This window comes from Desmodus rotundus, chromosome 4 (assembly GCF_022682495.2).
Source record: "Desmodus rotundus isolate HL8 chromosome 4, HLdesRot8A.1, whole genome shotgun sequence".
Classification (NCBI taxonomy): Eukaryota; Metazoa; Chordata; class Mammalia; order Chiroptera; family Phyllostomidae; genus Desmodus; species Desmodus rotundus.
The window spans coordinates 155,411,874-155,664,881 of record NC_071390.1 but is presented as its reverse complement, the minus strand read 5'-3'; the positions used below and the strand labels follow the sequence as shown (position 1 = coordinate 155,664,881).

The 253,008-nt window shown below is 41.6% G+C and overlaps 2 protein-coding genes and 1 pseudogene across 8 annotated transcripts; 2 read left to right on the top strand and 1 right to left on the bottom strand.

The window, feature by feature from the left end:
- The first annotated feature begins 20,510 nt into the window (after positions 1-20,510).
- Positions 20,511-25,557, top strand: SHISA3 (shisa family member 3). Its single transcript, XM_024573495.4, has 2 exons — positions 20,511-21,417; positions 23,995-25,557. The coding sequence occupies exons 1-2, from the start codon at positions 21,141-21,143 to the stop codon at positions 24,432-24,434; spliced, it is 717 nt and encodes a 238-aa protein (XP_024429263.1). The 5' UTR covers positions 20,511-21,140; the 3' UTR covers positions 24,435-25,557.
- Positions 25,558-34,697: 9,140 nt separating this feature from the next.
- On the bottom strand, positions 34,698-246,037 carry ATP8A1 (ATPase phospholipid transporting 8A1). 7 transcript variants are annotated; one of them, XM_071221301.1, is made up of 37 exons: positions 245,734-246,037; positions 218,411-218,525; positions 217,104-217,203; positions 216,091-216,189; positions 208,959-209,004; positions 194,900-194,940; positions 188,130-188,203; positions 182,057-182,126; positions 180,261-180,388; positions 177,864-177,975; positions 176,351-176,516; positions 174,693-174,820; positions 172,311-172,388; positions 170,586-170,674; positions 162,812-162,856; positions 154,520-154,592; positions 151,480-151,585; positions 150,041-150,123; positions 145,361-145,410; positions 140,676-140,745; positions 135,100-135,184; positions 132,583-132,722; positions 118,468-118,606; positions 115,084-115,148; positions 97,697-97,869; positions 81,505-81,688; positions 81,299-81,409; positions 74,851-74,925; positions 74,624-74,746; positions 71,191-71,269; positions 65,878-65,939; positions 64,354-64,410; positions 63,319-63,426; positions 46,696-46,784; positions 45,875-45,967; positions 38,495-38,586; positions 34,698-37,306 (listed from the first exon to the last, which is right to left on the bottom strand). In XM_071221301.1, exons 1-37 carry the CDS (start codon positions 245,780-245,782, stop codon positions 37,209-37,211), a joined length of 3,495 nt encoding a protein of 1,164 aa, XP_071077402.1. In that variant the 5' UTR covers positions 245,783-246,037; the 3' UTR covers positions 34,698-37,208. The 7 variants fall into 7 exon arrangements, with proteins under 7 accessions (XP_071077402.1, XP_024429665.1, XP_045038587.1 ...); XM_024573897.3 differs by lacking the exon at positions 188,130-188,203 and adding an exon at positions 184,681-184,754; XM_045182652.2 differs by lacking the exon at positions 245,734-246,037 and adding an exon at positions 219,736-219,877.
- LOC139440883 (U4 spliceosomal RNA) lies at positions 151,296-151,425 on the top strand (annotated as a pseudogene).
- Positions 246,038-253,008: the final 6,971 nt, after the last annotated feature.

Here is a 253,008-nt window from a genome sequence, read left to right as displayed (position 1 = left end):
TAAGGACTGGGTAGGAGAGGAGGAGATGGAAGAGAATGGAGAAACTGATTTTAAGCAAGAGGAGTAAGTACAGGTAAGGAAGATGCTCAGCCTTGAGCTTTGATACCATCTATAACTGGGTTTTCATTCCATGGAAGTGAATGCTGGGACCCGTGGCTCTGAGCACACTGCTTCTGTAGGCTTGTAAACAGACCTCAGGAACCTGAATGAGTAAGCTATTTACATAATCCTCGGGATTCAGATGGCAAGTAATAAAACCTGTTCCGTTTTCCCATCACTAAAAGGTGCAAGTTTTAGTCCTGGAAAAGTTGGTTAAAATTCTCAGTGTTTTAATGATCTAAAGAAGGAATTATGAGAGCTTTATTCAAATTAGAACTCCACGTGTGCCTACGTGGTGTGTGTGTGTGTATGTGCACGCGTGTGCTCAAAGAGAAAAACCATTTTAAAAGCTGTAAAACACAATTACTTGGGTAAGCTTTGAACATGTGTGATATTTCACAAATACCGCTCTGATATATCTAGGTCATGTTTACATATTTTAAGACACATTAGGGTAATTTCCATTGGGAAAAAATGTGTATTTCCCCCCAATTCTGTGTAAAGGGTAATTTTGAGTGCATAAGTACATTTTTGGTTAAGGAGAACATCATTGTCACTTAATATATTACTGGAGATATACACAGATGTTGTTTATGTTTGTGTTTTATGTAAATTGCCTTTCAATGTAGAAGAAATGTATACATAAAATTTAAACTTGCTGTGTTTTACATATTTAGTTTGTGGAGTTTGTTTACATTTCACAGAAAGCAAATACAGGAAGGCATATTGCATTAAGCTTTCTGATAGCATTAAATAAAATGCCCTGGGTCTGTTAAACTTTACAGACACTGAGAGTTTTAAGGGACAATTCAGGAAGCATGTATGTCCCACTGCGCCCCATGTGAGCGGTTTCTGCAGCTGGGGGGCCTCTCATGGTCCCCGAAGCTGTCATTCCCACCAGCATTTCTTTGCTCATGGTATTTCTCCCCCTGTTCTATCTCAGAATGCATTTCCTGTGGCCTTGCCAGGTCTTACCTGTGTTAGTGTCCTGGGGCTGCTGTAACAACCACAGAATTAGTGGCTTAAAACAACACAAGCTCATTCTCGTACAGTTCTGGAAGACAGAAATCTGACATCAGTGTCACTGCGCGGAGTCCAGGTGCCAGCAGGCCCACGCTCCCCGTGGAGGCTCTGGGGTGGAGTCCTTTCCCGGGTGGCTGCCGGCCATCCTTGAACTGTGGCCAGTCACTCTGGTCTCTGCCTCTATGATCTTGTCGCCTCTTGTCTGTGTTAAATCTCCTTCTGCCTCTCTTCTATAAAGACTCTCGTGAGTGGATTCCATCCCACCCAGATAATCCAGGATAACCTGCTCATATTAAGACCGTAACTTGAATCCTTTTTCCTTATACTCTTCACACGTTCCAGGGCTTAGGACTTGATATCTGTGGGTGGCCGTTACTCAGCCCACTATGTTCTATTCTCCTAACCCATCTCAAATCCCATCTTTTCCGTGAAGTGGGAACATGGAAAAAGCTCTGAACTGGGGACCAAAAGCCCTAGACTCTGGTTTTGACTTAGAACTAACTTGCTTTGTTACCATGGGCTCCTCACTTCTCTGGACGTCAGTGTTCCTGATTGTAAAATACGTGGGCTGAGTGCAGTCTTGTCAATAGGGCTGCCCTGGCGTTTTGGACGGGATAATTCTTTGTGGTGAAGGCCTTTCATACACTTAGCGGGCCTGGCCCCGAATGCCACTAGGGATCCCAGTCAATGTGGCATCACCACCCACATTTCCCACTGTCCTAAAGTTGTGTGAGGGGACAATATCGCCCCAGGTTGGAACCACCGAAATAAGTCATCTCTAAGAGCCCTTTGAAAAACGATCCATTCACTGACGATATTTCCCCCTGATTTAGAACTAATGCATGTCATGCCATTTAAATATATATTGCAAAAAATAGTTTAAATACCAAACAGAAAAACATCATCCAAGATAATTGCTGTTTGACATTATTCATCCAGTCTTTTTTATCCATTTTTATCCATTTTAAAACTCAGATTGGATCTCACCGTACATTGCTTCCTAACCTGTTTGTTACTTTAAACAGTAATTATGAACATTCTTCCATGTCATGAAATATTCTCCTGAGATGATAAATACCACCATTTTGGCACTTGATTATATCATGCTTTTACCTCTCCATTTTTCTTATGAATGTATAAGATCATAATTTTTTTGAGAACATATACTGGAGAAAATGTTAATTTGAATACAAAACTACTAAATATTAGAAGCAAATGACGATCTTTAAACACTTCCTATCCAACGGATGTCCTTCCCAGACTGGTCTATCCTGGAGGTAGAGAGATCAACAATAATAGTAATTAACACTTGTGTAGCATTGTTATGTACAAGACACCTTCAAAACATTTGAGGTATATTAATTCATTTAACCCTCACTATAAACCCATTAAGTAAATACTCCTAGTACAAAACTTGGTACAGAGAGACCAAGTATTTGCCCAAGGCCGTGCAGTTAATAAGTGCAGAGCTGGCATTTCAGCTCGGATAGTGTGGCTACTGGTGTCTGTACTTTTAACCACTGCAACATATAGACTCTTATAAGGGCAAAAACAGAGAAATGGGGAAGTCCTCATAGCTGGGGACATTACCTCTAATTCTTAGGGCTTTAGGAGGAGAGTCATTCTGCATCATATACCGGTGATGGGTTAAGCAACTGGTGCAGTTTTCATTGGAAATTCTTTGGGTGCCTCTTCTGTATTTATTTAGCTGGGTTAGACAGGATCAGCAAAGAGCGTTGTGTTATTTCTACTCTAGGGCACTGTTTGTGGGAGAAGATGATACATTTTGATTTTTCTAGTGAGGTGTGAATTCCTGTTTGGAGATCTGAATTATTTGGTAACTTATTTCCAGGTATTTTCCTTCCATATTTTAGTACCCTTTAAAGATGAGCACCTCGCCAGGCTGGTGCGGCTCACTCGGGTGGTTGGAGTGTTGTCCCATGCACCAAAAGGTAGTCAGGGCACATGCGTAGGTTGCAGGTTTGATCCCTGGTTGGGGCACGTGCAGGAAGCAACCAACCAATGTTTGTCTTATATTGATGGTTCTCTCCCTCTCTGTCCCCCTTCCTCTCTTTCTCTCTCTGAAATCAATAAACATATACAAACAAACAAAAAAAGATAAGCACCTCGGGCTGTTGTGCAGCTGGCTGGACCTTAATCTAGCTTTTTCTAGAATCTGGGAGTGGTGTTCCTTTGGCTGCTTCAGGCATCTTTTGAGGAGTGTGCTTTCCTACTTCCCTCTTTCTCATCACCCATTGACTGATGGTAAGAGGGACATACTCCAAACTAGGGAAATGATGGTCAGGTCAAATATTACTTCAATGCTGATAAAAGGCTTCAATATGGGAATCATATTTGAAAGTGTTATTCATTATTTTTATATGTGGTGTTTCAATGTTATTCATGGATAATTATTCCCTCAGTGACACCATGGGTCTCGATCGAGAGAGACCATATTAAATAAACAGATGAGCAAAACGACCCCTAGCATGTCTTTTAGGTTCTTTCTCAGGGTTTCCGTCTCTCTGCTCACATGGCCCACTGTTCTTGCGTGCTGTCTACTTTATCCGCTAGAGCCTTGTTAATCGCAGCTGTTCACAATCCCCTGTCGCAGTCCCAACATCCCTGCCATGACTGGTTCTGGTGCTCTGCCTTTTCAAATTGTTTGTTGCCTTTTTGTATGCCTTATAATTTTTCCTTCGTAGTCAGACATGACGTATCAAATAAAAGGAACTGCTGGAAACAGGCTTTAGCTATGTGGTGGTGAGGTGTGAAGGGAGGGGAAGTGTTCTGTTGTCGCAGAACTAGATCTCAGTCTTTTATTTTTCAATTTTTTAGAAAGGATTTTATTTATTTATTTTTAGAGAGAGGGGAAGGGAGGGAGAAAGAGAAGGAGAGAAACATTGATGTGTGAGAGATATACTGACCGGTTGCCTCTTGCATGTCCGCAACCAGGGAAATGGGACTTGGCCCCGCAACCCAGGCATATGCCCTGACTAGGAATTGAACTGGCGACCCTTTGGTTCACAGGCTAGCACTCAATCCACTGAGCCACACCAGCCAGGGCGGGCCTCAGTGTTTCAGTGGGAAGGATAGCTAGAGTGGGCTGGCGTCGTGTGTTTCCCTTCTCCCACTTGTGAGGCTAGGCCCGGCTGGAGTTAGGTATTCCCGTTCGCTGGGTCAGTTAGGCTCTGAGGATGCCCCAGCGGGTCAGGCGCTCCTGAGCCAGTCTCCCCTGAAGGCAGGCCTCGTTGGGAAAGACAGAGTGCTCTGGTTATTTCACACGGCTCCCTTTCTCCTCCCCCTGCCAGAAGCCCAAGGGGATTCTTCTCTGGTATTTATTGCGGGGATCCAGTTGAACTCCTGGAGATGAGTCTCATGGTATTGTGGGGGTGCCTTCTTGATGGGGTTTTTAACACCCACACTTGTCTGCAGCAATTGTCAATTACAGTTCGGTTTTCTTACCCCGACCCTGGTTCCTACACTGGTTTCCGCTTCTGAGTCTCTGCCCTGGTTAGTCTCAACTCCCTCTATTTGCCTGTCTGTCTCTCCCATCCTGGGAGCAGCTTTTGCTCTGTGTCCACCCGTCTCTGTGTATCCACAAAGAGTTGTTGGTATTTCAGTCTGTTCAGACTTGTATTTGTTGTTACAACAGAGTGATGACTTCCAAGCTCCCTATGTGTGGAACAGAAACTAGAAGTCTCTAGGGGTCCAAAGAAGCATTTCCAGTTTGCTCTTACAGAACTTACTCTCTTGAGGGAAGGCCAGAGAGTAACCAACACACAGAGTAGGCTAGGACCTCGGGTAGTGATGGATGCTATTAGAAAGAAAAAGGAAGTGGCAGCGGAGGACGGAGTGGGCCAGATGGGGTTGGAGGAGGGGGCCATTAGGAAGTGATGGCCAGGTGACATGAGAGCAGAGCCTGCAGTGAAGGAGCAAGTTGCATGAGCCCCTGAGGAGGAACCGCAGGTTCTGGGAACCTCAGGTGCTTAACATGCTAGAGAAAGAGTGGCTAGAATGGAATGGGTTGGGGGCAGAAAGATCAGAGAGCAGAGAAGGGGACAGAAGCCAGTGCATGTGGCACCTGGACCTGTTGGAAGCAGGACAGAACAGCTGTGATCTGCATTTTATTTTACGCTTCTGTTTCGTGCCACGTGGAGGACAGACTGCGGGAGGACAAGGGGGGAAGAAGGTGAGTCAGGGCAGGAGCGGCCGCAGCCAGCCGTCTAGGAGAGAGACGAGGGGGTCTTGACTAGGGGTCCACGGAAGGGGTGAAAAATGGTCAAGTTCTCGATATAATTTTAAAAGTAAATTTGATAGCTTGGTTGTGGGGGTGTGAGAGAAAGGATGAAATCAAACAAGTCCTCTAATTTTTCACCCCTCAGGAGTAGGTAGGTACAAGTGGGGAGGGATGCCCAAACAAAACTGAATATAGAATTTGGTTTGCCTCTTAGATATCTAAGCATGTAAAATGTTGAGAATCTTTGGCATGTATCAGCCGGGGGACACTCCCGCACTGCAGACCTACTTTGGGGCGTATGGATGTGATGTACGTCCATGCAATAAACACAAGCACCCTGAGCTGCACTTTCCAATGTGGTAGCTACCAGGAACCATATGTGGTACCGAGCACTCCAAACGTAGCTGGTAGGACCAAGGGACTGAATTTTATTTAATGTTAATTAATGTAAAGTACACTGACACTTGATCCAGTTATTGGACATTTTTAAAATATGTTTGGAAAAGCTTAGGTATAGTTTTCAAGTAACTGTTACAAAATCAGACATTGGAAATGAAGACCAGGCATTTCCCATGAAAATGTAGCATCTGAATTAAGATGTATTATATGTGTATGATATATACTGTATTTCAAAGTCTTGGTACAAAAATGTAAAATAACTTATTAATAGTTTTAATTTGATTATATGTTGAAATATCATACTTTGTTATATTGACATAATAAATATGTCATGAAAATCAATTTCACCTGTTCCTTTTGGATTCTTAAAAAATGTGCTACCAGCCTTGACTGGTGAGGCTCAGTGGGTTGGGCATCATCCCACAAACTGAAAGGTCCCTGGTTCAGTTGTGTTGGGGCATATGCCTGGGTTGCGGGCCAGGTCCCCAGCTGGGGGCATGTGAGAGACAGCCAGTTGGTATTTCTCTCACACATCAATGTTTCTCTCCTTCTATTTCTCCCTCCTTTCCCCTCTCTCTAAATTAAAATAAAAAACTAAAGAGAGAGAAGAGAAGAGAAGAGAAGAGAAGAGAAGAGAAGAGAAGAGAAGAGAAAGAAAGAAAGAAAGAAAGAAAGAAAGAAAGAAAGAAAGAAAGAAAGAAAGGAAGGAAGAAAGAAAGAAAGGAAGAAAGAAAGAAAGGAGGGAGGGAGGGAGGGAGGGAGGAAAGAAATGTGCTACCAGAAGACTAAAAATTCCCTATGTGGCTTACCTTCCATCTCTATTGAGTAATGGTTTGCTAGATTAAAGAAAGTGTAGTAATAAGAAATGTCTGGGGATTGAAGTTTTGGGCTACTCTAAGATTTAGAGGTTTGGGCGATGGGGCTAATCCTATGAAGAGCCTCAAAAGAAGCAGCCTGAGAGGGAGACCAACCAGGAGAGTGAGGTGTTCTAGAAACCAAGTGAAAGTCAAGTGTTAAGAAAGAGGGAGCAAGCGACTGTGTTAGAGGCTGTTGAGAGGTTAGGTACACTGTAGCCTGAGGACTGGACCTTGGAGTTAGCAACATGGAGATTGTTAGTGAACTTGATGTTTTCAGTGCGACACCATGTGTGTACATGTGTGTACGTGTGTTTATGTGGGTACGTGCAGAGCGCACAAAAGGCTGGTTGGAGTATATTATAAAAAATCAAACAACTTTACTTCTTTAAAAAATTTTGCCCCACAGAGGAGCAGAATAATGGAGCTGTCGAGGAATGAAAATTCAAGGGAAGGATTTTATTTCTTCAATAGAAGATATATTTTTATAGCAGCTACAAGTTTTTTATTCCCTATTAAGTTTTTGACATAAATAAATCATCTTGCAAATATCTGTTGGCTAGCAGGATTTTAATTTTATTTAACCAGAGTTGAGGAATGCTAAGAATTGCACATGGCCCATGAAATCGTTGGGAACAAAGAGGTCTGGGATTACCAAGTCCATTTTTAGCACTACTAAAGTGACTAATACAGTGAACTGAAGATAGTTCCCTAAAATACAGGACTGTGACGTCTTGTGTGTTGCCGTAGAACTGTATGGAATTCCAGACTTAGGTATATGTTACACATGCTTAGTATAACTGAATGAATGAGTAAAGGTAGTCTCAACATCCTGAAATACTGAAGGGACTCGTAATACCCAAGAACTCACCAACAGATGGCACCGTGCTGTTTCCTATCTGAATTTATATGGAGACAATGATGATATGACATTGAATTCTTAAATTCAAGTGCTGGTTAAGGGGGGAACATGGAATCCCTGGGAATATATTTCGCTACTTCAAATGTTATCACTGAATTGTTAAAGCATGTTCATATGGATTTATTTACTAGAACTGTCTGTGCTCCTTCTCTAAGTTACATCCTTTCTTTAGGCCAGATCTTGAAAGGAAATGGAATGGGGTTGACCTGTAGATGAAGGAGATACGCCCAGGTTATCGTTGTTAAAATGTTTGCGAGCACTAAGAAGTCAAGTTGCTGGTTTATTCCCCCTAAGAGATGAACATCACTTAAGGGCTGTTTTGAATGATATGCAAAACAGCAAAACAAAGGATGTTACGCATTTATTTGAAGCACGGGCTCAATACTTTAGAGCTGTGATTTTCAACCCTTTCATTCACGGCACACATAAACTAATCACTAAAATTCTGCAGCACGCCAAAAACCATATTTTTTGTGGATCTGACAAAAAATAGATATAATTTTGACTCATTCACATCAGATGGCTATTGTTGTGTTGGCTGTTGTCATTTTTTATTGTACAGTCTAAGGAAAAAGAGGTCGGTGCCCCTGACTAAATAAGCAGTTATTGCATACTTTAAAAACGCTTGCGGCACCCGGGCTGAACACGGCTGCTTTAGAGAACAGGTGCTGCCTTTTGCAGCCCTAGTGTGTTCTGACTAACGGTGGCAAGGAACACACAGTGTGCTTTTAAAAACAAAGCCAAACCAACCCCTAACCCCACGTGCTCTGCATGTCCAAAGTGTGAAACATCCTTTCGAGTGCCATGTGTAAACCGCTCCCCCATGCCTTCCAATCGCTTTTATTTTCTGAAATGCTGGTTGCAATTTCCGTAATTTCCTATGCCATTATTTCACCTGCAGATGTGAGACGTGAATGCGTGCCTTCTAAGACTTGCTGTGAAGAGACGAGCCTGACAGCTTCCTGTGAGCATGGAGTCTTGGGCGCACACAGGACAGACGGGACCACAGCAGCAGTGGGAATGACCTCGAGGTGTGATTTCCCTAAAGTTTAAGAAGAGGGCCGATGCCACAATTCTTTTTGTGGTCTTATTAAGAATCCTTTATCTCAGATGTGCATAGATCCCTGCAGATCAATGCTACTGGTTCAAGGTAAGCAAGTGGGAGCTTTCAAACTGATTGGGCTCTGCTATACAGGAGCAAGAAGCAGAGGCCCACCTTGCTGGGCCCGCCTTACCTCCCTCACCCTCTGTGAGCCTGGCTGCTGTGGGTTTGGGAGGAGCCAAGCAGGGCAGTCTGGGCCTCCCCGGAAGATCAATAAGATCCACCAGGTTCTAGAATATCTGATATGGTTAATACCTTGCCAGGAGAGTTGTCACTGGGTTTCTTGAGAATCATACCCTGATGAACTGAAAAATTACTAAAGGTTTAAGTGTCAATTGTTCTCTCTGCTTTTCTCCCACCTGACCACCCTCTTCAGTTGCCTTTGGGGGTTTCTTCCATCCTCCATTATTGACCTCACCTCAGGGCTTGGTAACTCACTCACTGACGCAGGTACTGCGGGGAGGATGTAGATTCCAGACATCTCCTGATCTCCTGCCTCCTTCCTCTGCCTTCTGAACCTCTCTTGTTGAATGCTCCAATAGCATCTTAAACGCAGTATGTGGGGGAAGAAAACACCTCATTATTCTCTTCCCAATCCGGCTGCCCCTCTGTATTCACCATGTACGTGGGCACGCACGTGTGTGTGTGTGTGTGTGTGTGTGTGTAAGACAGAGAGAGAGAGGGAAAGACAGAGAGAGACAGACAGAGAACGAGAGGGAGAGAGGAAGTTTTTCAGTACACTTGATACCTTAAAAATGGAACATGACTTACGTAAGTTACGAGTGTAAAGCATAACTGTAAATAGACATTCACGAAGCCTTAACTGAAGAGTTAGTACATTAACCAGTATTACTGCGTCTGTGCAGAACTTCACCGTCGTTCCAACTTCCTGACTCCTTTGTATAGCTCATTAATTTCCTATTGCTGCTGTAACAATGGTCACGAATTCAGCAGCTTAAAACAACACGAGTTTACCTTCTCACGGCTGTGGAGATCAGAAGTGTAAAACGGGTCACCAGGGCTGCATTCCCTCTGCTTCTGAGCCCCCCCGGGGAGATCGTCCCCTTGCCCTTTTGGCTCTTAGAGGCTGCCTGCCTTCCTCGCTCATGGTCCGTCCCTCCACCTTTTCTCACTGCACTCACCGAACAGGACTTGAGTGCAAATTCTGCATGTGTTTACTGCTAAAGTTTTCTTTCCCTTGAAAAACTTCCCAGTAACACTCGATCCCAGGAATGCATGGAAAGTTCTTTCATGCGTGACCTACTTGTGTGTCATTAGAGGACTGTGAAAAGTGTTCAGCACACCATTTAGCACGTGGACATGTATTTGGACTTGGCCTTTTTATGGCCTAGCCGTTATTCTAAATATACTTCCAAACACCTCCCTCAGCTTGGCCTAAGTAATTTCTCTTGGAGTGCTCTGAACCTCCCATCCCATCTGTGTCTCCCGCTCCATACCTTCTTGTGCATCCTGTCCAATGTCACTAGGCTTAGTGACTACAGTGACCTTCTGAAATGTAAATCTCATCATGCCATTTCCCTGATAAACATCATTTAATAGGTTCCCATCACATTCTGAATAAAATTAAAATTTCTTGGCATGGTAGGAAGGTCTTTCTCTCTCTGTGTCTCTGTGTCTCTCTGTCTCTCTCTCTCTCTCCTGATCCTCAGTACCCCTTGGGCCCCTTGCTCCAGTGCTTACAACCTCATGGCCTTTTCACAGAACATTCTCTGCCCTCTTTCAGGACAAAATGATTTCTGACTCGGTATGTCATCAGAACCCTTTGCTGAGAAGTGTGTTTTTTTCTTCCTCTTAAGTAATGACTCTGCTCCAGAGGCCAATTGTTTTTAAACCCATAATATTTAGTGAGAGCTGAATATTACACAAGTGTGAATGAAGGAGGAAATCTACAAAGTCAATTTCAATAGACCACACAACCAATCTATTACTAACATTTTTTAATTGCAGAAAGAAGTTCCCAAGGATGAAAGCTGAATTCACTTGTGATCCTTGAAATCTGAGCTTTTTAATTAAAAAAAAAAATGAAGCTGTGGAATGACACTCCCTCCAACACCAACACATTCAGGGTGTCAGCCAGGCTGAGGGGTGTGTGGCGCTCGCCCCGCCCGTGTGCAGGGGAGGCCTGACTCCTTCGCTGGCTGCAGATCTGCCAGGAGACTCAAGAACTGGGTGGGGGCCTGGGCTCCCCAAGCAGAAGCTAATCAACATAGTAAATCTCAAATTGTGTTGGATGAATTGAATAAAAACAAAAAAAGATTATTTATTGAGGAAAAGAAGTCAACTTGAACTTTTGCATCATATAGTAAAACAACCAATTGATTAATTAAATATTTCCTTACTGTTCCTACAGTGCAGCGGTCTCATAATGAGTAGACCACCCAGGGGATGGATTTAGACACTGGAGTCGGTGAGAACATGAGTGCAGAGCTGGTCGTTTGGCTGTGTGGTCTGGGGCCAGTTACTCACATTCTGAGTCTTCTCCTGGGTCCACGTGGCCGTTAAACAAGAGGACACACGGCTAGCACCCACCATCGTACCTAACAGAAAGTAGGAACTAAAATGGCTCAGAGAGACCTTTCACACCAGGAGTATAATATGAAGATAACCGTCATGTGATCTTTATATTCAGGGGACTTTTTTTTTAAACCTATAAGAATAACTACGTTAAGTCAATATTTCATTTATAGAATCAAAAACCCCAATGTTCACTAATTCTCACCATTTTATATAAAGTTCTCTTAAACAGTGTTTCTTATGTGAGTAACTTATTTTTCCTCCTTGTAATGAAACCTCTGAGGTCGAGCTATACCATCAAGATGTTAGACTATTTTCATTCCATTCAATTAAATTATGTGATGTGAAAATGAATGACGGCCAGGAGGCTGATGGCCAGTGCAGTTCTGGTGAGAAATGATACCTCACACGTTCGTTTATTTAGTTAGAATTTTCTTTGGGCAATAAAATGTGTTCCATAGAAACGAGTTGTATCTAACCTCACACAAGCTTCCATAAATGAGTCCCACAATCCTGCCTTCTGAGTGGCGGTGCAGGGCCCCCAGAAGGCGGTTTTACCGTAAAACGGGGCTGTCCCAGACGTGCTCAGGATGAGCGGTGGGGAGCCGGCTGGTCCAGGTAACTGATCTAAAATGACGAAACAGTGAACATTTCAACTATTTGGGTTGGAACATTTTCTGATTGTATAATGCACTTGTGTTTTCTTCTTAAACAGATTTTATATGGATTGAGATGCAACCTTTTCTCAATGACTCACGATAAGGAACCAGATCCAGATCTTAGGATTTGAATTATTCCTCCAAGTCACTCCTGGGTTCACTTCCCTTCTTATAAACTTGCCGAAAGCACAAGATGTAATAATTGCGATGCCCCGTCACAGGGCATTGTTCTGGCAGGAATGCTGTCCAGATCAGCAAAGATGGAGGTCTCAGAGGAGACCTCGGCACCACCTTCTCCTCTTGCCCCCTACACAGAGTCCTCCACGATCTGGCCTCTGTCATCCAGTGTGCCACCAGGAAAGGAACTCAGGGGACTAGGGAGGGGGCATCAAGGACCACAGCCCTGCCCTGGTCTGTGTGGCTCAGGTTGGAGTGTCGTCCTGCCACCTAAGGGCTGCAGGTTCGATTCCCGGTCAGGGCACATGCCTAGGTTGTGGGTTTAATCCCTGATTCGGGAGTGTATGATCCCTGGTCTGGGAGCATATGGGAGACAACTAGTCAATGTTTCTCTCTCTCCTTTCCTGTCTCCCCTCATCTCTCTAAAGCAATGATAAAATGTCCTCAGTTGAGGATTTAAAAAAAAAATGAACCATGGCCCTTGTCTTCAACAGTTTCATGGGTCAGCTGTCTCCATTTTGAAAAGCTGGAAGGATGTCGCTTGAAATGTCCAGGTCACGTGCTCCTTCGGTGCAGGTGTGCCTCAACACGTGTGCATGGGGGGAGGCAATAAAGTCAGTAAGTGAAAACTGGCCTTGCTCTCGGCCATTGCTACACTAACATGCATCACAACTGGGAGGAGAGAGAAAATGAAAATATCTAAATTTACAAAGGGGGTTGAGGACAGCGTTTGGCAAACCGTGGCTTGTAAGCTAAATCTAACCCACTCCCTGTTTTATATAACCCACGATTATGAATAGTCATGTTTTTAAGTAACCGAAAGAAATCATAAGAAGGCTATTTCGTGACAAGTGAAAATTACATGAAATTCAAACTCCAGTGTCCATGAATAAAGTTTTATTGGAACACGGCCATGGCCATTCATTTCTGTTCATCTGTGGCTCCTTTGTGCTGTAATATCAGTTGAGTAGTTATGACAGAGACCATATGGCCTGCAAAGCCTAAAATATTTACTATCTGATTTTTTTTTTTTTACAGAAAAAGTTGGCTGACCACTGGTCTAGGAGAAGAATAAATTTTCCTTGTCTGCATTGAAATTACTTTTTTGGACCAAGCATGAGAAAGTAAGCCTACTTCTATGCTTACAAAAGCCCACCCACTCTTATAAATAATGGTGAGGAATTATTCCCAAATTTCATGGTGGAAATACCAACACTGTGTGCATATGTGTTCATGTCTGCAGACACTAAGTACTTAAATACTGACCACCACATGTGATCATAATTATGAAAATAAATTATTCCTGTAAAAGGTATTTGTTAAATATATCAATATCTTGAACAACATATTTGTTTTTGTAACCTTCCCCTTAGTCAGCCGATGGCATCCATTTATATAAAAGTGTTCAGAATTTGTTAAAACAAGAAAGAGAAAGAAAAGGTCAACGTTTAGGTAGATTATCAACATGGGAATTTTTTTTTTAAGTCCATAGAGAGACAGTGGTCTTGAGAATCTGACGATTGTCTAAGTTCCTGAAGTTGTCCTTTACTATTAAGTACGTCTGTGTCGGGCTTAAGCAAAGCCACTGGTAGAAAGAACCAGTAAATGATGTTAGGAAAGTACCTGACCCTTGGGGAAAAGGGAAAGCTTGTACTCCCCAGCCCCAGGGGTGTATGGGTAACAGAAGGGCACACATTTAAGAAGTAATTGGTGAGATAAGTGGGTTCTGGTTACTCCTTACCAATCCCAAGTCCTGTGAGGGAGAGGGGAGGGGAGGTAGAGTCAGAAAATTCAGGGTTGAATAAAAAGCAGAGTGGGATTTGCTCCTTTCTCTATTCGGGACTCTTGCGGGGAGACAGCCATGGTGTGTGACCTTGCTCTGTGGGAAGAAGCCAGTTAAAATGGCAGTGAGGGGCGGATGGGCAGAGAGGGAGGGAGTAGGTTCGCCTTCTGGAGCCCCTCTTGGGTCCTGTGTGGTGTAGGGGGATCTAAAAGGTCCCTCATGCTCTAACGGTGACAGGGACAATAGCTGATGGTGCTGGTTGGCGGGTTTGCCACGTTGAGGACGATTTGCTCTGTAGCCAAGGACTGCGGATAGATGGCTCCGAACCAGCTAAACCTGAGGAGGGCAGCGGGAGGGTGGAGAATCCACAGCACCCATGAGAGCCAAGGTGGGGCTGGGAAAGGGAGGGTCACGGGCCCTTTCTGAGCTTAGAGAATAAACCATGAACTTGCCAACCATGCACTACTTCTGCTCAGGCCCAGAGAAAAATGAAGAGAGACAGAATAGATAGATACAGAAAAGTAAACCCCATGTGAGGAAGTAAGTCACTCCCTTATCAACAAAGTATACAAAATAGGGTAGCAGACTGTGACTTTTTATGCTTTCTTAGGAAGACCAGGTGGGTGGTGATGATTTCCTGGATTTCCCGTGTTCGAGAGAGCCGAGGTTTCCGAACAAGTTCTAGATGGAAGAGGCAGAATGGCATGTAAACTGAAGAATTACTGCATCCTACTTTTGAATTTACTCAACTGGACCAGCTACAAACAGCAGACAGCTACAAACGTGACCTCTATTTCAAGCCCTATTCAAGTGAAGAAGCCAAAAAAAGAAAAAAAGGATGCTAAGGATGAATTTTCTTCTTGTCCTTGATTACAAAAACTAAGCTAAAGAGGAATGAAGTGGACCGATTGTGCAGACGAACAGCTGGATAGAGACAGATGCTGGAGCGGGTAAAGCAGAAAGAATTCGATGCGCAGTTCTGAGGACGGGATGGAGGGCACACAAGTGCTAGATGCCGAGCACTGCCATTCGGGAGGGTGACACTGTCAGCCCGTTTGCTGAAGGGGTGGGTAACACTGAGTTCATTTTCCATGCTTCAGATCTGTTCTCGTCGTTTCATCCAAGTTCTCTGGCTCTCACCCTCAAATAACTCACAGCAGGTGTTTGTGAGCCAAGGTCAAGTGTGCATTCTGTATTCCTGAGAGAGAGGAAACTTAGTTGACCCACAGAGGGTGGAAGTTAGGACCTTTGCCTCATTGGCCCCGTACGTGACCAGCAGAGCTAACCAAATACAGGCTATTTGAAAAAGGAGAAAAAAATTAAAATAAAAGCAGCAACTTACCACTTTTCCAGGGTCAGTTCACTTTCTGTGCTGCTTTAAACCCTGCTGAAAGCCAGCTCCTTGGGGAGCCCCAGGAAGTGGGGCTGGCCTCTCTTCATTGTGCAAGCACTCAGAAGGAAATGCCCCTTGCTGAGTAAGTGGTGGCCTTGGGGGAGAATCCATCTACTGTCAAGGAAGTTTCAATTAAATATGGATGCCAATTAATTTAATTTATATTTCTGCATGAAAAATGTCTTTCTATTATACATGCACTGGAAGAATGCCAGGAGCTCAGGTTAATAAATTACATCTCTACTGACATAATATGGAATTGCAGACTAACTGGATACTTATTAAATGCCCACCTGTTCTCGGGGATACACCTTATAGAAATCCAGCTGAAATAAGGTCTGTCCAGCAGGGTCTGTCCCTACTCTGTGGTCATCTGACACCCACCCTTATCCTCCTCTGCTCCTAGCTTTGAGGCACGACTCAGGAGAACAAATCTAAAATTGAATAATCAATATTCAATTGCCAGTGGTTATGAATGGGCATATTGAATGAATAACGGAATGAATGATGGAGAACTGTAAATAATCCACCCAAATTAATCAGGGCATAGGCCTATTCTGGTCAGCAGGAACTTACTGTGATTATTTGACTATAGATTCAAACCAGCTGGTGGTGGGTAATACCTACTGGTTCTGAAACCCCTTACTCTGAGTCAGACTTGCTACATGTTTTGTTTTAAATCCTACAACCTTCCTTTATGGAAGAAGCCATTCCCTTCCACCCCCCTCATTTTAGAGGCACAGAAGTTGAGGTTCAGTAAGCTGAAATGACCTTGTTCAAGGTCACGTGATCAAAAAGAGGCACACTCAAACCCAGACTTGTCTGACTCAACTCTAGAGTGTTCTTTCTACTGTGTTGGCTGATTTCCTCTTCATTATAACTCTATTCTCTTGTACAAGTATCACTACTCTCTCCTCGGGGCATCCGGTGGTGACTGTCCCATTTTAGCAGCACTACACATGGGACAGCTCTTGCTGAGCTATGTTTACAATGAAATCATCAGGAGTTGACCTCCTGCCCAGGAAAGTCACCCGGCTCTCCACTGGTCCAGCTCCCGGAGACTCGATAGTGGCCGCTCTAGACAGTAGTGAGATGTATGTCAGTTGTCACGAGTTCTCAACCAGTCATCTACTGTTCATGCCAGTTAGTGACTCAACATTTACTGAGCAGTCACTATGTACCAGGTGCTCTGCTAGGTTCCAGGGTATAATAAGGAAGAAGGAGGTCATACTAATGGGGAAAGCACACAATTACAGTGAGGTATGGTAAATGTTGTAGAATGACTAAGGGAAAGCACTGGTTTTGTCATTTATTCAACCATTCACTGATTGCCTCTGTGACTGTGTACTGAGTCCCTGTGATGGGCTAGGGTAAGAATAGTGTGGAGGCCACCACCCTGCATCTGCTCTGTCCCTTCCTTCTCATCTCCATCCCCAACTCTATCTTGCACTGCAGGGGACCTCTCCTGTACCTGTTTGAGCGCCCTCGCCTGAGTTTACAAGTTTTTAACCACCTTCCCCAAGAACCACTTAAGACCAGGGAGAGACTTCTGCAACCCTAGGGGCAAGCTTGGGTTTATACGAGCAGGACTGCTAGAATCGCACAACCCAGAAACTGGTACAGAAAAGGAGGGAATCAGCTTTGGGTGGCCATGGCCCTTTGGCTCAATTAATTCCTTCCCCTGCGGTTGGAGGCAAGGGCCGAGGGCACAGAGGGTGGTGATCAGACCAGCAGCCTCCCCATCATCTGGGAGCTTTCTGGGAATGCAGAGCCTTAGGCCCCTCCGCAGACCCTGGGGATCAAATTCTGCATTTTAACAAGGTCTCCAGGTGATTCATATGCACGTTTGGTTTGAGAAGCACGGCTCCAGGAACCCTATGTCTAATCCCCTCTTTATAAACCAACAGTGTGAGGCCCTCAAAGCACAGGCTGGGGAGAGGTCCAGCTTGTGTCTGGGAGTATGCTTCTGGGCACCCTGCTATTCCCTAGATGTGAATATGTTCCAAAGCGAATTTGAGAAGAAATACCTTTCCAGTAACTCGGATTGACCTGGTCCTGGAAGAAGAAGTTTATAGTGAGTGATCCAAGGAATAGAATTCCTTTAAGTCACGGGCAAAGTGATTAAAGGAAGTTTGGTGATAACTCATCACTAACAGGAAGGAAGTTGAGGGAGGAGGATTGAAAACTTCTTGTTTTCTATTTTATTTCTGAATCCAGTGCAAATCAGCTGGAGGAATTTCCATAGCCAAAGTTAATTGTCATTTTTAATTTATTTTTTCACTTCTGTATTCCTGTGGCCTTTTCTCCCCCTTTCCTTAGTATGTTTAAGTTCCAACCCCCTTCTGATGCAACCATTTTCCCTGTTTTTCTTCACTTCTCTGCTTTTGCTTTTCTCAATTGTTCACTTTGCTCCGAAGAAGAACAAAGAGAAGTGAATAAGACATGGTTTGAAAGCAATTCGGTGCTAGTTTCATGCTGTTAAAGATTCCTGTTAACAATAAAAAACATTTTAACAAGTAACTTTCATTCATACATAAACAATAGAATTGCACCTTTTGCCCATCTACAATTCTTACCTTATTGCCAATTGTTGTGTTTCAGTTTTTTCTTCTCCATCTTCACATCTCCATTTCCCTACCTTTTCTTTTTTCCTTCCTTCCTCCCTCCCTTCTTCTGCTTCTTCCCCCTCCTCTTTCTGTTTTCTTCCTCTTTTTCTTCTCCTCTTCCCCCTCTTCCTCCCTTTCCTCCTCCTCCTTCTCTTTCTCCTTCTTCCTCTCTCTCTCCTCCTCCTCCTCTCTCTCTCTCCCTCCCTCTCTTCCTCCCTCTTTTTCCTGGCGTTTATTAAAGCAAATCCCAGACATCATATCATTTAACTCATTTCCTATACAATTTCCTGGAGGCAGGGCCACAAGAGAATGTAGGCTGAAGAAATGGCCACTTAAGATCGTGTTCTCCATCAAAATATGGAATTTGTATTTCTGAGATAAGGAAAAATACAGAATTTCTAAAATTGCTCTATAGTACCCCAGATGGTGTCGATTTTGTTTTCCATCTCCATGTCCTCCCTCTGGAGTCTTTGAGGGGGGTCTGGTCTCATCTTCTTTCCCTACTAAAGTAGAACAGAATAACAGACACTTTGAGGATTTCTAAACCTAAAAAGGAAGTATATATTCTCTTACTGTGCTCCAAGAGCATTCTGAAAACATCCCTTTTGCAGTTAAAATTTGTCAGTGTAACATTTGAGAAGATGTTCTGTGTGAAGGAACCGAACACACGTCCCCTTCGCAGGCCCCTGAACCGCGGGTTACAATAGTTTGAAGGCACTTGGGATCAGGACCTAGATACGGAAGCACGGCGGGAGCGCATCTGACCTACCAAGGATCAAGTCATTTGAAGGTCTGGTTACTTTCCATTTGTAAATATCCAACTAAATTTGAGTTAAATACCCTCTAAATAAGTCAAATAGACAGAAGCTTTGAATGAGGGAATTCATTATAGCTGGTGTCCTAAGGAAAAGAATCCCACTGTGGCACAGGGAAGGTAATTAATGGGAGGTGAGTGCCAACAAATCACTCCTTAAAATATTAGTGCTATCAAAGAACAGCTGGGTAATGAGAAACTTGACCCTTGGGGGCTAGTGAGGGTTGCTGCTTCAGAACTTTATGCAGTTGTGATGTAATGGAATTCCTCTCAATTTAACAAAAATAATATTAAGAGGTGTGGTTCTGGGAAAGTTATTAGCCGTAAACATGTCTTTGTAGTTTTATCATCTTATTATAATCGCTATGTCTCACCTTTGCTGTGGTTCTAAATGACTTTCCCTCTTAATTGCTCAGGATATATATAATCCAAACAACAGTCCTAAAGAGCAACTTAAAAAAAGCCCTCTACGTCTGGCAAAACTTTTTTCTTGTAAATAAAAACACAGTATCTGAGCCACTTCTGCAAAACAATTTCCATATGCTTAATTTTGAAGTCAAGGAAAAGTGTCCCATTGTTGGTGTTAAAAGCCTGAGCCTAATTTGGTTTTACTTTACAGCTTAGTACTGTCCCAAGAATATCTAGGAGAGCAGTAATGTTAAACACAGACATACAAGTCCTACTGCGTATCTGAAACCTGGGGCCCTATTTTTACATTCGCATGACTAAATGCTAATCCCAGTAATTAAAATCAGAAATCAGAAGTCATTCTTTACCTGGAATATACTTTGAGATTTTTTACATCAGAAATCTGTTTCCTTCAGAATTTGCTACCTTCTCGGAACCCACCGGGAGCTTCGGGAGCTGCAAACGCGGTACATGCTTTTGACCGCACGCTTTTATTTCTGGTCACAGCAAACGTGGACTCTTGTCTCACTCAACTTGCCAACATCTAAATCAAGGACAGGGGACATCCAGCGTGCTTGACGCATAGAGACACGCGGAACACATGCACACACACCGATGCCCGGTGAGAGGAAGTCCAGGATGCAGTCAGTAAAGTAAATTCTTGAGCCGAGCCCAGGTTTCACGTAACACCAGCTTCATAAGGCACTTACGCCTCTAAAGGAGCAGTGCCCCTGAAAATGGCCCACAAGGGACCCATCATTTAAATAAATGTGTTTCTTCGCCCGAACAGAAGTTCAGATCTGCTCGATTATCATTAATTTTGCCCTTTGATTTCCTGTGCGAGCATGAGCGGAGGGAACTCGGGCTCTTTGAGGCTGTTGGAGCTGCCCTCGGCAGGGTGCTGTGACCCGCGACTCTCCACCCGGCGGCGCGCCGACCAGGGGATGGGGAAAGGAGTGCTTGTGTGTGTGTGTGTATTTGTGAAAATGTGACAACTCGCCTAGAGTTAAAAAAAAAAAAAGTGGAAACGTGGGTGGAAAACTCAGCGCACATATTGGCGGCCTCTAAAAACCACGTTATCCGTCCAGAATCCTTAGAACAGGTGTCCCAGGAATGAATCCGGGACCGTGCAGCAGGCGACAGAAGAGTCCGCAGACCTCAGCCACCGCCGTCGTTTTTTATTACACCCATAAAAAGCAAACCCTGCGTCTCCACCCGTGCGCCAAAGCGCGTGGATAGACGCGGAAACCCGGTAGCCCTCTCCTTCCTTCTGTGGGGTTTTCTGAGCTGTGGGAGAGTTGGGGGTGGGGGGCAGGGTCTGGAGTCCTCAGGTTTAGGGGTTGAGTCGTGGGGGGGGGGGGCGCGGTGGGCGGGGGTGGCCTGCGGAAGGCGGAGGATGGCGCTCGAGCCAAAAAGAGCGAAGGACCGGGGGCTCACGCCGCACCCGCGGCGATTAGCTCCAGCGACGAGACCCGGGAGGGCGGACTCTTTCTTCACCCTCGCTGTCTCCCCCGCCCTCTTCCTTTTTAAAGGACGCCTTGCAGGCAGAGCTGTCAGCAACCGGGAGGCCGTTTGTACTTGTAGGCAGTCTGGCTCACTCCTGCTCCCTTGACAGACAGGGGCGGGCACTGAGGGGCCACTAGTCCCAGGACCAGCACGTGGGGATCCCAAATTCTCCTGCCTTTGGGCTCCTCTCGGGACCTGGCGACAGCCCCAAGTCTGGGCGCTGTGCGGCCCTGGAGTTGTCAGCCCCGGGCGCGATGGCTCCCTTGAGGAGTGGAGAGGGAGGTGGCCAAGGGTTCGGCGCGCCCCTGGCGCGGGGAGCATTATGAGCCGGGCAAAGGGCAGCAGCAGCAGACCCAGCAGCACCTTCTGCCGGCGCCTCCCGCGGGCCCTAGCCTTCCGGCCCACGCGCACCATGCCCACCCCCGGCCTGCGGACCCCGCAGCGCAGCCCCTGCTGCCTCCCCGGCCCCTGCTAACCCACGCGGGAGTGGCCTCGTCCATCGAGGCAGTCGCCCGCGCCGCGCCCCGGGGGAGGCGGAACCGCGGGGCGCCCAGAGCCCCGGCTCAGCCCTTCGCTCTCCAGCTGCGTCCCCATCCCGGCCGCCCACCGCGCCCGCAGCCATGGGGGCGCTGCTGGCGCTCTGCCTCCTTCTGGGCTGGCTGCGCTGCGGCCCGGCGGGCGCCCAGCAGTCCGGAGAGTATTGCCACGGTTGGGTAGACGTGCAGGGCAACTACCACGAGGGCTTCCAGTGTCCGGAGGACTTCGACACGCTGGACGCCACTATCTGCTGCGGCTCCTGCGCGCTGCGCTACTGTTGCGCGGCGGCCGACGCCAGGCTGGAGCAGGGCGGCTGCACCAACGACCGCGGCGAGATGGAGCACCCAGGCATCACCGCGCGTGAGTGAGGACCCCCGGGCCCGCACCCCCGCCCTGCGCCCACGGCCGCTGTGTGCGCGGGCGCCCAGGCCTTCTCGGGTCTTCGAAAAGTGGGCGCAGCGAGGTGGGGGGGTGGGAATCAGGAAGGAGTAGGTGGTCTTGTTTTAGGTCAGGGAGCCCTGTTCCCTTGCAGTCCGGATTCCCGCCACTCGCAGTTTCCGCGGGTCAGCCGCAGGGAAAGTTTCAGGGGACAACGGGACGGAGAGGCTCGCACAGGGTGACTCTGGGGAAGACCGCTGGAACGCCGGGCGCTCGGGACGTTGCAGAGAAGGGCTGTGGGGGCAGCACCCGGCTGGACGTGGGTTTCCCGGGCGGCGAGGGCGACGCGTGGTGTGCCCTCGCCACTCCGGGAGCTCCGAGAAGTGCCGATGGCGCAGACAACGCAGCTCTTGGGGTGCGCTCATCAGTACCCCGCAGGGCTACCGAACTTAAAGCCACTTTTTTACCCTTTTATGGTCTTTTGGTAGCGTTTCCAAACCTGCTGCTCCATTCTTCCGACTTCCTTTCATTTGTCTGCATCGAATTACCCTCTGTGGCCCACCCCCTATTGTCACGCCTTTCAGAAATGCCCAGGTCTTCGAGGTGGAGATTTAGATGCCGGGGTCGCAGGGGCTTCCCCGCCTCCTATTCTCACGTCGGAAAACACGGGTCAAATTTCCGCTCACTTCAGAGCGGAATAAATCACGACCCCAGCAGAGGAACTTTACACTTTTTTTTTTTTAAACTTTCCACCTGAGTCAGAACATCAGGGAAAACCCTTTAGAGCTCCAGGTGACGGTTTTACGGCCTGGAAACCGGAGAAGCAGCTGAGAGCTGTAACCCCAGCGCGGAGGTCTGAAGCCGGCCAGAGAAGGTCCCCAGCAAGGGGAGGAGAGGCTGCAGAGAGAATTAATGGTGCTGGAGCTCCCCCCTCCTACTCCCGCGAAGAGACGAATAACCCAGAGGAAAGGGGAGGCTGGGTCTTCCTTAGAACTTGGTTAGATTTGCAACAAATTCAACTTTGGAGGTCAGAATACCCAATCTGACCTCCAAAGGATTTGGGAAGTGGCTACTGGAGAAAAGATGATCGGTGGGAAGGAGAGAAGTCTAGGCAGTCGTGGCCTGTTAGAAAAATGCTCTTCTCACCGTGGGGGACCCGGTGGTTCTCTGTAGAGTAAGTGTAACTGAGCGGCTCCCAGCGGGGACTCCTTCCTGGACCCCCTGGCTCTGCTCAGTGGGCGCAGTCTCCGCACTCCCTGAGGCTGGGATCTGACAAATTCCTGTGGCCTGTGGCTCTGTGGCTGGCCAGCTGTGTAACCTTGGGCAGCTGTGCTCTGGACCTCTGCTGGACTCTAAGACGGGCATGTTACTCTCAGAGGTAGCTGTGGTTTACCTGAGAGTGTAGGCATGCCTGGCACAGTGCTCGGGAAATGGTTGTCTGTCTGTCATTTTTGCCCTGCCTTCCACAGGGTGTTACTAACGTGGGGGAATAGGTGGTCCCCTGAGGACCTTACACCTAGGAGCCCACGGAACTTGGGGGTTGATAGTGACGTGTCATTCACTCTTTGGTAATGTCAAAGACTGATATATTTCTACATCTGGAAAATAGAGCTTATCATGCCCACCTCACAGGGTCTCCATGAACTTGAATCAGATGACAAGTAAGAAATAGGCAGGCATAGGCAGGGCCTTAGACAATGCAGGGTTTCTGTCTTCTACCTCTGAGCTGCAGGTTACCTGCGAGTGTGGGTCAACCAGTCAGGGAAGACACCTGGAGCGCTGCCCAGGGGATGCCGCCGGGGTGGGGAATTTAATGTGTGCCTTGTAGAAAGAGGAGGAAATTGGGGTTTGCTCTGTCAGAGGGGTTGACAAAGTCTGGGTCACCAACCCCAAGAGTTGCAGCGTGATCTAAGGTTCAGCCTGACCTTCCTGGCGTTTGGGTGGGGATCAAGAGGCAGATGTGTGGCAGCTGGAATAGGCATCCGGATTGTTTTTGGAAACATGTTTTTGGAAAGAGATGACACTTTGGGATGCTACAGGAGACACAGTTAATTGGGGCCTACTATGGATTTCTTTACGCTGTTCTTTCCATAGTCTGATAAATTCCTGAGGGTCTCATTTAACAGACCTAGTTCTCTTTGCTTAGACTGGAGATTCTGGGATGGGAGATGGATTTTCGGCCTCAGATATGGGTCAAAGCCCTAAATGCCCCACCGTGATAAAACTACTAAAACCCGGATTAAAACCAGAGTTCTAGTAACCAAGAAAAACTCACTATTTCCTTTCCTCAGTGTATGAATAGGATAGAGTCTGTTCCTTCTGACTTCCAGATGTGCAATATGATGGCTAATTGCTAACAGAGGCTACAGTATCAGTTTCCTTCCTCCCTGCTAGGAGCAAATATTCCATTATCCCAGTTCACACCCTAGAAGTTACCAGTAACAAGGTCTGAGAAGCTGGGCTGACCACTGGTTGTATGGAGCCGCTCACCTCCCACCCCTGAGCTGCCTGGAGTTTGGGAGACCCCTGTCCCAGCATCTCTCTGTTTTTGCCTTTTAGAGCCTGTCTACGTTCCCTTCCTGATTGTCGGCTCCATCTTCATTGCCTTCATCATCCTGGGCTCTTTAGTAGCAATTTATTGCTGCACCTGCTTGAGACCCAAGGAGCCCTCCCAGCAGCCAATCCGATTCTCGCTCCGCAGCTATCAGACAGAGACCCTGCCCATGATCTTGACCTCTACGAACCTCAGAGCACCTTCCAGGCAGTCCAGCACAGCGACCAGCTCCAGCTCCACAGGGGGCTCCATCCGGAGGTTCTCCTTTGCCAGGGCAGAGCCAGGCTGCCTGGTGCCCTCCCCGCCCCCACCATATACCACAGGCCACCCGATCCACCTGACCCAGCCGTCGGGTTTCCTGGTGTCACCTCAATACTTTGCTTACCCGCTCCAGCAGGAGCCCCCACTGCCTGGGAAGACCTGTCCAGACTTCAGTTCCAGTTGACAGGCCACGGCCATAAAGCCACCACGTAGTGCCGTGGCAGACAGGTGGATGCTGCTGCCATTGCCACAAGTGTTTCTGAGGAAACTTCCCTTGAACCCGGCAATGGCATGGAGAGAGTGCTAAGAAAATACGACGCCTTCCAGTCTTTAAAGTTCCTGGCTCCAATCACAGAGTGACTGGGCTAGATAATTGCTTTCTTGCTTTGAAAACATGGCGACCATTAGATTTCAATTTATGCTACTTTTATTCAAAATATACAGCAGTTCAACTCTGAAGTTGCAAACAGGCTGAAGATTTTTATGGGACAACTCAGCTATACTGTTTAGAAAAGGTCTACATGTTCTTGTTTTCGTTAGAAGTTGTTCAGTGAGTTATAATACACATGTATACTTAAATAAGCAAAGGAAAATGCCTGATTGTAATTACTGAAGGTTCACTTACAAGAATTAACCACCAAGTAGACTGAGTGGACTGCGAACAACCTTTTGTGATTTCGGAAGCAAAACTAACCAGGAGTAATGTTAGCATCGTAAGAAAGAGTTCATTTTTAAGTTAATAACTACATTTTGTTTAAAATATAAGAGCTTTTTCAGAATGCAAGATCTCAATAACCACGGGAGGAGTTTCAAGTGTTGAATATTTACTCAGATACTCATTGTAACACAGAGTGTATATAGAAGCATTTCCCCATTCACCTGAGGGAATATTTATTGCAGACTTTTTGTTCAGCAACATTTCATGTTTAAATGAAAGTTGGGCAGTTGGATCTTAAAGCATTTACATGTAAAATGAGGAATGTACAAATGTAAAGATTTGTAATTTAATGGATTTACCCCACTGACGGTACTAATTATTTAGTAGTCACACTGTAATTTTTTATGTTAATAATAACTGTGGAGTCCAAAGTCCAGCTACTGGTTATAATAATCTAATATCACATATCGCAAATACCACTGAATTCCGTGTCTGATGACTACATATTTGGGCATATATCCTGCTGGGTGAGAATAAATAAAATACTTTGTTTTCATGAAACTTATTTGAAATTTTAGATCAAAGCGCTTCATTTTATCTCCTTAATGGTACTCTTTGCTATTCAGTAAAAGGAAACATCTTTACTTAACACTTCATATTTGAAATGCAAAGAAAAAAGATCTTACACTGATTTTGAAGTACATTAAAAAGCTATTTCCTGCATTGGGGCTCCTGAAAGCAAAGGAAGTGAATTTTTCTAGAGCCTGTGGGCTGCATGCAGCCTCAGCCAGGTTGGGCTATTTCTCATGAGAATCTGGATTTCTGGTTTCTCCTGACCCCAGAAGATGTGGTGCCAAGGGCCCCATACTGCCATGGGGTCATGCCGGCTCTTTTCCGACGGGACCTGATATTCACCAGCCTCCTGCCTGGTCTTGCCCACCTGGCCTCAGTTTTGTTACCTACCTGCAGGTGTGGTTTGGGAATCCAAGTTTATATGAATTCATGCTATCATAGGTCACCCTTAGCAGCTGTTTTCAAACACAGCTGGTTAGATACATTCTGACCTAAGAGAGTCATCTGGGTCTGCCTCTCTGAAACAAGTTTGAAGATATTGGGCCTTTGCCCAGCTAAGGGCCAAGGAGCTCTGACTTCCAGTCTCCTACTTTCTCCGTCTCTCAAAGTGGCCTGACTTCGGTATACCAAATTAGCCCACATAATTAAGAACAAAAGGAAGAAAGGAAGCAGGAAAGGAAAGAAGGAAGGGAGGAGGGGAGTGAGGGAAGGAGAGAGGAAAAGAGAAAAGGCTGAGCATCAAAGGAGAACCATTTGAGAGCACGCTCTGGAACACATCCATATGTCATTAGACTGGTTTTTTAACCATTTTGTTTTACTTTTGATTTTAGAGAGGGGGAAGGGAGAGAGGGAGAGACACATCGATGTGAGAAACATTGATTGGTTGCCTTTCCTATACGCCCTGACCGAACCTGCAATCCAGGCATGTGCCCGGACCTGGAATTGCACCTGTGACCTTTTGGTTTGTGGGATGATGCCTAACCAGCTGAGCCACACCAGCCAGAGCTACACCTATAATTTAAAAAATCAACACAATGCCCTCACGGTAAATAGAAAGGAGAAAGAAAGGGAAAGTACTTTATTTCAAAGTATAATGGCTCGGCAGACTAAGCAAAGGGTTCAGATGCGAACCGCTCACACACAATTACTGACACGTGACAGTCCCAAATCCAGACCGAACCAGGGTTGCTGGACTGGGGGCTCCCACACCACAGTCGCACTGCCGCTGTTAATGCGGTTTTTGTGAACAAAGCAAAGTTTGATCTTCTTTTGATTTGCACAGTAGTTTTATATCTGGAAATCTCAGTGTATATTAAGATGGTGCTAATATCACTCTAGATGGAAAATGGGATTAGGTTTTTCCACCGAAAGGAATGGTGGGACATTCCAAAGTCATGTCGACGGACGGCAAGTCTTTCGATGTGCATACTGTCCCGTGTACTCTGGGGTCTCTCCAGTGAACGCCCACAGCACACCTGTCCCACATACACGGAGGCCAGAGGTGCACCCACACAATTCGCAATGTCCTCTAGAGGGCAGAACTGCCCCCTAGAGAACCATCTAGTTTGTCAGGTTTCTCTAGTAGCTGCAACTTCATTTGCCGTCCCTTTGAGAAGCAATTTGTATCTAGTAGGCAGAATAATGTTGAAGAATTCTGAAAGGTCCCATCTGCAACCTTCCCTGCCTTAGCAGCATGCTCCCATCAATCCAGGTCACTGGCTCTAAACTGTTTAAAATGAAGGAGACATTGTATACTTCATTAATCAAATCATATCCCCACGTACTTATTGACATATAGTACATGCCTTTGAACTTCTCTCCAGAAGCTAGGTAGCTGATAATATCATTATTCACAATTCCAGGGCAAAAAGGCCAGCCTGTGGCAGATTTGCAGATATCGTCCCACTCAACAAGCATGCACTGGACACCACTGCTGGGTCAGGCACTGAGCTAGGGGACGGGAGGACCAAGATAAATGGCATGCAGTTCTGATGCAAGGACCCACTTTTTCCTCGGACTCAGGCATGACAGCAAATACCTGCGATGGTGTGCGTGCTTCACAAAAGCAGCCCGCTATCTTTCCCACTCTCTAGGAGCCCACAGTCACATAGCGGAAGATGAACTAATCAATCAACACTTAGAATTCGCGATGGTAACAGCAATGGCAGGGCAAGTACACAGAGCGTGCTGGCAGCACAGACAAAGGGCATCTCACCCCTCTGGAGAGGATGAGACCGGGCCTGAGCCCTGAGAGATTAAAGGGATTTTAGTGAAGAAGACTGCATGGCGGGAGGAACAGATGAGGGCTGCCAGTGAGGGGAGGAGGTGCTAGGCAAAGTACAGAGTTCACAGAAAGGCAGAGAAGCAACCACAAGTGTGAAGGAACAGGGAACATTCTGGAAACTAGACAAGGAATTCAAAGAAGAGAGAGTGGAGAGACAGGCAGGATCAGATCAGACATCTTGAACACCACGGTGGCCGGACATATACCAAGTGCAAAGCGGAGCCTTGAACAATTTGACAAGGGAGTGTGATTTGACTACATCTTCTTGTTAGAAAGACCAGACAGCCAAGGTCACGTTAAAGCACTTGAAATTCCCAAGCAGACACTCACAACCTGCCACGCTGCTAGAATACAGAGGAGACTTGTCTGACTAATGCTTTGTTACCTTCACAAAGAATTGTGAGTTCCAACATCCTAAAACCATGATTACTTTGAAAAACAGTTCTACATTTTGAAAGGTAGTTATTCAGATAATTGGCAGCATTTATCAAGCACCACCTGTGTCTCAAGTGCTTTATGAATTATATCATTTAATCTTCCTAACCCTGAAGTAGGGGCGATTATCGCGCCTGTTTCGTTGATGAAGAAATCAAGGCAGAACGTGCTCACGGCCAGATAATAATAGCAGAGCCATGCCCTGGCCGGGCCGCTCAGTTGGTTAGAGCGTCCTTCTGATGCACTGAGGTTGCAGGCGGTCGGACCCGTCAGGGCCCTTCCAAGAATCCGCCAATGAATGCATACAGAAGTGGGACAACAATCGATGTTTCTCTCCCTCTCTCTCAAATCAATAAATAAAAACTTAAAAAGAGAGCAGAGCCAACATTTAAACACGGAAAGTCTGCTTTGACACTCCACATTCTTTATGACACCTACCAAGAAGGCTCAATTTTCTTAGGAAAAAATACATAACCTACTTTTCAGAAAATGTACTGGGGGAAGTGATTGTATAACACTGAACACATCCTATAGAGGGGACTGTAATGGTTAGTAGAGTTTGTGCTACATCATGAGAACCTAGAACGATACGAAGCACAAGCAGAAACAGAGAAATACTACACGACAAACAGCTCTCCCTTTACACGTGAGAAACTTGGGACCAGAAGGCAATTCAGCGCGGGTTTTAGAGTCACAGTGTCCGGGTTAGTTTTCTGGCTGGTGCTTATATGCTGAGTGACTTTGGGCCACTTATTTAACTTCACTCTCTTTTCATTTGTAAAATGGAAATATTAATGGTACCTTACTGTTTCGGATGCCACGAGAAATAGGAAGTTAGAGTCACTGTCTCATCACTTGCATTCTAGTGGGGAGGGAGCTGTGTCATGAGTTAATGATAAATAATCGAAAGCAGGGGAAATACCCTAAGATAAAAATGAAAGGTTAAGCACTATGGGAGGGCAGAAGTAACTGTTGAAGGGAGTGCAGGGAACAGAGAAAATGGTCCGACAGTTGACAGAGTTAGTCCAGGATAATCTATGGCCTCCTCTAATGCCTGGTGAGCTTCATTGGTTGGGATGGAGCACACCTTCCACCCTGCTGGCTACTCATGGCCTGTGAATTAGTTTATCATCTGCATGGAAGAGCACAGTTAACAGAGCCAATTTGTTTCAAATGGATAGACAGTTCCCTCTTATTTTCCCCACTTCTCTATTCTTTATTGACGTTATTATTAGTTTATTCTCGGGGAGAATTTGCCAAATTGACTTAAACCCATAGGATATTTCCTGTCTAAAGCGAGACAACCAAAAAGGTTCATGAAAACATATACAATCATAAATAGGAATGTGATAAATTTTGGTGGATGAGTTTATCTTTGCAAGGCCTAAGTAAAAAGTTTACTTAGTGTGTGTTTAGGAAAAGTTAAGAATTTACAGGCATAGTAAACTGTTAGGGAACCACCTGTTAACTGGCCATATTTTTATATGTACACGGCCATTGTAAAGCTGCAGTTAAATATTAGTTAATGAAATTACGCTGACACAGAATTCTTATCTGAATTTCTGGTTACACAGTTTGAACTTGAAATAAAAACTAAATGTACCACGGCCAACATCATACTCAATGGGCAAAAACTAAAAGCATTCCCCTTAAAATCAGGAAGAAGATAGGGACGTCTGCTTTCACCATCTTATTCAAATACCACTGGAAGTTCTAGCCACAGCAATCAGACAAAAAGAAGAAATAAAAGGCATCTGAATTGGGAGGAAAGAAGTAAAACGGTCATTACTTGCAGGTGACATGACACTATGCAGAAAACCCTAACGACGCCACCAGAAAACAACCAGCTGTTTTTTGATAAATGTTTTTTGATAAATGAAGTCAGTAAAGTAGCAGGATACAGAATATTCGGCAATTGGTGGCATTTTATACACCAATAATAAACCATCAGGAAGAGGAACTAAGAAAACAATCCTATTTACAGTTGCCCCCCCCCCCCACATAAGGTATGTAAACTAGGAATAAATTTAGCCAGGAAGGTAACCTTTACTTGAAAAATGTATAGGAAACTGAAGAAAGAAATTGAGGAAGATACAAATCAGTGTTCGTGGGCAGAAGAATTAACGTCATTAAAATGCCTGTACTACCCAAAGCCATCTACAGACTCAACAGAACTCCTGATAAGACACCCACGCCCTTATGGTTGGTTAATATCTGACAGAGGAGGCAAGAACATACAATGGAGTAGAAAGTCTATTCAATAAATGGGGTGGGAAAATTGGACAGACATATGCAAAAAACCCCCCAAAAAACAACAAAAAAACCCCCAAAACAGAACTAGATCACCTCCTTAATCCACACATAAGAATAAACTCAAAATGGATTTAAAGAATGGATCCTATGTTCACAGCAGTGTTATTTACAACAGCCAATCTGAAGGCAGCCAAAGTTCCCATCAGCAGGGGAGTGGATAAAAAGGCTGTGGTACGTTTACACAGTGGAATACGGCTTGGCTGTAGAAAAGGAAATGTTAACTTTTGTGACATCATGGACGGACCTGGAGAGTATTGTACTAAGTGAAATAAGCCAGTCAGAGAAAGACAAGTACCACGTGATCTTACTCACATGTGCAATCTGATGAGCACAACAAACTAACAGAACAGAAACAGAATTGTAGATACACAGAACAGACTGAATAGCTGTCAGATGGGAGGGAGTTGGGGGCTGGGAAAAAAGGTGAGGTGATTGAGCAAAAAACCCTATCCTTATAGACACAGACAACAGTGTGGTGACAGCCAGAGGAAAAGGGGGTGCGGGGAGGTGGAAGAGGGTGAAAGGGCAATAAATGGTGGCAGAAAGAGACTGGACTTTGGGTGGTGAGCACCCAACGCAGTACACAGACCGTGTTACAGAACTGTACAGTTGAAACCTATATGGTTTTATTTGCCAATCTCACCCCAATAAATTAAATAATTCTAAAAAAATGGAATGGTAAAATGCTTGATATTTTCCAACAATTTTTAGTAGCTTACTAGTGAAATTGTCTAGGTTAGGAGGCTCTTTTTTCTTTGTGAGAGGAGTGGCTCTGTGTTACTGACATGGAAGCTCCAGGTTAGAAATGCCATTCTAACGTATGAAAACCTTAACGTGGGGAGGACGTATAGAATTCATGGGAATGTATTTCAAGGTTGCTCTTTCCTTACACTAGAAGGCACCTTACACTACAGGGTCAGTATAAACAGTGCTTATTTTGAGGGCAATAAAGTTGAATGTGAGAATCATTTGACATAATTCGTGGGCAACTTTTCTGTGTGGACACTGTTTTGCTGTGGTACCCTCACCCAGTCGCTGTCCCGGGGAAGACTGTGGGAAAGGACGGAGGCCTCGAACAGCTGAGCACACACTGCCTCACTCTAACAAAACCAGGGGTTCCTCAGACGGCTCCCTCAGTGCCTCTCTGCGAACTGATCCCACTCCACCCAGCAGGTTACCTGACTGCAGCTTTTGCTACCTCTTACTCCACGATGCTTGTTTTTTGAGAAAGCTATTGTCCTCATTTCTGATGTTGCCTGTACTTCTGTATCACATGGCAATTTTATTATTTTCCTGGTTACTTTATTCAATTATCAATGGCTAAACTTGACCACATTCTCATAAACTTAAAAGAATTTGGTGGGTTTAGATACCCTAAGAAATTCACCCTGCTTGAGAGATGGTGCTATGAGCTAGCTGTTGAACTGCAGGCTGATTTAAATATCAAAGGGGGACAATCCTGGAAGCCTTCTCTGAGCAAAGAATCAAAATGTAATAATTTCATTTAAATTACTCCTTTTTAATACTTAATGATCAAAAATACAAAAACAAACTAAGCAAACAACTAGAACAGGAATAGAATCACAGAAATGGAGATCACATGGAGGTTATCAGTGGGGAGGGGACAGGGGGAGAATGGGGGAAAAGGTACAGGGATTAAGAAGCATAAATGGTAGGTACAAAATAGACACGGGGAAGTTAGGAATAGTATGGGAAATGGAGAAGCCAAAGAATTTACATGTACGAACCATGGACATGAACTAAGGGAGGGAAATGCTGGAGGAAGGGAGGGACGGAGGGAGGGGGTGCAGGGCGGAGGGGGATAAAGGGGAGAAAAAAATGGGACAACTGTAATAGCATAATCAATAGAATATACCTAAAAAACTATCCTTCTTGCTATACTAGAGTTAATACATTCCATTTCACGCTTGAGTTAGCTGGGTAAAAATGAAGGGATATTTTATATATCACCGGGGTTGTAAACAAAATATATTAATAACGCTATTAAATGCATATACCTTCTCAGGTTATATAGTTACATGGGTTTGAAGTTCTAGAAAACAAAACAGTTTCTAAAACTAATAATTGAAACGAACAATTTTCTTTATGTAACGGTAAAGTTTATTTCATTTTAAATAACAATTAGAGGACAAAATGTTTAAAATTTGCAGTTTAAAACATGCACATTCACAGAAGGCCAGGGACACAGGACACCGCACGGGGCTGGATATGACTCGACTTCAGTAACTATTTACCAAACACAGTGCATTGCACATCGAGAGAAACAGACCTGAGAAAACCACGACAGGCACCGACTCGGCACGCTCCACTCATGCAGCTTCACGGTTTCTACAGCAGTTTCAGCGGGAATGGTGCTTCAGGGAGCTGGCAATACTATGCTGTCTTTACAGCAAACTGCAGTTTCCCATAGGACAGTAGCTGCCTTCCAAGGCTGCTTTTTTTTTTTAACCTAATAAACTTGAAAATGTGAAAAAGGAAGCTTCAAGTAGTAAAACAAACAACAAACAGTATTTACTGCATTTATGGCTTCTATTCTAGAACCATGAAATGTAAAAATATTTACTTCTTTAATATTCAGCTCACATCTTTGCAAGAGGAGATTTACCTATGGAAAGTTGCTGTTAATTCAAAGTCAGCGAGTATGAAATCTAGCTTTTTTCCTACTTACGGGAGATTTATTTGCTGAGAAGTTCTGTGAGTTTTATTAAGAAAAATTCTCAGAGGTAAGCTAAACAAGAGTTTCAATTAAATTTGTTTGTAAAATAATTTACTTATTAAACAAAAGTTGTGCAGAGGACCAATGAATTTGTTCACTGAATATTAAACTCCAGGTAAGCCATGATAGAATTTTAAAAGGCAAAATAAACATCAAGATTTACAGCAATAGCCATGCATGGGCTTGAACCACTTTGAATATGAATTCATGCAAACCACAAGCCTATCAAAAACACAGCTGCTCTCTCCTACAGAAAATGAATCGAGATGGAAAATGGAAAACATTTATTTCCTTTCCTTCAAAATTTAACTTACATTCCATTTTAATAGCTGTAGAAGGTTAATTAAAATGCAGCAAAGTATAACTAAGTTTCACAAGTGACTGCAGTCATTTTAACGTGAGAACAATCAGACTATGGTCTCTTTGAGAGGCATTATAGAAATACTCATCATTCAAAAGCATTACTTAGGTAACAAACTGCATGGTGTTACATTAAATAATTGACAGAAAGGATTCATAGGCCTGGCCTGTATGATTGAACGGGGTGGGCATTTTCTCAATGAATTTTGTAGATAATTATGAGAGTACAGACTTATTTGATCCTATGTTTTAAACTGGGAACTGTCAAAGGTCATCTGCACAAAAATAAACACGAATGGTTATTCAGCTTTGTAATAATGACATTGCTGTAAATAACTTGAAAATGACAAACATACAATCTAGGACTTTCTGACTAGCATTCCTTCCCCGAATGAACGTCTGAAATGACAGTTTACAGGTGAGGTACAGTGTGCACAACGCCCCGTTTCCTATCACGTGACTTTCATAGCGAATATTTAGAATGCTGAATTGCAAAATTAAAATATAAGATGTAATGATCAGAATAAATGCTGATTTCTTGAATTCATTTCCCCCCCTGGAAATTTAGAGGAGTCACTGATTCCATTTAATGACCATACAATTTATGCAAATGGCTAATATTATGGAGCTGAATACCTATTCACCTGACTTGATTAGAAAAAGTTTTCCACTAACTTCACGACACTGTCGAAGCAGGCTTGCATCAATCACACAGAGTGGGGCGTGGGAGGGGGGGCAGTGCATACAATATTTCCAGTTTACTACATTCCTGAGAAACACCATTTTCCTGCTAGTAATTTCTACCATATAGCATCTTTCTGGGTGTGAGACACCAGTATATTTTCATATGTTATATAAAACATTTAGAAAGCTCAGGCGCATTGTCACTGTATAGTATTCAACATTAATGAAGCAACTCCCAGCTTTTCGATGTGAAACAAGTGAGGACTTTCTGCTGTAAGTGATACTTTCTGAATTGTAAACATTGTAAAGCAATGGTGTTAACAATAGCCAGAGTCCCTACCCTATGAGGGACTTTTTAATTGAAGAATCCATGTCTTTTATTTCAGAAAATATACGTGGAAAGTCACTTCAACTGTTTATTGGAATCCTGGTAAAACTGTGTTTCGTTTTTTTCTCCTTGGGAAGGTGGAAAAATCAGAGGGTTTTCTCTAATTTAACACTGTAAAGTCACTGCCATTGTAATCTGTAAGTTTCGCCAAGGAGATCACTCCCTGCTTCCCATCCCCCACTCCCACCAAAGAAGTGAAGAAATTGACTTAATATTGATCATTCAAATAGAGAGCCATGGGGCAACCCCCCCATACATTAGTCATATTTCCAATAATACATTATTAGCCATGAGCATTCTACTCACATTGAAGAGCTCCATAGAAACAATCCACATTTCAAGATAGAATAAAACTTTTAGCTTTCTTAAGTCATAAAATTCAGTTGTATTACAGTCATCCTATTTTGCTATAATAGTTTTGGGGAAAAACGCCCCTGGTGAGGTGAGGGCAAGTGGAAACAACTGTTGTCTGTAACCGCCATTAGGTTTTCTCTGGAGGGAGGCACGTCATTCTTGTTTCTTAATTTTTGTGGTTTAACCTCAACCATCACCCCTGGGAGGCCCAGAAAAGCCACTCTAAATATCCATTCGGTAGACAGTTCAAGTCTGTGACTTTGGGATTTTGAAGACGAGCTTACACCTGTGGTCTCGCGAGATGTTTTAATTCGCGATTCTCTTAATCTGAACCCCAAAAGGCAAGGGTCTGGGGAGTGAAGTATGTCAACTCCTTGCCCCTTTTAGGTTAGAATTATGTATGTGTTATAACCTCTCTTATTTGTAGAAAATGTGGGAGGCGTGCTCGTAACCAAATAGCTAAAAACACTGAAAAGGAAATGATGTATAGCCTCATTTTAAATCTAGATTGAGAAAAAGGGCAAAGAGAATGTGAAATGATTAAACTCAAGGAGTGATTTCGAAAAAATCACCTCTCAGTTCTAGTTGACTTTATTTTAAAGAGGAACTTCTACCCGTTTTGCTGGTAAGTCCACTTAAAGGCAAACAGGCTTTTGAATAAAAGGCAAAATGTTTGCTTCAATCTCTGAAGTGTATCTGAAAACTAGTATTCCTTTTTATTTTTTCCTAAACGAAAGCATTATTTTAAAAATAGTGTAGAAAACTGGTTGTGGTTTCAAAACAGCCCCTTCACGATTTATTGTTGGTAGCAAAACAGGCATTTTTAGATGTCTTGAAAATGCAGAAAATAATCCAACTGAACATACATTTTAAAGCATATTAATGGGACCAACTCACGATGAAAGGTGTTCTTTGACTGTAAAGTCATAGGCTTTCTGAATACAATAGGTATTTTTTAAATGGGGAAAATGTACTATTTATTTGTCCCAATTAGCATTATGTGACTGATTTTGGCAGCTGCTTGACAAGTGAACTGTGAAGTAATTCTCAGTCGGAAGTAGAGGGCAGTCAGCATAACACGGGGTGTGCTACATCGGACAGCAGGCATCTCTCGTGGGAACAAACAGGGAGAATCGAAACACAGTACAGAAGCCCATGCATTTACCCAAAACGATGTTTCAAACATATTGACAGGAGCATTAGAAATCCTACATGAATATGTAAGCATGTTTTTCTTAAGAGAGAAAACTTTAAGACAAAATGACATCATTCAATCGACAGCAGAAGCCGGATTTTTAGAAAAATCTAAATGATGATGAAACCTCATTAGAAATGACTGAGACACACAGTTTTAAAAATCAGTATTGTAACGACAGAATCACATCACCACGCGTGTCCTCTAACTTAACAAATAAAGACGACAAACAAGAGAGAAGCATTTGTAAGGCCAAAGGTGCAACATCACAGATTTTAGTAGCAAATGCCTTGAAATACTCATTTTTGTTTGCAAATCACTCTTATATTTGAAAAGTCAAGCATGCAGATCTCATAGCAGAATTGGAGGTAAACTTTCTCTCAAATTTCTGGGCAAATGACTACTGAATGAAAAATACACTTATTGAACTTCTTTGGCAAACATTTATCGAGATAATTTTTGACACGAACACTTATTCATGTTTTGTTTAGAAATTTTTCTCAGTAAGGTGAGTCAGTTCCTTAAGAATGCTGGTTTTCTTTTTTTGTCAGCATATTCTGAAATCTAAGTCTGGATGTCAAGAGTCCCATTCACTTATTCCCATTTTAGAGTTTTTTAATGGTCGGTCGCCTTGTGGTATATCCACTAAGTTGATAGGTACAGCCCCAGAGTAACAGCTTAAGAATACTGACCTTTTCTCGGTTTAAGAAAGCACTCTGGCAAGATACAAGGTCATTTCCAATTTCTGTTTACAAAGACTTAGCAAAAACTTCAAAAAATCTGAAGGAGATGGTGTTACAGTAGAGATGCACAGTGCTTATGTCTATAACATATATGAATCTGGATGTCAATCAACGACATGAGCTCAGATCCACCTTCCGCCTCCTTGGGCCAGGCTGGACTGGTCGCAGATTCCGGTGGAGATGTGGGAGCTCTCCTTAGAGACACAGCAGGGCCTGCTTGGCGGCCCCTCCCCATCACCATTCATCAGGTCTCTGCTTTGTGGTATCATAGGCCCTAATCACTTCGGACTGTGAGACGATTCCATTTTCATCTTGAGAGAAAGCATACCCGTCTGTAAGTTAAAGATAAAGTAGAAATGATCATCATGAAGTCACTGGGAATCTCTGCTCCTCTGAGTTCTGAGGGCTCATTTTCTAACTTGGCAAACTCATGCATTTCCCCCGCACCCCCCACCCTCCAAAGCATGTAGACACTCATTTTTAATGTTGGGAAAAAACACAGACTGGAGTACAAAATGAAGAGGGGGATGGGCGACTGGTTTAGATTCTCTAAGTTCTGCTCCCTAGACGAATGGGCAGACACTCCCAACCCCTCTCCATTCTCTGTTCAGAGTCCCAGGTCCGACCCATCTAATTTCTGCATCCCGGCTACTGGAGGGGTTGGAGGGTCTAGTCTAGTGGGCACATGAATCCCCGCACAGATCAGGCAGAGGAGAGGGAAGGAAGAATAAAAGTGAAGAGGCAAGCACCCATAACTACGAATGGTGGGGAATGGTCTCCTTCCCTCAGACAATATTCTGCTTGGCTTTGGGCAACTACAAAGAAGCTCGCTCCAGCTCCAGCACGGTTGGCGGGGGCATGGATAAGCAATGGCCCCCAAGGGGATCACATCTTGAGGAAAGGCCTCTTGAAGTATAAAGAGCAAAAGCATTAAACACGAGTATATACAAGTGAAAATAAACTGTATGTGGAAACTACATGAAACAAAAGATATATTACTAACACAAATACATTTACTAGAGGGCTTTATATATTATATTCTTTTTTAGATCCTTGGAACGTTAAGAGGGCATGATACCTAGTAATTTGTTACAACTCTAAATGTTCATAAATATTTTCAAAGGGGAAAATATATGTTTCATTGTTCTGCATGAAAGCTGAAAAGGCTATTGCAGTTACTCAAGTAGAAAAGATAATACAGAGGGAGCTTTTAAGACTCCAGATTTATTTTACTGGTTCTTTTTAAGATTTAAGGAAGCAAGGGGCATGTGGAAGTATTTTTCTTTAACTGAAAGCAGCAAAATGTTACAGTGCTCTATCTCTTCTGCTAAATGTGAGATGATTGAGGTTAAAGGACTCTCTAAACATTTGTTATTCACATAACATGCTGCAAAATATGCAAAAGTGGTGTCAGGTGCTAATTTTAAATAGTTCAACATCCCTAAAGTCGAATTACTGTTTTCCTGAACGCCAGGCAGTAACGGCAGACTTTTTACAGAGGTGAGAACGCAGGTACTTACGGAGCAGGTTTTGTTGCAGGGACTCGGACCGGTACAGGTTTACGTGGTTCTTCTTAAAGACGTTCTTCAGCAGCTGCGCCCTCTCGGTGAGGCTGCAGAGCAGGTGCGAACGTGAGAAGTGAATGCTCAGCTCGGCAGGGACCCCCGTGTGCCCACAGGACCACCAGAGAGACGTAGACGCAAACAAAAGACCGCCAGAGAAATCTGTAGTCTAGTGATTTCTTTTTTACCCCACTTTCTCAGATAATGGGATTTCGAGAGTTTAGATAGAGGACTACTTTGTCCCCAATAATCCAGTCAAAAGACTTCCCCACACCCCGGTTATGTTTCAGTCAAATGGAGCTATAGAACCTGCACAATGCAATTAATAAGAAATTAAAAAAAAATCTTCCAGTAGTTTATTAGCTTCTAAAATCTTGGTTGACTTACTATGTATATTTTAAGTATGGCATTTTTAGAATTAAAAAAAATCATTATATCTTTTTCCTACTTTGAATATATTTTGGTGCACAGTATTTTTTTTTGTTATGTAAAGAAATCCTAGAAATTACACAAAGAAGAAATTTCATAGACTTTTTAATTAGAAAAATTTCATTACCACTAATATGGTATGAAATGTGTCCCTTAGTTTCATTTTAAAATAAAAGAACTATTTGCAGAAAGTAATTACAGTAGTAAACTATGACAGCAAAATATTTCTCAATAAATGTTTAGAATAATCTTTTCCACAGGAACAAATTCATGCGGTTGATTATGTAACTCCCAAAAGCACACTGTCAGAAATAATGCGCCTATTTTTTTTTCTCACTACGTGCCGACTGCCTTACACAGTAGGGAACTCCAATGTTGGCTGAATACAGGAATTTGAATGATAATTCTGAAATGTTTTTTGAAAGACCATTGATCCTCCCAATCATGCCATTTCTCTACTGGTTGATTTCTGAAGCCTCGCTTTGATATCAAAGAACATAACAAGCACGAGGAGCTAATAAGTAATCTATATGTGTTGCAGTAAATGTTTATACAACTCTGTTTTAATCGCTGGAAGTAACTCAGTTGAAAATTTTCCATCTTGCATTTTCCCCACTCTAAAAGCTCCAGTTAAATTGCCGTAAGTTATGTTAGGTCCGTATTTTGCTAATGATTCTGAGACCCTGACATGGAATGATTTTTATCACATGGCAAAGAAAGAAAGGGTCCTCTGCAAAATGAACTTGTAATTATACAAATATTTAGGCTTTTGCTAAAGTAAAATATTTAGAAATGTTGACATCTGTAGTAATCTTCCACACATAGTTTTTAAAGGCTAGGGATGTTAACTGGTAATTATTAGACATACTTCATTGTCACTGGGAATTAGCTACATTAAGGCAAGAAAGCTAATTCATCTAAAACTCCAGTGGTTTTGCAAATATTTGTAAAACCTGTTTTTGCCAGTGAAATAAACAGATAAGGGGAAGGAAAAGGGGCCACTTTTACAGTCCCCCCCCTTTTTTTAATTTTACTAACATTACAGCCCCGGGACCCTGAGGGGCATTAAAATATGCAACTGCTTTGGGGAAGTGGGCAGCTTTAGCAGCAGGTGGTCGGGTTTTGTTCACGGAGCCTCAGCCGCTGGGGCGCGGGGAGGTAAAACGGAAAGGACTACATTAGGACCACAAGATTGTAACGCATCATCATAGAGCTGCCCCTTCCCCAAATACATTTTCCAGGTTTCAGGTTGGCCTCTCTGAATGCATAATACGTAAACATGACAACATCAGAGTGGTCAGAAGGCAGACATGAGAATTTTGTCTTTCACATTATGGCAACTTACCTACCTAAGATAATGCAATGTTGTTTGGTAACATTTTCATATAAGGCTACGCTGAATTTTGTTCATCTCTTATATCAAGCTAATGTTTAGTGTCCCAACTGCCCCCGCCCCCCGCCCCGCCCCGCAAAACAAAAAAGCACTAAGAAAGTCTTTTTTGGGAAAGGAGCATATTACTGTGGAGAAAGCATGGGCTTTGCAGACTGTCTTTGGTTTAATTCTGGGTCTGTTACTTATTAGCAGGGCCACCTTGGGCAAACCCTACTCTATCTTCTGTACCACAGGAGGACAATCCCTACCCCTCAGGCAATGGTGTGGCTTCCAGCACAGTGACCGGCACTTAGGAAGCACTCCACAAATGCTTTTCCCCTCACCGCTCCCCAGATCCCCGAGAACTTAATTATAAAAAAGTCAACAAGAACAGAGATCATCACGGAACAAAAGATGCTTTGTGAGGATCAGTTCTGATGCCTTGGTTTATATTCAACACCAGATGTCTATTGCTACATGAGTTTAATTTGATGCCCCTATTCCACTTCCTTAGTAGCAAACTATGAGGATTTTGGTTTTTTTTTTTTGCCTTAGCTACCTATTACTTTAGTTCTTATGGAGCAGGGTCCCCTCTAGAGAACATAAATGTCACTCATAGGCAGATGCTTAATAAATAGTAAGTGATGATGAGTTATATTTTTCTAGTGTTATCCTACCTTAATTAGGGAACTACTCATTAGGTTGAAATAATGCAATTTTGTGCCACTGATGTTTATGGGTACTAATATTACTATCAAGTCACATTATAAAATATACTGGTACTACGTTAACCATGAATATATGTGTTAAAAGTTCAGTTTGTGTTGAACAGCTGCACATGGTGTGAGAAAAAAGTCTCCGGGATCTCTTCTCACTAAAAACTGCATCTTCACAACTCTCCTAGTTTCACTCAGTCTTGTGTGGTCTTTCATTTACATACCAAGCTGTGCAAATTCTGAATTTGTTTAACGTGATTACATACATAACAACCACCACTTACATAGTGTGACTTGATTTTCAAGCCCACTCCAATTTTGCAACTCAGGTATCTGGCGGACGTGAGGTGGCAGGATATTATGTTTTGAAATAGCACTTTATTTTGAAACATGAAAAAGTATAGGTAAAACCATTTATTGCCCTGGAACACGTCGTCACAAGGTATTTCCAGTAACCCTTTAAGAGCGGCAAACTTGCATTTGTCCTCATAGTGGGTTGTCAAGCTATTTTGGTGGACTTCTTAAATTGGATCTCCTCCGGAAAGTGAATAACCCTCCGTTCACGGACGGTTTTGGTGTGTAGCACATGACAGGGACCCTGTGCGAGGTGGAATTATTGGTGGGGATGTAAACAATGGATGTAACAGGCCTGATCTCTGCTCTGGAACAGAGAACATTTCATTGTTCTCTGACTGTTGTTTGCGAGTGCCAGATGGAACCACAGTCATGGTGATGAAAGCGGGCTGGGGAACGTTTGATGTGACTGCCTAGCCTGAAGCCCAAGAAACTGATGAACACTGGTATAAAATCCAGTGAGGAAGCTGAGAAATAGAGTTTCTCTTCTATTAGTTCTCGGGCAATGTCTTAATGGCTTTTTATTAGGATAAACACCACAGGGAAAGACTGGGAGAGGCCACCATCACCATCTACATAGACAAATTATGTGACATCCATACTTCCCCACTCTTTTCTTTAAAGCTACGACTATGGACCAAGCAGAGGTGATGGGCAAAGTAGTGAGCACTGAGCTGAAGATCCGGGGCTAATTCTGGTTAATGTCTATGGTTAGATATGAAAAATTGTGAGTCTTGTTATCATATTTGCCTGTCTGTAGGATGTACTGCTTCATATGCGTATAAAAAATATCCCCCAAATAACTGCCCTGTCTCCAAGGAACCCCGTGTCTACAACCTCTTATTTTAATCCTGTGGGTTTTGAATTTACATTTTTTTAAAGAGCAGGCAAGATGTTGCACACAATTTGTGGATATAATATCCTCAAGTGGGATCTGAGGCCCTCAAATTAATATTTCTGCTATAAAATGTATAAACATTTACATTATAGAAAAAACAAACACTACTAATGTCCTTGTATTTATAGAACAAATGTTTTTGGTTTTTCCAGGAAAGGTCTACTATAAAGCTATGAGAAAAATTGATTTTTGACAAAATGCTTTTTTGGGCTTTGGAATTGCAGACGTTCCTGCTCCCTAGGGTTGGAGCATGCCCACGTAGCAGTTACAGCAAGAACAGGCCTCACTCACGGCATTTTCTTATTCAAAGACAATCAGCCACGGCCACACAGTCATCGGAGTGAGGTCTGGATTTATTCTGCCAATACTTTAGGCTTAAATCAATTTCTGCCACAAGCCATGGCTCAAAAGCAGTCTACTTAAAATGATGAGATACACTTTCCCCCAAAGTGTTGATGTAAAGTTGGAATACATCTAATTTGGTGGGTAATACGGTAAGTGGCATACTATTTCCTCTAACAAAGACTCATTATTTTCACTAAAATGTTTTAATTTTTGAAAATGAGTAAAGATGACAAATAAATTATTGCACACATTGATCTGGATTCACTGCTTAAAGGTACAGTCTCTCTAGCAGAGTTTCATTTTATGTATAGCTTGACATCATAGCATCACTCAGTGAAGATGAACGAAAATTAGGGGTGATCAACTCCAACTGTATCATTCTATGACAAAACATGTAAACCATCATTACTCTGGACATAACTAGTTTGGGAAGTGTAACCTATGTATCAATAGTTCTATGTTCTTATGTATTCTATTTTTAAATAACTACCCACAGGTCAACCACCTATTTACCACCCACCCCTGTTTACTTTCATGTACCGTTTCGTTTCCTTCCGTTCCCTTCCCCTTCTTTTCTTCCCTCTTTCTCTTGACCATTCATTTATCCTTTCACCAAATGTTTGAGTCCTCCCTCCCTCCCTTCCTACCTTCCCTCCCTCCCTTCCTTCCTTCTCTTGACATTCCTGGCACTGTGCTAGGTGTTGGGTTGCTAGGACTACGACACAGGGTCTCTCCTGCAAGGAATTCAATCCAGTAGGAAACAAACAGATATAGGGGAAACAAATACATTGTAATATAGCGGTAATAAATATAGAAACAGAAGAATAAACAAAGTACAGATTAAACAGAGTAGGAATTAATTGTATTTGTGGAAAGTTGAGGTAATTGCATCTACTCTGTACCAGGGTATCAGCTTCCAGACAAGGGAACGCACGTGCAGATAAATACTGGGAGGCGTAAAAAAACACGGTGATTTGGAACTAAAGGAAGTGTGATACTGCTAGAATACAGAGAAATCACAATTTCTCCCTCTTTGAAAGTATAGATAAAATCAGTGAACTTGAAAAAATTTGACATTGATATCATTGTCCAAGATTCCTAAAATAATCCTGGCAGTAAAATCAATCTGACCGTTTCTTACTGCCTCAGAATGCAATTAGTGTAGCATGAAGACTTTACCAACTAGTTTAGATTTTTCTTTTTCCCAGATCTTTTTCCTCCCCCGCCCTCTAGCCATCACCTAGCAGGAAGACCCTGGGCATGCTGAGCACCAGCACCCTTTGACCACCGAGGGCCAGCAGCAGCAACACGGGGTATGTGTTGTACCAGGGGCTTTCGTCTGTGGTAATCAGCTGACAGCCAACTCATTTCTGAGTTCCTGAGAAAAGCTGAAGAGCTATTTTAGGCAAATGAGCTGGGCTGGAGAGTTCATTTTATCTGGTGCATTTTCTATGCAGAATTTGGAGATCATGTGCGCTGGAATTCACTTCCTTCCTTTTAGACTCTCATTTTATTTCATGGAAGGAGCTACATACATCACAGACTTATCACATCTTTGGAATCTAGAGGTCATCACATCAAACCCTTAGCCTGATTTATGAATTGTCTCTACAAACCACAAGAATTAAATATCACATGGAGGGTCTTAATGTAAGTTTTATTAACACACACATCTGAGAAATTTACTCCTGAGGTTAGTAACAAGTATCATCAGAGGACTTTCCCTAACAATTGTTAATAACTGGTTTTATTCACACTTTTGTGAACTAGAACTCATAGCACGTCCTTTGTATAGCTAGGATGAAAGAGAGAGAAAACATTTGCTGAGGGACTATTTATGCCAGGCCATTGGCAGAGTTGGACACTTTTAGATGGAGGAACAGAACGAGGGGAAGGCGGAGGGAGGAAAAGAACATCCTTAATGTTGAAAACAGGTGTCATCATCCCCACCACACACACAGGCACACTGACTTAGACAGGTCAAGAACCTTGTCGGGTCAATGGCAGGCTGTCTGTGCTGCTCTACCCCGTTCTGGAAAGGCAGCACAAGGAGGCAGAACAGTGAACGGTTGGGAGCAGGGACTTGAGAATCCATGGACATGGGCTCAGGTCCCAGCTCTGCCACTTCTGACTTTGAGAACTTGGTCTCCCCAAGCCCCAGTTTCCCCATCCGGGATAAGTGGGGGTGACGGGTCTGTAGGCAGTTGTTACGGGGACTCAATGAGAGAGTGAACGTGAAGCGATGAGTGTGGCGCCTGGCTCGCAGTAAGGGCCCAACAAAAGCCAGTGCTGCTGTTTGCAGAGAGGCACAGGCGGGGTGTGAGGTGCCCCTTAGGCCATGCGGAAGGAAGTGAGGGCTGGCAGCCGCGGTCTCAGATGATGTTCCCAGCCTGACACTTACTCTACTGCATCACACAGAGGAACAACAGTGAGCCATGACGAAGGTGACAGAGACCGGGGCAAAATATTTCTTATGGTTTAGACAAAACTGTTAGCTTATTTTAGTGTGGTGAAAGAGAGGAACATAAATACCTGCATTATCTTCATAACTGTGGTTTGTTATAGATGGCTTCAAACAATCTTAATTTTCTTTTTACAATGCTTTGTGAACGTAGTCACTTTGATTAGCTTTCTAACCTCGCTTTTTTGGAGGCGGTGGTGGGGAGGAAAGGACTGGGAAGACATTAGGTCCCTTCCTCTGTATGACAAAGGCCTAGGTCAGTTCTCAATCATACACCAGGACACATGCGCAACTGCAGGGCGCTTTGCCTGAAGTCAAGCTCTGGTTTTCAGGACACACTAGTGTATTATGGGTACTTTTTTGAAGCTGAAAGTCTTTTTTCCCCTTTTAGTTCAGTAACACAATGCTATCTCTAACTTCCACTTCATTACTGCTCATTAAGCACCCAACACTGAGCTATCTGCTTTATCGATGGTATTTTACTCAATTCTCACAACTAGCCTGAGGGAGGCATCATCACCCCCATTGTAGAGACGAGGAGACTGAGGCCCAGAAGCACTAAGCACCGTGGCTAAGGTCACACACAGCTTAGTGAAATGACAGATCTGATTTGAAGCCACACCTCTCTGATTCCCAAATCTGTCAATGACACCGCTTGCTCCTTGTTAACCGATAAAATACAAGCTTTACCATCTATTTCCAATGTCTAGTAAAAGGAAAACTTAAAGTTCAGTTGGAAAAGACCATATTCAGTGCAGTTTACCTTTTTCCAAGCACGACTGCTCCGGGGTCTTGAGATTTCGCCTCTAGCTCCTGAACTTCATCTACTAATGTTTTAAAAGCGGTCCTCTTGATACTGCAAAAAGGATTTTGCATGGAAATATTCATGTGAAGACTAAAGACCTCACAAAACCGGTGTATTATCATGCTTCTAAGGACAAGAGTGACCAGAGTAGAAATAATAGTTTTTCAAAAGAATATAAAAATTGCAATGATTTTAAGCATTAATATAATTAAAGAACAATTGTCTTAAAGTAAATGGCTTAGGTTTGTAGCATTAAAACTCTCAGTTACTAAGTAAGCATCGTGTAACTAACTTTAATGGTACCACTTTTGTGGGAAGAGATAACATTTTCAAACTTATAATCCTTTAGTAAATTATTAAAGTTCTATAGTTCTGTATTTTATATATGTTTAGAGTCAGGCAAGCAAAAAAACCTTCAACATGTATTTATATATGTTTGCAAGCAAAAAGCTTCATTTCACAAGTATTGTTCACTAATAAGATATATGTATGTGTGTTTGAAGATAACAGAATTTTTCTTCTACCTTGACTGGGTTTTTCAGGGTAATTTCTAAAAACATACTCTCTAATATTAACTGAAACTGCCTGCTTTACTTCTTATTCTGCTTTTCAAACTAATTCAGTTTTCTAGTTCTTCAGTCTTTTCTTCTTTATTTATGTAGAACAAAAGAATATCACTGATTCCTACTCTGGAAACTTCCCATCCTCGAGTCGGTGTTACAAGAAGCGTGTGGGTTAACACACATGTGTGTGTTTATGACGTGGTGGGCCCCACTTACACCTTGTACGCCACGTCGAGCAGCAGGGACGCCACAGGGATGAAGAGCAGGCCCGTCCAGAAGACCCCGGAACTGAACAGCATGGCTGCCTGGGAAAACCGCCAGGAACAATGTGACTTTAAAAACCAGCAAACACACGATTCGTGCTTAGTTTTATAGCATTTTAAGTAAAATAATTTTAAGAATCTCATTCTGAAAGAAGGTGTAATAACTATAAATTTAAAGTTGTGAAATTAAAAGCCAAATGTGTTAATATATGTATTTACTGCATCTATTTTTCCCCCTTTGAGTGTCAAATCTGGCAAAGTTTTATCATGTGGCAAGTCTTGTCATATTTTTCTGGGAGATTTTCATTATTGTGGTCCATACATGGAGCAACAAACTTTGGCCTTCTTTTATAACTTAGAATTATCCCTGACCTTTGTTTATATCTTTATAATATAAACATAAATCCTTTTGAGAAAACTCAAGCATATTCTGGATTAAATTCTCTTATTATACAACATGGAAAATAAATCCTAGTTAGAAACTAACATTACTAATTTACAAATAAAATTAATTGCTTTTATAAAATATGACATGATATTAAAAAATCATCCAGACAAATCATGAATATAGTATAATCAAATTAAGATAGCTATAAAAATATTTTACTATTTTCAGCTGATGTTATATATGATAATCTTAAATTTTGTTCAAAGATTTACATAACTTGTGTTGGTACATTCTGTTACTGATAAAATCAAACCAAATATCTAGCATGTTAAACTCAAGTAGAAGTATATTAAAAATAATTTTAATCAATATTTTGTATCAAATCCTAAATTGCTATATCAATTTTGGGTTGCAAAAAATGTTTCTATGATTACAAAATTAATAAATTCTATTGGTTATTTGCAATTATAAAAAAATTCCTTTGTAATATAATAAGATTACATAGAACTTGAAAGGAATATGTCATACAATGAAACCAAAAGAAATATTTTATTTCACTTCAAGTCTATTTGTTTAGCAAGACTAAATTTGCATTAAATGTATTGTTATAACTCCATTAAATGTAGCCAACTAATGCATGCGTATTTACACTCTGCTAAAAATCACAGTTTTCTTTTCAACCATGTGTGGTTCGGAAATTAAAAATTATCTAGAGTTTAATTCTTATAGGCAGTTTCAGAGTTACACACAATCCTAATGAATCCTCATCAAATAAAAATATTACGAATTTTAAATTATGTTTCAAATTCCCTATTCATTTTGACTTTCAACTGAAGACCAGGAACTGCTGTTTAAATTTTTTTTTACATGAACGCGAGCTTCTTGATAGAGACTGTCGGTCAAGAATGCTAAGATTTTCCCCTTTATAGGATCAAATAGCTCTGTATACTGTTTTCATAAAAATGTGCTGTTACGAAAAATTTCAGAAAATAAATGTTGCCACGTGGATTCAGTGACACAGCGCCCATATTCTAGACACCAACACCACGAGAAATACTCACATAAAAGTCACTTTATTTTATAAGCAAAACATGATCTTCGACATGTTTGCTGACATCCTCAATAGTGAAAACCACAATAACTGTGTAATAGGAAATGTCTGTCAAGTTAGTGGGTTTTGTTGAGAGTGAAGGAAGCTTTTTAGTCAGGTAAGGGCTGTAAAAAACCACATTTCTGTTTCCTCCTGGGGGGAAAAGGGAAGATTCAACACTCTAAGTCACGTCACTGAAAATAGCTCATTTACTTGGCTTAATTTTAATCTCTTTTCGTTGAGGGGGCAAGAGGAGAAAAATTTCTTCTTGCCTTTGCCACCTTGTATTAAGTGTCCGCTGAGGGAAAAGGCGCAAGTGTTGGAGGGGGAGGCGGGCGGCTGCTAATTCTGCCCATTGTGATGTTAACTGGCGCTCACTATTCAGTGCACCAGCCTTTGGCTTTGCAAACCAGCAACATGAATTGCGGGGAAAAAAAGTTTTTCTGCGTCATATCTGAAAGCCTGTCAGATTTTTCTTTTCTTTTGCAGAGTTAATCCAAACCTAAAAGATTTAAAGCTGGCATTCGCATTAAAGACAGAGAGTCTCTGTATTTTTTGGATGAAGAGCGGGGGAAAAAATCCCACAGAGGTATTTCCTTCCTTTCTGTACGAGAGCGCTCCCCCTCCCTCTGCAGAAACCATTTTTGTCTCTAACTTTTCACATGTCTCCACTCGCAGGCAGGTCAGCTGGGGAAAGGCGTCCGATCCCTGCACACAAAGGGGGAACAGGAGCAGCCTGTTCGGGGCTGGGCTCGAGCTCCCTCCGGACCGGTTTGCAAAATGCTCCTAATGTGGGAGATCGGTGGGCCCTGCCAAGCGGCCCCCACCACCCCTCCTCGAGGCCCTGTGAGACCAAAGGGAACAGGCCACAAAAGTGCCTCCCTGGGACTGGGGAAAGGATCAGCCAGGGGAGCCTTAAAGCCGGTAACTGGAGGGCACAGGCCCAGCTCTGTGGAGCGAGGCTGGCTCCACCTGGGACCACGCAGGCTTCCAGAGATGGAGCAGCCCTGTCTGAAAGGGCAAGATGCAGCAGAGGCATGCGGGACTGCTCTGAAATTTCCACGTGGCTTGCAGAGAGGGGACGTTTGAGAAAATGTGAGCTCCCGTGCATTTAGCCAAGGCAAGGGCCTTGACCAGACCAGAGGAGCTTACCTCGGAGCAACCATGCTCCCACCCCAGAGAGGAACACCGTCTCCTTCACCTTCAGGGTCCCCAAGCTCAGTCTCGTAGGAGAAGGAATTTCAAGTGCTACCTGCCTACAGCCCCTCAGCAAAGGGGTTCTGAATTCTACCCCTCCTTTTACAGTACACTAGAAATATCAGAGTGCTGCGCTACGACTCATTGACTCATTCTTGGATAGAGTACAGATACCGTCCAAACAAGCAGGCCCTCTGGGGAACCGAAGGCTGTATCTGCAGACCCCAGCTGGAGCAGGACAAGGATAGTCAGCCCTGAACCCGTCCCGGCTCTGCCCTTCCCAGCTCCCAGGCTTGGGATAAGTGACTTCTGAGTCTGCTTTTTCTCAGCTGTAAAGTGGATTGTAAGAATTAATCCTGATTATGTTTGTAAAGTGGCTGCTTTTATTAGTAACACTGATTAGTAACAAACTTTTCCTTTCTTCATTTTAATTTGCAAATTTCTTTAAACACACCAGTCTTCTTCCTAGTGGCCTCTCCCATGAGCTTCAAGGATGGAAATTTTTATTACCACATCAAATTAAATGTAAGCCAGTTTATAAATATGGTTTCATCGCATTAACATCACAAAATATGCTTGTCGTAAGTCTGATACTGGCCAAAGTAACTGGCCACTAATAAATTCTCATTTATCTCAGTTTGATAATTTAGGAAATTAGATAAATTATTTTCTCATAACATTATTGAAGACTGTATGGGTATAATATATTAATTTTGAAAGGGAAAATTACTCAGAAACTAGTGCTGTAAAACTTAGTTCTTTTAGGGGGGTGGCGGAGAGAGGCAAGATAAATTAATATAAATTTCAGAGGGGTTAAGAGTTAATGTGAATAACAACAAAAAAACCCAAGAAGTGATTATTAAGTGTTTAAAGTTTTATGTAAGGACTTTCTTAGCTTAAAAACTGTGATGCTTTAGAGAACTGACACATAAAAATGTAGAAGCTCCCCATGTTCAAAAATAACATCGCTAAAAAGCAAATGAAAAACAAGAATGACTGCCATATATATATATATATATATACTGTAGAATTATATATATATATATATAATTCTACAGTAATATCTGATTGTAAAAATAGACCACTTATCTTTTTGTGAGAAGGCACTCACAAAAGCAGCAGCAAGTAATCAATAACTTAGAAAAGGGTTGAGTCTCCCTGCAGCTATAGAAACACAACCACATCAGGTCAGATTTAAATTCACTATCACGGTTGAGGGGGGAATGGTGAAACAGTTTATATACCAGCCATTTCTGTATCAGCAATGTACTCGCCTTGGGGAAAGGTATTTGGCAATGTGTATCAAGGACAGGCGTTGATTCCTGTTAATATGATAATGCAATTTCTGGAAGTACGTGTGGAACTTTGAGACAGCTTTTACACTTATGTTAGTATCCCGTACAACTGTTCCATGGTCACTAATCCTGAAAGCACTTTCCCTAGAAAGCATGCCATGGCCCAAGACTTAGTGAAGGTATAAGCAGACCACGGCAACACCCGCTTGGAGAGTCACAGCCAAGCAGCAAATTTAAAGCTTTGAGAAATGACAGTAAAGGACCCTACAGAATAGTTTTATAAACCAAGATTTCCAAATGTCTCTATCAACCTATGCACACTTCCCTCACACACTGCTTACGAACAGCCCATGGAACTAATTTAGGGGAACACAACTATTCATTGTGGGTTTTCACTAAAGCTTTACTAAATGTAGAACTATGGACACTATGTGGCTGTTATGTAAATGTATATGCATTAAGAGAGTATTATCCAAGCTGTTAAAGAGGCTGTTCCCACAATATAATTGGAAAACTGGCTGTTCGGAAGGGCCCTGAATTAAGGGGAAGGTAAACCATCCTGCTATCCTCTCAGGAGCCTTGTTATCATAGAAACACGCTGTTGGAAGGTTGGCGGCTTCTATATTCTATGTAGGGATCAGTCACAACCTCTCTCTGTGGCTTAGATCTCTTGCCTATACTTTAAATACAACTACCTAGCTGTGAACTTGACCATCACACAGGTCCTCCAGACAGATGCATCCCAAATGGAACACACTGTCTTCCCCCCAGACCTGCTTCTCCGTTGTGCGATCTGTCTGGGGAATGCCCGCAGTGCCAGTTCAGCAGCTAAGGCGGAAACTGGGTGCTGTGAGGCGTCTCCTCACACCACATCCAGTATTTCCCCAGGCTCTGTTGTGCCTATACCTTCGGAATCTCTCTCCTTTTCGCCAACCCTGCTGCCGTGATGCCAGTCCAAACTTTTGCCTGTCCTCCCAACAGCCTCCTAACTGGACTTACCAACTCATTTTACTCTGCTTCTAGCAAGCAGACACACTGCAGCCAGAGGGACAGCTCCAAAGTGCACCTTAGATTTTAGCAGTTCTTGGATTAAACCCTTTCAATGGCTTTGTATCACCCTTAGGGTAGAGTACAAAGTCCTTAGTATGATTTCAGGACCTTTCCTACCTGACTTCCGGTCACCTCCCCCACACCATCTCTCCAGCCAGTCCCATCCCTAACTACACCACGTGTTGCAGTTCCTGGACTGCGCCCTTGCACCCAACTTGAACTCTCAACATGGGGCCACTGCATCTGTGACTGCTGTTTGCTCCTCACTTTTCACATGGGATGTCACTTCCTTCCTTAGACTCGGGTGAGCTGACCCTGCTTTGGGCTTTCTTTTTGATGGCACCTGTCACCCATTTTCCAGTTGCTCCTTTGTCTTCCTGTAATATAATCTTTGTAAGAGGAAGAAATATATCTTAATAAATTCTCACAACCCAAGTGCTCAACCACAGAGCAGGTGTTCAATAAATAATGATTGAATAAATAAGTCCTTACAACCTAGTGTTTGGAGAGATTAAAGGTCAAAACACCACAGCTTTGGGACTATGTTCCTAAGATGTGGTGGTTACGGCTTGATTGGGTTTCCTGTGTCTGGCATGGAGTTATTCTGGGAGCAGTTATAACTAGATATTTATGTGACTTGGAGAAAGGGAGGAAGAGGCTGATCCAGCTCCCTAACTATCCTTTGCTAATGTAGGTGTCTTTTCTGGTCAAAAAGCTGAGCGACACGTATTAAAAGCTTAAGTATATTAAAGTACCTTCCTCTCCCTTCCATATGAATAAAAAGAAATACTTTCGTGAGCTACGGAAAGTATAATAACTGGAAGCAATCTAATTTGTGTGTGTGTGTGGGGGGGCGGGATGGGGAGAAGGGATGTAGGATGGCCAGGAAGAAAACATGGTCTCTCCTGTTTACCTCTAGCATTTATTTATCATGTCCTCTAATCAAAATCTTTATTCCATGGCTTCAGGTAGTTTCTGAAATGCTGTGTATGTTTAATGAAAAGTGATCTGCTGTGGCTTCTAGTAATTATGTTAATGACATTTGGGAAACCTTCTGTGACCTGGTCTTTGTGTGACTTTTCAGTGCTGGCCCCAAACATCGGCCACCTAGGAAATCCCAAACTTCCTCTGCGTGGGCCATTCTCTCCTTGGAGAGCCCTCCTCACGCTTTCCTCCCTGAACAGCTCAGGAAGAGCAGTCCCAGGAAACCTTTCCAAACTACCCAAACCACAGCCCGGGGGTCAGGTACCCTCTCCTCCACTGGCCCCTGTGCATCCTGATCATGCTAATTAGCATCTTCCATTCTAATTTTCTGTTAATCTGTTGGTTTACTCCATGAGAATCAAGCTCCTCATGCCTTTTTTTTTTTTTTTTCCGACTTTCGAGCCCCGGACGCCCACTGTAGGCCCTGACACGCAGGATCTCCACTAATCTCAGCTGACTTGAGTGGAACGGGATGCTGATACAAGATGAATGATTACATTCTCCTTAAAAACAGGGCAGAACACCAGAAAATAACTAAGGAGAAGGGTGTTTCAGATAAACCCCAATGTGTTTGCAATTATTCGCAGAATCTCTTGATTACTCAGAGACAAAGAAAACCCTTGGCTTGAATTATCCCAAACAAACAAACAAACAAAAATCTTAGAAAATATGCAAATTCTTTCAAATGAAGAAAATCTTAGAAAATATGCAAATCAGATACTAGGTCACAGTATGTGCTTTCTCCCTTAGATATTTCTGCTGGTGAGGGACTGAAGGAGGGGTGGTGACCTGTGGGACTTCGAACTGATATTCAGTCTGGCTGTGTGATGCCAGAAATAATCTCGGAATCTCCACCCTCTGGCAAGGGAGTCAGGAGGGAAGATGTGACGAGAAGAGACGTTCAGAGGCAAAGGAGGAAGGGCTGGTTGGGGACTGATCCGTCAGAAGTACAAGGTGACTACGTACCAACGCATACCGAGAACTGAGCATGCGAAAGAAAACAGTCCTTCTGAAAATGAAGCCAAGGGCACCGGGACAGGCGTGGCTCTGAAACTTCCTTTTCTGGGGATATAGTTTCCAGAAGAGTAAAAATAAGGAAGAACAAAATTTGTTTTTTGTTTGTTTTATTTTAATCTTTTTTATAGCGCTATTAAAAAAGCTTAACAGTACCAGAAGAATGAGTATACAATTAGCACAAAATATTCTTTTTATTGTGAGAAATATGATTTTAAAATGTTATGGCGATACTAAGTTGTATGACATAGGGAGTCACCTCAGTGTACAACATGTTTACTTGTTTACCATTCTCATGGGTTTTTACAGTTTTTGTGATTGCTCTACTCCTGAAAAACCACCTCCTAATGCATCCAGTGTTCGATTCCTAATAATTCAATCTGCAAAACATAATGAACTGCATAATGACCTTTCAGACTGTAGGGAATTATTTTGTAAAGTTATTTTTTTATTTATTTTCTAGCTTTATTAAGATATCACTGACATAAAGCATGATGGAAGTTTGAGGTGCACGATGTGCTGATTTGACACATTTATATATTGCAAAGTGACTGCCTGCACAGCTTTGGCTACCACCTCTATCCTGTCACATCAGATCATCTCTTTTAGTAACTTCTATTTAAAAAACTCAAAACTTCAAAATGTACTGGGCTATAGAAAGACACATAACAGCTAATACAGCTTATGTAGAAAAATTACTAACTTTCAGAACAGAGACTTCTATTTGCCTTCCCTTCTTATATGCAAACACTTGATTTTTAGCTGACATCCTGTCCTCCAGCTCTTGTTGCAGCTAGGTGTGGCCATGTGACTTACTTTTGGCCAGTGAGGTTTAAGTGGAAATGTGGTGGACGAGGCCTAGGAAAGAACCTCAAAGAGAAAGAGTTCTTCCCTTTCTTGCTGGCTGGAATGTTGGTCAAATGGTGGGAGCTTAAGCAGCCATTTTGGTCTGTGAGGAAGCTCACTATGGTTGGCAATGCCGTAAGACAGAAGAGACCTGGTCCTTGATTGTTTAGCTGCCACATCAGTCCTGGGCTGCCTGTCTCCACTGGATTTCTTTTACACAAGAGAAATAAAGTCCTATCTTGTTTAATGTTTTTTTTTTTTAATATCAAAAACATGCCATAAACTTGCTTTGGATGATACATGCTAGGGAAAGTTAAGTAGTAACTTGAAATAGAGCAGCTTTTGACCACTCCTTCCAAAAATTGTGTCGAATTATTAGCTTTATTAAAGCAGATGGCAGTGACATTCATGCTTTCTTTCATGAGCACTTCTGATAGATTCCCTGGCATATAGCTCAAAAAAAAAAAAAAAGAAGCTATACTGGTCTTATGAACTAAAATGCTGAAGTTAGAGGGGTGAACTGCCCTCTGCCCATCTCATAGAGCTCTTTCCCACCCTCTGCTCTGGCCACACCAGCCTTTTATTCTTCGAACTTGCCAGGCTCATTTCTGCCTCAGAGCACGGCACCTGCTCTGACGTGCTCTCCTTCACCCAACAGGTACCCATCCCCACATCATTTGCGTTTCTGCTTAGTTGTTCCTGCTTCAAAGCCTTCCCTGGAGCACCCATTATAGTCCCTGTTAATCATATCACAGTGCTTTTCTTTGTGAAATTGTCTTTAGTGGAAATTCTCTTTGTGAAATTGTACATCTTTTAGTCATTTGTTAACTGATTTAGTGACTGTTTCTCCTTCCCATCCCCTGGTTCCCTCCATCTGAACACTAACAGGGGCCCTGCCCAACTAACCCGTCACCTTGACACAGAGCCTGGCACCGACTAAGCACTCAACACGTATTTATGGAATGAGTGAATACAAGAATGAATTGACTCTAGAGAAGAGCCAAAACTCTGCCACCCTAAAAGCAGGCTTCATCCAGCTTTCCATGCCCTGGCACCGTGGGTACAGTGCAGAACGTCTCACGGTAGGACACCAACACGCCATCATTAGTAATGAGATCCTCAAGGACAAGGACCAAGTCTGATATCCCTGCATCCTCCAGAGCCTAACGCAGAGCCTGGCAAACATTCAATTCTCCATGTGCATTTGCTCTGTGTTGGAGGAAAAGATGCTGCGTCTACAAATGCAATGCCAGCTCTCATGATGACTCTGAAGAGAGCTCCAACTCTGCACTGTGTGCACGTGTCCCGATCTGCCCTGACCTGTGTCATATCCCTGTCTTTCTTTCCCCATCAGCCTTTCCATGCAGGCTTCTCTCTACCAAATGGGCTTGGAAGTGGCTACACAGCCCGCTGCCTTAAGGACTGTGACGGTCTGCCTGTCTCATTTACTGTCAGGACTAGGAGGACTGTGGCTATGTTTTACTGGACGGGCTCACAACCGTTCACTGAAGAACATCTGACAGAGTCTAGGGTAGTTGTTCCCTCCAGGCCAAACACAGTACTTGGCCATTACTTGGTTAAACACAGTAATCTCGGATGAAACACCATCATATCATAACGCGACCCTACCCCATGTGCAAGGGCCGGTTTTGTGACCAATAAATTATCACATGCTATCTAGGTAATTAAAGGCTGAGAGATGAAGAAGGACTATTTTAACCAGGAAATTCCTCATATGTAAAATAATTTATTATGTTGGTAAAATAGGTAACAGCGTCATTTAGGAAAATCATATCACTAATGTGGTTTATTAATACCTTTCCTACGGGGGTGACACCAAAGGGTTCAACAAAGATTTTTATTGTTTTTTCAGAAAGACTTTACAAACCTCAATCAAGAGATCTGAAATTCTGTAAAACACATGCTCGTTGCTTAACTTCAATTTCCTTCAGTAGTTTTATAGATCCCTTAGGCCAGGGAGAGCAGAACCAGATGGCGCTTTTGGGAGGACGTGGCTGTGCGTGTCTGCAAATGCTGTGATAAATTTAAAGGTTTTGCCGATACTGAGCTTCTGGTATTAATCGTGATATGTAATGATCCTTGATGTGGCTGGCTTTTACTTTTTAATCTGGCATGGTAATCATAGTGGTGAAAATATTTTCTTCTGGAAATTCAAAAAATATCCAGTAACATTATCTAGACAAGCCGGAAAAGCAGGCCAGCATATGTTTATATAACATAGCACTTCTCCCCAGGGTCTACCTTGCCCCATAAATTGTTGTACTGGTGTGAAAAAATACAAGTCAGGTCTGAAAAAAAAAAAAGTCCTCCTCGTAAATCACAACCATATTTGTGAGAGGGGAGGAAGACAGTGACATATTTAAAGTCGCAGCCAAGCTTGTTACATTATTTTCTCTGTATTTTTTCTGTCTTAATTTCTTATCATGGTGGTTTCTACCTTTCGATATCCCACCACCCTGCCCGACCCCCGTCAGAATTCCTTTGTTGCAAATAATTCAATAATTTGTGGTACTGGGACACTTGTTAATCATTACCATTTGCATCATTATTATGGGATGTAGAATTACTGTAATGGAAACAAAGTGCAAAACTATAAGAAGGAATGTTTCCCAAATGGGAACACCCTGCCCACCAACCGAGAATGAGCTGCTCTAAGTGGCTGGAGTAACTGAAGTTTGCACGGCACCAAGATGTTTGGGGGTGGATTTCTGGTAACTGTAGGCAGTAGAATGTGCTGGAGTAAGGGGGAAAGAAACTATTGGACTGTGTGGAAAAAACCTCCTGGATCAGTGATAATGACAGCTGAGCACATCAAGACGCCAATATCACATGCAGACAACGGGTCGCTTAGTTTCCCAACAAGATAGAAGTACTTGGGTGGCGCTGGCGCTCAAAGGCGTCTCCACCCGGAAAATTGATAAGGCCGGGAGGAAAGCCGTTAGTGCAGAACAATGAAAAGGTGAGACCACAAATGTAAAAGGAACAGCAAACAGTGTGTGTGGTGGTGAAAAGGGCAGATTCTGGCTGGGTTTCAGTCACAGCTCGGACAACTACAAGCTGTGTGACCTTGAGAAAAGGAGTTAACCACTCTGTCTGTGAAACAGGTAACTGGACAACCCTCACAGACTTCCCACTAGTGTTCACAGTGTTAAATGAGTGGCGGGCCCTCAGTAATGAAGCCCTGTTATCATCTGAGTCGCAACTGTCCATTCTCTGAGGATGTGGGATGACTGGGTCTTCAGTTCCATGTGTATACTTTTTAAGGAGATGGGTATTCATTAGGCTGTTAATATTACTGTTAAAAAGAGGCAAAAGGCTAGGATATGTAGCGGATGGAATTTCTATCAATGTGTTGAGGGGGTTAGGTGGGTGTTGAAGAGGGGGAATTAAAAATCTGGGCACTTTCAGAACGAGATGGGAACACTTTGCTCTCTGGCTAACTTAGGGAGATAGCGACTAAATCAGGGAAATCAATGCAAGGAAGACGGCTGCCACAAGGAAAAGGGTTCCCATCTGGGAAATAGCAATGGTCCCCACCCCAAAGTATTTAGCTCCTCAGGATGTTGGAGAAAACCAATGGGAATTGAAAAAAACAAACAAAAAACCTGGGACGCATTCTCTGGGCCCCTTGCTTTGCTTACCACACAGGTTTGTAATAATATGGATTGAAAGGATCAAGGACTGCCGGGGACCAAACAGTGCCTTGAGGACGTGGTGGCTGCACAGCAAATGGTGATTCTCTTCTGTCCCCCATTCAGAGAGCTAGGATTTTTTTTTTTAAGATTTTATTTATTGGACCTGGCCTACAACCCAGGCATGTGCCCTGACTGGGAATTGAACCAGCAACCCTTCGGTTCACAGGCTGGCGCTCAATCCACTGAGTCACACCAGCCAGGGCGAGAGCTAGGATTTTTTTTCAACACACTGAGAGAAAGGGCTCTGTCTTCAGACGGGGACCGCAAAGATGAACTGAGAATGCAAACTGGAAATGACTACAAAAACCAGACCTGTGTGTCCGTATGCACCCAGCCATGCACCATGCAATGTAGAAGCATGAGACCTGGACCCAGGAGATGCCTAACTTGTGTGTAATTCACACCCTGAGACCCTGTTAACCGGAGCAAGACAGTCTGTGTCCTTTCAATACGTAAGATGTGCCTCTGGGGAGGACACGGTGAAGAGAAGCACCGAGAACCTGGATCTCAGGATATGGCGGGCCACCTTCGGGGTGCAGACCAGCGACAGTCAGCCAGTGTGCCGCGAAACACAGGTGTGCAGCAAGAAGTTTTAAAACCTGCAGTACCTGACTACTTAACAGGGGCACTGACCTCTTTCCCCTTAGACTGTCAAATCTAAAACTGACAACAGCCAACATAGCCGTCTGGTGTGAATGCCCTGTCTTGAACCATAAATATGTAGATCACATAATGGAGTTGCATCTTATTGGTCACGTCCCATAATAAGATTGTATCTGATTGGTTAATTCTTGGTACCAGAAATCCTTATATTCCTATAAGAATAGGCACCTGATACACTTTACTACGGTACAGTATGTCCTTGGGCGACATGTGTAATTTTCTTTTTTTTAAAAAATATATTTATTGATTATGCTATTACAGTTGTCCCATTTCCCCCCTTCACTCAACTCCATCCTGCCCACCCTCTCCCTCCCACATTTCCCCCCTATAGTTCGTGTCCATGGGTCATACTTATAAGTTCTTTGGCTTCTACATTTCCTACACTATTCTTACCCTCCTCCTGTCTATTTTCCACCTATCATTTAGACATGTGTAATTTTCATCACAATCAATCAAAACAATACCAGTTTTTGTCAGATTGGCAAAAATATATTTTTTGGTGTGTTGCAAAATTTTAGTAAGTAGTTTCTGCATGCCACAAGATGAAAAAGATTGAAAATTGCTGTTGTAGACAAATAAGGCTCTTCCTAAGATCACTAGTGGCTGACCAGCACAGAAAGGGTTGGTTAAATGAGACCAGCAGCCTGCTCTGTTGCTGGAAATTGCTACATGTGGATCTCTGTATGTTAGAAAGATGTTCTATTTGAGCTGAAATCTGGCTCTCTGTCACCTCTACCCCACTGTTTCTCATTTGTTCAAAACAAACAAGCAAGCAAAAAATTTTATTTAATGATCATTTACTTAATGCTTATTTGTGGGGCTGTAGGAGCCCAACACTGCTAGGCTGGAGTGAATGAATGAAGAATGAAGGGGCAGTGGACACTTGAGAAGGGTTGTAAGCATGCTGGAACGGTCACTATGGCTCGGAAGTGGAGAGCAGACTGAGGAAGAGCAAGACCACCAAAACGCCTAGAGACAGAAGCAATGTGGAGGAGGCACTGCCGTCAGGAAAACAGAAAGCAGAGATTTCCCCTTCTACACAAATCCTTGAAATACCTGCAAGGAGTGCTAAGCCCTCCAGAGGTCCGACTTGCAGATGACCTACCACGGTTCCTCCGAACGACTGCGATCAGAGAGTGCGTGGCGCAGCGCTTAAGGCAGCGGACGCTGGGACCAGACAGCTGAGTCAAGTTCTCGCCTGTCACTTAGTGCTAGGGGGATGTCAGTGAGGTACTTAATTTCTCTGTGTATGTTTTCTCATCTGTAACATGGTTGTAATAACAAGTTTTCTGTGGGATCCAGTGTGTTGAGGACAAGCACATCCTAATGATGTTTGTGGCTGAAGCAATGGAGTCTGCCTTGACCTGACCCTCACTCCTCACTGTGAGTCTGTCAACAAATCCTATTGGCTCTTCTACCTGCAAAATAGGTTCAGAATCTGACCACTTTCACCACAGCCACGCTCCTGTCCCAAGCCACCATTATCTCTCCCCTGGTTATTGCAACGCCCTCCTAAGTGTTCCTCCCACAGCAGCCATGATACTGCTGTGAAAACCTAAGTCAGACCATGACACTTCTCTCTTGGTCCCTCGGGTGGCTCTTGATCTCGCCATGAGTAAAAGCCGCAAGGCTCTGTGGGGAACATGTCAAGTCAAGGAATGCTAATAATGGTATTCAGCTTTGTATTATTGACATGAATACATATGTTGCTACATAGAGTATATGTTGTTATTATTATTATTTTTTAAGATTTTATTTATTTATTTTTAGAGAGAGGGGAAGAGAGGGAGAAAGACAAGGAGAGAAACATCAGTGTGCGAGAGGTACATCCATTGGTTGTCTCCCACACACTCCTAACAGGAGACCCGGCCTGCAACCCAGGCGTGTGCCCTGACTAGGAATTGAACTGGTGACCTTTTAGTTTGCAGGCCAGAGCTCAGTCCACTGAGCCACACCAGCCAGGGCAATATATGATTATATTATTGTATAGGTAATACACATAATATTATAATAGTACTATATTGTACATAATACATAATATGTAATAGATACTATATGTGCAATATAATATATTACAGTGGTATTTGCCATGGAAGTTAACAGATGAATCAAATTTTATTCAAGATGGTTGGCCAATTATATATATATGTATAAATATACATACGCATATATATACATACACACAAATATAAATAAAATTCTCATATATATGCACATATGTATGTATGTAACTATACTTTTGATTAAAATATAGTTTTAAGATTAGAAAAGTATAAACCTAGGGTAGTTACTTCTTTATGAAATTAACTGGATTGTAACAGAACTAGTTATTCTCTACATATAATAGAAATGTTCAAAAATTGAGTATTGCTGCAAACATTTTGGGGGCCTTTTACCCTAGCGTCCAGCAAACAGCAAATGCAGAGTATCTCTCCCTGAGAATTAGAGTGGCATTCTCATCATCCTCTTTTTCTGCAGTGGCTGCGAGACTCATTCACACACACACACACATATATATCAAAATGCTTTTCAAGCACTAAAGAACTACATAAATTTCAAGTATTATTCTTTGAATAAATTAAACAGACACATTTTGGACAAGCTAGTCAAGCCTAATGCTGATTAATCTATTTTCATATTTTCAATGGAGCTAGCTATTTAAACATTATGCTCAAAGTATCAGTAGTAATAAAATAACAAGTAAAAGAACCCCTGTTAGCACTTCCCACCGTATATAACATGAAGAGAAACGTGATGGAGTTCAGACATTCATTTCACTCTGAATTAAACACAGCAACACCGCAAATCTCAAGAGATGATATTAAGTTTTGTGTTTGGTTAATACTGGGAATTGTATAGGCACGGGTAGAATTATATTTGGTTGGCAAAAAGCCAACCAAACTTCACACTTGTCATAGAAGTGGGTGGACAAAAACCCTATTCTTGTCATCGAGGCTATTGGCTACAGTTGTTTAAATTATCTGGATCTCAAAATCTTTTGTGTCATCCATTTTGAAGATAAAAAATTAAGAAATGAGATAAAAATTAGGCCAAATAAAAAAGATATTAGTTAGAATTGACCTTGAGGGTACAGTAGGTCCAATGAGACAGAGCACATCAAACAAAAAGAAAGAATAGGACCGGATTTTTCAAGTGGCATCACCAGATGTATATACAGTCTTTGATTTCATTTCCTCAGGACAAATGGACTCAGAAACCAAGATAAGAGGGAGATGCATTCAATCTTTTTCTCTGTTCTCAAAATACGTGCGGTAAATTTCCTAGAGTTCACAGCACACGTTTCAGAAGAAGCCTTCGCTTTTGGTGGAAGGAAGTGCATGCTCTTTGATATGTCTGGTTTTGCTGTAATAGTATATAATGTCTCTAATAAATTTAACCACGAAAAAAAAATTTTTAAATGTGTCTGCATTCTGCTAATTTATAAAAAGCAGGACGCTGTCAGATAAAATTTCATGAACATGATCTATAAACCAGACTGTCAAAAGTGAAAGGTGCTCAGGCAGCACTTAGGGGCCACAAATGCACGGAACCACGGGGAAGGTTTCCTGTGACTTTGGGAAAACAACGTACGGTGAAGGGGCTCACGTTACCTTGATTTGCAAGTTACTGTGAGGTCACAGGAAATCCTGAAATGTTTTCCACATTTTCTTTTATACATTTTATGTCAAATTTCCTGCAAATGAAATCATAAACCCTCCTACTGCTGGAATCCCTTCTGAAGGAAAGGAAATCTTGTGACATTCCCCTATGAACACCTAATAACTCAATTCCTACTAGTGCAACAAGAAGCTGAAAGACAGCACTGAAAATGGACTATGATAAGGCTGCAATGTCAGATGCCCGCACTCTTTCAAAATGGAAACCAAACTGAGTCATTAAGACAACCCTAAAAGTGCATTTAATCTAATGACAGCCGACTTTTCTCTAGAATGAGAGATAACAGAGGAAATGATAGACTGCCCCAAAGACATAAGCCTACCATTTCCCCAAATCTCTCATCCAAAATGTATTTGTGGATTTATGTTCGAATTTTAAAACGGCACTTTCTCTATGGATATTCGTAACATGATTCACGCTTCTGACAACCATATTTTATTGTCCCCCCGATGTTTATGAAAGGCTAAGTCCGATTTAAGTAAAATGTCCAAGTTTAAAATATTCTCTCAAGATTTATTACAACCGTGGAATTTAAAAATAGCTTTTAAATGGTCAAATGCTCTGTTTTACGATAAATCCAAGCTGAACAATTCAGGTTCATTAATGAATACTAATGTTTAAGGCTGTTGCATTGTGAGTTATTAGGGCACATTACCTCTCCTGACATGTCAGGGGCCATCGGAACAGCAGGCCACAGAGATGAGTAGATTCCAAAAAACACCACCCAGAGTGCGATGCTGCCCCAAATCGCTATGTGGCTGAACTGCGAAGGAAGGGAATCAGAGGCAAATGACTTTTAGGTAGACGGAGAACACAGACGTGAATAAAGCTTTCGCAAATTCCCTTATTAATTTTTTACTAAATCCATAAAATATTATCTATGGGCATTTCCAAATAGTTGGGCCTCTGTTTTAACTGGATCTTTCATTAAGTGCTAATCTCTTTGCACAACAGTTATACGATGTTTGCGGGGCTGGCATTTGGGACTGATCTTTACCTCCTTTGGTGTGTCTCTCTTCTACTCTTTTTTTTTTGTAATCTCCTACCATCTTTGAGCCTCCTTGATTTGTTCTGTGCATGTTCTCCCTGGAAGGTGTCAGACACTTGTGCAAATACTATTTGTATGCCCATAGCAGTCAAATTCAAATTTACAGTGCCAATCTTTCCCCAGAGCATCAACTTAAATTTTCTTTTCTCTCCTTCCTCCCTCCCTTCCTTCTTTCCTTCTTCCTTGTATACTAGGTCTCTCTACCTAGATGTGAATATACTTTAACACAAAGGTATCTAAAATGGCACTTGCTTTATCCATACTGGATATTCACAACTGTCTAAGCACAAATCTTTTGCTAATATTATTAGTCTTCAGAATCATTTTGCAATGGATTTCCTGCCAAATGCCAGTCTCGTGACACATTCTACTAAGAAAAGATTCTTTGCTAGAAAGTTTAAAAGCTTCTCTCTCCCCTTTCTGGGCTCTAAGAAATCTTCTGGTAAATAAACTTGCTTTACTCAGTGTTTCCAAACTAGAATCCCCAGTTCTTCCTCCTCCATCCCTGACCCGCCACAAACAACAACCTGTAGAAGGAACTAGGGTGAAAGGAGCCATAAGGTCAGAATGACAAACTACAAAAAAGTGTCAATAACATAAGCAAACATGACCTTTCTTGGTTATGATTAGAGACACTCTTACCCATGTCCAATATGATGTTTCCAATCCAGCTTTCAAACACACAGTTATCACCACAAACTAGAACAGAAGGGAAAATGTTATTTTTAAGTAGATAATAGCAGTTCATAGAATGATTCAAAGTGCGATTTATAAAGAACAGGTATCTCCAAATTAGACAACTGAGCTAGAGTATTCACAGAACCTGGAGTGTGTAACAAGCAAAGCATCAAGTGAATTAGCCGGTGGCTGAATGTTATGATCGTGACCAGCCAGAGCTGCTGCCCATTGGTAGCATCACACTCCTGCCTCCCCCACGGCCTCCCAGTCCATCTGTGCGGCTCCAGAGCGTGTGACCACCTGCTTCTTGGACACTTCAGGAATGGTGACGGAGATGACACCTGCAGTAACTTGCATTTTAAAGCTTGCTTTAATTATGTTTTGTATCATCTTTAATACTTAGGGCCCCTAGTTTCTGAATTTTAAAGATAATTCTAAAAGTAATATAACTGGATATTTAGAAACCTAAACACTTCCTTTGACATACTTTGTAACCCTACGTATTTGAAAGTCTGCGGAGCAGGATATAAGAGCTTGTTGTATGATGTAAACACCCACCCCTCACTGTTGGGGACTGTGCTACTTATTCTGAAGTAAGGGAACCAGGTTAATAAACCACCCTGTTTTCCACAGGATAGCGTAACGGTTAAGTGGACTTGGCCTGGAGTCGGACCATTTGTGCTTAAGACTCCCTCATTTATTAGCTGTTTTTGTTAAGGAACAAGGCAAGTTACTTGACATCTCTGTGTCTCAGCTCCCTTATCTGTAAACTGGGATTGATAAAACCACTTATTGGGATTTGAGTATAAAATACCAAGAACAGTACTTAGCACTGTGCTTTGTTATCATCTATTTATCATCAATGAAACTTCAAACACTGTTAGTAGTTAAGGGAACTCTGGGCACGTTCCATACTTTGCAGTGATGAGAATGTGATGGTGAAATGTCCCCGAAGAGTGGAGACATTCTAGAATAGAGACTTAGAATAATCCAAGAATAGTAAAAGTATTAACAAGGGAAAAGTATTAACAAGGACAGTACAATACAACTGAGGGAAAGGGAGAAGGAAGAGAACAGGGCAAAGAGGGGGTAATACGAGTAAAGAGGGAATGATGAAAATAGTAGGAACCAAAGTCCTATAAAGCCAGTGAACGTAAGTGACAGTTTGATAAGCTAATATAGAATAACTTCTTACTAATCAAAGCATCTCATTTCATTCTTAAAGGGAAGCGCAACCAACTCTTAAATCCAGAAATGCATTTATTTATTAATTTAATTTAATTTAAATTTAATTTAATTTAATTGTTTTATTGTTGTTCAAGTACATTTGCCTGCATTTACCCCACCCCCACACCCCTTCTCCCAACCCCCCTACCTCCCTCCCAATTCCACACCCCTTGAAATGCATGCATTTAAATTTGAAAATAAAATGAGCACATAGAAAGGATTCCATTTTACATGCAAATCAGGCAAATATTCTGCACTCACAGTGTAAACAAAGTTTCCCAACAGCAGATAATCTGAGGTTTTCCCATTTCCAAACACAGTACCTGTGTGCAAAGAAGAGAGAGGCATGTTAGAGAAGAAAATGAAAGAGTTCCCTTCAGGGCTGGAAAGAAGTATAAAGTCCTGAAAGGCAAGGGCCTACATCCAAGCAAAGCTCTTGTTTAGAATGGGAGGGCAGATAAACTGCTACCCAGATAAGATCAAATTAAAGGAGCTCATCATTACCAAGCCCTTATTGTATGAAATGGTAAAGGGACTTATCTAAGAAATAGAAGATCAAAAATAGGAACAATAAAATGACAACTCACAACTATCAACAACTGATCCTAAAAAAACAAAAATGAACTAAGCAAACAACTAAAACAGGAACAGATTCACAGACATGGAGATCACATGGAGCATTATCAGCAGGGAGGAGGAGGAACAGAATGGGGGAAAAGGTAAAGGGAATAAGGAGCAGAAATGGTAGGTACAAAATAGACAGGGGGAGGTTGAGAATAGTATGGGAAATGGAGAAGCCAAAGAACTTATATGCACGACCCATGGACATGAACTATGGTGGGGGAATGATGGTGGGAGGGGGGTACCTGGCAGAGGGGAATAAAGGGGAGAAAAAATGGGACAACTGTAATAGCATGATCAATAAAATATATTAAAAAAAGAAAGAGTTCCCTTCAGAATCCTTTCAAAGGTAAATCAACTTATAAGCAGTAAATCAACAAAAGAACGGAGCCAGGGGCCACACAATGGAGCTAGAAATAAGGCTAAAAAATACTCTGAGGAGTCTCACAGAGTTAGTAGAAGTTGGGGTCACACATTAAAACCACATTTCCAACAGCCAATATGAAGAAGGAAACCTGACTTGTCAGCCGGTTCTCAGGACAAAACAAAACTCATTGCTCAAGCCAAGCCGGACGCTCCGAGCTCTGAGACAGGAGAGGCCTCTGAGCCCTCACCAGAGGGCTGCGGTAACACAGCCACTGGGCGTTTGAGGGGCCTTCCTACTACCTCGTGGTAAAGTTGTTGGCATTGGACGGAAGAGGCTCGTGAGAGCAGCTCACAGACAGCTGAGGAGCACCCCATGAGTCCAGGCACACAGCTCTCTGAGGGCCTGGCTCAACTGAGGGGTATAGCATGGGCATTTTGTAATTCCAGTAATAACGAATGAACACGGCTTTAGATGAAGGGAGTGGTAGCTAACATGTAAAAAGCACTATTACTGATGTAAAAAAATCAAATTAAAATAAAAAATAACTGAGTAATTCATTGGTATCACTGAAAACTTTAAAACCCATAGTGTGTGTAACACAGTATTTTATATATACACACGGTCGATAATATTTATTCAAAGCCCGATGTGTAAGAACAAAACCTGTTGGACTGCAGTGTGGGCTGAGTCAGGGAGAGTGGTGCTGGGAGGGAGAGAGGTGAGACGGGTGGGCGTCAGAGGCACAAAGTTCGGTCCTGTCACTACTTGCATCCTCTTGGGTAATTCATATTCAATCTCTGTGGAACTCAGTTTTTTTACGTAAAAGATGGGGTGAGATTTCCTACCCTGTTGGGGCTTTTCAGTTAAAATGAGGTGACATATGTAAAGGACCAAGCAGGGTGCCTGGCACACGGCAGACGTTCCAAAATGCGACCTGTCCCTCTCTAAAGCGTTCAGGTAAAAGTAGCCCGGAAGGGCTGCCTGCCAGGATCCCAGCCATCCAGGGGACCACCTTTCTCTGTGGGGGGATGCCATGATCATGGATGTAGGGTCTGATGGGCTACGTCTTGTGGGTATGTTGCAGACGAACTTCCAAACGTTTGCAATTAATCTGCAAATTGCCATTAAAAAAATCAACAAACTCAGAAATCTCTAAAATAACTGAAAATATCTTGATTACTTCTGCTGATTACTTTGGCCAATGTAAGCAAGTTATCAAAAATAATCAGAGTTGGACCCAACTAAGCCTTCTAATCACCACTGGTTCATCACAAGGAAAACAGAAATTCATTTCAAAATCACACTGAGAAAAAAATAAAAGCCTCCTGTTGGGTTTGTCAGGTTTAGCATTGGGGTGATTCAGGTGAATCATTCATTCTCATATTTTCTCATCTCTGGACCCTTAAGAGTCTTAAAAATTATTGAGGGTCCTCAAAAGCTTTGTTTATGAAATTTCTAGCTATGGTTACCAAATTAGAAATTAAGACAGAACGCTTAAAAATATGTACTGATATGTTTAAAAATAACAGTAACTACCCCAATAAACGGTACTATAAATAATAGATTTTATGAAAAATAATTATTTTCCAAAATGAAAAAAAAGAGAAAAATAGGCATTGTTTTACATTTAAAAAATCTCTTTAACATCTGGTTTAATAGCAGACAACCAGATTCTCACTGTTTTTCTAAATATATGAGGGAAATCTAACTTCCCAGTGAGGTAGGGTTATAAAGGCGGGGAGTATTTTAGCAATCTTTTCCAATAATTGGGCCTTCTTTGGTAGTAGATCAAAACTCAACAATCAGTTTCTTAAAGAGGCAGAGACAGTTCCTTCGAGGTTTGTTGCAGGGTGGACTTTTGGTACTCTCTTACATTGAAGTGCATTGGTCCACTTGGCACTTGGAATGGGTCTTTTGCCCCGGCACGATACTGTAACCCCAGCTCACAACTCCAACAATCCACAAGGCACTTGACCCTGACACAACCCTGGCACTTTGGTACCCAGCAGAAGTGCTTCAGGCGTACTTCCCATTTTGTCACACACAATATGAGTAAGACAGGTATCAGGTGTAGAGACTTAGTAAAAGTACTAGTTTTACAGTGTCTTCAAGAGTATTCTTAAACTGAAACTGGCTTTTTTAGTGGCTTTTTAAGTGTGGGTACTTGGCAATGAGGAATATAATGACTGCTAGTACAGTGGATTCTCTGTTGCGCCAAAATACCAGCAGTTTTACTCATCATTGCTCTTGTGTCAGCAGTGAAAAAGATGAATAATGTCTTGATAACATTATAAAACATGTGAAGCTACGAAATTTTGATCTCATGGACCTACTGGACCACCCAAAGGTCTTCGGTATTCCCAAAGGTCTACAGACTGTACTTTGAGAACTGCTGAAGTATGTGAGTCAGTAAGTTTATTTGAAAAAATAAACTTTAACTGGAGAACTTGTCTAAGGTCAAGGAATCCTGAATGGTACCCTGGCTTTCCATATCCATGGCTCCAAAACGTGGAAGTAATCCAAATCTCCATCAACCGCTCAATGGGTAGCAAAACATGATAGAGCCTTCGAATGGAGTATTTTTCAGCCACAAAGAGGAAGGAAGTATGGAATCATGCTGCAGCACAGACAGACCAAGGCCACACATCGCAGGCTCCCATTTAGATGAAAGGCCCAGAGCAGAAAACTCCACAGAGATAAAAAGTAGTGGTTACCGGGGCCTTGGGGGAAGGTGGGGGAAGCGGGAAGTGACTGCTAATGGGTATGGGGTTTCCTTTATGGAGTGATGAAAATGTTCTGGCATTAGATAGTGGTGATATTTGCATTATTCTGTGAATATACTAAAAACCACTGAATCGTGTAATTTAAAAAGGTGAATTTTATGGTATGTGAATTATATGTCCAAAAAAAAAATCCCATTGTGGTTCTCCTAGCCTATGGAGTCAGTATTCTATACTTTAATCAGATTTCTTACCGCACTCACTTGCATGGCCTAAAAAATGAGCGGAATTTACTGCTGTACTGGCAAAGCAATGAACAAAGGCACGAGATGAAAATCTCTGCCGAGGACAGGAAACCGCTGCCTTCTCCCAGCCTCCCTCACCCCCTTCTGCCACTCGCTCTCGTTAACTCATCCGTGATGTTCCGAGTGCCTACACGGAGCAGGGCTCTGGTCTAAGTACTGTACCCACAGAAGGGAATAAGCAAACAGTTTCCCGAGTTTCTGGAGCTCTGATTCTAACGGAGGAGAAAGACAATAAAAAATAAGCAGAGATATCAGACCTTGCTAGACAAGCCCCATGAAGAAGACACAAGACAACAAGGGGATAGAGGGACAGGAGCAGTGAGGACAGTGTTGGTGGCTCTTTCGGATAAAGGTGACCTGAGCGGGCCTCTCTGAGCACAGACCTGGGGAGTGAGGGAATGCTTGGGGGCCAGCCGGGAGGGGGAGAGTGGGGGGCAGTCAGATGGAGGAGCCAGCCAAGGTTGGGGCTGTGGATTCTGTTCTCAATGTGATAGAAGTCTGTGGGGTTTTTTAAATCCTTACCCGGGGATATGTTTATTGATGAGGAGAGAGAGAGAGAGAGAAACATTGATTGTTTGCTTCCTGTACACTCCCTGACTGGGGATGGAACCTGCAGGCTAGGTACGTGCCCTGCCAGGATTGGAACCTGCAACGTTTTGGTGTACAGGACGATGCTCCAACCAGATGAACCACCCAGCCAGGGCAGTGTGTGGGTTTTCGAGGAGAGAGGCACCTGGTCAGATGCTCTTATTACAAGGACCACTTTGGCTGCTCGAGGAGAAGCGACTGCAGGTGGGCAAGGATGCGTGGGCAGCCCTCTCTTCTGCGGGCGATCATTAACTCACAGTCAGTGAGGCGAGGCTTGTGCCATCAAGGAGCTGACAGATCCCTGGGTGGGGTTTTAATTAGTATAGTTCAGGAGCAGAGGCACCGAATGGTCGGCTGTCTTCCTCAGAATCTTAAGGCAAGGTCTGCTAGCAGCACCAACTTAAGCATCGCAGAGATCTTTTTCTAAAGTGGCTACTTCATCATTTTTATGTATATAGGAAATTCACCATGATCCTACCTTTCAAAACTGACAGAATAACATCACTTCCTTAAAAGAAGCAGAGAAAGAGCTTACGCTCCAAGATGAACATAAAAAACAGACTGAAAGTCTCATTTCAGGCAGCGGCTCGAGTCTACTCGAAAGTACTAGCTTGTCCGATTAGGTCCAGTGCCGAGAGCGCGGTACAAGCCTCATAGGTGTAATAAAATATTAGCACTATTTTCTTCAAACAATACATCAGCACAGGACCAAAAATGCCCTAAAATTTAATTCTCTGCAAGTTGGGAAAACATGAGAAGTAGAGAAGAAAGGCTTTGCATATATTAAATCACTTTGCTCCCAAAGGAATAATAAAAACCTTTAAAGTGTGTACGGCTTTTGGATGCATGTATTCTAGGTTAAGGAATACCGTTTAATGAAACACTGCTGTAACTTTTAACATATATCGATGATGAATTATTTTTCTAAAAAAGTAAAAAGTCATCTCTTAGCATTCATATCCTTTCTACTTACCATACTGAAGGGCTTTTAGTGGAAACCAAAACAGAATAACTGAGTGGAAGAGGCCATTTAAACAATGAACCCAGAAAACCTGAGGGAAAACAAAAATCCATGAGAACCACTTGCGATCAACTAGCTCTGTGAACTCTGACCTTTCTTTTTATCTGGGAGCTAGATTCACAAAACGTGTCTCTGTCGGGCCACCACTGTGAATTAATAGAACTGACAGACACTTTCTGCCTCTTAGACCTTCATGGGTCATTTATTTATTTTTATGTTTCTCAAAATGTTTTTCAGCTTCACTGAAATTTTTTTTCTACCCTTTAAAACCAAGTATTAAACATTTAAATTTCTGAAAAAGAAAAATAAAATTTATAATAATGCAGACCCGGGAATTCTTTTGAGTGGGACTATTTTCATAATTCCAGAAAAAGAGACTTTTGAAAAGATCGAACTGGGTGAAATCCTTACTTTCTCTTTCTCGTGTGCCACAGAAGTGTAAACTTTTCGATGGTAAGGACATAATGCATTCATATTCTTCCTCTTTCTCCATGTATGTGTGTGTCTATATGCATATACACACATTATATACTAAAACTAGCTGGTGTTACATTTAAATCGTATAATTTCCTCGTAAAGCATTGCACTAAGTAAAAATATAACTGAATTTATAAAAGGCTTTCACAATTTTTAATGCCTGTCAACATCAAACTTTGCACAATTATAATATCATTTAATAGTTATTCCTTTCGACATCAATTGCATTTTAAGAACAAGAGAGCAAGCATCACTGGTGCTTTCTTTTGCTTTGTAACCTGAATATGAAGGATTAATTTATAGGAACATTTTAGAATTCTTATGGCCCTTTGAACAACTGCAGTTTGTCATTTAAAAGTGATTCTTGCAAACAAAACTTATGCTAAATAAAACTGTCATGTATTAATAGTTTTAAGCTGTTCAAACAACAGAAATTAAGTTGCCTGCCTCCCAAAATTTTCCACTGTGATCTCAATCTCCTTTGTTAGCTCACGCAGCCACACTGGATTGTATGATCCAATTTACGCTCCAATACATTACACATTTGAACTTGTGTTACTCATTAACCTTTGTCTCTCCCCCTCACTATGTCATTACCACAAGTTTTTATTTGACAGAAAGCACAGGTGGGTGCAAGAAAAATTAGTTCTACTTTTCCATTTTCCTGACCGCTACTTATTGTCACATGCTAATCCTTTAACCCCTGTCACGACCTCCGAACCTCCGACCCTTTTTACCATAACAAACGTAATCATCCTCATTCAGGGTGACAATGCTTCTCCACTGGGTACCCACAGCAACTGCCTGGTGTACAACCCTGCATTTTGTAGCCATTTGTCCCTGAATTTTAAAACACTTACATGGGATTTAATCAGGGAATTTTCACTGAAATCATGAGAAAGATCCATAAACCCTATGAAAAAACGGTGGGCAACTCATGTATATATAAATACTGAAATGGATACAGAAGTACAGGGGTGGGCAAAAGTAGGTTGCAGCTGTTCATATGGGGAAGACAAATGATAAAATAAGTACAACAAGAAAATAGTCTAGCAGACTCACAACTGTGAATCGGCTTGTGCCCAGCCCTGTATAGTCTATTTGGACGGATCTGATGAGTTCTGGTGATGCATGGGCTCTGAGGATAACGAGACACTCTGTGAACAACGACAACAAAAACCAGTAAAGTTTGCAAGGATGGATGCACCCACATTAACACTACTCTACCTGCTATACTTTCTCCCTGGCCACGAAACCATGTCCAAACTGTGACACGTGAAGGGCAGGAAAGGATGTGACTTTCCAGGACTGGCTTTGAGTAATCCTGTGAGAAACTGTGTTGATAAGTGAGAGTCCCAGGGCCAAGTTTGTGGCTGAGAAGGTAACTCTCTAGGGAGCACTTTGGTGCCTGAGCCACAGTGGTTTGGGGACCTGCAGCTGAGGTCGATACAACAGTCTAGGTCACTGAGAGCTATTGTTAGGACGCCAGCATGTCTGGACCGTTCCTAGCTCTCAGCTCACCTTCTCAGCTCACAGGCCACTGTGGCCTGCCATTTGAAAAGACCCACCACAGGTAATGGAAAACATTACGGCAAGGTGGTGGAGTTTAATACAAATTGGACTTCATAAATAAGTTTAAAAAATCCAGAATTAAAACATTCAAAAATTAGAAGCATGGACATTTCATATCATAAATAGCAATAGTTTTAAGAGACTAATAAAAATACTTTTCAGAACCAATGGTCTAAGTCCAAGAATGCTTCAGTTTTTTTTAATTATCCATATTCAATGATTTAAAATAATGCCATGAAGTTGTACGTATGCGCACACCTGGACGTGCATGCGTGGCCCATTCGTGAAGACCTGGTCTCAGAAGGTGAATAGCATCCTGGCCGTAAACTCAACCCTCACATTTATGGTGTGAGCTTAGAGGCACTGAAACACCTGTTTCATTTGATTCTCTTGGTATCCTGAGAAGAAATGTCCTTCAAGAGCTTTAAAAATTAATAAATATTTAAAGTATCCTACACTAACTGTCCTACATTCAAAACACTGAATCGAGGTCACATATAATTATTACTAACATGCTAACGAATATATACCCCATTAAATGGGAAAAATTCAGGGAAGATGTATTATATTTGCTACTTTTATTATAGTTTCCAAATGGCATCTATTTAGGCTGTTCGAAAATTAGAAGTTTTTTTTTCCTCATACTAATCTGAAACCAGAATTACTAGAAAATGCCACTGGAAACACTTTAGAACGTGTACTTCCAGGGAAGCAAACTGCAGAAAACGAGCAGTTTCTCTTGGGGTGAGTCAACGCCACAGACCAAGTGAGGCCAGATGTAAACCCAGAACGTGATTTTAGATAAAATGTTGGATATTTGACCTTGTATTTCAAATTTTATGGCCTGGAAATACTGAGTATGATGACTAAATGAGTTATTTCCCAGAGACTACCATTTTTAATGCTCAATACACACAATCTAGTATTCTAAAAAGGACAAAGTTAGTCCACACAACTGCAAATTAATAAAGAACGCTCCATCCCCCTTCACCACTTTGCACGTGTAAAGACAGCCCCTCCCCCCACCAGCGGCCACCTCCCCATAGCCCTGCCGGGACAGACAAACTAGCCAGGGACCGAAGGACACTCCCGGCTGTCTGTCAGCCCCCGTTTCCTGCTGCCTGGCAAATCCCAGCAAATCATGGACACATTTTCAGTTTATTACAAAGTGCACCGAGCCCTTATCAGTCCGTACCTGCACCTCAGGCAGATCTGACTTGCCAGGGTCCACACCCTGGAGCTGCTTCCTTCACTTTGGAAGAAGACCAGGTACCCAAGCAGTCAGAGCGGTAAAGCAAGATCCCGCTCCCCCGTGTGCTGGGACATCATATCCTACCTTGGTGTTGAAGTCCAGGGCGTTCTGAGATGTTTTGTATAACTCCGGATACTTCAGCATATTCTCTTTCCTGCACGATCTCTCAAAGATTCCCAGAGTTAAGGGAGGCATTGCTGTGAACATCTGAAGGGCACAAACAGGTCATCACACCCAGCAGCCACAGGCAGGGTGAACCTTCATTCCAAAGTGTTCAATAAAACAGGAAGGACCAACTGTCCCGGACTTACCACATTATAAAGACCTATACACCATCTCTCAAAGAGGATCTGTCCCGAAAAGCCGTTAACAAAGGCAAACCAGATCTGGAAAGAAAACCCAAACCCCCCCAAATTAGAACACACAAAAATAAGTGCACTGTGTACTCAACACTGCATAGTAGCGTATGTTCACGACTCTCTTGAAAATGGTATTTCTTTGCTTTACTTTTTAATTTGAAGGAAGCTTTCATGAAGGATCTGTTATTTAAGTCAAAATTGGTTCCACTTGAATTAAAAAAAAAAAAAAACCCTGACATCACTAGATAATCATAGGTTTAAAAAAATTTAAATATAATCTTGTTTTCTAAAAGGCACTTCAGGGGCTATGTTTTATGCCATTACATTTGTAGAACTTTATTTTCCTTTTAAAGTATGTCCTGATAGTTATTTAAAGATTATTGTTTTTTATTATAAAATAACACGTTTATTTAGAAAATAATTTCCTGTAATAATACCATCATCATTTATTTTCTTCTGTGTTAACTGTATCCATATATGTATCATTTATATACATTCAGAAATTTACCTTACAGGAACCCTGCTGTATACGGATAATGCCATGTCCTACTCCACCTCCTGTTAACATCATGTAACACACGTTTTTTCAAGTTGTTACGTATCCTTTAAAATGATGTGAATGGATGTGTAGCCTCTGCAGGTGGCTGTAACTATTTCTGGATGTCTAGCTTGGTTCCAGTTTTTGCTATTATACATGATTCTGAACTGCATTTTCTTATACAGAAGTCCCACACATTTCTATTTCTTTAGAATGAGTTCTTTCATTTAACAAAAGGCAGCTTTGTTGAAATATAATTGATATACAACAAACTGCGCACATCTAAGGTACACACCTTGGCGAGTGTGAATATGTGTACATACTCGTGGAACTGTCACCATAATCAAGACAACAGACACAGCACCACCTCCAAAAATTTCCTTGGTGCCTCTTTGTTTTTGTTTGTTTCTGGTTTTTTTTTTAGAATGAATTCTTAAGAAGTAGAATTAATAGGTCAAAGTATATGAACTTTTTAAATAGTTCTTGATAATTACAGCCATTAGAATATGAAATATGAACTTATGTTAAAATATTTTATAACAGATTTATGCTTTGATAAAAATAGATCTTTAATAGAACACAATGTTATATACTTTGTAATTCTCTTAAAAACAGAAATCTTAATGTTGGATACAAAATTAAGGGGGAATATAGAGAGATTTTCCCTAATATGTTTAAGACAAATGGTAGCTAGAGTGATATTAGTAAATCAATAATTCCTACATTATTTAAAATGCAATTAAAATCACGTTGACCTGGGAGAGTAAAAAGCTGGCCCAGCCATGAGATTACACAAATACAAACACAAAACCAAAACATAAAAACAACAAGAAACCTGTTTGGAGGAACGCAGGCTTGACATGCCCCTCAAGTGAATTTTTGAATTGGAGTTGCAGGGACTTTGCTACACTTCACGTTTCATTTAACCTCATTATGGAAGCATGAATTGCTACACATTCACCATTTATCAACATGTACCCAGGCGGGCCTCCCCATGAACAGTTTCTGTACCCACACTGATCTTTCTTCTTCTTATCGGAAAGGAAGGATTGAGCATAGGTAAAAAAAAACGAATGTTTACTTCATGCGATGAAAAACATAAAAACAAAGTAGCAATAGCACACAAAAATAAGCCCAAGTTGTGTTAGGGTTGTAACACACGTGAACAGCAACGCCCATTATCTGCACAACAGCAGCACAGAAACTGGACACAAATTTGATATTGTTGCTTGCTCTGCCACATATATTTACAGAAAAACTTGAACATTCGTCCTAAACAAGGAGCTTCATCATTCATTTGTGTATGCAAACTTGAAAAGAATTTAGCATCTTCGTGTGAACTTAAATTTATTCTTTAGGGTGGTGCCGCTGACTTTACTTTTTTTTTTTTTTTTAAAGTGTTAAATATACATAAATTGACAAGACAGACTTCAATGCTTGCTATTGGGGTTTCAGGTTTGGCCTTTGTGAGATGTGGATTATGTAAATACATATTTGTGATACTCTGAGTGATGGTAATGTTCTCTCTGAAGGTGACTATGGTCTATTGTGGTGTTACACACAAAGAAACTCTTAGGGATTTCCTAGGGTACGATGGAAATATAAGGAATTTTTAAACCCAATTTTTCATAATGGCCTCATTAGTCATAAAAACGCAGTTTAATCTTTGTTGGTTTGAAGAAAGCTGAAGCTGTGTGCACACCGAATTAGTCCGATGGGCGTGGGTCAGCTCAAGGCATCTGCAATCATCATTACTGAACGATATAAAAATTTATGTTAATAAACTTATTGTGTGTGAGTAATATTTGCAAATGTGAACAATCTCCCAGTTTCTTCGCAAAAATCAAGAGGCGCTGATTCAAATGTGCTACTATGAGCTTGGAATTTAAGAACCTCCCTCAATCTATGAATATTTACAAAAAGTTTCAAACTCCAAGTAATTTGCAAATAAAGCAACATGTCTGTTTTCATAGTTTATTTTAAAAATGCATGAATTTACTGCTTTATGACAGAAATGCAGAAATTTTTAAATGGATAGCTATAAATACATTTTTACCTTTTTAGTTCTCCTACTGAAAGATAAGTACTTTTTAGACATTTTCTTCCTGCATTTTAAAAAAGTTAGTATTCTAATTCCCTTTTTAAAAAAGGAGACACCTTCCAATATAGTACCCTGTGCCTTCCTGCAAACATTTTGGCATTCAAAACCAGAAGGTCTTTAACAGTGAAGTCTGCCAGAAGGCTGATTTCAAGTTAGTCTGAGGTCGTAGTTAAAAGATAAATTAGACACACATCTCACACTAAATAAAACAATGCATACATTACTATAAATACATGAAAGCCCCTCCTTTGACTCAGCCAACACCAGAGATGCAGAAAGAAGACATCGGTTCCTCTGGAGAGGCATCTGTATTATTTAAATTCACAGGAAACCCACACCCCAGCACAACGTGTGGGAAAAATATCACCTCACTGACTTTAATCATAGCTTCTAGAAATTAGAAACACTACATTGTTTTGGGATCTTACCAGAAAACCTGGACGCAACCAATCGTTTGAAAGGAAAAAAATCTTATTTTGGTAGGAGGGAGTCAGATGTCTCAAAGAAATGGTACACAAATCACGTTAGAAAGAGCCAGTCATTTCAATGAACACCTAAAGCTGCTGCTGGGCGGCCACCATCAAGCAGGCGTCTTATTCAGCCACCTGCCAAATCTGTATGTATTTGTTTGGCTGTAATTTATGGCCACGAAGTAGCCAGAGAGTGGCATTCCTGGCAACACGGCAATGGGAAAAGCAGTTTTCGCAGATAATCTGTAAACCCCACAGTGTTCCAGACTATTCCTGTATTAGCAAAGCAACTTCAGACCTGCCTCTCCTGGTATTATTTCCAGAGGTCCACGTCCCAGCAGAGGCGTGGCTGCGAAAGCTTCACACGCAGTTTCCCGATGGAGCATTTCTGCATATTAAACAGCAGCTTACACACAGTCAACGACTCTGCTCCCACGCCTGATCAGCACAAAACGCTGAAAGGGGAGACTGGAGACTGGCAGTTGTCCTCACTAGGGACATTCAGTGATGTGTTTTCTGTCTATTCATTCACAGTATTGACATGAGCCATTAACATCTGCAGGACTTGTTTTAGCTGGCCCACGTTGGGTATCTGGGAATTGGTGGAAAAGGTCAGTTTGGCTCCAAGATAGTTGAATTCCATTCAAAGTACATTTCCTTAAAGGGCTAAAAGAAAAATAACTTAAAAAAAGAGTTTTCCAGTAGAGTTTAGGACTTAACTTCTTTTTCAACGTTTAAAGAATTTGGTCAGTGTTAAATATCTCATGAAGGGGCTTTAAATTCAAAGCCAAGTGAAATTTAGGGCTAATCAAACACAAATTGTATAATGCTGGGTGGAAAAGAGTACAGAGTCGGTTTTCCATTTCAGTTTAATTTATTTTATTTCCCCTATTAGTACATTAGTTTTGCCCACTTCACTGCTGATTGTCAATGATCTAGATTAAAAAAAATTGAATTGAGTATTCTTATTTCATTTTATAAAATTAAGTTTTTGTAAGCAGACTTAACTGTTACCCCTGGCTTTAAAGTCCCAGTATCTTTAAAACTGTATGAAAATAAAGTATATAAATAGACATTATTTTGAATGAGAAAAAGTATAATTAGAAAAGCAAATAACTACATTGGAGACTGGTAATCAAAAGTAATTATTTCAGGAAAAAGGTCACAAATTTATATATACAAAAAATAATATATAGTTTATATATACAAATACATACTATGTATTATATATAAATATTATATTTTATACATACAAAAATAATAATTTTGGATCTCATAAGCTATTTTGGAGGCACACTTTGCTTCAAAACACGGACCCCTATAGACCAAGTCAGTTGTAGTGAACAATTAGTTAAGTTTACAGATTATCCTGTTTGTGTTTCCAAGTATTTGATTATTTTATCTAATGGGTTGTAACCTAATTACAGATTTTTAGTGACCAATAAATCAAACGGCTTGCACACTTGAAAACTAAGTTTCAGTTTGCAAGCTGACTCATGGTAAGAACTGTGCTCAGTCAACACTTAACACAGAGACAAGCATTCCGACAGAGGCCCAGAGAACGGCTGAGCCAAACTTGCAGTAGTCCCAACTCATCTGTCAACAGGGTAAACGTGAAGTCTAGGTTTTTGTTTGTTTGTTTACAGTGTTGCTTCTATGGTGTCAAGCATGGGATGCTATTTTCAGACAGCAACGGTTAGGCTGCATCTCTTCTCACAGATGTGTGGGAACAGCCAGCAGGTTAGAGGGCGAGGTGGCATAAACAACATCGGCAGGGAAGCCCTGGGCATAGGTGCCTCTGGCAGGAGGGGCGGAAGGAGGGTTTCCTTAACACGCTACAGAGAGGCCACCTGCATGCTCCCAGGAGCTGCAGGAGGAGCAAGAAACTGATAACATCTAGAGCTTAAGTATATTACAAATACTGCTTCTGTTGACAAAACGGCCATATGTGGGGGGAAAAAAAGGTAACTTATATGTTACTTCCTGATTGACGGTGCAGATCACTTATTTATGCACTGGTGCTTTGCTGCCCAGTATGGCAGCCGCTGATACGCATCTGCTTTTGAACACTTAGTATGAAGAAGAGAATGTAAAATATCACCTTAAGGACTTTATAGTGATTGTATGTTGAAATGATAATATTGAATATACTGAGTTAACTAAAATGTCACTTAAAAATTAATTTGGACTTTAATTTTTACTTGCTACTAATGTGGCTTCTAGAAAAATTAAAATTATGCCTGTGGTTTGCATTGTATTTCTATTAGCAAGCACCTGGAGGACAAGCAATAAGCTTGATTTACTATGTAGTTGCTGAAGGGAGCCTGGTGCCCAGCACCCACTGGGTGCTGTGTGCAACATTGTAGGACAAAATACATCCCTTTGGAAGGGAATATTCTTGACCCAGGTTAAGTTTTCATTTAAAAAATATATTTGACATATGAAAAAGAACATGGAATTTCTTGCTATCCAGACACAGGAATTAAATATTCCGATAATTTTTAGATTGATTCCTCATTATCTAAACTCTTAACTACCAACCAAACTCAGAAACCAAAACAGATTGGTAGCAAGGGATACTTATGTATACAAGTGCCTAAGTTTGAAACGTAGTAAGAACTACAGGATGACCAATACTAGCATAAGTGCTGATGTAGCCTTTCTGGTTCTGTTTCTTTGCTCCCCCCCCCCGGCCCACTGCAGAACTGCTATCCTCAGTTTTCTGTCTATCAGTCCCTTCGTTTTCTTTTAAAATACAACTTGTATTTATGTATCCCTGAACAGTGTATTATTTTCTCTTGTATGTTTTTGAGCTTTATAAAAATTCTATATAGTTTATAGTCTTTTTAAAACTGAAAACAATATTTCCCCAGCAATTCTCAGTCAACATTTCTTACCAAAGCAATGTACCTTTTTTAGCCAGAATTTAAACATTAATTATTCTCCATGGCTGACAACCTTTTGTTACAGGGGTGTCCAACCTTCTGATGTGTCTGGGCCACACTGGAAGAAGAGTTGTCTTGGGCTGCACAGTAAATACACAAATGCTAACAAAAACAAAAAAATCTATTACCGTGTTAAGTAAATTTACGACTTTGTGTTGGGTCGCATTCCTGGTCATCCTGGGCTGCATGTGGCCTGTGGGCCGCGGGTTGGACACCACTGTAACATGTTTAGAAGTCATATAAAGTGGGCAAACGGATTAACTAAGATGAGAACATGTCTTCATAAAGAAAATTTCCTTACATATCTATGCAAGTAGCAAGGAATTAAACCTTAACCTGCTATTACCTCGATGATGTAGAGGACTATATTCTTGTAGAAGCAGTACAAAATGCACTTGGAGACTCTGTTATAGTTCCAGGCACCGTGAACCATCAATAAATTCTTCAAATACTTGAACTGAAACAAGAGTGGGAAACGTCAGTATTTTCCTTTTCCGCGTGTCAGCGGACTGACTTGGCTGGTGGGCTCTGCAGCCCACCATAGCTCCCTACCTGAGCTATGGAGTAATCTGAAGAATTGGCTGCCTGGAGGCCTTCGTTACCGCTTATGCCCACACCCACGTGCGCCGTCTGAATCATGCTCACGTCGTTGGCTCCGTCGCCGATTGCGAGCGTTATGACTTTGACTTGTTTCTTCACCATCTCAACGACTTCGGATTTTTGAAGAGGAGAAACCCTTCAATTAGAACAAGTGATCAATTAGCTCTGTTTTCTGGGGGAAAAAAAGCCATTCTGAAATGTCAATTGTCTTGAAGGACAGAAGAAGCAGAAGAGCCAAATGAATATGTAATTCTATGCAGAACCATTATGGAAAAGTCTTAGGTTTGCAAATGTTTGGTTCTCTGTTAACCTGGATGCCACTTCAAGGGAAAAAAATAACACTGAAGTCTTAGAAGCAAACCTCTAGGAGACAAACCAAAACTATGATACCTGGTTAAGACTAGTTTATCAGTTTATAAGTACTAGTTTATTTTTCTAACAAGTTTGCATTAACTTGTTAGAGAAATACCACTTGAGTTCAGAAATTCCATTACTTCCTAACAAATTACATCAGCATTTCTAATTTTTCACTTTTGAATGAAAAAAGTCAGACCGGCTGTTGAACAGTAGTCCAAATACTAACTTAGGCCTATACCATTTGTGGAAGTGAAAAGCTCTGAGCCACTGAAAGCTGATTGTAGGCAATGTAACACATTTAAAACTACTGAAAACTCTACTTAAATTAACAGTAGGGAACTGGCTAGCCTCTCGACCTGTTCTCATACACCATGGTCAATCAACCATGGTAAATACCAAACGCTTGGTTATGTAGTTCATGCGCCTCAATTTCCTTTCAAAGCTACTAACTAATGGCCAACTAGAACCAAACGACCTTCTGCGTAAACGGGATTCAGGAACAGAGAACAGCAGCACCCATACTGAAATCATTCTTGGTATTAACTTTGGATCAACTTATCACACACTCTTAAGAAATAAACCCCCCAACGACAGAAGGGTTCAAAGACAGAGTGCGTGATTGCAGTGAGTACACTGTGTACTCTACCTTGGCGACTTAGGAGAAAGAAAGGAAAACTAAACGGTGAACTGGCTCGGAAAACTATGAAGATAGTAACTAAATAGTGAGAAACAACTATCAAACAATACTCGTGAACAAGAAAAAATAACTCAGAGCTAAATTCTTTATCAAGTGGAGTGGTTCTCTCAGAATGTCTACTGGAACATCTGGTACATCACTTGTTACTCTATTTAAAAACAAAGATCACTACTCTGAAAGAGTCAGCATCTTGCTCATTTCCCTGATTGCCTCTTTGGGAAAAATTCCTAGCAGCGGATATTCAGCACAGATATGTACTTTCAAGAGGCCCCACGGCCCTTCAGAAAGGCTCCATTCAGCCAGAGCAGCTCTGGGTTTGATTTCAAGTTTGAGAATCATCACCTTAGGCTCTGAGTCGCGTGCAGAGTGAACCAGTCTCCTCGTTTGGTATACCTAGAGCTGATCCCAGACAGGTGCTCAGTAAAAGGTTGCTATATGAACGACTTATTTTCAAGGGTTTCTTTGGGTTTCCTTCCCGAGTCCCGCAATCGCGCGAAGTGGCACAACCGTGAGCACAGTAGGATGGATGAGGATCAGGCCATGCACTAACGGGCTTTTGCGCTGTTAGCCCCCATTTTTCTTTGACGCAATTTTCATGTCATTTTCAAATTTTATCTAATTTTTCTTAACAGACTAATAGAAACTGGTAACCCCACTAGCTTTAGGCCAGCGTTGTAGACCTGACATTCAGTAAAGGTGGAAACTTAAATGGACTAAAGACCCACAAATGGATCTTAAATGGACCCATGTAAAAACACAAATGGGAAATGGGCATGAAAAGAGAGACTCATTTGAAAATATTTATCGAATTTTCTTCACAATTTAACAGTCTTACAATGTAAACACACGAAGTCGCACTATCAGTGGAGCTAGAAAGCAGTGGCATTTTTTCATAAGTGAACATGTTACAAAGGAGCCATCTCCACATCGTAGCTAGTGGTAGCGATTTAAAGAAGCATCAGAAAAGAGCTGGATTAAACTTTGTTTTCTTTCTTCACGGCTACAATGACCAATCACTGCTTTCTCTGCTGGACACTGCAATTTTCAATCCCCCCAAATCAGAACTGTGTGCAAATCTTCCCCAACTCTGTGGGCGTGGTTAACTCAGGTGTTAAACACAGAATACAAATCCCCGTGGCAAGAACAAGGTCTATTTTTTAAAAAAAAATCTGATGATGAGGTGAGAGACATCCCCCAATCACCCGCTCCTGTTACTCGCTAAGGCATCTGCTTCTGTTACCAAGTTAAAGGAGACAGCTGGGTTGGACAAAGACTCAAGATACAGTGGAAACCTCTTTATTTGAGGGGTGTGATGTAGCAACTGGATGCTAAATAGATGTCAGATTTAAGTGGGGATTCATAAAAAATAAAATACACCTACTTCAAACGTTAACTCAAAATATAATGTACACACGTGTGATGCAGGGTTTCAAAGAACCTTACTTTCTTTGCCTAGGGGTCTGCGTTTGCAATTCTACATATTTTGGTTGCAGGAGCCTCCCTCATGAGGTACCATCCATGGCTGCTCTCATTAAAGTGAAGACCAGAATGCAATGCTGCCCTTCACCCAACTCAAAAAGTCTTTCTAGAGCATTATACCTGGTTTCTCTGGCAACAGTTTTGACTAGATTATTCTTTTGAAGACTTAGGACATATTTAAATAGGGGAGGATGACTTTAAGCAGCAGCACAGGAATAAAGAGATTAGGGAAGAAGCACCCACTGATATCCGGTAAACACTCCGTCTGCCCCTGGAAGCAAAGAGTGGGGATGCACAAACAAGCGACCTTCCCTCTCTGGCGTGAGGTGCTGGGGGCACCCGCCAGCACGCCTCAGGGAAGACATGTGGTTTCAGGGGGCTCCAGGTACCCAAGCCGAAATCAGTTGAAATGATCCTCTATGTTTTCAAAGCATCCATTTAAAAAATTGTTCCTTGCTATACAAAGGGGCTACAAGATGGCAAAATAAATGACAAGACATTAAAAATGAGTGCAGCATAAAGCTTTTTGATATAATTCGCAGTACCTGACGATGCTGGAGGATATAGAAATTAGATTGATGAGCTAGAATTTGACTTGGTCTCAACAAGGAAAGCTCATAGCAGGTAAAAGAAATAGCATACATTAAAGTTTTTTAACTTCATGTTAAAAATTATCCACAATATATTCCTTCCCACTGTTTTGTTCCTACCTCATAAAAGGTCACTTACTTCACTCATTAAAGTTCCTTTCCTTTTCTTTTGTACACTTGCTTCCACTTTGTACAATTTCCATAATAGTCTAGAACAGCTATTTTCAACCTTTTCATCCCATGGCACACACACACTAATTACTAAAGTCCTGCGGCAAGCCAAAAAATATATTTCTTGCCGATCTGACAAAAAATAGGTATAATTTTTATTCATTCACACCGGACAGCTATCGTTGTGTTGCTGTCTTTTTAAAAAAAAAATAATTTGACAATCCAAGGGAAAAGAGGTCAGTGCTCCTGACTAAATAGCCAGGTGTTGCCTGCTTTAAAAATTCTTGCGGCACACCAGGTGAAGATTTCCGATCTAGAACACAATCACTATGCAAGTGAATCCTTCCAAATGTCTGTCAAAATCCACACATCCATGGTTGAGAATATTTAAAACCTTAATTTTACAAACACCCATTGTGACCCATGTAAAATCCAGAAATGTCATACAAGCACTGTTTTCTACCCTAGATACAAATATTTACCACTCACGGATCTGCATTAGGATGTAAATTATTCACAGTCCTCTTCTCTTCTCCCGTTGCTCTTTATTCTCCAGGAGAAGTCAGAGCCCCTGTAGCAGAATAGCGCGTACCCAACACGTCCTGTAAGGGTCTGCTTCTCTTCCCCGTGGCTCCACAGACAGAGGGTGGTCCTTTGCGACACAGCCTAGCAGTGCGCTGAGCGCAGTATGCTTTTCAGATGCTATTTTGGCTGTACTTTCTGCACATGCTATTCATTACTTTCTTTATTTGCCGTGTAGTAACTCTCACGGCCCTGTGAACATTAGAGTGTAGTACTGGAAGTTTTTTACCATTGAAACTAGAATATATATAGAGTGGCCCAAATGATATGAGCCTCATTTTGCACTCTTTTAATGAGATGAGCTCAATGAATCACCTCTTTGAATGAAAAATGGATAAAAATTATATATGCAGGTATACACATAGACACATCATAAGGAACATTTTAAGGGACTTTCTGTAGGTAGCCAAAAAGGGTACAATAATCTATCTTACTGGATTGTATTTTAGATTAATAACCTTGGAATATCTTCTATCGTAAAAATTACGCTGATGATACAATCTTACCTCAATAACTTACACTGTGAACATAAAAGTTACTAGTGAATCTAGCCCTGGCTGGTGTGGCTCAGTGGGCTCAGTGCCAGCCTGTGAACCAAAGGGTCACTGGTTCCACTTCCAGTCAGGGCACATGCCTGGGTTGTGGGCCAGGTCCCCAGTGGGGGGCATGTGAAAGGCAACCACACATTGATGTTCCTCTCCCTCTCTTTCTCCCTCCTTTGCCTTCTCTCTAAAAATAAGTAAGTAAAAGAAGGCAAATCTAGAAAAAAATAAAGAACATGGAGGAACATAGTAATTCCTTATTATCCTGAAATGTTTTTACAGTGACTCGGTGTGGACAGAGCCCCTGTGTTTACTGAGCTCGAGGGCTGCTCCTGGGGACTATTTGGAGATCAGGCTCATTAGTGTGCGGATCTGCTGTACTTTCCCTCGCAACAAACTTCCGAAGATTTCTCCTTGGGAATATCACTCCATTCCCCATTGAGCCATATTCTGCTGACTAATAAAGAAATTACAAAAAGAGAGAGAAAAACCTAAGAGAAAAACTTAGGAGATCTTCCGTGATTGTTTCTTGAACTGAAATTTGCGAAGCTCTTAAAAAGTTTTAAGTCGAGGAGGAATTAAAACACGGCAAAAAAATTGTCTTCCACGCACCAAAACTGCACAAGTGTCACAACCTCCTAGAAACCCGCCACCAGTTTATTACTGGAATGGAAACAGCCACTTACATAGCAAACCCTATAAACAATACTTAGCATATGGTACCTAGTGCAACACTCAACCATTTCTAGGTCAGAGAACTGTGGTATTCAAGTGCACGAAGAGTGGGCGCTCTCCTCGCCTCCAGACGCAGCATCTGCTGGTCCTGCGCTGCCAGAGGCATCAGGGGGCCTCATTACATCGGGATGGAGGCTGCAGAAATCAAATGCAGATGGCCTTTCCACGGGACACAAAAAGGAAAGTAGCTTGAAAAAAGATTTCCCTTTGCAATGCATTTTAGATGCAAGACTTCTCTCTTATGGATTTAGGTGGTTGTAGGTAAACTACTACTCTTTTCCATTTCAATGGTTCAGATAATATTTAAAACAGTGATCGATCATATTGACAGCATATATTTGAATATGCGTGAATGTGTGTGTGTTCGTGTATGTGCGCATAGGCACCCGAATTACTAGCTGGCAATATTGTAAAAGGCACTAAAAAGAAAACTCTTCCTAGTAGGAATTTTTATTGGAGTATTCATGTCATAGAACAATTTGTCCATTGTGCTATTTATTTTTAAAAATATATATATGTCAGTCATCTAGTTTGTCTGGAACTTAGTGTTGTACGCAGCACGCAGCAGATGTGAAAATGGTAGTGGAACTGAATGGAAATTTTGCAAGAAAAAGAGATTCATCTCATCTCATGACACTAACTTTGTAACTCATTCATTTCTGACTGTTCGCTGTTAGGGGGCAGTCTGGGTGATCCGTGTCTAGAGAATGGAGGAACTCTACTCTAGGGTTTTGAACTTTCCAGGCTTTCTCACGTGCATGGGAAAGAGGTGAATACTTGTTAGGTGGAGAAGAAAACATACTCCTAATTCAAATAGAAAGAGGTATATTCAGAATGGACTGGAGCCGGATGACAGGGGCCTCTGCATGTCACGATGAATGTGACTGTCATAGCCTCTAAGCAATGGGTGTGAGGGGAAACCGGAAAGGGTGGACACCTGTTAGAAAGTAAATGGCACAGAGGGAGAGTGGTGTATCAGGGGCCGAGATGAACAAACAGGCGGGAAGCTTTTCAGCTGCACTGTTCACTCCCCACGGTGCCCGGTGCAGGCCCAGGCTGGCCAGTGTGAGGGGGCGTGAGACTGGGCTGGAAGGAGCAAAGGGGCACCTCGCTCATCACAACTGTAAACTCTGGCTTAGGCGTGGAGCGGTGAAAACAGAAAGTCCCCCCAAATAACATGCTTGAAGAATAACATCCCAGTTCCAGGAGTATCCCCAATATATCCTGAAGACAGGAGTATCTTCCCCTGAAGCTAAGACCCCAGGAAGATTCCCATCACGCCTTGAAACAGGAACATCAGAGATATGTGGGCAACCTCAGGGCATGCAGCCAGGCAGGGACAGATGCCAATAGCATGCCTGTGACGACAGACCCTTGAAAGTCACCCAATTCTCTCAGAATGTGGCTGCCTCTAACAAGAGGTGTGGTGGGTAAAGAAGTAGGGAAAACAGAGATTCGCTGAGCTCAGAGTCAGGCCTGTCTTTAATTTCATCTAAGTTAGGACCTAGCTTTTACCTTTCTCTCATTTGGGCAAATGGGGAAATGTGGTCTCACAGGGAAAACTTTCAAGACAGAAGATCATAAGCACAAAGGCAATAAATGACTTATAAGAAAGTAGAACTAGTAAAAATATATGTAAGAAGAATTTAAAAGAAGCGCGATTAAAAAAAACCTTGGAAAGATACAGGAAGATAGAACCAACTGGATAATAAATAAGTCATACAAAAATATAACTGCTAAAAGAAAGAAGCCAATAGTAAAGTGAGTAGTCAATATGATAGAGCTTAAAAGTTCAAATACAACCAGAGACTTGGAAATAAAGAACAAACTGACAGTGACCAGAAGGGAGGGGGAGGGGATAATGGAGGAAAGAAGGGGAAGGAGCAAGAAAAGGAACAGGAATAGAGGACTCACGGACACAGACAATGGGAGGGATTGACTGTGGGAGTGGGGGGGGACGGGGTAGGGGCGAGCAATGGGGAAAAGGCAGGACAACTGTAACTGAACAACAGTAAAAAAAAGTTCAAATAAATAAACTGTCCCAAAAGATAGGAGGAAATTAAAGAACAGATTGAAAGAAAAATGAAAAGATATGGAGGAATAGAGATGACTGCATACATATAATGTGAGTCGGAGAAGAGAATAAAAAGGGTCACAATGAAAAGGAATGAGTGATAATTTCTCAGGGTTAAAGAAAGACGTGGCCTTAGACTGAAAGGACTCATTCAGTGCCAAAAAGAAATGTAAGAAAAGGTACCTACTTGTAGACACATTATGGTTAAATTAAGAAAAATTTCTGAAAGCTTCTAGAGAGAAAAAGCAGGTTACTTACAAAGAAATAAGATCTGACACTCGATGAACACACAAAATTACTTTAATACCTTTGAAGGGGCAGGGAAAGGAAGACATAGTAACATAGATAATAAGCACAAATATGGTTGTGAAAACTATAGAAATAACCAGACATAGATTAGACGCAGATTGTAAAGCTTTCAAGCCAGCAGCAGAAAATCTGATTTAGACAGTATGGAAAGTAAGGGGAAGAAAAAAGCAATGAAAAGCATAGTAAATGAAAAACAGAAAATAAGATAGGAGAAACAAGGCCTAAGATAGCAATAATTACGATAAATATACATGGGTTAAACTCACTGATTGAAAGACAGAGTCTTAGGTTGAATTAAAAACAAACAGGACCAGGAAGTTGGTGTCTAAAAGAGACACACTTTATAATGACAGTTAATACACGTAAGACAACACGTATTTGAGTTCTAAGCTCTTCCATTTTCAGAAAAAGTCTATGCGAGATAAGTCTCTAATGTTTTCATTTTACAAATGAAGACACAGGGGAAAAGGAAGATTATATCGTTTATGGTAAACCAGCAAGTGAGTGGTGAAGTCAGGATCAGCCCTAAGTGGTGTGGATTCAGAGACAGCATTCTTAGTCACTATATTATACAGAAGGATTGAATATAACCACTCGGGGGGAAAAAAAAGAGAAGGCACACAGGAAATAAAGGAATGCCAGGTCAGTGATTTTAATACCAGACAAAATAGTGTTTAGGACACAGGAGAGGCCATAAGGCTCAGAGAGAGATCTTTACGTATGATAGTATTCCTCTTACCAGAAATATTCAAGCAGGCCACATAGAGAAAATCTGATGGTGTTTCTAAGAATAACATAATTTTTAAGAATAGCTGCCAGTGCCTTGAATACATATATTAACCCATTTGTTCCTGACACCTTTATGATAACAATTATTTTTATCTCTACTTCAAAGATGAAGACGTTAGGCCACGGGTTACTCAGCTAGTAAGAGGTGCAGCCTGTGCTTAGATTTTGGAAGTCCGGCCTCAGAGCCTGAGTGCTGGAGCACACGGCATCCTGGCCCCGGGAACGGGGGACCGTTCAGTGAGTGGTACTGGGGGAGCTCATTCCCTGTGTGGAAGTGAGCAACACCGGATCCCTCTCCTTCATAAGATGCACAAAAATAGACTCCTACTATGAATGAGAAACCTATGTGGACAACAGAAGGCTCTGAAATTAACAGAAGAAAAAAATAGAATATCTTTGTGAGTAGGATGTTCTTGGTATTCAAGAAGCACAAACCATAAAGGAAAAAATTAATGAAATTGGTAGTAGTGAAAGTAAATAAACTTGTTCTACATCTAGTAACATGGACAGATCTTAAAATTGTACAAAAATCAAAAGAGCAAAAATTTATGGTGAAGTATTATTATAAATATGTATCTATCCCTTAATTCAACACACATATAACAACATCACATATTTTTGAGAGCTACATGTGTGCAAATAAAGTAGGGAAGATGGGAACATATTAACTACCTGAGATTGTTTTCCTAAGGCAGAGTGAAGAGCAAGTGATCGGGAATGAAGAGAAAAATTAAATAACAAAAATACGAGAACTTGTTTCAGTTTAAGACTCCGGGGTGCTTGCAGCTTCGGGCGAAGGCTAGCTTGTCCATCTTCCCGCCTGATCCTACACGGGCATTACCCGGTTGTACCTTGCTGGCACTTCTAGGGCACAGGAAGGTCGTTTTGGTGACAAGGCAAGATCTGATGTTTGTGGTCCTGGGTTCCTCTTATTTTCCTTGCTGAGACATATAAATATTTATTGACACCTCATTTAAAAACAAACTGACTGCTGGAACTATCCTCATTTTAGGGGTTATCTTGAATCCAAGAGCACAGAGAAATTTGACGGCATCTCTGGACTGTGCAGCGGTCGCCACAGAAAGAGTGTCAGTCATTTTTGAGGAAGCACGGAGAAGGGGAAACATGCCAGGTGAGATGGGGAAAGGTCCCCATTTTCAAGAAGACAGTCTGGAAATTACTGGTGAGGGCACTCGGAATAAACTCCATCAATATTCTAGGTAAGCCTGTCAGAACCAACTCCCTCTACACTCATTCGTAGCCACAGACACTGCACAGCAGGGGCTGGCTGGCTGACGTGGCCCCAGGGCCAAATCCAGGCAGCGGCCTGTTTTCTCCATCAGTTCACGCCACCAAGGCAGACACCGTATCACCTACAAAGCCTAAAATATCTATTATCTATCCCTTTACAGAGAAGCCTTGCCCATCTTTGCTCTGTAAAATACTGCCCCGCTCTGAGAGAATTCAAGCTGGAATCACCTCCTCTTTCCTGCCCTAACTCGAAGCTTCTCATTCATTACTTGTCTCTCTGTCTGATCCCGAGGTGATAAGCCTTTTGTTCTCCTGTATTCAAGACCATCTCCCCCCTGGGATGCTGTCTCTCCTCTCCCTTTACTCCATGGCCTGATGCTGTTAGACACTCTTGGCCCACATCCCACCTGGTCTTGACTCCTGGAACTCTAGCCTGGCCCCAAACACTAAGCCTTTAATTTGCCGTGATTTGGGCTGGCTCAGACAGCTTATTAAATGGATAGTCATCACTAGGAACCATCATGGATTTAAGGAGAACCCAAAATGCCAAACTAACTCAATGCTTCCCTATCCCTCATCTTCAGGTCAGCAGGCTGACAGATCGGAGAAATGTGGCAGGTTCCATATATCACGTCCTTAGCAAACCGGAAAATGAAGCCCTTTATTCTATCACCGAAGAATTGCAGGAGAACTGTAAGCGATCCATTAGGTGGATTTGCATTTGCGTGGAGCATTAGAGTGCTGATGTATGGATTTATGGGAAGCTCCTGGGAGGCCTTTCCTGGAAAGCTGCAGAGTTCTGTGCGCACAGTTGTTGTACAGAAGAGAATCATCAAAGATTGGAATGCAGTTGTAGAAGATCTATACACTTATTCCAAGTTAGGAAGACACAAAACAGAAAAAGGCTAAAATGAATAACACCATTTAAGAGGCTGGTGATGGAAATAGAGAGAGCAGTTACTCTGCGGAGAGTTGGAGGTGAAAGGAGCGTTAGGGGGTGTCTGGGCTCTTGGCACGCGTGGCTGCTCGATACAGGAGTGTGTTCACGTTGTGACCATTCACTGACCCGTACACTTGCACTTCATGTACTTCCCAGTACGGATTTGCTCTGTCGTCTCAGAGTATTTATATAATCTGCGGTTCAGATGTGTGTGTGTGTGCGTGCGTGTGCAATTGTGCTGGTCACGGTGGTTCATCCTAGTTGAGTCACTTCTAAAACTACGTAATATCCAATTACAGTGAGATTGTACAGCATTGAGATTTCGCATTTATTTCAGATATGTTGCCGTCAAATACGAACTTCCCTGGTGGTACACATCCTAACTGTATACCACGCAGGTGCTTTAACATCATTCAGCAGAGGTAGAATAGCAAGTAGGATCGACAGGGCTGAGCACCTTATTGTTATGTTATGTTAAAGAGAAATATGGGAATTTTAAGAAATCATAAAATGTATTCACTATGTCCTCCTTTAGCCATGTGTGAAAGAAATACTCTCTCAACAATTCCAACATTTATTCATATTATCTTGGAAGCCAGTATAGAGTTGATATTTGTTAATAGTTTGTGAGTTTTCTCAAAGCCAAACATCTGCTTTGGCATCCAACGATGTTCTCCAGCTTTTTTTGTTTTTTTAAAGGAATGTCTGCTGAGCATTTATTCGCGTCATTTGTGCTTTTTGACGACTCTTTCTTTAACTAGAACATTTATTCAGAGAAATCCTTAAAGTTTAAAACAATCTCAAAAAATTTAAAGAAGTAGATTCAGGAAGTAAAGAAATTCTTTATTTAATGCACTCAAGCTACAACAGAAAGTATGCAAAGTGTCCCTTCAGACCTCTTTTCGGAGGGTCCCTCGATGGGACCCAGGTGAAAGGTTTTGCCTGGAATGCTGCTCCCGAGTGACGACGCTCACTGAGGTCAAGTGTTTTTTTATGCACTGTGGGGAAATCGCCTAAACGGGGGTTAAACTTTGATTAGAGATGTTGCAAGTAGGGAAAAATGCTCACTTCAATTTAACTTCTGCTTTACAGAAGACATGAGTACATAAATTATGTGGAAGAACGGTGATTACTAGACAGTCTAAAAGCTGGAGGCTCTAGGCCAATTTTCAACCAACTGTCACAGGACATAAGTTTCAATATATGTTTAAACTGAACTGACAACTACAGAAAAAAATGTAAAATTCTTTGAAAGGCTGGGTTATGTGAACTGACGAGGATCTCGGAAACCACATGTGATTTAACACAGGGCAGTACTTCACTGCAACATCCCCACTCTCTTCTGGAGGGAATATTAAGAGAGGGGGAACAGATGCTTCCCCAAATTAAGTTAATCCAAGCAGTAGACAGAGTCTTCCCAGAACTGAGTGGCCAACAGAAGTATGGTTCATCCAAAAAAAAAAAAAAAAAAGGAAGAAAGAAAGGGTTCAGAGAAATCTTCTGGCCCAGAAGCGCTTGCACTGGAAGGAGGGGACCCAGGAAGCGTGCGTGTATGCAGGGCTCCCCACCTCTCCACGCCAGAGAAGCTCCATTCTTGGCTGCTTCAGACATCAGGCTCCCTGGAGGACTTGAATGACGGCTACATGCTAAGCTCCACATGTCACAGGTCACAAAACCAAGGCTGGAGAGATACCCTTAGGTATCTGCAGTGCCAGAGAGGGAGCATTAGAACAAGAATTTTGGGAATCCCCAACTAAGATGTCAGGACACCAATAATGTAAGCTGTAAGAACTTAGGGCATAAACTATTGGTAACAGAGATGAAAAATTATTTTCATCAAATTACTTTGCAGATTAGCTCCTGATGTTACCTGTGTACACAAATCTCCACAACTGCTGGAGTGAGCCTTTTTCCTCCTCTACCCGTCCAGGGAGTTTCGGGGAGTCTGTGAAACCCCTAAGCTGGTGCATTTACTTCTACACATGTGTATGCATGTGTACATTTTGGAGGAGATGGTTCGTAACTTTCATTTGTTCTTCAAAAGTATCTGTGATCACATCCAACGATAAGAATCAGTGTACTTGAGTAAGAGAACAGAAGGGAGGAGGCCCACACGGCGTAGTTTACGTTTATTACCAGGAACACTGATCAGAAACGGCCCTAACAGGAGATGCATGTTTTCCATTAAACTACTCAGGTTGCACAGGTAAGTGTGCACAGAGGTAAAAAAGAAAGCTGCGTGGTAGTCATGAACATACAGTACCGGGTAGACCGATAAAACCAGATTTCATTTTACTGCTTGGATTTTACATACTCAAAAAAATATTTGAGGAATAACATGCAACCTTCCCTCTGTAAACCAAAACCAGGACGCCAAAGCCCTGAATAATTTGGGGGCGAGGGAATTATTTCTGTCTCTGAATCTTCCCTTCAGAAAATGGTGGTAAGAGACTTTGTGACTACCGACGGAGAACAACTGTTTCTTTCAATTCCACTGCAGACTCCTCGGGGAAAACGCTCATCTTTCATAACTGTGTCAATGAGGCAAACGCTAAAAACTGCCTTCTGCCCTTTATGCTGATAATGGCAGGGCAGAAAGAGGCTGATGGAAGGCTGAAAGATGTCACTAGTGTGGAGGGCCTCCTTATCCATTAAGGGAAGGCCTTCCCTCCACCGTCTTCCTGCACAGACTGACAAGAAATAGATTGGAAAGAAGCCTGGGGGAAAGCCCATCGGGCTAGAGTGAACATAAATGAATTTGGGAAACACTACTGTATTGTATTTTGAAATAATATTCAGTATTTATCGGGAGCATCTCTTATAATGAAGTAAAATAGAGAATTTCCCGAGGCTGGGAGATGGTAATCATCTAAAAACCCAGGAGTGACACTCGCGTGTCACAGGAAAGAGTGAGCTACAGAATTTCTCACCTAGGCCTGCCCAGGGGGAGGAGCATTATCGTGGAGATTACACTTCGAGGTCAGTAAGCTCGATGACACGAAGACGGTCTGTGCCAACAGTTAAATGCCAGGAGGCACCAGGCCAAAAAGGTGCAGAGATATAACTTGGGCAGGGGCACTGATGTAATTATGGGCTTAGATGAATTCTCAGAGCCAGACCGGAAGCCGAACCACAGTCCTTATGGGAAAAGGGAGTATGAAGGCAATTAGAAGAAAAAAAGCTGAGGAAATATATTTTACTTAAAAAAAAAAGCAAAATGAGAAAGCAAGCCTAAAACTCTAAATAAACCTCAGTGTCTGCACAGGGACCTTCGTGGTCCTCCAACGCACATAAAGCAGGATGGAGGGAGGGAGGGGCCACACACATCTTTATCAGCTGGGCTGCAGAGCTGAGCTGCACGTGCACGGCGGGGTGTGAGTCCCTCCGGGGGACCTGGAGGAGCCCCGAGGTCCATGTGACTCGTGAGCGTCCAGAACAAGGATCTCGGGAGGGAATTTCACAAGCACAGAACATACTTTTCCTCCCTTGACGCTGCTTGCTAGTTTTTCTCTCCCTCTGCTATTGTTTAATTTGTGGCTCAACTTTCTGAAGAATGGTGGGAGGTACTGTGTTAAGCAATGCTGTAAGAATGAGGCTCAGCTGCTGGGGCCGCATTTTGAAAAGTGGCCTCCCACATCTTTCAAACCAGTTGTGATTCCTTCTACTTGAAGAGAAGGAGAGACACAGGAAGGGGAGCCGGCGGGAAAGTGTGTTCATCTTGTGTGTGCACCATCGAGGTCCAGCACACCGTAGGCACAGGACAGATGCTGCAGACTCCAGGGAACTAGTCCTTTTATCTAAATAGCTCTGGGCTCTGTTTTGTTTCCACACAGACGCCAACAGTCTTGTCACTTAATGTGTTTTCGAGAAAACTTTTCTTGATCCTTGTGATCCCATTAGTGACAATGATTAAACAACCAAGTCTGGCGCAATATTATCCTGATGAAGTGTCAGGGTTGCGCATTACTAAGTCTTACAGAGATTAGCAAGGAACCAAGAAAAGTTACTGGAAACACATTTTAAAAAGCATGAGGCCCTGGTCGGTGTGGCTCAGTTGGCAGGGGCATCGACCCGTACACGAAAAAGGTCCCTGGTTTGATCCCAGGCAGGGCACGTACCAGAGGCAACTGGTCAGTGTTTTCCTCTCCCACCGACGTTTCTCTCCCTCTCTTTCTCCCTCCCTTCCCCCCTCTCGAAAATCAATAAGCATGTCCTTGGGTAAAGATAAAATAAAATAAAATGCACAAGGATACCAAAGTGAAAATGACACAGTGAAGATAAACTAATTTCTAGTTCTTTCTTCATGAGTAAGCAAGAAAGCCTAATTATTACTAATATTATCTGTGCAATATTTTTTTCCAAAAGGTTTAGAGTAATATTTTTTACTAATACATGCTACTGAGAATAAAAAGCAACTTGATTCTCCGATTATGATATAATTTTACAGGCTGAAAATGTGCTTATAAAGGGTACTTATTAAGTATGATTTAAACTATATTTCACGAAGTATATTTCAATTGAATTTGGGAAATATCTACATGACGTGGCTTAGAAGTTGGGAGACAGTATTATTACACACAGGATATTTCGTAACTAAGCCTGGACCCTCCCCGCCCCCCCAAAAAAAACGAAACCAAAAACCAAAAAAAGTTTAAGAATCATAACATTCTTTTAAAAGTAAATACATTTTAAATAAAATAATAAAATCAAACAGTACAGCTTTAAAGAGAAAATTAAAAGCACAGATTCTAAGAAATTCTTCAGAAGCTAACAGTTCATCTCCCAGAAAAAGGGAGAGGACCTGGAGGAACTGCTGCTCTGGACCTCGTCTGACCAGCCAGCTGGGCAGATTCGGTACCCGGATGGTGAAGAGGAAAATCCTTAGGTATTTACGAATCCTTAGGCATAGTCACGAATTTACCTTAAAGTTTAGGAAGACATATTTTAAACAGTTTAGAAACAGATGGGCAAGAGTCTTCGACAAGAAGTTCCGGAAGGGCAGGGTGGTTTACAAAAATACAGTTCTACGCACGAAGACTTGACAACTCAAAACAGAATTTATTTTAGGATATAGGCAATATTATACACTAGAGGGTGATATTATAAATTAAAGGACTGTACAGTCAGTAATTATTTTCCAAATAGCTGAGCCTTCAGGAAAGTGTTCAGCTATTTGGAAAGCGATTCAGTTCGTGCCTCCCTTCACGCCATTCCCCAACATAACTCTGGCAGCAGGGTCAAAGATCTAGGTGCAGAACACAGAACCTTACAGAAATAACACTAGCTGGGAACGCAGGTAAAAAACTGATTTTAAACAAAGAAAAAAACAAGAAACCTGCCAATTCTAACTGTGAGCAGTACCTATTAAGGATTTGATTTTAAACAAAGAAAAAAACAAGAAACCTGCCAATTCTAACTGTGAGCAGTAGCTATTAACGATTGTTAGGACTCATTTTTAAAAACCCTGCTGATAAATTCCACCTCAGTTTGGGAACCTTGAGTCTGAGTTACTAATAAATAGCCTGACATTTACAAATTCTGGGTAGAGTAACTTTAAGAAACTTTCAGAGTCAGGGAACTTAGGATAAAGTCACTTTCTACTGAAATCGGACAATATTAAGAACTTACCTGCAGCAAATAACAGCTTTGCAGGACAGAGCTAAGTCCAGGAAATAATGCCGTACCCCGAAAGTTAAGGCATACTTGAGGGTTTTCCCATCAATTATAAGAGCAAAATCATTCTCTTTCCGAAGAGCATCGCCGAGGGTAACGCAGTGACGACTGAGAGTTTCCCTCGTTCCCTGTAAAATTAAACACACAAAATGCCCATTTGTTCCATGTTGAGGATGTTCAACTACATTTAGTTATTTTTAGTGCCTTTTCTGCTTCAACAGGTTTTCATGTGCCCCCACTCATTTAATTCTCCCAAAAGCCCCTCGAGGGAGATGGGACAAACACGACGAGGAAAAGCAAGTGACTTGCTTGAAGTCACACATGTGTTCCCTACAGGCTCGGGAATCGATCACAAACCACCTATTCCTTTATGATCTTTGCTTACCGACCGCTCTAACCACACAAGCAGGATTCTGCAGAAACATTTTCAGTAAATTATCTTATTAAAAAACAACATTGCCCTAATTTATGAACTTGTCCAAACTGCTCAGCCAAAAATCTAGGAGAAAGTTGGGGAATATAACTTAAATAATTTATGGGTATACTTTCAGAAATCCTCAATGCTACTGGAACTTAATTCCAGTAACCAACAGGAGAAAATGCAGCATCTATAATCTCTTGTCATTTCGTGAATTGGCTTCCGAACTTTAATCACTATTTCATGACGCTGAATTTTTGCTGGGGATGGTGACGTATGGCTTGGTAATCTTGATGGGTCAAATAAAAACCCCTTCCATCGATGAAGAAGAGTTCATGTTCAAGCACAATACAGACCTTTAGTGTCAAGAAAAGCTTTGTTCACCTCAACTACACAGAACAGCTGTATTAGGCTCTCTCTGTCAAGAACTGCTTTCCCAGCTCTTCAAAGGCAAACGTTGCAGGATATTTAGTTTTTCTCTCCAAATCCTATAAATTTTTCCCATAACCTAATGGGACCTGTTTCCTGTTTCACAAAAGCCCTACCATTGGGAAGAAAACAGAGCGCTGGCCTGCACAGGGAAAAGGCCGGGCATGACTGCCTCCTCCCAGAGTTCTGTTCTGAGTGCGAACATCTGAGCCTGCATTACTTGTATAACGAACACAAATATACATGTATCATATATTCGCATAATCAACTATACCTTCAATGAAAATACTCCTAATAATTTTTATTACATTCATGGGAGACAGAAGTATTGTTCTAATTTAAGAATATGGTACAGTCATTTCAAAGTTATTTTCACAAGGAGGGAAGCAAAGGCATAGGTGATTAAAATTTTATATTGGGGATTTTTGAAGGTGTTTCTGCAATCATATTCAAATGTGGTTCACACTATGTTCTGGAATTTCAGAACCCGTTTATCAAAGTAACAGAACCAGCTTGCACCGTAAAGCAAGACCGCCCAGCTTTCCCAGCCCTGGGGCTTGCCTTGCACAGCCGCCAAGGGCCACCGTACAGCAGCGTTCTTCGCAAAATTTTCTGTTCACACTTCACACTGAGAGGAAGTAGCTGTTTTAATTTATAGGCTTCACCCTCTTATTTCCTGCTGGACATTTTTGTCCCAAGAGGAATTAAGAAAAGGAGGTAAAAAAAAAAAAAAAAAAGACAGTGAAATGCTTCAAGCAAAACTTATCAATGACAATCTGTAGCAGATTAGCCTGGATTGTCTTAAAACTGGCTGTCTTGACATGGGTTAAATGAACAAACACATACGTCAATGAACTGACAAACGATAAAGGGGAAATGAGACCATATTCAGCACGTACCACACGCTAGGCACGCTTCCAAGGGCTACACATACAGACACAACATTTCGGTTCAACTTATTACCACCGCAGGCAGAAGGCTCCACTGTTATTCCCATTCTGCAGATGGGAAACAGGAGGCAAGAGTTCAAGTTCCCTGCCCACGAACACATGGCTACTGAGTAGTGAAATGAAACCGAGAATTAAATGTCTTCGTAAGCCTGTCCTTTCTCTGCACAACCCAGTGAAAACAGATCCAACTTCAGACAGCATCAGGCTGAGCAAATCGTAAACGGAGCGCCCACATATTCCCTCTGCTGCTTCCCTAGAGCCCTCATCATCTGCCATCTCTTTACCGCCAACAGCGGTTTCTCTTTATAAAACAAATTTAAAACACAGATCAGGTCTCTGCTTGTTCTCTTTTCTATGGCTTCCTACTCTCTACACGATATATTCCAAACTCTTTAAAATGGCATTTAAGGCTTTCCACAACTGAAGTTCTACTAACATTCATTCTACTTCCTTCACCATCTCAACTCCTTTATTTCTCCTCTCTGCAATGCCCGGTCTACCACCTTCTAAACCGAGCTTGCCCTCCCAAGCCCTCCCAAGCCCTCCCACACTCACTCCACATGGTCAGGTGGAACTCACTCTGTGCTATCAAGGCCCACAGGTCCTGGAGGGGAGACCCCATGTCTAACCTGCTTCCCTGCAACAAACACAGTTGGCTTGCAACTACAGATACTGGGGAAATAGAAGTTTATTGAGTGAGAGCACGGAGAGATTCTCATTCCATCCTATTAACAGCATTCCATTTCCCCCTTATTATCACTTCTGATTTGAGAGAGAGAGAGAGAGAGAGAGAGAGAGGAGAGGTAAGAGGTATTCATTCTCTTGCTTGCTCCTTAATTTTCTAGAGAAGTAACTCATTGCTTCAGCAGTCTTTCAAACCAAAGCACTGCTCACTAAAATGCCACTGTATTTTTTTAAAGCTTTTGCCCAAGTGTCTCCTGAGTTGCAAATCCAAATGAAACCTGAGATGGGCCTCAGGAGGACTTCACATGTAAAGACCCGCTGCAGAGCAAGGCTGAGAGTCAAGTCAACCCAAGCTGCGCCGGCTCCCCCATAAACCAGCCTGCAGGACAGTCTCGTGTGCCCCCTCTCCCCTTTGGAAGGTGTTCTCTGACACCTTAACATTCGTTGAGAATTCTCTTATTTGTGGCATCAGTACCACTGGCTCTCCTTGGTGATTATCACAGATCTTCAGGGAATCAAAAGGTGTCTGATGCAATTGAGATAAAATTTCAGAAGGTGAGTCAAAAGCTTCCCACAGTGGGCTCTCCAGCTGGCCCACCTAGGGTGCAAGGTAACAATGAGAAAAAAGCTGCAAACATTTTCTTATTTTAGTTCGTAGCTTTCCTTCTCAAGTAGCGCTGGTGTCGGCTGTGTGTTGCCAGTTCCAAGTTATATTTTACCCTTATTTATACTGCCAGGAATATTTTTAAATTCTTTTATTTATAAAAGTTTATTGCTTCTCCCCTAAGCCTGGGAGCCATACTTTACGGCCACATTGCATTGAAGCTTATCTCCTGTAGCTAGAAATAAATTTATTATGATATTAGCTGTTGCTTTGTTTTCTTTTTGGCTACTGAAGGGGGGAAATGTTTAAACATTCAAACTTAGTGACATGTGAAAGTGAAAATATATAAATGAGAAGCTAAATCAGTACAAGAGTAAAAAACCACATAGTACCACAAAATAAAAGCTCCGTGCTTCCTCATGCTACACAGTCTTCTTTGTGGGCTGAGAGAAAAGGAGCAGCTGTTGCCATAATTGGGAGAGTCAGCAGTAAAAGCAGTTTGGAGAGACAGATGGGCCAGCAGGCAAGGCTGGGGTTCAGGCGCCACCCCAGGCAGTGATCCAGGTAAGGGAGGGAGCCACGCGGAGAGGGGGAATTCCGTGTGCCTCCCATGTTGACAGGTCAGGCAATCATTTAACTCTACTCCCTACCCACAGGCAAGCAAGCGCTCATGAGAAGCCCTCAGCCCCTGGCCCCCCTCCCATGCTTTCCTGCCTTGCCCATTCACAGCGTAGGCCACAGCCAGCCCTCCCCTCCATTCTGTCTTCACAATGAAGGAGGGAAAAAACTACCTCCCCACAGGGCCAGGCTCTACTCCACTTTCTTCTCTTCTGTGGGTGCTCGTTACTACTGATACAGACTTTTCTCCATGGCTGCTGGACTCCATTCTTCCCAGGGGTTACTCCAGATCTTCTCAAGACCCCCAATTTGGCCCCCGTTGCTTCAGCCAACATCTACCTGCTTTACTGGGCACATTTATACCAGGAAGAACTCCCTTGACTATCTCCTCTTAACCTACAAACTTCCCTTTCCCTAATCCTCCCTAATTCTTGAGCCAGGGGGAAGAACTCTCTTGCATCTTCATCTTCCCAATGCCATTATTATTTTTTTTCTTCAAGACTACACACTAAAAACAATAGACAAATAAATAAATCAAGAAATGGTCCCTTGATCCAACTTTTCTGAGTCCTCCAGGTGACATGAATATTTCCATCTTTCAGAGCAGCTTATCTGTTTATGTCTCTGTTTTTCCCATCTGGAATGAGGTCCCTGATGAAGAGATGAAATACAATGACCAAAAGCTCGGTAATACAAGAAAAACTAAATTATTAATGAATGGAGAATATACCTTGTGGTGGGCTTCCTTGTGTGACCATTTTGAGGACTGCGTTTTGCTGCCTATAAAACTAATGTATAACCTTGGATACTTTTAATTAGAACAATAAGTAAAATGCTAATCTGCTTATCTTATTGTAGGAAAAACGAAGAACAAAGTGGAGGAGTGGAAGCTATGATCCAATGCCTACTTCTGTCTCAAACAATATAAATTCTCCAAAGAATATAACAGAATGAACACCTTGACTAGGTACTTTGTGATCAAGCCAGGCTGTGTAAGAGCAGGCTAATGAAAAGCAAACTATATATATTTGGTTTATAAGACACATGCTTGGAAAAGAAAAAGAAAGAAAGACATGTGGCAGATACTTAGGCCAAGTAGAATTCCTCACCAAGATAACTCTGACCAGAAACTCTTAAAGAAGTTCCATTAGAATCTTTAGGGTATAGCCTGGAAAAATAGATAACAAGTTCATAAGACAAGAATAATCTTCAAGAAATCAGAGACTGGCAGCTTTATGGTAATCTTTTTCATTACTTTTACATGACCTTTACCAAGAAAAAACCCTTGATAAAAATCACAGAGGGCACTCGAGACAATGAAATCTGACAGTTTTATAGTGAAATGAATTGAAAGCCCCGATTTCTTTGGAAAGTATCACAGTATGCAAGATGTCATTTTCACTTTGGCAAAAATTCTGCTTGGAACGGTCTAAGGAATCCAGAGGCCAGATGTGCAAAGAACACGTCAGGCCACCTAGGAACAATGTTTTTGATGGCCCAACGTGTAACGCTGCACGAAGCACCTGCAAGAAAACGGCCCTTTCAGCTTCTAGCCCTTTGGTTTTTTTCCTGAGTCTTTTCAGAAGTTTATAGGACAGATGGGCTTACTTAGGAAGATGTCCAAGGAACACCCTCGTAGAGAGTGTGGAAATATCCCCGAGGAAAGGAAAAATAAAAGCTTCGAACTCCTGACTAGAAGACTGGTTAGCCAAGTGGACAAGCAGAGAAGAGGTGAAGGTTACGGAGAAACAGTGCAACATGCAACACCTAGTGGCAGGGGCTTCCACGCCTTGCTCTGGGGCCGCAGTCATGCACAGCGACAGGACACAATGTGCCGTCACTCATCTGTATCCCAGAGGGCGTCATCAGCAAGGCTACGCCCAAACAACAGGAGTGAGAAGAAAAAAAAGTATATTTATACGTATTTAGTGCAAAGTACACGTTGGTGTTTGGGTCTTAATACAAATAAGTACCTGGCATTCATATTTATTCCTGGGGACCTGTCATATGTGTGCAGGTGAAAAGATAAACTTGTATTATAAGGAGGATTCCATCCCCAGGAAGAAAAAAATAATACATCAAAATTCTAAACTACACTTTGACTTTCAGATACAGTATTTAACCATGTATTCCATTGTTCTTCGACTGGTTCTTTTCCTTCACAAGTCAGCCACCAGGTAAGTGAAATAAGTCCACAACTGGGGCTAATGATGAATCGCGTTTGGGAGACACTCAGCTGTCACCCTCGACAGAAGGGACTTAAGTTTATGAAGCCTGTACTTCAGTGTCAGCACCACAGGTTTCTGTTTTCACTTACGTTCCATAAAAAGGGCAAAATGCAATGTGTTACGGGAAAACACCTGCAGGAATCTTGCTGAACAAAGACGGTGACTCTGCTCAAACAAGAAGCCTGCTGGTGGCGGGGCCACTGCAAAGTATCACTAACTCCTTGGCACTTGTCAGCTGATGTGCGCAAGTCACCGTCAGTGCGGGGAAAGCCACTGTCCACAGAGTGTTCCAATGTGTGGCCATAAACTACTGGGACGTTACAAAGCCAGGCCTGGCCACAGGGCTCGCAAAAGGACGGAGCCACATCGTACAGCAAGCACGCCAGTTCCAGAAGCCACAACATACCCTACGGCTCGGCACTCAAGGCTGTCTGCAGCTTCAGGTGGGTGTAGAGAGTGGGGCAAAAACAAACTAACCAAACATTTCCCACCTTCTTTGAAAAGGAAATATTACATATTTTACTTTGAAAAAAAAGTCCTCAGTGATGTAAAAGGAAAAAAAAAACTAAATGAGAAATAAGAGATAGTTTCAACCACTCACTTAAGAAAAGACACCAAGAACTCCTGAACTCTTTAGGATGAGGCGGCTTCATAGGGCCAGTGTTCTAGAAAGACTCAATATTGCGCGTCACATGAAAAGGTGTCACAGTCGAGTTCATTTCACAGTCCATCAGCACGCTTTTTCACCAGGAGTAAATACGCATTCCCGTCCGCTGCCTCACTGTTTTTCTAGTTGACTATCTCTATTCGATGGTCCGAATGACGTGGTTTGAATCATTGCTCTACCACTTACGGCTATTCTTCCTTCAGGCAAGTTACTTAACTTCTCTAAATCAAATTTTTCTCACGTATAAAACTGGGTTCCCATGTCTTTATCAGGGTTATTGTGGTGACAAAATGTGCTGACTCCTTCGCTTGTGAGTCAACTGCCCTATGCTCAGAGTGGACATCTGAGAAACACTAGTTCTTTCCCTTCCTCTGACTTCGGGTCTGATGGAGACGCCAACCCACGACGAGAAAAGATCTGCCCCGCCAAGCACCACACTAGTGCGACCAAGGGGTGTATTACTGAGCTAACCCTAAGTTTATTTTGAAATCACCCAGTGGCAATTTTATTTCGGTTCACCTTTTGACTGCCAACACTCCACTCTATCAGCTACTTCTCCCCCGACATAAAAAGTATGTGAAACCTGCCATTCCCTCAGTCCTGGGAGAGAGCATTCTCTCTTTTCAAATGGCACATACCTCTCAGTGCGTGGTAGGAGGCCAAATAATTAATTACCTACTTGGACTGTCTTCTTTATCTCAATTTTTGCTGTCTCTAACCTGATACAACTCTTAAGCTGAAAATAACTTGCAAGTTACAAACTGATGGTGGTGTTTCCTTTTTTATTACCTGTATCTTTTTGGCAATGATGACCATATTGGTATGTATGTTAGACTTGGAATGCCCATAAAGTTATAAGATTGTATATATGAAAAATTACATAAAATAGTATTACATACAAGTGAGTGCTTCATAAACACTAGGCTTAAAATAACTAATGCTAAACAAAACACAAGGGACTTGTTTGCTGGCACACTCTTGAGATACAACGCCATCAACTTACCTTCTTTAGGTACTGATTGTTTTTAAAAGCAGACAAGTAAATATATCTCCTGGGGAATGGGGTTGAAAACATCTTACTTTAGGTTGCTAAGAGTCTACCATAAAAAACCTACTATCAATTCATTTCAAATGCCAACTAAGGGGATATATAAGCATCTTAAGTGAACACCTTTTTTATTAGCTGTTTTGGTGGTCTCTGACCCCATCTCTTCATCATTTAAGACATGAAGTATTTGTAAGTTTTTGACCAAGGAATGCTTCATTCTTTCTCAACTTGTACACTCTCCAAATGCTCACACCCTAAAATGACAAATTAACAGACCAGTCCAAGGACTTTCTTCATAATGCATTATGACCATTCCAAGTATGGATGATGTTAGCACGTTCTTAGAGAGTGACTTACGACTTCCATAACAGCAGCATGAACAAACCACTGGGTTTTACCATTTTTCCGCGATGTGTTATTGATTCAGCGCAACTCTGGACATTACATACACCCCTACGTAGCACATCTATCTGCGGCTCCTGTAGCTACTGCAGGCTGCGGTAAGTTGTGCAGTTGCCTGAGAGCAGAGAGAAACTACCTGTATACACAGCCGGTCCACTCAGTACTCATCTCCGTCGGGATTACTAGCTCTCTCACACACAGTTTTTGATTAAAAGAAAAATCTTTGGTGTTTCTGAACTCCCAGACTAGAAAGTAGCCTTTAAAAATATATTCTCATAGAACCAAACCAACATAAAGTAATCTTTCCAAAATGGGTAAGAAAAGATAGAGGTGAAATCATTGAAAACATATGGTCAAAGAAGTCCTCCAAATCAGCTAGTGGAAGGCAGCCAAGCAAATGCATTGAATCAATACATACTGCTAAGTATAATGGAGAGGGAAACAGACAGAAAAACATTCCATGCTTTGCTGATACACAGATATGGGATTCCTGGGAGTAGATATAAAGCACTGCAATTGAGGAAATGGTCCGATATCCCAGTGGGGTCATGCCATCTGAAAAAGGTCAAGGGTTACCAAATGGAGGAAGGTAAGAAGAGGAAGTTACAGTGCTGGGTAAATTGGTCCGGCCAATTGGGCAGAGGTTTGGGATTTGGGATTATGATAGGTTCCATCAGGCAAGTAACTCCTTGGGAGGCACCCAGTCTCACTTCGGGTACCGTGGAGAGAGACAGAAGCAGGGAACTGTGGAATCTGGGTCCAAGTTTATGTTTCATGTTGGGGCGGGGGCACGCAGCAAACAGAGACAAACCCAGGGGAAAGAAGGAAGAGTGAGGTAGGGGATATAATTATATAATTTAAATAGTTTTGTGGATAAAGGCTTTTACCAAAGCCCTCACGGTAATTATTTTAAACCACCACTGAAAGGCCCCTAAACACTTATTCTGATTTTGGTATTAAACACTCTCCAGCAGCAGCAGGGAGTCAAACGCAGGAGGAGGCAAGCTGCAGGAACAGCGGCGGCAGCTGTCCAGCCACTCCTACTGCCTTCGATCCAGCCAGGAGGCGGCTGCTCAGAACACACAACGGGTTTTTTTGAAGATAAGCAAATTACCAAATCGACGGTTCGGAGACAGTTAACAGCTGGGGCCTGTGAGAAACTGTTATCCAGAACCACAAAGAAAACTAATGTCGGGCCCATTTTCTTAATGGTTTGAATTAGTTAATGTAGGAATGAAGAACATCCTGTATTTTCTCAGTGCAAATCCCAAACACACATCATTTCTTTATTTTTGTATGTGCATTCAATAAAAACTTGTACTTGTAAAACAAAATGGAGGGTCTTTCCTGAATTCCATACACGCAAGATGCTCCAAACCCACCATTTTCCAGAAGGACACCCCTCTTTCAGCTGCTTTGTAGTCCTTGTGATGAGTGGGACAGGGGTGAGGGGCGGGCTCGACAACGTGGGGGATGCCTCCTGGAATGCTTCCTTCTGTCACTGAGTCTCAGCCACGACTGGAGAAAGTATAGTTATTTAAAAGCAAAAAGAACCAACAGTTTTGGACTTAGCACAATCTAGGCTGAAATTCAGGCTCCTGCACTGGCCGGCTGGCTATGGGAACTCCAAGTCTCTCTGGGTGATTGAGCAAACAACGCCAGACCCATGGGGGCACAGACTGGTGTCTGCAGATACAGCTGGCACACAGAAGGTTTCCTATCACCTGTGCTGACTCATCAAAAGATATGGGAGGCAGAGACGCAAAAAAGTCACAGGGCATGGCCTGCTCCCCTCAGAAATGTCGACAAGCTGTGGGGCGAGTGGTCAGGCGGCAGACGGGTTAGAAAGTGTTTGTCGGCAGTCCTAGGTAGGTCACAGGGAGCTCTTGGAAGAGTTCAGATGTTCATCCAAGAGAGAGAGAGAGAGAGAGGAGAGAGAGATAAAGAACATTCAGGCTTGGGAGAGGAAGAATTTCTCAAAACAGAAACACTCTGAATTTGTGAACAACTTCACTGAAGGTTTTGCACACAAGCCAAGATCACGGGGCTTTGTTTAAGAAAAGGGGACACACTCAGTTCTTAGGAGACCAAACAATGGGTGTGTGATGGAAGTTTTTACAACCACATACTTTGGCTTGTGGCAGACACTGTCTTAAATCAGAGGAAAAGAGAGATCATTTGTTCATGTTATTTTCATTTTCTGTAATGTTTACATTTTTTACTAACCCATTTCTTTCAAATGCAACAAAGTTGGCTGTGTCCCCTGCGGGACACTTGGAGTTGCCGTGCGCCAGGCAGCACTTGAACCACCATCGTGCAGCAGAACTTATCTTTGCTTCTGATAGGGATACCTTAGCAATTTAAACTAAGATCTTAACATTTTCAGGCCAAAAAGCCGAAACAGCTTTGCTAGTAACGGTAGGAGAAAATCCACACTACTCAAGCCCCAATGCTGGCAGGGGAGGAAAACTCAGTGCGGTTTTTTAAAACTTGCCTAAACTGTTTTTCAAAGCAGTACAAAATGTATCGCATTAGACTCGTGGGACGTTTCAAGACGAAACTTGAAGTAGCCCCAATTCTCTTTTCCCCCTCCTTTTCTGGAGTCAAGTCAGTAACTTGCTTATCCTGGACTTCTTTCAGAGGCCACTCAACAGTGGCTGGTTCCCCAAACAGTGAGGTTTGTCTGCATAATACATATAAGTCGAACTTAAAAGGGTACAAATGACAACTTCACCATTTATGCCAGAATGGTCTGTAAGTTATATCTGAGGCTTACAGGGTGTTAGAAAACCAAACTCAGCTAGAAAAAAGTGAACAATCCCATAAAGGCTTTCTTTTACCACGGTGTTGAAATATATATATGCTTAGGCTTATTAGTATCAAATGATGCTAACAATTCATTTTCTGTAAAATATACCAGCAGAGGTGGGGGAAACACCGGTATCCATAACCAAACTTAAGCTGGCTTGGGGTTATAGTCTCAAATTAAAGAGAAAATGTAAGTAAAGGACGGCATCAAGGAACTCTTACCCTCTCTCTCGGAATAATAACGTATAAGAAATAACAAAAATGGTCATGATCTATTTTTCTGAAGTGCTTACTAAAGGCCGGGCATTGCTTCTAAGTATCTAAAATGTACCGCTTTGTTTGATTTTCACAACACCCTACAGATGAATGTTATTATTACCCTTTCATAAGAGTAGCTGGTGGCTGCGGCCCAGACATATCTATATGCTTAAGTCTCTGGAACCCAAAGACCAATATACACCCTCCAGTGACACTCAGCACTGAAGGTCAAGTTAACCTTTCTAGACTGGTCACAATAATGTCTGCTCACGAATGTATTCAGGTGTAAATGTGATTGTCCCGGTCAAGTCCTTAGTTCAATACCTAGCAAAAATATTAAGCACTTCAGAAATTGAAGCTAGTGGGTTTTTAAAATTTAATTTTATTTTTTATGACTGAAATAGCAATGCATAGAACCCAGCAAGGATGGGGAGTTCCCTTTTCACAGAAAGTCAGAAACCTGCCTCTTCCTTTGGGGTCCATACACTGCGTCCCATCCATGATGTGGTGAACCCTGATCCGGCTGAATGGGAAGGTCACAGTGGCAGATACTGTCCACAGAAACTGTGCCCAGATGACGGGAGGGAGAGGTGGGCAAGGCCTTTCTGCACGAGTTCAACTTGGGAACACTGGAAGCCTCTGACTTCGAGGGGAGGGAATTTATTTCTCGAAGCTCTCAACATACATACTTAATCATCATTCCTGAGGATTCAATAACTACACAGTAAATAAATTGTCCTCTCTGTTCTTTTCTTGGTTCCCAGGAAAGCCAGACAGTAGAAAGGAGGAGGGAAAACAGTAAGAACAGATTTAAGATCCAGCCCTACTGCCCAGGACCGATCCCACAGCTCTGTGTATGAAAGAGATGCTAGGAGACACCAAGCATGTAAGACTCAAGAAAGGTCGTTTTGGCACCTACAGGGTTAGTGGCTTAAGAAATTATGCTTCTTCGCACCCGCCCTAGACTTGACAGATGAGGGTAGTGAAATCCTGAGCTATCTCAATGAAACAAGTCTTCAAAAAATAATATTCGGAGTCACATGAAAGTATTTGCAGAGATTTACAGAGTTGGTGTACCATGGGGATTAGAACAATGTAACTGTCATAGTCCTTAATGCGGCATAAGCCCAATCCTGACAGAACTGTTTTAGAACCTCTTGAAAGACTTCCCATAAGTGAGTGTTAGTCACTGGGAGGTAAAGACAGGTCACACACGAGAGTCTCTAGTTCCTACCGCAGATTTCTACATGTTTCCAGTTTTAACAGACTTTAAACAAATCTGTTTGAACAAATTACTTTATGATAAACTAAAGCTATGAAATAGATGCTAGAACCATCTCCTGGACCCAGGTCATTAAGTGGAAGGGGTTTCTGAGAAGTTCGGGGTGGAGTTCGGGAAGAAGTACAACGTACCCATTCAAGCCACTAATTAACTTGACATTCCTGCCACTTTAGACCCTTCAGGAAATGTCTTCTACCAAGAACATAATCAGAATCCCCCAATAAAGTGTTTCAAAGTAGCATGATAAACATTATACAAATTACCTTAATTATCTATTTATTTTAAGTATCTAATAGATTTTGATCAACTTTAGATGATTCTTAACGATGCTTATCCATGAAATTCTTACTTTCTAAATTAAAAAAAAAAAGATCAGCTTTCTAAGAAACACTTTTGCTGACTGCGTGACATTTGACACCAGCTTGGCAGGTACCAGCTGAGGACACCAGCTGTGCTCTTGGGCATCAGGCTGGAAGGGGCTGCTGCTCTTGTCACGAAAGGAGCCGGGTGGGGAGAGGAGGCAGGCCAGTCCGATTTCCTCGTTGGGTCTGCAGAACAAGACTTGCATTCTGTTCATTTGTATTTCCAACTGTAGTTTGGTTTTATACGTTTCTATTTAAAGGTTTTCAAAAATGCAGCTCTGGCTGGTGCAGCTCAGTGGATTGAGTGCTGGCCTGCGAACCAAAGGGTCGCTGGTTTGATTCCCAGTCCGGGCACATGCCTGGGTTGTGGGCCAGGTCCCCAGTAGGGGGCATGTGAGAGACAACCACATATTGATGCTTCTTTCCCTTTTTTTCTTCCTCCCTTCCCCTCTGTCTAAAAATAAATAAATAAAATCTTAAAAAAATGCCAAACAGCCATTAATTTTTCAAGAAGGATAATCATATTGAAACTCAAAATGAGAAAATTAGAAAGTGGCATTTCTTGTTGAGATGAGCTAGGTTATGGGAAGACAAAGGTTTTTTTACTACCAGGAGAAAGGTTTTTCTATTTAAAAATCTAGCAGCCTTAAATAGTACATTTTATTTGTACAAGTTCAACATAATGCAACAGAGTCTGCTTTAAAATTTTAACAGTATTAGATGTACTATTTTGGTATAAAATCTGGCCACTTCATGGCAATGTGCATCACTTATGCAAAAGAGGATCTACATTTATAACGTGCTATCTTAGGAAAATAGTTAAAAGATGGGAAAATGCTATATTTTTTAAAATAAAAAGATCATTAAGCAAAACAACGTGCAAGCTGTTGAAATATTATTTTTCTACAAAGTTTCACAACATCTCATTTTTACATGTGCCATGTGTTGTACTAATCGTGTGCCCAGGGTAACATTGCCCCTACTTTACAGGCAGCAAAACAGCTTCAGAGAAGTTATCTAATTTCAATTTGCCCAGGGTCCCCCATTCCGGTTAGGGCGGAATAGCGCTTTTAAACACTGTGTAATGTCAGAGAATAATTTGAGTACATTCACGAAAACTGTCACTTGACAAAACACACACCCACAATTTATTTCTCCTTATATTATTTCCCAAGACATTATGTTCCTAAATTTATTATTTAAATGTTAATTATCCTTTTTGCTGATAGAATTGCAATCCCATATTTTATTATCATCAGTACATTCTGAACACATAGGATGCTCTGCTTGGCCACGGCAATGAAAAAGTGAATGATGATTTCCTCACAGGCATTCTAGCACATCTAATGATTTGCCTGAAGTCTCAGTCGTGGAGTTTATGACATGAGATCTGAGGGAGCCACGCAAAGTGATGTTTCCTTTCCTGCTGAGAAGCAAATGAGTGCACCAGAGCAGGTCTCACCCTAAACAGCCAGATGCACTTAACTCCCTGGGAGAAAAAGTCACCACTTAGCTCCCTGGGAGCACACCCTCCCCTAGACAGCAGCGCCAGAATGCCTGGCAGCCCGGGAGCTGGACAAATTAGTGCTAATCACTCAGCCAGGGCGTCTGCCTGTGATCTCCCACACCAAACTGTCGCTTGAATTGCAAAGGACATTGCTAATCACTTTACTTTTTAAAATCAGATATGGTTGATTGCCACCAAATTTAAAACTGATACACAACTTTCTTGTTTTTAAAGAAAGCCCCTAATTAAAATTACTCAGTGACTGACTTCTCCAATATTTATGGAGGACTTCCTGTGTGCTGGGCAATTTGCTGAGTGTGGAGAGGGAATGGCGAACCCAAAGAGACAGACTTGGTCCCTGCTTTTCCTGAGGCTGGGCGTTCCCTTGGGACCCCTATCTCCGTTTCCTGCAGTCCAGACACCTTTGAGGGGTTTACGACTTTGGAGTTTACCCTCTTGGAAACTTCAGAATAAAATTAAAAGCCACTGTCTTAACAATACACGATACAGTACATGGAATGTTTTTGACATCTCACTTTTTTCCCTTGAGATCCCTATTTACTCGACACTGAAACACTTAAGGAACACGTTTAGCCGAGAGTTGCAGAAAAACGATGAAACAGATGACAACGAAAGAAACAAGGCCACCACATTTTGCAGAAGGCGAGAGCCTGACTCCAGACCCAGGGGATCATGTGTCAGAGCAAGCATGGCTTGTCACGCCTTTGTCTCGACGTCATGGGTGCTACCTCTGATTTCCTTCAAGTGACAGAGAAACGGCATGCTGTGATGACCCACGTTGCTGACAAAGATGTAACTAACCGCCTATGGGGGCTATGGGAATGCTTCCGCGGAGGTTTCTGCAGAGCTGTGAGCTACTGCACCCCAGTTCTGGAACTGCCTGGATGGCTCCTTCTCCAGGGACCACGTGGGACAGGTCTCCCCGAATGTCTCTCACCCCACATCTTGGTGCCGGTACCCCCATTTCTTCTTCCTGAACTCTCATCCTGGTCCTTTGCCTGCACCCCATGCCTCCCCAGCCTCCCAAATTTGCCTATGTACACTTGCTCATTCGCATCTTACCTCTTTCAAGAGGCTCATGGAATTGCCCCTCTTACCTGTGCAGGCAAATTCTCAATCCTGGCCCAGCTTCCCACACCTGCCCTCAGCCTACCTGTCCAATTTTAACTCCCTGGGTCCTTTCCTTCCTGGTACCTTATAAATACTGAGCCACTGCTAAAGAGGATTCGGTAGTGGCATACGTACTATTACAGAACAATTGCTAAGATATGTTACGTAAGGAAAACAAAGTATAAAGAAGTGTGAACAGTACGCTGTAGTTTGAGTTTAGTGACAGAGGATGTGTGTACAGACATGCACACAGGTCCCTTAGCTATGGCAGAATACCTCTGGGTGACATGAGAAACTGGAACTTGTGGCTGCGCCCAGGGAGGTGAACTCGGTATGCGGGTGGGAGATCCAGTTTTTTGCCATCTGTACTTTTCCCTTTTTATAACTTGAAGTTTACATTATGTGCCTACATTTATTCAAACAAAAAATACATAAAAAGTTATAATCCTGTGTTCAAGTTCAATGTACCTCCTTCAAGCCCCAAGTATGCTTTGAACTTATTTGCAATGACTTTCTGCTTCAAGTACTCCCCCCTTACTCAATTACTCCCCTCTATCTAAATGCTACTTATTTTATAAATATTTCCTTCAACTTTGCAATATTTTCATAGCAGACAATCTCCCATACTTACATAGCTGTTTTGTATTTTACTTGTATGCATTTTATTTCTTTTATTATTTATAAGCTTTTGGAAGACTGGGTTCTCTTAAGTCATAATTTTTCACAGCACAGTAACTTGGGTAAATAAACCCAAATTAACACTAGGAGGCATGGAGCATGGAGACAACTGGAAGCCCTACGGGGGCAGAGTCTGTGGTTCCCAGGGCCTAGCAGGGGGCCTACTGAAGGAATAAATAGAAAGGAAAGTCTTCAAACAGCAGGCTGGCTTTCTTTTGGTTTGTGTTTTTAGGAATAAAGCTTGGTTCACAAAAAGCATTCCTCCAATAGGTAAAGGTGTAAGCAACTTTCATGCTTGCAAAATCATGTACTGTTCCTCAGGGGACAAGTGTGCTTAAAGATGTCACAAGAAATGGCAAGACATCACAAGGGTTGGTCTGAAGACAAATAGTGGAGAGATCATCACTCCAGTTTAAAAATCAGAAGCCAACCACTTCTTACACATAATTTCTGTTCTACACTGGACTTCGAAACATTTGCCTCTTCGCCACCCCTTCCACGTGCTTGCCTTGTGGCTGCCACACCTATGAACGGTCAGGTTTGCTTTGCTGTTCGCATTCCAAGGACCATTTCAAGCACTTAATTAATGTACAGCCATGTCTCCCGCTCTGTCCTCTGCCTTAAGTTACAAATAGTCACCTTTACTTCAAAATATTTACCAGTCATTCGACCTACATATTGCTTTGTTCATGTCTATTTTGTCCTGTGCACCTAACCCATCCTCCCCTCTTTCCCAAATATAAATTCAGGTGACCACAGCCATGAAAACAGACTTCCTAGGAATTTCTATTTCAGCCCGGAATTTAGAACATTGACAAAAAAATAAATAAAAGCTTTCCTATAAGCCATGGTTATTTTGTGTTATTCAACAGTGCTCACAACTTTTTTTAAAAAAGAAGCACAATGTATGTTCTCACTGGACGCTAAGGCAGAATATTACTAATAAATGCATCGAACACAAAACACCTAGATAGACAGGAACAAGTGGCCCTCGCTCAGGAGCCTCCCCAACCGTGCTGCTGTACCGCAGCACCGTGTCCCGCCACGTGAGGCGCTCTCCTTCGGCTGTCACACGCGTGAAGCTGGAGTCCACTCACAGTGTCGTGGTTCGCCTGGCACACGTTCTGTCTCAGAGGGACAGTGGTAATGAGGTATCTTTATACCTCGGGAGGATCAAGTGTTTTCACAGATATCTGAATATAAAATACAACACTACAAGATGATTCAGTCGTTAAAGCATTGTTTTTTTACAAGGTGGTTTTACTTACATCAAGCGAGCCTTCATTGATAACAATCATGCCCATGTTCTTCCTCAGAAGTTTGCAGGAGTGTCCTGTGTCCGAACATAAAGTGAATTAGTGGATGCCATTAATTCCTCCGGATAGAAGAGATGTTAAAGTAATACTATAAAAGTAACGCTATAAAATTGCTTTTTCATCTGTTTTCTTATATGAAGTGAAAATGTATCCAATTTATCAGGAAGGTGCCAGTCAGGTCTTCTCCAGGTGCTGCAGCCTGCTGTGGGGGGGGGGTGCCACGAGGGCAACACCTCCCGGGGGACAGCTGTCCCTTAAACAAGGGTGGAAAGGGCTGCGGTGATGATTCTCAGTGTCCTGAAAACTGACACGTGGACATGCGACATCCTTCATGCCAGCGAACGTGAAGAGCAGAAGATGGGCTGATGGCCGGCCGGAGAAGGGGGCAGGAGGGTCGCCTGGCTATGCCGTGGGCAACTGATTCCACCACACCCTCCTCTTCCCTCCTCCCCTCTAGTGCTTTGCTGTACTCGCTGCAGGGTGAAACCACCGGCTGGCTAAACCAGCCCTGCTCCCTCTGAATGTGTCTGCCTACGGCTGACCATGGTCAGAGAAAAACAGGCAGCCCTGCTGACTGGCCTCCGTGTCAAATACTACCACCGCATTTCACACAGCACTGTCTATACTCACTCCGTGATCTCCTTCCGTCCCGTGGTTTTCAATACCATCTAAATGATGGCCATTCTGGAACTCCTACCTCCTGCTAAGATCTCTTTCCTGAACTCCAGACCCCACATCCCAGTACCTACTTAACAGTAGACACCTGGGTATAGAATAGGCACCGGGAACTTAACATATCCAAAAGACAGCTTCCTGACCTCCCCCAGAAAACCTGCTCCTCCTCTAGTCTTCCTCCTTTTGGTTAATGGCAACTCTGCCCCTCAGTTGCTGTGGCTGGAAATCCTTGGAGGTACCCTGGATTCCCTTGTCTCGCACTCCCTGGGGAATGTACCAGTCAATCCTGTAGGCTCTACTTTTCGAATACAGGGTCCGGCAGAAGTAACACTGCTTGAGTGTGGTTGGTAGGGTAATAATATGGGCGTAATAACTTACAGTTTTAATTTGAACATCTCACCTAAAATGTCACATGGTGTGCTTGAGTGTGACAGTGTTATGTTACAGAGCTACATGCTTATGATTTTGTAATAAAAGACTTTGTAATAAGAAAGGGGCGTTATTTGTGCCAGACCCTGGCTATCCAGAATCCGACCATTTCTCACCACCTCCACTGTAAAGGCTTGTGTCCAACCCACCAGCATGCCTCAGCTGGATTAATCAAACAGCTTCTTATTGGCCTCCCTGCTTCCATATTTGCTTTCCTTTGAGTTAGTTCTCAGTCTCGCAGCCAAACTGACTGTTTTCATAGGAAAGCCAGATCATGTCTTTCCTCTGCTCAGAGCTGTCCCGTGGTTTCCCGTTCACTCGGAGGAAACGCTAAGTCTGGACAAGCGCCTGGAGGCCCCACCCAACCTGGGCTCCGTTATGCTGCCGACCGCTTCTCCTACTCCGAACAAAAGACAGCCTCCCCCAGTCACCCAAGTGACAAGCTCCCTCTCCTCTCTTATGTCAATCCTCAAATGTCACCTTCTCAACAAGACTGAATCTTCCTGACCTCAAGATTTGAAACTGAACCCCTCGTGCAAGGCCCTAGCTCCCTTTCCTGCTTTAATTTTCTTTGCAGCAATTATTGCATCTACTGTGCTATGTGTTCTCCTCCTGTACTTTACTGTCTGCTCCCCTGTAGGGGGGAGTTCCAGGAGGGAAGATTTTGGTTCGTTTTGTTCCTTGCTCTTAGCTGGTGCCTGGCACTGCAGGCGCCAAACCCGTTTGCCGAGTGAATGAGTCTCACCCACGCTTTCCCAGGGACACGATTCTAGGGGGAACATGTGACCGAAACCACCATCATACTCTTTTCGTAGGCTACGTATCCCGAGCTCTTTTATACGATTTCTTCTTTTCCCCACATGTCACTCTTAACCGCCACACATTCTCCCTCTATCTGTGGTCAGGTTGTCATATTTGGGTGTTTCAGGGAAATTCTGGCACATGCTGCCTGCTTGCACGCCTTCCTTCCATTTCGTCTCTAACGCCAGTGAGGGTGTTTATCGTCAAAGTGACAATCTGCGTGGCTTACGGATTCCAACTCCTAGCCAGTGTTTTTGAAAATGTAAATTCACTCTGTTACCATCACTTTACTGTAAGTTTGTGGTGCATTTATATAGCCTGGATACCGTGATTACTGACACTTCCGAAAGGAATATTAGCTGCTTTTGGACAGACGATACTTAATCATAACTGTCTGACCAGGCGGTTTCATGCTGTGAACATCTCTGAAATGGTCTGTTGAACTCTGGGAGGGTTTTGTGTGCAATTCATATCGTCACTGTCCAGAGGCTGAGTCCGTGTCAGGGTTCGCAGTGCTCAGGAAACCTACCATCACCAAAGCTGGAAGAAAAGGAGTGACATTCTCCTGCATATTATTGGTCCTACAGGCCTCTAACACCACATACTAACTTTCTTCCCAGTAAGATTTCTGTTACAGACTGAATCACGTCTCCCCAAAATTCACACACTTGAGCCCTAACCCACATGTGACTGCACTTGGAGACAGGGGCTTCAAAAAGTTAATTAAAGATGATAAGGGTGGGGCCTGATCCCATAGGACTGGTGTCCTTGTAGGAAGGGATGGCAAGAACAACTTGCACATAGGGAAAGGCCATGTGAGGACACAGAGAGAAGGTGGCCATCTGCAAGCCAGGAAAAGAGGCCTCAGGGGACACCAAACCTGCTGACACTTTGATCTTGGTCTTCCAGCCTCCAGAGCTGTGAGAAAACTTATTTCTGTTGTTTAAGCCACCTGGTCTGTGGCATTCTCTTATGGCAGCCTGAGCTAATAACTTCTTTCCAAAACACGGAATTAACCATAGGTGAACAGAAACTGGCAACCTTCTTACTTCCTTTTTTGGAAATGACCTTTGGTCAGATAAACAAGCATCAGTACACAACCTGCCACAATCCCAATTTCTAGACGCTCACAGATAACTGCAGAAATGTTACCTACGTGAGCGAACTGTGGATGGAAGGTGGGGGCAGGTGGCGATGCAAAGGGGAGAGCGGGTATTACGTGGTTGCAGGAGTGAGCGACAGTTAGGTCGGACATATAACCACTGTAGCTTTAAAGACTCACTGGGGCCACACACAGATACGCTCAATGATGTAAAAATGGACATCAAAATACCAAATCTTTCAAATCTTGACAGATCCACAATTTATCTTCTATAACGTATCAAGCTGTTTAAAAGCATCACAAGTTAAAGTTTGAATTGGGTGAATTACCGATGTTAATGGCAGTTTCTTGCTTGTCCCCTGTAAGGATCCAGATTTTGATGTCTGCTTTCATGAGAGTTTCTATGGTTTCAGGCACTTGATCTTGTAATTTATCCTCAATGGCTGTAGCTCCAAGTAGCTGAAGATTCTGGGGGAAATAAGTGGTAAACATTTTAAGATCAGACCAGTTTAGGTTCTCTAAGAACAAAAAAACTGAAGAGTGTATGTGCTTTTAAGACAAAGGTGAATGCTAATTCATGGACACTGGTGTAAATTCCAACGAGCCCATTGAGTTTCCTCTCCTGAGGATCCCTGGCTTTTTTCCAGGCTTCTGGCACGAGACTGAGGCCGCATGTCCCACCTGACTTCCCTCTTAGGTAAGAAATGGATTCTAAAAACAGCAACAGCATACAAAGGCAAATCAAGTCAGCTTAAAAGAAGCAGGCAGCAGCTAAAACCCCGCCTTCCCCCAAACTCAAAAACTATTGAAGACCACCACAGTAAAGAAACAGTCTTGCAAGCCTGTTTGAAAAATAAGGAAATATGCCAGTACTAAATTAAATTATAATTTGATGCAGCATCTGGAAATATATACACGTTACAATTAGACATGATGAAGACCAATAAACAAAGTGATAGCATTAGTCTCTGTAAAAACCAAGAGAACAGGGTGAGTGTTTTTCAGATTGTTTCACGTTTGCATAGGAGAAGGTCGGAGTCCGTTAAGGGTCTCTTGCTCATGAGATGGTGCCTTTCACACGAGGTTGAACACAACCAGTATGCTCTGTGGAAAGCTGCTCTAACCGCTCTCAAAGCATGGTTTCAACGCTCATCTCCCTGAGTGGAGGAAAGAGAACAATCTCTGGGCTGTGAGGGAAGCCTGGCCTGCCAGATAGTCACAGGTAATGGTGCTCTTGTTCTTAATTACAAAGGAATGCACCGTCACAGACTAAGATTTAAAACTTTCTTTTCATCGTGTGCCCAGCCAGCCAGTGGCCCTGCCTCCGTTAGACCCCATTTTCCCCAGTCTAACCTCCTGCATGACCTACGTTGACATTTATCTTTCTTTTCAACCCTCTTCTCCATTCTTGACTTCACTTTTTGTTTAAAATATAAGACAAGGACCGAACAGAATCAAGGGAAAAGAAGCGCTAACAACAGTGGCCAGTTGGTAATAACGAAGAAAGCACTGCATTTCCTATTTTCCTCTAATGTTAAGATCTACTTACTTATCACCAAGTGGAGTCTACAATTAGCCCCAAGTCTCGCCAGGCATGGAAATAAAGTTGAACACACATACAAACAAGTAAGAATGAGTGTGTGTGTTTACTTTATGAGTATATTGATTAGGAGTACTTTTTGCTAAAAACAGAAAAATCTGACTAACAATAGCTTTAATAAAAATTCAGTTTTCCTTATGTAAGCAGTACTGAAGCAGGTAGCTGTGGCTATCTGCTTGGTGGCCAGCCGTATCTCAGCTCATTCTCTAGATCTCTGTCCACGTCTCCGGGTGGCCGTCCCTGCTAGAATTATAACAGCCATAAAGAAGACAAGAAGAGGGTAATACCAACTGTATCTGTGTCTTCTTTGAAAAGCAAAAAATGTTTCTAAAAGTCCTCAGTGTATCTCTAAATATGTCCAACCCTGATTATTATTAGTATTTAGCTTTTCAAGCCTCCATAGTGGAGGTGACAGTCAGAAGGAGGAGGGACATGGTGATAAATCAGCCAGCCGACGTCTCTGCCACGTGCTTAAATACAGATGGGCGTGCACAGCATTACTGTTTGTATGTCCATGTGCACGTGTGCGTGTTTCTGTGTGGGTATGCACACCTGCAGCTCCCATCTCCTTGTCTGGAAACACTTGGCTGGTTTTGTAAGGCCGCACTCAAAAGTTACTGCTTCTCTGAAGCTTTCCTTCCTCTCTTAGAACAAGTTTTCCTCTCTGCTGTGCTGATAGAACTTTGCTCTTCTTCACACATCTGAACTGATCATGCTAAGATTAGCTGTTTACGTGTATGACTCTGGTAGTCTTGTTCATCTTTGTATCAGCACGTGTGCTGAGTGAGCGAGCGGCCGAAAGAAAACATTTAAAATCCAGATATTAGTAAGAATTGTTACACTCTAGACCATTTTCTTTTCAATACATTCCAAGTAACTTACACAGCTATTAGAAACACTTGATGCCTGACTTCTTAGTATATAAAATACAAGACAGGAAGGCAAATTTCCTTCATAAGGAGACAGTATTATTTCGTTATCTTTAATGGAAAGCAGACTTGAAATCTATCATAACCTGATGAACAATTATCATCAAGAAGTTCAAGAATGAAGGGGAAGGACAGTTCAGCATCAACATGCCAACATCGCAATCGCTGTATTTTAATGTTTAGACAATGATTCTATCAATTCTTTACCAATACTATCAATACTGTTAGGGAATTCGATCCTAACTCATTCTGGCCCATATCCCAGGGAAGACCAGGATACAGCCGTGTCCAAACGCCATATAGTCTACAGAGACCTGATGAGATTTTAAGATGATCATGGGGATAGTTTGGTAATACAAACACTCAAAATTTTCTAAACAAAAAAATTATTTTTTTGTAGCATGTTTCACAAATAGACAAGGTAGAGAATGTGTGAGGCAAGATGGGAATGCATTTGTCAGAAACATATAAACAAGTACATTCGTATGTTTTCTAGTTCTCTTCTAGGTGGATAAATGAGCCCAGGAAGTACACAGGTTTACACTACCACGCACAGATCTAATAAAAATAAAACACACTGAGAAGATAACATTGAAAACATATTTGAAAGAAGGATAGCACCTGGTTTCACACAGGTAAAAGGAAAAACATGTTCAAGACAGGCAAAAATAATATATCCTTTTCTCCATTCTCGACTTCTCGAAATAATGTGTTCCAAAGCCTGCTAATTTTCCTTTTAACCAGGACCAAGGAGGTTGGACCAGCAATGTATACACTGATCAAAGTTACAGGGAAGGTGAACTTGAAGCCTGTTGGTGGCCGTAACAGGATTTCTAAAGGGTAACAAAATATTCCTGAATATTCAGCAGAACTGCAATGGGCTCACTTTGATGCTTATAAAGGAACTAATGTGTTCCAAAGCCTGCTAATTTGCCTTGTATCCCACAAGCTCCTAGAGTCCAGCACTTACTAATTTCAGTGGAAGTCTCTCCAGCCTCCTTTCCTGCAGCCCTGGTGTCCCTTATTGTGAGATTAGGATCTCGAGTGACAGGCTGCCCTGCCTCTGGAAATTAATATCTTTAGCTACATAATGATCATTAGGAAAAAAGATGTGAACTTTGCATGCTTTTCCTGATCATAACACAGGAGTGTTTAGGCCATAATCAATTTCATCCCAAACACGTATTACCTTACGCAGATGGCCCCTAATGGGCACTATGGGAATTTCATATTCAGCAAGTGTTGAAACATGATAAAATTCCCATGGCATTTATGGAATTAAAAAAAAAAGAACCAAATACTAATTTAACTTTCAAAATGTCACTCTGCCAAGAGTTATAAAGGTTTCAAGTTGATGACTCCTTGACATAATAGAGATTTACTTATCACTGAAAAATCACGAAATAATATTTATTCACCTAGTAAAGCCCTCGATAATCTTATTTTCTTCTTTGTTCATAATATATGCACAGTTCTTCAAAAGGCATATAAATAGAAAACTTCAGCCCTAGTGAATATGAAAAGCTTCACACAGAGTTCTTAAAAACTGTAGGGTGAAATGTATTATGATAGATTTAGATATTCTATTTTTTACCAACACATGTATATTTTGCTAAATAACAGAACCTTAAAGTGACCTATTTCCATATTACCAAATATTTTTTTAGTACTTTTTTTTTTTTAAGTTTGTGATATGTTCCTGAGCGGCAAAAGGTATAACAATTAAACTCAGATCAACTCAGGCTTCGGATTGCAACATGAACTGTTTGGCAGAAATCTCCTTAAAGACAAATAAAGAAATAATATTGATAAGCAAAGTTTTACTACTGGAGTCCATAATGGGTAAAATGCTAGTAATATTTGGTAACCTTTTTTTTTTCTCCATGAAATAAGATTGTGACTAGGAGTACGACAAAATATTTCCTTAATAGAGGAAATGTACCAGACACTAAGTGCTTCACATTTGTTAATTCAGTTAATAGCTTTGGGAAGTTTGAGTAAATCATCCAAGGTCACACAGAGGTACAGCTGAGCAATGACGGTAAGGACGAAATCCCCAGAACCAACGCCCAGCCCAAGGCAGGGAATGGGGAGTAAAACTGAGACTGAATGAAAGAATTCTGTTCCGTTTTTAAACATGCCACTGCTCTTCAGCCTTTAGTAATATTTTCTTGCTGTAAATGGATTTCAGCCTCAGTCCTGAGCCACACATTCCAGATGTACCTTTCTCTGATGCCACATGCCGGACCCAGAGTCACATTTTGGGACCCATTCCAAGCCTGCATTCATTCACTCACAAACACACACGCAGGTAGTGCTGGGTGAGGTGGTGGGACACAATGGTGAGTTCCTTCTTCATGGAATTCACAGTTCGGATGCATCATTAGAGACTGTCTGGATCCCCGCTCCCCATACCCCTACCTTGTTTCCTGATTGGGTTCCCTTCCTTTTACTGATCTCTGTTTCTCCCAGCCTCTGCCTGGCTGTCACCAAGCCCACGTCACAACCTCAGGGCCAGGAAGCCAGACAGGAGGTCTTCTGAGTCACCTGAAGGGCTTGCTGCACATGGGCCGCTGGGCCCCATGCCCAGGGTTTCTCCCTGCATGGGTCTGGGGTGAGGCCTGGGGGGGTGTGCGGTGGTGGCAAGGCTACTACTGGCTGGAGGACCGAACTCTGGGAACTGCTTTCTAGAGCAAGAGGGACTTTTTTTTTTTTTTCTCTATAAAGGAACAAACAGTAGATACTTCAGTTTGAGGGCCGGACTTTCTCTTCTGCAACTATTCAGTCATTCAGCATGAAAATACCTAAAGACAATTTGTTACCAATGGGCAGAGCTGTGTTCCAGCAAAACTTTCTTTATTCAATATAGAGAGAGGCAGTGAGTGGATCTGGCCCCTGTGGGTGTGCCGACTCCGTGGTGCGGGATGCTTGTGAGGAGCCCATCTCTGCCCCGGGCTGCGTCTGGACAGACAGCTGCACACGTGTCCTTGACCAAGCAGGCCCCGGCCTTCCACCCTGGCCTCAGGTCTCCTTCCTCTCTTGGCAGTCCTAGACTATAAGCCTTCTTGCCACCAGAGAGAAGTACTGCTCCTCTCCAACTGATCACATCACTGCATGGTGCACGCGGTCTCCAAAGTAAACACAAACTTTTCTGTGTGAGCAAAGGATCAACACAGGAAAGATGTATCTTCTTGGTCTGGGTGGCTCCAAAACCTACCCAACACGAGTTAACACTTGACCTTAAGTCCTAACTGAAGAGTTAAGAGTCCGCCGAGCAATCAGGAGAGGTGGGGGAGGGAGAGGGCAAGGAACTCCAAACAGAAGAAATCGCATTGCACAGACAGAGGTATGCAAAAGCATATTGTGTTTGAGAAGTTGCCATGTAGTCAATATGGAAACAATAAATGGAAGTGAGGTGTGGCATTGACTTCAATGTGCTCCTTCAGGAGGGTTGTTGGAGGATGGAAGTGGGTCAGTTGTTTCAAACTTTTTTGAGCAGTCTGCGAGGAAAAGATGAGTCTGGAGAAGCCAGCAGGGAATGCAGACTGAAGGGGCTGCATGTTATGTTGAGGATGCCCAAGCAGAGGGCATGTAGGGAAGGATTTTACAAGGGGAGCGACAGAATCAGATGTGGGTTTCCAAGAGTTCACTGGTGACCCACTAGGGACAGATTAGGAAGAATGGAGGCCACAAGACTGGGCCACAGGCGACTGCGACCATCATCCTCTTTGGCTTGCAGACACATCCCCAGAACAGGGATGTGCTGGTGACTCTGGGATTCTCAGGCATTATAAATGCTGCATCCAATGGGCTGGCGGGCTCCTCTCTGCTCTGCACTCCACTGGGCATCATTCACCCTCATGCTTTTCCTTCTCAACATCTTTGAGCATGCAACAATGGAGTTTTATTTAAAAGAAGAGAATCTCAGACCTGGACTGGTTAGCCTGGACCAGAGCACACGAAGACTAACGGTGTTACATCGCGGGAATGGCTCACCGCCCTCTTTCTGGAGGATGCAATCGGTTAAATGTTTCAAGGCCAAGAAGTGCATTTTAGCTTGGTGCTTTTTGAACCACAGAAATCACATTTGAACTCTCACACAGCCAAGGGTTTTCCGAATAAGGCCAGAATTCACACACCCAGCTGAAAAGAATCAGGACTTGAGAGGCGATGGGGTGTTGCCTGCAAAAACAACACATCCATCTTATCTGAGCGAGAGGACAGTAATACCCGGGGTGGGAAGTCTACCACGAAGTGTTCCTAATGAGAAATCTATCGGGCCAGAGTGGAGACGCATGTGATTAGAGTTCTAAGGAAATCTTAAGTATTTTAAACAAGAAGATTTTAGAGACGAGGGGAGAGAAAATTCTGAAAAACACATTTCCCCCTTCATTTGAAAGGAAAATTGTCCATCACATTCCATTCCGTAGAGCACATAAGAGGCTGCCTGATTTACTAAGCGGATGTGTCCCCACACACCGAGGCCTCCCGATCCCAATGCCCACCTAGGGACTACGCAACTCCATGTTTGGTTCCACTTTGTTTTTCACACCTACTACGCTTTACACACATTCTTGCTTTCTCCTAAACCCAGCCGGCAGAAGAACATGGAATTAAGACAGAGCCGGGCTTTGAACTCCCCACTCCGCCAACCCCTGGCTCGTGTCCTTCAGCAAGTAGCCTCACTTCCCTGACAGTTTCTGCATCAGCACATTCAGGCCAACGATACGGATTTAAGCGGGTTGTTCTGAGGATGAAATCAGATCGATCATTCAACGCCTTTTTTTCTGTGTGTATAGTATGTTTAGAGAAAATGCTGAGTACTTATTTATGACATTGCAATGTTTTTGTGTAACATATTTGGTTTGTTAAGATTAATAAATTATATACATCGCAAAACGAGAAGCAGAAAGTATAAAAGAGATGAGATCAAACAGAAGCAGAAACAGAGGCTGTCACATTTTCTCGCCCACCCCAATGGATCATCTCGTGTACCCCCGTTTACAGGCCCCCCGAGCTAAACAATCAGGGTAAAGAGCAGAGGGGCTTGGAGCTTAGTAGATACTCAAAAAGTTGCAGGTCTTACTAGTAGATGAGCCCACAGATTGCAAATGTTCTTAAGCCAACAGTAAAATAGGAAACTACCGGAATTTTAAACCACCAAATCACCAGTACATCATGTAAATTTTCAGCTAGTGCATTTCACTTTTTAGTACAAACAAAAGTGATATTTGCAGCTACTAAGAATAGAAGTGGTAGTTTTATCTGAAAAAGCATTCCGTTCTAATACAGAAGTTACTGTGGACTTGGCAGTCACGCATGTTCAAGAAAAGCCCTGTTTCCCATTAAGTTTTATATTTCTTCAGGAATCCTCTAAACCACTGGTTGCCACGTGTTGCAAAGGGCGCTAAACTGTTGTACTTAGTCACACTGAGTGTGATGGTCGATCTCTATTATGCCACATCAAGGCAGTCTTTAAAAAAGAAAAAATCCCAGAAATGTCAACAGTATTTTGGGGACGAGTAAAGGAAATAGTGTATGTAAAAAGATCAGTTTATTGCCCATCTCCTACCACTAAAATAAAGATGCGGATTTTTCGTCCCTTTTCCCCTGCTGTGCCCCTGAGCCCAGAACAGAGCCCGCCAAGTGTTTGGCATTTGTTGTTGAATCTTTCCAACCATATGCTTCTCACATTCATACATGACATCACTTGAAAGACAGGTTTTTTAAAAATGATTGAGTCTAAATTTCTAAAGAATGCATTCTTTGAAATTATTAGCTCCTTTTCTAATATGTCCCCAAATGAATCCTTAGTGGACCACACAGTGATACCAACATCCTCCGTGTGTGGAAAGCGAGAACTCCATCAGTGCCGGGAGTCAGGCGTTCATTAAGCAAACGCCTACCAGGTACATTTAGCTTCTGAATCCATCATTTAACGGAGTCACTCACTTGTTTGTCGACTATTCAGTGAGTGATTCACACAGGCCCGAGCGGCCAGCACTGGAGACACCGGAATGAACACCACGGAGACAGTCCCGACCCTCACGAAGCTTCAGTCGAGTGGAGGATATATCTTCATCGTAAGTTTCAAAATGGGTAGAAAACACAGTATTGCTGTCTGATTCAAAGGACAGCCAGCTGATGCTGAAACACAACTCTTTGATTACAGGCATGCTGGGGAGATACTGCGGGTTCGGGTCCAGAGCATCACAATAATGTGAGTGTCCTCGTAAAGTGAGGCAGATGAAGTGTTTGGTTTCCTACAACCTACAACCAGTGCCTGTAAAAGTTACGTCTACACTATACTGTAGCCAACTAAGTGTGCCAGAGAATTATGTCCGAAGGACCACGTCCATACCTTAAAAAATACTTTGTTGTTAAAAAATGCGAAACGTCATCTGAGCTTTCACTCAAGTGTGTGTATCTTGTTGAGGGTCTTGCCTCGCTGTGGATGGCTGCTGACTGAGCAGGGTGGTGGTCACTGAAGGTCAGGGTGGCCGTGGCAATTTCTTAAAATAGGACAGCTATGAAGTCGGCCGAGTCGACTGACCCTTTCTTTCACTTGAACACTTAAGGGCCACTGCAGGGTTACTAGTTGACCTAATTTCAATACTATGGTGTCTCAGGGAAGAAGGAGGCCAGAGGAGCGTGAGAGTCGGGGAGCAGCTGGTGGGGGGCCCCTCAGAACACTTCCATGTTTCCGTTCAGTTCACCGCCTCACATGGGCACGGTGCAGGGCGCCCCAAACAACTACAACAGTAACCTCAACGGTCACTCGCTGATCACGGGTCAAAGAACAGATGCTATGATAATGAAAAAGTCAGAAATACTGCGGGAATTACGAAAATGTGACCTGACAGACACAAAGTGAACAAAAGCCCTTGGGAAATGGCATCCACAGACCCACTTGGTGCAGGGCCGTACAAACCTCCGACCTGTAAGGAGCCGCCGCCCCGAACGAAGCACCGTGAAAGGAGGCGCAGTAACGAGAGGGACACATCTACGCTCTTCAGCTAAGAAAGGGTCCTCAGACCCGTAATGTCTTTAAAAACCTTTAACAGATAGAAGTATTGGATATGTTTTCATTTTTAAAAAACGTTTCACAATCCATTCCTCAGAAGAGGAAAAGAACAATTTATCACTAGGAAACACGGCTTCAATCACTGCCCATCCCAGACAGGTATAATGTCTCACTCCGTGTTCTGTGACGCTCACGATAAATAATTTGCGTTCGTAAACATGAGAAGTGATTAATCTGTAATTTATGCAATGCTAAAGATGCAACTGAACTTGTCTACTGAAGCAAATAAATGTAACGAAAATTTCAAAAAGCTATTTACCTTCATATTTCAAACACTCATTTAATTATAATATCTTCCCGATAACTAAGATCACAGCCCTCTGCACCATCAATTTTCAGAGGAATCCAGCAGCACAAGTATGAGTGTGGCTCCCCCCAGCCCCCCCAAAAAAACCAAAAAAACAAATGAACAAAAAAACCCCTTGTGTCTCAGAAATATGTTGGAATGAATGTAAAGTGGCAGATCAAAGAAGGTGAGAAATTGCAGAGAAACCATTGGTCTTGAAGCACAAAATTTCATTATTATTGTTACTTATCTGATATTTTTCCTGACATAGTACAAATAAATAAATGCTTAATTTACTTTCAAAATACCTGAATTTAAAAAATGTAGTCTAAGGAGGGAGTGGGGGAGGTGGAGAGCAAGGGGGGATGGGGACGGAAAGAGGCTTTGCTGGGGCGGGGCACACGATGCACAGTGCGGATGACGTTCTGCTGAGTCGTGCACTTGAAACCTGCATGGCTGGGCGAAACGACGCCACCCCAGTAAACTCAATTAAAAAATACAGACGGACAGGACAGCGGTTTCATAATCTAAAATTACAAGTCCAAATACATTAATTATCTTTCAAAAGAATGAGGTTAAAGAAGGAAAACAGGTCAAGTGTGCTGCCTGAAAGCATGAGACAACTGTAAATTCTCTCACGCTGTGACTAAGAGAGACGAGGAGGTGTTACTGTCCACACACCCAAAGTGATGTGACAATTCTCAAACTGGGTCAGGTCACCTCAAGTATCTGGTAGGACTCTAACAATCTTTTTTTTTTTTTCGCAATGTTCTTCTTGTTCCCGAATAATTTTTCCTTCCTAGTAATAAATGTCACCTCTTGGCCTATATTTAATAACAGAAAAAAAGATGCTTCAGTAACATCTTGAAGTAATACAGCATTAGCCTTATTTTTTAAATTGTGAAATGTTTACCATTAGAATGAGTCCAAACTGTGCAACTTGTAGCAGAGATGGTATTTTATAGATGAATGTAAAAATCCCGAATCTTCCCATCTAACAGTGACCGTCAACAGGGACAAAAGTACCCGGAGGATTTTTTCACCATCCTCCCCTCCTTTCTTTGGCGTGCCCCAGAGCAGAGGGAGTGCATTCTGGTGCTTGGAAGTGACAAAGCTCTGAACCAAGGGACAAATGTCATGGTCTCCTGGGATGTTCGTGGCCTATTTGCATATTTTTCCAGCTTTGCTAAAAGTTACAGCCCCCAAAGGAATAAGGCTTTAACTACATTTCAAAAACTGAATTGCTTGTTGGAACAAACATGGGAGGGATAAGATAGAGAGCAGGGTTTAAAAGTACAACCTTAGTCTTATTACAAAATTTTCACTTATTTTGTTACAGATGGAAGATATTCTTGTTTCAGGAAAAGCTCTACACAGCTTTCGCATTTTGGATGTCTTTACTGCAACACTACCGTGAACCAGCCAAGGGCACGCGGCATTATTCACTGAAATGGGTTCAGAAACAGTGTGTCCAGGACAAGGATGTTCTGATCTTTTCCTGAAAAGTGAGGGGAAATGTTCATAGCGATTCTGAGAGCACACTTTCTAGAAACTTCTGCCACGGATGGAAGAGGATTTGGTTTTTAAACTGTGCTCAGTGGAGCCCCAGGGTTGTGCTCGCGAACCATGAAGAGGACAAGGTTAAGGCAGACGGGAGAGACAAGCTGGGCCTCTCTGCAGTCCCCACTCCTTAACCAGAGCTGCCATTCTTTTATCTTTCTCTATCAATATTTATAGATTATGTGTAAATTATGATTCAGGCAATATTTTGTTTGGAAAATGGGAGGGGGACGGGGGAGAGAGAGATTTGAGAACCACTCTCAGTTTAAAATGCACTCTCTTACGTGGTAAGTCCACTAGTATGTTCTACATAAAAAAGGATTCCAATTGCATTTAAAAAGATTACACAATCAATACACCTCAATTAAAACAGCCAAGGAAAGAGCCAAATGGATGAACTGCACACGGTGACAGCTGCATCTAAAGCCAGGTGACACACCAGCAGGGTCTGTGGGCTGACGTGTGGCACTGCCTCCCTAGGATGGCTTCGATGGCAGTCACCGCTGTCCTACCCAATGGTAGGCCCAGCTGGTTTTGACGAAGCGTGGAAGCTCCGACTCACGAAGGCATGGTGTCATCCTGGCTCTAGAGATGCTGAGCCATCAGGGTTGGAGAAGGAATTTTTCAGAGAAATGGCTGTCAGGTGCACAGGTCTCCTTCTTGTCACTGTGCCTAGTCTTTCCCCCTAAAAGACCTCTGCTCTCCGGTAACTGGTAGAGTAATCTGAGGCTCATTGCAAAGTTACCCCTGAGGAATCTGTTCAGACCAGGGCACTCAGCAGGCCACGGCCCAGTGCTCCTTATTGGCTTGTGCATACTAGCCAGTATCTACTAACCACCCAGTGTGAATAAATGAATGAGACTATGGCGTCAGGGGTAGGGATGGATCAGGAAACCAGTCCTTTGAAACGTGTTGGCTGAGCAAGACAACTGTAACCTTTCTGGGTCTTAGATTTTTCAATAAAACTTAGAGACCACGGCTTATCACGAACTAAAGAGGAACCAGCTATAAATTACCCTTTCCACTTATTTCAGGTACCAGGTAGCTGTAAGCGAGACTTCTGTATTTGCAAACTGAAAATATACACAGAAGTGTCATGGATTGAGCCCCAGGCAACATAAATTTCAACATGACTCACAGTTGCCATCTGCTGGTGAAAGGTTGAACATCTACTTTATTTAAAGATGGAAAGCACAAGGCTTTTAATAACAGGTATTACATATACACACACAACCACCACCATTGTTTAACCAATAAAATGTAACCTATAAACTCCAAGGCATTCAGAACAAAAATGTGGGGCAAATTAAACATCCAACTCCAGAGTTTTCTGCAGTATGCTTCACAAAGAAACAAAATTTAGTATCTAAAATCCATTTTCAAACATGTTATTGCATCACTTATCATATATTAATCCCATCTCATTAGCATGGGGGGAAAAGCTGGCTACATTATATTCAGGCTGTGTAGAAAGGAGATCGGAGCATTTCCAAACTGGGTGAATTTTTATTTTTTTAACTCTTGAAGGGTATGAAAAGCAAAAGATTAAAAATCAACACCATTAGTGCTTCAAGACATGTGACTTTGGCTGGAGAAACTGAAAGATTATGGTCATGGTCTCATAAATAAAATATGATTTTATTTCTCCACATCATACCCCAAGACAATCGTGTGTGAGTATGTTAGGAAAAAGAGAGAGAAATTTCATGAGTTGATTAAGAGAATAAGCCTCAAGCTATGTGTGCAGATGTAAAATTGGGGGTGGGACGGTTATCAGGTCGAAAGGTATCTCACATGCTATCACAAGTCATCTGAGAAAAAAGCAGGATGCAAAAATAAATTCAAATACGAGGGAGAGATGAGAAACGAACCAGCTCCCGAAGCAATCATTATCTATCGAGGGCACAGGAGGACAGAATCTAGAGCCACATATGGCAACTGCACACAACACAGAGAACCAGGGTATTTCCCAGAGGGGCGGGCACAAGGGCAGTGGAAGGCGGAAGAACACTGTCGGCTTTTACTCGCCCGAAAGCAAGGTCAAATGCGCTGCAGCTAACAGGAAGCTTGATTCCATGCAGTACAAACATGAATGCAGTTGAAGGAAGTTACTGAGTGGAAAGTTAAAGGTTAGAATGAAGATACTTGAGTGGCGAAGAGCATGAACTCTGGAGCCAGAGTGAGAATTCTGGTTTGTCCTCTTACGAGCTGTACAATCTCAGCCAGATTACGTAACTTCTCTGTGGCATGATTTCTTCATCTGTAAAACTGAATTAATGGTACCTACCTTGAAGGGATGTTGGGAAGATTTAATAAGTTAATAGGTTCAGGTGCTACAAGTTGCACCTGGTACACAGTAAGTACTATATAAAAATGTTTGCTACTCTTAGTAAGGAAGCAGGATTTTTTGGTATTTGTACAGCATGGACCACAGTGTGTCTATCGTTTTGGGGCTGAATAGCCTTGGCCTCTGGAAGAGTAAAATGAGGATAATTTTAGTTGTGACAGAAACGACGGATGCATAATTTCCGACTGCCACATCGTCACTGTTAGTTCCAGAGGCACATAAGCAATATATTCATTCTATTATTTTGAATAACACATTACGCACCTTCCTTAATGATATGTGCACATGCATTGTCACTTGGCTGCCACGCCTGTGTGTGTGGAGTGGAGCATGTGGGTCTCCGGTGGCACGGAGGTGATGGAATAAATACAAGGGCAAGGAGATCGCTAGACTAAACTAACTTCTAGTTTGAGCTCCAAAACTGTGACATGAGTAAAGATCTACACGCAGTCATTCCAGAGACTTTTCAGCAGAAACGTTAAGTGGTATTAAGATTTGTCAATGCTTAGACCAGAGGAGATTCAACAGTAAGTGGTATGTCAAGACATTTTGATTTCTATTTTATTGGCCCCTTGAGTAAAGGCTGTAGTTGTCTGGAAACCACACTTTCTATATGAGCAAAACAGTCTTCCACGTACCTTTTCAATTAACTCGTAACTCTCCTCGAGTTTGAGCTGCCTGTTCTGCACAGACGTCGATGCGCGCTGATAGACCGCTCGCCACTCCCGAAAGTCGCCCTCTGAGATCTCAGCCACAGCAAAACACAAAGTTCTTAATCCTGAAAAAGGTAGCATACACCCCCAACACCAAATAAACTTTGATTCAGAAGTCTGACACTTCCACTTTTATGTAACAAAGTCTCGTTTAGAAAACATGCATTTAATTGCAACAATATGTTGAAGTCCGATTCAAGTATGATAATACCTGAGGGTAAAATGTATGTTAATGTTTCCTTAGCCTTTAAAATTGGCACCCTGCTTCTATTTCCCAGCTCCTTCAATCCCTCCTCCAGGCCTAGAGTGACTTTTCTAAAAACCTGATTTACCCAGGTTACGCCTCTGCTTGTAGTCTTTCCCTTGTTCCCCCAGAATGAAGTCCAAACCCTGAAGTCTGGCTCGCTCGCTGTACACCAATTGTTTTCAACCTCGCGCTCTGCCGTTTACTTCCTGCAAACCAGCACCTTTGCACTGCCGTTCGCTTTTTCTCCATCCCACCCTCTCCCCTCCCTTCCCCTCGGCTGTCTGTTTTGCATCTACTTGGAGACTCAGTTCCTAAAATCACTTCTTGAAAGCACCCTCTTCTCACTCGGACCCCTGGGCAGAAACCCCCAAACACTGCTGGGGTGTGAATGACAATCTTTCATTGTTTTTCTTGTGGATCTCCTGCATTAGCTTAGTTCTCCTGGAGAGCAGGAACCCCGCCAGGCTGTAACTCCAGTGCTAAGCACAGTGGCTGGCTCACCTTACTGGCTTCGTAGATGCTGATGAAGGGAAGAAGAACCCCCGTGAGGCCTACTGGGAGAGCCGCCTTCCTCTTATGGGATATGGGGTTGTGTTTGTTATTGCTCTTTACCACCAGAAATTTGTAGTCATAAAAAAGTTTAAAAAATGGAGGAACTGTGACCAAAAAAACCTCCCATCAGAAACACCTTGGGGAAAATATCAAAGGTGATGCTCGAGGTGACCTGCTCTCAGTCCTGGGTGTCCATCGATTTCATAACTCACTTGGGGGCCACTTTCAGCCAGAAGAAAGTCGAGGGGTTGGGACAAGGAAGAGGCAGAGACCCTCTGTCAGCCATGGCAAATATAGTTAACGAGGTTTCCGAAAAGACAAGGCCTTTGCTCAAGTTCATTTAACTCTCAGAATAACTAGGTGCTAATGATCTCAGGTTGAATAAAATATGCCCGGGGAACCTGTCTGAAACAAGGAGCAAAGAACAGAGGATGTCAAGAACCCAGAGGACTTGACCTTCCAAGAAAGTAGTAGGGTTGTCTATTGCCACATCACTGAGAGAAGAACTTAAATCTTGGGGGCCACAGTAGAACATGTTTTTCTCTTTTGGAAACTTGGCTGGAAACTTACCCTGGGATAACCATGGAGTGGAAGTGTTGTTCAGACCAGGGCCAGAAAGGACGGGTGGGGGTGGAGGCCCTGCCAATCTGGATCTGTCTAAGAGCCGGCGTGTCTGTAACATCACAACCAGCGCGGAGGGGGCTGCTCCACCCATCAGGACGCTGTGCTGCATGCTGGGGAGGCTCTGCCTGCCAAGCCGTCTGAGGTTTCACATTAAGGAATCTGAACCCTATGGACGGGTCTCTCTATGCTCTTGCATTTCTGGAGGAAAACTGGGAGGACATTATTTATGTCCTCGCTTTTCAAAGCTGAGTGCTTTGAAACATTCCTATCTTTCCACAGTTTGGATTAAGGGGAAAAAGGATTTGATTTGAGGTCAGGCGTGGTGTCACTGGCACCAGTTCCAGCTTCAGAAGACAGGAGTGAAACGTTAGATGGGAGGTTTAGCTACTCAGCTCCGGCCGCTTCCGTTAAATGTAGACTTGAGATTCTACAAATTCCTGGATGTCTGACCCTAATGTTTAACAACGCTCGCTTCCTTCCGCCTACTCTAGGTCCTCTGCCTGCACTGCAGGCTGTCTTGTGGTCCCAATCATGCAGGTGGGTGGGGAAGAGAGAAAGGACTAAGCTTGTTATCATGGATTCTTAGGCCTCACACAGAGGTTGCATAACTATTTAAATAGTTGTATGGGTTTACTTATTTCTTTTCTTTTTAGTTCAGATCAGAATACCCAGTTCTTTGCCTGGTGTTTCTTTTCCTTCTGCAGAGCTGGAGGTACAAAGGGAAGCATTTAAACTCTAACTAGTATCCATTCCAAAACGTGGACCAATTTATAGACCCTATACAAATTTTTAGACCCTTAGGTCTAAAAGGAAGGGGAAAAAATCTCTCAGAATATTAAAGTACAAGAAAGTAAAATACAAATAATGGGTGGGAATAGTGTACAGCATAGTGTAAATAATCAACAGGAATCGTTACTTTGCTTTAGGAATCGCTATAGTAACAATGATCCCGCAGGATATCAGTAGTCTACGATTGTGTTAGAAATTTTAATCGTGCTACATTACAATATTACACTCACCTTCGGTAGCAAACTGCTCTAAATGTTTTAGGGTAATTTCTTTGTATTTTGAGGTCTCTGCCAGTCGATCATAAATGACAGTGTCCTGGAAAACAAACAGAAGGTATACCCTTGAACTGAGCTTTCTAAGTTTAATAAAGTTGATGTTGGCAGCCTTATTAGCAGCAAAGTACTATGAAAACAACCGCTTTTAGCATTGGTTTTAAGGCATAAAATATTTTCCCTTCACAACACTGTTTCCCTAAAGACACTAGCCAATAAGGTGTTAGTCCGATATTTTTCATCTTTCTCCTCTGAATAAATTTGTAGTTACTCCAGTGTTCGAAATCTCACATTCGGGCAACACCTCACCTCCAGCGCACTGTGGGGTCTGCCCCCAGCCCTGAAAGCTGTGCAGAAAGGGCACTGCAGTGTTCCCGGGGGCCTCGGGGACTTTGGGGGCGCTGCATAGAACAGAACTGAAGAGCTTGCCTGCGGCGATCCTTCGCAGAGCCTTTCAAGGGCTGCCTTGCAGAGCGGTGCATCCCGAGGGGGGCCACGGGACTGTGCCCACACTCATTCACCAGTGGACCTTTGTGGGGGTGGGGTCTTGACGGGGCTGTGCTGACAAAGGAACAAACCTCGAGAGGCTCAGGTGTAAGTGTGCTGACAGGGCTGGTGGGCAGAGAAGGAGAATCTTGGACAAACCTAGCTTTGCCATAGAGCTGAATATTTCTGATTGTGTCGCTTCAGCTTTAAGACTCGAGTTACTCAGCCTGCAAAACTCCGGTTGCTGGATTATCTTTGAAGTTCCTTTCAGCTTCAGCTGTACGCACCACTTGCGTTTCTCTAACTCTTGCCCCTTTATAAACTGCCTGTTGTCCCTTCAGTCTTTCTTTGGCTGGGGTTTAACATTTTTAGAATTTTAGTGCCTGGCCTTCATGGTTTTATTAGACCAGGAAAAAATAAATCATTTGCCTGCAATTACTTCCTCAGTGGTATTACCCACTTCGGAGTCTCTCGTCTCAGGGCTGCGATGTGGAAGCAGACTAATGGACTATGATTTAGGACCCTTGAGAGAGACAGAAACCTTAGTGACCTCGGCACAGATGGAATATTCCAGGCCCCAATTATGAATTTCTTTTCATTTTTCAGGGGCGGAATGGGAAGGGGGGCAAAGCAAAGGAAATAGTAATTTCCCCTCATGGCTCCTTCCTGCGAATGAAAGGTATAACTTACGAACTATTTTTTTCTCAGAGGTTAATGCAATTTTCAATGAAATTAAAATAGGCCATTTAAAACTAAGACTATCTTTTTAAAAATTAAAAAGATGTAAACAGAAGGGATGAGAAGGCTGGGGAGATGAAGCTCTGTAATGTAGCCAAGTGTTCTGGTGGAAGACACTGCTGCTCAAAACGGGAGAGTTTTCTGCCGTCTTTACCGTGCTGGGGACAGAAGGGGACAGACTGTGACTTGCTGCATGAATCTCACAGCATATTTTTAAATGATAATCACAACTGTCCCTCCTTACATGTGAGAGATAAATACCTGTAGGCACCTTTACACCCAGAGGCGCGCTCATTCACTCAGAGGGCCGCATCAAATAACTGAGTATTCAGTACATTGCTAGGAACTAAGAAAGGTGCCTTCACAGGAACCAAAGCACGTGCACCCCAGGACCAGACCTGGAGCCCACTGAGTCTACATTTACAGGAAATCCTAACTGCGTTTCCTGACCCGTCCTCAGCCAGGTCCAAGAGGAGAAGCGTGGCGAGTGGGTGCCGCCAGGGTGGCACGGCACAGAGTCTAGTCCCTTGTTTGTGTGAAGGGCCTAGAGCTGCAGGATGAAAAATCCCAGGTGAGCTTTCATTCAAAAAGTTCACCGTTGGGACTGAAGTTCCATGCCGCTTTGTCCTTGTGCACAGAGAGTGCCCTGTTCATGGCAGGTGTTCAAAATAAGTGCGACGTTCGCAATCGTCCTGCAATTTCATGTGCATGGAATACTACGTTACACAATATAGCCAGATAGAGAAGGGACTGCACAGTGAGATGCAAGCGCCAACGATAAGGTGGTAGCAAGCAAAAAGAAAAAAACACAGAGGTCTCACATAGTTTCTCATATAACCACCACAATGTATACTGAGGTTACCTAGATGACCGTGCTATAAATCAGCCAGTCGTCATGAAGGAATCTGCTCTTGTCGTTGGGTTACACAAGGTGAGATGTGCCTGGGCCCCCGTGAACTGGAGAGTTTGCTAACGACAGCAGACAGGCCTACACTTCAACGCAGACCAACACGCTTCGGGTCTACGTGAGCCATTCAGAATTGTCTGTGCTTTGCGGTGACTGACGTCCGATCTGGGCTTTCTGCACATGGCACCAGATTCTATTTGAGGGAGCACTTTAAATTGGAATTTTCAGTCACTTTAAGGTCCTTAATGCAACCAGGGTTCTAGCCAAGTTTCTAATTTCTCCTCTGGAAAGTATGTATTGGAATAGGATTTTTATTTTCTTGAATAAATTAAATTTTTATTTGTGTAAATGTAACTTTTCCTAAATTGGCTTCAATTGCAGATATAAATTGTATATTGCATACTTTCCTTTTTTTTCATTTAAAAATTAACAAAGCAAGACAACCTCACTGCAGAAAATCTGGGAAAAAGCAAGAAATATAAGTCATCCATAAACACACACACACACACACACACACACACACACACACACACACCTCTGTGCTATATTCTCGATGAACTCTTCAGCACTACCTTCCAGTTCACTAATTCTACCCTCTACCCCTTCAACTCTGTCTAGAGTTTATTCCATTTCCTGACATTCTTTCTTAAATTTATTTATCATTTTTAATTTATCCTAGAGGTAGCCCCATTCTCCCCTTTACCCAACTTATGTTTTAGTATAAATCATTGGAAAAAAATGATCACTTCTTTATCATATTGAGTTCTAAACATCCTTTGTCAGACTGGTTCACACAGATGATTTCAACTGGAATAAATCCACACTCCAGCTGTCTGTGTTCTTGCTCTCTCCGTTTGGCTCTTGCTTTCTCCCTCTCTGCCTGCATCCCAATCTAGTGGGTCTCAATAGCCTCCGGCAGAGGTTGGCATGAGCTTTGCTTAGTCTTATCCAATGATTGGGAAGCTCACCACTGTCTTAAGCTTCAAGGAAGGGAGGCTGGCTCCCACCTGCATTGCACAGGAAGCACTGGCTCCCACCTGCATTGCACAGGAAGCACTGGCTCTCTCCTGCATTGCACACGAAGCACTATTTGCTCCCATTGCTCCACAGAAACCAAACTCCAGCCACTCTTCCCTGATTCCAAACCCAGGGCCTGGGACTCACACCCCACTCAGCTCGAGACTTCATTTCAATGTACTGCTTTGACTTTCTGTTCCTATTTTGTTTTTGTGCCTGGTTTTATCTTTGTTTTCTCCTTATACTATTCTGTGATTTTGGAATAGAGGAGATACATCACAGTATGAACAGACTATGCCACTAATACCTTGGTTTCTTAGTTGACTTTTATGACTAAAGTACTGTGTTGCACCTGTCACTTTTGATTATTCACTCTGCCAAGGAATCACCAGACTCAAGACTTTCCTCCTCATTTCAGTCTCCCCACCTGGATCCTCTACTTTTCACCTTCAGTCCTCCTTTCTTGGAGTATTTTCTCCATGTGAGATCCCGTCAATCCTCTGCTTTTAGTTTCCACCGATACTTGTTGACTCCTAACTCTGCATCAGCACCCCAGATTTCTTCCCCCACGAAATCCAGGCTATCAGAGGTAGCAAGTGGTATCAGTTATTAAACTCAGTTAACCAAGCAGAGTTAATAATAAGATCTGATAATAACCCTGGATCACCCCTCCCTCATCACCCACATGTAATCAATCACGACATCCTAACTCTCATTACCTGAACCAGGTAACTGTCCTGGTTCAGATCCTTGTCAACTCTGGCCTGGACTGTCGTCAGTAGCCTCAACTGGTACCTCCATGTGCATCTCTTTTCTGTCCTATCTCACTTCCGAAATGACATCAGAACAATACAGAAAAAAGTAAAGGTTCTTGGGCATGAAGATAAATCTATGAGCTAATTCATACCCATCTTTCCAGTTTTGCATTCTGCTATTCTCTGCCAAAGTACGTGTAGTTCTCAAATGTACCTTGCTGTTTTATATATTTATGCCTGTTTAGTATTTAACCACATTTCATAGCCAATTGTAAAATTGGGGGAAAACAATGCAATAAGCAAGTTAATGTATGCAAACCATCTCTGTGATTAAGAAGGGAGTCTAGTGTTTTTATTTTGTAGTCAATGCTTTAATGCCCCAAATTTCTAGGCAGAAGACTCCTCAAAACTAAGAAAGACAGAATGTGATTTGGGTATAGTAAACTGGACACATAAATATCAACCATTTAAAGTGGGAGATCTTGAAGGTGCTTTTTATTCCCTTACCACTGAACGTTACCATTGAGACTGAGATGCAGATCTTTCTGATACCCCTTTACATTGTATCCTCATCTTCTCTGTATGCATATTTGCCTGACTAGCCTTAAGCTCCTGACAAGGCTTGGGTCTGATCTTCCTTCCTATCTCCAAAGTCCATTTCAAAGTCTGGTAGACAAAATGCACACAACAAATAAATGTTAATTGTTTGAATGCACAACCAAAGGAGTTCTAAAACTAAATTCTTGAGAAATCACAAAATAGTTCTACCAAATGCTTAACAATGAAAGCGTTCCAGAATTGCATTTTAATGTTTTAAAACCAAGGCATGGAAAAGCACTCTCAAGAGGAATGACATAAAAAACTTGGGCTTCTTAATAAGTTCAATTTCCAAGTTCCATGCAATTTTTAAATCAACGTTGTTGATTATATTGAAAATTACAAAGTTCTAAGTTTGGTAAGTTACCTGACTACTCTAAGTAGACTAGGTACCTGGAAAGGAGAATTCAGAAGGGAAACACTAATTTTAAGAACGATAAAAAAAGACCCTGGTTGGTAGATTTCTTATTTTTCAACGGTGGAAACATTTTAACTAGGAAAATTAAGTTAGAATGGCATCTTACTGTTCCTGCCAATCAAACCTGCCAATATACTAAGGCCAGCCAACAGCTGAACATTCCTTTTATTATTGAAAACAGTGCAAGACAAATAGCAATCATCCCATGAAGGAATTAGAGCAGTAATTGCGATCCAATGTTTCCCAGTTTCAGCGGTATTTAAAAAATTAAATTCAAACTGGTGTGAATCACTACATTTCTAATACAATTTTAAAAAATTTTCTATATTTAAGTGTCTTCTAAGTTATTTATATAATGTAATCCTCCAGTATTATGTATCAAAATTAAATGATTTAAATAACCTAGGCCAAACTTTTTCAAACACCGAATCTATCCAGAAAGAATTCCACATTTCACCAGGAGAGGCCAAACACTATTACAATAAAACACGAACAAAAGTGGATGTCAGCAACTTCATGCTAAACATCTGTGTTACATTTCCATAGCAGAATGCTTCACATACACATTATAAACCATCATAAATCAAAACCGCACAAGACAAAAATAAAAACTTACAGCTCCTTTGCAGTAAAGTCGTAACTTCCCGGACGGGGTGCGAACAATCACCGACATTCTTTTCCTCGCGCTGAAAGGAAAAGGTTTTCCATAAGGTGTCGTCGTACCAAGAATATGCATCTGTGTGTTTGCTATGCCTCACATATTTTAATGCTCACACTGAACAAATAAATTCAACCAAATTACGGACCCTGTCCTTCCACACATACAAACCGTCCCCTGCGTGTGCAGTCGGGCACCCCTGAGAGTTACTTTATGGTTTTAAGGCGCCGCGGTGCCATCTGCTGCCCTGGAGGAATGATCTATCAAACGGCCCCTAGAGACCTGAGGAGGTAGTACCCACCAGGGTGGGGGAGGGTGCTGGCTCAGTGTGTTCAGATTTAAAAAACACCGAAGCCAGAATGTTTTAGGATGCATTGCCCGTTACAGCTGTTATTAAAATCAGAAATGATGACCAATTTTAAGTTCATGCCCCATCACACATAAAGGCAAACACTAGCACTTTATAACTGACTTAAACATTCACAACTACTGATTTTCAATAATTACTAGTGAGCCACTGCCATCGTGTAAAAAACGCAATTGACATCACAAAGCTAAGCTAATGAGCACAAACATTTTAACATTGTATTGGTGATATAAGCAGTTTAGGAAAAACCGTTAGTCAAATATGCAACATTTTCAAAGTATTAGCAAAAAGACAGCGAATAACACTGAACAGAACAAACGGGCCCAGCACTGGGTAGACTGGGCCTCATTTGGAACCGAGCGTGTCAAGGCCTTCTCTCCAAAAATGAACGGGGAAAAGGACTTCTCAAGGGCCTGTATCTATTTGTGTTGCCTTCGAATGCTCTGTCGCTAAAAAACTGGGACAGGTCCAACATAAAGCAGCAGGGAGATGCGGTGTGCTGGCACACAGTCAGGGCTTTCTCTCAGAAGTGCCTAGAAGCACTTAGTCTCCTCTTACCCCTCCTGCATTTCCACTGCACAGCGATGTTTTGGTCAATGACGGGCCGCACAGATAAAGGTGGCCCCGCAAGATTACCACGGAGCGGAACATTCCCACGCCCTCTGAATCCATCCCAGTGCCGCAGTGCGCCGCTCACGTGCTCGTGGTGATGCTGGTGTGCACACACCGACCGCGCCGCCAGTAGGAAAGTGCAGCGCGTGCGATTGTGTTGGGTGCAGAATGCTGCATCGTGAGAGCAGAAGGCCGTGTGTATGTGTTTGCCACGGTCTACCCTTCATAGTCATTTCAGAGCGCACTCTTTCTCCTCGCTAAAAGCGTTTGTTGTAAACCACAGGAGGTGTCACACCAGCGGCAGGCTCCTCCATCCCGTGTTTGCTGCGTCCCTTGACCGGTCATTTTCTCTTGTGCTTGATTTAATCTCGCGCTGTTTCGCTCTTCACCGGCCCTGAGCACTCGCACGGAGATGAAATCGCCACTGAGGCGCTTTCAGAGCACATCCCGATTGTGAAGTGGCGACTGGCTGTGTCACTCTGATCTCCTCTGATCTCCTTCCCTGTTCGTTAGGAAAATATCTGCCTGGGCCCTTTGTCATGGCATCTGCGTATTCCGTCTCAGCCCTTCTTTTTTTATTTATTGAATTTATTGGGGTGATATTAGTTAACAAAATTATATGTTTCAGGGGTACAATTCTGTCATATATCATCTCTATGTTGTATTGTGTGTTCACCACCCCAGGCTCCTTCCACCACCATTTATCCCATTTTCCACTCGCCTGCCTCCCCCACCCCTGCCCCCTCTGGTGAGCACCTACTGTTGTCTGTGAGGTATTTTCCTTTCTTTTTTTCCTCGTAATTCCCTCCCCTCCCCTTCTGACAGCTGTCAGTCTGTTATATGCATCTGTGAGTCTGTTTCTATTTTGTTTGTTAGTTTATTTTGTTCATTAGATTTCACATGTAAGTGGAATCATATTTTATGTGTCTTTATCTGACTGGCTTACTTTACTTAGTGTAATACCCTGCAGGTCCCATGCTGTCTCAAGAGGTAAGATTTTCTTTTATCTCAGCCCTTCTTGCTCTATGTCTTTCTTAATCCAGCTTTTATGACACAGTCCCAAACTCATCAACTTTTTCTCCTCTCTTGGCAAAACCCCCAACTCCTGGGTGAATGGGACCCTTTCTGTGGTACAGCAGAGTACGCGGACATTGCTGGAGACAAGCCACCCAGCCACAGCGATTAGTAAATACACGACACCAGAGTCAATGGCTCCGCACGGCCCAGTAACCCGCTAGATCTTTCTGACAAGCCTGTTCTCCCCTCTGCAGCACCACGAGCACCTTCTCCATCCTCCAAGTCTCCAGTGCACCCTCGTCACTCCAGAGCCTTTGAATTTTTGCACTTCACCTTGAAGAAAGCCCCAGACAGGAAAGCCCTATTCTCTCGGCCATTAAAACCCACCCACACATTTATGTACTGTGCACCCTCCTCTCTGTCTTTTTTGAAACAATGGAGGAAATGCTTCTTTTCCTATCAGGGACCTTCCTTTCCATTGTGGTGTGAGCCTCCTCGCACCCCACTTTCTTCGTGGCCTCACTCCTGAGGTTATGGCGTCGTCTCCTCAATCTTCATCCTCTCCTTCTAGGACAGATTCTTCTCATCAATATTTAAACGTGGTCGATTCTCTCCCTACAAACCTCCCCCAGACAGACCCCCCCAATTGAACTGCATCCCCTTTCCACAGCTCAACTTCTTAACAGAACTGCTAGACACACTGTCTTCACCTATCTCCCTTCCTCCCCTTCCCACTGCCCTCGCTCCTCACCCCTGCCCGGAATGGCTCAAGCCGACACCCGCTTTCAGCCTTCCTCTTACCCGACTCTGCAGCAGTTTCCGACCCAGAGGACCACTGTCTCCCCGAAATCATCCTCTTCTCTGGGCTCTGTGTCATTTTTCTCTACTCTTACCACAAAGCAGTCTCTTTGCCAATTCCTCTTCTTCTAATCAACCCTTAAAAGTTAGAGTTACTCACGGCTCAATCCTCAGCCTTTCTTGTCTCCCTCGCTCTGTACTTTATATCCAGGAGACCCAACCCATCTTCATGGCTTTAGGTACCATTTACAGGCCCGTGACTACAGAACGTGTATTTCATCCAGGCCACTGTACCCAACTGCCTATCCTGACCCCTCCTTTCTGTGTCTCACAGGCATCTAAAACTCCATTCAAGCATCTCATCCTCCACATCTGTACCTAATCCCATGTCTTCCATCTGTGTAAACAGTACCTCTATCGACCCAGCTATTCATGCGGAGGCGCTTACCCCTCCCTCCTTTCTCCTTCCATATCCAATCCATCCCCAGTGCCCCTGACATCCCTCAAGGCATGCGGATTCTATCAACTTCACTTTATTTTCACTACTGCCATCCTAGTCTAAACCATTAATGTCTTTCACAGCCTGTTTTAATACCATCTTGCTCACTTTTTTCACTCTCACCCTGAAGCCCGCCCCCATCACGGCACTTTGAAAAAGCTTAGACTCCTGACCATGCTATATTTTTCTCCTTGGCACTTACACTTAGCATAGGGCTTCTCAGTACAGGTTAATAAAGAGACACATCCACATGCTAATTGATATCCTATTTATAGTACTTTATAGATATAGTACAAGGAGGCTTAGGAACAGTAGTCACTAGTCACTTTGACATGAACAGGAAAAGACATGGAGGACCCACTCTAGGAATGCTCTGTTACAGCTGCTCATCCAAGTTCTCATGCATTTTCCCTTGAGCCTTTCAGTACATTTGAGTCAAGAAAACAATGCTCAAATAATAAATTAGACAGGGCCCATTACTTTTGATACTAACCACTGGCATGTGGTCACTCTCAACCAACACAGCAACCGAAGTTGGCAGAGAGAAGGAAAGACCTTTTCTAGTCCGTGTACCTGTGTGCCTGAGGAAGGAGTGAGCTCAGGAAAAAGGTGGACACTTATTTCACCTGAACAGCAGCATTGCTCCCTGCCCGGGGCCTTAAAGAAACTTTGAAGTGTCTTGTGAATGGTGAAGCAAACTTCAGAGACCTTCCTGTCTGCAGCCTATTTGCCCGAAGAATGTAGGTCAGTTGGGAAACTACATAGTCATGTGGGAATAAAATGTCTAACACTCACATAGATACCACTGGTTATAACAGAAGGCCTCTGTTATTTGGCTTAAAAGAAATAAACTGAGTAGAATAATCTCTTTACTTTCTGCTCTTTCCTACCACATAGTAACTGGTTTTATAGCTAACAGAGAGACAGATATGGTTTCCAGAATCCCAAAGACAATTAGATATAATGAGCACGTAATTAGAAGGGGGGGTTCCTAACTCTGATTCATCTCCACTCCACATAAATCTTGGCCCTTCCAAGTACAACAGTGTTTCCAGACCATTAGCTGTACGACCCCTGGTCCTATACCCTACGGCTGGGACGCAGACAGACATGTTGAAACACAGTTTCACAGGGTCTTCAGGAATCGTATCTTGCAGCATTCTGAAGGAAGCTGTTTCTGATTTATCTACTATGAAAATTAAAAACTGTACTGAAGATTTTAAATTAACATTTTGTCTACATAAATTTAGTTAAATAAAAGAAAGCTACTTTCTTACGTATTTAAGGGGAACCAGTAACAACAGACGGAAATTTATCTCACACACACAAACCACAGAGCCGACGTCTTACCTGGTGAACTCCAGCACATTGAGCAACTCGTATCTTTCCTCTTGCCCCAGCTGTGAGGAAAAGGAATACGTGATTACATAAAGGTGCAAATATCTTTGGCTTCTTGAAGTAAATCTTAGTCATGAAAAAATTTTAAAGATTTTATATATTTATTTTTAGAAGAGGGGAAAGGAGGCAGAAAGAGAGGGGGTGGCCCATCAATGTGAGAGAGAACCGTTGGTCAGTTGCCCCTCAGATGCGTCCAGAATGGGGACGGAACAGGTATCCCAGACGTGTGTCCTGACCGGGAATCCAACCAGCAACCTTCCGCTCAGGGCAGCCATGGAATTTTAATGTAAAATAAATGTCAATACCAACAAATCGTCCTTTTTGAAATCTCTTTTTATTGAACTTACTAACTTTCAGGTTAAGATGGAAACCTGGACATTTATTCACATTTAATTTTCATCCTTCCCAAAGCCCCACTAAAATGACAGCAAACACTTAAAAATAAAGTGCCTTGTAAGGGCAGGAAAGAGACAATAAGAAAAGAGACAATAGCACCCAACACTTGAAAGAGATCAATGAGTGGAATCTTACTTAGCGGACATAAGAAGGTCAAATGCTATAGTAACCGTGGGAAAGCTGAAAGCCAAGCCGATTTGCACCACACCATCCTTAAAGGCATAAGGAGGTGAAATACCAGATAGATCCAGAATTGTGAGGTAGAAGGAGGGGCCTAAAATGGGGAGCACTGGGTAGGAGCTACTTGAAAAGCAGCTCTCTGCACTGGCCCTTCATGCACATTGGTGGAAGACCAGGGGTAAAACAGAGGCTCATTTGTCCAGAAGTTGACTATTTTTCAGTTGGCGATATGGGATCATTATAGTGATGCTAAATGCTGGGTCTCAGTGCCCCAATCTGCTCAGCTCCCTCCATTGTGGCAGCCAGATCCTTCCAGGAAGAAATTGGAAGGTTACTCTCTGGGGAATCCAACAAGCCCAAGAAAAGACCGAAAGGTACAGACATCACAACTACCCAAACTAATCCCAGTAGAGCTCCCACCGTGCAGCTCATTGTTAGCACCCTCGTATTCTCAGAATTGCCACATCAGCTTCCAAGTTCTTCATTCCTTTTTTTTTTTTTAGATTCCATTTATTTATTTTTAGAGGAGAAGGGAGGGAGAAAGGCAGGGAGAGAAACATTGATGTTAAGAGAGAAAGACTAATTGGTTGCCTCTGGCAGGCGCCCCAACTGGGAATCGAATCAATTGAGCCACACGGATCAGAGCAAGTTCCTCATTCTTAACCAAGAGAATCCCAAAGATGAATAGACATCTAAGGAAAGCTTGTTGACATGAAACACAGACACCCAAAACAAATGGATCGAAGCAATTTGGAGGAAAGAGAATTCAAAAGCACAACTTGGCGGTGGCCCATGGAGTTTCAGGTTCTGGGTCTCCTGATGGGCGTGGGTGGGTGGGTGGGGCTGGAGAGCATGCCCTGGGGGCCTCTTCACTTGGTTTCAACAAGAGACTAGTGGTCGACAGACCATTAGGGGGCCACATGCTTCATAGGGGACACTTTCTGTTCTGTCATTGTAGCTGCACTGCTGTGGCTTCCTGATGGCAGAAAACTGTTTGCAGTTTTATGCCCTTGAAAATATTGCTGCATTAGTGAGTATATGCTTTTCAATGGGATCCACGAAGCACGTTGCAAACAATAAGCTTGCTTGTAGCCATTCCTACGTTTTTGTGATTGCTGTTTATAGCTTGTGTGCTGCTCTTTGGGGGCATACGAGAGGGTTGGCCTTACATTCTACACCTTGCAGTTCTTGTCAGAGACCTAGTATAGTCTATCATTTACCACACACAAGGCTCGTTTCTCCCAAGTAGGAAATGAGAAACTTTGAGAAAGAACATTTAAAAGTCAGTGTTTGATTTTTGGCGAAGTACGCTTTTTCCAAAATGATAATTACCGCAAAAGAAAAAAAAATACTGACACTGTGATAGTTTACATATACTCCCATTTCATATTCTCGTAAAAACTACTGTTTAATTAAATTGTTATGTTTGTAAATTTATTATTTTTATGTAAATTTCATTAAAAATAAAAACTTCAAAAAAACCAATCATTACTCCTCTCAGAGAAGTAACACAGTATGACATGCATAAAACAAAAACAGGATACCAGGAAATAAGAAATATTGAAAGGACACACAGAAGTCTGGAAGTCAAAAACATGAGCGCAAAAATAAAAAATCTCAATAGAAGGGTAGGAAGACAAAGCTGAGGAAAACTTCCAAAAAGTAGAATGAAAAGGCAAAGACATGAAAAGTTGGAGAGAAAAGTTTAAAGATCAATTCAAGAATTCTAAGGAGAGAGCAGAGCAAAAAGAGGGAAGGGAACTGTAATCATTCAAGAAAATTTCCCAGAACTGCAGGACAGCACATCAATTTCCAAACGGAAAAGGGTTTACCCAGTGCTCAGTACACTGGGTGAAAATATTCCCATGGAGGCACACGATCATAAAATTTCAAAACTCTGAGGACAAAGAAGATCTGTCAACCTTCCAGACAGGGGGTGAGGGGCAAGTCACAGAAGATGTGGAATCAGAATGGGCTCTTTTTTCTCAGTTAGGTGTCCTGGAAGCCAGAAGATAGTAAAGCAATCAAAATGCTTAAGGAAAATGATTTCCGCCCTGGAATTCTATTTTCAGCCAGACTATCAACTGTTAAGTACAATGGTAGGGCAAAAAATGTTTAGACTTGAAAGGACTAGCAAATGGACTAATGAATAATTCCCCGTGCACCATTTCTCAGGAAGCCACTGACGAATGTGCTCCACAAAACAAAAGAGTAAACCAAGAACCAGGAAGACGTGGGATTTAGGAAACAAGATCTAACACAGGATGAAGGTAAAGGAAGTCCCCAGGAAGACAGGACAGGGATTCCTGTGTGACAAATGTGAAGACTGTGTGAACTGTCAACCAGGATATGGCAGAGCCTGAGGGTCAGGAGCTGGGTCTGCTGACGGCTGTCACTGCCGTGTCCTCTGCTTCTGTGACAACTTTTTAACCAGACAAAACTCACAAAACAGGTGCTCCACCAAAACAAGGGAGCTCACTAAGAAAGAAGATGTGAGATTCAGGAAATAGTACTAAACCTGAGAAAATCTAAAGGAAGTTCAAATGCCAGAGAAGCACACCTTACAATGAAACTGGCCCAGACCAAGTTGAGCAGAGGACTTCAAGAAGGATGTCTCACAAATACAATTGCTGACTACAGATTAGCGGATAAGGGTGTACTAAGGTATGGAGACAATTACTAATAGGTAGAATAAATGAAGGAATTGAAAGAATACAGGAATTATCTTTAAAAAGTAAAGAAAATTATCTTCAGGAAATAATTTTATGTCAGGAAACAAAATTAAAATAAGAAAATAATCACTGCATACAACAATGTTCAGCTATGAATATTACTATAGGCATTAATCATATAAACACTAAATAATGATTCTTTAGTGAGATATAATGTATGTACAATAAAGTACATATTCCTTAAATGGTCAAGGAAAATTGTATAGCCTGACAAAGGTATACTTGGTGAGATCACCGTCCCAATCACAATGTAGAATATTCTCATCACCCCGTAAATTTCTTTGCGCCCTTTTCCCATCAATCTGCTCCCTGACCCTGAGGCAACCACTCTTCAGAATTCTATCACCACAAATCACTTTTGCATGATCTCGAGCTGCATATGAATGAAATTAGAGTAGGCGCTCTTCTGTGCCTGCTTTCTTTTGTCTGTTCAACAGAACGTTTCTGAGACGTATCCAAACTACTGATGAATCAATAACTCATTCCTTTTTCTCATTTAGATACTCTATTGGATGAGTATATCACAGTCCGTTTACTCACTGTCCTATGCATGGACGTTTGGTTTGCTTCCAGTTTCCGGCTACCGGGAAGAAAGCTGCTACGAGCATTCCATTACACATTTGTTTTGTGGACCTAAGCTCTAATGTTTCCTGGTTAACTACGAGTACAATTGCTGGGCCAGGTGCAAGCTTACCTGTATTAGAAAACCCTAAAAGTTTTCCCAAAGGGATTACATCATGTTACATGTCTCCTAGCAATACCTGGGTGCTCCAGTTGCTCTATATTCCCATTAACGGTTGGTGCAATGTTTGTAATTTTAGTCTTTCGGTGGCATGTAGTGGTACCTCTTTGTGGTTTTAATTTGCATTTCCCTGATGACTAACTCTGTTTTTCATGTGTACATGGGCCATTCATGTATCTTCTTTTGAGAAATGTTTGTTCAAGTCTTTTGCCCGTTTTAAAAACTGAATCTGAATACTTGTTTAACCCAAAATTATAATATAATTATAATAATATTGGGAAGGCATGGTGGTGGGTCCAGAGATATAAATCCTCATTCCTCATTTGACATAATAAAACAGAGTCAGTAGACATGTCTGAAATTGAAGCATCAGAACATAGAGCATCAATCACACGTATCTTTTGGAAAACATGAGATGTACAAATGCCTGAAGGAAGAGTTAAAGAGCAGAAAGTGGTTGCTTCCGCAGAGGGGAACTGCAGCAGAGAAGCTGGATTTCATTACGAGCCATTCGGTATTATTGTATCTTTGAAGCTATGTGTATGTTTACTTTGATGAAAAAATGACTGGGAAATAACTTACTGAATCTATAATCACCGAGTCAGGTGTCCGTCCAGTGAAAACAAAATTCAACTGCTTGGCTGCTCTGACCAAGGCTCCCTCATCTGTTTTGGGAAAGCAGGAGAAAGCAAATACATGGTGAGATGAAAACGGTCCCCAGTGCAAGAGGAACACACTGCTGTAATACAACGTGCTGTTTAACTTTTAAGGAACTAAAATTGTTTTTTTTTTTCTGGCTCCTGTTCTTGAAACCCCCGTCTTTTAAAATTCTATGACAATGCCAAAGGAATGAGTAGAATAATCTGAAGAACCTGAGATAGTGACAGACCCCAGAGTCATATTTCTGAAGGTGAAGTCACACTGTTATTCATACCCAAGAAGGAAAATTTACATGTACCCCTTGGTCCAGTATATTTTCTAGAAAACTTTTCTCAAAAATGAATGAAACGCAACTAACTGCTTTCTTACATTTTATGTTTTTCCTCCTAAAATGTTCATCACAGAAAAACTAATACTACGAATTGAGACTTCAATTGAAATGGATATAAATGAGTCGACGCTTTATTTTATCCTATATTACTGTCATCACCACATGACATCAAACCTTGTTGCTGAGGGTGGGGTGTGGGATAAGAGTGCATTCACATAGTTTCTATCCCAACGATAGGACATGTAACAATCTCATAAGGAACACGGTACACTCTACAAGGTCACGGATACTGGCTTAGAATACAGTTTAAAATACTTATAACAAAGTTCTCCAAAGTGTGTTCCTTCTTTCCTAAAATCTTACAATAACTGAATTGATTATATATCCAATTTTACATTGAGAACAAGTCTAAAATTAAGCCTAAGATTAAATACTGCTAACTGTGCTAATAAATTATTTTATGGAATCCCTTCAAATGTGTAAACTGTCCTTATCCCAATCAATCACAACAAGCTCCTTGATTATCATTCCCAGAAAGGAAAGCAAAGTCAGTGTCCTGAAACTCACGCCATTCAGGCAAACAGAGCTTCCTTTCCCTGGCCGCTTATGTGCAAAAACAGTTTTTGACTAAGCTTTCTGTAAAAAAGGGAAAACTTACTATGTGCATATAAAAAAGTAATTTTCACTTCTGTGAATTTTGTTATTCAAATTTCTGTCTAATTATGTCATCTACCAAAAATTACATATTCAAAGTTTTATATTTTGACATATAGAAAGAAATATTTAAATATGAAAACCAAGTCTTTTCTAATTAGTAAATACATTTTTTAACTAAAAAACATAAGTAGCTTTGTGTAGTGGCAGGACCATATAGCCAATGAGGTTTATCTGAGGCGCAATTGTTGCTAATTGAAAAACATAAGTACGTTATTTTACTTTTTTAAAATTAAATCGATTTTTTTCTTGACAATCTCAAATTTCAGAACAATTTTCCACTGAAAAAAATACATTGCAATTGCTTCATTTGTACCTGGAGATGCTGCTTGATAAATAATCTTATCGCCTTCTCGCTCTGGTACTGCTGTGTGACAAACTGCCATCATTGTCAGAAATTCACATATTATCGGTGCAGTTGGCTGTGAGAAATACACATACGTGAGGCCTCTCCCTTTAAACATTTTGACACTAATGAAAGCAATATTACTTCATGTCTATCAAGAGTGTAGCTGTTAAACATTGTGGGTGTGAGGTTATAGCTTAGAAGACATCTATTATGAAGAAAATATATTTTAAACTAAAATTTTCAATCTCACATTCTTTCATTGACTTTTAAACACTTATATGAGACAACTCTGTGTTATTAAATAGAAACAGTGCAGTGAAAAAGGTTGATATGGTCAAGTACTATACTCGGAAGACAGAAGAGAAATTCTAAAATGTTCATTTACCTGTTCTAATTCCTGATCGGATTTAAAGTTTAGGCATTCCAATCTACTGCGGTTCACTATTTGGGGTTGGGGTGATGATGGCAGGGGATTGCTCTGTACTGCCTCGTCCCTCCCCTCTCCAAAAGCGTCAACCTTAACCGGACTCGTTTCACCAAATAGAGAAATGACTGAGCAATTCCTACACACAATGGGCTCATACAGCCGGAGGAAGACGTAAAAGTGGATTCGTTCTGTAAGGAGCTTAGAGTGTACGGAGACAAGACGCCAGAGCTCTTAAAGTCAACATCTGCCTGTCTGGCTTCCGATGAAGAAAAGTGTCATTCAAATTAAAAATAAAAATATTTCTCTAGCTGTTGGACAGAAAACAAAACAAAACGAAAAAGAAGTGATAACAAAACGAAATCAAACATTATTCGAGAAAACTGCGTTCAGGCTACAGTCGTAGACAACGGAGACACGGCCCCTGCCTTGTGAAACTTCGACTTAGGGGGAGAACAGAGCACAGATAAACATACACGTAACGCTCATTTAGAGAGGGACAAAGGGCTACAAAGAAGAGAACGTGCAAATGCACATAATGTGACTTGAGTGAGTCTGTGATTGTTTTCGAGATAATGTTATATTTGAGCTGATGAGGTTTTAGCCTCATGAGACACTGAGCAGAGACTTTCCCCATCAAGCAGGAAGCAAAGATGACTGGAAAGATCTTAAAAAAGGAAATAAAGAAACGTGTTTGAGAGCATAAAGGAAGGCTAATGTGAGGAGAAAGGAGGGAAGAGTGGCTCCGAGTGAGGTTCGTGACTTAGGCTGGGGCCAGATTGTGTAATTTCTTAAGTTCATAGGGAAGCCAGCGAATGGTTTACCACAGGGCAGTGATGGGACTTGATTTCTACTTGCATCGCCGCAGTTGTCTTGTGCAGCAAGAACCGAAAGGGAGTAAAGAGGGAAACAAGGAGAGTGGTTAGGAGGCATTACGGTAACTCACGCAGGAGATGCTGGTTGTCTGCACTTGGGTAGTGAAAGTGACAGTGAAGTGAAGGTGACATTTAGGATATATTCTGGAAGTCAGTATGGACAAGGACTTGGTGACTATTGATCTGGAGACGGAGGGAGAAGGACGTATCAAAAGCAAACTTTAAGTCCCTAGAAAGAGTAGTAAGATAGGATATGGTGTAACTCGCTAAACCTGAGAACACAAGAGGGAAGAGGAGGTCTGGGTTTAGGTTTTGTGGATCCTGCAGCTAATACATGGTTGAGGGCTCTCTTATGAAAAGAGGGCAACAAAAACACCCATATGAAGACACTGCTGGAGCTCCACCCAGGGGCACGGGTGGTAGGTCCACCTGCACTTCAGAGAGAGCATGATTTGGGTAATGAGTATGAGTTCCAGTTTTCACATATTGAGCTTGAAGCAATTGTGAGAACAAGTTCTGGGGTTTAACCTCCAGGAAACCCTATCACTTGATCTGATGAAATTTTAATGTGTCAGTAACTTCATAAAGATGTCCACCATTCTTACTTTATAGACATTCCCTGGCCTATCATTCTAATGGGGTAATTCATTTCCATAGATATTTCGAAATTGTTAACAGTGAATCATTTCAAACAGGGTTCTAATATTATTTAACATAAAACATTTTGAAAAGATAGAATATTGATAATGATAATATTTAAACTAAATAACTAATAATCATGAATCATTGTTGACCAAGAAAAAAATAGCAATAGAGTTTTGAAGTCCAGGAAGCTCAGAGAGTCCCAAAGAAGTTGGACCCAAGGAAGCACACACCAAGGCACATCATAATTACATTACCTAAGATCAAAGAGAAGGAAAGAATTTTAAAAGCAGCAAGAGAAAAGAAGACAGTTACCTACAAAGGAGTTCCCATAAGACTATCAGCTGATTTCACAAAGGAAACCTTACAGGTAAGAAGGGGCTGGAAAGAAGTATTCGAAGTCATGAAAGGCAAGAACCTACATCCAAGATTACTGTATCCAGCAAAGCTATCATTTAGAATGGAAGGGCAGATAAGGTGCTTCCCCAGATAAGGTAAAGCTAAAGTTCATCATCACCAAGCCCTTATTATGTGAAATGCTAAAGGGACTTATCTAAGAAAAAGAAGATCAAAAATATGAACAGTAAAGTGACAACAAACTCACAACTATCAACAAATGACCTAAGGAAAAAAAACCTAAGCAAACAACCAGAACAGGAACAGAATCACACGTACGGAGATCACAAGGAGTGTTATCAGTGGTTGCAGGGAGAATGGGGGCAAAGCTGGAGGGAATAAGAAGCACAAATGGTAGGTACAAAATAGACAGGGGGAGTTAAGAATAGTATAGGAAATGGAGAAGCCAAAGAACTTATATGTACGACCCATGGACATGAACTAAGGGAGGATAATGGGAGTAGGAGGTGGGGTGCAGTACAGAGAGGAACAAAGGGGAGAAAAATGGGACAACTGTAATAGCATAATCAATAAAATATATTAAAAAATAATAAAAAAGAAAACTATTAAAATAGTTATAAAACTAAAAAATAAACATGGGAGATAATTCAGAGAAATGCTCATTTGTTTTTACTCATTAATTGGAATATAATGATTTTATGTCACTTACATGATTATTTTGGAGATTTTCCAGCAGTGATGAATCACTAAATGTTTTTTCATCTCCAAACTGTGAGCTCTGCCTAAAGGGGAAAAATGGAAAGAACATGATTTATTTATAGCAGCTCACTAATCTATTTGTAACTTTTAAAATATGTCATTATGCCTGCAAACACCCCTAATAGATTAAATGTAATTTAGATTACATTACTGAATAAGACATCACAGATATCATGATTAAATCGTAAATGTTTTTAAGCATTGTAAAATGTGACAGACTTTTGTAGTGTAATGAAAATGGTATTTTATAGTTCATTTTCCTAGAGTGAAATTACATTATAGTCACATGAAGTTTTAAAAAATTAATTTTTAAAAAATGTACCAGAACTGCTAATATACGTGGAATTTAATTTCTTCTAATTCTATTATTTTTTTGTTTTAAGAATTCTGAGAATAGAGTTATTATTAAAAACAATATTGATTAACACTTTTATCATTGCCTATATCTTTATTTGTAGTACCTAAGAATAATGATTATCATATGAAACATAAAAATATGAATGAACTGTTTGTATTTTTTATCATCACTAACGAATGTCTGATATACTTACACACACATCACATTTGTCTGTGTATGGAGGAGTACAAATCATAAAAGTGTATGGCATTCTTTGGTGTGGCGGCTGCCTTCAGATCCGCAAATGCATTACGTACTTCAGAAGGAACAACTGGAGTCAGAACTGCCTCTGCAATCTAGCTATCATTAATTTCATGAAAATGCAACTTAGTATAAAAATGTTGAGATTCAAAGGAAGAGCAAAAGCCATTTAAGTGGAAATAATCAAACCCAAAGGTTTGCAATAGTCAGTGAAAGTATATAGATATAGGCTTTTGTGCACTGAAGCAAATTTCAGAATTAATTCACTGAGGGGAAAAATAGGTTTGCTATTAAATGACTGTAATCCAGAAAGATTTTAACCACAACTTTTACAGGTTACAAAGAGCATCATCAAGGCCACTGTGCCACATATCAGGAGTTTCATATTTGAAAGCCAGCAGTGTAAAAGGAAGGAAGAATCACTGAAGAAAAAAGGAATTGGAAATAATCGAATGTACCCTACACCCTCAATGACATACTCTTCCCATAAAACAAAGAAGTGAGTTAGATGTTTATAATAAAGTAGATCTTTACTAACATGTACTAGTTTAGAATTCTCAAAACATCCCTGGGAAGCAGAATAAACACATTATTATTGTTATTCCTTCTCCTTCTCTAGGTTTAAAGACAGAGAGGAAAATCCAGTAATTTTTAAAGGACATTAACAGGCAAGCCAAACAACTTAGCATACATGTCTCCTCAAAATACTACCACTTCTTAAAAATAGTTTACTACTTGGTGTTCCATAAACACTTCCTATTATTAAAATGTATTCATTAATTGTTCTTACTTATACTTTTCTACTTATTTGTTAGATAAATTGAAATGTCAAAGGATATTCACAATAACATCTTGCCGATGGAGGACTATTTTTCTTTTCAAAGAATTCCAGCTGAAAGTCATTAAAAATCTCAAGATATGATTTATTAATCTCACCAGCAATTCTTTCATTTTACATATTACAGCTACCATAATTGATAAAACTTTCAAATGTATTTACAACAAATAACACTAACTGTGCAACTGAAATATTGACATAGACACATCGCATCCTTCTTTCACCAAAGGTAGCTTCCACCATGAAGAACTCTTCTTCCGGAAAGGGGCTTCCTTTCCAAGATCATAAAACCATAAACAACTCATCTACTAATTACCTGGCCTAGGTTGGTTGGATAATTCAGGCACAGAGCTCTTACCACCCTCTCTAAAATCTTATAAGACATTCACTTTTAGTAAATGTCAACAGGTAAAGCTAGGAAATGCCTGTCATTTCAAAGAAAAAACTACATTAAAAGTACAAGTAATACTGTTATAAACAATGAGTTGACAAAACTACATGAATTTGCAAACTGCTCACAAATAAAAATGCAAGCCAACATCAGCGTTTTGTTAAATTTTTCCATGGAAATTTTCAAGTGGCACTTTGCTCACCAGGAGACAAAGAAATGATGGTGTTTTGCAAGAAGCAATGAGGCAGGGGGTGGAACATTAAGGAGGGCGACGAAGCAGGTGGCCCACAACGTCGTATCATTTGCAGCTCCCTGCAGCTTAATTTAAAAGCTATGAAGCATTGTAAATAATTATTTTCTGATCATACAAAAATGAAGAGTCCCCATAGCAATAAAAGTTAACAGAAAATTCAGAATGCATAGGGCTTAATTGGTATTAGCTATTTTCATATATGACAGTATGGACTATGACATTTTTTAAAACTCAAAATTTATGCCAATGAGAGTTATCAGAAAAAAGAAAATCAAGTTGGACCAAAACTTTTCACCTTAAACCAAAATAAACTTCAGATGGATGAACACGCTAATAAAAGTATTAAAGACATGAAAAAATTAAGAAAAAAATTCCGAGTAGAAAGTGCCTAATGTATCACACATAATTCAGAAAAAAACAAATATAAATGTGACTGCATAAAGCTAAGCCATTTTTGCAGAGTAAAACCTACTGCAAAGTCAAAGGCAATGACAAATTAGGAAATGTTATTTTCAACTCATATGTGGAAGGGTAATATTCGTAAAATAAAAAGAACTCAGAAATCAGCCCTGGCTGCTGTGGCTCAGTGGATTGAGTGCCAGACTGCAAACCTAAGGGTCACCAGTTTGATTCCCCATCAGGGCACATGCCTGGGTTTGCAGGCCAGGTCCCCAGTAAGGATTGTTCTAGAGGTAACCACACAATGATGTTTCTCTCCCTCTCTTTCTCCCTCCCTTCCCCTCTCCCTAAAAATAAATAAATAAATATTTTTTAAAAAGAACTCAGAAATCAATAAGAAAAAGATCAACAATGAGCAGAACAATGAGCAAAGGATATAAACACACTTCATACAGAAGGGAATATAATTGGCTTTAAATATAAGTTCAACTTTATCCCCAAAATGAGAGAAATGAAATTTAAGTAAGATAGAAATAAAGGTTGGAGTACACTGTGTGGTCCTGATTATGGAAAAAGTTAAATCATATCTCACCGGTGAGAATGAAAATGGGTTCAGCTTCTACAAAGGGCAATCGGGCAATTTCTATTGACATTCAAAATGCATGTATCCTATGAGCCAGTTTTCAGTTCTGGGAATTTATACTAATTATCCACCTGGTGCAAAATGCTGTATGTATTCATTATTTGCAGCATATATTAATAGCAAAATATCAGACATAACCCAAGTCCAGTAGGGATGTCGCTTTAACATAACATCTGTTATGTGTTAGTACATCCACATAACAGAATACTATACAAAAAGTGGGTAGCTATTCACGGAATATGGACAAATCTCAAAGATGCACGGTCAAAAGAAAATCTGGTACAAATCTGTGCAATATGACTCACTTGCTATAAAAATACAATAGAAAAAGTACATGCACGCATGGATCTGGAAGAAGACACCTGGAATCGGTTACATTGGCTGCCTTCAGGAGGGGAAAGGGAGGGATCTGAGACCAGGAAGGCGGGAAAGCCTCTCCCTCTGTACACCCTGAGTGTGTAACATGTTAATGCACTGTGAGCTTAGAAAGTAAATCACATTTAAATTAAAAACAGGAACAAAACCCGTGTTAGCCACCTGAAATATAGACCCCCCCTACGTATACGTTAAATGTATATATTACACACCTACACACAATACACGCACGCACACAGGAAGACAAAAGGCAGTGTGATTGTAAAGCACTTAATTTTTTAAAGGATCTGCCTCCTGCTTTTGAATGGCTCTCCTGGTTCCAAATCAAAATTCCTTCGAGGGAGACTTAATTTTTACAAATAAATTTGTTATTCAGAGACAGGTCCGCTAACGTTCAAGAATATGAACAAGTGCTTGGATCCAATACTATTTTTGTTGGACAATGGTTTTATCCGAAGTAATGAGACCTGCTTTTCCATGTGGCTCGAAGTGTCTCCAAAGGCAATCACAAAAGAGGGGCTCGGAAACACTCGCTGAAACAGCTGCCTCCCTGGAATACATGAATTACCCGTCAAACTGACTACTCGGAAGACTAACACTAATGTGGATGCGCTAGATCTCATTATTACGCGGTCACACCTGGAAAAATGTTTTAGTGAGCCTAGCTGTTACAGCAAAATAAAGAAATACCTCTCATTACCTACATAATTATATGACAGAATGAAATGAGAAAATAAAGGAGACCAGAAAATAGCATTATCCAATGATAATACAAAAAATCATGAAATAAATGACTAAGCACAGAACACTTGAAGGTAATTTTTTCTGGAGAATTACCCTCACTGGCATTAACTTAAAAAAATAACTTCAGAATGAATAATGTGGAGCTATATTAAATAGTTAAGAAAAACAAATATGTTATCTGGAATTTGCTTTAAAATAATACTGAGTGAAAGGTATAGATGAATTGCAATTTGTATTGAGTTCATGTTATTGAAGTGAGTAGATGAGGACATTTGTCTCCTTTTGTTTGTCTTGAAATTTTCTACAAGAAACATTAGGAAAAAATGGGTATGGAAACATATAGTTTTTGAAAACTGCTATATCTTAGGGCTACATGGATGCTGAGAGTCAGCAGATTTTTTTTCTTCCAGGGGCAGATTTTTAATAGAAAGAATTAATCTGTAAGGTTATAAGTTAGCTCATAAAAACAAGAAAGCCTTACTGATTTTGGAGTTAAGTGGCTACTGTGTAGGAAATGATGTTTTCTCTGTAAACTGTTTATATTAGTATATTTAAGGAAGTAGAGCTACAGCCATTATCCAATTATCTTTAATGTCAAGAGAGCTTGTTTGAAAGGGTTACTACACTATAGGTTTGCCTTCAAATTCAACTGACCGTAAAATAACCTACATACATTTAAGTGTTAAACCTTATGTGTTTTTTAGCTTGACATTTTTGTGGTAAATACGGTAGGGGAGTAAAATAAATACATATAGACCACAGGCTATATACCAGATCTGTATGGGAGAAGTGCAGCTTTTGTTACTATAACAAGAATGGTTTTCGCGACATCCATGTAACCTGGCAGCCAAGGAGAGTGGACTGGAATGCGCATGCATGGACAATGATGATTTCTCTGCGCTAGTCAGTGGGGGTGGTAGACGCCCTTGACTGAGCATGTGTACTGTGTGGCCGTCGCATTAAAAAAATAACTGAATGAGTAGAGCAACAAATCTGCATCAAATTTTGTGTTAAGCTTGAACATTCCTCTGAGGAAACTATTCAGATGATTTAGAAGGCCGTAGCTATGGGCAACTGGTAATGGGCAGCTTCATCACAACAACACGTCTGCTCACACATCGTGTGTGGTGCAGAGGTTTTTGGGGAAACATCAAATCACACAGGTGACTCAGCTCCCCTACAGCCCAGATTTGGTGCCCTGCGACTTCTGACTTTTCCCAAACTAAAATCACTTTTGTCAATGAGAGTCAGGAAGATACGACGGGGCAGCTCATGGTGACTGGGAGGACTGTGTGAGGTCCCAAGGTGCCTATGTTGAAGGGGACTGAGGTATTATCATCCTATGTACAATGTTTCTTGTATCTCGTATCTTTTAAAATAAATGCCTCTATTTTTCATTGCACATGGCTGGATACTTTCTGGACAAACCTTGTATATAGAATTCAATGACCTTCAAATTGAAAAGTGAAGCTGCTGACAGACAGGAATAACTTTTTGGTTTTGGGTTTACCTAGTCATCACACTCTCTAGTTTAGCTTTGAACTAGACAGCAGCACAAAGATGTGGTCAGGTGCGGGAAGCACAGGATTCAACCCTGATTACTCTTTGACGTTGGTTTCACTGGCAACCTGAAACCAATCAGATGAGGCTGGAGGGATGCCAGCTTTATGAATGTGCAAAATTGTTCCCCATGCGCTAACTTCCCTCAAGTCAGTTTAAGTTCACCTGTTCTTCCTACCTTAACAAAACAAGAAAGAAACAAAGGAAAAAAAAATAAAATGATGAATAGCAAAGATACCTTCAACTCTAAAAGCAGTTACTTTCCAAAGTTGTTGAAAGTCTATAGGACATAATGTGAGCAACGCCTACTTTCTAACCAGGCAGAGTGAGGCTCTGACTCTGGCTCCCATGTTTACTGGTTGTATAGTTTGGGGCAAGTCATTTACTAGCTTCTCTGCCTAAATTTCACCGTTAGAATAATCAGGTCAATCACAACTCCTCAGACATGTCGGGAGGATGAAGTAAGAGACACCAGAGCTAACATTCTTTGTGAGCTGACTGTGTCCCAACATGATGCTAAGCCCTTTAGAGACAGAACTCAATCTTCAAAACCTCCCTATGATGTCCACATGCTAGCAGATGAGGACAGGCAGGGAGAGGGACCGTGCAACTTGTCTGAGGGTACCAGGAGGACCAGGATGTGAGCCTGGGTGGCTGGAATTCAAAGTCTGCCTCCTTGACCCTGCATGGGACCCGAAGACACACAGAAGCTCAAAAAGCGTCTGTTCCATCATCTTCGCTGGCCGATAGGTAACTATTTGATAGATGGGGAATCCAAGTATATATTTAAAGTAAAGCTTATTTTATTATAGCAGTGGCAAAAGCCTCCCCTAGTGTTTATTTAAAAAATATCATTAACATCTAACTTTATATGTAACTGACTGCAAATGGAAATGCAAAATTTATGAAAAGGCTGGCATTTCCTATTTGGAGTTACCTAGTTTAGAGTATCAAATTTTCCAAAAGGATGCTGTACAAAAGGAACTTACTAAACTAGATAAAATGACATCCTCTCTTTCCCACAGTGATAAAATCTATGAAACAACCTCTATCAAAAGTAGGATATTTTCAATGACATGAGTAAACAAACAATAATCTTTAACATTTCCATTCAATCTTAATAAAAATATGGTAAAGATAATCTCCTTCTCTTAAGAATAAATGAGTTATCTTAGAAAAATGTACATTAAATCTACATTAATGAAGAGTGTTCGAAATTAATAGAATTATCTTGATGTTAAAGAAAAGCAACAAATAAAAATATATAGTTACAATTTTAACTATATTTTTAAAGGATTAAATAAAAGGGAACATTGACACCATTAAACTGGAATTATCCACCAACAGTAAGGTGCTTTGGCACATTTTTAAAAATACTAAGAATTATTTAATTGTGTGCCGGTGTTCAAATACATGATACTGTAAGCAATGGGCATAAATGGAAGGATTCGACAGTCATCACATGAACTGAACAGCCAACTCTGTCATTAACCCCTAGGTATAGTGAGGTTTAGTGCGATTTGTTACAAAATCTCATCTTTATTGAAATAAAATCCAAGATGAGTAATATTAAATATTATTGGGCTTCCATACATGTTGGAAATGTGGCTTAATCATAAAAACTATGTATGACCTGAAAATGAAAATGTAACCACTTATAAAGCCACAATGTTTTCTATAGTTACCAGCATTAAAAGAACCTGTTTCCTGAAGTTTTATCTGCCACAAAATCATGATGAATTATAAAAATATCAAAATGAACTTACACTATTCTAAATGACAATGTAAATCCATGGAGGAGGCATTTTATTTTATTTTTAATTAAAAAAAAACTTTTTGAATGAAGGTATTTACAGTAAAGTAAAAAGAAAAACCCTATAAAATGCCATCTCTAGTAATTCTAAAATAAATTACACTTCAGTTAACTCCAGTCTTTGATAGCATAGTCTTTCATCATCTGTTCTAGACATTTCAATTTTTTAAAAGTTCAATCTCTAGCCCCCAAACAGGTTTAGTAAATTAATGAAAAGAAATGCAAAGGAAATTTCCACTGCTTGGGTATGTTTCCAGTAGCGTCTTTTGTAGATTTGCAGAGAACGTACGTAGTGGCAGAAGGTGGCAATGCTGAGCTAGAAAACATCCAGTTTCCAGCACTGTGACTGGAACCTTCTGTAGTCCACAGCCCAGGGACCCCAAGGTGATCGTTACAGACTTTATTAGAGATGCATAATGTAAAACTCTGACAAGCCTAACTGTTAAACTAAATGCGTATAAAACGACTAAAGGTTATTCAATGGATTTCAACAGCCACCCCCTTTACCGCATGCCACCACACCCGATCAGTAAGGCTTTTGCAAAGGTAGTGAGCTGTGTCTGACAAAACCATGAAATGCAAACCTCTTTACCGGGCTCAAGGAGAGAGAAAGGTCCATGCAGCTTACCATTCCTCAGGAGAGCAGCCATGATCCTCGGGCTCAGGGACATGGCTTCAGGAAGCAAGAAGAGGGACAGAAAGAGGAAAAAGAATCACAGCAAGGCTGGAAACGTCCAAGTGTACATAAGGGAACTACAAAAAGATGGATCTTAAAATTGGTTAAGAACATGGATTTTTAGCTGATTCTGAAAGAATGGCAGTTAGTACAGTAAGTAGAATGATGATTTACATAAATCAACAGGTTTACAGTCATTCTATAGCTGGACAGCCAACTTGCCTCTTCAACATGAAACTTACTGATTTTATGCACAGAATTCAGTATTCAGTAGGAAACATTTAAACTTAGCAGTTTCACTGCAAAGCCAGTGGAAAATGCATCACATGCTGTATAATCAGAATAAAGTGTTTTAATGAAACAAACGTTCTAATGCCTAGGAACAAACTATCACACTGTTAAAATTTACCACATGTATTCTAGAAATAAATGTGGCTACCACGAGGTTCCTCAAGCAGGCATATTGAAGTAAATTTAATTACATTTGTATACATTAAATGGAACTATTTTAAGATGAACTCATTTTCAAAAAATGTCACTTAAACCATAATTCAATTATGAAACCATTTATTATCTCAGACAGAAAGCACATTCATCAATACTTCATCTCATCCATTAGCTCGCATGAAATAGGGAAGTCAGATTTTATTTTAACCGACCACTCATATATTCAGTCAGATTTTCTTTTATGTATGTGTTAAATTTCTTTTTTTACTGTTCATTTCCCCCCACTTTATTGATATATTCTTGACACATAACACTGTGTTCAAGGTATATGCACAATGTGTTGATTTGACACATTTATATGTTGCAAAACAATATGCACCAAAGCATTATTAGCTAACACCTCCATCTCCTCAAATAATTATCATTTTTTTTGTGGTGAAAACATTTAAGATTTACTGTCTTAGCACCTAGAGCAGATTTTTTTATCTCCCATTTCTTTTTGTTATACACGCCCATTCAATCTTTCTCCTTTAAATTTAATATATTCGATATAGGTAGATATTTTAAAAATGCCGAATTTAGTGCAAATGTAAAATCATTTGTACAACAATTAACATTGACATTGTACAATGTTGTACATTGTCAATGTTGTACATTGATGTTAATGTACAGTAAGAATGACAGCAAACTCACAGTTATTAACAACCACACCTAAAACAAAAACAAAAGCAAACTAAGCAAACAACTAGAACAGGAACGGAACCACAGAAATGGAGATCACATGGAGGGTTGTCAATAGGGGAGTAGGAGGGGGAGAGGGGGGGAAAGGTACAGATATTAAGTAGCATAGATGATAGGTGGAAAATAGACAGGGGGAGGGTAAGAATAGTGTAGGAAATGTAGAAGCCAAAGAACTTATAAGTAAGACCCATGGACATGAACTATAGGGGGGGAATGTGGGAGGGAGGGGGTGGGCAGGATGGAGTGCAGTGAGGGGGTAGAAATGGGACAACTGTAATAGCATAATCAATAAATATATTTAAAAAATAAATTCTAAAAAAAAAGTACAACAATTAACGTCACTGGGATCCTTTCACTCCCCAAGTGACCACCCCACTCTCTCTACCCTTCCAAACTGGCCGTGACACAGCCTCATCATTGCAAAGCAGCAATCTGCCCCCAGCTCAGGACCCGCCATCCTCCCTCCAGTCACAATGGAGGCGGTCCCTTCAACTCTCTCACTCTCTCTCCTACCAAAGGACTTTCCTAGAGGCTAGGGAGGCAGGGATAACCATCCCCTGGTGGGCAGGACTCCCAGATAAGGCAGTGGCCTCCTGCAGTGCTTAAAGCAATCAATTCCAACCAACCTCAAGGCTTAGACTCCAGACTGGGGGGCAGGGGTAGGGGGTGTGCAACTTGAGCAAATTAACTGTGCCAAGGTCCTGCCAAGTTGCACAGGTGCTGAACAGCAGCCCCCTGATCTCACACACCTGACTTGCTTCTCAAGTCAGGCAGCTTAAAAATCGAAGAGCTCAAGACTCAGGGTCCCTCTCCCCGAGTCTGGCCCAGCCCTGGCAGAGGCTGAGCTCTGTGCAGTGTGATGAGCAGCAGGCCGCCCACACTGCCCTGCCATTGGGCCTGCCTGCAGGAGTTTCCCAGCCGTCACCGCTCCAGCAGAGCTGGTGTGTCTGTGCTACTGCTGGCTGTCTGCCTTTGTTTGCATGTCAGTGCTCTTACATCTGCCTGGCAAGTTAGATCCCAGCTGGAGTACCACTTTCTTAGGGTGCATGCAGTCCCTGACCTCCCTAATTAGATCAACCCCAATCACAGACTCACACAGACCTTTGTATTGTGTAAGGATTTTATATTTGTCTTTATGATTACTTAATTAATACCCATTAACCCCCAATTAGATTATCAGCCGTAGGGGGTGGGAATCACGGGTACTTTTGCTGATAATTTATTGCTCCATCATCTAACACAGTGCTACCTACACAGAAGAAGATAACATTCATTGAGGTGGGTGAATAAGGCAATTCATGGGGTTCACCCAGCTTTCACCACCAGTCTTGGTGAGCAGTAAAATAAATTTGTTGGTTTTAATGTAGATTGGGGGCTAATATTAATGTCATTGTGAGGTTTCTCATGATGAATCTCTTCTTGGTGTTAAAATAGTCAATCCTTTCAGCAAACATATTGCTAAAGAAAATACTGTCAAGAAACTGAAAACTTATTTGAAAAAATCACGAAAGAGAACTCCTCCAGTCTGGCAAAGGAAACAGTTTTCCAGGAAGTCCAGGGAGCTCAGAGAGTCCCAAAGAGGTTGGACCCAAGGAAGCACACACCAAGGCACATAATAATTACATTACCCAAGATCAAAGATAAAGAGAGAATCTTAAAAGCAGCAAGAGAAAAGGAGACAGTTACCTACAAAGGAGTTCCCACAGGACTATCAGCTGATTTCTCAAAAGAGACCTTACAGGCAAGAAGGGGATGGAAAGAGGTATTCAAAGCCATGAAAGGCAAGGACCTACATCCAAGATTCCTCTATCCAGCAAAGCTATCATTTAGAATGGGAGGGCAGATAAAGTGCTTCCCAGATAAGGTCAAGTTAAAGGAGTTCACCATCACCAAGCTCTTATTATATGAAATGTTAAAGGGACTTATCTAAGAAAAAGAAGATGATCAAAAATATGAACAGTAAAATGACAAGCTCACAATTATCAACAATTGATCCTAAAAAAACAAAACAAAAAACAAACTAAGCGAACAACTAGAACAGGAACAGAATCACAGAAATGGAGATCACACGGAGGGTTATCAGCAAGAAGGAGGAGTGGGGAGAATGGGAGAAAAGGTGCAGGGAATAAGAAGCATAAATGGTAGGTACAAAATAGACAGGGGGAGGTTAAGAACAGTATGGGAAATGGAGAAGCCAAAGAACTTATATGTATGATTCATGGATGTGAACTAAGGGTGTGGGGGGGGGAGGAATTCTGGTAGGAGGGGGGTGCAGGGTAGGGGAGGAAAAATGGGACAATTGTAATAGCATAATCAATAAAATATACTAAAAAAGAAAATATTGTCAAGTAAAGCCATTCACATACTGTATTCATACATAAAGACTGCTTTTAAAAACATTCATTTTTCACTTAAAGGGAAAATGTCTACGAAATGGTTTTAATACTGATTAAAGGACTTCCTGATGCAAAAATCCCTGTTTAAGGTTGCTTAATGGAACTTTTTTTAATGTTAGAGATTATACACTAATCTCTAACCCTTTTCTGCCTAGTCTAGCTCGTCTGCTCATTTGAATAGTAAGGTCTAACTTACAGACAAAGACCGTGCTGAGACTATAGCCTCGAATATTCACTATGTTGAGAATCCCAGTCATTGAACATAAACCATTCCTGGCATTCAAGTAACTGATAAATCTGACTTCCTCTCTACAGGAGGCAATTTGCTACAGTTTAATTGATTAACAGTAGCTATCTAGTTTGTAAAGGGTTACATTTAGAAATGGCATTATGATTCATTTACATTGAACTAAAAAGATCTAATACATTTAAGCATGCCGCTGTCTCTGATCCAAACGTGATCTCTACAAAATAATCATGGTCTGTGTGTGCCAATCTTTTTATTTCATTGCCCGTCAGAAATCTGATTTGGAGGAAAGGTTACCTGAAATGAGAGGAACTTAAGAGTAAATTTTGAAGCGCTGCATTAAGGGTTAAATATTATCTTCTAACACTAGGCAAAGGTTATGCTATTGTGAGACTTGCCTGGTCCTTCAAACTGGTGAAAAGCAAGAGAACCGATCTTTGACTCTCTAGGGTGAACCGCGGCTTTACCTCCCTGGTTAGACATGCGGAAGAGGCATCAGCTCTGAAATTGTCGCCCCAAAGCCATTCGTTAGTGTGTGAAAGTCTGTGTGATTTTCCTTTGTTTTGCCACATCCCGGGGGGATAAACACCATGTTTTCCTCTGCTGGAGCTGGAAGTGCACCTACCTAATAGTTCCCCATATTACACAAGTGTTAAACACGGCTGCGGGGCAAATGCGTAGGTAAAGCGTGTGATTTCCCTGGACTCCTATAAGCCAAGAGTGCCCAGAGGAAATTCCCAGAGAGCTGGTTGACAGTAATTACTTTCTCCTGTGGAGTTTGGTAGAATTAAGTAATGGTTTCTCTATAGCTTTGTGTATTAACAACTCTCTACAATGCTGACATTCCGACTGCCCAGCAGAGTGTTGGGAGGGTGTTAATAAAAACTCAGTCAGGGTTAAGGCTCCTGAAATCACATACACAAACCAATACGTGATTATTGGAAGCAGTTTAACGACCGGCCTCACTCAACAAGGTGTCTGGAATTGGTGAAAACATAATACAACACTGTAACACCCAAAGAAGAAACGCATTTCTGTTTATATAGTTAAAATTTGCAAACAAAGATTAAATTTTGTAAATATGTTAGAATTTTATATCTGGGAAAAACCTTAAAGATGATATGCTTTTATAATAACTCCAGAACGGAACTCAGATCAGTAGGGGTCAGCCAGGACCAAAGGGATTTAGAAATTTTGCACTTTTCCTGGGACCCCTTTACTGTCTACAGTCCCCACCCACCTGTTCACCTCACCCTTCTCCCTTCCCTTGATATATGAAAGGCATGGATTTTGAGTTCCGTTAGGACTGTTATGGTAGAATGAGCAGCCAGAGGAGAACAAAGGCAGGGAGGAGGAGGGATATACATCCCACCCACTGACTCAGCAGTCCTTGAAATTCTATGTATCTTTTCCACTATGTGGGAAAGAAAACTTTTGAAACTGTGCCTTCACCCCAAGGCCTGAAAGGCTGAAAAGGGCCCATTGTGCCTAAAGGAAGAGGCCTATTGATACCTTTGGGTATTCACACCCCATCCTGGAAAGCTGGCACCACCTTTACCTATCAGTCAATATGTAACTTCTTCCCCCTCCCCGTCCTGTCAACTATGTAAGTCCTCAGCACAAAGGAGTCTGGGGCTTGGCGCTCTTGGCTCTCTGGCCACTGTGCGCTTGCCACCTCAGCCCTCACCCCCTGGCCTTTGGCCGCCCTTACCTTCACCACCTTACCATGCTTCACCCTGAACCTACGCCTTTCACCCTCCCCACCCCCACCTTAGCTAGGCCGTTCTCTTCCAGGAGAACAGATCACCAATAAACCCTGCTTGCACACTAATAGACTTGCTGATCTTTCATTCTTTAGTGCTGCATTGGTGAGAAGAACCGAGTTTCTGGGAGTTTCTCCCATAACTGGATGAATTTGCAAATTAGCTCTACCACCTTCTCTAGCCAGGCCTTCTCGATCAATAAACCCTTCCTTGCTCCAAATCCTGAAAAAAAAAAAAAATCATCTGCTCTCACCATGGTCATTTTAAAGGGTTTGGAATATTTGAAAAAGAATTATCCAGAGTCACACGACAAAGCTACAACTAGAACTCACGTTTTATGACTATACCTCGACATTCAGAGAGGTGAGTTTCCCGAGAGGAAATTTGTTGCACTGAAAACTTAATCTGATGACAGTTCTCAACTCGAATACTACTTTAATATTCACCAGCCTCAAACCCACTCCACCAAACTATAGCCAATGACAACATCGCCCATAGAGACAGGAAGGACTCTGTTCTTTAGAACTACCGCCTGCAAGTGTTTAGGGGCTTGGTCCAAGAGTTAAAAACAAACCAAAACAAACAACCCTGTTAAAATGCAGAAGGAACGAGCACCCGGATATCATTCCAGCTTTTTGTTCTGAGAAGTTCACCATCAATAATTACTATTTTGAAAAACGTGCTTATTCTACTGGAAACTGGACCAAGTTAAAAGGGATGGCGATTATCAAACAGATCACTCTAATAGTCACATTTATGAAAGAATGCAGAATTTGTATGAAAACAAACATCACCATAAATCCACCAGCAAGTATCATACAACAAACTCTAGAACCTCAACAGGCCTTTCCTCCTCTGGTCAGGGATACTGTGGGCCCAACATACACAATGTCTAAGGTGGGCTACACCTCTCCCGCTCCGGCGCTGGCCAGCAGCAATTTCGGGGTTGCAGTGAGGAGAGGCTCTTTGTCTAAGATTATTAGGAGATCTTCACATAAATAGGAAAAACGCACAATGGCACCCACCCCTAGAAACAGTAAGCATGCTTCTCAAGGTAACAGCCTGGCTTTACCATGTGAAAAAGCCATTCAACCAAACGTCTTTTTAGCTTAACAGTGTGAAGCCATTTTTAGTCACATTTCCTGCTAACCCAAAGAACAAGGACATCTGCCCCCACTCTTTCTCTCTGTGCACCCTGTGTGTGGCAGTCACCGTACACTTCCAGAATTTTTTACCAAATGCTTATTTACTTATGATTTTAACGGAGGCATTTTCAAAATTCAATACACTCTTTTTATACTAGCTTAGTGCCTGGAGGCAGAGTGTGAGTGGGCAGAGTGGGTACAGGCCAGACAACCCAAAAGCAAGCACCCCGGCTTGCATGGTTAAGGGGCTGATATTTCGCAGTCTCACTTGTGAGGACCAAGGTGGTTGGAAAATTTGGTAACAGCCCAATTCAAACAACAAAGAGGGTGTTTCACTTTTTGATCATGTCTTTTTAGGTAATGTAGAACGTCTCACTTTACCCTACAAAGTATTTCAAAAAGAAGGCTTTAGAACGTTTCAGGCACACCTGGACGTAAGAAATAAATGAATGCTCAACAGCACGTTCTCAGGGACATTAACACCCTGGTGAAGGTTTTTGATGGTACTCGCTATGCTTGGGTTTAAGTTTCACGTCCCTACTTCTTTCACACCATCAGAAATTTAAATTGTTCTGTCACTGTAAAGAGGAGGGAGGATAAAAGAAAAGAACCAATCAAAGGACTAAGTATCAGAGAAACAAGTTTTTAAAACTTGGGCACTTGAAAACTGCCCAAGGACGGGCTCTGTGTTCCCACCACATGGCAGCGGTACTCTAACTTCAGGCAGCACAGAGGGAAGCGCATCTGTACTGGATAGAGACCTTCGCCAGTTCCAGACACCGAAACAGTCTCGGGCAGCCCCCACGGCACAGGGAGTTCCAGATGAAAAACAATGCCTAAGTATAAAACAATACCATACATTTCTGCGGAAACAACTGCTTTCGAGATTAAAAAATATTCTCCACTGCAAGAACTCTCAAAATGTACCAAAATGTTAGCCCCAATTAAACGTGTATTTCATATTCTATTTAAAGGGAAAACACTTACCCATAAGCAACTCCAGCTACGGTGCACTTCTTAAACTGCATTACATTGCATGTCAGAGTACCAGTTTTGTCAGAAAATATGTATTTTACCTAAAAAAAAAGAGTTTAAAATTTCTCATTAAATTTCAGAAGTCTTTTTATGCCAGTCTCTTATGCAGGCGGGAACCCTTAAATTCTTCTTCTTATCAATTTTGTTACATTGTAGGGACACAATGGAATTGCTATTAAACGACTTCTGTCTGCATATTAAGGAATACGTTCAACTATAATTTCTCAGTATTTTAGCATTTCATGTATGAGCATTGAAGACTATCAAGATAGCAGAAAACTATGGTCATATAGAAATCTGCCTTAACATGGTCTGAATTTCAACGAGAAAGTAACTGTATTGCTCCATAACATTTATGGAGAACTGAAAGAGAAAAGCTATCAGCATTTCTCCACAGGTTGGGGTGGCCAAAGAGTCTGTTAAGTTTTTTCCATAAAATGAAAGACACATTTTTCATTTTCACCAACAACTTTATTGATTTGGATATTCTGAGTATGTTGGCTGTCTCCTGCATGGAATAACATTGATTGTTCTCAATATTAATGGCTCGATTTGATCGCTATCAACTTCAGCTGGTCTACCCGACCATGGAGCATCGATCGTCCAGTGAGAAATCTCTGGCACGAAACCCCCCAAACCACTTTTGACATGCTTGATCAGTCACAACACCTTCTCCATACACTGCACACATCTCTTTTTGCATTTCAGTTATGTTTTTATCTTTCACGAAATAATAAAGCATAATATGCTGAAAATGTTGCATATTTTCTTCCAAATTCAATTAAAATGGCTACACAAAAACTCACCAATTTTGGTGTTTTTTTTAAATGCACGCTGATATGACAGGTATCACAATACAATCTAACACAACTGTTTTGAATTGAGTTAAAGACAACTAACTGCTACTAGACCCATCGTATGGAAAAAACCAACTAATTTTTTGGCCAACCCAATGACAATTGTAGACTGGCAATGGCTTCTGAAATTAACTTCATACCACATCTGAACTGGTAAGGAAAAGGATAATTCTGGTCTAAATGCTATTTGAAAAATAAGAGTTAGCAAATGGCAATGGTACAAAAAGAGAAGAATCTTTTCTTAGCCAGTACAGGGTGGAGCAAAAGTAGGTTTGCAGTTGTTCACATGGAAAATAATACAATAATAATAATAGAAGAATAGACTGTTTTGTGCACTCACAACTGGAAACCTACTTTTGCCTCACCCTCTGTATATACATGGATTACAAATATACACATTTGTGTGAACACCGTATGAATTATAAATCTAAGTTTCCCATTTGACTACTATTACACTTCAATTTACATAACTTCATTGATCAATTTAACTTTTTCTTCCTTTCTGGTTAAAAGCTATGAACAATTTTGAAGCAGAATTTCTAACTCAAAAACTGCCAGTATTTTGCTACTTGTCAGATTACGTACTGAAGAACAGCTCTCAGTGCAATTCCTAATTTAAGAGCAAACGATGCTTTAAATATTTTTAAAACTTCATTTACTAAAAATTAAAATTAATAGTTATGTACTAACATGTATTTATACTGATTATTCAACCAATAGAAAATGAGAAGTTGTCAATTCATAGGAAGTTGCCACATATGGCAGAAATGACAATGAACCCGACCTCCATGACAACACATCGATGAGAACTTCCGTTTACCTGGCCAAGCTCCTCATTCAGGTTAGATGTTCGAGCCATAGCAGCAGTGTCTGTGGGTTCATAGTGCATGTCGAGATCCTTTTTAAAAATAAAATAAATCATTGAATGCAGCTGGTGATACAAGGTAGAGTGAAATTTTATTTTAACTGGTAAGCTACGTACACAATCATTCTCATCTCTTGCCATCCCTGCACCATTTCGGTTGATTTCCCTGAGTAGCACCCAGTACAGAATATTCTATTCCACAGTAAGGGCAGAACGGTGTGGTAGATAGAGCGTGTCTCTGGAATCTAGCGATCCGGGTTTACGTCATCCCATCATCTCCTAGATATGGAACTAATGTATTTCCTATGGTGTCTGACACAATGTAATTGCTAAACGTGAGCTGAAATAACAGCAACTAAATATCGATAAAGTCATTACAACTTCACATCCCTGGGAAAATGACCTAAAATATTTTATCTGGGTGAACTTTCTTGGCCAACTTTCTCACACTGTATATACCTGAGAGTAAAATGAGTACATTCTCAAAACCCAAAGAAACATGTGTAGTTTTCATACCAATTTGTACTTATTTTACACCCAGAATTATGACTATTAATCCTACAAAAATTAATGTTTTCTATAACAGAACACTTCCCGGACACGTCAGAGTTGACTGATGTTCACACGTCAGATGAAAGGGCCAAATCTGGTCTCTCATAGCTGCATTTTGGACGGCTCGGCATCGCTTCTGGACCAGGTTGTTGAGCTGTAGGTGCCGTGTTGTAAGGGGGAAACTAAGCAACTGGGCGATGTTCACAGAGCGGTGACTGGAATGGGGACTAGGTGGGAAATCATGTCAAATGAAGAACAGAAGGAGATGGAGGACGTTTAGCTGGGAGGGGGGATGTGATAGTGGGATTAGCATGAGAGTCAAGTTCAAATGTTTTACAAGGCTAGTAGTGTTTGGGAACAAGATTAGACAATGGTCTTAAAGGACCTACTGGCCAGAACCAGAATCAAAGGAGGCAGTTACTTATCGTTCTTCCACACAAAGAATAAGCTGCCCGGTGAGGGAAGGGCTCTTTGTTCAGGAATGTTCTAAAACCTCTGTAGATTAGAAAGGTAGTTGAAAGGCCTGCTGGGTTCACTCGGCACTAAAATTATGTAATTATTTCAAGCAAAAATTATTTTTGGAAATCCAAATAAAATAATAAAGTGATTCGCTGTTTGGTTTTCACAATGAGTTATATTATTATTTCTTATTATAAGTGGGAAACCTTCAATAACTTTTAACTGTATTTATATGAATTTTATTACACAATTTTTCAATAACGTATTCCCTGCATGAAATGAGCTATGCTTGCAGCTCATTTTAGATTTCTGAATTATACTGGTCTTTTACCAGTGAATTAAGGGATTGGCAGCAGAGATGGGTAATTTACCACAGAAAAATAACAAGCAGTTATTAAAGTATCATCAGTTACAGTTTCAAAAACCGTAATATTGTTCTTAGTAAAAAACTTTTAAGTGATTTAAAAAGAAACATCAAAAGACAATACCAAAATTTCTCAAAATAAAAGAAAAATTAACCTTTCAGGCAGATAGGGCCTAGTGATTTATTTAATTTACACAAATTTATTAATTTTAATTTTGGTAACAATAAAACTGAGAAAAAGCAACATATTTTATAAACAAAACATTTAGGAAACAGATGTCCAGCACACTTTCCCAAGAGTCAAAAAAAATATTTAAGGAAAAAAAAGAAGAAAACTTCAAGCACAGCTGAAATTGTTTATAGTGTGGTAAGATAAACTACATAGATGTATAAAACATGATGGGTACTCCGGTTGGTACAAGCAGTGAATACAGTATTATTTCTATAGTGCTCCAGTGTTTATGAAGCTGTCTGCTATGTTGTGAAATTCCTCTGATGAATGTAACCACTGGGAGATACAGGTAAACCATATTTATCATTGCTACATGAGTGTCCAAGAAAATATGTCTCAAAGAAGTCGAGTGGCTTGCCAAAGTTCACACAGCTAGTAAATTACAGACCTAGAACTACAATCCAGGTATTTTAATCTCCAAATCCCATGGTTCTGCTTTTCCCCAAGACCATGGTGTAACTCAAAGTAAGTTTCCTGAACTACAGACCTATTTTCTCCAGACGTCTGGTCTGTAAACATGTGCGAGGTTGTGATGAGAGACTTTGTTGCCGATTTTCACTTGCCCAGTGAATTTATCAGAATTACACTAGGTTCAAAACTACTTTGAAATATTATCCTGTATTCAATAAAAGGTAAGGTACAATTAAGATTTTTTTCTTTTGAGAGATCAAGAGACCCTATCAGAAAAAAAATGTTTAGAGTGATAAAAACAGTAATAATTCATATTTACCCAATTTATGAAGTATGCCTGAGTAAATTTCACCACTTCCAATGTAACCAACAAGCTGATAGGGATGAGATTATTGAAAAGGATGATGAAGGTCAAGAAATTCAGCCCAAAATTATTAGCGCCACCATCTATTGGGGAAGATGGGAGGAAAAACATTTATAATTTTATATATTTCATTTTGCATTGACCAGAACTTCATGCATAACAAATTTTTTCATATTGAATAGCATATCATAGATAGTTTGGGAGGAATACTGTGTTGATAACATATCCTTATTCTCAAATACATTCTTCAAGATGCAATAACATTATTTGTATTCAATATGGTGTTAAATCCTATTAAGAACTGCATAATGGTACTAAAAAGTGGAAGTATTGTTAGGTGTATCAAATTCTGTTCCAGACACAAAGTTTAGATATCATAGAGATAGGACTAAGAGTTTATAAATGAAAAATCTTAGCTGGGTAGAATCACTTTTATATAAGTTCTTAAAAAGCACCTCTAATTTAAACCATGCCTTACAAGCAAGCTAACAAAACGGCACTAGGAAAACTAACCCCAACAGCAAAAACAACGGCGGGCCGGACCCTGGGTAAGTCCAGCCCTAGGTAAATTACACTCTTCCTCCTCAATCGTGAGGACAAAGCAGTTGGCCCAGACATCATGTAAAGTATGTGAAGAAACAGATTGACGGTGGTTGTAACAGTTGTAAAGTTGAAATCAATGACGGTTAAAAAACAAAACAAAACTTGGAATAGCTGCAAAGCCAAATCAATATAATAAACAACAAGTAAAAAATCAATTTTGCCATAAGATTTTACTAGACTTTGTCTTTTCACTTTTGAAAATTAAGTATTTTATTGGTTAAGGACTCATCAAAAGGCAATGCACACTTACTTCCCAGAATACTCGGGGGCGGTACATTAACCCCACAGTAGTGAAAGGGTAAATGCTCCGAAAGAAAATTCTTTAACAGAACAGCACATGCCCTCAGGCAAGGCCACCATCAACACAGAATTTACCGCATTCATGAGTTCAAATGAAACACGTTCGATGTAAACACTTTAAAAACATGGAAACCACTTTTGGAGGTTTAAACATAGTCAGTCTGCTTTCTTTCTCAGACAGCTATCTAACTTCCTGTATTAAGATATTAAAATATTTTTAAACAAATTAATAGCATTTGTGAAAATAATATGAATAAAATGATATTTTATAATATTATGAAGTGCTCATTATATTTTTAAGGATTCTGAAATTAATTAAGATGAGAGAGACAGAGACAGAAAGGAAGAGAGAGAGGGAGAAACATTGATGTGAGAGAAATATCGATTGGTTGCCTCCCACACATGCCCCAGTTGGGCACTAAATGCACAACCCAGGTGTGTGCACTGACTGAGAATTGAACCCACAGCCTTTTGGGGCATGGGATGATGCTCCAACCAACTGAGCCACCCCGGCTGGGTGGATTCTGAAATTTTTAGAGATTCCACATGTTACTTACTCTTACTGGAAACTGCACTGAAAAATAAAGACTAAATGCCTAGTTATCTTGGCAACAATGTTTTCTTTTAGAAATAATAGGAAATTCCAAGAGCAGCTGTGAAACAAATGTTTTAATGAAAGAAAAAATGTCAATACAACCTTGAATGCTTACAATTTAGATTGAGGTACCAGTCCTTCCCAGAATGCCTTCGATTCCAAATGGCTGAGCCCACAGAACAGATAAGGGACATGGCAATTAAGATACAAAATAAAATCAAAATCTGTACATTTGTGATTCGTTCCACATTTGAGAGTTTAAGTGGTGGACTTGTTGAATTCTGTAAAAAGAAACAAGATGAGCAATAAGAAATGTGTACAGTGATTTAGTAATAGGTATCTAGTACATTGATGAGTATGACAAAGTCCTCATCAAACTCAAAATCTAGACGGGAGCCGACATCTGAAAATTATGCAGATAGCAATCACAGACGTAATAAGCTGTCAAAGGTTAACTGCCTCTTTTTCTAAGGACCACTACATCACCGAAGCCTTTCTCTAGGATGTAAAACAGTAATGAGAGAATGAAATAACATTCCTTTTGTAGGTATAGCTTTTGCATCGTGGAAGGCAAGTTGAACAATGCATACTGGACTACTTAAGTAAACTGGGTAGAGGAGAAGCACCCTGCTTGCATCTCTGCTTAGGAAGAGAGGCAGAGAAGGTAGCCTGTGAACCCACAGCCTGGAAATTCCAAAGTATGAAGGCAACATTTTAAAGGATCCCTGAGTCCCAGATTTTTGGTGGCATTCAGTAATTGTTTTGACTGAACACAGCAGCCATGTAAGCCATCCTGGCTATAAAGAATAACAGAGACAAGTTTCCTCAGATGCATTTAATGATAAAAATGATTATGCTGGAGTTTTGCTAACCATGGCATCCAGAGGACACAAAATTAAATCTGTCATAATCAATATCAAATACAGAGTCAATATAGAATTTACAGAATGATTAGGGGTGGAATCATTAATAGCAGTCCTGCTTGCCCGGTGAGTACATCTTCGTGCCTTTACGATGTACAGAATTACCAATCAGCCCTTAGAGCAGATTTTAATATAGTATCTTAAAACTGACTTTCCCACACCCATGCAAACGCCTAATACTGACGATACCATACTGTAGAGAAGAAGCACCCACGAGCGTGTGTAAACATTGCAAGTGGCCAGGGTTAAGGCTGATTAAAAATGGCCTAACACAAAAGTGCTATGAAGCAATGGTCAACATTTGCTTTACAAGTTTTTCTCTTAATTTTACAAGAAACCGAAAGTAAGTTCTAAAATTTGACCCTTCATATTAAAATACAATTATAAGACAAATACTTCAGTGCAGAGCACTCGTCATCACCCAGACGATGTGTGCCATCACCGCAGTGGTTAGTAAGTGGACCGATACACGGACCACTGAGAGTGCGTGCCCCGGGCGAGCTCCGCTGCAGCTCTCCAACGCTCCGGCCGCAGGGAGCTGCTGCACAGCGTACTCACCAGAGAACGAGGTTCTGGATGGACAGAGTGGGGCTCAGGAGTCTGTAAGACGGTTCGAGACACTTGGCACCGCTGAACCGAAAGCTAACAAATGGCACATTTTCAAAAGTTTTAAGTCCGAGAGGTTTTCACAGATAAAAACCTCACCTGCATCAGCTTGGTGTCATGTCCGGTGTAGACAACTATTCCAATGACCCACTGTGTATTCCTCAACTGAGCACCTCGAAGAAGAATCTGATCCGCTCCCAGTGGAACAGTGCTATGACAGATTATGTTGACGTTAGAAATGAAATTTTCTAAAATGCTCAAGAATTCTACAGCCACTATGCAGTTCCAGAAAAAGGCTCTGTTATTAAAACAACCCTTCTCACATTTACTGTATTTTTAGAAAAATCATTTTTCTACCAATAGGGGTAATTTTCGCACATAAGAACAGCTGGAGCACAGCACATCAGTTGCTTCTCCTTAAACATCAAATCAGCCATTTCCAACAATTTCACAATCCAAAATAGTAGGCAATGTTTTGGAATTCAGAGGCTAATTTTCAAATCTTATTTAAGGCTTTTCTTGATTTAGTTAAGTCCATTTAGGATTCTGAGATGTTTGGAAGTGGTGAGGAGAAGAAATCTGTCTCTCCCCCAACCTTCCTTTAAATTAAAATTAGCTTTGTGCATAACAAAGGTTCAAAAAGCACACAAGGTTAAGATACTTAGATCTCATCACATACTTGCATTGGCACCTCTCTCCTTCAAAGATAAGTCACTGTGTTTAAAGTCTCCAGGACATTAATTTTATTGTATTGGAAGATGGGTTCTCCAAGAACTGTGAATGTATTTTCCATAAATGGTAAGTAGCTACCAAGCCTTCAACCCTTCATTGAAATGACAGCAAACTGAGGCTATCGATTCCATGTAACCTGAACACCGGGTCTTTTGTGGGTTTCTCGCAGGGCAATCCACTATGGTGGGTGTTGGTTGACTTGAACTAACTTACATGCATCAGAAGGGTACACTGTATCAACAACAGATACAGTGTTGATGGAAGTGTACTACCCAAAATCTAATGGCTCAAGGATTCTGATCACCAGGATTTTGTTTTAATAAGAAAAAAGCAAAAAAAAAAAAAAAAGTCAAATATTAAAACACACATTTAAAAAAATTCTGGAGAAAGAAGGACACAACCTGCCAAGAAAAGTCTCCAGACAACAAAACCTCTTGTCTGTGGAGATAAGGGAGACGGAAGCTTCCACTGCTGGTGGGCTGCAACGGAACAGAGGCATCCAGAGCTGGCAGCTGCCTGGGCCTTGGCCATTCTTTCAGGAAATACACTGATGTCACTGGTCCCAGTGAAATCAACCCAGATAGGGGGGTAATAACATCACCTGAAGCCTTCCGTTTAAATGAGTAAACCCTTAAGAGACAGTGTATTGTAATTTCAAAAAATAACACAGCAACTCTAACTCTCATTCTTTATAGACAAAGTTATGGCTTTCAGACCCATCTGGAAGGGAAACCCTCCTGTGTTTGCCTCAAGATTTGGGGTGCACTTCAGAGATGGGAGGGGTTTCAGGCCTATAGCAGGTTTCCAAGAAGTTCTTGGGACACTGCTGGACAACAGTCTAGGGCAGTGGTCCCCAACCTTTTTGGCACCAGGGACCGGTGCCATGGAAGACAATTTTTCCACGGATTAGGGTGGGAGGATGGTCTGGGGATGATTCAAGAGCATTACATTTACTGTGCACTTTATTTCTATTATTATTATACCAAAACTGTGACTGAGACAAGTGACCAGTGAGGGAAAGAGGTGTAGATGGGAGTGTTAAATAAAATAATGGATGGGCCACGCGTGGACTAAAATAAATGCTGGATTCTGACTTAAAGCCTGCCGCCAGATGCAGCTTGATTGCTACTTGCCACTCACTGATAGGGTTTTGATACGAGTTTGCAAGCAATTGGTTTATTATGGTCTCTGGGCAGTCAAGCCTCTCTGCTAATGACAATCTGTGTTTGCAGCCACTCCCAGGGCTGGCATCACCGCCCCAGCTCCACCTCAGGGCATCAGGCATTAGATTCTCCTAAGGAGCACGCACCCTGGATCCCTCACATGCGCAGTTCATAGTAAGGTCTGTGCTCCCATGAGAATCTAATGCCTCTGCTGCTGATCTGACAGCAGGCAGAGCTCAGGTGGTAATGCAAGTAAGAGAGGGTGGCTGTAAAAACAGATGATGCTTCGTTTGCTTGCCACTGCTCACCTCCTGCTGTGTGGCCTGGTTCCCAACAGGCCACGGACCAGTACTTGGGGGTTGGGGACCCTTGATCTAGAGCACCTATGTGCCAACTGTTCCTCACATAGCCAATTGGGTATGATACAGTCGCTGTCACCTCATCATTTGTAGTGTAGATTGATTGGAATTAGATATAAACTCTTCAAAAGCAAAAAACCACTACTTTCCAATTACAGGAACTCAACATGTCATAATGAGTTTTCATTAGAGTTGGAATTTCAAAGCAAATATGTGCTTTCCTGAAGGCCGATTTTGCATACCCATGTCCATCAAGCCTTATGTTTCCCACAAAATCGTAGAGATGTCTGTTTGGACTTTCACACTCGACTCTGCCAGAAATTCTCATCAAACTGTCAATGTCCTTTATATCCGATGTAATTGGTAAGCCCTGTTTAGAAATGGATAAACACATAAAGACTATATTAAACATATTGCATGAGGGAGGGGACTTCTGAATCCATCCAGGCCTATGATCTAAGAGATCCTATTATTTTGTAAGCAATTCTCTCCCTTACACAACAACTACTGTTTTTGTCGCACCATAACTAAGGGATACCTTCCTCTCCATGGGAACACACGGTTTTAAGTCAAGAATGGGACAACTATTGGAAAGTTCTAAAATATATTCAAGAGACTATACACTAGTCTAAAAAGATATTTTTAAATCAGTTCTTAAAAAACTGCTTCCAAAAATGAGTACAGTGTGAATCTGTCTGCTGAATCTCAGAAAGTGGCTAAAAAATGAATAAAACCTATCTCCAAAGAGAATAGTTTGTTCTTTCAGTTCACTGAGAAGGAAACCTCCAAACAGTCCTTCCGCCTGGCCAACCAGGGCTGCCTGGCACGGAACAGGCCCCTGCTTGCTGTGACACTCCGCATTCGGGTGCTCTGTGATGGCCTGTTTGCCTTCCCTCCCAACTCCCACATGTCGTTCTCACCGTTTACCTGGAACCCAAGAGAACACAGCAGTGTGCTGCTTAGCAATGTGCCCACCAATAACTGACGACATATATGGCAGTGGTTCGTTCCATAAGGCCGTCACAGAGCTGAAAAACTCCCACGGCCCACCGACATCACGGCCGTCTTACCGTCCCAGTGCCACTCATCACTGATGTGTTTGAGGTGATGCCGGTGCAGACAAACCTATCGGGCTGCCAGCCGCGTACAGTGTGGCGCACAGTTATGACAGTACATGATACTTGGTAATGAGTATGTTCCTGGTTTATGCACTTACTACACTTTTTACTATGATTTAGAGCGTACTCCTGTTACTTACACAAAAGTTTGCTGTGAAGCTGGATGCCGTGTTATTCTGGCAGCAGCCTCATACACTCGGTGTTTACCTCTCTTGCCTGCATCATTTACTCTCGTGCTTGATTTAACCCTGTGTGCTTTCGTACAGTGCCGTGCGGCACGGGCCGGCGGCATGGCAGCAGCGTCTAGGTGGGCAGTGGGCACCGCGTAGGTTTGTGTGAGTGCACTCCACGCTGTTCGCGCCACAACGAAATCGCCACGGACACATTTCTCAGACTGTCCCTGTCTTTAAGCAGTGCATGACTGTACATTTTTTAAAGGCCCTTTTGAAACTTTAAAAATAAAAACCTCACAGTCGTTTTCTGTTAGGGATGGTATGAGAAGTAAGTATAGAAATCTAAACTATTCCTAGCGACCAGTGAGACATTTAGCTTGGCCATGGAAACTATGGCAAAGCCAACTCATTTGGGCCAAGTGAATAGGAAAAGTAAATAAGCTAACACATGTCAAAGCACTTAGAATTACTGCTATTATTATTACCATCAGAGTGTTGTCTATGCATAAAATATTAAAAACATTGCAAATAGTATCTCTACAAATAGGACCATATTTAATCAGGCAAATAAATCTAAGTGCTCCATGATACACAACGATACCAATTTATAAAACCCCTTCCTGGTGGCTAAATGAGAAAATACCTTCAATTGGATAGAATTACTTCAACTCAAGACAGTAAGAAATAAAGCTATTGATTCCACGTAATAAAACAGCAACAATTATATAAACCTGTATGAGATCTTACCTGTCTAATTTTCAGGTTTGTCTCACCATCTAAGTTGGATGTTTCAATGTAGCACATGGCCTGGGGCTCACTGTTGTTTAAAATTCAAAAGCAAGAGGATTTAATGAGGGTAGGAAAGCATAATAATAACTTATTTAACGCTCAGACTCACTGAAGCCTTTTGGTCTAAACGAGCTTTAGTTGCCTAGATTCTTGACAGTTTTCATAAGTGCAAACCGCTGCGAGGCGGAGCCCATGCATGCCAATTAACAGGTCAGCGTTTCAGCCAGAAGGAACTAAAAGCAAGTTCCTGCCAACAGCCAGGCTAGATCTTCAGGATGAAGTCAATGATTAAATTTGTCACATTATACTTAAATTGCTCCTCCATATAGACACAACACAGACTGTATCTGAAATACAAGGCCGTTTTGTGTCCAGATTCATCTCCAGCTCAAAAATAGCAAGTGAGACTTCATGCTCATAGACACATGTAACTTGGTTAAGGAGAGTGGTTGATTAGAGAATTCCAGATTGCTGCTTCCAAAAACTTGCATTTACTACCCCTCTAGAAAAGATGAATAGGATCGCAGGAACCAAAATATTTAAGTTGAAGGCTACTTTTAGAAACTGTATGAATAGATTTTGCAGCGAAAAGTAGATATACGCTTTTCTCCCCCTAGCTCTTCCGCTCCTATTCTATTTCTTAAAGTTGTTTTAGAGACTTCTGTGACAGCAAAAGCTAAAACTAAAACCAGCCAACTTGGCCATATTGCTCTTTGACCTGAACCTAGAATATCGCCTTGACGGGTCCCCAGCGGAGATGTTTTAGTGAAGTTTCGTGTGTGATGGCTGGTGGACGGGTTCCATGTTCTCCAGCCCTTTCCACAGGCACCAGGCCCTGGACCATCTATAACCTCCCCTTCATGTGCGAAGTTGACTTGTGTACAATGACAGACAGGTGAGTTTGCTGTCCCACTGGATAAGCTGATCCAAGGAGAAGTATTCTGAAGTTAAATCAGTCTTGTGAGCACTCGGTTATATAAGTGTAATTGGCAAACGTCACATAAGTAACTATGACCGTAATCTCGGATCAGCATGTGGATTCAAAGTTTTGGAAAGAAATTTGTAAGTTACGAACACCTGGAATTTTCTAATCAACTTCCAATCTGTATATGAGCAAAACAGACTCTTCTGAGTTTCAGATACGGGCATGTAGCTTAGTTTTGTGCCCTGAAGATTTGTGAAAAGTGTTAAACCACCTGGTCATAAAATATACCACAGATTCATTTTAAGTAACTTTGCATGTTCTTCAATTTACTCTGTGGGCTGTTTTTTCTTTTTTAATCCCATAAAAGCTGATACTTTTTCCCAGCTGGAGGTTTTCAATATTTATATTCTCACCCTATCAATTATTCAAAGTTTTATTTTTTATTACTGTCACAACAGTAATGTGGCTCTGGCAATTGCTCCCAATTTGCAATTTACTTATGTATATGTTTGAGACATAAATGGCTTATGGATTAATAAGGCACAGCCTCTGATAACATACAAGTATGATGGCAAACAAATGCTAAATGAACAATGTCGATTCCATATTTTGGCAGTAAAGTGCATTAAAGTGTTACTTTACATATCCAAAGCCATTCTCACATTAAAATGAGAATAACATTCTAACGCTATTTATACATTTTTTTCATAAAGCAACTTTTTTTAGGACTTTAAATGGCTAGGAAATTAGACAGTTAAACGGCTGATTTCTACTTGAAATGGGGCAAATAAAATATGCATCTAAATTCAAAACATACTTAATCCCTTAAGACAGCTGTTACTGAAGGGGCTCTTAACAGTGCTATGAAAAGGCAGCAAGATGTCTCAGATAAGGGATCATGCTAGATAATAAATATTTCAGCAAATTATGACGACATCCAAAACACAAATTCCAGTCAGAGAAGCAAAGCAGGCTTTGGGGTTAGTAAGTGGAAAAATGAGACAAGATGCATATCACAACCCAGACACTAGCAGACAGCTGAAATTTACCATAATAACATGCACTTTGTCACTAGTTACACGTGGGACAAAAACCGATCCCAAAGCATGCGGTACAAAATGTGCAACAGCGAGCTTTGTGCAGGGGGGTCCTCCATAAACCCTAGACAAGCCCAAATGACAGTCAGGATTGCTGAAGGGACTCTCTAGAACTTAAGAGAAGATTTCAAACATACGAATAAGATGAGCATTTAAAATCTTAAACATTTCTCAATAACTTTGTTTCATGTAAAGCTTATTAACATTGTTCCAAATAACATTCTGGAGAGATATTAAATTAGGCCTTGGTATTTAGGCATGTTGTTAAATATGAATATATATTAACGATGCCCAGGAAATTGAAATCCACCTTTACTGGCATGCCTCATGGGCTCCTATTGATACAATAGGAGTGGAATCTGCCCACTTGAGGGATGAATATCATCAAGCCCTGAGTTCATCAGAGGCCTTTAGAACATTGGTGAATGTCCAATACCAAGAAGTATAAAAAAGTTTGTGTTTTAAAGGAAGAGAGGTGGAACTCAGCCATCTTTGGGTGTAACTGTTCTCTGGTGTAGGGTGAGGATCCACACACACATCCTGTAGGACTCGGGTCTAACCTGGAGGACACGCTGATGAGATCTGCTGGGAGGTGTTCCCCATTGGTCACTTTCACTATTTCCCCTACTGCCACCTACAGGTCCCAGTTTAAAATAATTAAAATGGGGGAAAAAATGAATAACAGAAGAAAACAAACAAACAAATGGACAAAGGAGACAGAAAGTTGGAAATTATTATAGAAAATAATACATGTTAATAAAAATGTCTAATGCCGATTTTTTCAAAATTTATTTTGATCAGGTCTAAAGGCACGAGAAAACATGGAATATTTAAGGATTACAAATTGGCTTTTAAGTTCAATTTTCAACTTTTAATGTAAGAATTTTTGATTTTTTAAAAGTTTAATCACAGCACATCTTACCCTATTAAGTAAAAAGATATTTTTATAGAGAGCTACTTTATCGGAAAGATTTTCCTTTCTCTAATTCCTCATTCTCACGCTATCTATTCTATGTGCACTACTTGTCTAGAAGAAAAGAAATAATTGTGGAGACTACTTTTTAGGTAACTGCCTTTGGAAAACAAAGTATACTATACTAACTCTTCCTCTACATATACAGTAAAAAATAACTTTATTTAAAATTTTGATTCCAAAAATTTAATTGGATAAATATGAACTTTAATGCATGCTGCACAGACATTGATTTTAGAAAGTTAGAAGGCATAATTGCAGCCTTTTGAGTTATTTAATAATTAATAGTCTAGGTAATACATTATTTTGGGAGGGTAATCCTTTGAATCTGGGAGACATTTTTCAAAGGCATAAAGTAGACATGCCAAGAACCTGCTTGGATTGGAATTATAGTTATTTTACTCTATTTTGTACTTTCTAAACCCATGTATCTATTTGTTATATGATAAAATTTGTTTCATTTTAAAAAGAAAATTAACAAAACACAGTAACTTTCAACCACATTCATGCTTCAATTTCAACCTACCTTAAAAAGATATACTATTACTAATGAGTAATCTAAAAACATTTAGGAATTAAAATATTATAAGCTGTTTATTGCTACTGCTAAATTTTGGTAACTGCAGGTGAAAATCACTATGTACTTATTTTGATAGCAAACAGTAAGGTACAGTGAAGATACTAGATTAGGAATTAAGTATTCCAACCTTGACCTAATCATTAAAATGGCTAAAAATAAGACTTAAAGTCAAAATTCCTCTTTCTGTGAAGTTATGACAAAATTTCACTTACTTCTTAAGTCTAATGTAGATTCAAAAGAGCCAAATAATGCAAAAACCCTTTACAGGAAAAAAAGAAAAGAAAAGAAAAAATGGAAAGGTGGTATTTTGCTGCTTGGACAAAGATATCTTTCTAACACAAGCATTTACACTTTATTTTGAATCCTACTAAATTACAGAAAGCAAGGAGTCTGGTAATCTTTTTAAAAGTAAAAATCTTTGGAGGACGTTAATCACTGTGGATGGCATATTAAGGTACAGAAACTATTTCGATTTATCAATACTAACAGCCACCAGTGAATGTTTTTAGTGTTTAGAAAATAAATCCTGTAAAAACGCTCTGAAGTTTAAGATATACAAGCACAGAGCTTTATGGAGGTTTCTGGGGTTGGACAGAGGCAGATGAAAAATATTTTGACAACTTTTAACTTAGAAATAAATATAAATTTAGGGCAGTATAGTTAGTTCCCTTCCAATTTTTGAGTATACAAAACTTAAGTATTGTCATTAATGGCTCAGCATATATGTCTCCCTCTAAGATAATGGCTCTATGATATGTTTAATCAGGAAAACATCAATATTTTCTTCAACTGCTGAAACGTTTTACTATTATTTTGAACTTAATTATACAAACGTGACATTCCCACGGTCAATTATCCATTACATTTCTCAAACTCTTACTTAGCACATTGTTCTGTTGGTTAGACATGCTTAAAATTTAATGAAACACTATTAATTTAAACAAAAAGGAGAATCAAAGAATATGAGAGTTTGCTCAAGTAATCAATTTTCCTCATTTTAAAAGATAGGAACTCAAGTCCTGAGAGATTAAGATTTTGTCCCAAATTGCCAAGCCAAGATAAGAAACCTGGTTTCCTGCTTTGTGAGCAGAGCGGTCTTTAACACTCACGCCGCGTATCACCTGATGCAAGGACAATACACTTACTGTTAAACTCATCCCTACCCTGCCATGCGTGAAGCCTTTCCTTGTTTTAGAAACCTACCTTAATAAAACTATAAGCAAAGGAAACTATAAACAGAAAGGTTGAATTAAAAACCTCCCAGTTTCGCCCTGGCTGGTGCAGCTCAGTGGATTGAGCATGGGCTGCAAACCAAAGGGTCGCAGGTTCGATTCCCAGGTAGGGCATATGCCTGGGTTGTAGGCCAGGTCCTCAGTGGGGGGCACACGAGAGGCAGCCACGCATTGTTGTTTCTCTCCTTCTCTTTCTCGTCTCTCTAAGAATAAGTAAAATGTTAAAAAAACCTCATAATTTCAATTTTTCTGAAAAGAACCTATAAATAAATGGCATAAAGAGCTCTCAGCTAAAAATATGTTAATATAACTACCTATAGTTATCTTCAACTACTTATAAACTTACTTCTATAAATATCTGGGTAACTCTTAATTGCTCATTTAAACGCCACTAATTTGTCATATTTCCAATCACTTTTAATAATGACCTGATTAAACAGATTTTGAAAAAAGGACAATGTCCATATTTATATGTGATTTTACAAATAAAACTGTCCAAGGAAATGATGATAAACAACCTCTAAAATATTAAAAGCATTTTTCTTGTTTTATATTAAGACTAGTTTTATAGTTTTTAAACCTAAAATCACTTGAAAGTCACATTCTTTAAATGGTAACAGTGCCATATGTTCTGAATACTAATTCAAGACTATCTTAAACATGAGTTAAACAAAAATTATCTAAATTCAAGAATGGAAAGAACTTTAAAAAAAGCAAAATACTTTAATTTTTTTTTGTTGGAAGAGCACGACATTTCAAAAGATCTAATGACAAAAAAAGAAATTGTTCATTTTCTTGTACCAATGCACCACAAAGATCAAAAAACTTAGAAGGGATACACGAATGCATCATAAGGGAATTTGCCATGAACAAGGCCTGCACGATCAGATCAGCAGAGCCCAATCCACATATTATATAAAATAAATGACAGGAAATCATTCAAGAGTTAGTGGGCCATACAAAGGATCTGGTCATATCCAGATGGAGAGGAGACTCTTCACTGTAGTTATAACTTTTGAATTATAGAATATAGTCCCTATCATTTATTTTATATGGCAAGCACGAAAAGTCCTTTAATCCAATCAGCTTTTTAATGCTTAATTCACAATCAATAGAGAGGCTTAAAAGTCTTCGTTTATTCCTTATTTCCTTGGAGAAATCACAAGGTCAATGCAGGGTAGAGAAACGTCCTCTACACTGTTTGAGCATCAGTAGTATCTCTACCTTGACGAGAGAAGTACAGTGTCAGCAGGTATATACTCTTTGCCTTTTATTATAACTATATCTCCAACATTTACCTGAAAGAAAACTGGGAATCGGTTAATTAACTGCATTGAAAGATAGGTACAAATATACAACCCATTGTATGTAAATACAGAATACAGTAAAAATGGTTACTGACAAATAAGAACCACTTATCTTCAAAATGGCATAAAATTATCTAGCAGTGAGGCCAAAAACAGGGCTTCCTTCTAAAAATGAACACTGTGTTTTTATCAGCTATATATCAACTGAATAAAATAAAATCTATCCATTTTATCCATTTATTGACATCTCAACTTCTCATATTCTCCCCCTTTGACATAAAAATAAAAAGAGGAATTTACCGAATGAAATCTTTACCCTGTTTAAGGAAATATCAATACAACTGGAAAACCATCATTTATATATATAAAATATATAATCATTATTCCTTATGATGACTTCATGAAACAGGTATTAGTTATAATTTATAACTTAGAGAGGAAGAAAATGAGTCTTAGGGTCTAAGCAATTTGCCCAAGATGAGTGTGAGATGAAGAGCTCAGACTGAAACCCACATTTCTCGGCCTGCAAAGACTGATTTTGCATAAGTAAATCGAGTGAACCAATCATTGTATTTTAAATTTTTAAAAAAGTAGCTTAATCTCTTTCTCATTCTACTACCTGTCAGCATCTTTGTGAGCATGGACTGAAGACAAATTAAAGACATACTACGTCAGAGACTGTTAGAAGTAATTGAAGTGATAGGTTGGTCATGGTGCTTTTGGCAAGCAATACAACTTCAACGCGGTCACACTGATGGGCACTTCCATTCTACCATGAAGGTTACCCTCTCTTAGGAGCCAAATGATCCTAAAAATAAGTTTCAGTTCTTCATAAAGAGAAGAAAAGTCTTCTCCTGTTACAGCCCCTTATTGTTTGGTTAAAGCCTTTTTGTTATTTCCCCTCCTTACTTTTCCTTGAACCTGGAAATAACATTTTACCACATGGAGGGAAGTATGGTATCCTCAGTGGGAATCACAGTAAGAAATTATTGCTGGGACAACCCACTAGAGGTAATTCATCCACTGGGGAGGAACAGGTTACAAGGTTAGAGGGGGACTTCTGATCTGCAGTGTGTATGCTGGTTATCCAGGTAGGAAGCTCTGGGTGCCTTGATTCAGAAGAGATGTACTACAGCTGAACTGTGGAGTACCTGAAACTGACAAGTTGCCAGGGACCTTGGAATCCCAACACCCCCCTCCCTCAGATTGGGAAGATAAAAAACAGCAAGTACAGGTGTAAACGGGTCCCTAAAGTAATGTGTGGTGTAACATTCCACTAGCACCGTGAAAGCAAGATGAAGAAATGTAAGTCTCCTGTGGGGAACCGTTCCAAGCGTGGGAAATGTGGCTCAGCCCCCACTCGGAAAAGCCAGTGGGGAGCGAGGTTGGCGGGCAGGACCCACGTCCATGGATAAGTTCTCCAGTGGGAAATCAGGCCTGCATTGTACCCACACTGCTATGAGACTTGCTCTTGCTGAAACTCCCTCACCCTGAATTGAGGAAGCAAATGTTTACTGAGTATTTTTATCTTTACAAAATCTGGGCTAGACCCTCCAGGTATGGGGCATAGCCTTTTCGACCATTTCTCCTTTTACATTGCAAATATCCTCCTTTGATGTATTCAGTGACATCCTCTCTTTTGTCAGCAAAAGATAACTGCCCAAAACAAACCTATGAATAATAAATGAGGACCATCTTTGAGGTAGGAGGCCTAGAAAAACAATAAAGCCTGTCCAGGCGGGGGTTAAGGGGTCTCTCTCTAACTTGGAGAGTGGCCACGTAGCCCCTTTTCCTCCACAGGATTTCTGTAGTCCGTGTGTATGTGTGTTTAAATACTGAAACCTCAACAGCAGATCTTGCTGGCCGAGATCTGCGTCAGTCTCAGTGCCATGGCACTTAGAGAGGATGCTACCCAGGCCACCATTTAATTGCTCTTTAATTGCCCTCTCTGTGCTAATGTTTACTCCCCAATTGGACCAGATGCTTCATAAAATCAGTATCACAGTTATCTAGAGTACAGTGTTAGAGTCTAACAGACTGAGGAAAATCTCTGATTGACTGCACTGCTTTCCAACATCTTTATTCATTGTAAGACAAAGAAAGGCTTGTGGTTATTAAACTGAAAACTAAAATAAAATATTAGCACCTTATATGGTGCAATGTAGTTACCTTGGTGGCCTGGGAAAACTGAGGGCTCACCAAGGGCTACAGTAGTTCTCACAGGAGAGCAGGGAACTCACTTCCTCCTTGGGATGCCCATTATTTTAGATCACTTCCTCAAACACACGCAAACACCTCTTTTCCTCTTTGAGTTCTGAGCTCCTAAGGCGGCATTCCCACTTCCAGCCTGGTGGGCGTGTAACAGGAATGGACAGAGGAGAAAGTCAAGATGGCAAAAATTCTTTGACCGCATGTTCTAATTGGAAAATATCATGACGAAGCAGTTTTAGTGCCCAAAATACTGCAGTTATGGAAATATTTAGGGCTTTAGGCCACTCACTCCCTTGAGCATTTTCAAGTCATGGGCATTAGTATTTCAATTGAGGATTATGTAAAAGGACAACCTTATCAAACTATAATAGACTGATTTAAAATCTATCTTTGTCTAATTGTAGGCTTCAGCATATTTTTTGGGGGGTTACTAGGGAATTTTTTGAGATATAAATTCTTAATCCAAAGGAATGCATTTCATGGTGGAAACTTCAGGCATCAAAGCAGCTTTATCGAGTGACTTTTACACGTGCATACAGCTGACCACTCCACATTTCTCTGGGAAGCCAGAAGAATGTGTTGACTCTGAGATTCTTTACCTGAATTTTCTACCTGCAACTATCTCAAAAACTTGTGAACAGGCTCAGTTGCCGACTGGTCTTTGAAGATCTGGGCTTTGTGGTAACGCAACAAAGATAGCTCTTTGTATTTCAAGAGTGGAGATGCAATGCCTTGCATAGGGCTTTGTAATTGCAATATATATTTTTAGAAAAACCCAGATACTGGCTACTTAACTTTGAGAAAAGGCTTCAGGCCAGTAACTGGAGAGGAGACCACCAATGTTTGAGAGCTGCTGAAGTCTGCCCATCTGTGAATGGATGTACACTATACAAATTTGTAGGTCCTTTGAGAACCTTTAAAAAGCAACCACAGTAGCCACGCATTTAGAAAGGCAGAGAAAGAAAGAGCCCTGAACTAAAGCCCATTTGCACTAAGATTTAGTATATTACCTTGGCGTACGAAACTGACTCTTGGTTTTGGGTTTATTGATTTTATTTTTTAATTGCACAAAATATTACATAAACTCAAGAAAAGACTTGCCCCACAATCTGGCTAACCCAACAAGCAAGTCTGCTTTCATCCCTGTCCGCTCAGTGTTCAATAAACCATTTTTACATAGTCAGCATCTTAGTGTGCACAGCTCTGGTCTTTTCACCTGTGATTATATTTTATGACACAGGAACCCTCATATGTCTTGCTTGCTGCTGCTAGCTCACTGCTTGGCACATATTCTTGATAAATATTTGTTGAACGAATGGTATAAAATTTTTCTGTGTTCGCAGAGTATCTGAAATAATAGCTTTTACTTGTCACAAAATATATCAGGATGTAGGGAGTCTTAATTTGTTTATAAAACTCCCTATGGTCGTGTATCCACATATCCTGATTTCAGTATCATAAATAATGTTACAATAAACATTTTTGCACATATACAGGCTTTTTCCTGCTTTGTGATTATTTTCCTGGCATAAAGTCCCAGAATCCTCTTTTTATGATTCACAATATGAAAAGCCAAACCGCTAATCCACAATGACCTGTGAATGAAGTACTTCACAAGGTTAAAAATTATGACGGAAAAAGGAGTTTGTTTTTATTTACTGAAGAGACAGCACTGGGACTTCCATATTGTTTAAATCTACAACTTTTCTTAGTAGGGTGAGTATTATACGGAGTACTGCTGTTTATTATAGCACTTCTTGCTTACTGCCAACTTTTATTTCCTATTTGTATAACAATGACTTTAATCTTTATCACATTAGGTGCAAATATTTCCCATATCTCACGTTAGTTGTGGTAGTCTTGTTGTATGGTAGTTTTAAATTTTGTATAATCCAATGCCACAGATCTTGAGATCTTGCTCTTCTCCAAATATTTATTAAAGTCTTTACTCTGTATGTTTTTCAAAACCAATGTTTTAACGCTTAACTCTTTTAGCCAGCTGGAATTTACTTTAGCATAGGCTGTTATTTATATATAAACTGTGTTATTTCTTGAAACTGCTAATATGTGATCCCAAATAGTTTATTACATACTCCTTTTTGTGATGATTTTTGCCTCCTTATCATATACGAAGTGGGCTTTATTTCTGGGCATTCTATCTTCTATCACACTCTGTTCTACTCTATTTTACTTTGGTCGCCAATATCTATTTTTCTGACAGGTTTACATTTCTTTAATAACTTTTTCTTTCCATTTTATAGCTAGTCCTCCCACACTGCTCTTTATTTTTCCAAAATATTTTTCTATTTTCTCAACTGTTTAGTTTTGAAATGAAGAGAAAAACTTAGTTAGCTGTTAAGGAACTAAATAGTTTCTCTGGGATTATATTATATCAATACTTTGAAACAACTGCTAATTTTAGTTTTTTTTAGGAATATGCTGTATTTGTACATTTATGTGAATCTTTAATACCCAAAACTTTGATTTTCTTTACCAAGGTTATATACATATTTTAAGTTTATCTGTAAGTATCTCACATGCTATTGGTAATGCAATCTTTGTTTCACCACATTTTTTGAACTTGATATTGTCAGCAAAAGAATGCTATTTAGTTTTTGAATTTTTAGCTTGAATTCATCATTGAACCAGCTTTTATTAATTCTAGGTAATTAAGTATCTAATTCTAATTACTAAGAAACATCAGCTCCCGCTGCTGGCTGGATGACTTTTGGCAACACCCTTACATTCTGTCTCCCCCGTGTCTCAAAGTGGGATCTGGGTACCGTGGCACAGAGCTCCAGAGGAGTGCAAATGCCGCCATTACGGGCAATTTGGGGCTGGTAGTTTAACTTTTTGTCTGTTAAAAAACTGAAAAAGGAAGAGTTACAATCATCCAGGTACATTAGCACAATCTTGAAATAATGGCTGCTTATTAGGAAAATAAGACTTTTTAAGAGGTTAATGTTACGACTGAAGTAGTAGATGGTCATCCCCTACTTCATAACTACTTCTTTTCTGAAGAAGCACTCTAGGTGACAAGGTAAGAAACTGCTCTTAATGTGCCAGGATATGGATTTATGTTAGCTCCACTGAGAACCCTGGTGAAGGAAATACATAATAAAATTCAATTTATCATACTTGATTATTTCCTACCTGTCTTCTCTCTGAAATGCTTATATCCACAAATGCCAGACAACAGTATAAAGGAAATAAGCAAAGCACAATCAAGGTACTTTCCTCTTTGTTACTTTTATGGTAGACCAAAGAGAGAGTGATGAGTTTTCAAGTACAGTGGTACCTCCGTACTCGTCGTTAATTCGCTCTGGAACTCGTGACAAGTGCCCAAACCTATGAGGACTGCGTGATGAAGCATTTGCTCTCGTGGGGCAGCGTCGTGACTCATACAATTTCTAGCAAGTGACACAAGTCCCAACCAAGCACCAAGTGCTGAAACATTTTTCTCTCGTCAAAATGTGACGAGTACAGGGTTTGATGAGGTCTGAAGCCACCGAGTACGGGGTGTCACTGTATCTAGAAAGGGAGACTTCAATCTCTATTCTAGCCACTAATTTAAATAACAAAAACGCAATTAATTCAGAGGAAATCCTATTCTGGGCAGAGACACAAGGTAACTACGAACATTACAAGGTAGAATCTGGGGCAAGGCCTGGAGCCGGCTGGGAAATCCTGAAGTACCCATTAACTAACTGACTTGGGTCCCATATGGGCTAACCTCAGGAAACAAGTCCCTGGGGAGAGTGGTCGCACCTCCCAAAGTCTTTCACCAAGTTACAAAGGTTTTTATTCATTTGTGGAGACTAGAGGTTAAATGTTCTTCCAGAACTAAGGGAGAACTAACAATTGCTTACCTTTCAAGATTGAAGTCTGAAAAGCATATGAACACTTCACAACCTTTGTTAAATGATGTCTTAACTCACTAACGACCATCTTACAGGTCTTGTGAGCACATTAACTTCTTGATGTTATGGAACTGATTTCCAGATCATTAAATGATTTTATTTAGTAAGACTTAATTTTTTTTCCTTAAGGAATTAGCAGTTCATAAATGTGATTTAGTCACAATATATGAATTTGAAGTAAAATATACAAATGTGAAATATCAGAATTCGAATTTTTATTTTTACTTGGACAGTAGATGACTGAAGCAAAAATTACAACACAAAACAGTTCATGGTTAAAGAAAATCTGTGAAAACAGTACTCAAAATATACCATAAAGAAACAAAAAGTTCTACACATTACTTTTTAAGAAAATACCTTTGCTAGCATATGGCAAAAATATTAAATGGATGTAACTAACTGAAGACTCTATGTATGCTTGCAACATTAATTATTTAATAGCCTTCATCTCAATGGAATTCTTGACATTCGCTCATATTACATATAAAAGTTACAGCTACTGGAGTAAACCTCTATGCATTTTTTTCCCCGCAACAAAATAAAAACCAATGCATACCTTTTCCCAGTGCACAATTTCCCAAGCACCATTTCTCAACACTGGAAAGAAAAAATGTTACATTTTAAAGACCTTTCTTAGTACTTATTAAAAAAATTTACTTCTGATGAAATGATCATTTAAAATAAATAGTAATAGCTTCAAATAAATGAACCAGTAGTAATTTTTACAGGTTTAAAATCATGACCGCAGGGAAATGTAAAAATATATAAAGAATTGGAAACAACCAACGTGCATTTCAGATCCCACACTAACCCGTTCCCAACAGAGGGGACTCCCACTGTGGTTGCTGAGGGCTTCCCTCAGCATCTGGAGGAATGAGAGTGCTCGGCTGGAGGAGAAAGCCACAGAAATGATGTGGAAAAGGGCGTGACATGCTTAAAAACATGTCAGAAGCCCTAACAGTAGCCACATATATTTTTTAAAAATCATAAGCACGGAAGGAATAAAGTTCTAATTGGTTCGTAAACATTTAATACAAACCAACAGATAAAGAACCTGCACCTTTTAGGTTTATAACACTGCAAAAGAGCAAAAGTTTCCACATTTGGTTTACTGAGAAGTGAAAGAAAGAAGAGACTACTACTAAATTATGATAGAAGGGTTGATTCTTCTTAGTGTTTCATTACTGCTTTGCAAAGTAATGTTACTCGTACTCTGTTTTTCTCCCTGCTACGTGCCTGTGGCTTCCTAATGATTGCACCAACAGACACTAAGAGATGAAACAAACAACAATCAGGAAAGAGAATAATGTGAGACAGATAGCTCAGCACTCAGTACTTAAAAAAAGGAACTTCAAGATCAGTCAACAAATTATCCTGATAGCAAATTCCATGAGGGAAAACTAGTATTTGCTTTAACACTGTATGTCCTGGAAACCACGCAGTACCAGACACACAGTACTCACTCAGCAAATATTTGCAGAATGAATAATTTATAGGTACAAAAACATTAGATTCACTTTCTTTCGAAAAAACTGAAGTAAATCACAATAATAATCTTCAATTTTAAATAGTAAATCTAACATTAATTACAAACTAAGTCTTGAAATCAATATTGCAATATAAATTATTTTAATCTAAATCTAATCTTTTCATGCCCTAAAATTCCCTGGACAAAGGGACGATGTCTTACCATTTCTGTATCTCTAGTACCTCATAGCACTCCTGGCACATAAGACACTAAAATGCTTCTTAGACAAATAAATGCAACAATGCGTATCGTACAGTGCGTTTTGGTGTATCAACTTCATTAAAAAAATAGTAACTCCAAGTTGAAGAGCTGAAATAAAACTATTTCCAGTACGATAACTGTAAGTAGTAAACAAGTTCAAGTTCCAATTTTTATGGTATTCATTCAGTTAGGAGACAAGGAGCTGAGCCACAGGCATCTAAAATTGATCACTGTACCCTAATCTACAAAACTCTAATGTCCGCAGTTTATCCAAATTGACCCCAGGAGTAAGCCTGCTCCTTGATGTTGCTCCCAAAGTAGTCAGGTTCAAAGCATAAGATTTATACTAAAAAATACCCTGGGTTAGGTGCCGTCTGTCATCGCCTAGCAATACCTCCCTCAAAATCAGTTGTCACAAAGAATAAGAATAAACGAGCACTTGGCCTTTTAATCACTTAACCCAGTGGCTACAATATAATAAATCCTCAACAAACGGAGCTGGCAAAGTGCTGTTCAAGTCAACCATAACCAAGATTAAGTGACATTAAAAGATTTGCTAAAATTTGCATTAATTTATACTAGAAAAAATCCTATTCAACACTATCTAGATAGAGCTTAAATACTCCCTCAATTGTAATATTTAGTGTTTTATTGTTAAAAACAGTGTCTAATATTTCTAAAATCAAGAGATGTGACATGAAAATGAAGACTTCAGGCTTATCAGGAAAGCTCAGAGGTCAGCCAGTCAATTCCCACACTGCAACAGTGCCTGGGACAGAGCAATGGCCACCACTTCCTGTGGGGCTCACCACCCTATCACCGCATTCATGGTTTCCTGCTGCTTGCTTCCCTTATGTACCGTCTGGCTGGCTCAAGTTCGTGAGGTTTTCTTCTGTTAATGGAGGTGTAACTTATGATGAAATGTACAGATCTTCAGTGTTCTGTTCAATGAGTTTTGCAAACGGTAAAAACCTGTGAATCCACCACTGAGAACAAGATACAGAACTCCAGAAAGAGTCCTCACACCCCTTTACAAGTCATCCCTCCACCCCGAGGCAAATATGAATTAGTCATTGTAGATCAGTCTTATATTTCATACACATCAAATCACACCCTGTGTATGCATTTTGTATTGAGCTTTCAATCAGCATACCTGAGATTTTGTTTAAAAGATGTTTCCTTCCCCCACTACACTGACAAGGTAGCAAGGTGGATTTTTTCCTGGATTCTATTTATTCCATTGATCAATTTGCATGTCTTCACACCATTACATGTCATCCTGATCACTGTAACGTGATAGTAAGTCTTGAATTGAGGGAGTGTAAGTCTTCCCACTTCATTTTTTTTTCAATATTGTTTTGGCTATTTAAGTTCTTTGCATTCCATATAAATTTTAGAATCATGTTGTCAATTCTTAAAGAAAAAACTCCCAGGATTTTGATTTGGGGATCACGTCTTTTAATTCATGGATAAGCTGCATCTCTGATTTTATTTAAGCCTTCATTAGTTTCTCTTGGATATGTTTTTATAGTTTTCACTGTATGGATTGTTCATAAGATTTATTTCTTGATGTTTGATGTTTTTATCGTATACTGTAAATGGTATTTTCTATTCCATTTTCAATTGGTCACTGGTAGTATATACGGATGTATTAAATTTTTGTACAATGACCTAGTCATTGACATTTTGTTAAATTCACTCATTAGTTCGGGTGGTAGGTATTTCTTTCTTGTTGCTTTATTGTTCTTTCTGTATCAATACTTTCTAAGCAACTTAATTTCTATTAACAACGCTGCATTATGATTTTTGGCAGTTTTATCATGCTCTTATGCCTGTTCACTGTTCATCTCTTTATTTTTAAATTCTTTTGCTATTGTTCAAAAATAAAACCTTTGAAAATTGAGAATAATTTTTACTAACTAAACAATGTCCTGTTGGTTTTGTTTGTCCTGTTGAGACCCATGCATCTCAAATTCTGTCGATTTCCTTTGGTCTTCACTGTCACCCACACCAGCACCCCTATTTTAAGCACCCATCAGCTCCTACCTGGAGCTCTGCATGAGCCACACCCCTAGGTTCCTGCATTCACTCTTCATCTCTCTCAAATTTAGTTTCTACTATACTGACTATATGTAATGATTTTGTATATGGATAGTCATTATGTATTCTTACGTATCCCTACTTATCCATATATGTGCACACATGCATCCCTACATACAGACATACATACACAAGATTAGTTCACCCCCCGCTTAAAACTCGTCACCTGACTTCTGTTGGCTCACAAAATAAGTCCAAACATCTACAAGGCCTCTGATGAAGCAGCTCCTGCCCACTCTCCATTTCTGCCTCCCATTACTCCTCTACCGTCTCCCCACACCTTCCTGTTTAAAATCCATCGCACATGTTTCAATGACTAAAATATGCTTTCTTTCCGTCCTCACTTTGATAACTTCTACGTATTTTCCAGATCTCAGCTTTAACATCACTTTATCGGGGGACATTTTTTGACATCCACTTCTTTGTCATTAACCCCAAGTGTACATGAACTCTCTGCACTTTTCCCTCAGAGCACGGACCACAGCTTCTCCACGTGCCTAGAGGAGAGGTTTAATATCAGGGCTGCCTCCTCCCCCAGACTGTGAGATCTGTGATGATGGGAACCTTCTCCACTCTGCTCACTGCTGTACCCCCAGGCTTACAAAGGTGCTCAGTAATTACTTGCTGGATGAAAAGCTGGATCCACTGGTGTTATGTGTTCAGGCCCATGTGAACATAGTAACAGTCGCATGGATCTACTAAAGATACAGCTCTGCTCCCTAGTAAATCTCATATTAAAAATGATGCCCTGGCTGGTGTGGTTCAGTGGATTGAGTGCTGGCCTGTGAACCAAAGGGTTGCCAGTTCGATTCCCAGTCAGGTCACATGCCTGGGTTGTAGGCCAGGTCCCCAGTAGGGGGTGCGTGAGAGACAACCACACGTTGATGTTTCTCTCCCTCTCTTTCTCTCTCCCTTCCCCTCTCTCTAAAAATAAATAAACAAAATCTTAAAAAAATAAAAATGACATTTACTTGATATTAGAAAAAAATGGCTTAATAGGAAAATATTTTGGCAGCTCCTCAAAAAGTTAAGCACAGAGTTACCACACAATCCAGAAATTCCATTCCTAAGTATTTATCTGAGAGAACTGAAAACACATGTTTACACAAAAACTTGTACAAAATGTTTATTATAGCATTATTCATAAACCAAAGAGTAGAAACAACCTAACTAATGAATGAATAAACAAAATGTGGTATATCTGTATAACGGAATATTATTCAGCCAAGAAAAGGAACAAAGTGCTGATGGATGCTACGACGTGAATGAATCTTGAAGTTACACTAAGTGAAAGAAGCCAGAGGCAAAAGGCCACACATTGTATGATTCCATTTATATGAAATGTCCAAAACAGACAAATCCATAGAGACAGGAGGATGTAGTTTTGTGGACATGAGGGACTCATGGAAGGGGGAATGGGGATTGACTGCTTCCATGTATGGGGTTTCTTTTGGGGTTGATGAAAATATGCTGGAACTACATACACAAGCATATATGAGCTGGCGAATACACTAAAAACAATTGTATACGTAAAATAGTAAGTCTTATGACATGTGATTACAATAAATAACAGCTACATAAAAAGATGTTGATGAACCATTTAAACACTTGCTTAAAATAGACTTGTCTGTTTCACATGGTACTGAAACAATTCCAGAGTGAACAGTTGGAAACTGTTATGTAACCAGTGGACGTGCCCACATGCCTGTCCCCTGATGTCAGCTCAGGGCCACCCCTTCCCGCTCTGTAATCTCAACTACCCATGCTTGCCACTGCACAGATGATTGCTAGTTCACATCTAAAAATACCCCAGAACCACTCTACTGGGTTCCACTTCACAGAGCAGAAGGGTCCCACAGGCTCTCCCAATTCAGCAGACGACGCTCCACTAAGAAGGGAGAAAACCAGTGGCCCTTCCACAAAACCACGGAACACAATCCACAAGCCTGCTTCACTTCTCCGTCTTCCACTGCTGCTCATTTCCCCTCACCCATCCATCACTTGTTTCTGCACATTCGAGCCTCTGCTGCCTGCCCCTAACTACAGTTCTGTACTTCCCTCTCTACGGACCTGTCCTAATGCTGTCTCCCAGGGGACCTCTGCCTCCAGCCCTACGCACATTCTCCTACTCGCCTCTCCCCCAGTCTCCACCCAGACGTTCCCTCTCAATTCATCACTGAAGAGATCGCTGGGAAATATGTCTTCCTGCAAAACTTTACGTCTAAAACACTTGAAATGTATATTTAGTCAACAACATTTTCTGCCAAACTACTAAAATCAATGTTATGTTTGCAACAAGCCCAAGAGAGGTACAAAAAGAAAGAGCTGACGTTCTGGCCTGATCTCACGCCACTGGCTAAGGTGAGGAGTATACACTGATGCACCCTGACACAACAGCTTTCTCTAGCCAAGCATGTATGCATGCTCTTTTCTTCTTTCCTTGGAAAAATTTATTTCTCTGCAGCTTGGCTTTCCACTTACTATACATGCAAAGCATAGAGGCTTAACTAATTCTTGAAAAACAACCCATTAGAAGGCGCATCCATTGCAATGGGTCAAATACAATAACTGAACGGGGTCACTAGATTACACTCCAGAATGCGTTCACACAGAATGTTAATGAAAGTAGAGGGTATGGCACAGCAGGCAACAGAAAGCCCAGCCAAGCATCAGGCGCCTGAGAAATTTCTAGGCACAGTTCCCCAGGGTCCCTTCTCATTACGTTATAACATGAATTTTGAGTCTTCACTGTAAGTACAATAAATCTTAATTTGGGGAAGGCTGGGAAAAAAATTTCCATGGGTATTTTATACCCCTTAGTCAATTAGCCAATCCCAACTGTGGAATATGTTAAACCAGCTAAGCCATCAATCTATATACATCCTTAAATGAAGAGCAGACGTTGGTCTCGGGTACCTCCAGGGGGAGTGTCAAACCCTGTTGGGCACATCATAAATCACCACCTAGTCTACTTTGTCCTTATCTTGGCCAAGGTTCAGCATCCCACTTCCAGGGGTGCCCGAGGTAAGCAAAGGGCTGTTCCCATCCAGCTGTAAAACAATTCTGTTTTTCACACAGCTATGTCATAATATGTAATGTTATAATGTATTCATAATGTATTCAACTACCCACTTCCTGACGGAAATTCAGACTTCAATTTCATTCTAACCCCTCAGACAGCACTGAAATATGTTGACATGATTGTGTTCTATGGGACAGGATCCTAAAGGGAACAGCCATGGCTCCAGGGTATTTGCATTTGTACTTTTATCAGAAATAACTGGGGCATTTTCCTAAGAATCTACAGCAAGCCACACCCTCACTAGCCAGGCATGAAGCTCCACTGACTATAAACCTAGAGAAACACAAACTGTTTTCAAGCACTTGCATTTTGTCAATCTGATGGACGTTTGGTTTACATTCTGATGGCGACAGTGGATTAATCAAAGTGTAAATCGCCTTTACGCCCCTACTGCGTCAGATTCTGTCTAAGCAGAGGAACGTTCCTCTGCATGTAATACAGACATGTGCTCCTCAGCATCCGGTCCAGGGACCTGCCACGTCTGCATCACCTGGAGGCTTCTTGGTAGGCCCAAGGGTTTGTGTCTGCCCATTGCCAATCCCACCATCCATTTCTCCTGTTCTAGAAATACAAAACCGGAATACAGAAGAACAGGTAGAAGTACTAGCTTGTTCAGACTTGAGGCTGAAGCCATCTCAAGATACAGAACACAATACAGAATTCTGGTGAATTTGACAATCAGCTTACCACACGTAACAGCTTTCTGTCTTTACTTCGGAACTGGTTCCTAAACACCCAACTGCAGGACAATTAAAATAAACAGTATCATGTCTTATGCTGGTGAGCTGAAATAGCAGCCTGGTTATTTTTAATCACTGACCTACTCTGACCCAGCTCAACCCAGGTTACAGGAAGCAAGTAATGATGCCGGGTCCTTTGCTGAGCTTTTAGCTTTCTTGGGCCAAAAGTATACTGACTTTACACCTCCAGAGTATGAGAGTTCAAGAAGGTGACCCTGGAGGAGATGATTAGTGGTACCTGGTGAAGGAGAGTGAGCAAGCTGTGAAAAAATGATCAGAATGGCCTGTCCCACGGTGTTTTAAGAGCCCATTCTTTTAAATGCAAAACTCCTCCACCTCTCCCCAGCTCCAGTCAAATGCACCTGCGGTAGTTTCTACAGGTCTAATTAGTCTGACAGGATGCGAGGGAGAGCTCAGACTCTAAACAAATACCTCAAATATAACCTGTTTTCACTTTAGCAGGATGCTACTTAACAGCTTTGTTGTAACGGGTTTCCTTTTTGACATGAAAACATTCTGTCCGAACTGGCTGGGAATTCCTTAATCAAAGGCTCTGCGGAAATTAGCAGTCTCTCAGGATTCGACCCAGCGTGCCCGGGTAGAGGGGCTCATGTAAAGTCCAACACGGGCTCCACTGCAATCAAAATGGTCCACCGCTGGGGCCATTCCTGAAAGTCACTGGGCAATCCGGGCACTTCTCGAAGTGGGTTGCAGGAGGCAAGATATCCTAAAGGACAATGGGCGCCACCCATGCTACCGAGGGCAGCGAAACCCCGGACAAGGCAGTACAGTCTGATTCCTACGTGGGAGTAAGCACTGAAGGGGAACTTCACTGCATCCGCAAGCGTGCCGCTGAGACTATGGTTTGGGGCAAAGGAGGAAAACCAGCATACTCATATTAAAGCACCAATTCAGCCACCCGGTAGACCCTACTCCCAAAGACGATTTTAAGGCAAAGATCTCATCGGGGCACCAACGGATGCTGCACAAAATTCTCCTGCGTAAACTTGCCTATAAAGGTCAAACGAAACAACAATCTGCTTGGCGTCTCCTAACACAAAAGACGAAGGGAACTTCCTGATTTCTCTTCTCGTCCACATTCTACAGGAAGGTATTCAGTTAGTTGATTCCACTTCCATCAATTCACTTACAGAGCTCCTAACCACGGCTCTCAGCACGTGAGGCCTACGTGCACTGCAGGGGCGAGTCCCAGAAAGCCGGTTGAGAAGCGGTGAGCTGATGTGATCAGATCACAGGGGTAAGCTGTATCAGATCACCGAGATAAGACCACGTGCTGATCCGAGCAACTTCTTGAAAGGAAATTCTCCCTCCACTGCCTCAACCAATCAACCTTTATTCCACCATTCCTTGCAATGGGCTTCAGCTTTCCCGGCCTCACAACTGCTTTCTGTTGTTAAGAACTGGAATTCCAGGGACGAAATGTTCCTTCTTAAGCACTGGCTTTGGTGAGAGTTGCAGCCCTGGTCCTGCTCTGCTTCAGCAGCCTTTGGTGTTTGGCAGGTTTTCCCGCCTTTGCCACATCCAGTTGGATCTATCCATCGTGTATTTCCCTTCAGTTTCTCATCCGGCGACGCACTAATCCCTCTCCCTAATTACCTACCTTTCACGTTCTTCTTTCAAAAGTACAACTGGGAACCTAGCCACACACTTGAGTCATTCTCTCCCAGTTCTTCACCCTGGCTTTCAAAAGCCTACAAAATATGACTGTAACTTGGTTTCCCATTCCTGCCCATTGCTCCTTGACATATAGATTATACTCTAGTCAAAATAGAACACTTGCTCTTTCAAAAATATATCTCATGACTTCCCACTTCCTGCTGGATCACCTCCCACTGCTACCAACCCAATAGCTTTGCTTATTGAAATTCCACTTGTCCTTCAAGAACCTCACAAATGATTTCCTGAATCCCCACTTCTCTCATATGGCCCTTACTAGCTTCCCTATCTTGCATTAAATATGAGTGAGCATCTTACCTCCCCTACCAGATATAATTCCTTTAGGAGGAATGAAGACTGTTTTCGTTTTTGTTTTTTTCCCTGCACCAGCTCTTACACAAGGTAGATGTTCAGTGAAGAGTTACCGAAGGGAAACAACAAATGTTCTAACTTTGAATCACACTTGTTTTTATCCTCTCACTTTAACTATGCCCTTAAATTTCCCCAGTAGGTTTTGATCCTCTGTGTGCAACTTTTATTGATAAGCCAAATTAAAAACAATCTAGGGTTATATTTTCCCACAAATAAAGGCCTCCTCCCCATCCACAGCGACTGTTGCAAATATCTAACCAGTTCAACGTGTATAATCCTAAGATCTTTGGGATAATTTGAAAATATTAATCTTATAGGTGTCCAAAATTTCTTAGGCCATATTTGTGCTCAGTTTTGAAGCCCAATTTTTAAGATCATGGAACCAAATATTTTTTAAAGAGCTCTTCACAATTAAGTTGATGTAGATGAGGCAGAGCTCAAGTTCAGGATCACCGAATGAATGAGCCAAAGAGGCAGGACACCTGCCTTTTCACTGAGCCAGGAAAGGGCTGCTATTTTCAGGCCCTTAGCGTAATTCCCAGGTTCCCTTGTACAGCACCGGAATGAACAGGAACCAGACCAGCCCTGAGCCCTGTTGGTAGGTCATTTCAGGTTTACAGTCTAAAACCTATTCAAACCACACCGACTCAATGCCTTTTTCATCAAGGACTTTACAGGTAAAGTGGTTTCCAGGGGGAGATAAGCAACTATGTGCCCCGCAGGGAAGGAGGCTATCAGCCCCCACCAACTTAATCCCACTTCTGAAAAGGCTGGGAAAGGAAGACGTAGGTGGAAGTGAGATCCGTTATTTTTAGCTATGTGCCAATTGAAAAGAATTTCATGCTGCCTTTTCCTCAATTAAATGAAAACAGGGAAAAGTTACTTTCTTAAATAAAGACTTATTCTATTCTAACGCCTGCTCTCAAAACATGACAAGGTGTTAAATAATCTGATTGTAGTAAGGGTGGCCCTCATTTAGCCACAACACCAAAGCAGGTGACCAATGAGCTGTCACAGCCGGATCTCTCGGGCATTCTCGCCTGCAAAATGTATACACACCTTTCCACAGGGCGTATATCCAAACCTGGGATTTTATAAAAGCAAACTTAGCCCATCAGGGGGCATTTTTATTGTTCCCAAATATCCTTCTTAGCCTGTACCCGAACCCCATCCTTTCCCAGGCCTCCACATCGTGATTCTATGTTAAACCATCATCCCCTTGAAGTACTGGCATACGAGCCATAGCAGCATTTCATAAGAAATAGAAGCACACTTTCCCAATTTAAAAAGAACTAACTCAACCACAATACATTCATGTGGGGATTGGCTTCTCTTTATATATTACAATAATCATTACGAATTTACAATTATAAATTCCTGCAGAATGAAATTTGGCAGAACAACCCAGCTCAGGGAAAACAGTGGGAGACTGCCTCCGGCGTGTGTTACACACACGGAGAGTGGGTTACACGCGGAGGGATGAGATCAGAGACAACGGAGGTCAGTTGAGATACAAGGAAAGCTGGGGCATTCTGAACACGGCAGTGCTCTGGGGCTCTGGGTAATGGAGTTGGTACGTGGACACAGCACGGTGTTCACAGGAGGTAAAGCAGGGTAAAATGATGTGATGACTTCAACAGAAAGGGGAAGGGGTGGTTACAGCGTCTGCCACATTAGTGTATTATCAGTGCTTGAGAAGCAGCCTGGGATACAGTGTTATGACAATATTGCTTTTCATCTTGCTCACACCCCAGATAATGGCATTTTCAAGAAGGCCCCTTTTATGTCTAATTTCTTCTTCCTTTGTTATCTGGACTGAATCATGTGTACAGAGAGTGGTTCATTCACCCGCTCATTCGCTACGCACACACAGAACACCTGAGAAGGGCAGGCCCCTGGGCGAGGAGCCACAGGGAACACAGGGATGAAGAAAAGGGTAGACCTGCCCTCTGCAGTGTTGCTCCCTAGTGCCGACACACCAGCACACAACTGGAGGAGAGGAGCCGAGAAAGGTGGTCACGATTCATCGGGATGAGTGGGCCACATAACTCTTCGAGACTCACTCATATTCCCTGGGCCTCTGAGCATCCATTTACTCTGCCCTCCCTCAACAGCCACATGCTCAGAGAACAACATAACATTTTGAAGTTGCCAGCTCACTGAACCATCTATCTAACCAAAGCATGTACCTCCAGGAGAAGAAATGGCTTGTTTTCAGAAGTGTGGACAATAGACTCAAAATGTAACGTTTATGAAGACCCGAGCTAGGCACAAAACCCATAATGGATGCCTGGCCGAGTGCATCGGTTGGTAAAAATGAGGCATCAGACAGTGAACAGTCTACAGTGAAATGATTAGAAATGTTAGAAATGAAATTATAAATTTCTAAGTCTGAAGTTGTTACGGAATGACAGAAAAAAGTCGCTCCAGTGCTTCAATGCCAAATAGGGAGAGGAAGTACTCATTTCTCCAAGAATCCAGAAGGGTTACTACTTGAATGTGAGGGAAAGGTGTCCTCTTACACATTACACCGTCTTGGTAAACATTTAGAAAAATGAAATTTTAAGCTTAACACTTCAAATATTTGTTAAAAATTAACTGTCTGTCAAAAATATCCCCTTCCCACTGCTACACCCACTCCTGCCTCACTTCGGCAAAGCAAATTCAAGTTCACTCTCGTCTAACGGCAACACATGGCTTTCAAGTTACGCAAGTTGAGTTATGTGACAGCAAACAGCCTCCTCCGCCAACATTTCTGTTATCTCCTATCAACTACAAAATCAAAAAGATGAGGGATACTCAAACTAGACAAAGAAGAAAAAGGCCTGCTCTTAGAAAACAGTTTCCAGCATCAAACTGAAAGCCACAGCTTCTTACGTAGGGGATTACCAAGCATTCTGCGAAAATGGTTTTTATAGCTGTTGAGCCTTGATATTTTATTTTTGACATGAGTTTTATATAAGCCTTCTCTCTCACTTGTCTGTTCTTCTTTTATAGCTGCAGAGCTAATCGTGTTTATCCGTGGTGAACGGATACACCAAGAATGAAAACCAAGGAAGAATATTTTCTCTGAACAGTAGACAAAAGAGAGTTTTTGGGGAAGTAGGTAAGTTATCTAGAAAAAAGCAGATCGTATCAGTTCAAGGTGCAGCACCTCCAATGACCACACGGATGACAGCTGTTCTTTTACTGTACAATGACTTCCCGGGCCCAGGCTTGGAAATAAATGACTGCCCACCTCTGAAGATTGGGGCTCCCAGCTGCAAGATCCTTTATGTATTAAAAAATAATTACATGTTACTGGTTCAAAAGCTGTTAGTGAATATTTTGACCAACGTGGCCACAAATGCAAAAACTGCACATTGCCAAAAATATCGTACCGGCACCTGAATCATCTGGGATTTTCGCTTTCAATTCCTGTGGCTTTCCCTTCCCATCTTCCTGGAGCAACTCTGTCCCCAGACTTCTAATAGCCTCCTTCTCCAATCTGTCCTGCTCCCCATCTTCAATCTGCACGTTCATCCTCTCTCTTTTTGGCTTGTAAACCTTCAACAGTTAGGCGGCATACACAGGAGAAGTCAGAATCTCTTGGCTTGGCATTCAAGGCCCTGTGAAATTTGGCCCTGGCCTACCTTTCCGTCATGTGTTACCTTCCCTTTGATACAAATCTCCTGTTTCATCTGAGACTCTAACGAGGGTTCAACAAAGCAGCCCAAGAGTCTTCCTTATCTCTGTTCAGGGTAACCTCACGCGATGTCTCACCTAGCCCACAGGTAATGTCTACTCCATGTGCCTCTGCTCATCCAATGTCTTCCCAAAATTCACGCGTAGCTCAAGTTACCCCACAATTTTCTCTCCTCCTTGAATTGATGAAGGATTTGACTTGGGAACCGTAATTTGCCACAAGATCCAGACAGAAACTGAGATCATGTAATCCAAATCCTCCATTTTCCACACGAAATCATCTTTTACTTTGTGCTTTTATCTAGTTCCTGCCTTATATTTTTTCATATGTCCCATAGGAAACAACATCATGTAAATACTTTGTTATTAGGTGACACTTTAATAAATTTAGCTTCTTCAAATGTATCAAAAATCAGCAGATAATCCCCTTGGTGGAAGGTGGTGAGAAGAGAAACAGGGCATTTTGAGAGGGTCCCATAAAAAATCGTTATCAGCAAAACAATACTGTTTTCAATTACCAGCCGACTTTGGCGGACATGTCTGTCTGACCCTCCACACACCAGGGGCCTTCAAAGAGAGATGAGACTTTCAGATGAGGCCAGCCCGGCGATGGAACACCATGTCTGTTTCGCATGTCCTTGGGAATTTATTAAAAAGCGGAGAGCGGAGCGGTCTATTGCTTGTGTTGAAGGCTTTGGGCTGCATCAAAATGAGACCCACGACAAAAGAGCCACGTCACAATGCCATGTGCCTTCCAGACACTGGCCTGCTTGTAAGGATTTTATTTATTCCTGGAGCATATATCATCTGCATGTACAGTGTAATCGAAGTGCTCCCAACATACCTTTTACCCACGCAATGTCACACCTGGTTATTTTCTATACATCTTTTCTAGCGTAACAGCTACAGATCACAAGCAAAACAAAGACATTAAGCAGCACTCAATACCATCAAAACCACTGCAGATGTTATGGACAGTGCTTCAGAGCACATTGCTCTGAGGAACTTAAATATGCTACAAATGTTACTTTTCAAAAGTATTGCCACTGTAAATCACTCTAATGCAAATTTAAGTATCATGCTAATAAACGCTGCAAAGCAAAAATCTGCACTGGAACAAACACTCAGAGATATACAGTGTTTCCAATGGAATTACATCGAACCGAAGTGATTATTTATATTGCTAGGAGTGCGTTTGACAGATGTGAGAAATAAATTGTAAGACTCCTACCTTGTGTCTGTTTCTTGTTCACTGCATTATCAGCTTTATGTCGTTTCTAAAGTTTAAAAGCAAAAACAAAAACTGTGAAAAAGTGAATAAGATGAATCAAACAATATAGCACCTACTAAAAAAAAAAAGAGATTTCTTTAACTTATGTTTCTCAAGGCTTTTATCTTCTCCTGCTCAGGAATTTTAAAACTGAACACAATCCAGAGAGTATCTCTATACAACAGGCCTTTCCTGGGAGAACAGGTGTGTGGTCCTTGGAAGACCTTACATTATCATGTAGGTAAAACTGAAATTTTCATGTATTAGAAGAGTTTAAGCTGAAAGGCTGACCTAGTCTTTTGCTTAAATAACGCACCTAGAAAAGATTGCCCAAGATAATTATTATAACTATCATTTAATAATGGTACTGAAATATTTTCAAATTATGAAACTGATTATCTAATTAAGCTGAGTATATCCTCTATACTTTAATGACGTGTGATGTCTGTCAGAGACTAGAAACAAATATGTATACTGCTTGCATAAAGCCTCTTCCATCTACTGCTCCCCAAGGGCCATCATCCCCCCAAATCACAAGCCACTGATCACAGGATCCTATTTTCCCCAAAGCACTGAAAGAGATCAGAGGAAAGAAGAGAATTTGATTGCCCAGGGGAAACTAGAGGTTTTCCACAGCACCCATCTAAACTTACAGCATCACGTGTAACAAACACTTCAGCCTCTGGTGACACTGGAGAGAAAGTGTTGATTGCAACTCACTCTGTGCTCAAAGATTCTATCATATAAAACCCACGGTCAGATTTAGCTGCACACACCTGACTTACGTAAGGTAGGATGGAACAAATGCAAAGCAAATGAGTTCCAACGTTTTCCATTGAGAAGCAACAGGGTTTTTAGGACCACAATGCACATAGGAAAACACTTTCTAAGAGAAAAGCCTGGAGCTGTGGATTAGCACTCCTCTGAGACACAGCAGCACTCAGAAAGAATGGCCTGAAGGCGGGCAGTGTGAGCTCACTTCATCTCAACACTCAGCCCCAGAACTGGACAAAATGCAAATGAGCGTTCAGGACGCTTCGGTGGAGGCTTGTGGAAAACAATTCTTGCTACATCCACAGGCAGGAACACACTACAGTTCTTTCTCAGAATAAAACTCTCACTAATAAAAGCATAATAATGGAGACTTAATAGGCAAGACAGTGCTTCCAAAAGAAAGCACATGATTTGCCCACAAATATTCTTAACTGAATTTTTTTTAAAGTTCTGTTAAATTTGTAGCATCTGCAGAGCAGAGCATGTTTTATAACTGATAAAACTCTAAAATGCTTACTCAGTTTTGTTTGTTAATAAAGATCTGAAAATCAAAAGTAACCACAGATAAATTTTAAACCTAAATAATGATTCAAGGTAAAATTGGATATTCAGAGCAGGTGCCAATGTTCCCGAAACAATGCACATCTACGATATGTAATAGTTAGACTTTCAACTGAAGGAGACAAATAAAAGCTAATTAATGAAACATTCCACTTCTACAGAAATTTAATCTTAGTGAAACCCGAGGAGTTCCTGAACATTTCTTTCCATCTACAGAGAATTCTTAGCATCTCTTTCCTCAGCCTTTCCACCTCAGGAAACTAGGTTACTTGTCAAGACAATTGTGCTGAATACACATAAGGACCCACCCAGACAGGCAGATTCTAATCTTATGACTACAAAAAAAAAAAAAAAAAAAAGCATATTGGTGTCCTAAAAAGATGATCACTCCTTCTAAAAGTAATAGTTCAGAAAAATTAATATAGTTATCCTCTGAGTTCAAATACCTCCACTGTCCTGTAATCAGAATTCATTAATACCACTGAGAGCTAGTGAATTATTTAATATTTTCAATATTTGGTTGACAGTGTGCCAAGAAACCGCGCTATGTAAATAGTTCCATGAACTGTAGGATACTGAAGTACACAATATTGACCAGTCCTCCTTCTGGGAACTCTTCCCTCCCTCGGCATTTCTTGTCGCACCATTATCCAGGCGTTCTTGCCCTCCTTCTTTGTCTCCGTGCTGGTAATTCAGTGGTAGAATTCTGGAAGGCTTATTCTCTTGCCCTCTTTGCCTCTCACTCTGTACTCTCTTAGTTCATTCATACTTGCAATTCCAGTGACAACAAATATATAAATATATACCAGCCAAGACGCTTCATCTGAGCCCCGGACAGTTGTATCTAGTTGCCTCCTTGGGCATCTCAAACTATGTCTAAAAACAATCTATGGCTTTAACTCCCAAGACTTTGTCCTCGTCTCAGACAATGAACCATATACCATCTACTCATACAAACCACGAACCTGACAGTCATCCTTGTACTTCCTTCTCCCTCTCCCTCCCATTCAATTCATTTCTTCACTCAATAAGTGTTTCCTTGCCCTGGCTGGTGGGGCTCAGTGGATTGAGTACGGCATGCGAACCAAAGGGTTGCCAGTTCAATTCCCAGTCAGGGCACATGCCTGGGTTTTGGGCCAGGTCCCAGGTAGGGGGTATGTGAGAGGCAACAACACATTGATGTTTCTTTTCCTCTTTCTCCCTCCCTTGCCCTCTCTCTAAAAATAAATAAATAAAATCTAAAAAAAAGAACCACACATTGTATGATTATATTAAAAATATAAATGTTTACTAAATACTTAATAAGTGTCAGGCCCTGTTACTATAGCTAAGGATACATCAATGAACTAGAGACAAAAACTCTTGCTCTTGTGGAGCTTACATGCTAGTGCTTAGAGACAGAATATGAACGAAATAACTAGGATATGTAGCGTGTCAAATGATGCTAATTAAGTCTGGTCAATTTACTCCTAAATATATATTGAATTAATTTTTCCATATTTATTCATCTTTACCATGCCATTTAGTCTACAATATCTTCATTTTTTCATACTTGCTACTAGAATACTCTTCTAATAAGTGTACCTAGATCCTCTCTGTTTTCCTTCCAATCCCGTTTCTACACTTTAGTCAAAAGGATCTTGGGATGACGACAATACAGTTAACACTTATTCCGCACTTACTATACACTCGGCCCCGTCTGAGGACCTCATGTGCCTCATTTAATTCTCATACTGGCTGGCACGGTTACTCGGTTAATGTCTGTCTCCTCTACTGGACTGCGGGCTCCATCAGGGTTACTTTTACTCCCTAGTGTATACTCAGTATTTGACCTCTGAACCTTGTAGACTTTAAATAAGTATTTGTTTCATGATGAATAAAGCTTATCAGTGTTTAAGTTAACAAGTTTATAGCAAAGAAGGCAAGTTTTTAGTGGTAAATATTATTATTATTATTATTATTGTAAAGATTTTACTTATTTATTTTTAGAGAGAGGGAGAAAGCAAGGGAGAGAAAGATCAATGTGTGGTTGCCTCTTGCGTGCCCCCCACCAGGGACCGGGCCCACAACCCAGGCATGTGCCCTGACTGGGAATCGAACTGGCAACCCTTTGGTTTGTAGGCCAGCGCTCAATCCACGAGCCACACCAGCCAGGGCCTAGTGGTGAATGTTATTAATTAGACAAATAACCTTGACCCTAACCATAAGAATCTACATTTGACAGGAAGAACCTTTTTTATTAAATGAAGATCTCTCCATCAATTTTACAGCATTTTCAAGTAAGGACATATCTCCTTTGGTACTATGCTTTATTCTAAAAACTTTTTTAATGTTGTTTAACAGAATATAAAGGAAGTTTCACTAGAATGCAAACTCTGTTTCATTCACCGATGTAAGAATGGTACACATAATTATGAGTCTTCCTCAATATCCAGTTTTCCTCTACTTATATGAACTTGGAGATTATACCTCCCTTTTGCATGTCACTAGTTCTAATATTAGGCTGACAACAGATGTGACATGCACCATTTCTGGGCCAAAACATACAAGAAATGAGATCTCCATTCTCTCTCTTTCCCTAAACCTGTGACGACCAACATTCCACATGGCAAAGCCTAGATTCAGCTGCATCCCCAAGTGACTACATGAACATGGGTGCCGCCTGCTCTTCCCTCCCCACCACCAACCTGCAGTGTGTCTGAGACATGAAAAGCGAGCTCGTGTTTAAGCCACTGACATCTGGGACATGATTATTACTGCAGCAAAAGTTTAACGCACCTTCAAACACATCTCCTGAATGCCTGCCATCTAAGTACTGTTTCGTATATTTTAGCTGAATGAATAAAGGAATATATGTATCATTACAGCTACCGATACACTCTTTGTCCATCTACCTAATCTATTATTTGATGTTTTTCTTTTCTAGGAAGTAATATTTCAAACTTTCCATCCCCTTATACCTTGAATAAACTTCTTGTTAAACCAATCTTACCGACCATTTTTAGCCCATTTCTTAACACTTATTTTATTAGAAAACAACTCCAAATAATGCTATTATTTCCTTACAATACTAATATTACTTCCTTCAGGAACTGTCTAATTAGCTGTGTTCTAAGAGTACCTAATTATTATACCATGCCAATAGGGGTCTTGTTTAAAAAAATAGAAAGCAAAAGCAAGATGAAAAAACCTTCTTGGCTACCATTCTGGTTACCGTGCATTTTCATTTAGAAAGGGGTAGTAAAACCATAGCTAGAGAGCTTATATTTTTCTAAGGAAAGGAAAAAATAAAAGGCCCTGGCTGGTGTAGCTTGACTGGTTGTGCATCGTCCTGCAAACCAAAAGGTCACCAGTTCGATTCCCAGTCAGGGCACACGCCTTAGTTGCAGGTTCCGTCCTTGGTCTGGGTGTGTTCAGAAGGCAACCAATCAATGTTTCTCTCTCACATTGGTGTTTCCCTCTATTTCTCCCTCCCTTCCCTTCCCTCTAAAAATAAATATAAATAATGTTTTTTAAATAAAAATAGATAAAGATAGAAGAGGCAGTGTATAGCAATGATTATAAGAAAGGGTTCTGGAGCCTTGTCTGAATTCTGACAGCCCCACTTAAATAGCTGTGTGACCTTGGACAAGTTACCTACTACTCTGCCTCTTCACCCTCATCTGTGCAATGGGGATAATATCATTTATTTATAGGAAACCTATCTGCGTGGAATGGCAAATGGAGCCCAGCCCTATTGGAAAGCCCATAGGCGCATGTCGGCACACAGGACGCCAAACCCGCGGATCGGCTTTCCCATGGGAAATCAGGCCTGCATTGTACCTAGGCTGCTTTGAGGCTTGCTCTTGCTAAAACTCCCTCACCCTGAGTTGAAGCAGCAAATGCTTACTGCATATCTTTAAAGTAACTTCCTGAAGACTGTGCTAATTCTCCCAAAGACAAAGTGTAACCAGACCAATTACTGTTATGGTTCCCTTGCATTTGCAACATTTTTTCCTTGTTAATCTGTAGGAAGTAATCAGTCACATCCTTTCCTTTGCTATCTGTAAAAAGTAAACACCTAAAGCACACCTGAGCATAACGAATGAGAACCTTCTTTGATATATGCTATCAGAAAGCCAGTAGAAGCCCGTCAAGGCAAGGGTCGAGGCACTCTCCCCTTGAGAGAGTGGCCATGCCTCCCTTTTTCTGCACAGGACTTCAGTAGTCCTTGTGAATTTGTTTGTCCCACCCACAACACCGCAGACACTGCTGGCCAGAGTCCGCATCATTTATTCTTTAAAGGGCTGTTAGAGGATTTAATAAATTTAGAGGTCACAAAGCAAGTACATGGAACCCAAAGTTCACTAACTGTTATTAATATTATTGCTAGTGACTTGCCACAAAAATAAAGGGGAAGAGCACACTGGAGGGGATAGAAATTCTATCAATTTCTTGGGCAAGTTACATGGCCTCTCCAAGCCTCAGCTTCCTTACCTGTAAAATGGGGTTAATATCCAACTTTCAAAATTATTGAAGGAATTCAATGAGAAAAGCATTTGTAAAAACAATAGCACAATGCCTAGTAAGTACCAGATGCTCCGTGAAAACTAGGTTAAACAATGAAAGAAAAGGAAGTGTAAAAGGCAAAGAAAGAGACAAAACTGTCGCAGAGGCCAGTCCTGACAGAGTGCCAAATCCAACCATGGTTGAAAAGCTGGTAAGTCTTGTGGACATGCACGAGTGAGAAAGGAGCCCGTGAAATTTTCAGCGAGTGGTCCCCAACAGTAGGCCATTTCCAGGCAGGAGGACTAGGATGTTTTACACGCGAGCGTGTGCACACACCCACAACCTCTGTTCGTACTCTTAGACGCTTGGATGTGTTTGAGACTGATGATGATCTAAATGGCTGACCCAAGCCTAATGGTCTAGTGATGTATGGCTCCTGTGTTCTCAGTGAGATCCCAGTCTGGTCCCACACGGCCATAACAGTAATGTTTGTACACTTTAAACTGGAGCTTTCTGAAGAATGGCTCAGCCTTCCCTCCCTTTACCATCTGACTTGCCTAAGGCTTCACAAAAGGTCATTTCCGACAAGCAAATTATTTAAAGGGCATTGAAAAAAATACTGGTTTCCTCAATGAAGGTAGTTAAAATAACAGTTAAAATAGAAGAAAAAGAAAAGCCTGGGTTTATTTTGGGGAATGTACTTTATAAAGGGGAAACTGACTTCCCCTTTTGTCTGCTACTACGGAAAAATAAAAATAGAAAACTTGCTGTTACTTTCTTTTAATAAAATAAGATAAAAGAAAAGGAAACTTAGAACTACTAAAAGAAGATGAAAAGGAATCATAGGTATTTAATGAGGTGAAAACTAGGGCATATAAATTTAAAAATAAAAACCACAATAAAGCCTTTTACATTTAGATAGTTTGGAGTTTCTGTTTAACTTGAAATTAATGTTCAAATTGAAAATTGAACATAATGAAAAATTATGGTCAAATATATTTTTCTCTCTAACCCAATCATTAAATTTGCATTAACTTCTTCCATTAATAAACTACAAACATAAGGAAACACTGTAACAAGCATTTTGCTGTATTAATTCTATAGGAATGAAGAGAAACTGACTCCAGAGGTGGGAGCATGTTCTATATGCTTTTAAGTTGAATGGGCACCTCAAGTGGCCTGTGCCAAGAGTTAAAACATTTAAAGAATATTTTTAAATATGTATATCAAAACAACATCACATTTATTTATGAGAGAATTAAGTACTTACAATGTCTTCTATTATCTCCTTGATAGCTGCCACAGCTAAAATAAATAAGAGAGGGACCAGTGTCGTGTAGCGACCTGTTGGCGATACATCAGGAATTTGCTATTTGAAGGGAAAAAAAAAAAGAGAAAGCCAGTGAGAGCTAGCAAGTTGATAATACATTTAAAAACAACAGAATCTTAGGGCCTCTTAAAATATGCTTCCTTGACTTTACTGTCTTGGCAGATTAACACCAGGTAAGGTGATTTGCTCATATCTAATAAGTAGCTGGGACGGTGTGTTAATTAGCTTCGCAGCAAGCAGTGGGGGGTGGGTTAAATAAATCACAGCAGGTCCATATAATAAAGTATCATTGACCATTAAAAATGATATTTTCGATACACAGTAACTCACATAGGGAAATATCCACGTGCTACTGTATGGACACAGCAGATTATTAAACATATGCACTCTCTGATCCCCTTTTTGTGAACTAAGTTAATAACCAATGCTTGGGAAAATAAAAATGGAGCAGAAGGATGGACACCCAGATTTTAAGGGAGTAGTTGCTTCTGGGCGGCTGAATGAGTCATAACTTTTTTCTTTATATTTTGTTGTGTTTTCTAATTCTTTTTACGAGTGTATGCTATTTTTTAATAAAACAAAACTTTTTTTTCTGATTACAACTCAAATACGAAGAGAAACAAGTTTAAAGTGGTGATTCTTGTACTCTAAGATTCCAAAATGACAGTTTTATTGTTACTAAAATAAATTAATGTTATAAGAAAAAGTCCCATCTCCTAAATGAACAGTCCTTGCCACAGAGAATTTACAAGATGTTTAAAGTAAGCTGGTAAGAATGAAGCAGAAGGCTTCAAGAGGCAGTGAAACTCTAACACTGCTTGTAGCAGGGGCCAGTAATGTCCTCCCAAGCCGGCTGACTCTCTGTGTTCAGATGAGCTTCACGGGCTTAGTCACGGGCAGTTTCAAATATCTGAGCATGTGATGTTGCACTAAGACTGTACGACACGACGTACCTGAAGCAGTGCAATGAAGAGAAAAAAGGAATTGGCGGCTCTTCTGAACTGAGAGTAGAGAAATCGCGGGAGGAACGTGATTATGTTGTATTTTGCAGTGCTAGAAAACAAAATGAAAAGTTGCGTAAAAATTACTCTGCAATTAGCTCCAACGTTTACAAAATTCTTTTATCACCACATAAAAAAATCAGACGATGAACATCTGCCTTCTGTTTCAAATTGGAAGAATACTACAAATGGTCGTTAACCTACATGAAAAGGAGTGACAGGAACTGTATCAATAATAGTAAGACTTTAGTGTTCTGCTTCATATCTTTTGTTCTCATTGGTCAATTATCCAGGTTCACATAACTAGGAGTAGCTTACAACAAAGAGCAACTTTAGTTAAGGTCATTTGTAATATGTTAATCGAAAATAAAATCTTGCATAAAGGAAATCAGCAATTTGAGCAGGACCAGAAATTTTACATAGAGATGCCTTCCTTGGACAACTTCAGAGAAGTGGGGAGTTTTCTGGGTTTCTGTTTGAATTTTCTTTGTGGCCTCTCTACGAACCTGGCTAGGCCTCCACACTCACCACGGCAGACATAGCCACAGGCAGGCAGATACCATCATTCAAGTCTTGGGAACATCTGATCTCCCTCTTGTCAGTTAAACAGGGAGGAAATTAAAGGGACACACACCACACCCCCAGACTGTGAAAGGTTACTCTCAATTTTGAAGTTATAAATATTCATTTAAATGGGCGTGACTCAAATCTGAGTTCCGTCTCTGGAGAAACACTGCACGGGAGCCGGGGGTGCTCACTTGGTTCCAGAGACCACTTACTGAAGAGGGCCTGTGACAGAGATACTTTTTATATTATTGTTGGAATGAAAATAGAACAGTGAAGTAATTCTCACAGCCCCCCATTCCTCATCACCATACTAAATTCCGCAAGTATCAACAGCCAATATTTAAAGATTATTTAACCAAAAGCAGTTCTCGGTAAAGAACTGCGAAGACCTCTTCTAAAATGTAAAAGCGTGTTAACTCAAAACAATAACCTACTATTCTATAACAGTGTTAAGACAGAGGTTTACCCACGAGCAGCACTTATCCTTTCTGTTCCTTCCTGCTTCCAGATTCTTACTAACAACTCCTATTGGCTGGATGGAGAAGTAGCCGATTCACACTGCCTCCAGTAAGCTCTCCAGCGTTAACCGGTTTAACAGAAAGCTCTGCGCGGCATTTTCATTTTGGCTGGAAAACGGCCTGTAGGGCTCGGCTGCGAGAGCTGGCCCCACATCGTCCTTCTGCAGTTCCTACCTGACATGGTTGTTGCAGAATTTCGTCAGCTGGGGCTGGTTGATGAATATAGTCCGAATTTCTTCCTGGTCTGCCAGTGAGGTCTTCTCTGAAACATCATCAGTCTTCTCATAACCTTAAAGAGAAAGAGTCTTCTTACTTGATAAGAAATGTTTCATTTTATTATCTGGCAGGGGTGTCCAACCCGTGGCCCACCAGGATGGCTATGAATGTGGCCCAACACAAAATCGTAAATTTACTTAAAGACTTTTTTTTTTGCTCATTAGTTTTTGTTAGTGTTTGTGTATTTAATGTGTGGCCCAAGACAACTCTTCTTCTTCCACTGTGGCCCGGAAATGCCAAAAGGTTGGACACCCTTGACTGACTCTAGAACAAAACCACATTTCATAACTATTTCATAATCTAAAATCCGTTTTATGTGACATTCATCTCCTTGTTGGTATTCTTGTTTCTTTCATAATAAAAAGAAAAATCCCCACATTTAACATCTGTACTAAATTTAAAAGGCAGCATTTAATAGTCATGTAAAGACAGACTTATTTCAAAAACAGTGACATCAATTTTCAATTTTTGTTTGCCTTTCCCCCACACATGTTCAACTTATTTTATTTCCTCCCATTACCTAAGACTATGTCCAAAAATAACAAAAAAAGTTAAATTGGCTTACATTACAGTTTTAGACAACACTAATAAGACAGAGGTAATTTCAAATATATTTAAAAAATTAAGCATACATATTTAATCCATTTGCTTGGCTTTTTTTTCTTTCCTTTTTGTATGAAGACAGAAAAAGGATGAACAATGAGGTTTAAAAAGGAAACTGCCACAATTATTTAACTCACTATGATCATCTTACTGTCCTCACTAATTAGAATTTATGTTCACAAACAAATTTAAATGTTTTTAAAATGAAACATTTCAAGTCATCTCACAATCATTATAACAACGCAATAGATGCAGGCAATTTCTACTAGATAACACAATCTACTAGGTAACTAGATTATGGCAAAGTTGACAATACTTTAAAAAATACACAGAAGTTCTAGAAGAATAAAAAAAAATTAACTGCTATTTTACCCTCGCGAGAATTCAGTGAGACTGGATGAAATCATTCCCTTACCCCTTTCCTACAAAGGCTCACCACCACTACTTTATCTCCAATACCCACTTCTCTTCTCTTTTCTGCCAAGCCAATGCCAACTCCTCCCGTAAGCTCTGTAACACAGGGTCTCTCCTGAAGCCTTTCATGATGCAAAAGTCAGTGAGCCTCCTCTGTGACCCTATAGCCCTCTGTGCTCGCGGCCCTCCCCAGCAGAAACACTCACGGGAAGGTTTTGCCGCTGCCTGCCTCTGAGTCCGCCTGCCCCTGCCGGAATGGGAAGTCCCTGGGGCCTCAGGTCCTGTGTTACTCATCCCCTAACGCCAGTACCAGCAGCAGGCACTCAGTCAATGTTTGCCGAATGAACAAACAGCAAATGACAAAGGGGTGGTTATTTGGCCGGTTTTTTTTTTTGTTTTTTTTTTTGAGGGCAAGCAAATGCTTCTCCACCCACTGATAAGGACACTAAGCAGCCAAGAGCTGGCAACAAACTGTGTAAGGAAAGCTTGCCTAGGGTTTTATTGCTATATGAAACCAATCATTTAGGTTTTGCACAAAGGCCAGGAACGGGAGCACAGGGGCCACTGGGCAGGCACCAGGGTAGTGGGTGGCAGGGAATGCAAAGAGGGCAATAAAGCTGAAGCACAGGCCAAGGGCAAGGTAAAGACAGGAGAGATACGGCACTGCAGAAGCATACAGGCTGGGTCTCAGAGGGCCTCTCGTGCCTGTAGAGAGGTCTGGATCGCATCCTCTGCTTGGCAGCGGGCCACTGCAAGCTTTCCAGGTAGACAGGCGCACGGCAAGAGTCACATTTTATACTCATCACTCCGGAGGTCACAGGGCTCCACGTGAAGTTCTACCGCATTTGTCATTTTACAGTTTTGGACACAACAGCAGCTTCGCCCGTGGTCACGTGGTTAATAATTATCTTCCACTACACTGTGTTTTGGACACAACACAAGCTTCCCTCCTAGTTTTAAACAGTCAAAGTTTTACTATGTATTGTTATAGAACAAATAAATGTTTTCGTGCCCCCTCTGAAATTCGTAGGTTGAAATCCTGTCCCTTGAAGTGGTGGCATTTGGAGGCAGGGCCTTTGGGAGGTGACGAGGACGTGAGAGATGGGCCCTCATGAACGAGATCAGTGGCCTTGTTAAAGAGACCCCAAAGTGATCCTCCAGCCTTCCGATTACGTGAGGGCACAGGGAGAGGTCGGCCGGCTCTGACCCAGGAAGTGGGTCCTCACTAGACACTGAATCTGCTGGTGCCGAGGTCTTGAACTACCCAGCCCTCAAAACTATGAAAAATAAACTTCTATTGTTCACAAGCCACTCAGTCTACGGAATTTTATTATAGCAGCCCAAACAGACTAAGACACAGACTATCAAGCAGAGGCATATCAACCTTAAAAATTCTTTAAAATCTTTTATTAGATTTCCTTAAGGACACCACAAAGACTTAAATATAAGATTTGAAACCACAGAACTCCTTAGAAGAAAACATAGGCAGTAAAATCTGACACTTTTCTTAGCAATATTTTTTCCTGATATATCTCCTCAGGCAAGGGAAACGAAAGAACAAATAAACAAATGGACTGCATCACACTATAGAGTTTTTGCAGAGCAAAGGAAACCATTACCAAAATGAACAGACAATCTACTGAATGGGAGAGGATACTCGCCAATGATGCATCCGGTGAGGGGCTAGTCTGTTCCTGAGAAAAGACTATACGCGCCGTCAGCTCCATAATCTGTCACCTTGGCGTTGGTGACTACGAGCAAGGACAATTTTCTTAAGAAATGCAAGTGAAAGTTGCCAGTGAATTTCTCTTTCCGGAAGTAACAATGGCTTCTCCTCTGATGTTTTCTGCTCCCCTCATGGCTGTTATTTCGGTGTGCCTCCCGTCCCCACTGCCTTGGCTTCTGTACTAGTGTCCTATGGTTGCCACAGCTAGGTAGCAGTTTTGACCTCACATTTCTTCTGGGTTAGAGGTGAAAGCACATTCCCCACTTTCAATGTGATAGCCATTCAACACACGCCAGGTAACTCTTCCTTTATGCTTTTATTTTTTCCTTTTAAAATTTCCTTTGCAAATCACCACCTTCAGCAGCTCTGATGACCACATAAAGACCCCTGCGCTCACACCTGGGCAACGCCTTCACCGAGACACTGATGTACAGCAGTGGCAAAGGTGGTTGGGGTAAGAATCCACCACTCTGCCCCAAGGGAGATAAAACTAAGATGGCACAGTTGCCATTCCTTCCTATCCAGGGGTGTCCAACCTTTTGGTGTCTCTGGGCCGCACTGGAAGAGGAGGAGTTGTCTTGGGCCACACATTAAATACATTGCGACACGCAATCACACACACACAAATTCTCATGTTTTAAGAAAATTTATGATTTAAAAAAAAAGTCATTGCTTTTTGTTTATATGTAGTTTACCCTCATATTTTAAAAAAGATTTTATTTATTTTTAGAGAGAGGAAGGGAGAGAGGGAGAGAAGCATCAATGTGTGGTTGCCTCTTGTGTGTCCCCTACTGGGGACCTGGCCCACCACCCAGGCATGTGCCCTGACCGGGAATCAAACTAGTGACCACTTGGTTCACAGCCCAGTGCTCAATCCATTGAGCCACACCAGCCAGGGAATATTTACAATTTTGTGTTGGGCCACATTCATAGCCATCCTGAGTTGCATACAGCCCGCGGGGCCATGGGTTGGACACCCCTGTGAGCAAAAACAGTTTATCCTGTTCTAAGGAAGGAAGCTATGCCTGTTGGATATGTTTAATAATGTAGAGGGCTTGTTCACATAAGTCATTTAAGTTCCCCAGTAGCTCCTCATCCACCTGCCTTGCCTTCTAAAGACTTACTAAGAACTAAGCCAGCTTTTGTGTCTTCCCCTCAGAGAAGGCAGAGTGGAGGAGAGTGGGACCGTGCATCTATCAGCAGTTCTCACAGAGTCTTCACGGAAGGTATGCAAAAGGTTTTAGCTACTGGATGCGCCAGAAGATATGACTTTGTATTATTAAATAAGGATATACAAGCAACATCCTCCTGGGGACCATTTCAGCTTCCAGCAATAATTTTCTTGATGAGAAGACATAGGATGATGATGGGTCAGCATCCTACTCGCAGCCCTGAAGTGAACACGTGCTCATCTTCCCCTACGAGGGTTTGACCATTAAACCTTCTTAGTGGTTGTGTGGCAAGCTCTGGTTCTTCCGGTGATTACTTATGTGGCCCCCAAGCAAGCCACTTACTCACTGGGGGGTTGTTCTCTTGCCTTATAAAGTGAGGAAGGTAGGCTAATAATCTCAAGCTCTTTTTCAGCTCCAAAGTCCTATGACATTTGTAACTGGGCACCAGGAACAAAAATGTTGACATCTCATTTGTTCAGAAAAACAGGAAAGTTTAAAAACAAAATTAAAAATTTCCCTACTTGAGCCCAACGTTTCACAGCAATGGCTGCCTGACATAATCTGCAGCCAGAACTCAGCCACCAAGGCAAATGGTGCTTTGTGGTCATGGCCACACCTCCCTATTTGAAAAAATAAGTAGTGACTCTAATCTGTGGCCAGCAACTACTGTCCCTGGGACTCGCTGGTTGACCAGGGACTAATGCGTTACTGAGTATGATGACATATAGTCTTCCTTTCTTCCTCTGCCTAGATTCATGATTGCATGCTCATATTCACACAGAGTAAGGTAACTAGCAGGGAAGAAAATGCTCAACGGCTATTTTAGTGAAAGGCTTTTAGTCTTTTCATATAATCACAGCAGAAGTATCATCTCTGAAGTTCTCCATTTCTCATCACAAGTATCCTGACCCAATCAGCAAAACCCATTGTTCATTAATTCATTTATTATTCAACAAAGATGTTCAACAGGAGTGCCTACCATGTGGTACCCATTTTTTAAAAAGCTGCAGAAATAGCAGAAAATAAGATAAGGTCTCTTCTTGTTGGGGACTTATTCTCTGGAGAACAATATAATTACAGGTCACGGTAAGTGTGGTGAAGAAAATAAGTGACTAGTAGAATGATTGCTAGAACTCTCGGCATTTCCATTCACCATCTTTATATAGAAATGATAATAGTACCTGCCTCACAGGGGGTTGTGAGGACCCTGTGAGTCAGCAAATGTGCAGAACAATGCCTAGCACGTAGTAAGAGCTCCATAAATGCTAGCTGCACTCATTGCGTAGTGTTATCATTACTGTTGTTGCTGCTTTATACTGAGTAGGAAAGGAAGGCCTCTCCAAGGAGAATGCAGCTGAGACCTCAGTGATGACTTCAGTAAAGAAGGATGAAGGACAGTGTAACCCAATGGGGGAAGAGCACGGGAGGCAAGAACGAGCTTGGCATTTGCAGGAACAGGAGAGGCAGTAACAGTGAACAAGAGCATCCAACAAGAAGAGGGAGGGCCAGATCGGGAGAGACAACAAGGAACTTGAATGTATGGTCTTTACGTGATAGAAATCCACTGAGAAGTTCTAGGTTGGAAGATTATTTTGAGGCTACCGTGATAATCCAGATAAAAGCTAATGGGGACTGGGTGAGACGGTGGTGACAGGGATGAAAAGAAGTGGATGTACATGTGCTATTTTGGGAGGCGGAGCTGGTTGGACGGTTAGTTACAGCCTCTCCCTGTCTCTCATCATTCCACCACTGCCCTCGTATGATGACACATGTACCTGGCTGCCGGGTGCGACTCTGCGCAAAAGCCCAAGACTTAAAAGAAATGTAAGACTTTAAATACAACCAATGGGGAGGGGGGTGTAAGGGGACTAAGAGGTAATGTAAAAAAGTACAATAAAGATTAAATAAAAAAACAAATGCAAACAACGATTAACCACTTACGGAATAGTCTTCACAGCCATAAAATCCTATCCTTAGATACCAGGTGTCTTTTTCTCACTATGGGGTGGTAACCGATACTGTTGAGAGCACAGGGTACAGTCCACAGAGGCGTTACAGAGTCGGGACTGGGCGCACAGACCAGGGAGAGGGAGAGATGGTTTGGGCCCATGCGCTATGGGAACCTTAGACAACAACTACTTAACCTCTAGCTGCCTACCTTCTCTCACAGGTTTTTCAGGGGATTCAACAAGATGATGCGTGTGCCAAGCACTGGGGCAGCACCTAACTCCTCATGCACACACAAGCATTCTAGCTATTACCTGTACTGTTGAAATCGAAAAGGCAGCCTATGGGGAGAGGGAATAGGCTTCGTCATCAGATCAGTGTTCAGGTTGGGTTATGGCTCTTCTACATGACACTGGGCAAATTATTTTGGCTTGTGCCTCAGCTTCCTCGTGCATAAAACACAGTTAATATGAAGGTTACATGATATTATGTTAGCAATGTAGCACAATGCTTGTCACTCAAACAGTTCCAGTCACCTGGTTCTCCCAAGAGATTATACAAAGGCAATCTTCCCTTCAAAACCTTCGAGATGGGAAAAAGTCCTAGAAACACTAATGTAGGGATTAATATTTTTGAATTGGATACTATTTAATTAAAGCTGTGACCAATGAATGAATCTACAGAGTAAAATAATGGATTTGACTCTCTACTTACATAAATTAATATTAAATAAGTACCTGTTTTCTCCAAAATTGCTATCTGTATAGAGGTTATGCAACAGAAAAGCAGGGGTGGGTAGGTAGGAGGAAGAAGAGAATCAGGTACAAAAATCGCTCTGTTGCCTGGTAATACGGTGACAGAGAACCATTCCATTGGTGTAGACTCCACATCACCGCAATTACAAGTAAGGCTGTGACTGGGATCAGAATATCTATTATATTAACTCCCAGGCATATTCAGGAGAATTCAGTCACACATCCTTTTTCCTCAATGGTTTCCAATATTAGACGTTAAAGAGACCATGTTAATTGCTCACGTTTCCTGACCCAGAATGAGGTCACTGGACAAAGAGCCACGCCGGCAGCAGACACAGAATCTAATAAAAGAGAATGAACTGGAAAACTAGCCAGAGACTTACAGCACAAGTGCAGAACTTAGGGGTGATTAAAGGTCACGGTCACTCACCTTAGGAAATCATGAGCTTTGCCCATGGTCCATTCTAGAGGTTTAAACATGTTTTTATTTTGTTCTCTTGGAAAAACAATAAATTAAAAGCCCTCATCTAAATTTTTTTTGGTTCGAGTTGCTGGAACAAAACAATCTTTGGCTAAATAATTTAGACGTTTGTATTTTATTTATTTTTTTAGTGGTATCTTTATAAAATAGCATATATATGTATGGGTATTATATATATACACACACACATATATATATGTACACACACACATGCAGTTTATTTAATTAGAAATACAGAAGCAGTCACTAGAGCTACTGAAGAGATCTGAAGTCCCAGGTTTTGCATTGTGGCAGCAGAATGCTCATTTGCAATGTTCCACTGTGAGCCGACAGTGGCTGTTCAGGCAGAGAGAGCACAAAAAACCCGCCACTGTGCACCCAGTGAACTAGGAGCTTTAAAGATTGAGATTTACAACTACATTTTCAAGTATGGCAGCGATTTTCAACCAGTGTGCTGCAAGGATTTTTAAAACATGCAGTACCTGACTCCTCAGTCAGGGACACTGACCTCTTTTCCCTTAAATGGTCAAAGTAAAAAATGAAAACAGCCAACCCAACACTAGCTTTCTGGTGTGAATGAATCAAAATTGTATCTATTTTTTGTCAGATTGGCAAAAAATGTATTTTTTGGCGTGCTGCAGAATTTTAGTAGTTAGTTTATGTGTGCGGTGAGATGAAAAAGGTTGAACTCGCTGAAATACGGCACTGCAGAAGTCCAACACTTCTAAAACATGGAAATGAAATGGAAACTATTCGGCAACATGTTTCAAATGTCTAGACCAGACTGCAACAGTCAGAGGGGAAATGAAATTTTAGATTGCACCAATATACCTTCCCTGCTCAGCACGTACTGATTCAGCCTCGATGAGGGACATCTGCTGCTCATTCCAACTCAGTCTGCTTTTCCTGAAAACGGTCCTTTGACTTTTTTTGGAAAACGGCCCATTCCTCAAGTGGGCAGTCTCGAGGGACTGGTCCATCAGATACCACTCCCCTTTTTGACTCAAAGGTGGGCACATGGTCCATGCTAGGCTAATCACAATGTCCAGTCTGGACATATGAAAAGGCTGAGCACAGCCCTGCCTGGTGTGGCTCAGTGGATTAAGTGCTGGCCTTCAAACCAGAGTCGCCAGTTCAATTCCCAGTCAGGGCACGTGCCTGGGTTGCAGGTCAGGTCCCCAGGAGGGGGTGCACCAGACACAAACACACACTGAAGTATCTCTCCCTCTCTTTCTCCCTCCCTTCCCCTCTCTCTAAAAATAAATGAAATTAAAAAATAAGAAAAGGCTGAGCACAGATTAAGATTAATTCTGTGGCATCCTAACATACCTGGCCATTAGTCAAGCCGCTTTGGTTCATCCTTGACCTTTGTGTAAAGTTTCCATTTGATTCTGGGAACTACCCCACCTACTTAAAGGTCGCTCAGCTTCTATATTATGCAATTTCAGTGGAGGCATTTCAGTCCTCAGCTGGAAGCCAAGTCCTGTCCCAATGCCCATCTAATGTAGCTGGGCAGCGACACTGTACCTGGACCGGGCCAGTCTTCTTCCAGGAGCTGAAACCTGTTCCCTGTACCTCAGTCACTAGCTGGCTTTTCTGCTCTACATGGAGTGTTGACGAGATCCACAATGTAGCTACTCTGCCCACTCCTCCACCACCCCAAATCACCAGGCTGCCTGGAATTTTCCCTAACAGGCCCTACTTGCTAGATCAGATCTCCTCTGATGTGAACAGCTGCCCTAACCCAGCCCTGACTGCAGCATGTTCTGGGACAACTACGGTTGCACAACAGCCAAAAAGCTTTCCCTATCTCTGGCTGCCTCTCCTTTCCCCTCTTGCTCCTGCAACTGTGACAAATCTAAGTTACAACACCTAAGTTATAACCAATGTGGTAATAAAGAATATCCACTTACCCCGATGACGTAAAACAATGGTTATCACCTTCAAAATTGGTTGTTTTTCCTCTTACAAAAGGGTTAACATTTAAAAAAATAAGGAATTATTCTCCAAATAATGAAGATGAGGAAGGTTTGCTTCTCGTATGGAGAACCGGTCATGCAGAGAGCCCGTGGGTACCAAAGTCCGGGCAATGCTTGGAAATGGATCAGGCGCAGCCCAGCTTTAACACTGACGGAGGGATGCGTTCATTCACTCGGCAGTTAAGCTTGACTTGACCTCTCCCTGCAACTACTTCTCCTCTGGTGGCCCTATTCCACCTCACTACAGTTTTCCAGCCACCACCCCCTCCGACCTGCATGGCCTTGTTAGATGCTACTTAGATGTCGAAGCACCCTCCCTGATCATTGTTCCTGCAAGCGTCACCTGCCAAAGTTTTGCACACATATAGTGGTCTTTTACCACTCCAACATTAATCTTTTGATCTCCTTAGGCATATAGCAACTGAGAGTAACAATAGATGTTACAGATGTGCCTAACTGAGGACAAGGCAGACATAAGGGTACATGTAAGTATCATGTATGTTACTCTAACACAGACAAGAAACTTAACACTTCAGGAAAGCCCCGTGCATGCAATAAATGTTTACTAAATTCTTTATTTTAATATTAGATTTCCAACAATTCCCAGAACGTTATAGTCTTGTCCCTATCCTCCTGATACCCACTAACATAGTTCCGTACCAGGGCCTGTCATTACCATACACGGTAAGTAATATTTTTCTTTAAGTGTCTTTGTGGGAACTGATGTAAAAATAAACATGGGTGAAAACACAGCAGCACCAGCATTTCTGCCTGAAACAGGAAAAGACAGTGGTTTAACACTTCCTGACCTCAGGCTGAACTGCAGCAAGCTCCTACAGCAGCGCTATGAGCTCCAGGTGGAAGACACTGAAAAGAGCATCCCTGACATTCATGGGAAAGGTCACTTAAGCAGTGTCACAGGGAAGGCGACGGCATGCCTGCTCTTGCACCTCACACATAGTGAGCACTCAAGTCTCCTTGGCTGCCAGACAGAGAAAGAACTCAGAAAAGTAATCATCTTGGGCATGCTGAGTTGTTGAAAATAGTGATGAAAACATTTAGTAATGTCTAATCACGCTTAACAGGAAAAGGAAGAAGAACAATGAAAGACGAAAGGAAATTTATGATATTGCCTTGGGACTATCCCACAGATGACTTGGTCAGATAGAAGAAATAAATGGTTTGTTCCCCGTATAGAATTAAAAATTGGCCCAGAAACAGACTGTACTAGCGATGGGGGATTTCAACTACCAGGCATCTCCTGGAAGTCTCAGTGGGCTAAAAGCTTCATTAACCTGTCTTGGCAACACATTCATTCAGAAAACAAGATGAGGAATTGCTACTATGTACTGGATTCTGATCGATGCCAAAGGGGAAGAGCAGTAATGATTCTCCCAGAAGATGTAACTGTATCAAAGGGCCTTTGACAGCCAAAGAGGGAAAGACCAGGCTAAGCCACAGATGCCTTCTGGCCTTCCAGAGGGCACAGGACAAGTTATCAAGACCCAAGAAGGGCAGAAGTTTGGTGGACCATCTACAGCAACGTGCTGATTCGTTAGGGAAGGTCCTGACGAAGGGGAAGAGGGAGGTGCCATCTAAAGAGGCCAGTGCTGCAGCACAGAAGTCACGGGACAAGTAAAAGAAGATCAAAAACGACCACGGGAAAGGTTGGAAAGGGGCTCACATGTTCAGTAAGAACAACAACAGATGCACAGACATCTGAGAAGGGAGGAATGATGTTTTTTTTTTAAATGTTAGATTACCAAAATGTTTTCTCCCTTCCATTTGGAAGGCCAGGCATCGGTGGCATGGGTCTGCTGCCTGCACGAGAGGATGTGAGGTTAACAGATGATAAAATAAAAAGCAGAACTTCTCAACTCCTCCTTCTTCTGCTTCACCTCATTCTCTATCAAGGATAATCATCTTAAGACTGGAAAGGTTAGAACCAACATTAGTTTGAGGAACTAAAGCAAAAGAGAAGGTAGGGGATTATTTTAAAAAGAAAAGGCAGCACCCAGTGCTCTAAATGAATTCATATCTTATAGCATTAGATAAAATTTTTAAATCTACAGAACTGTCAGCACCTACAGGACAGTGACACTAACTGTCACTAACAGCAGAACCACGGTGCATAAAAGTGGCTCCAAAGGCCGAGGAAGAGAAAGTCAGGTCCCCGTGTTCTAACAGGGAAGATGACAGATCCCGCACATTTTAAATTACTGTTGATGGACAGGGTGGTCAACTCACGTGTTTTCAGAGTTCTCAGATTTATATATTGCGATCTACAGCTTCTAAAAGATTCATGTGAAAATTTTGAAAATAGTCAATTCAGAAGTTTAAAGAAACGATTCCCTTTTATATTGAGAATTCAGTTAACATTGAGAAGGACTCAATGTTTTGAAAGTGATGCTTGCCACACACAGGATGTAGAGTCAGAGACGGAAAGGAAGTTTTTCCCTTTAGAAAGTTCTTTATATCAATTGAGTTGGAACAATAATGTTATTGACCAAATCCTTAGCATTCTGGATTTCAACAACGCTTGCAGCCAGGCCCTGTTCTTATAAAACCGAGACACGATTCTATGATTATGTAACAATGTGGATTTACAACTACAGGACAGACACCCACGGAGGGACTCAAATTGACACTGTCTCTGCCTGCAAGCCCTTCTGAAGAAGCCCACCCGGGGACACCCCCCACCATCTTGCCTCCCCACCCCCCTTCCTGGCCTACTTCCCAGGCCCCTGCTGTCAGGGTCAGCAGGGGGCACCTGACCTGCAAGGCTAATCAGATTTCCTTCCGGGAATGTGGACTTGAGATCCAGAGACACAGGCAGGCGGACTTGGCACTGAGCAGGGACTGTCCTGGAGAGTGTGACCGCAGGGCAGTCCCGGCTCCCTGAAGCCACACACTTGCAGAAGGTATGAAGTGGAGAATGGAGTCGATGCACAGAGGAGTAAACAGCAACACTGGGCAGAGCCAGAGGCCCCAGGGCCTGAGTCCCGAGAGGCTCTGCTCTGATCCAGGAGGACCTCCTGGATGGTTCCATGCAGAACTTTGTGAGGGCTCTGCAGCCAGACAGCCTGGGTTCCAATGACAGGATAAGGACAGACGTAGCAGGAATAATAAACGCACAGATGACATGCAAATAATCAGAATTCAGGAAGGTTTTAAAAGGTTGAAGAAACTGAAGTTCCAATATTAAGGCCTCAAAAAAGTCGACTGTGCAAATACAATATGACCCGGCAAGATGTGTAGAATATAAATAGTTTTATTGCTTTCTTAGCAAGAAAGAACTTGCCAAGAATTAGAATTGTCTGAGAATGAAGTGGGCTGTTTTACAAGGGGGTGTGAGTCTCAGACCTGAGAGGGATTCAGCAGGGGCTGGGTAAGCACGTGCCCGCGGGCTGTGTCAGGGGCTGGCTGCACTACTGGGTCTCTAAGTTCCCTCCAGCTCTAGAAATCCACTGTGTCCTATTTTAAAAAGATTTAAAAAAAAGGCAATTATGAGGTAATCAGAGAACAACTAGTACAGTGCCAATGCATGAGCAAGTTTTAATCACTTTGTACAAAGGAAGGAAAAAAGCATTATTGAATTAGTGGATAAAAATGCGTTTAGGGTAATTAACCCTGCTGACTTCAGTAGCAATACATTCATAGGAAGCTGTAACTGAAGTATAGTTCTGAATAAGCCAGCCCTTAAGACATACTAATACAACCATGCAAGGTATCTAAATTATTACAACTTTCATGTTTAGAGCCATTTATGCACGTTACACCATAGAAAAAAGGGAGATACAGGACTGGTTCAACAAACTCATCTTCATTTTCTTAAAAGAAGCTGAAATACCCAAATAATACCACTTTGCTGCTGCATTATTCTCAGAATGAGTCAGTGGAGTTTGACGGGCACCTGCTTTTTATCACCATTGTGATTTTGCAAGAGGGAAAAAAATATTCACCTTTATTTTTAAACAAAGCCTCAACCATCAAAAACACCTAAAAGCATACCTGCTAATTCTGGCACTACTCACAAATAAAACAGCCTTTATTCCATAGAACCAGGCACTACCCCAGGTAAGAAAAGGGGTGCCACTCTCACCTGCCCATTGATGGCATGTAAAATATCCAACAAGTCCACTGCACAAGGCTAGAAGAGTGGGAAATCCATCAAGGCGCACTGGAGAACTCCCCCAGCTCCCAACCGAACCCTGAGAACGGGGGCGGCTGGGGACGCTGGTCTGCCCTCAGCACCGGGCGTAGCATTAAAGAACCCACAAAACGGCTTGGGCAGAGCGGGCTCCAAGATTTCGGAGTCACCTGCACAAAAGCAAGACCTGGCTGGCACCCTTCGGTGTGTCAGAATGTGGCCGAAAAAGAAGACAAACCTCCACCAGAGTAAGCTAGGATGTGTGAATGGCAGCCGGTGGGCTGCAAAAACTTAAAAAGATGCAGCACAGTGCTCGTGACATGAATGCAATGACACCTACATGCATGTGGAACCGCCATCAGCTTTACCCAGTTCACAGGTAGGACAAGAACAATAAGAGGAGAGATCGAACAGGTATTTCAAGAACCTTCTAAAACCATAAGCAAAAAACACTTAGTGCAGAAAGAGCCTCTTAGAGCAACACTTTTGGCCCCAGTTGACACCGCCACTACGGAGAATCACCAAATCGGCGCGTAGGTACCTGCGGCCGCTGCTGAGCGAAGTGCAACGCGCCCACACAGGGTAAGGGGGAAGCGCCAGGAGACTGCAGAGCCAGCCTGCTAACGGCTTAGCTCCACAGCTGAACAGCTGATCTTACCCCAATCACTGCCCAGGCGCACCTTCCAGGAACATTTGCTTAGCACCCGCTTTATAGCTTTCATTCCATGTCTCACTCTGAAGAACATTCCTGCGGTGTGAGCACCTCGACAACCAAAAGAACATGACGATGACTTGAGAGACTATTCTCATTTCTGACCGTGGAGCGAAAAGTCCTGTCTCCAGAATTATACGGTTCCTAGATGTCTAAAAGCCACAGCAGTGTGGAACAGGTAAGACACTGATGGTTATGCTTACTGAAGTTCCAAAGGATATTTGGGGAAAAGAAGATAGAGAAAATAGAGGATGGAAATCCTGATTTTAGGATAAATGCAATAGTCTTTCTAAAAAAAAAAACCAACCAAACATAAGAAATGTGCACAAACACACATATTTTGGCACGCATGGATCTTCACACCCGTTTCGGAGGTGCCAACATTCTGGGCTCAGGGCCCAAAACTTGAGTCATTTTCAACTCTGCCTTCCCTTTAACGCTCCACGTCCTAGTCATCAACAAATCTGTTAGACAGACATGTATTCAAGCCATATCCTGAATCTGACCACTTCTCATCTCTGCCACTGATACTCAGTAGTCCAAGCCACTATCATCTCCCCTTGTTTCAACCCCAGGGCCCAGGATGAAATCGCAGTCTCTGGCTATGGGACCCAGGAATCCTCAGGAGATTCCAGTGTACAGCTAGGCTCTGTCTACTCGCTACCCAAGAGACATGTGATTTACTGGTGTGTATTACTATCATTTTGCCAAAGAAAGACAGGAGTCTCAGAGAGGTTACGTGACCTGCCCGAGGCTACACAGCTAGGAAGAACCAGAAGTCAGATATCACACCAGGCCTATTGGGAGCCCCAAGTACCTCATTTCATTTTCTCTCAAGTCAATTAGTTGGGGCACGAGCTTAAGAAGCTGAGAAGAGTGGAGACAGCCCTAAGGAAGTCATAGTCTCAGGCTCTGCTGTTGTTTCACAGAACACAAGCACGTAACTTTTTATGTGGTTACTGTGTCAAACAGATGGGGACCTCACGGACTAAAAACACATGAAGTATCAACAGTAAAGATGGAGCTTCTAGTTTGCATCAAAGGAATTTAAAAGAAAAAAAAAGGACAATTGCAGCTGAACGTATGGAAAGATGTCTGATACAGAGAAACTATCAATTCGGACTGCAGACTCTGGTACTCAGACTTGGTTAAGATTAACACACGTAGCATAGTTCACCACCAGGAAGGAAAAATTCCACAGGGAAAGCCACTTAAGATCAAGGGACCTTCGACTTGGCACCAAGGGAAATTAAGAGCTTTTTTCTTCTTTGCTAATTGTAATTACTTGGAAGTCAACAAAAGGCCAACATGTGTTGTATGTAACTGATTCTTCCACTGAACTTTAAACAAAAAGATAATAAGTAGCCATGGGTGGGGGGTACGTTGAGCTGAGTCAGAACTTTCCCTCCCCTCCTCTGTCAAATTTTAGCTTTTTAAAAAGATTTCTATCTGTAGAGTGCAAGTCACGTTATCACCTAAAATAGCAAAAATCTAAAGGCAGAAACAATAAGGATAGAAGAGAACTCTAAGATTTAAAAAGAAATACAATGGTTGAACACAATGTGCTCCATCTAAGGTTCTGTGGAGCTTCCTCTCTAATCCTCATTGCATCCTGAAGCCAGACACCCAGCACCCATCCATGCAAGAGAACCACACTGGTTAAGACTCTCAAAAATGACTTCATCTCAAAGCCCTGCCTGGGTAGCTCAGCTGGTTAGGGCATTGTTCTGATATGCCAAGGTTGTGAATTCAGTCCCTAGTCAGGGCACATATAAGAATCAACCAATGAATGCGTAAATACGTAAAACAACGAATCAATCTCTTTCTTTCTCTCTCTCTCTCTCAAAAAAAAACCCCAACAATAAACAAACAATTTTTAAAAAATGACTTCATCTCAGTAGCTAGGGAAGGCAGGTAAATTGGGACTGTGGTAAACTTTCAGTTTCTACACATTTAAAGACCATTTACTATCATGGTGGAATAAATCAGTAATTGTAAACTAGAGAAGATAAACCTCTTAAAAATAAAGTTGCTACAGATGTTTCAGAGACTTTTTGGAAGTTGCTAAAATCTCTCTTCCAGATGCAAACGACTCCACATGTGGGCTGCAAATACAGGGTGAATAAGAGATTAATTACTACAACAGAGTAAATGAGTACGTTAGCAAAAAGCTAGTGATGACACTGGAACGCTCATATTCATCATGCTCCCAGAGTAGATACAGTACCAGCTAAAAATGAAATAAATGTGTTTACCCTTCTTTTGACTGTACTGAATTGAATGTTTGATTCAGAATTTTCAACAATGTCTTCAAAACCTAATAATCAAGTATTTGCACATGAATTTTACAATTTCTGAGAAGGGAAACTAAGAAAAATATGAGCATAAGACTCATCAAAGTAATTGGGCAACAGACAAAAGTTTTACCAAAAATATCCATATGTTCTCCGTTTTTTGGCTGGCAACCTACAAGGCTTTATATACAATCCATTCCTCCTCTCTGCAAGCAGGTAAAAGCAAGGGTCGCACCAGTGTTTTTTTCACACTGCTGCACATCAGTGTTACCTGGGAGATAAAATTCCAATGCTTGGCCCACAGGCCCAGTGACCACGTGCCTGACAGATTACACAGGTCTGGGATGAGTCTGGGATGGGTGTTGCCCGAAGCTCCCTATCTGATTCACTGGGCAGCCAGGGTTGAGCACCACTGAGGCATAAACGTGGCTATAAAATAACCCACATTCCACCAGCCTCCCACTGCCCTGTCCGCATCAAACATACTTTGCATCAAAGATGCCAGGCAGTCTTTTTCCTCATGTCATTTCTCTAACTGTGAAAATGAAGCTACAAAAGTTGAGTCATTTATCACAACTATTCTGCCATTGATGGTGGACTGAACCCAACTTAAGCTTAAGGTTATACAGCAGCACATGAAATCTGGGGTAAAATAGCCCTGGCTGGTATAGCTCAGTGGATTGAGCGCGGGCCTGTAAACCAAAGAGTGACCGGTTTGATTCCTGGTCAGGGCACATGCCTGGGTTGTGGGCCAGGTCCCCAGTTGGGAGCACGTGAGAGGCAACCACACATTGATGTTTATCTCCCTCTCTTTCTCCTTCCTTTCCACTCTTTGTAAAAATAAAATAAAATAATTTAAAAAACCAAATCTGGGTAAAATATATAGGGAGAGATTGGTTTCACTTTTTTAGTCAGAGGTAGAACATGAGTTTAAAAAGAAAAAAACATATACTGAGAGAGACTGGAAGAGACTGGAAAGGGTCAACTAGTCACAGCCATTAGGATAACAATACAGTAGCAGACAGAGCAAGAGACCTAGAAAAAATGGTCGTGGACAACAGGCGCACTCAGAACCGGAGATCTCCCACGTGGGGAAACAAGTTTGTCCAGACGAGCTGGCCAAGACCCACAGTGGGGAAAGCACAGCAGACGACATTCGGAACCCTTGGCAGGCCTGATCTGGCATCATAACTACCCACTAGTGCAGAGCTTGTGTGTCCAAGCTAGGGTAGGGACCAGGGCCTCCTCTCCCAGAGCAAGGCAGAGCCCCGAGTCCTGGAGCGCTATGAGCTGCTGTGACAGGTACGCAGGGGCAAAAAAATGCTGACGGGGTGATTCATTACACATTAGAGAGCTAAATCAGAGCCCCTTAAACGTCTCCGACTTCTAAGGTTTTCGGGATTGGGAAAGGGCTAAAGCTACGTGGGGTGAGGGCGGGTCGAGGGGAAGAGATGGGCTGCAGACCCTGGAACAGGACTTCTTTTACACCAAGCTGGCTTCACTTGAAGACCACAGTTAGCCACAGGGACCTCAGCCAACTACAGAAGCTTGACTATTCTAGACGGGTGTCACCACAATCCATCTCTCTGATTAAGCCTTGCATACCAGTACATGTTTGCTTCGCTCATGAAAGCAAATCTTCTATGCTAAATTGGTCTGGCCCACTAAGTGTTGGTCGGTCTGGAGCCTACGCTGGCTTAGGTCTTCTTAGTAACAGTCTCTGCTGAGACTGTCACGTGACTAACCTGATCTCATTAAGCGCGGTCCCAGATGGTGCGAGATCAGTCATCTTCTGAGATGGCTCACACAAAATAACGAACAGAGGCTCGGCTTAAAACAGACACTTTCCTTTGCCCAGTTAGCTGTGTAAATGACCCATGAAGCCAAGTTCTACAGTCCCCTGAGCTGAACACAGTGATGGCAACATTGTATATCAAAGCATGCTACTCAAAGTTACTATCTACACACACACATTTCACGCTAATATGTAATGAAAACGAACAGGAAGGTAAAGCAGATGATTCTTGTTTATCAAATCCATTTAAAATGGGATTTTTGTTGCTGTTGTTATTAAATGGGGACAAAACAACAGGCTTCAAAAGACAACATGAAATCTTACATAAAACTTCTAAAACGCCTCGTGGGCCATGTCAAAGCACCATTACTAAGCAGTAAAACACTGTGTGAGGTGTGACAAGAGCGCTGGTGACTGCCTTCTGTTGTAAGGAAGGAAGTTAAAGGCTTAAATTTCTATTTCAGCGAGCATATCCCCAGATACATTTTTAATGCAAAATGATTCGCATTATACAATTTTAGATTCTGAAAACTCTAGGAAACCCTAACATGAATGGCAGCCAGAAGACACACCTGAGCACTTGAAATGGGACTAGTCCAAATCGAGATGTAATGTAGGTATTAAACATAGCATATTTAGAAAAATTAGCAGAGAGAGCAAATGCAAACTATCTCATTATTAATTTTTATATAAATAACACAATGAAGTAGCATTTTGGATATATGAGGTTAATATTACTAAAATTAACTTTATCTTCTTGTTTATGTTTTTAAATGTGCCTATCAGAATATTTAAAGCTACACAATTAGCATGTCTAGCATTTGTGGCTCACATTTTATTTCTCTTAGTGCTGATCAAAGATATGAGTGCCAGTTTGATCTAAGTAGATTCCACGAATCCATTAGTTAATTCCTAGCTGGTCTAAACTCTGACTTCTGCCCCTAGCAGAAAGCATAAAAAACAGCAGTATCTTGGCTATTGTGTAAAGGCTACTACGTGATACCTTACAAGTAGTAAGTTGGAACCAGTCTACAATATTTCAACAGAAAAAAGAAATGAACCAATCTTGCTAAGTTAATATTTTAACCAATATATACCTGGTCAAGTCTGATTAACTGAAAGCCTTGTTTAAAAACATTTTGCCTTATGGTATGACATAATTTTTAAATCTATGGTGATGAACATTAACTGAAAAACTATTTAAAATGAAAGAATTCGGACTGAATAATAGCTTCCACCTTACATGTACTAACAGTCACAAATGAGAACATACACTTTCAGATAGGGTCACATTCACAGTACCTCCGTAAAATATAAATCATCTAGGAACAAATCATAAAACGCCCGGGATTAGTTTTTAAGAAACTTCTCCCCAACCCATGAAAGACATACCAATAAACAGAAAAATTAAGCTTAAATGACTCAATATACAAAAGGTGTCAATTCTCTTAGTATAAATGTATAAACTTAATGCAATCCCAATAAATAGCCCAATACATTTTCTAATTTGATTTACACTGGTTCAGCTGAAAACAATAAACAGAACTATAGCTGGAAAAAAATTAGGGAAAAGGGCAGTTTGAGTAGGACTACTCTGAGGATATATTTTATTATCTGCAACAAAGGAATTGGATACTAGGGGCCAAAGAGACAGACCAAAACTGGGGATATGGGGTAGGAGGGGCGGAAAAAGAGAGAGTAAATCCAGAAACGATGAATTATATATGTAAATTTTGTATATAAAAGAAGTGCCCAAGGCTGTATTGAAACAATGGATTATTAAATATATGCTTATCATGTCAAGTGGATAATAATTTGAGAAAAAATAAAATTAGATTCTACCTCACATCTCACAACAAAATAAACCCCACAGAAATTACACATTAACTGTTTAATTACTGAACCTGAAAGTACGAGAAGAAAAACATGAGTAATAAATAATCATTACCTTGAAATGAGAAATATGACAAAGGAAAAACTTGAAAAAGCAGATTATACTTTATAAAAATTAATCCACATACATGAGAAAACACTATAAGAAGATACGTTATAGAGAAAAAATTACTGTCTTCAACATGTGAACTCTTAAAATTCAATACGAAAAAAATTCATAAAGGATCTTGAACAAACAAGTCAGAAAAAAAAATCACTAAACTACCGAATTGTATTCAACCTAATAAGCAAAGCAATGTCAACTTAAACACTCATTGTTTTTACATCGTATATTCATACGGATAAAAAAGACTATCTGGTACTAGAGAAGGGGCAGGGACATCGGCACGGGTAATTATCTTTCTAGTAACTTTGAAATAGGAATCAACAGTCATTAAAAAGGGATATACTTTTGACCCAGTAATCCCTCAAGGCTTTTTACAAAGAAACAATCAGAAAAGTACACAGAGATGTTTAAAGGTGCTTATTCAAGAGTGGTTTGCTTAAAAATAAAAATTGAAATGACTTATACGCCTACCTTAGAGGATTTCTTAGTCAATTATTATATTGAATACATGAGCATAAAAATACCAAGCCACCATCAAATGAATGATCTGTGCATCTAACAAAGAGTTATTCCGGTCCTTCCAAACGCTGGACACTGCTTGAGGCACTGAGACCAAAACCCCTTCCCACAGGTGGTGGTGGTCAAAAGGTACACACTCCCAGTTACAAGGTAAGTAAGCTCTGGGACTGTCCTGATGCACAGCACGGTGACTATAGTTAATTGATAGTGTGTTGTTTATTTGAAAGTTGCTAAGAGAGTAGATGTTAAAAGTGCTCATCACAAGGAAAAATATTTTGAAACTATGTGAAGTAGTGGATAGTAACTAAACGTACTGTGCTGGTCATTTTGCAATACTTACATATAGGAAATCATTATTATGGTGCACACCTGAAACTACATTATTATGTATCGATTACATCTCAATAAAACTAGAAAAACAAATATTAAAATCCCACCTTTATCACGGAGGACACACAAATCTATGTGCTAGGCAAAGACATCCATGAAATCGTAAGAGGGAACAACATTAAGAATAATGTAGAAAATCTCATTTTTTTTAAACCAATAATATCTTTCTCCTCTCCTGGAAAACAGCTGGCATATTTACTAAAATACCATCATTGATTATGTTTGGATGGCACACTTTGGGGTGATTTTTACTGTCTTGACACTTTTTTGCAGTGTTTCTCCAGTGAACAGGTAGGTGTTCCTTCTACAACCAAGAGGACAAAGTTAGGTTCTCCCATTAAATGCAAAGTTCCGAGTTACCCATTCATTTGACAAACACCGAAGGTGACTGACTGTGTGGCGGGCAAAGCAGTAAGAGCAGAGCATCGGGTCACAGACAACCCTCCCTTTGTAGTGCTGAGGTTCCTACGGGAGGGCATCAAGCAGTCTGATCGTATGGTGTCTCTAGGTCATCTCCTCTCTACGTCAAAAGATTCATTCATTCAACCAATATCTGAGCTCCTGCTGCGTGCTGGGCAATGTCCTCTGTGAGAGCAACATATCACTAAAGAAAACAAAAATCCCTGCCTTTGGGGAGCGTGCTATACAGAGGATAAGAGCAATGAAAAATTTGAGCTCCACTGAGGAGCGAAGCATGAAACTGTTGCCTGAGTGATGACAGTGAAACTATGTGAATAGAAACTCAAGCAGCCAACATCTCACTAATTCAAAAGTAGATCTACACAAACTTTCCTATTGCTTTCAGGTGGGCGCATGACTCAATTCTCGGTTTTTGAAATGAGATCTGAACAAATGAATGATGTACTACAGATTAGAAAACCTAAAGTAACTGAGTTCTCCCACATTGAGTATCTGGAGAATTACACAAAGCAAAATGACATGTATTGGGGACTCTCAAATACCGATTACATGAAGCATCACTACACTCACACACCTTTTCTCTCTCACGGCGCCGTGTCTGTTGTAAATCTTTAACTCATCTCTGTGTTTCCTTGGGGACCTTCTTCATCCCCACACCTTGCTGTCCTACCACCCAATTGGCTGGCATGCAGCAGGTGCGTAATCCATGATGGTTAAAAAAACAAAGAATCTTAGTCATTTTCTACCTAAATAAATGAAATAGCCTCCAAAAATTTTCCCTTTAACAATTCTTGCAGAAATTACTTTAATGCCACTTTTTTATCTTTTAGGAAAATGAAACACAGTTTTCTATGTAATTACAAACATTCTAAAGTTGCCATTTGTACAGACCAGTTTAGAGCACAATCCCTAAAACAACTCCTGCATTTATTACTCAGCACGTTTTCCATAATCAAATGAGTGTTTTAACAGTTTAGCATTATAATATTCATCAGAAGAAAATTCACGTATTGAACAGGCTTGTGTTTTTGGCGTATTTCCTTCGTTTTGAACAGTTTGAGGCTTATTACTTTGTAAATTATGAGCTCCTGAACACTTCCTCGATTCCAGCCAAAGCCTCTGGCGATCTGAGTGTCTGACAGCAACTGTGCCTGTGGGCTGCCCAGCCGGTAACCATCCTTCCTTTTGCCTTTCTCAATAAAACACTGAGTAATGTGTGCAGTGAGGAAACTCCATTTTCCAGCTTCCCTTACCTACGGGAGCCAGTGCGAAATGAGCCCTTAGCCTTTGAGCGGCACTGTGTGGGGTCTCTCCCATTTTTCACACCTGGACCCACTGCACAGCCGCTGGAGCCCTCCGGCTGCAGGAAGGTATGCACTCAGGGTGGGAAGCGGAAAGCCGTCAGGAGGCCGTGTCTCTCCCAACTTCCCGCGGCGGCCAGGCCTGGACCGCTCACCTCCAGACTAGGGGGATAGGAGTGAGAACAACTACCTTGTGTAAACCACTACGGTTTCAGTCCCTGTTTCAAGCATTCCTAATGCTGTGTTCAGAGACCGATTTGATTTAGCTGGGGGGGAAGTGAAGAGATCTAAAATTCTTAGCCCTCTGCTTTATCTAGTTTTGCTTCCTGGCCAATTTATCTACTATCAGGGTTTCAACTACTATCTCTGAACTCAAGATTCCTGCTTGATTCCCTCCCCCCCCCCCCCCCCCCGCCCCGTTTCAAACCTCCAAATCTCCAAGTAGCTTCAAAGTTGTCCATTTGGATGTCCCACAATTACTTTAAATTTGAATTTATTTCTTTTATTGTTTTGATCCTCCTCAATTTCCTTATCTTTAAATAGATTTCTCAGTCAATCAGGTTTAAGACTGTAGGGTTACTCAATCAAAACAAACCAAGACAAGACAAAACAAACAACTGAACAGGATCTTCCTGAGCCAGCCCTGGAAACTGAAGTTCTAATGAGATACCTGGGAGCTTGCTTGAGAGTCTCCTATTATTTTAATTCATTTGTCTCCTGCCCTATATTCACTATATCTTGGTGTCCCACGATGTGGCCTTTGTGACCTCATTTCCTACCACTCTCCCCCTCACAGTTCTTTTAACATTCCTGACTCTCTGTTGCCTGGAGGCCTTTGCTGAGTCTGTTCCTCCTGCTTGAAACACTCTTCCCCCGGGCCCCCTCCATGTGAACTCCTTCCCCTCCTCCAACGGGTCAATGAGGGCTAGCCTAACCAACCTACAAAAAGCTGCAACTCGTCCACCAACCTGAAGCATCTCACCTGCTCTTTGTTTTTCCCATGGCCCTTACCACAGAGGTTCTATAATTTGCTAACATATTGTGTTTCCTTTGTCTCTCTCCGCACTAGTATGTAAGCACCTCCAGGGCCAGGCTTTTTGCATTCTGCTCACTGGGACGGTGCTGGTGAGAGTTCAATAGGTAACTGTTGAACAAGCTGAAGATTTTCTCAGAAATATCTCTGATGTCCTCCCCATCCTCCCTGCTGCACTGCAATACTAATCCTGGACATTATCATTTTTAGACTTTTTTTTTTAACAAGAGTCTATTTATACTGTCATTCTCTCCAAACCATCTAACACACTTCCAGACTTAATCTTCCTAAAAACACGTCTTTGGGGTGTCACTTCCCTATAACGATTTGGCTCCTAAGTGGCCCAAATAGAGATATTATACACTGGCATCATGCTTGAATGAGAAATTGGATCAGACAAGCTCTAAGATCCTCTTCCAATAGTCGATGCTGTATCTAAGTGACTCATTTTGGCATCCAAACTGCTCTGTGGTCCCGCAGTACCTCACCTATCCAAATGTACATCCTGCTCCTTCCAATGTTCCCCCTGCTCTTGGCCAGGTTCCCTAAGGACTCTTGAAAAAGCTATACTCCCTTTCACTGTTTTTTCAATGGGTTACTCTATCTTCAACACCCTCCTGACTATTCAAAAAGATGGCAATGGCCTTTAGAACCTTGCTACTCAAACTGTGACCTGTAGGCCAGCATTAGCTTCACCTGCAAGGCTGTCAGAAATGCAGCCACTCCAGCCTCCCGGCAGACCCAATGACCTAACCAGACTTCCGGTGATGCGTGTGCACCTTGAAGTTTGAGAAGCACTGCGTGAGCGCTCATCTCAAGTCACTCCCCAGTGAAGTGCGCTCTCAGCAGGCCTCATGCTCTTGTCCTTCCACAGGACCTAAGTCACCCACAGCAAGCACAACATTCAATGAATAACATCCCCTCGTGGGCTATTTATTCCTTATTTCATGTGAGTCTTTTCTCTCCAATTTGGTTGTGACTAAGTTGCACAGGACAGTCATGCATCTGGCCAACCTGGATGCAGAGGACAGAAACCCACTCGAGTTACTGCAAGGAAAAAGGAGCCAGTCCTACTGCTATTTGGGAACGGAGACTAGAAAACTCAGGGAGGGAGGGAGGGAGACGCTCCAGGGTCTGGCCTCCCTCTTGACATCTGTGTCTCTGCCCCACTGTCTCCATCCAGGGCCTTCTCTCTCCCATCTTTCTGTTTACTCATAGTTTCTGCTTCCTCATCTGCAGCATTTGCATACCTATTACAGCCGGCCACTCTCTTCTGTCCCAGCCTGCACACCTCTGTCCTTTTCTGCTTCAATTTTCACTCTAAGTCTCTAAGCTTAACTCATCTCATAGGAGAGATAATCACCACAAAGAATCTTTTTGAGACAAACCACAAGGTTACAAGTGTCCAAACCACCTATGGACTGTCTGCCTCGGGTCTGGAGCCCACCCTGCTCCAATCGGCTGAGGCCAAGGGGTTTTGGCAGAGAACAAGGCCCTTCAGGCAGCGGGAGCCATCAGGACACTATTCCTCAGGCATCAGAAGTGTGGGCAGAGCAGGCAATGAGCCACATCGCCAGCCCACAGAGTCATTATTTATATTGTTCTCACCACAGTCTGGAGCAAAATGCTCAGCACGTAATAAACAGAAACCAACCAATATGGCAGGGAAGGACCATTCACCAAGTGCCACTACGCCCCCGACACTGTGCTGGGTGCACAGAGACCACAAAGGTTAAGTAAGAAGTGCTCCTTGTTTTCCCAGAGCTCTTAGTCCAAATGTGTCACTGCACTAGCTACTCGACCTTGGGCCGGTACCTAAACCACCTGGGCCACAGTCTCCTCAACTGTCAGAGCAGGTCACCTCCACTAACCTGCAAGTGCTGTAAGGTCCTATAGGGTAATCTTTATGAAAATGCTTCGCAGAATACACGTGTGAATTAAAAACAATACTGTAGCCTTTCATTAGTAACAAAATCCACAGGTTTGGCATTGTTTTCTGGTCTTTTCTCTCGGCCTTATTTCCCACAATATATGATTCATTAGTTGTTACTATTTGTAAGAACAAGCCCAACTGTATTTACCACTATATTTTCATTACCTGCATGGCTCACTCAAGTGGTGATTAGGAAAACTCACTCATTTCACTCAGAAGTATATGAAAAAAGAATGAATACATTTTTACCTTGTACGTTTCTGTAACACTATCATCCATTCCACTGTACACCTAAAACTATAATGCCCTACACACGTTTCCCTTTCATGACAAATAGTAAGTGCGCACTACACTCCTGAGTAGGACACAGGTCAGTCTCGGCTCTTGTGTGGCCTTCTCCCCAGAGCGGTTTCCACTGGTATTTCCCAAGCAATGTAGATGTTGGAGCACAGTGCCCCCCTTTTTAATATGGGGACTCGGAGGAGAAGAAATAATCCAAGGCCAGTCTCGAAGCCCTGCAGTCCTGTTCTCCTAACTTCTATTTATTTATTTGTTTGTTTTCCCCCCTAAAACCACTTTACTCCCTGCCCCACACTAAAGGGTGGGGTGTGGGCAAGGGTGGGAATCGGTGATGACGGCAATATAGCCCAGTTCTCAAAAACATGTTATTCCACCCTTTGCAAGATCCAAGTATGGGTTTATGGGAGAGAAAAACAAAAGAAAACAAAACTTGAGATAAGTACAATCTTGGCTTTGCCATGAGGAAGACCAAGGAATATTTACGGAGTAACGGCCACAAGCTGGGCAGGATGCTGAGGGCTCCTTACCCAAGATGGAGAAGTGTCTTGGCCCTCCAAAACTCACTTGCCCTTGGGCATCTGTTGCTCCTGGCCGACAAGTGCATTCATTCAACAGCTGGCCCTGGGTGGAGCAAAGAAAAGAGCCTCCACCTTGCTAAAAAGTCGGCTCAATTAGCCACAGTGCGATTTCAGCAAAAAGGAAAAACAAAAACGAAAGCTCTTAGGGAGGTGGGTGAGACTCCGCTGCAGGAGGCAGAACTGCAGAGACCGTAACGTCCAGTACTCGCTGAACACCCAACCCCGACTAAGGCTCCTCGCGCTCGGGGAGGCAAGGGGCTGTAGATCAAAGGATCCTGCAGCCTGGGAAAACAAACCTGCTTCTCGGGGAGCCGTGATGTGTGGGTTGCAAAAGGTGGGCGGCGGGCTGGGAATCTGTTCACTAGGGTGGGGATGCCGAATGGGGACGCGGAGGTTCGTGCGCTAGTGGGAGGGAGGTGGGGTGGGCAGCGACCCAAGGATCTCGCTGCGGTGTGAAGCGACCCTTGGGTCTCTGGAGCTCGGAAGGGGCCTGCGAGTGCACTGGAGGTGCCGCAGGAAGAAAGGTCCGCTAGGGGCGACAGCCTGGGGCAAGGGGTGGGACAGACATCTCTTTCCCTACAGGAGAGTGTGTGTGCGCGCGCGCGCACACACGCACACGCGCACACACACACACACACACACACACACAAGACCCCGGGCTGGCCCGGAGCCGCTCCCCCCGCGCTCGGTACACAATTCCCGGCTGCGGCGGCCACTCACCCTCCGCGCGGGAGCGGATCTCCGACACGGTCCTCCGCATGGTGGACATCGCGGCGATGGCTGCAGGTGGATCTTCAGTCCAGATCCTGCACCTGTCACTACTCCGCGCAGGCGGGAGATCCGGCTGCGCCGCGCCGAGCGCTCAGCGGCCGCGCGGACCCGGCCACCCACCCAGGGCAGCGAGGCCGCGGGGCGCAGCCCCCGCGGGCGGGCGACTAGAGGAAGAAGCGACGAGGGTGGCAGCGTCCGCAGAGCTGGGCGAGCTCTCCCTGCAGACTCGGAGAGGGCGGCTCGGCGAGGGGCGGAGCTGGGGCTCCGGCGCCAGGGAGGGGTCGCCGGGGCGCGCGTTCATTCGCTCCCGCGGCCGCGCGGCGAACAGCGCTGGAAAGGGGCAGGGAGACACCCCAGAGCACCTCCTTCGCCCCGCCCCTAGTAGGACCGTACCATCCCTGCGGGGGGACGGTTTTCAGCTATCAGCCTCGTCCTCACCCGGTTGTCGCTCTGCCCCTAGCTTCAGCTCATCCCATCTCCCCTTAACCGCTTTCTGACTCTCTCAAGCCTTGACCAGAGGAGAATGGGTGCCCTGGTTCCAGCATCCTTGAATAGCCCCGCCCGTACCCTCTGGCTTTTAAAAACAATAAAATCGGCCGGTCACTGCAGAAAGGGGTTGGGTCTGAGTGGGCAGGCGAGGGGCGAAAGGGATGGGATGCCAGACTGAAGTTCTAGCTCCTATCGTGAGTGGAAAGGGACCGCGAGTTCCCCACCCAGGGTGCAATTCTAGCTTCCCTGCACTGCCAGCGGCCCTGTCGGCCAGAGCCGTACTTGCTCTCTGGCCTGGCCCACAAGCAACAGGCTCCGAGGCCAAGTGCCCGGCCGCAGGGTCTCCTGCCTTTGGTACTTGTGTGCATCTGGGGCTGGCCTGCGAGTGGGTTCAGCACATCGTGCCTAGTGCGTGCTCTGCAGCCTGACAAGGTTCTGGAATTGCAATAAAATCAACTGCTGGGCCAGGTGGTGCAAAAAAGGAATTTTTGGTTTTGGGTTTTTGCTCTTAGTGAAACCTGCAGGAAGTTCGGTGCAGTAGTTTTAACTGAAAACAGGAGAGGTGTCCTTGTATAAAATCCACAAATATATTCAATTTTTATTTGCCCCATATTCCAAACAGCATCGTAACCTCGTTACTTTTTATATACAAGTTATAAAAAGTACGGTATTTTAATTTTATTATTGATTTCATCTTTTAAGTTAGAATATATGTTACTAACTAGATTCTGGTGAACTGCATAAATGATGAGAAAGGAATAAATTAAATTAGAGGCAATCTTCCTCATCTCGTGCTCTTTCCCCAGCACCGGATGGAGGAGGGCTTTATATGGAGGTCTTTTACGTGAAACTGCTTTCAAATCCTGAGGGGAGAGATCCGGAGACATTTCACCAGAGAGCTAAGTAAGTATTCCTAAGTTTCAAGAAAAAAATAAAGTGAAATCTGCTAATAGCATCTTATCTCCATCTGTGGCATTTCCTCTGCCTCCTGCAGGTAGCATTTGCTAATCAGAGCCCTGCCCTACATTAATACTGAGTCAGGCAGCCAGTTCACATTTATGAAAAACCCACCCTACTTGACTCTGATTCAGAGTCTTGGATTAGAACCAAAAAAAAAAAAAAAATAGCACTTCCAGTGTGGAGGAAGCATCACAGGGCAGAGCAGGACTCAAGCTAAATGTGCTTGTTTCAGTGACTGATGGTCACGATTTACAAGTACGTTCTTCTGAAAGTAAGAAGTGAGCACACAGCTTTGTAAGGACCGTCGTCACTGGTCATTTTCATCCCTTCCTGGTCCAGGACCCCCCTGTGAATATAAAGCAGGCTTCCTCTGGCTTGATGAAGGTGAATTTGAAACAAAAGGAATACAACAAGAAATAGTAAAAAATCAGCTTTAAAATTCAGTGACTAGACACCAGAGGAAATGCAGGGCTTTCATGATTAATATCTCAGTGTGATTTATGGAAAGCTGGAGCCACTGTGTGTTCAAGGTTGGTGTGCGGCCGCGTGGCAGTGCTTCGTTTATGAGCAATCAATCACCTATGTAATTCCTCCTGAGCCCTCGACTGGAGCTCGGTACTGCTTATTGACAAATAATAACTCTTTGAAGGGAGTTCCAGAGATTATCCCTGTTTTCTATAGAGAGTTCGTTGTGCCATTGTGTGTATGTGTGTGTGTCCCATTGATAGTCCATCAGCAAAGGTGACAACGTGTCACCCCTGCAGGAAATGACAGCAGTCTTTCATACAGAGAATGCTGCATGATACAGTCTGTAGTTTACTGAGTATCTTTCCCCAGGTTATTCTATCGCTGTATCCATACTGGTAAGAGTGTCCCAACTAACTCATTTCTGAAAACCACTCATTCCTGATTGCTGGAAATCACACACATTTTCATTGGTTCAGAAACCTGACTGAAGCTGAGTATAACGCCCATCTGTATCTATCGGATTTCCAAGTCCTCTCAGATCTCGTCTTCCACTGTTGTAAGAAGCACAGTGCACCAGCCCCTGGCAGGGAACTCGGGTTCTAGCGACATGAGCTTGTCACAGAATCTGTAGTACAATTCAGATGTCAGCAAGGTCGTTTAAAAACTTTCGGGTCCAATGACTCCATGCTGATGGACTTAGAAAGAAGAGGATTGTTCAAGGGCAGCTACTCCAAGGACCAGGTTTTATCATTCTCTACAAAATTTACACTGAATGCATAATAGTGCCCAGTGCTGAGCCAGAGCGCTAGGTTATACAAAGACACTTCAAGCCCATGTGAAAGTCAACCAGCAATGTAACTAGATGGCTGATGCTTAATGCCAAATGCACAAGCGGCAACAACTATAGCTATCGAGAGACGGGGAGAGTTCAAGAACAGGGGCGATCAACATAGTCGAGCCAGGTCTTGAACGAGGGGTTAGACTGTACAAATGAGCCAATATTCCAGATGGGAATGCTTGGCATATAGTAAGTACTCAATAATTGTTTAACAAATATTTAATGTAAATGCAATGCTGAAAAAGCACATATGTTGGAGGGGGCAAGGAGACCAATTTGATTGCAACATAGGTTTTGATTGCTAATCTGTACATGGGTGAATTGCATGTTGTATGAACTGTGTGTTAAAGCTGTTAAAAAAATTATCTCCAGAGGTGTCAGGCACAAAATGATGAAGTCTATCAAGTAAAAAGATGTTAGGGATGTTCCTAACTTGTTGGGTTTTCATTTAGTAATTGCCTGAGTTGGTTGTTGTTTGGGGCCACCGGGAATTAAGAATTGGTCCCCTTCGGTCGGAACTCATAGCCAAGTAGGTGAGAGAAGCATACGCACGAATTTACTAACTTATATAACACAGACAGAAGTCCTTTGGGAACTTGTGGCTGAAGGTATGGAGACGTGTCTGAGGACCCTGCTTCTGGCTGAGACTGAGGCCTGGAAAGTTGGTTCCCACACCACTACAAAATACAGATGCTGAACAGTGCTGGCCACTGTAATTTAAATTCTTCTGCAGAAGCACAAAGTAGATATATTAATCTAAAATTTTAGATAATTACATTTTTAGTTTAAAACTGAGATGAAGCTATAACATAAAGTTCTATCAAATCGCAATGCTCCCTGGTGACAGTAAGAAAAGACACTTGTTACCTTTGGCGCATCGTTGGCGTTATGTTGATTTGATGGATTAGTGGATGGAAGATTTGCTATTAGACTTGTGAGGCTCTTCCCCCAAGATTTTCCACCTGGATTGTTCCCTTTCTGTCACCGTTCCTTACAAGTGTTCCCCTTTTAAGACACCAGTAAGTTCTTTAGACTCTGTATCCAAAATATGTGTTAAATCTCTACATCTCCACCTCTACCCCTCTTTTGTTTTTTAAAGATTTTATTTATTTATTTTTTAGAGGGAGGGGAAGAGAGGGAGAGAAACATCAATGTGTGGTTGCCTCTCATAGGCACCTCGATGAGGGACCAAACCTGCAACCCAGGCATGTGCCCTGACCAGGAATCGAACTGGCAACCTTTTGGCTTTACTTTGTTGGATGATGCCCAGTCAACTGAGCCACACACATCAGGGCCACCTGTACCCCTCTTGTACAAGCCACTGTCACTGCTCACCTGGAGTAGCCTCCTAACTAATCTCCATGCTTTTATTTTTGTCAGCCACTCATCTCACAGGAGCCATAGTAATTATTTTAAAATAAAAATCAGTTTATGTCATTTCTTAAGACTCTTCAGTAGCATCCCATAGCACTTGGAATGAAACCCAAACCCAAGCACTTGTCCTTGACTGCCTCTCAGACTCTTTCCTTCTACCGCCTCATTGGGTCATTGGGCTCAGATTATTCCAGCTGATGTTGCCCCACATCCTCCAGTACCAGTCAACACCCGATTGCCTTATTCTGTTTATCTTAGAGTACTTATCTCTATCTGAAGTTTTCTTATTTGTTTGTTTTCCTGTTTGTGATAAATATGCCTGGCTCTATTTGTCTTACTACAATTTGTCTACTTTCAGAACAGTGTCCATTGCATAGTATAGGATCAATAAATATTAGTTGAATGAATGAGCTGAAAAATGTGTGTGCTATAAATGACCTTGTTCCCTGAGGTTGAGGACTGGAAATAAGTAGGAAAATAGGTGGCATTCTATTCGAAGAGGTGATAAGTTTGTGCCCTTCATAAGCATGTATACAGGAATATATTACTTTGCCAGAATTGCTTGCATAAAATGATTTAGAGTCTGTATGCTATGAAGTACTTGAGGTGAGAAAAACATCTTGTGACTACCATATGGTCTTTGGCCAAAGTGCAGTGGTCAAATTTGAAAAACAAACTGATTTCAACCCAAACTTCTAAACCCATTATTGTGTAAATAATCCAGGTACATATTTTTACTTATAATGATAAAAATCAGCATGATAAAAATCAACATTATTTTTCTCATGCCTGTGATTTATTTCCCATGACTGTTTTATTGGTCTCTTTTTAAGAGCCCTAACAAGGTGTTAATTCAAAGTTATCATGTCTTTAAACATTATTATCATCATATGCTGGAAATCTCCCAAACCAAAAAAGTACAATGAATTTTTCTTCACTATGATTGAAAATTGTGTGCTACTGTTTTTAAATGAAACTACGCTTTTGAAACATGGATTTCTATTATTTTAAAGGACTCTTGAAAATGTTTAAATGCCCTCCAGCATATTTTAAATAACATTCAATTCATAATCTTTTAGGAAAACATTTACTGAATGTTTTATTCAGAGAGTAAAATGAACACTCAAGGAGAAACAATCCTAGTGTTGAGATACTGAATTCAAATTTATTATTTAAAACTAATGATAAGGTATGAATTTTAGTTTAAAATTTTTTTTTCTACCAGAGCCAACAAGTGAAAATTAACGCTGAATAGGAAGTACTGTTTCTCTTTCAAAAGTGAACAAACAACGTTCTAGTAATGCTGATCCTCTATACAATATTGTAAGATACTTAATGAAATTCATGGATACATTTTCGTGTAGTATTGCCATGACTCCTGACATCTTAAAAAGCAGCTTCATTGAAGTATAATTGACATACAATACACTTCCTGTGTTTGAAGTGTTAGAATCTGATAAGCGTGGACATATGTTTACACCTAGGACCCCAGCACTGCACTGAAGATAATAAACACGCCCATCACTTCCAAATGTCTCCTCTTTCCCCTCGGAGGGTAGTGATGTGTAACTGCAGTTGCTTTTTTGACATCCATCCATCACAATTTATTGAGTGCCCACTGTATTCTAGATACTGAGCTGAGTAATGGAGATTGAGTGGTTAGCTAAAACAAATAGGCTTTGGTCGCATAGAACGCTTACAATATTAGTCAAATAATTATGCAAGTAAATAAACACAAATTCACAACTGTATATCATACTCTAAGAAAAGATAGTCTACAGCTGTAGATAGTGATAGCACTTCAATGTATTTCTTGGCTTTCACACTTTATATCTGGAACTCTTCAAAGATGCTTATAATATGTGCCTTTGTAATATATCTGGAAATGTACATTAACAATTTGCTTCTAGTGGATGTTTTGGCTTTTATCTTGGAAGGAGAACCAGTGAAGACAAGAAATTTTATTTAACTTATTTCCTTGGTGTTGACCAGAAAGCCATTATTATAGATGAAAAGAAGCTTCCAAGTAAATCTGACTTTTTCTTTCCTTGCCATATCATTTTGAAGGGCTATTTCAGGGAGGAAAGGTGACAACAATGAGATAAAAAGCATTGAAAGAGAACAAAAGCCCCAGAATTTTTATTAAAAATTGAGTATTGCAACAATGAGATAAATAAATATTATTATCAAATACAATTTTGTAATCCCATGACCTTTAAGTTAGATAAAGGCCAGACTTCAATAAGATGGTTTCCTGATTGATTGAAATAAGCTACAGCTTTCAAATATGAAATACTTACCAATTGTGTTTGGGCCTCTTGGATGATGTATTTATATCCCTGCTCAGGTTCATAATTCACTGCAGTGGTCAGCAGATTTATTGGAAAATTTTCCCCAAAATTCTCAGAAACAACCTACCCTGCAAGGGGAATCATTTATCGCTGTAGATTCATTCCAACTTTGAACTATGACCAAATCTATGAAATGGAGAAAGAGTATCAATACCTAATCTCAATTACATTTTAGTATTTGCCCCAAAGAAAAGAAGCCAAGGGGAAAGCACTGTAAAGAAAACACATGAAGGCAGGAAACTGATGCAGATTCAAGGTGTGTGGAGCCGGGGACATTGATGGTAAGTGACCTGAGGCCAAGTGCGAGAGTAGAGGCTTGGACCTTTTGCATAATCCGCTTGCCTGTCCCATACTTCAAGTGCCAGGTCCTCTGCCCTGCCTGTTTTGTTTTGGGGGTTTTTCTTGGGGGGTCTGTTTTTTTAATTGGTCTGAATTCCTAAAAGCTGACCTCAGCCTGCCAAACATGGGACCCCTTTCCTCCTGTTCCTGGATCCTTGCTGTTCTGACTCCAGCTTACCTCCCCTGCTTTCAGAAGTCACATACCGTGTAATCGAAGCAACTGTAATCTGTTGCCTGCATAGCCCCTCAAAGTTTCCAGTGCCCATTGGTCTAATCTTACACCTAGTTTTGGCCCCTGTTGGCTTCTGACTTGTTTTTGATCTAAAACGACAGTTTAGGAGGCAAAGGGAGTTGTGTAGGTTGGGAAATTCTGAGAAATGAATTTGAATAAGTAAGTACATGGGA

Coding starts and splice junctions, on each gene's coding strand:
- SHISA3 (XM_024573495.4), top strand. CDS start 21,141: ATGGGGGCGCTGCTGGCGCTCTGCCTCCTTCTGGGCTGGCTGCGCTGC. Junction 21,418..23,994: donor GCACCCAGGCATCACCGCGC/GTGAGTGAGGAC, acceptor TTTGCCTTTTAG/AGCCTGTCTACGTTCCCTTC.
- ATP8A1 (XM_045182652.2), bottom strand. CDS start 219,823: ATGAGTAACACAGGACCTGAGGCCCCAGGGACTTCCCATTCCGGCAGG. Junction 145,411..150,040: donor ACTCGGTGATTATAGATTCA/GTAAGTTATTTC, acceptor TTTTCCTCACAG/CTGGGGCAAGAGGAAAGATA. Junction 140,746..145,360: donor AATGTGCTGGAGTTCACCAG/GTAAGACGTCGG, acceptor TTTTCCTTTCAG/CGCGAGGAAAAGAATGTCGG.